This window comes from Malaclemys terrapin, chromosome 8, assembly GCF_027887155.1.
Source record: "Malaclemys terrapin pileata isolate rMalTer1 chromosome 8, rMalTer1.hap1, whole genome shotgun sequence".
Lineage (NCBI taxonomy): Eukaryota > Metazoa > Chordata > Testudines > Emydidae > Malaclemys > Malaclemys terrapin.
The window spans coordinates 71,796,787-72,085,144 of NC_071512.1; the positions used below are offsets into that span (position 1 = coordinate 71,796,787).

Genomic DNA, 288,358 nt, shown 5'->3' on the forward strand with positions numbered 1-288,358 from the left:
TCTGTCAGTCTGGCATCAAATTAGTTAGACTAAATTACTGGAGTATTCCTTTCACTATATTTAAATGCTCTCCTTTGTGTCATCAAACTGGCCTTCAACCAAGAAGTATCATTAAAATGCCAGCCTCCACTGAGAAATGCAACAGTTCAATGCAGTGCATGGAGATATTAAAACAATGACAGGTATTTGTAATATGTGTTTTGAACATTTCTTTAGAAAGTGGCTGCCATTAAAATGTCAACATTCGCCATGTAATAATAGCAACAATACAATATCTTATGAAAGGCTAGATTTTCACAGCTCTTTGAGTCATAGTTCCTTTCCATGGCTGCTCCTCAGTCAGCTCAGTTCCATGTTACCTCTTACTAAGGACTGACTGAAAAGTTACAGTGTAGCCTTAATAACTTACAGAAATTACTGCGTCATTACATCTGACAAGGCATTGCTCTCCTACTGGATCTCGTGGCTGTATCTTTGAATACTGGTGGCAAACACTAAAAGTGGACACACATTACAGTTTACAAGAGAGAACATGTCAACATTACACACACACACAGCCTACAAATTAGGTTTATATCCTGCTCGCATTGACTTCAATATCATGTCCACACGTTGCTTCATACATTTTGTAAAGATTGATACCCCCACCTCCCCAAAAAACAACAACAAAACATCTTCGGTCAATTTTTCTGTGAAGCATGAATTTCTATTTTCACTCTTAAGAAAACTGAAACCTTCTCTATTATTTCTTTGAAGTGGAGGCTACTACAACGTAATGTAAGATTAATAATATAGCATAAGGTCAAAAGAAACAGAAGCTGTTTGGGAACCGCTGTTTGTTCCACCCTTCTTATTTATGAATGTTAAGCTGGAGAATGAGTTGTAAGTTTTTAATCGCCCAGACAATGTAAGTTAATGCCATAGTTGTAAGCCTCTGTTTTTATTGATAAATTCAGCTCATAAGAAAGTTCAGACTGAATTTGAAGAGAGGTCATCTCATTAGCTTGTCTGTATTTTTCATCTGTGCAATTCAATCCTCAAATTGGTAAGTCTTCTGGGGAGAGCTGGTTGTCAATGCAAAGGCAAAGCAAGCTTATATGTATGAGTAAGAACATAATATGAGAGAGGCTTGCCCTTATAGGTCTATGGAAGGAGGTTGGGACTGTAACACTGGCAGGCCAGGTGCCAGCCCTTGCCAAAGCATTAGGCCTCAGGTGAGCTCTGACAAATTCACTTCTGGAAACCTGTCTGTTTCACCTGTGTGTTAGTATGGTTAAGATGAGTATTGAACTTATACCAATGTGTTTATACTTTATGAAATACTTGTAGGTTGCTGCATGTATTAATCTCACTTATAATATCTTTAGCAAATGCTCTAAGGTAATATTTAAGTTTTTGCTTTATGACTGTAAAAAATGTTTGCTCTGAAACTATGAACCCAGTCAGGAGGAATTGTCTTCTAACCATCAAGAAGGCCTATCAAAACTAAATGGTCCATTGTGAGACATCACAATACAAAGATTTTGTTAATCATCCCTTCACACCCATGAAGAGGCTACATGCAAAAGGGCTCACCCTATTAGCATGAATTCCAGAAGTAGGAAATAAAAACAGCTAACAAGAACATTTTCTATCTCTCTTTTGCTGTTTTGACTCTCATGGGGCTAAAGCTACAAAACAGAGCAGAGATCCCCAGGGTCAACCTGGGTTAGCCCTAAAAAACATTCCGAGTTGACAGATTATTACAACTCTGTCACATTATAAAACCATAGACTGTAACTCAGATGTTTATATATGTTTGCTTGCACTAACCTTGTAAAAACCCTCTCGTTTCTTTTTCCTAGTTAATAAATCTCTAGTTAGTTTACTACAGGACTGGCTACAAGCATTGTCTTTGGTGAGAGACCTAAGGTACAAACTGACCTGAGGCAAATGACTGCGGCAACCTGATCTTTTGTGATCATTGGTGTATAGCAACCAACTATCAGTAAATCCAGTTTGCCTGGGTGGTAAGATAGGCTGGAATGCCAAAGAGAACTGTCTGTGACACCATGGTAAGACTGTTATAGTGCTTCAGGAGTTCATACTGGGTTGGGGAAATCTAATTATAGAACATATAGCTAGTTTGGGGTCTCAGCCCTGCTTCTCAACTGTCTGCCCAGAGGTTGGCACTCACGGTCATGAGTCACTCCAGATAGCATGACAGGAACTAATATAAATCTAGAAGTACATAAACACCTGTAGTGTTAGGGATTTGAAAGTTATTGAAAAGTAGCAAGAAAGGGATGAAAAATTGCTTATGTTTTAAAAGTATAAAGTGCCCAGCAAGGGTGGACCGGCTAAACAGGGCCGACGAGATGGGGGGGGAAGCTGGGGAAGCCAAGCCCCGGGACCCCTTCTAGACTGCTGGGCCCTGGTAATTTGTACCAGCTTTCCCCACCCCACCCCCCCACCCCTCACCCGCTGGCCCTGATCATCTACTAATTCAGAATTGTTAGATTATTTTTACAGATAAATTTTGACCTATAGATTTCTTATGAGCTGTTCAAGTTGTGTATTCCTTAGTGTATTTGCACTTACAATTTAATAGTTAAACTGTGTGATTGGTCACCTCGGTCATATGGTAATGTTCCTCTTCCCTTATTAGATTACCTAACCTTAATAGACTCCTTTCCAAAATAAATTTCCTTCAATCAGGAAACCAATTTCATTTCATGTTTACAGAGATCTTGACTATGGACCTAAAATTTGCCTTTTGCAAACATCCATACAAACAGAACTTCTCTTGCATGAGTATTCACAAAACTAATTAAAAGGGAGAGGGTGAAAGTTAAATTTTATTTAGAAGTTGCTGAAATGATTTTGAACTTTTGTATCACTATCTGCCAGCTCTAGATAAGACATGAAACCCAAATTCCTGATAATCTGCAATCACAAACAAGGGTGTGAAAGTGGAGTCCTGGCAAATATTTCACTGTGGAGTCCTGGCCAATATTCAGCATAGGTGAAATATTATTTTCTCAGATGGAATGCTAGGTGTTGTCTTTAGTATCATGCTGTCCCTGCATCTGCAGGTCTTTTGTGGATGTCAGTAAGAGGGTAGGGCAGTCAGCCACAAAACTTTGCCAAAGAAATCCCTGAAATGAGCCCTTTATATGCCCTATATGACTAGAGCATTCCTCAGAAACAAAGCATTAACACCCTCATCTGAGTGTTACTGCCAGGGCTACTTAATCATTTTGTTTGGATGTGGTCAAAGAAGAGAGTCCAGAACATAATATTGATATCTTGGAATACAGGTACAGTACAGATTGCCTGCAGTCAAGACACCAAATGGAAGAGACCAAAGTCAGGAGATATTGGGGAAGTCCATAAGCTACTATACTATGGCATGTTTAATAAGAGTAATGTAATTGATTTAATTTTAGATAATGAGATGTGGGAATGTGTAGTGGTTATGGATAAGTGACGGGATTCTTTTGGTTAAGTTAGCACTTGAAAATGGCCCCCTAAATGTTATATGTGCAGATGGCATGTGACAAACAAGAAAAAGAGGATTTCTGGAGGAAATCGACATTGTTTTACAGAAAGTGATAAAGAATGAGAGATTCATCCCTGGAGCTGACCTCAAAGGTCATGTATGGAAAGATGGTAAATTCTTCAAATGATACTATGGTAGCCATTATTATGGACATATAAACAAGGAATGGGGAACTATCTTACATTACTCCCAGACATATGATTTGGTAGTTAATTCATTTTTCACTAAGAAGGAAGAACATCTGATTACCTATAAAGGTGGTAGTAAGAGGACACAGAATCCTGATACACCAAGCTGAGCTGAAGAACATAAAAAATTGTAAGGCCTTCCTAGGAGAAAGCATTGCAACTTAGCCTAGAACACTGCTTCTTGACAATGGATACGTATCACATATGAGAAGAAAACAGCCCAAAGCACTACAGAAAACCAAGTGGTGAAAGCTTAATGAAGTTGGCAAGGAGTTTAAAATGGAAATGCTGAAAAAGATCTCTTTAGAGAGATTAAGAGAAAATACAAATCAATGAGGGAATCATATTGCAGGCAAAAATAAAGAATGTGCAGAAAGCTTGCTTGATGAAACAAAAGCAAGAGCCTTTTTTCCCCGATGAGTTCTGGTGGTGGAATGAGAAAGTTCAATAGCCTGTGAAGGAAAAGAAAAAGTGCTTTAAATTTGGGCAAGAGATGCTCCAACAGCAGGATTTTCAGGAGTATAAAAAAGCCGAAGAGATACGAAGAAAGAGGTGGTAGCTGCTAAGGCTAAAGCCATTGAAGGCTTGTGTGTCCATCTTGAAATGAAGGGGGGCAAGAAAGAAATATATAGACTAGAGTAAATAGATCTGTGATAAAAGAACTAAAGACCCTGCTGAGATCAAAGATATTAAAGATTAAAGTGGAAATATGTTAATCAATGAGAACAAGATCAAGGAACAGTGAAGAAATTACTGATGAGTGAAGAGAATCCAAGATAACCATGTGTAGGCTAAAACCAAACCAGGGTCCGGTGACACCAGAAATTGCAGAACGATTGAGCAACATGAAAAATAAGAATGATCTCAACCCCAGTGGTATACCAGCAGAAGTATGGAAGTGTCGGGACCAAGTAGACTGAAAATAGTGACACGACTGTTTAATTTCATGAGGAGTGAGAAGATCCTGATGTCTGGAGAAGGAGCACATTAGTACCAATATTTAAGAGAAAAGGAGATATATATAAGACTGTGGTAACTACTGTAGTATTAAACTTATGAGCCACATGACTATACAGCATCATTCATGCAGTGCAAATGTGAATAAAGTTAATAGTTTATGTACCTCACTCTCAAGCCTCAGTTCCCTGAGTTTTCAAATAAAACTGGATATTCAGTTGTGATACTGTATAAATGGAAGTTGCTGTTAGAACTTGTCAGGAAAAAAATTTATGGCATTTAAAATATATTTTTCCAGATATTTACTCAGAATTTAAAATTTTGAAATTTTAAAATTCAGCATAATTGGACCAACTGTACAGTTGACTTAAAATGGAAGATAAAATGTATCTGATTTTTTCATTTATTTTTCAAATTTCAGAAATAAATCAAAATTTAGAAACATAATTTCTGACCAGCCCTAGTTACTAACATTGTTTGTGCAAGTGTGAGATATCTACCTGTATATATTTTGAGAAAAGACATGCCATTGCCGTACCTACATATTGAAGAAGCCAGGAACTGTTTCCACATTTGTATTTCTTCTGGCTTTCAACATGGCACACTACTCATCTTTATCTTTACTTAGCATTAGATGTCTTGGTCCCAATTCACTTCTCATTTACACCAGTATAAATCAGGAGTCATTTCAAATGCGTTAATGGAATTACTTGGGTGTAAAATTCATGTGACAAAAGAACCAGATCTTCTATGCCAAAATACATCACTTTTTATCCATGTTGTCATTTTAAAGCCAGCTACTAGCTCTAAAGTTTATACACATATGTTTATTACAGATGGCCAGGTATGCCATTAAAAATTCCAGGAAGGTGTGTTGTCTCAACTAACAACTATTTCTATGATGCTTCTTTTTCCAAAGAAGTGTTATTTTTGGAAATAGTGTTCACTTACGTCAAGTTTCTAATCACAAAATGTGCTAATCAATTTCTTTTGGTTATCTGAACCCATATCTATTAAATATCTGGCAGATTTTTAGTCACACTGTCACTGAGAAATGAAACAAACAATACGTGAATCAAACCATTTTGGTGTCATGATACAAAACACTACAGCAAAGTTTCTCCACTTGCTCTGTAGCAGCAGTTAATTCATAATCATTCTGGCCATAGCGGTGCCAGTCAGTCTAAACTAGTCAGTTATGCTGGCTTCTGATGTGCTAGAAAGGAGAAATCATTAGGGAAAAATCTTTTGTCTTAAACATTTTTAAAGGGATATTACAACAAAGAGAGAATTAATTATATTACAAGTAGATGATTATATGACCAGATTCTCAGCTGGTGTAAATAAGCATAGCACCAGTAATGTCTATTTAGCTGTACCAATTTACATCGCCTAAAGATCTGGCCTCTGTCTTTAATTATCTTTATTCAGAAGAGCAAAAAGGAATCATTTGTCTAAAAGCCATTGCAGGAGTTCTTGGAGTTGTTTTTTTAACCAGTGCAACAAATAGAACAGCAACAGTTAATTTTAGGATAAAACTGGGCAGAACTAGTTGCAAAGGAATTAAAAGGATTATTTGGTCATACACTATTTGATAATGGCAATTAGATACACCAGATTCACTCAGAAAAGACTTCCCCGTTAGAAAACAATAAACATTGTATGAAGTCAAGTGAAAGTCCTGTTTAATGTGGCTTATCCTTTTGTTCCTAAAGTTCATCTTTAAAAATCTGCCTCCTGGCTTCAATTGATTTCAGAGATAATATCAGTGTATAGCTTGCATGGCCTTGATCTTTCATCAGTATTTAAAATTTAACAGACTTGAAGTGTCAGGGGGAATGCCAGTATGGATCAATTTAGCTAAATTTTTCAGATTAGCTATTTACTAGTAGCCAGGTGAAGATAAAGTTCCATAGCCTTATCAATTAGCATTTTATTGTCATAACAATACCTTAGTTGTCATCTAAAGCAATATAAGTGTATCTCCTGGTTATATATTAAACTGTATTTATTATGGTTAATACAGACGGACCTTTAAAGCACACACACAAAAAAATCAAAAGAATAAACAATGTGTTATAAAATAAAAAATATGCACTCTTTAAATGAACTCATTTCTCATTATAGCAAAACCTACCGAAAGGCAGCCTGGAGAAAGAATGACAGTCATATTGCACTGGAGAGGGATGCTAGATACATTACTTGGTGCACTTCTGGAAGGTTCTCAGATATGATAATGGGCACAGTATAAGAAATAAAGTAGGCTAGAGTACCGTAGACTAGACTAGACTAGAATACTGACCAGGCTGCTTGTACTACAACTTATGTTCATGATATAGTCTCCCTTTAGTAATCTCTGCCATTAAATGTTATTGGTGGAGATGGCTGATACATTTGAACATGACCATGTGTCCCCATTGATTGTTTTTGGACCTGATCCTGTGAGTTGCTGAACATCCTGAGCTCTCTTTTAAGTCAATGTCAGTTGTGGGTACTCAGCTCCACTCATGACCTGCAAAAGCAGACCCTGATACTTTGTAAAGACATCTCAAGCAAACTCTTATCATGGAACTAGTAGCATTAAATATAATTCACATGCAATCTGACTCACAGTTATAAGTTCTGCTTACATCCAATAATTTATGGACTTCTAGTGGTAACTTTTAATAGAAGCAGTGTAACTGTATCTTATGCTATGGCAAATCTCCTTGTCTTTTGTTATTTTTGAAGTGGGTATTTATATGTGAAATACTTCTATTCTAAGCAGTAAGAAAAATTGTTTATTAATACCACCCTGCAGGTTTCTAGGGTTTAGAACCAGCTCCACTGGTGCTTATTTCAGTTTTGAGTGTTGTTTAACACACGGCATTTTTAGACATTTAATATTGCTTTTAAAAAGTGTGAGATGTATTCTTAATGTAAAAAAATGAAGTTGTTCCCGTTCACCTTTTATAGTATTACTTTATTGAGGTTTTGGTCATCACTTTCAAAATATATCACCCAGACCTAAACTTTATTCATTAACCAATTCACTACATTTTACTATCTCTTACATAGTCTTGAAAAACACATTTCATTCATGTTCATCTCTCTAAACCCCATTTATCCTGTGTACTCATGCAATTTTCACAGTCTAAGAGGATTCATCAAGAGTATATCTACTTTTCCCTGTGATGTATATTTGGTCCTTATTTTAAAGGTTTGTTTCAGATTTCTTTTCTTGTTCTTTATCTTTGATATTGAAAACCAGAAGTTACATTTTACCAGTAATTGCAGGTATACTTCATCTTGAAGGAATATATTGAATTGTACTTGTCCTTATTGGAGGGAAGAAATCAGAAAATATATTTTAGCACAGTGCCATAATTTACTTATTAGAAAGCACTTTGGTTTACAGCACCTTTGATTTTTTTTGGTATGTTTGCATTTGCATTAAGAAGTGCCCATTTCTATAAGACAGCCTGATTTTAATTACATGCTTTCATTTCTACTTAAACACACAATTTATATTTAAATAAAACTGACTTGTATATTTGAAACAACCAGAGCCATATGGTTCTCTAACATAAAGATGATGTTAACAGCTACAAAGACAGGAAGTGAAGGATTTTATTTGATTGATTTGTTTTTTAATGCATACATTAAACACTGGAGAAAAGACCACTATCTTAATTACAAAACAGCTGCCAGTTGTGTAGGTGATCTATAGTTTAAAAAAGTCAATCTTGTGAATGACAGAATCATTAAAAATACTTTTATGTTTTATTTAAAAAAACTACACAGGAATTGTGGAAAGTCACTACTTTCCTCCTTAGGAGGATTACAGAATAAAAAGTAATAAATAACATCTGGAATAAAGAGTGATGTTAGGGTAGTATCCATGGAAAATGTCCAAAGAAACCCCAACACTGTCCAACTCTCCTGGCAAAGGTATTTGGTCCTCATCACTACAAAGGTGGAGAAGTTGAATGTAAAAGGAAGACAAACCAAATCAAGAACAATCCTTACAGCCAGGGGCTTGGAGGAAAACACAAAATTCTCACAAAAGGTGTAATATTCAGGGCAAGTATAAATTTAGTTTATAAAACATTTTCTACATTATGCATCATTTTTTCTAAGGTACTCTCCCATAGCACCCTCAATTAGATTCCCAATCTTCAAATGTGAGCTGTAATAAATATTTTCAAGAGTCTTTTCCTACTGATACTGAAGTGCATTATGTTTTATCAAAATTCCCATCAGTACACACTGGAGGTGTCAAACTCAGTGTGTAGTGCATGGAACTATGTTTGTATACAATTAAATATCTATATCCAGTAAATCAACAGTAGTCTCTAATGTACACAAGTGAATAAGAGTCTATCTTCCTCCAACTGCTAGCAATATGTCTTGCAATCTGGTATAAAAAATAAGTTACTCTAACTTCAGTGCCACACAGAAAATCCCTCATTACTTACACCAGTGGCATTCAATTTGTCACCATATTGCCAGCACTCTGTTGTTAAGGTCTGTTGGAAAGCTGCTGATGTATGTCTTTTCTTCCTTGTAAACATAATTCAACAGAGCATTTAAGAATGTTCTTATGGCTGTCCTTATTCAGCAAAGTATTGAAGCATGTGCTTAAGTCCCATTGAAGTGCCTGGGAATTAAGCATGTGCTTAAAGTTAAGGATTTGCTTAAGCGCTTTACTGAATAGGGATGGACTGCTGAATCAAGGCCTATATGTTGCTTCCCTTGTCCCTCTTGGTTACATGGCAGGAAGATGTTCGAGTTAGTCTGAATTTAGTTTATTTTTTCATGAATATTTTTGCAAATCCAAGAGGAAAAATGGTTCCTCAAATAAATTTGTGACTATTTTCATCAAATTATACACTTCAACCAATTGCTTATGACTGTCTGGTTGAGAGAAAAGTCCATTCTAAATTTTATCTTTCTCCCTTACAGGGAATGTTAACATAAGTGGGAAGAGGACTGAATCTCTTCTCTGTTATTCCAGATAATATTCATCATCATGATGCAGCCACCTTATGATGCCAGATCCTTGTAAAGTCCACTCAGCTCCCATTGCCTCCAACAAATGATTAGTTCCTGAGACCAATTAAAATATCTGGGGAGTTCTGAAAATCTGAAGGTTTGCCTTTTTTAGGGACAGAACAGTTGGTCCTTTTTATCTTAACTTGTTCTATTCAATATTTTATTAGTTTCAAAGATAGACATTCCAACAGCATGTTGAAATTGTCAGACAAATGTACAACTTTGTTAGAGCATCTTTTTTTTAAAAAAGTGTTACTGTATATGATTTACTTTGAAGTTCTTAAACTTTGCCAATTTTGCACATGATGGATATGAAAAAGAGAGAAGAAGTTAGGATATACTACAAAGGAAAGTAAAAGAATTAGTTGGGGATGTACTCTAGAAAGGGATCCTAAATGCTCTCATACTTGTCTTTGTAGTTTTGTAATCTGTGTGCTTTTTTCCATAAGAGGCTATTTCTATTGAAGACATTGTCCATTCTCTTTCTGCTGGGGAATCTCAGATTTCCAGTGCTATAGTATTATTGCTTTGGTTATTATTAAACCTGTATTAATCTATATGACTGTCCCTTTTGATATTCTCTTATCTCTTTTCTATGCCTAATATACCTTTTCCACGGGAAACTTTTAGATTAGTTTCCTTTCACTTACACTTTGTAGAAGAAAATTCAACACAGACTCAATATTGGGCCAGATCCTGTTTCCATTCTAACCATTGGGATTTTAGTGGGAGACCCCTTATGTATGTTCCATGAGGTTGTATGACTTTTTTTATATGCTTTTGACATATGCCTTATATGGAAATTATAGAGTTTATAGCCTAGTAAAAATAAATTGCTGACTGAAGTGTTTTTCTATAATGTAAGGCCTTACATTTCAGATTAATCTAACAAAATATTCTTCATTCTAATTTTAACATTAAAAGAAATCAATGCTGCTTCACTCAAATATGAAAATCTGTCTGTCTGGTTTTATCCCAAGAGAATTTCATATTTGGAAAAATATCATGAAACATTACCCAAAAAATAGCATTCTTGAACAGGATGCAATTCTCTCAGTGACATGCAACTGTCTTCCCTATACCAATGATTTGTAAGATTTCTCATATGCTGCCTATGGTGTGTGGGGGGAGGGTCTGTTTTGTAATCCTTTCGATTCACCTTTCAGTGGCACTGAGCAAAGCTCCTGACTGGTCAGGCACCAGGGTTATGGACTGGTGGGAGATAGAGGTTAGTGAAGCCAGACTGCCTCTCACCCCATCTATTGCCAGCACCCAGCAATACCTTTTCCTTACTTACCCAAGAGGAGAAGTTGCCCAGTATGCCCAGATACACTTCCGAGTATCCATCACTGTGTCTTTCCTCAGGCATAAAATGAAAACAAAGTCTAACAGTTCTGCATACCTACTGCTTTATCATACAGCCTTTATAGCTATTTTGTTGTTATGCACATCTCCTCCCACAGAGTCTGTGTAACATGTGGTGTGGTTTGAGAGAGAGGTTGGGGAATGGAAAATGAAACAAAGTGTTCTTCAATGTGTGGTGCCAGATCTTGTGAAAACTCAGGTTCTGACTCAGTTAAAGTTTGTTAGACTTTTTGACGGTGTGGTCTTGCTTCATTCATATGGATACTCGTGATGCTGCATTATTATTATTTATATATTGGAATACCATAGCAGCTAGAGGCCCTAATCAGGACTGTGTGCTAGTGCTGAAAAAGCACATGGTAAAATACATTCAACAACCCCAGAGAGCTTAAAATATAGACAAGACAGACAAAATGTAACAACTACAAAACCATGCAATATATTTGCAATAGGCAAGAACAAAAGAGCTTGTTTACATTTCACCACAATGCCACCATCCATGCTTATTAATTTCCCCAAATCAAGTCCCACTTCCCTCCCCTCTGATCACGTCTCTGCCAACCAAAAGTGCCCTCCACTCACCCGATCCACACATGCTTACCTTCCCTCTCCCCACAGCAAACAAAACCACAAAGGGCCCAAAATTATATAAGAGCCTCCTCTGTACTGCTTCTCCTTCTCTTCAATGGCTCAGTGCTTGTCCCTAGGAAAGGGGTCAGCCTACTTCTCTCTCTCCTGTTACAGGAGTAGAGAAGGCAGATCTTTACTGGTCTCTAAGTGGAGGGGACAGGCAGTCTGCAGAGCCAATCCGTACCCATTTTAGTGTGCCAGCTGCTTGTGCCTTCTCTCTCCATCCCCTCCCTCCAACCCCTGAAGTAGAGAGGGGGGAAACTCCAACTAAGCTCATCTGCCCTTGTTGTCACTTTGACTTATGTGAGGGCATTGAGCAAGGCTTCCCCTTCAGCTGTGCCTTCCAGATACTACAAGGTACTCTCACAGCTTCCAAGCAGACAGCCAAGATTTCCTGCCCCTCTCCTTCTCACTGCTCCCTGACTGCCACTGTGGCACAGTGGAGAAGGAAGTGGGGAGCATTAGGTGGACAGCTTTGTTGCTTCTTGATCAACAGTACATTCCACTGCCAGGTGGCAAGGGAGACAGGGTTCCAAAGGAATGTGCAGAATTGCTGGGCCTCATCAGAGTAGACATATGTTAAAGTATTTCATTATGGTTAGCTTGGAACTCATAAAATTTTGCTCTCATTCAAAATAGCTACCATTTCTTGTTACACTTAATGACACTGAAGCCACAGGCTGCCACTATTAAAGCTGGCTGCCATTTCCTTACCACTTTTACATGTGAAATGAGGCTGCCTCTAGTAAAGTTGGTCACCGTCTTCCATTGTTTCCGCTGGGACTGAAGCCAAGCTGTCCTTAGGGAAGATGTGCTCTAATGGTTTTAAATTAGACAGACAACTGTGAGATAAAAGGGAGCAGAAGAGAGGCTAGTGTATGTGGGATCCAGTGGAGAGACTGAGCAGTGTACACAGGATTGTGGGATGTAGGAAGAATTCTGAAAAGGCATGGGTGGAGACTGAAGAGGGTGCAGAGGGAAAGAAGATGGCAGAAAGCGAGAATGTGAAGTATGAAATATTGTTATGAATGGGCAGCAAAAATATGGGGGAGACAGGTAAAAATGGGAAACAAGTGCGGGAAAGGAGATTTGATGGAACAAGAAGGGCGAGCATTATTGTCAGCTCAAAATGCTTAAAAATCATGATTCAATTCCCCTTCCTGCTCCATCATGAGATTTTAAAATTGTGGGTTGTCTTCTGACTTTGAGCCTTTAGGATACATTCTTAAGCCTTTCTTAAGCTTTTCTGTGTAACCATGATTGCTAGAACCTTTTTTTTTTTTTTTTAAATTAAATCTGAGATTCTCCTGTAAACACTTGTCTTCAGGTGCTGGGGTTTTAAACAAAAGCTAGACTCATGATTCAATTGAGAGAGTTGTCAACAATAGGAAAGAGACAAGAGAAGATGGAGGAGATGGATAAAATGGAACTTCCCCATGCCAAGTGTTAGGATAAGGTAAGTAGAGTCCCCCATTGAGCACCCTGTAAAAAGGCTCTTTTTTATGACTACTTAGGCTTGAAATTTCAACTTGTATTGATCACATGCTAATTGCAGGCCAGCATCATCTTTCTACAGGCTCAAAAAACAGAAGGCAAATAACTACCTGCCCTTACCCCCACCACCATTGTATTTATTATCATTATTATTATTATCCCTCATTATTACATCAAGGGGATGATTTGTTTGTTTCAATTTGTTTTAAACAAATAGCTTCAAAACATAAGAGATCTTTAAGCATAAAAAGGGGAAGCTACTGTCTAAAATGTATCCCCATGAGTCAATATTAAAACCTGATCACAAACTGACTATAGATTTGGGTAGTCAGGCATTTTGTTATACACTTCACAGAATTCCAGCATTTGTAGATTCTCAAATGCACTTGTTCTCCTTTGACTTTTTTTAAAATTCTCATAGTGCTCAAGAGCGCTGTCTTCTAGAGGTCAATGATTGTGATGTCTTGCACTGCTGGCATATTCTTGAGCTGCTCATTCATACCCCTAGGGATTGCTCCAAATGCTCAAGTAATCACTCAGATTGTCTTTGATCATTCCACTTCACAGAGCTCTTCATACTTTGCTATCTTCTTTTCTTGTTTCTTTTTTTATGATTCTATCTGCTGGTATGGCAATATCAATTAAACATGGTCTTGTTTGTCTTCATTTCTACAACAGTTATGTCCAACCTGTTTTCCTGGACCATTCAGTCTGTGACAATTTTCAGATCCCACAAAATCTTAGCCTCTTCATTCTATAGACTGTTCTCAGTTTTAGTGGTCATGATACTGCATGGTATATTTAAATCCTGGGTTGTATGGACAGTTGAATAATATGGATTGTCTGCCTCCACAGAGCACAATTAATTGGGTTTAAAATTAGTCTCACGATTTGGGGGAAGTGAGGAGAGGGAGACTGAACCACTGGAGGAAGAAAACCAATGGAGAAAGAGGAGAGAAAGGGCCAGGTGGTAGGCAAAGAGGGAGACCATAGTAAAGAGACAAAGAAATAGGAGACTGGGATTAAAAGAGGGGAAAGGAGGAAAGAAAACTGCAGGTACTTTGTAACTAGGGGGAGAATGGTCTAGTGGTTAGTGCACAAGATTGGGAGACAGTCCTCCTGGGTTCAGTGCTCAGCTTTGCCTGATTCACTGTGTGACTTTGAGAAAGTCATGTCATCCCCCTGTGCCTGAATGTACTCATCTGTACAATAGGACATGATATTGACCTGTGACCTATCTGACAGGTAAGTGAAAGCACCCTGAGATCCTCAGATGGAAGTATTAGAATTTATTTATTATGATTAGATAGAAGGGAACAGGGTGACCCAGAAGAAGCTTGCTCACTTCATGCCTTCACATCCACAACAATGTCCCTCAAGTTGCTATTTAGAACTTGTCAGCTATGCCGCTAACTGCTGATCTCTGCCCTTCCTAAAGTCCCCATTGCTTGGCCCTCCAGGTGGCCCCTAGGGAAACAGTCTGACAGCTCACAAGGCCTGCACCTGACCCTCCTGGGTCTCAGCTCCTTAGCGCCCTGGCTGCTTCTCTCCCTCCAACTGGGAGCAGCTCCTGGCTGATCTGTAAGAGCAGGGGGCAGGCAACACACATGGCTAGTCCCTTCTCCTCCTAATGTCCTGGCTGTTCACCTTCTCCGCTGCTTTTGTACCGCCCTCATCATCAGTCTATGAGTCTGTCTCTGGCTATTTCAAGCTGTCTATGGTAAGATTCTTGTTTCTAGCTGCCTCTAGACCAGAGGTTCTCAAGCTGGGGGTTGGGACCCCTCAGGGGGTCGTGAGGTTATTACATGGGGGGTCCTGAGCTGTCAGCCTCCACCCCAAGCCCTGCTTCACCTCCAGCATTTATAATGGTGTTAAATATATAAAAAAGTGTTTTTAATGTATAAAGGGGGTCACACTCAGAGGCTTGCTGTCTGAAAGGGGATCACCAGTTCAAAAGTCTGAGAACCCCTGATCTAGACAAAGGGACAGAAATGGATGGCTGCATATTGCTCTCTGACCATAGTAAAATGCTTCTGTCACCAGCACACGGGATGGGAGAAAATGCAAACTTTATCTCAGGGCTTTGGGGAGCTAGCCCGCCCCCTGCCGGTGATTTCGGAGTGCGTGGGCTCTGCCAGCGCCAGTGCCCTGTAGCTCTTTCCTGTGTGGCTATTGGAGTCCGCTCCGCAGCTCAGGCTGCCAGCAAATCCCGAAGTGAAGCTAGCGAGAGCGAGTGAGTCGGTCCTTGTTTGGTTAACAAATTCCCTGCAAAACAGCCCCCGAGCCCCCCAGAGCTGTGCTGATGTCACATCCGCTGCCCAGGTCTCAGCCCCTCTGCCAGCAGCCAGGGCTCCGCTCTTTTGGGGGGAGGGGGAGTCAAAACTTTTGCGGTGGGTTGGTTGCGGGCGGAGGGAAGGTGGGCGAGAGGAGGGGGACCGGAGACGCTTCAGCACCACGGCCAGCGCCTTCCTCGCTTGCCTTCTCTGGGCTGGCGCTCCCCTCCCTCTCCGCTCTAAGGATGCCTGCGGAATGATTGTCCCTCGGGCGGCTGCTGCTGCTGCTGCTTCCATTCGGCTCTGGCGGGCTGGCAGAAAGTGCAACTGACTAGCCTGGGCTCTGCAGTGAGAGCGGAGTGAATGAATGAAGAGTGAAAAAAGAGGCGCACACCTTGGATCAGAATGCAGGCGCCCTCCAACATCCTCAACCTGCTGCTGCTGGCTTTGCTCGCTGGGCTCGATCCTTCCAAGGTAGGAGACGGTGTATTGTGGTTTGCATGAGACCATCTGAAAGCTGTCCTTCTATACCCAAGTCTCCTCCCCGCCCCCCTTCCTCCCGCTCCTGGCAGATGACAAGTTCACCTATCTCAGTAATGCCACCGCAAGGTAAATTAATAAATACAAATAAATGTTTTATGGAGCAGGCAATGCGGATCTCTCGTAGTTTGGCTTTCGGAGTGGAAAGGCTTTTGTGTGTCTTTTTGTTGTCCGATCAGACTGGGTAGTAATGGGAAGGATGTTTTGTTGTCAACATTCATTGAGATGTATGGTTCCATTGTTTAAGAAACATCTCTCTCTCTCTCTCTCTCTCTCTCCTTTTCTCTGTGTGTGTGCTGGAAATTGGTCAATAATTCTAACAACGCAGACGTGCTGCAGTTTGTGTCCAAAACATTTGGGATGCTCCTACCATTGAAACCTCGAATAGAAAAGATTAACTGTTTCTGATCGCTGATACAGTATTCGGATTCCCGTCCCACCGCCCCCGAGTTTATTTTATCAGACAAAAATAAAAGAAGCTGGTGATAGAAGCTTTACAACGCTAAGACTAGGATGGAAACAACTGTTATCTGTTGAACTCTGGAAGCTGTCCAGTTCTGGCTGAAATTAACACTAGACTACCCAGCACAAGTCAAGGAAATATTTATAGTGATCAGTGAATATATATAAACTATTATGAAACATTTAGCACTAGTATCAGCACTGGTATCAGTGTTGTAAGAAATGAAAGTAAATGTATTTAGACTGAAAAGCTGAAGTGTCACAGGGAAGAAAAGGCTGGTTTTTTCCCCCCTTGAGTATAATAGCCATGCTTTAGACTGCAGCAGAGTTTCCTTATTTTCAAGTGCATTCAGGTATCAAAAATATCAGCTCTGAAATTGAATTATGAGTACTTAAAAGTAAGCAATATTATATATTATACAACCTGTCTTGTGTAGGGAATTTAAAAATCCTTTAATAATTTATTGAAAATCAGCCTTGTCTAATACCATTTAACAGCACTGATGACTGAAAACTACTAGGCCTATATATGTGTATTTTGTGCAGTATAAACTTAAAACTTGTCTCATCTGTCTCAGTATTTATGTTACGCAATCTTTGGATTCCTTGTAGGCTATATACAAAGGTAATGAGACAAAGAACTTCTGTAGAGTATATCAGTCCATTACCACAAGTAATACACATTGTGTTGTCACCACTTATACAGTATGTATGTGAGTGTCATTTTAATGATGCCTTTTGAGTACTAAACTGTGTGAAACAGTTTCAGCACTAGTAAACAGCTTTTCTCCTCTAGGTAGATATCAAAATTGCTCACATAAAAAACAATATATCTGTTTTCTACAAATACGGTAAACAATGTCCATCTTCAAAAATACACTGAGATAAAACTTTAAAATCATTTAAATGGAAATCTAATGTACATCTGTAGAAATAAGTTTTGGGGATTTTTAAAAATAGCAAATCTAAGTGAAATTTACCTTACAAAACCCATAAGTAATTGTTAACATGGTGTGATATAAGCTTAATAATATTAGCTGAAAAATAAGCTATATCGACAATTCTATTAAAGTGTTTAGTAGCTATTATTGTAACCTATAAAGAGAGATTCACCAACCAAATGCATGAGAGTTGTACATATATGTGAGCAGCAGCATGTGCTTGTTTTATATTAGTGAAATTCCATACATACATTTTATATTAATGAAATTCCATACTTACATTTTGTTTTATCTGTTTTTCTGTACATGTGAGAGGCAATATTCTAGCCACAGTCACACCTAGTCAGCTCTATTAATGTCAAAGGGAGCAACTGCCTGAGAGCAACTGTGGGCAGAATTTATATCAATTTGTCTATCTACACAATAGTAAAACCCCTACTATAGCAACTGAAGTGAAACTCACATACTTCTTTCTGTCCCCCATCAGGCGTCACTGATGTCCCCCATATATATGATGACATAAACTCTCCCTCAAATATGTCTATACTCATTTAGAACTGAAAAGCCGTAATGATCCACTTTAAAGATATGGCATAAATTAACTTTTCAAATTTCGCTTCTAGCCTTTTTGGTACTGCATTATACTATGCACAGGGCATAAAAATGGCCTTTTATTCTACAGTCTGTATGACATTTTAGGGGATATTAAAATGTTCATTGCAGTCTATTTTAATTTTGTAAAGGGGTCATGGACTGAAAAGCAAAAAAAGTCCTTAGGATAATATAAAAATAAAAGGCCCTAGTGAAACTTTGCTATTTACCAAAACTGAGCTGGGGTTTCATAGACCTAAACAACAATGGCATACACGTCTCTCAGTTAATTTTTTTGCCAGGTTAAACATATAAAGTATATTGAATATAGCAAATTATACTTCTAATTATTCACCTTTTAAGGCTTTAAATAATAGCTTTCAAATTTCTGTGATAAATTATGTATATGCAAAACTCCTCTAGTTGTCTTTACTAAAGTCTTTATTTTTATTGCCTTTTAATGTCTTTATTTTAGTTATTGACTGTCTTCAGTAAATAAGTACAAACAATGACTGAAAGGACTTAGGAAATAGCAATAGTACAAATGTATTTATTTATTTAAGAAGAAATGAAGCAATAATATTCTGCTTTTCAGATTGGATAGCATATTTGCCATTTGAAATTAGTTGGAGGGACTAAGGGGATGTTAATATGAATTTTTTCAAAAATAATTGTTTGCGATAACTTCTCTCAACTTTTATGCTTATCCATTTTGGTGAGGGATAATTCTATATGATATATATACTTATGAATATTTACACACCTGCTGCACATACACGTTACCCTAATAAATCATATTAAAATTTTGGAATGGATGACACAATATATTTTTAATAATGTGCTAGATATTTATTTACTGTGTAGACAGTAATAAATATATCCAATGCTATATTAAAAACAAATAAATAAATAGTAATAATAATACCTAGAGTTTACATAGCACTTTTTGTCACTAGATCTCAGAGCACTTTACAAAGGCGGTCAGTATCATTTTTCCCATTTTACAGATTTCACAGAACTCAAAAGGTTCCCCAGCAGAGAGGCCACTATTGACTCTAAGAGGATCATATGATATTTGCACTCTTATTGTGACAAGCTTTCTGTGTTAGAACTTATTAGGTTATCTCCCAATTGTAAAGTGTTTAAGTGACGCCATCTCATGGTAAGATATGTACCTAGAAAAAGTGTGTAGTTTTGTCTTTAATTTCTGAAATGCTAAAGTGTTTATATCAACTGAGTTCATTTATTTTCCACATTGACACATTTTCAGTGTTTTTGTTAATATTGACTGTGCAGGGGAACTCTTCTTTAACTAAATGGAAAGCAGTTCACCACCAGTTGATTTTACAAGTTTTTAATGCTGCTGACAGACTATCAATTTTAGTTCAAGAAAATAATTAAAATGTTTTGTCTCTTAATTAGACTATAATTATAATATCTATTTATATGGAAAATACAAAAAAATCATTGTTCATCATAATGTACTTCAGTAAAGTTTTATTTCCATCAGAGTAGGTGGATATTCAGCAAGAAGTCCAGTTATAATCAAAAGGTTTCAATTAGAAATACAAAGCTTTCCTTGGTATTTCACTCAGATCCAATATCTTGAGAGAAGGAACTATTCAATATTTGGAAATTCCTAAGAATTGCTGCTAGATGGCATCTCTGTGCTGCTTTTCTAAAAGCATGGTGTATTGTAATGATCTTGATAGTATATAAAGTGGCCTCCTGTTACAAGGACCATTTTAGACAGGCCATCATTTAATCGTTATAGTATAACAGAAGTAAGTATTTCAAAGCTGTTCAGTACTCACCTCTGAAGAAAATAAGCAGAGAAGGTTTAAAGGACTGTCTTCATTCTAGCCAGAAATATTTAGTTTTAATTTTGAAATCCTGGAACTTAAATAGGCCTTAAAAATGTGTGTGCATCATTCAAACACATATTTTACATGTACATTATTTCTCTAAGTCCCGTAATTACTTTATGTTCCACATGTGATTGGTTTTGATTTCTTGAAATTTGCCAAAAAAAAAGGTTCAGAAGAAGATGGACTAATGAAGTTAGAACAGGACCAAAAGTATAGTATAGACAGGAAAAAAGTGGTAAATTATACATATGGCTTTTATTAACATGATTTTGGAAAAGCTCAAGAAATAAAAACAGATCTAAAATTCATCATTGGTTACTGCAGAATGCATACTATATCTCTGTATTTTCACCTTAGAATTGTTTGTACTCGTAAATTTTCAAAATCCATAAACTTGTTCAGAAACTGTAATAGTCTTCATACTGTTTGCACAACTAGCAATTAAAAACTTTTTTCCCAGAGAGTTAAAGGAAAAAAAGGAATTATATCAAGTTTACTTCACTGGTGTTACAAGTTAATTCATTCCCTTTATGAGCTTTCATAACAGTAATATCATACATTTGCCAAAATATATTATTTTATTGAAAATAATGATGCATAGTTCTATGATCCATTGCAATGTACATGTAAAATCTCATTAGCCACTATGGAATTCATTTAGCCTCTTTCTTCTAGTATCAGTGGTTAGATAATATGAAAATCTGGCATTAACCATCCAGCCTACATATGACATTGGGAGACATGAAAGTTCTAAAACATTCATTTCTGAGTCTTGTCAACTACCACCTGGTGTCTGATCCCCTATTTCTGAGCAAGATAATTTAGAATCCAGGAAAGAACTGTCTTCACTACATGTAACTTTGTCCCCATCCTTGATCCTCCTATACTGGGGTTCAGAGTAGGATATAGCATAGAGATGGTGTTAGCCACTAGCGGCTGTTCTATTCCCATCTATGAACAGGATCCAAACAGGGCTAGCTCTAGGTTTTTTCCTGCCCCAAGAAAAAAAATGTTGGCTGCTCCCCCCCCCCCCCCCCCCCGTCCCAGCCCTGGGTTCCTCGGCAGCATGTATGCAGCAGCGTGTCTGGCACTGCGCGAAGCCAGACACGCTGGTCTGAGTGGCACGGTAAGGGGGCTGGGAGGTTGGAGAAGGGGTAGGAGGTTCTGGGAGGGCAGTCAAGGGACAGGGAGCGGGGGGGTTGGATGGGGCATGGGAGTCCCAGGGGTTTGTCAGGGGACAGGTAGGGAGTGGGATCCTAGGGGGGAACTTGGGGGGGGGTGTCTCAGGAGGGGACAGTTGGGGACAAGGAGAAGGAAAGCTTAGATAGGGGGTAGGGTCTCAGGAGGGCGCAATCAGGGGACAAAGACCAGTGGGGCTTAGGTAGGGGGTGGGGTCCTGGGGGGCAGTTGGGGCAGGGGTCCCGGGAGGGGGTGATCAGGGGACAGGGAGCAGGGGGGTTGGATGTAGGGTGACCAGATAGCAAGTGTGAAAAATCGGGACAGGTGGTGTGTGTGGGCGGGGGGGGGGGGGGTAATAGAAACCTATATAAGAAAAAGACCCAAAAATCGGGACTGTCCCTATAAAATCGGGACATCTGGTCACCCTAGTTGGATGGGTTGGGGTTTCTGGGGGGGGGGGGGGCAGTCGGAGGGAGTGGATGGTGGCAGGGTGGGGCTACCCTCCCTCCCCGTGGAATGTCCTATTTTTTGAATGTTAAAATATGGTATCCCTACCCTTCCCAATGCAGCTCTCCATTCAAAACAGGCTGTAGAATGAGGTCTCAGCTTCCTCTCTCCCTCTCCCTCTTTCCTGTTGGTAGTGGCCAAGGGATGCTGGGAAATGTAGTTCTTTCCCTGCTCCAGGACTGGCTCTATAGGCAGGGAGCTAACCAAGGAACTACAGCTCCCAGGGCCCCCTGTTGGTTCTCAGCTCCCATGCTGGATCCCTGCCGTCTCTGCAAATGGGCTGCCCCAAGCAGGTGCTTGCTTTGCTGGTGCCTAGAGCTGCCCCTGGATCCAAACACCACTGGTTCTCTCAGCAATATACAATACAGTTAGTCATCAGACAGTGATTTTTTTGCCTTAGAGACCTGGAAAGAGTGAATGAAAATGAATAAAGATGCTTCATATATTTCCTCTCAATACAATCCCAAAGGGCACCCCTTCCACATTGCGTGTGAAGTCACACAAGGATCTCTCTTCTTTTCAATTTTATTCTAATACTATTGGGAGAGATTGTGAGAAAACAAGTGACACACAGAGTTGCCAATTCTTGTGATATTATCAAAAATGTCATAATTTTAGGTGTATGTATAGGAGGAGGGGTTAAGTTGCTGCTATCAGGAGAAAAACAAAAAGAAATGTATTTTAAAGCCCTAACTAAAAATGGCCACTGTTTCCCATTATTCTCAACAAGACTGGAGCCACAGATTGTTTGTAGCCAAGATGCAGGTGGAAGTTGGATGGTTATTGACTCCCAATATTTTCAGTATAAAGACAGTTTTACACTCTCTAGGTGAATGCACACTTAGCTGCAACTACCATTATCAATACATTGAAACCTCCCAGGTTGACAGTTATAATGAACTATATTAAGAAATGAACTTGGAGGCACTGAAGAACCTACAGCTGATTCAGAACACAGCAGCCTCACCATAACGTAGTGAGACACAAGTACATCAATACAGAGCTCTGGGTTCTAATAGGATCCCCTCAAAAATATTATTATTAATGAATGAATGCACAAGTGACACAATAAAGAAAAAGTTCTAATAAAAAATATAAGGAAGGAAGATAAAACAGATGCATAAGTCAAAACAAAAACAAATGTCAAAAGTGTCAAAAAGGCTTAGGAAGGCATCACACATTTTAGCCATTCAGTAGCCTCGGGATCAGCAGTGTGGGGACTGGAAAGTCCTCCTGCTAGTCCAACATGAGATGAGCAGCCATTCACTAGATGTGCAGCATTCTCCTCTCCACCACAACTACATAGAGGGCAGTTCCTGAGTTCCCAGTTGTAGTCATTTGTACACCTCACCACCCTGAATTTGAAAGGGTTGGGCTTGCATCAGAGATAACATGGCTGTTCATAGCCAGGCACATCAGGCTGAGTAACAAGGAGAACATTTCTTACAGATGGAGCAGCTCATTCCCATTCTGCTTGCAACGATGTGGCAGCATCTGCTGCACAGGTGGTCAAGAACATAGTCCAGACTGGTCTTCTGCTGATGAGTAGGTGGCAAGGCACTTCCCATATATCTTTGAAAAATGGCAGTAGTGGCATCCCCTGGATTTTGTCAAGGAGGTTCTTTGCTGCAATATAACACCTGATGTTAGGATGCAGGTTATTAGCATAATCTGACAGCCACTTGGTGTTTGTTGGTCTCACAGTCCGTGTTAAAACAATAAGGAGTCCTTATGGCACCTTAGAGACAAATTTATTTGGGCATAAGCTTTCGAGGGCTAAAACCCACTTCATCAGATGCATGGACTGAAAAATACAGTAAGCAGTATAAATATTACAGCACACGAAAAGATGGAGTTCCCTTACCAAGTGGGAGGTCAGTGCTAATGAGGCCAATTCAATTAAGGTGGAAGTGGCCTATTCTCAACAGTTGACAAGAAGGGGTGAATATCAAGAGAGGAAAAGTACTTTTGTTGTGCTAACGAGGCCAATGCAATCAAGGTGGACGTCACCCATTTCCAACAGTTGTACATCAACTAGCTTTGTCTGGGAAGAGTTTAACCACACAGAAGTAGTAGAGAGCTAGCACCAAGATGCACAGTGTTGTGCATTAGGTTCCCAAGTTAATCCTGCAAGCTTGATTAGGAGGCCGTTTCTGGTCTTATTCTTCTGAGCTACCTAGGTAAGTGTGTGAGCTAAAGTAACTCCTAGATAGAGTTTTGAGTCATGTGCCATCTCTTCTCCATCCAAGAAAATGTTCAGCTCTTGTAGCTGAGATGGAAGCATGACAACATAGTCTTTGACTCACAGGACTTAATTCTCCATTTTTTGTAATAGCAACTAATGGTGGCTCCAGTTGTCCTCAATCTTTTTGAAGACTCTGTCTCTTGAAACTAGGCAGATGTTATCTGTCTATGTGAATTACCTTGAAATGGTCAGAGGCAGATCATTCATAAATATGTTCAACAATGTTGGAGCAAGAACCTAACCTTGCATATCATATGGATGTGGATGGTCATGCCCATTGGTTGGAGCAGTAGTCTGGCCTCTGGTCAGAGCAGGAGTCAGGCATAGTGGTTAGAGCAGGAATCATTAGCCAGGATTCAGAGTCCAGGGTCACAGTTGGAGTCAGATGCCATGTGTCAGAGCCAAGGCTCACACCTAGAGGAGCTGGAGCCTATGGTCAGAATAGGAGTCAGAGACCAGATGCCAGAGCCAAGGGTCAGAGCCAAAATTAGAGGTCAGGAATCAGAGCTGAGAGTCAGAACCATGTTATCTGGAGTGAAGCAAGCCAGGGGCAGGGCTGGGATCCAAGGCTGCAGCAGGGCTGGAACAAGGAGCAGGTCCAGTCATGGGCAAACACTTTGAGCAGCTAATGAACTGCTGCTACCATTGGTCTTAAGAGCTGATCTGATGACTTTTCCAACCAGACACTGTAGCCACTCAGATGGCCTCCTGCAGGTCAGTTGTGCTCATTAGGGTTGCCCAGAGACTGGCTGTGCTGCAGGTCCTTTTTCCAGACTGGCTCTGCTGCCAGACTCTGATTCCTGACCTTGAGATCCCATTGATACCAGATCAAATTCAAAGTCCTAGCCTTCATCTATGTAACCCCCAGTAGAACATAAGAACATAAGAATGGCCATACTGAGTCAGACCAAAAGTCCATCCAGCCCTGTCTGCTGACAGTGGCCAATGCCAGGTACCGCAGAGGGAGTGAACCTAACAGTTAATGATCAAGTGATCGCTCTCCTGCCATCCACCTCTACCCTCTGACAAACAGAGACTAGGGACACCATTCCTTACCCATCCTGGCTAATGGACTTAACCTCCATAAATTTATCCAGTTCTCTTTTAAACCCTGTTATAGTCCTAGCCTTCTGTGCACTATGTGAAGAACTTCCTTTTATTTGTTTTAAACCTGGTGCCCATTAATTTCATTTGGTGGCCCAAATTCGTATATTATAGGGACAAGCAATTAACTTTTCCTTATTCACTTTCTCCACACCATTCATGATTTTATATACCTCTATCAGATCCCCCCTTAGTCTCCTCTTTTTCAAGCTGAAAAGTCCTAGCCTCTTTAATCTGTCCTCATATGGGACCCGTTCCAAACCCCTACTCATTTTAGTTGCCCTTCTCTGAACCTTTTCTAATGCCAGTATATCTTTTTTGAGATGAGGAGACCACATCTGTACGTGGTATTCAGGATGTGGGCGTACCATGGATTTATATAAGGGCAATAAGATATTCTCTGTCTTATTCTCTATCCCTTTTTTAATGATTCCTAACATCCTGTTTGCTTTTTTGACTGCCACTGCACACTGCGTGGATGTCTTCAGAGAACGATCCACAATGACTCCAAGATCTCTTTCCTGATTAGTTGTAGCTAAATTAGCCCCCATCATATTGTATGTATAGTTGGGGTTATTTTTTCCAATGTGCATTATTTTACATTTATCCACATTAAATTTCATTTGCCATTTTATTGCCCAATCACTTAGTTTTGTGAGATCTTTTTGAAGTTCTTCACAGTCTGCTTTGGTCTTAACTATCTTGAACAGTTTAGTATCGTCTGCAAACTTTGCCACCTCACTGTTTACCCCTTTCTCCAGATCATTTATGAATAGGTTGAATAGGATTGGTCCTAGGACCGATCCTTGGGGAACACCACTAGTTACCCCTCTCCATTCTGAAAATTTACCATTTTTTCCTACCCTTTGTTTCCTGTCTTTTAATCAGTTCTCAATCCATGAAAGGATCTTCCCTCTTATCCCATAACATCTTAATTTATGTAAGAGCCTTTGGTGAGGGATCTTGTCAAAGGCTTTCTGGAAATCTAAGTACACAATGACAGGTTTCAGAGTAGCAGCTGTGTTAGTCTGTATCCGCAAAAAGAACAGGAGTACTTGTGGCACACACTATGTCCACTGGATCCCCCTTGTCCACATGGTTGTTGACCCCTTCAAAGAACTCTAATAGATTAGTAAGACATGATTTCCCTTTACAGAAACCATGTTGACTTTTGCTCGACAAGTTATGTTCTTCTATGTGTCTGACAATTTTATTCTTTACCATTGTTTCAACTAATTTGCCCGGTACTGACGTTAGACTAACCAGTCTGTAATTCCTGGGATCACCTCTAGAGCACTTTTTAAATATTGGCGTTACATTAGCTATCTTCCAGTCCTTGGGTACAGAAGCTGATTTAAAGAACAGGTTACAAACCATAGTTAATAGTTCCACAATTTCACATTTGAGTTCTTTCAGAACTCTTGGGTGAATGCCATCTGGTCCCGGTGATTTGTTACTGTTAAGTTTATCAATTAATTCCAAAACCTCCTCTAATGACACTTCAATCTGTGACAATTCCTCAGATTTCTCACCTACAAAGGACTGAGTAGGCTTGGCCTCTCAAAGACTTTCAGAAAGATGACAATCTACTATGATAGCTTTAATCTCAGAGGCATTGGATATCTTAACAAGTGAGGATGAACCTCAAAGGAGTAGATTCATGGCTTTTTGGTGGCTGGACCTTGAGTGTGGCAGTCCCTACCATAAGGAATTGAAAGACAACATTCAGGAGCAAACATAAAACCCTCTCTTGCTCATAGCCTTCCCAAAATAATAACTGACTATAGTTATTGTAATTTATGGACCTGGTGACATAGGTTTTGGAACTAGGCATGCTGCTTGAAGTGGTTTCCATCATATATAGAGTTTACAGTTTGGTTCAATTGCTCTCAGCACCCCCACTATACAAATTCTTCCAGCATCTCTCAGTTTCAACATAAAAAAACCCTCAGTACTCTCTCTAGAAGGGAGAAGAATACCAAAGGAGAGAACTGAAAATCTTATAGGCCTTGCTTAATTTTTGTAAGGCATTCACATATCATAACAATGACCATGGAATATGCACCTAGAGACAGAGAGAATCTTTTAATTGCATATGTCAGTCAAATGGGTTTCTAAAATCAAGATCAGGGAGAAGGATGTATGTAAAAGTTCAACATGCTATCTAATTAGAGTGGCGTTCTGAGTTCCACAGCTAATGAAAAACTGAGATTATGTACAGTAAGAATGCATACTATAATGTAAAGAATAATATTGTTTTAAATGTGGTTGAGGTAGAAACATATATATTAAGCCTACAAAATATTTTAACAGATTACAAGAACTTGGAAACTAGGACCAAAGAACTTTGAGGTCACCTACAGTGTAAAAGTGATATCTGTCCTATGTCTCACAAACAGTCTTGGCTGATATTCGTGCACCTCAGTGCACCTGCAAAGCAGAGCAGATGCTCCTCATTTTACCATGTAATATTCATGCTTTTCTTCATAGAAGAATAGCTTTCAGAATTGAAAAATTTCCAAATATGGTCATAGCCACAATCCAAGTACATCTATCACTATTATTACTCAATCTGGCTCATTCAAAGACTCAGTTTTTTTCCATAGGTAAATAAGCTGGTTATTAGTTGAAAGGGACTTCCCAGTAGCTCCTGTAGTGCACATCACTGATCTTCAGGGGCTTAGACTTGGCCATGTGGACTTTGATTAATATCTCTAAACAAAAAACAAACAAACATCGTGAATTTAGTACTCATGATATCCATGCTGGATGTGGGAATGAAGTTCTTTTACTATTGTTGCCTATAGAAGGCATGCCCCCATCAGCCACACACAGTCTAATTCTTACTGATACCCTCTCCAAAACCTAAGATGCATTAAGGTCCTTTGTTAAAGGAGAAAGAGCTTTCTCTTCCTTCTTGTCTCCTTCCAGTGTAAAACCCATCCACTCACCCAGATGCTTGAATGGAGGGACAGGTGGTATAGCATTTTTTCTTCTGTATCAGAAAGTTGATATTGTGGTTGGTTAATTTATATTTATCTATGTTTTCAGGACAATTCTTGTAGGAGAATTTTGTACAACAATAAGCAATTAAACTGGGGCAAGGCAGTGTTTGTCATCCAATTTCATAACCGAGAGATCAGGGATTTTGCTATCCCAGGGTAGTGAAACCTTCTGGTAGAGACTGCTGGGGTTGGCCTGAAGTAGTTCTAGGCCAGAATGTTTTCTGGGCTTATGGTCTAGTCCTGTGCAATCATTTTGCAAGTATGTTTACTTTTGTTTGTTTTCCTCCATTGGTTCTTTTTGTTTTGTTTATGTTCAGTAACAGTTGCAGCATATGGGCTTTTATTTCCAATCAGATTGTGAGCAGACTTGACAATACTGCAGACTGAAGTCTTATATTTATTCACTGCACAGGTACAGCATAGGAGATGACATTACAAGCTGCTCCACACTGCCTTACTCATCTTGGGGATCACTTGCAGAAGTGAAAAAATAGTTCCGATTCCCTGTCCAATCTGTGTGCATCTTTGGCCTGGCTGCACAGCCAGTCAGCAAAGGTGCCAAATTCGTGTCAATGGAGGTGACAGTTTTTTGTGATATGGAAGCTTTTTCACTGGGAACTGGACTGAGACACCCAAACTCATTTTATATAAGTCATTAACAGCCACAAGATGTTAACTTCCAATCACTATCAGAACTAGGCTGGATTTGAACTGCCAGCCTAGGAGTAAAAGATTTTATATCTCATTGCCCAGTTGCCTCTGTGTCTTTGTGCTTTTTAGTTAGAGGACAGGTATTCTAGAACACAGCAATTCCATAAAAATAAAGTTATTTACAAAAATGTCTATTGACATTTTATAAAAGATTTTATTGAGAGTGAGTCTACAGGGTGAAAAAAATCTTTAATATTTTGGCCCTTTCTGAGACTTTCTCTCTCAGAGAGTATCCGTGCGATCATTCACAACAGCTTTAGATAGCCCAAAATGTAGTACTTTTTGTTTCTTCGTTCCCCTTGGAAATGTTTATAATCAAGAAGAAAGTCATCAAACTGATTCCCTGACATTTATTCAAATGAATCCCTGTAAATCTGATTATAGCTTTAATCTCCAATTTAGTATTACTTCACTTAAAAACATATTTCAATTGGGGCAACCCGGATTTAGGTACATTCTACAAACAAAGGGCCACACTTGTCCCTTTGATTTTAGGGAGTGATGCTATTATTTACACCTTTCTGCAGCTGTGGGATAAGCTGTACTGGGGCAGTTGGGTGAAGGAGGATCTGCTGCAAAGGCATGTTGCAGAACTCCTTTATAAATTGCCAGTGGCAATTTTGGGACTGTGTTTGTTCTTATGTAGCTGATATGCTCTGGGACAGCTTTCTTATTAATCAATATATTTTGCCATATGTATGCATGGTTATTGGTTTTTATTTATTTATTTATTTATTTATTTAATTAATTAATTAATTAGAAGCACCCAGATTAAGGTCCTGAATCAGGATGGCATTTATACATACTTTAATCTATCCCTGCCTAAAATGGTATGTAAGCACATCATTCATTTTTAAGCACGGACTTCAGTGGGACTTGAGCACGTGTTTAAGTGCTGTAGTGAATAAGAATGCTTTCCAGAATTAGGGCCTAAGGGTCTGATGATTCAGCAATATTTTATCACATAAATAGTTGTTAATTATTTATGTGAGCAGTCCCATTGTACTTATTATAGGGTTTAGTTGTTTTCAATTGTGGTTTGTATTTATTTATTTATTTATGTATTGCCTTTGGGAGTAGTGTTTTTTTTAAAATATTCCTTTATAGAAATAAGAAAATTAACTTATTTAGTGTCCAAATAAATATTTATTCCTACATCATTTAAATAGGGGTTATTTCTGTTTCAGTTTCCAAATACTCTTCTGCAGGATATTCCTTATTTTTCTTCCCTTTGTTATAGTCACACCTGTGCTGTGGTGTGCAGGTGAACTAACATTCTTTGCACACAATTTATTTCTGTATTTTTTCAAAATATTGGATTTTCTGTTAAAATCAATGGAGAACAGAGCAGCTGTTACAATGCTTTTAACAATGTAATATATCGTACATAGAACACTCAGCGACTGAGATTTACTATGCAGAAGCAGTTCAAAAGCATTTTATTTTTAACAATAATCCACACAGATCTTCATTAGATTTTAATACACCTCTACCCCGATATAATGCAACCCTATATAACACGAATTTGGATATAACGCGGTAAAGCAGTGCTCCGGGAGGGCGGGTGTGGGGGGAAGGGCTGCGCACTCCGGTGGATCAAAGCAAGTTCAATATATCGCGGTTTCACCTAGAATGCGGTAAGATTTTTTGGCTCCCGAGGACAGCATTATATCGAGGTAGAGGTGTAATCATAATACAACATTTTCAAAGTAAAACTGCTCTCTTTTTAACAAGACGTGAACAGTTAGTGATTTGCTTTGGATTGCTGATCACTCTGGACCCAACAGAACTGATCCTGTTCCTACTACATTCCATAGGAGTTTTACTGCCGTCTTTGGTAGGAGCAGAAGCAAGCCCATTATTTGTAGTTTATAGCTCATTGGCTCTCCATTATTTTCCAATTAGCCAGTGCTAGCTGAACATGAGGCTGTTCACTGGGAACCACAGTCCAGAACGTTTTGTGAAAGGATTGTGATGTATTCCTTATAAGGATTCTATTTCTGTACCACAGAAACCTTATAAGTCATTTTCTTTCTTAGCTATTTAAAACAGGCTTTTTCTAAAAGTTATTTTTAAACGGAGAGGTAGAGAGAGAAAAACTTGATAACTCCAAGTCCACATATGCCAATTATTATGCTTATAAGTTATATTCATGGTGAGAAATCACTCAAAATTAGTGCTGGCTGGGAAATTATTTTTGTTTCCATAAAGAAAATTTTAAAAGTATTTTGGCTTTCATTCAGATTTCCAGTTGAAATTTCTGTTTTGATGAAAAATGGCTTTTCTGTCAAAAAAAAAAAAAAAAAAATCTGAGGAAACATTTCAGTCATTTCTACTCAAAGACTCACTTAACATGGGGTCTCTTATTTGCAGATTTTCAACTTTTTAAATAATTCTAAAGATACTAGCGGAAAGAAATACTTAAAATGCAAGGCATATATGCAGGTTCATTTGAGGATAACTAAGTCAGATCTTAAAACCCTTATGTATACATTGATGAATTATCTGAACTTGCGTGGGAGAGTCCAAATTTCAAAACTACCTTTGTTTTATTGTTCCTACACATGCATCAGATTCAGTTGTCCAGTTTGGGTCCCTCTTTAATATTTAGCACATTTTAAAGAGAGGTGAAATAAGCTTGCATATAGAACTGATATAATGATTCACATGAGTGGAACACATAGACTATGGCTGCTCTTGTAAGTTTATTAGTACTTTCTGTGAGGTATTGTGTGCCCTCATCTCCCATCAGCTTTCCAGGAATTTGGGGCTTGGGCCCATAATGAGATCACAAAACAATCATACATGCTATCAGTGTAAGTATTTCAGTGCATTTTCACAAAGTGTCCAAAGAGACTTGTATATGACAGCCTAACAAATGTTAGAGCATTCCAAATCATTAAGAAATGAACAGATTAAGCATCATAATCTACTGACAAGAAAGAGACCGATTCTGGTACCTTGTTATAAAGGCTGTTGAATTCAGAGAAGTGCATACAAGAGCCCCCAGAAATGCTACAGTTGTACCAAAGGAGAAGAACCAAAGGCAGTAAATAACATTAGGCTTATTGCATCAGTAGGTCATGTGTATAAACTATAAATAAATAAATAAATATAAAGAATCGGTGGACAGAAAATTTATTTTCTAACTGCCTTGCTAATTTCTGAACTTTTCACTGAGAATTTGTCCTCTTACATTATTTGTTACAGTATGCCCTGCATTAATTGTATTAATGTTCACAATACATCAGCAACATTTTTTATTTTTGTGATTTATGTGGAGAGGATTTCTGCCTAATAGATTTAATCTAGCATTAGAATGCTTATGTCATCTCAAGTTTAGCCAAACAATTACTTAAATGTGTATTTCAAACTGTTAGCACTACATTCAAGATTGTTGTTGTTGTTGTTGTTTTAAAATTGCATTTCCTACTGTCATTCAGTAGAGTATTTTCATTTTCTTTTGTGTTGTGCCCTGATACACTCGTTGATGTTTTTCCAATCATAAGCCATTCCTCCATTATATTTATATATAGATATAAAATCAAAAACTCTGGTCAAGGTACTTGTTACAATGTAATATTCATTCAGTGTGAGTAGAATTTCTGGTCCATTGGTTGTTATTTTGGTAACAAATAGTTTTCATCCATTATTTCATATACTTCTAATTGTATTTGAGATACAAAAACTGAAATGAATTGAGCAGTGTGACTATCTGACAAAGACTTTCAGAATGAAATCTGAAGGTGTATGGTCAATACATCCATGGGTGACAATGTGGGAAAATGACTGATCTTCCACTAACTTGCCTTACTTTTGTGATTATTTATAAATAGATGAAAGAAGGAGATGACTCAGAGGAAGGATGGTTTTGTAGTTAAGTCACTGGACTGAGACTGGGATTGATTCCTGGCTCTGCCACAGACTTCCTATATGACCTTGGAAAAGTCACTTATATGTTTGTACCTCAGCTCCCCATCTGCAAAATAAGGATAATATTCCCTCCCTATTTGTCTATATTGTCTATTTGGACTGTAAACTCTTCAGGACTTGAGGACTGGATCTTGGCTGCATCTTCTCTAGGCGCATCCCTAATACTAATAATTTTATTATTTCTAATGTAATTAAAGGCAACTTTCAGCCAACTGTCTTTACCATACATTTAAAACAATGACTCATCAAAAAATTCACCAGTTCACACAAGGATAGCTTCTAGCTGTTGCTTAATCCAGCAGCTTCCAATTCTTGATCTATCATCTCCCATTTCCACAACCACCATTAAAGCCATGTAGCTATCCAAAGCTACTACTGCCCTAGGGCTAAAGTTATCCTCATTGTGAATGGTAACGTGAGGGGGAGGGAGAAGGAAGAGAGCAACTACTAGTGTGGTCTTTCTCCCTTAATTTAAAACAATTTCTATCAGGACAGGTTGATTTGAGGTGCTTTTTCTTCCTGATTCCATAAATTGTGAAATGGATCAAAATCAGAACCTTGAATACACTCCCTTCTACATCTAGGAGAGTGGAGGGACAGAGTAGAGCCAAACTAGAGCCAAACCTATGGTTTTAGTTCTGTATTGGATACCAAACTGGAAAGTGTCTATTGTTTTTTCTTTTTGTTTTAAGTGATTTTACAGAAAAGAAATATAAAACAACTCAGTGAACACACATTTTAGGAGCTGATACTCACAAACCGTTCAAGATGCATGCACAGCAAGCCAAACTGTGTAAAGAAGGAAATTATATCAATGTTCCAATCATCTAATTCCAACAATAAAAATACCCTGTGACCATTCACACAACACAAATGCCTAGAGGCAAATAATTGTAGTCAACAGTTTACACACTACCTACGGTCTAGAAGTTGTTCACCCAATAATGACCTATAATTAATACATTTGCAGAAATCAGGAAAGGTGTGTATATTATTCATGAATCAGAATGAAGACCGAAATTCACTGAACTTTTGATTTGTTTAATGCTGTTTTACTAGCTCTACTCTATAGTTGATACACACAGAGGTAACGTAATATTCCACAAAAGGTAGCAATTACATATAGATAAGGCCATTTTTATTAAGCAGAAAAAATAGATTTTTGTTATAATTTTTCCTTCATACTTATATTGTCTATTCATTACATCTCTTTCCAAAGAAGGCAGGCACCTGCAAAGACAGATAAGTTTATGAACTTCATTAACTGATACAACATCTGGAAAAAGAGATAAAATGACATTTTTGATAACATGTGGCTTTTATGATATCTGGGTTATTGAGTTTTCTAACCATTTAAAAGATAATGTGAATAATAATGAGTTGTCTGAAATATCCACTCACGGTATATGACTGCATCTTAGACCTAGAGCATCTGACTGAGGAACAGAAACAGAAGAAAAGTCCATCCCTGTAGCAGAAATTGATGCATTCAAATTATGCAAATTATTGATGAGTCCATGTGAAAACTATTTTTGCTATGGTTTGGGTATGCTCTCATCTGTTCTGAAAGTTTCTTTCAAATATGTATTTACATATTATAAAACCAAATGTCCAATTCAGTTCTACCAAATGAAATATTGGGCAATTTACAAAATGATGGTTTAAGTACTTTAAGTCCTTTTCTTGATTTTCTACATGTCTGCACCATGCAATGTTGTCATAAATACTAGCAGACAACTGAGACGGTGAAGTTGTAATCTTATTTTTTCATTATCTTTTTCTTGAAGAACAGTGATTGATTTTTCCACATTGGAAGCTCTTCTTCTAAAGACATTAAGAGATGAATGTATATTTCCTAAAATAATTTCCATCTCCTCAAGAGCCATAATCATAGACTCTAATTCTAGAAATTTGAGAATTGGTCAGTTGATTAGTATCAGAGTTGAGAATATCATGTGTGTTAGATACTAAAACATTTCCTGAGGTGACAGGAATCTTTTTCATAGTAACATATAAAGTGCCATACCAGACTAGAAAAAGGTCCATCTAGTCCAGTAACCTGTTATAGCAGTGGACATTATCCAGATATATTGATCATTTTTTTAAAACTTACTAAGTCTAAATGATATCTAGTGGTAGTGAGTTTCACAAGTTATATGTTGGGTAAGAAGTATTTACTGTAATCAATTTTAAATATTGGCCTGAGAATCTGCTATAACGGGGGTGGGCAAACTTTTTGGGCCGAGGGCCACATCTGGGTGGGGAAATTGTATGCGGGGCCGGGGCAGGGGTTGGGGTGCATGAGGGAGTGTGAGGTGTGAGAGGGGGTGCAGTGTGCAGGAAGGGGCTCAGGGCAAGGGATTGGGGCAGAGGAGGGGTGCGGGGTGTATGAGAGGGCTCAGGGAAGGGGGTTGGGGTGCAGGAGAGGTGCGGAGTGCAGGAGGGGGCTCAGGGTAGGGGGTTGGGGTGCAGGAGGGGTGTGAGGTGCAGGCAGGGGGCTTAGGGCAGGGAGTTGGGGGGCGGGGTGCAGGAGGGGTTCGGGCTCCATCCCGGCGCCGCTTACCTAAAGTGGCTCTGGGGTGGTAGCAGCGCACACCGTGGCCAGGGCAGGCTCCCTGCCTACCTGCCCTGTCCCTGGCCCCACGCCACTCCCAGAAGCGCTATGGCCCCTGGGGGTGGGAGGCAGAGGGGTCTGTGTGCACAGCCCTTGCCGCACCTCCAGGTACCTCCCCTGAAGCTCCCATTGGCCATGGTTTCCCATTCCCAGCCAATGGAAGCTGCAGGGGGTGGTGCCTGGAGGCAAGGGCAACACACAGAGCCCTCTGCCTTCTCCCCTCCCCCATCCGGCGGACGGAGGGACATGGAGCTGGCTGCTTCTGAGAGCAGTGCGGGGCCCATGGCACCCCAGGGGGCAATCCTGTGGGACGGATCCAAAGCCCTGATGGGCCGGATCTGGCCTGCGGGCTGTAGTTTGCCCATGCCTGTGCTATAATGTCCCCATGTTCTTGTGTTATATGGAAAGGTCATTAGAAGTACCAATTTACCTTTTCTTAATCATTTGTTATTTTTTATACTTCTCTCATTGCCTCCCTTATCTGCCTTCTCTCCATACTAAATGGTTCCAATCTTTTCAATCTCTCTGCATACAAAAGTTTTCCCAGGCCTCTAATCATTTTATTGGCTATCTCTCAATAACTAGTTCTGCTCAATCCTTTGTGAGACTGAACATAACGATACAAGTGAGGGAGTACTGTTAATTTGTCAGGTTTTATGTTTCTGGTTCTGAGGAGAAAGCAAACCCTTGGAATAATAAGCAGCAATGCCATTCAGGGAGCATGTGTATGTCAGCAGCCACAATGGCAGCTGGGGGTTGGTAATAGAACTACAGGGCCTGGTTCTGATCTGACTTCAGTTTTACACTGGTGTGGAACCCCATTGATTTCAATGGAGGTACTCCTGATTTACACTGGTGTACATGAGAGCAGAATTTGGCCTGGTGTTCTAATATTAATCAATATCAATCTATGGATTAGATTGTCCCTCTGAAGCAGAGCTCTCTTTGGGGATGGTGCAAAGCCACACTGTATGGGTAAAGCACCAGGGGCACTCTGACCAGAGCAACATGGTGTATCAGAAGAGCACAAACAGCTTTTAAGGGGAGCATAGTGAGCCCTATATATGGTTGACCAGATCTACTAGGCAGCAGGTAGGAGTAGGGAAGAACCCTGGATCTGTTTACTCCCTGCCCTCATTTGTGTATCAGACTCTGCCATAGGAAGCAGTTCCGAGGGCATTCACATGCCATTCACATACTCCTGCTTTACATCTACCCCCAACAGTGTATACCAGCATAAGAGCTGGCCAGGATATAGCCCTATGTAAATGTGTCAACACATAGTGTAAACCACTGGGTGATGACTATATCAACAATTTAATCTATCAGTCAAGACTGGCCTCAGATACCAACAAAGAAACTGGTCTCTGAGGCTCTGCTCTTTGGAGGCCCCACATTCCATGCCAGCTTTTTAACCTCCAGGCTGACCCTATCTACATGTGGCAGAAGAGGAAGGAGGTGGCTGATCTCCACCTATCATCTGGGGCCCCACAAATCTTGCCAGCCAGGCTTTTCATTTACTTTGCAATTAATATATTCATATCGCCCTGACATTAACACTACTTGACATACTTTAACTAGCTGAGCAAGCAGTGATTTACATACCTGTGTCAGTGACATATGCTGTTAAGCTGAGGGTTGGCAAATGCATCCAGTGTGTGTGTGTGTGTGTGTGTGTAAAAGCTAGGAACTATTTGTCTGGGTACTCTGCAAGAAGGACAGGAGACACTTGTTATGGATTTTAATCAGGACACAACTTTATTATTAGATGTCTGGAACTACCGGGCAGATAAAGTGTACAGTGCAGGCAAATCCATGCTTATTCAAATAAATTCTCCGGGGCTTCCACCAGCTCCCCTTGGTTTCCATCCAGGTCCCCCAGCCGACCCATAGCTTGGACCTTACCATCCACCACCCTCATAAGAGGGTTAAGGAGGGCTATAAGAATGGGGGAAGTGAGGGTTGGCTCCATGCCATACCAATCAGAGGAGTCCCCAACCCCCTCCCCCGTTCTGTTCCTTTATCCAGTACCTCCTTTTAAGTCCTTTACCAGGCCATTTATCTGGTCACTGGCTGCCCTCCCTATGGAGTACCTGCACTGAACATCCGTCACAAAGAGGTGGTAGCAATTTGCTTGGCTGCCTCCCCTGCAATCGCAAGGGGTTCCCAGACATCTCCAAATGGCCTCTTGCCTAGCAGCCCTACTGTCCCACGTGTGATCATTAAGGGGCACCAGCAGCTGCATTGTCCTTGACCCAGTACTGCAACAACCACCCTCCATGGAGGGCTGTATAGGTTACCCATTCTCTGGATCCTTGAATTGACAAGACTTCTTAAAAGAAAACAAAATAAACAACTTGTAAGCTGGAGCCAAAAATCTCTATTCCACCGACCACATCATATTCCGAGGTTCCAGAGAGCCAGCGGCATCTGCTCGGGTTCACTGCTAGTCCCTGGTGCAAGCTCACAAAAACTGTGAAACTTGAAATGAGACAAGGCGTCTGCTATGCCATTATCCATGCCTGGCACATGCTTGGAAGAAAAACAGATGTTGAAGGGTAAACATTGTAGAACAAACGCCCTTACTAACTTCATAACCCTGTGCAATCTGGAAGTTTAGCGATTGATAACCTGTACCACTGCCATGTTGTCGCACCAGAAGCACACCCTTTTATTAGCCAGCTCCGATCCCCAAATCGCCACCACAACTAAAATGGGGAAAAATTCCAAGAAGGTCATGTCATGCACAGCCCCATGTTGTATAATTAGCAGGGCCAAAGTAAATTGTACACTTTTACTCCACCACATTTCAACATACGACCATCACAGTGGCACATTTAGGCCCTGTGGTTTTATACTGCCTGTCTCCATATTCTGCGATAGCAACTGCTAATTCATGATCCCCCTGAGCGTGAACCAGTTGTGACTTTCAGTGGGTTAAATAGCTGCTTTGCATTCTAATCCTTTCTAATAGGAGGGTTATAAAGACAATCCTTACAGACCTTTTGCTGTTCCAGTACTGCTAGATGCTGCTAAAATAAATACAGCTTTATCAGCTGATGGTTACAGAAATACCTCTCTACCCTGCTTTCCTCCAATGCTTCCTGCTGTGTTCTGTGATCTATATAGTACTATCCCAGGAACTCAAACTTCTATGCCTTAGTCTTCATCTTGTGTTGATCTCTTTGCCCTCAAGAGTTATTTTCTCATTAGACCATGTATTTATTCTATTACATGTTCAGTCAGTGAATTTGAAGATCTTTATTTCAGCAATAGTTGAAAATCACTGAATCTGAAGTACTGGAGAAATTCCAATTACTGGGCTTACATTTTCCTCAGTGGCCGTTAAACTATTGCTATCCTCTTCCTCTGCAGTGGCTATTGCCACAACTCTCGAAGCTATTTAGAGCTGTTCACAATTTAAACACCCTTTAAACATTCATCAGCCTCACAGCTGGAACACTAATTCAAGTCACTCTTACCAACTACATTTCTATTTAAGACATTTCTGTTTGCACTGTTCTGTTTGTCACAACATAAAGAAGAAATATATAGAGCATAAAGATGGAGCTTACCTCATTCTGCTTTTTTCATCTTTCTCCCACCCAGTTACGTATATTTCCTCGTGCGTTTCTCTCCTCTCTGTGTTTAATATGAATAATTTCTCTCTCACACAGATATGCTCTTTGTTTTATGGACTATTTTATTATTTATCTTAACACTGAATGGAAAGAGAGTGTGTGTAATCTTCTAGATAGACACTGCAATGAAGAACAAAGTCCTCTTTTGCAGAATAGGCACAGTAATTGGCAGTGAATTTTTCCACAATTCCCCATTAAGGGCTGGTCAATATTTTCCATTTGAAATCTTTCTTCAAAGAAAAAGGGCCCTCTTTTGAAAATGAAAATGTTCATGGAAACACTTGTTTTTTTTTTTCAAAACTTCTGATTCTTTCATGAAAAAAGCAAAAACCGACCAATTGAAAATTGGTCAGTTTTTCGTTGTTTTGGTTTATTGCTCTCTCTCTTCTGTTTGTCCTCTCCACCTTTTCTTTCTTACCTTAATTTCATTTTCTACTCTGCAACTGTAAAAGGAAGGAGGGAGTAAACAAGAGGGAAAATGGGGTCGGAGAAATAGTGGTGGAGGACAAAAAAGATGAAAATGGGATTTAAGATTTTTAATTAAAACTTTGGAAAAATTGAAATGTTGATTATTTTTTAATGATTTTTTTAAAAGGTCCAGAGAACAGGCTTACCATTTGTCAACCATGAGCTCAAGTGTGGAGGAATTAAATCTAGGGATGAAAAAGCAATTAATTTTCCCCAAAATTCAGTTAATTTTTACTCTCTGTTGAGACTGGTAGCTAAAGTGTCAATTGTAATGGTGTTTTTTGGTGATGCAGGCACCTGTTTACTGACCATCACTTAGGATGCTTAGTAAACAGACTATCAGCTCATTTTAGCAAAGCCATTGATCAACCATTGGATAGTAATGACTTTTACTAAGTGTCTGATCCTGCTACCATACAATTCAATGACAAAACTACCATTGACTTCTGTAGTGCAGGGAAGAGCCCAAAATGTTAACATGATGATTTAAAGAAATAAGTTCTGTATCTGATTACAAATCTGCTGAGCCACGCATTTCTCCAGTCTAACTTCTCAGTAATCATTCCTGAAGCATAGTTAAACAAACTTCTTATTTTAATGTTTAATGTTTTTCTGTGCAAATATGAAGCATGTTTCAATTGAATGTATCCATCATCTTTCAGAAATCTAACTTCCACTTCAGCTCATCTCATCTCACAGGCTTTATGCCTGTTTTTTTAGGGAGTGAGGGATTGCTAGTGTTTTTTATCCTGCTCTGTAAATCAAATCCTTCTGTCTTGGCATTATAACAGTTGTTTTACCCAACAGTGCATTATGGGAATTTTCTTGTACAGAAATTCAGTCCCTGTCACTGTCTCCTCTGTATTGGGTATAGTGTAAAACACTTTGAGATAATAAATCATATCACTAATAAAGATAACATTATTGCCGTCTGCTGTTATATGGCAGCATCTAACAATAAAACCTAGCATTAGCATGAGAGCTTTGTGATATCTGTGCTCTCTCAAGCCAGGGGAGAAAGTATTTGAAGAAAATTCTGAATGTGTTTATTTAAGGAACCAGTGCTCTCAGAATGTTCCATTTGTTATGAACATGGCTTTTTAAAATATTAAGCACTACATCCTCTATGGTGCTGTTACTCACTTCAGAGACTGAGAAGTGAGAAGCTGTTTTGAGAGTGAAACATGTGGTCATGATTAAAAAGTAAACATTTGCTGACAGCTAACATGTCACTGAATTGAAGACACCACCTATAATAAGGGCTACCAGCTCTTAGCAGCAAGCACTGGCAAACCACATAGACTCAGGAGGCACCATCCTCCTTCCCTGAGCTCTCCACTTTTCAGATCGCTATCTATTGGGATTGTGCAGCCTGTTCCCCCTGAGAGCCCAGTGTGGATGGGATTCAGGACTATGGCTCTACCTATTCATCAAACGCTATATGTCGGGGGGGGGGGAGAGTGAGGACAAGAGGAGCAGTCTCTGGAGCATAGGGACTATGATTATCTCTCACAGATGGGGTGCAAAAGGAGGGAGGAATGCTCTTGTGGCCTCCCATCCCTGAGCATTTGCACAAGAGCAATGTATAATCTGGTCCTTAGAATAGCCTCTGCACTTGGATAAATTTTGCATATTATTTTTAAGATAAAAGTCATTGACACCTGGATCGGTATGGCTGCTTCTGTCATCTGAGACCAATGGCTCAAGTCAAGAGGACAAACACACAATCTGCTCTGATCTTGTTTTAGCCAGTGTCACTTACAAGCTTTTGGAAATATTTGAGTCCTTCGGGCTTATATTTGTAGGTGGGATCATACTTGTCCTAGCTTGAAAGAGCAAGCGGGGGACACATTGGGTCTCTGTTTGGTGGAGATTATTAAGACCTCCCTTTGTGAGGGTAGGCTAACAGAGGTTCTCAAGGAAGCTCTAGTATGGCTCCTTCGCCAGAAACTGTCATTTGACAATCTTGCCAATTATTGGTCAGTTTCAAAGCTTGCATTTTGGGGAAGAGTGATAGAAAGGTGGTGATGATGATGCACATATTTTTGCAGCACTTGCAGTCCTCAAGTCTGTCAGGTTTTAGACTTTGGCTGGTGGCCTTGGCTTATGATCTCTAGCCATGGACAAGGAAAAATTATCCATCTCGATACCTTTAGTCTGCCACATGCCTTTATACCATTGACTATGTTTCAGTACCTAGCAGGAGTAGGATGGATTCACCTTGAAGTGGCTATGATCCTTTTAGGAATTATATTATTTATGTATTTAGATGTAGGCAAGTAAAAGAGCTCCTCTCCCTTTGTTCTAGACACCTCTGACATTACTCAAAATTCACATATAAAAAGTTCCTTTCACTCTGACTCACCCCAACTTCACCCCAACCAGTGAATGAAACAAATTAATTATTTAAACCATAGAGATGTGATTCTTCCTGGAGTCACTGGTTGCTTTTCGGTGAAGTAATTTTGACATGCTCTAGCCCACATGGCAACCTAGGTCTTTTCTGCTTAGTTTCTCCCTGGGGTTAGGATCTTGATCACAGCCCCTGTGGTCTCCTTAGTGTGCATAGGTGTGATCTGAGTCCCTCCTACACCCTTGTTTTGTTCGAGACAAAATCTGGTCCTTGATTAAACAGTTGTTTGTTTTTCTGAAGTTGGCTGTCCTAGAAAGTAAAGATGGATAAGAATTATTAAGTCATCTAATTCATCTTCCTGCCAAGGAACATAATACGTTAGTGTTTCCTCATAAGATCCCGCATGGTTTATAAATGTGGCTTTGTTGAACAGTTTCCTGATTAACACTAAATGACCAGTTTTTCTGTTAAATAGAAGCATGTTACACTTTTTTTCTCCTCTAGGATCCTTTCTGAACCAAGCATACTCAGGAAGATATTGGCTAACGATTCCTTTAGCATTCTTTGGTATATGCTATTTAGATCTGGTGATTTGTATGTTTTAATAGAAGCTAACATTTTAAGAACCAAAGATGTTATCCTTTCACTGCCTAATTACCCAGACTCTTTCCCCAGAGGGTATTGGCTTTTTTCAAAATTTATTCTTTTTATCTTTAAAGACAGAAGTGAAAAAATGTTGCTGTTTTCTTATTTGCAGTCTTTAATTCTAACTAAAATTCCGGGAAGGAAGAGTTTCTACTATATTATTGTTTACCAAGTATTTACCATTTTAAAATAAGTAGACTATTATATGTTGAGAACAATGAAAATGATAAGAGGTTTAGAAAACATGACCTTTAAGGAAAGATTGATTTGGGGCAAGAGAAGAGAAGGTTGAGGTGGAACATGATAAAGTCTTCAAATACGTAAAAGGTTATTCTGAAGAGGATGGGGCTCAATTGTTGTCCATGTCCACTGAGGTTAGGACAAGAAATAATCAGCTTAGCCTGTAGCAAGAAAGATTTAGGTTAGATATTAGGAAAAACTTTCTAACCATAGGGGTAGTTAGGCACTGGACCAGGTTACCTAGGGAGTTTATAGAATCCTTGTTACTGGAAGTTTTTAAGAATAGGTTAACCAAACGTATGTCTGGGATGGCATAGGTATACTTAATCCTGACTTGGGGGGGGAGGGGAATTGGATTATATACTTCTATGGATCTATATTGTTAGATTTTTATGTGTATGTGTTCTTTTTCTTTCCTAATACTTTGTCATTCTACAATGAATCTGCCCCATTCAGAGTTTTGCTACTAAAGACCACTAGGCGTTTCTTTCTTGCTTTTTTTTCCCATTTAGATGTTAATTTTCTATTCATACCAATGTACCCATGGCTTTCCTACCTAGGGAAATGCTTTCTGTCTATCCTTTACCTGGTTCCTTACTGCTTTCCTTAACTAGGTTAGCTAGTGTTTGCCATTATCACTTACCTTAAGAGGGTGATATCCTTACTCAGGAGTCTTTTCAATCTTGTCTTCCCCATCCTGGACCCCTTACAGCCTCATGCCTTTGAGCTACCAACTGTTGCACATCAGGCCAAATTCACTAATAGCATAAGCTAGAGCAACTCCTTTGAGGTCAATGAGAGTTGCTTCTGCCAGTGGTAAATTTCTGCTGTGATGTCCAAAATATTTTAAATCTGCTATTAACGTCCCAAGACCTTATGTATTCTGTTTTAGGCCCCACAGCTCTCTGATTTTCCTAGGAGTAAATCCAAAACAGACTGATCTGATAAGCTGCTCCTCAGACTGGAAAGACTTTGGCAATCTCTTCAAGGGCACATATCCATATTCTGGAGTTGTTACTCCAGTCAGGGTCAGTACTAAAATAACCCATGACAGGCACAACAGAAAAATAAGAGAAACATTGCCCCAAAATACCCATTTCTTTATACATAGGTTGCTGTGGGGAGGTTGTCTTTTTACAATCTATGTCTACTACTATAATATACAGAATGTTAACCATAGTTGGAGGACTTAATCATCAGCATATCTATCACTGCCAATTTAAACATGAGAATAAGAGATCCCTAGACTGGATTATTTTCAAGTCAAAAAAGTTCATGACTTCAGCTCAGACAAAGTTTATATTTTCAGATCAGGCAATATTACTTTAGAATAGATGTCCTCTCTGGCCCCTTGATCTTTGAATATAATGTCCTGTTAAAAATCAATGTGTAAAATTCTACTAGAGAAGTCTTTAGAATGGTGCAAGGGCTTTGAAATTCTGTTTTCATTAGAATCAGTTTACATGGGTCTACTGGCTCTGACATTCAAAACTTTTGAGTTTGGATTAATTAAGTCATTCACGTATCGCAGTGTGAACCTATGGACAAATCTCACAGTTCTGCATTGCTTCTCAATTCATTTAGGTTTGCAAGTGCAAACATATATTAGACTACTATGAGCAATAAACACAGACAAACACTCACACACACACACAGAGAGTTGGACTCACTTATGAATTGTTTGGATGGGACCCCTTAACACACCACAGCTCAGGGAATTCTTGCCTCAAGAACAGCTTCATATCTGCATGTCATCTGATTCCGCGTTATAAAATTAACTTGAGTTAAGACAGGAGCCTGGATGAGGGCTAGCTGGCTGCAGTTTAACCCAAGGTAATATTCAAATCAGTGAGAGCTCCAGGATGTATTGCATTTGTAGTTACATGCTTAAATATGGATCAAGGTATCTAACTTTAGGCACCTACATTTGAAGATGTTGGCTGCAGGTTCTGGGGGAAGGAGTAGGCTGAAGCAGAAGATGAGGAGGACAGTATCTGTTGCATAGCTGTTTAATACTTGTTTTTGTTGAAGATTACTATATAAAGCAAGTCAGAAAGTCATTTTTATCAGGAACCCTCCTCCTTAATTTGCATAATTGTCAATTTTATGTGCAGTTATTTGGAGACATTAGAGGTAGGTGACTATATAAATATAATATGTAATTACATGTATGGATGGCGTTCCATTGGAACATGTTTGGCAAAGACTTTCCACTGACTCGGCACATCTGCAGGTGCCCTTGCCCTGGCTAGTCGTAGGGCTGCAACACTGGCACTAAACCAGGAGCTGAAAGTGGTTGGCACTGTTCTCTGTTGTACCTTTCCCTCAGGAAACCTGTTTTCTACTTAGGGAAGTGTCTCGGGATAACAATGTTTGGGAGATAAGTGCCTCCAAGTACATTTTGCTACTAAATTCCACATGCAACATTAGCATTTGTTTCGATGTTTGGCATGTGGTACAATTTCTGTTATTTTAAAAGTTAAATGTTTCATAATTATATCTTTGCTTTAGAGGGAGATGTAAAACAGACTGCAAATGAATACATCCTGATTTAGTTGGGGCTTGGGGTGGGAGGAGGGAGGACAGCTATTAGGAGCTATCAGAATGAGGTGATATATCATGACAGCACACTTAAAAATGTATTAACTGTAATAAGCAGCAATAGACTGAATAGGCCAGATAAGGAAAAACATTAGGAAGACCAAATGCTAAACAATTGCAGAAAGGAAAAAATTACTGGGCACACAAGAGAAACAGGAGTATTGGGAAAGGCATTATAAAAAATTGTGGACTAGGTATGGCACTTAAGAAATATATTGAGCTATTATTAATAAAGCATGCTAGAAATGCTACTTAGACTGTCAAGGTGGATTAGGGTTGAATTTCATTTCACTGAACTACAAGCTACCCCTTGTCTGGAGAAACCTCTGTCTCAGTCTCCCAAGTATCAGAGGGGTAGCCGTGTTAGTCTGAATTTGTAAAAAGCAACAGAGGGTCCTGTGGCACCTTTAAGACTAACAGAAGTATTGGGAGCATAAGCTTTCGTGGGTAAGAACCTCACTTACCCATGAAAGCTTATGCTCCCAATACTTCTGTTAGTCTTAAAGGTGCCACAGGACTCTCAGTCTCCCAACAAAATGAAAAAGGGAAAGTCTCTCAAGAAAAAGTTAATGGTCACAGCAATTACAACAGTTTCTTTCTCACTGGTTCTGCAGCATCAATCAAATGCCAGTTAGGGTATGTTACCACCTCTGCTGCTAAAATACAATAAGAATCACCAGAACACCATCCATCAAAAATGATCTCCTAAAGGACAAGCACATCAGTACTGACTGCCTGTGGGAGAAAAGTGATGATGGAAAAGACCTACTAGATGATTCAGTGCATTTGCCTTTCAAAGACACTATTCTTAGTAGACATGAGCAAATATTGAAAAAAAAGTCTTCCACAAATATTCATTTGTATGTTTAAACAAACTCACTTTATTTGCATGTCCTTTTTCTGTTTTCATTGCTGAAGCAAGCAAGATTGCTGGCAGGCATGTTTTCTGAAATAGTGAATTGTGAGTGAGTATTCATGGAAAGTGATTTGTAATTTGTAATTGTATTGGCACAGTACCTGATTCTTTTAAAGTTTTGCTCATTTACGTAGGAAATAAAAATATTTCATGTGACTTATTCATCAGATCAAAATAGCTCAGATTGTAACTTTCCAATGTGTGTAACAAAATGCCCAGGAATGAGTTACAGACCAGGAATTATTTGATGTATGTTCCTCTGAATAGTTTGGAAAAACTGTGAGAAAAATTGGACCACTGACCAATAGAATAGTAGACCAATTTTGTTAAATAGATTACATAGCACAAATTATTCGCCCGATGACCCAAGTGATGGAGCATTAACTATGTCCCTGTGTCAGGCTATTCCACAACCAAACACATTTCACTAGTAGAGATTTTTTTTTTTATATATATTGAATCTAATCCAACTCTCACTGAAGTACATGAAATAGTCTCCGAAGGGCTGGGCCTGTGCAGCCTCGCCCAAATTGTCCTTATCTTCATTTTACAACTTCTTGTTATTATAACCCCTAATGTCATCCTAAGTCATTCCTGTCCCTCTCTCATGTCTGTACTCTTCAAAAATTGTAAATGATCATATCACCCTGGCTCACTTTTTGAAATAAGACAAGGAGCCCAGCATTCACTGTATAGTCAGGAGATGGAAAGCGAAATAACATAATCAGTCAATGAGGCTTTGCAGAAAATTATCACACTATATTTCACTGGCAGTGAATATAAGGAAGAGGAAGACAGGCTGAGAAGATCAATTTTTTTCAGAATGGATGTCTGAGGTGTATGTCAGGAAGCAAACAAAACAAGGAATAAGCTACTGTATGCTTCAAGCATCACACTACAAAATGTGAATCACAGCTATTTCCAAGCTGTATCACTCTTCTTAATCAGCCATTCATTTCAAATGGTTTGCAATGAAGAAGAAAACAAAGTATCCTCTTTAAGAAACAAACCTGCATATGAAAGGAGACATTTTAAAGCCTATTCCTAATATTATATTTTTCATGCATAATATTTATTTTTGCACAATAAAACAAATACAAACGTTACCAAAAATAGACCAGAACAAAAAATGGCTGGGGTGGGGGGGGGGGAAGGGAGAGTGTTTTATCTGTTTTTTATAAACATGTATGAATTAAAAAACTTCGCCTTGTCTATTATCTGTGTTACACTAGTATTGGTAGTCATTGGTATAATACTGAGAGGAGCGGTGGAGGGGGCCACATCTGAAGACAATAGAATTTCTGGCTCCTAGATCACTTCTGCTTTCTTTCCATTGTACCTATTAGAAATTGTCCATTAATATTTTATCAAAATTTTAAATTAATTAATTTCATTCATACTTACACTGCTGTTTTGTTTGTTTTCCATGGATATTTGTGTAATAGTGTTTTATTAGCACAAATCATAGAATCATAGAAAAGTAGGGCTGGAAGGGATCTCAAGAGGTCATATAGTCCAGCCCCTTGTATTGAAGTAGGACCACGTACCTAGACCATCCCTGACAGGTATTTGTCTAACGTTTTCTTAATAACCTCCAATGATGTGGATTCTAAAAACTCCCTTTGAAGCCTATTCTAGTGCTTTACTCTCCTTATAGTTAGAAAGTTTTACCTATCTATCCAAAATCTCCCTTTCTGAAGATTATCACATTTCCCTAGCTTGCCTGTGAGAATGTCATGTAGCATTGTGTCAAAAGCTGGACTAAAATCAAGAAATAATACTTCTCCAGTTACCACTGCCCCCATCTACTAGGCCAGTAACTCTGCCAAATAAAGAAATTAGGTTTGGCATGATTTGCTCTTGACAAATCCATGTTGGCTATTACTTATCACCCAATTATCCTCTAGGTGCTTACAAATTGATTATTTAATAATTTGTCCCAGTATCTTTCAGGTTAGGCTGACTGGTCTATAATTCCCTGGGTCATCTTTGTTTCCCTTTTTAAAGATGGGCATTATGTTTGTCCTTCTATAGCTCTCTAGGACCTCCAATCCTCCATGAGTTCTTGAAGATAATCACTACAGTTCCGAGATTGCTTCGGCTAATTCCTTAAGTATCCTAGGATTAATTCCATCAGGCTGTGCTGACTTGAATACATCTAACTTATCTAAATATCCTTTAACCTGTTCTTTCCCTATTCTGACTTGTGTTTCTTCTCCCTTGTGAATATTAATTATGTTACGTATCTGGTCAGAATTAAACTTTTTAGTGAAGACTAATGCAAAATAAGCATTAAACACCTCAGCTGTCTTAATGTCACCCATTGTTAACTTTTCTTCCCTGCTAAATTGAGTGCCTACATTTTCCTTCATGTTTGTCTGCTCCTAGCCTATTTATAGACTCTCTTCTTATTGATTACGTCTCTTGCTAGGTGTGACTCATTTTGTACCTTAGCCTTTCTGAGTTTGCCCCTACATGTTTGTGCTATTCTTTTGTACTCATCCTTAGCAATTTGTCCACGTTTCCACAAATTCCTTTTTCATTTTCAGGTGATTAACAAGTTCCTGATGGAGCAATATTTGCCTCTTACTGTTCTGCCAATCTTTTCTTTGCATCAGGATAGTTGGCTGTTGCAACTTTAATATTGTCTCTTTAAGAAACTGCCAGCTATCCCAAACTCCCTTTTCCCTTAGATTTCCTTTCCATGGGACCATACTTACCAGTTCTCTAAGTTTGTTCTAGTCCATTGTCCTAATTCTGCAGCACTCACTGCTTCCTTTCCTTGGAATCATGCGTTCTGTCATTTCATGATCACTGTCACCCAAATTGCCTTCAGCCTTCAGAATCACAGCCAACTCATTCCTATTAGTCAGAATCAAGTCTAAAATTGCTGTCACCTGGCTATTTCTTCTGGAACAAAAAGTTGTCCCCAGTCCATTCCAAGAACTTATTGGACACTTTCTGTTTGTCCATATTACTTTTCCAATACATGTCTAGGTAGTTAAAGTCCCCCATTACTACCCACTCACAGTTTTGGATATTTCTGTTGTTTGTTCTAGAAATGCCTCATTCACCTCTTCCTGATTTGGTGGTCGATAGCAGTCTCCTACCATGTTACCCCTGTTTTCCACCCCGTTTTATCTTCACCCATAGGTTTTCAACTGGTCTGCTTCTTACCTTTCTCTGGACCTCAGAACAAGTATATACAACACCTCCTCCCCTTTTTCCCTGCCTGTCCTTCCTGAACAAGCTATACCCTTCCATACCAATGTTTCAGTCATGAGATTTATCCTACCAAGTCTCAGTGATGCCAATTAAATCATAATTTAGCATATGGACTAATATTTCCCATTCTTCCTATTTTTTCCTCATACTCCTTGTATTTGTGTATAGACATCTAAGATGCTGAGCAGATTCCCCCACTCATTTCACTCATGTTGCTCCTATGACTTAATGCTTATGGAAAGTTAGTTTCAAAGTCAGAAGCTCACATATTTGCAGAAATATAATTTTAAATTCACAAGGATGAGTATTTATACTGGAAGTGCTCATTCATTCATAGAACAGAATGAACACATGTGACTTATCTGACCAATCAAAATGAATCTATGCAGCATGAATATTGATAACTTGCATCAAACTGTTCATGACTCTGTGGGGGTTTCACCTTCCTCTGCAGCCTGTCACATGGATCACTTGCAGGTTTAAACTAGTATAAATGGTGGATTCTCTGTAACTTGAAGTCTTTAAATCATGATTTGAGGACTTCAGTAACTCAGCCAGATGTTAGGGGTCAATTATAGGAGTGGTGGGCGAGGTTCTGTGGCCTGCAATGTGCAGGAGGTCAAACTAGATGATCATGATGGTTCCTTCTGACCTGAAAGTCTATAACAAAGCCATAGAGATTTAAAAAAAAATGCAAATAAAGAGTCAGATACCAAAATTTACATATGACAAATGAATTCGAAGAAATCAATCTAGTCACAGATACTCTGTGATTGGAAAATTAGATTACATATATCAGATAAATTATGCTTTGAAAAAATTTCACCCAGCTCCAGACATCATAAGAACACAAGAACATCACCTTTCTTGCAAGTGACATGATTAGCATAACAGTTCAGGAGCCTGTTTCTATGAACATCAACTGAACCTAGCTTCATAGGCTATAAATACAAATATTACTAAGCTGCTCAAGACAGTGTCCAGACATTCTCAACTTTCTAGGAACCACTTAGCAAATTGTAGGCCCTACCACAAATAAATAAAAAATAATGAGCTAACAGAGTGTATAGATTTGCTTTGCAGTATGGTGTAAAATAAATTTTTCATCGTGTTTATGGAAATAGCTGAGCTGTTCCTGCCAGTCATTTTTTCTCTAGAGAAAACCATACAATAGACAGAAGAGGACACTGATAGCTTCACTGTAGCAGAGAGAGTATACAAGATACATAATGTGATCATTTTTATTGACCCACAAAGAATTTATATAACAGTTTTGAGGCCAAAAGTTCTCATCTTGTTCACATGGAAAAAGGACTTTTGGGGGCTTAGTTAGTTTGAGGTTCAATTAAAAGGCATTACATTACCTAACTTTTCATTTCTACTCAAAGATCAATATGGTTCCAAATAATTTCTACACTGCAGCAGAAATAAACAGAGGCAGAGTCTTGTGAATGATTCATGACTAAAGATCATCAGGGATGGACCTGTCCTAAAAGTCCCATCCACAGAAGAGATGCAGGAGTCTGAGCTGTTTTACAGTCTTTATTATTATTGCCACAAAGCTACAAAGTCAGCTTTTCAGAAAAAGAAAAATATAATTGTATTGCATTCCACAGAAATTCCCAGGAGAAACAAATGATTTTTTAAAAATATAAAACCATTTTTACTTCCCTAAAAAATGAGAACTTCTTGTAAGTTTTTTAATTATTTTTTAGATTATTCTTCACCCCTTTGAAAAGTTCATGAACGCACAGGGAACTTTGACACTGAGCATTATAAACTCAAGATGACAGGAGCAGTGAAGTGTTATTTTTTCTTATAACAACACAGAAAGTCTTTGTCTCTTAAAGGGAGTAGCCAGCCAAAGCAGATCAGGGCATCTACTCTATTTCTTGGCTGATTCCATGACTCTGGGAAGCCTGGGGGTCTGACTGAGGAGCAGGAGGGTAGAATTAAGTCAAGGCTGCCAGAAACTGTAACTTTCCTGATTAGATATTTATTTTGTGATTCCTTTTTGACATTCAGGATGTGTATGCATGCAAATGGCACAGTATTCCCATATGTTCCTACTTCATGTTAGAAATAGATGGGCCAGATCCTCATCTAGTGTAATTTACAGAAGCTGAGGATCTGGCTGTGACACTTTGGCATTCAACCCAGACCACCGCCTGCCCTGCAACACTAATCGCCTCAGGTGCTATGCTGCTGTGGCTTACATCCCTACCATGAACAGCCAACCAATCGGCTAAGATTCCCAGAACTGTGAGTTACTGTGTTACCACTCTCAGCCTCAGCAAATGAGAGTTTTGTGGCTGGTAAGATGTGTGACAACTCTCTGACACACCAGCTTGTCTGCCTTGCTAGCAAACTCTTCGGGACTCTGCCAGTAACAAGCAGTGCACCCCAATTCCTGAGTTCCCCAGAAACATCTCTCAAGTGCCCAATCCTCTCCTTGAACACTCACGGAAGTTAAGTTTGCTGTTCCTTTAAAGAGACAGTAACAGCAGTTTATTAATTTAAAACTGGAGTTAACAATCACTCCAATTTCAATCACAGCTCTGAATTGGTTTATAGTAAAAGTAAAACAAGTTTATTTATCAAAAGGACAAAGGATTAAGTGATACCCACTATAAGGAATAAAGATAGAAAGTGTTACAAGTAAACAAAAGCAAAAATGCACTTCTACAATTAAAATTTCGTTTCAGGAAGTTACACCTAAACTCAGTTCCCAAGGACTCTAACCCCAATGGTTGAGGGATCCAAAGCTCTGGACCCTTTAATCCCCCAAATTCTGGATGCCTATGAGATTCTCTCCCCTTTCTTTTCATAGTCCAGTAAACCTTTGCAATGTATTATTTGAAAAGTAATCCCAGACCAAGCTTCTCTCTCTTGCTCAGGTGTGTAAATGCCAGGCTGTCTTCCCAAAGTTCATTGACCCTGTTCCAAGAGGAAGAAAGGCTCCCTGCTGTTTTTCCCTTTCTGTTGACTTCCCAGTCCCCCTGCTGATTGAGATGTAAATAGGGTTTCCACTGTTCTGATTCCACACTGGTTAGTTTACACTGGAGACAGGTAGATAGTTACCTTCCCTCCTGCTTGGGAGAAAATCCACAGGCTTTAAAGCATAATAGCAGTGAGTATCTGTAATTCCCCATAGAGTGTTAATATACACATTTCACAATAGAGGGTCCTGTGGCACCTTCAAGACTAACAGAAGTATTGGGAGCATAAGCTTTCATGGGTAAGAACCTCACTTCTTCAGATGCAAGGCTTGCATCTGAAGAAGTGAGGTTCTTACCCACGAAAAGCTTATGCTCCCAATACTTCTGTTAGTCTTGAAGGTGCCACAGGACCCTCTGTTGCTTTTTACAGATTCAGACTAACACGGCTACCCCTCTGATACTTGACATTTCACAATGCTATTAATCACCAGTGTGTCACTAGCTTTCATAAAAGACCTTACTAGATACACTTTTATAATACAATAATATTGTATATAATCAGCTGATTCAATTGCTTGTTATCTGAGGTTCAGACCATTCCCTAATTTCATGGCTGTGTTTACCTTTTATGTACATGTACCTTCATTGACTCTGCCTGAGTTGCTGAGTTGCTGACACGCAGTAGTGAACCACCAATGGCCCTCTGTGTCACATTAGCCCAGCTGTTTTTGAAATATGCTGCATATGATCAACAACCTATGCTGTTCACTGTAAACTCACGACCTCTGAACTCCATGGACTAGTTGTTTTCTGTCCCCAATTTCTACTGAGTGAACAGAAAGGAGGGGAAGTCATGCGGCTATCTCACTCTGGGGCTGGTTCTGCAGCATCTGGCTGTGGCTCCCAAAGAGCCATCCACCAGCCTGTGATGACTGGTGCATATGGCCATCCCACTCCCTGCCCTGGCATGCCATGCACACTGGGTGCTATGGTTAGGGTGATATAATATTTGGCCATGAGTTCTTAGCCTGCTAGGGTTCCACCAAACACTGGAGGAATCCCAATCTGAGAATATCCACCAAGTTGTTGGCCCCTTTCTGTCACCAGAGCAGCACAAAGGGACCAGGCAGGGTCAGAGAATCTGATCCCATTTACATACTGAAGAGACCTCTGAGTTCTCTACATGCAGTGAAACCCAGGACTGCCATTTCTTTTCTACTTGAGAGGTTTTTAACTAAGGATGTCATGTTGCTATTTATTCTCAATTCATCATTAGCTAAATAAAACTGCCACATAAATATTGCCTTGATATTTGAATAAATCAAGACACTCTGACACACACTTGTCTATTATTATGGGTTGCTCTGAGCTGACCAGGCATGTATAAAGATTTTTTTCCCTAGACTATAAACAGCACTGTTACAGTTTGGCAAGGATAAATTGCCCCTAGTGTTTTCATTCTTTTTATCTGGTGACCACTGAGCTACAGATATAGCGAGAGACTAAAACTGTGCTGTCAGTTACATTGGTGTAAATACAGAGCAACTCCACTGGCATCCGTCAAGATACTCCAGGTTTTCACCAGAGTAACTGAGGACAGAATTTGGCCCTTTGTATACAGAAGAGAAACACGAACTCACAGAACTTCAGTGGTTGCCAATAAATATTAAGAGATGTCACCAATGATCATCCTAAAGACAAGCCAAGAGCTATAATTAGAACATAGTGAAGTAATGGAGCTGTGCTGATTAACCCCAATAGAGGATCTAGCTCAACATTTTGCTATTAGCTATCTGTAGATTCTTACTAATGATGGTTCAGTATCTACTACTAACATCAATAACTAAGAATCTGCAAAATATAAATATGTTAATGTTGAACTTTCACACGTCTTCTGAGCTATAGTCTTCAATGTATACTCTAGACATTCAATGTATATTCTAGACATTCTACATGTGGAATACTCCATCACCTGAAAACTAGGGGGATATGTCTTATTCTTTTTTTTTTTTCATTCACAGTTCATTCATTCACATTCTCTCATCATGAATGTTTACAACCAGATACATTTGTTGCTGCATAGACCCTGAGAACCCAAGTCTGCAGTTCTCATTCACTCCAAAACCCTCATGGACAGTTTTGTCTGAATAAGAACATCAGGATTTGGCCCTTTGAGGTAGCAGTTTACTGAACAAAAATTATGATGTGTGTGTGTATATACATACATACAACTATACACATACATATATATGTGGTGTGTGTGAATATTATTTATATACATAGCTCTTTAATTATACATTTCCAATAAATCAAATAGCTAATATAACTTCCCTATGTAATATATATAAGTTTATCAGATATTTGATTTACTGGAAACTTATAGTTAAGGAGCCAAATTCACTACTAGTGTACATAGGCACAAATCCATTGAAGTTGCATCCACTTCTTCCAGTAGTGGATCTGGCCAATGTTTTAGTGACCATTGTGACCATCTAGTCTGACCTTCTATATAACACTGGACATGCAACATGATATAGCGGTTGTTTAAAGCATTTGAGATCCTTGGATGACAGGCACTATATAAATTTGAATCATTATTATTAAAGAGAAATTATGGATTAATTTAAGAGTGTAAGTATCTGACGTGATTTAGCAGACTAAAGGAAAGCAGTGCCAACACACTGTCAAAGCTGCTAAGGATTTAGACCTAAAGGCCCAACCATTTAAGCAAGGAAATCAGGATTGGAGTAATATCTTGCTAATGAATATGGAGATGTCCTATGCAGCCCAGAAAGTGGTTGTCTGGGGATAGGACATGGTCAGAGCATACAGGAGATAGTGTATTCAGTATACCTCCTGTGTACCCTCCAGTAGTGGGGATTCTATGGAACGTTTTCTGTAAAATAAATTTGGCCTCTCCTAGAAGAATCTCAAGCGGGCGGTGGGGGAGGGTGGAGTTCCTCCAACTGCCTTCCTTCCTTCTAGGGTAAAGCCACCTTCTGGCACAGATGTCCCAATGGATGAATTGGGAGGTGATTCAAAACACTGACTTTAACAAAAATGGTGTGGCAAAATTCTATCAACTCTTCGAAGGTTTCAGGTCCAATCCATCACCAATTGATATCAAATATCGTCTCCTTGAGTGTAAATGGATCATGCCCTTTGAGGTTATATAAATAGTCTATGCCTACATTGTTTCCCTAGGATATACCCCTCAATAACAGGTATTGCATTGCTGTGCTGTCTCACAGGTGGCACAAAGAGGAAATTGTGTTCCCCATTGCTCCCAGGGGTATTAATTTACTGCTAGTCTATGTGTTGCTATCCCTGGCAAGCTGGTTCATTAGCACTGACAGATGTGTTGGGGGAATAGAACCTAGGATCCACCCATTCCCTACCCCTCCCCCCCATAACATTTGGGTATTCCTTGAAGGGGAGAAAAGGGGTGATTCTTATGCTTCCTTAATCCCCTGGGAAGGCACAAAAGTCATTTCACAGTCTAACCCTTAGTTCTGAATATGTCTATAATTTAGAAGCAGAAATTCCGCTTAGATGTTGAGACAGAGGTGGTCAGGCTTTTCCACAATATATACACTGATAAGTGTGTGTGTTGGGAGGAGAGGGGAGGCTGGTTGTTCATTTTTCATAGGGATATTATACAAAAATAGAGTTTATAAGTAAAAACAATCGTTTCTTGTTCCTACTGACATTTCCTTGGCATTTATTTTACTTCAGTTCAGTAAAATATGCCCCAACAGTTTCGAAGTTTGATTTCGTATGAATGAACTCTGCATGAAGCATTTTAGATTTGATTTTTTGAACCCGCTGTACAAATTGTTTTAAATTCATATGAGTTACCTGAATCTCAGAGCTCCATTAACTTTCATTATGCTGTCTTTGCAGTTTACTGTGTGGCAAGATGCCAAATTTCTGAAACTTCTTGGGAGAGAATAAAGAATTAGAATAAAACAAAAAATTAGTCCTTCATAGAAAATGAAACATGTTTATGATTCTGCATTTTAAAGGGACAGACTGCAGCTTAATTAGCATATTTGGATGATGCAATCGTTTGTAGTGAGGGCATAGGAAGACATAGCTTAACAAAAGGGTTAAGGTTCAAAGATACCTATGCATTAAGTTTGCAGGTGTGTGTGTGTGTTTGCACGCGCGCGCACGTGTAGGCCAGTATCCCGAAATCTTTCTGAACTATCCATACAGAAATAGCAGAAAAGACCAGGATATGACACCATGAGCATTATAAATAATTTTTAGACCAGAAATTTTACTAATGTTTTCTTGGTTAGGTTTTTTTTTTTTTTGGTTACAAAGGGAGTAAGTTCTGTATTGTTAAGGACACGATGTGAGGACAGATACAATATGATAATAGGAAAGAGCAGGCCATAACTTCATTAGCCCTTGTATGAACAGGATGTTCTCAACCCAATGACTAATAGAACTTCTTCCAAAAGCAAAAGGCCTTACGATGATCCCTAGCCATTTTTCGACAGGCTCAAAGACCACATGGCAAGAAGGATGCCACTCATTGTGCTTTTTACCATGCCCATTCTGGAGGTTTCTAACTGGGTTGTCAGTAGGGTGACCAGATGTCCCGATTTTATAGGGACAGTCCTGATTTTGGGTTTTTTACCTTATATAGGGTCCTATTACTCCCCATCACCTGTCCCGATTTTTCACACTTGTTGTCTGGTCACCCTAGTTGTCAGTTTAAATGTTCTGCCTTGTAAACACTACTTGATCCTGCCATCTTCACCTTGTTCCACAGTTTCAAAAGCTAGAGCCCATTCCCTTAACACACACCTATATATTCGGGTTCTCAACTAGATATCCATACTAATCCCAGCAAGGTCTGCTAGCCCCCACTAGCAGATTACTCAAATAGGGCCCATTCTGAAGCCCACTAGGGTCAATTGGAGTCTTTCCACTGACTTCAGTAGCCTTTGATCTGACTTTTGATCCTATTCTTCACAAATATTCTCTAGATTTGCAGACTAATTTATATAGAACTAGGGTTCATTTAATCACTATTGTAAAGGCCTTCAAGAGTGAAGGAAAGAAACGTAGTAGTCATCATAAGAAATAATTAAGAAAATACAATTTTAGGCTCAGAATAGAAAAAGACAATCCAAGTGGTGTAAAGCTCACTTTTGCACTCCCCTAATCTTCATGCAGCTTTTGGGTATGACTGGTCTCTCTGTACTGAACTGCAGATTTTCTAGATTCAAAGTTTTACCAGTTTAACAAATTGTGTGATTTTAAAGAGATTTAGTTACACTGGTACAAAAGCAATGTGGTGTTCCTAACCCTAGTGTAAGGTAAAACTTTTGCATGTAAACAAGATCTCAGATTATCATGGGGGCTATCCTTATGTAAACTGCAAGCAGCCACAGTGGACTGAAACCAGAACCAAAGATCTGTGTGGTAGCAGCGGTATCCCAGCCATGTCCACTTTCCTCTGGCCACACCCACTTTCCCTGCTGTGTCAATAGAGGAGATGGCATAAAAGCCCCTACACCAGGCTCTACACCAGAAGAAAATTGTTGAGGTGGGTAATCCTCTCTCAGCCAGTTAAGTTTGCCATTTAAATATAGCCATAAAGCTATGTGGGTGCAAAAATGCTGCACCACTCTGGAGGTTCTAGCCCTACATTTTTGTACCTGAACGACATTTCTTTCTGTGTTTTTTTCTAACATATTTGTATTCAATATTAGTTCATATGATGGTAACAGATTCAGGCACAAATATAATAACTGAGCTCACAGAGATAAAGAGGGATACAGGAGTCAGAGGATAATCCAAAGATAAAATTTTATCAAAGGAACTCCAGTGTGTGAGAAATTAAGAAGCACAGTTCATGTATATACAGTTTATATACAGGGTTCAGAGTAGCAGCCATGTTAGTCTGTATCTGCAAAAAGAACAGGAGTATTTGTGGCACTTTAGAGACTAACAAATTTATTTGAGCATAAGCTTTCGTGGGCTACAGCCCACTTCATTGGATGCATAGAATGGAACATACAGTAAGGAGATATGTATACACATACAGAGAACATGAAAAGGTGGGAGTTGCTCTACCAACTCTAAGGCTGGGTCTACACTACCCGCCTGAATCAGCGGAGGTGGGAGTAAGTGCCGTCGACGGGAAGCCGCAGAGGTCGATTTTGCCGCCGTCCTCACAGCGGGGTAAGTTGGCTGCGATACATCGAATTCAGCTACGCTATTCATGTAGCTGAATTTGCGTATCTTAAATCGACTCCCCCCTGTAGTGTAGATGTAGCCTAAGAGGCTAATTAATTAAGATGAGCAATTATCAGCAGGGGAGAAAAAACTTTTGTAGTGATAATAAAGGTGACCCATTTCAGACACTTTGACAAGAAGATGTGAGGATACTTAACATGGGGAAATAGATTCAATGTGTGTAATGGCTCAGCCATTCCCAATCTCTATTCAAGCCTAAATTAATGGTATCTAGTTTACATATTAATTCAAGTTCACCAGTTTCTCGTTGGAGTCTGTTTTTGAAGCTTTTGGGTTGCAAGATTGCCACCTTTAAGTCTGTTACTGAGTGACCAGAGGGGTTGAAGTGTTATCCTACTGGTTTTTGAATGTTACCCTTAATAGAAGGCCGCCGTGGATCTAATGAACCAATGTCTGGTCCTTGAATAGTAACTTTCTAACTTTCATGGTTCTGCATCTGCCAGCTTCATCAGAGGAATTCAATTTCTGTCACTCCTGTGACTTTTAAGCTCAGCCTGGACAAAACTTGTTTACAGTATCTTTGGGTTTTTTATACCTCATGCTAGAAGAAGCTGAGAGACTTTAAAGCAGATGAAAGACCATTTCCTTCCCAATTCCTGCCCTGCTCAGCACAATTCCTGCAATTTCCACCTTCACTATATCAATGGCCAGAAGAGTGAAAAGGAGAGCCTTCCAGGAAGCAGGGTAGAGACCGTTCACTAGAGCTGGTAAGAAAATAGGTTTATTTTTCACCAGAAAATTTTGATTTCCTGAAAAACCAAAAAGTGAAAAATGTTAGGTGACAAACAATGGAAATCTGGGGGTGTGGAGGGAAGAAATCAGCTTTCTGGTTTTCATTTTCCAACAAAAAATTGAAAGTTTTCTAAGAAAGCAGATACTTTCTATAAAGATATTTGTTTTGTCAACAACAAAAAACAATTTCCAGTCAAAAAAACTTTGATGGAAAAATTTTAACCAGCCCTACTACTGAGTCTTGGGATCTGGAGAAACTGCAGCGTCAAGCCCATAGTACCTCCATATTTCAGTAAAACAGTTTTCATTAACAAAGGGATAAAATAGATATCATTTGAGAAAAAGTAAATGGATTTGAAAATCCATTTCAAATGCCTAAATTCTAAGGAGCACATTTTATAATAACCCATTAACCCTGCACTGTGCTTGAAATACAGTTGAAATGAATTATGTGAAAGCCCCTTCTGGTTATCACTGATGTCACGGGACCCTTTCTTTTAGATGAAAATGAACAAAAACTGCCTCAAGCTAATAGAGATTTCAGCCCATGCAGCTCTTGCCTAACTCTGGCTCCAGAGTCTCAGAAATCACCTTCCTGAATTTATCATCTAAGAATTACAAAGTTCTCATACACTTGTCACCATGGCAAGAGTCCCTTCATGCAGTAGGCATCTGTGATTTGTGCAGATTTATAATACTGTGCCATGGAAATGGAATAAAGGCAGTAAAGTCACCTCTCTGAGAACAACAGTAAATCTTATTAGGTCTCAAGTTCAATAACGATATGTTGACCACCTATAACTGACATATCTTATGTTCACTTTAAACTGTAAGTCACTTTTGCTTCATTAGTTTCTTTGTTAGTGCAGCCTCAGTTGCTACAAAAAAAAAAAAAAAACTTGTGATGTGCTTTAGAAAAAAGAGCACATTAAGTAGCGGTGAATTATTCTCAGCTTCCCACAATAGCTTTTAGCTCTCATGTATTGGTGCTGATGGAATGCTATTTATTTTAAAATGTTTGATCATGGCCTCTTCTTACTGAGAGATCCTCCATCCTTCTCTCTCTATCTGAAGGACCTGGGGGAGGGAGGAAAGAGAAATTGCTGCTCCATATAGATGTCTGACCCTTTCCATGTCAAAAGAGGCAAATTTGCATACTGAGGGTACCCTCCAAGAACCAATTTCAAAGAGACAATCAGGCACAGTCATTTGAGTTTATAGTTCATGAAGTTTGCACATACGATATTCCAAATGCTGATACACTAGTTAATGGAAATAATGTATCATACTTCTAAGTATTCAAATTCTGTTGTTTAATTGATTGCCCTCCATAAAAGTTTAAAGTTATAAATATATAGAAATGGAAAATATTGTTAGGCGCGGAAACCTCAGGTGGTTACACACCTTACACACTGTTTTACGAGGTATTTTTGTTAGCATGGTAGCACTGTTCAGTGTTTGCAGAATTGCTGAATAATTATGAAATTTTGTGATGTAGATTATTTTCAGGGAAGCTGTTGCAGACAGCAAGAGAGTTTGCTCTCTGTCTTAATTTCTCTAGTTAGAATAAGTTCTTGAGCTAGAACTGCTCCCAGGGCAATGGCATTGATGATGAGCAGGGCTGATTTTTTTTAAGTAAGAATTTACATAAGAAATTTGTCATTCCAGGCTGAACAGATGCATTGCCTTGCAGACAGGTGTGGTGTAGCAGGTGAGCCCTAAGTTGATTTTTTCCTCACCCAGTGTATCAACAAGTCCAAACAGTCCAGTAGGTGCTAAAGAATGCCTCCCTGGGGAGGGTCTCATTTATTAACAGAAAAACCAGCACAGAACATAAACAAAACTTTCACCCCAATATCTCAGCTGGTTGACTGGGTCATTTTTGGTCCATTTGCCCCCACTTGAGTCCAGTACTTACCACTCCCCAGGGCTCTTCCCCAGGGGTTTCCTCTGTTCCAGTCTCTGGAGTCTGAAGTAAGATTATTTTCTGGAGTCAGGGCTCCAGGGTCATCCATCCACTGCGACTCTTCTCCAGGGACAGCAAGTGAGACTTGCTGGGACAGGCTTCTAGCCAGTATCTGGGAGACCCCTGGCTAAGTCCAGGACTTATCAGATGTCTGCTGACTGTAGCCTTCCATCTAGGAGACTGCCCTCTCTAGGCACCTTTTGCAGATTCCCTAATCTGGTGGGTTCCCCTCTAGGCTCCTTGCTCAGTCCTCTGGGTCAGGCCTCTCCAGGCAGCTCCTCTCCACAGGAACATCCTGTCTCCCCTCTTCTTCTTCTTGGATTTTATAGTGTAGCAGATTCACTTTCTGGGTCTAAGACCATCATGCATTGTAACTTTGTATCTTGTTCATGACTTAGGGCTTGTCTACATTACCCACTGGATCGACAGGCAGTGATCGAACCAGCAGGGGTCGATTGATCACATCTAGTCTAGATGGGATCAATCGACCGCCGAGCGCTCTCCCATCAACTCCGGTACTCCACCAGGGTGAGAGGCACAGGCGGAGTCGATGGGAGAGTGTCAGCTGTCGACTTACCGCAGTGAAGACACCGCAATAAGTAGATCTAAGTACGTCGACTTCAGCTACATTATTCATGTAGCTGAAGTTCCGTAACTTAGATCAATCCCCCTCCCCCTTGTGTAAACCAGGCCTTAGAGTCTCACACCCTTTCGGTATTCTTAAAGCTTTGCAGAAGATGTTTTTTATTGGGCCCCATTTTCCTTGTATTCTTGAGAGATGCTGCAAGGAAAATTTAGTTACTTTAAGGCCTCTGAGTTTTCTATATAAACCCCTCTTTTCATAGGTACAGTCTTCACAATCCCAAAGGGCATGACCTATCATTTCCTGGACCTTACTTGTTCTACATAATCCATCTTAATTAGAAATTCCCCTCTAACTGAGAATGGGTAACCTTTATTAGGTTCAGGTGCTCATTTACTAATCAGCCACCAAGGGCAGTCAGTTACTCCCCTGGCAGGGCCTTCATAAGGCAGACAGTCAGACGAACCCTAACTCCCCATACTAGGCAGTTGCCCCATGACAGTGCCGTTTGTGATTACCTCTGTTCAAGTACTGACACACACAGTGTAGATAAAGCAAGTCACACTATGAAAATTACCACACTTTGTCTCATGGATGTCTCCTCTAATGGGAAACCAACCTGCAAGGCTACAAAATTTGCTCCTCTTTGGCAGAGGTTCAACAGTGTTATCTAAGAAATGCACAAAAGTACACAAGGCTCCAGAGAGTTCTCAGCTGATTGGGAACGTGCATATGAACATAAAGAGATCTTTGTTTTGTTTTTTCTGGATCCTGACATTTTATTTTGTATTAGCTACTTACTCAAATAACAGCCAACAGATCTTCAGATTAAAATATAACTTTTTGCTCTGTCACACTGTCTGGAAAGGCTCATGATCAGGAGTGCCAACCTCAGGGTGGACTGTCAAAAGGCCGGGCAGACATCCCAATCTGATTGTATGTTCTATACTTAAACTTCACCAACCTTCCCAACAAGTGGGAACTCCTGAAGCTCTATAACAATCTTACCAGGGAGTCACAGACAGTCCCCTTGGGCATGCCAGTATATCTTTCACCCAGGCAAGATGGACTACGTGATAGATGGTTGCTTTACACCAAAAAACAAAAACAAAAACCACACACACCAATATTCAGGTTCGTCCCAGTCCCAGGTCAATTGTATTAAAATCTCAAACCAAGGACAACGCCTATAGCCAATCCTGTAATAAACTTACCAAAGATTTATTAACTAAGAGAATTAATGAACGTTATTTACAAGATTAAAGCAGGTAAGAATACACACACAAACAGAGTACAATCTTAAGTGCAAAAGGTAATATAAGCTTCTATGATAAGCAAGCTTTTATATCCTTTGGGGATCATCCAAGACAAGCAACTGGGGAATTTCTTGCTTATATCTAGGCATCTTTACCCCTCAGAGTTCAAACAACATGAAGAGGCCCATTTGGACCTTGTCAAGGATTTTTATACCCCTCATCCCAGAATTCAAGCTGATCAGGTGAACACTTCTTCATGTAATCTCTCTGTGGGTGGGTGAAGCAAAGGACAAAGTTTTTATTCCACAATGGCCAATTTGGATTCAACAGTCCTTCCTGATAACAGGAAATAACACCTCTTGGGGTAAACTAATATTTCACACTTGGTAATGCTTCTCCCCTGACTGTGGGGAATGTACAGTCTTCTAACATTTTTATAGTTACAGAGCAAACATTTAAATATTATCTTACAACATGGAATACAGATGTTATAAGTAGGATTAATACATGCAACATCCTACAAGTGTTCAATAAAGTCTAAACACATTGTTATAACTCTAATATCTATTTTGATAATGCTAACAAACAGGTAAGCCAGACTGGTTTCCAGCTATGCATTTGTTAGTGTTCAGTGAGCCCTTGGGACCTTGGCATGAGCTGGCACCTGGTCTGCTAGTGTCGCATGTGCACCTTTAGGTCCTGACCCAGTATGGAGTACTATGCATGCACAGTGACCTCCCCACAAGACACACCCAGAAGGATGAGGGCCAGAGTGTGTCTCCTTTTTTTAAATGCAGGACATATCTGAGCAGAAAAGAAACACAATAAATAAGTTTTCAGTTGAACATTAAGTGTATTTCCACACCAATAGCCTGATTTTCAGAGGTATTGAATATCTGCAGCTCCCACTGCCTTCAGTGGGACAAATGCTTAGCACCTCTTACAATTCCGCTACCGAATCCAATTTCAATTTGTAAGAGAAATGATCTCAAACATTTGGGTAAAGGCTAGATTCAGACTTTGCTGGGGTAGCTTCCACTTAGACTAGAGATGAATTTGTATCTTAGACTTTCTTCAAGTTCTTCTCATGCCACCTGTGTGAATTCAATCACAAGACAAACAAGTCACCTTTCCCAGTCCCTTCTCTCATCTGCCGCTGAGAATTTCAAGTTGGTATTTTCTGCCCTTTTCCTCAGCAGCAACCTATTCATTATCTTACTGAAAATATGATTTTGTACATTTTCTTTGAGACCGGTTATGACCTTTTGATTACAGCAAGTGTCTGGGCGTCAGGATTCCCATGTTGTCTTCCTGACTCTTCCACTGACTTGCTGTGTGAATTTGGGTAAGTCAGTTATTAATCTCATCTGCAAAGTGGATATAATTAAAGTCGTCCATCTTACAGGGTTGTTGTAGGACTTAATGTAATATGTTAAAAAGATCTTTCAAATTCTCAAATCAAAGGATCTGAACTGATACAATATATTCGTATAGTAAATAACCCAAAGTTAAGGTAAAAACAATAAGGCTTTCTCAACTCCTTCATCAGTACAATTCAGTGCAACATCTTTTAATTCTTCTCATTTGCAGGCATTGCTTGGAGGAGATCTGGGGGGAGGGGCGGAATTATAGTCATCTTACCTTCAAAGAAATGTTTGTTCTTATTTCTTGCCTCTGATAAAACCTTTTCTCATTTTCTAATATTTAAGAAAGAGACAATGAATGTTCAACCTGAATTATTCCTTTTTTTTCCTGATCATCTCACTGGGATATGCATAGTGTTTTTTCCCCACATAAAGCAGATCCTTTTTTATATTTAAGCTAAGTAATTAGAAAGATTCTCTTTCCATAAATAGGCCAATACTTGAGGATACTTTCCAGCAGAAACATTCAATAGCACTCTGATATAATCTGAATGTATCTAGTTTTCCAAGAGCTCAGCAACCATTCCCATGAGGACTATATTTTGTTTCCAGACATTTTACTTTTCAATGTAGTTTCTGATATATGAAGGTGTAAAGTTCTGTATTACCGTTCTGGTTAGTTGAGGGTTCCGTTCTCTACCACCAATATTCTCCTCCTTACTGTTCAGTCTTTTGAAGATGCTTCTGTTGAGTGGAGCACACCCTGTCTAATTCAGATGTGCCCCTATTTGACTGATCTTCCTTTTTCTGGCAGATAATTTAACACTGGCATTGCAGGACACAGAATTTGTGGTTCCATTTTTTTATCTCCCTATAGCCACTTTTTCAATCCCCTTTAGTGAATCTGCACAAAGATTTTGTCTGACAAACTCCTGATTTTTGTGCTTGTTAAATTTATAGGCTTAGTTATAGGTGGAGCATAAAGTCAGCCTTCCATTCTTCCACTCTGCCACTCACACCTATATTCACATTTCTAAGCTTTCTGTAGCATGTTTCTATTGTTATTGTTTGTTGTTGCCATTATAGTTTTGACACAGTGCTTTAGTCCTTACTTGATTTACAGCGTATGGCACAAGAAATCAAGTCCCTTTAATAGTTGAAAGAAGTTCTGGCTCTGAGTAGGTCATATTTGCCATTCTAGTGCACTATTGGGCATCTTTGCCTCTCTTAAAAAATCCTCCATGAAACCCATGAAAGATAGAAACATTTGTCTTAAGTTCCTGCACTTATGGATTCATAATGGCAATTACCATTAGAATACCTGCGGGGTTGGCATCCTTAAGGAATTAGTATTTGATGAATCTTCAGTGGCCCTGCAAATGACTTCTTATAGCTCTGCTGAAGAACTGGTACAACAGAAAAGACAAATTGATATTCAAGGTGAAGAGATGGGGAGTTGTTTGGGGTGTCATATAAAGGCAAAATACTGTGACAATTTTGAGTCAAGAATGGAGGAGAAGCAGATTATCTTCCATACTTTCTTTAAATTCTTTCTTTATGCTAAATGCAAAAAAGTAGGAAAAAAACTCTTGTAAGTGCATAACAAAATTAATGTACCACCTTAAACACTAAAATCATTTTCACCAAGGCATTTTCTAGGGGGTATTTTTGCATCCATCTCATCTTCAAGTAAAAACATCTTCTGTCTATTCAATATACTAAAAATCCATCAACAGATTTATTAAAAACAGAGTTAGCTACAGTGGCAGAATTAGTAATATGCACTCTTAGATGTTTTTAACCAAATTACCATAGGATTCTTTAGAGCCTATTGATCTTCTGTCTGTCTTTCCAGAAAATATGAAGCACTTTTATTCCGTACCTTCTCTTCTAAGCCAAGCTATTTCTCGCTTACCATAAAAAGGGTAGATGGAAAGCAAATTCTGCTCCGGATTTGTAGATTTCCATTCCCATAATTACAGTAGGTCAGATCGTGCCCTACCATGGAATAACATGGAAGGGTGTGGAAACATAGTGATTTTATCCTCTCAGAATCCCTATGGCATCATTCCCTTGGAACTCCTTGTACATAGGGCATGCAAGGATTGCCCCCACCCCTACTCCCAGATCAGCTGATTTCAAGATCTGCAGATGCCTGAGCTATTTGCCTGGGGGTCTAGTGCCCTTTCATTGAATCCAAGATCATCCAGCCCTTTCTGGAGTCTTGCTACTTCCAGATCTATGCTACCTCCAGACCCAGCTAGGGGATTCCTTCACCAGGGAATCCCCCAGATACCACTGTGGCTGGAATCTCCCTCAAGTGGAGCTCCACATCACCTGTGTTAAAGCTTCAGACAACTTTAACTTAGGGGAGAAATCCCAATGGGGTTGGGACAATACCCCTACTCCTTGCCCCCACCCCTACTCCCAGATCAGCTGATTTCAAGATCTGCAGATGCCTGAGCTATTTGCCTGGGGGTCTAGTGCCCTTTCATTGAATCCAAGATCATCCAGCCCTTTCTGGAGTCTTGCTACTTCCAGATCTATGCTACCTCCAGACCCAGCTAGGGGATTCCTTCACCAGGGAATCCCCCAGATACCACTGTGGCTGGAATCTCCCTCAAGTGGAGCTCCACATCACCTGTGTTAAAGCTTCAGACAACTTTAACTTAGGGGAGAAATCCCAATGGGGATGGGACAATACCACAGGGAATGGCTGCCTTCTTCTGCACTTCCCCCTCCTACTTCCAAGTCTGTGCTAATACTCCCCATGTGCCACAGAATCTGACTCCCTCCAGGAGTGGGTGAAGGAAAAGTGGAATGATGATGTAGTGGGGAGCGGGAAAGGGGCTGTAGAGTTAATATCTTCATAAGCAATGCTTTTCCTGCACTATTGTCAATCTGTCTTAATTTCCCTTCTCATCAGTCTCGACATTTGGTACAGTAGAGCGCCTAAAATGCTCTATTCCTTCCAAACAAGAAATGGAGTGGTGCATCTAATCCTCTACATTCAATATAGTTTCAGGCCAGGATACAGAACTATTCAGATAAGTTTTATAATGAATGTATTTTATATAGTAACTTAAAAAAAAATGAGGAGTCCTTGAGGCACCTTAGAGACTAACAAATGTATGATGCTGTCCCTTGAATAGATATGTGGACAGAGTTCGCACCAGGGTATGTAGCAGGATTTGGTTCCTGAGTTGGAATATGAATAGGTTGGAATATGAACAAGAGGCTGCTAGACAACTCTCTGACACCACATTCTACAGGCCATTACCCTCTGACCCCACTGAGGATTACCAAAAGAAACTACATCATCTGCTCAAGAAACTCCCTAAAGAAGAACAGGAACAAATCTACACTGACACACCCCTAGAGCCCAGACCAGGGGTATTCTACCTGATACTCAAAATCGATAAACCTAGGAATCCTGGATGTCCCATCATCTCAGGCATTGGCACCCTGACAGCAGGATTTTCTGGCTATGTAGACTCTCTCCTCAGGCCCTACACTCCCAGCACTCTCAGCTATCTTCATGACACCACTGACTTCCTGTGGAAACTACAATCTTTTGGTGATCTTCCAGAAAACACCATCCTGGCCACTATGGATGTAGAAGCCCTCTACACCAACATTCCACACAAAGATGGACTACAAGCCATCAGGAATAGCATCCCCAATACCATCACGGCCAACCTGGTGGCTGAACTTTGTGACTTTGTCCTCACCCACAACAATTTCAGATTTGGGGACAATTTATACCTTCAAGTCAGGGGAACTGCTATGGGTATCCGCATGGCACCTCAGTATGCCAACATTTTTATGGCTGACTTAGAACAACGCTTCCTCAGCTCTCGTCCCCTTATGCCCTTATTCTACTTGCACTACATTGATGACATCTTCATCATCTGGACCCATGGGAAGGAGGCCCTTAAGGAATTCCACCAAGATTTCAACGATTTCCACCCTACCATAAACCTCAGCCTGGACCAGTCCACACAAGAGGTCCACTTCCTAAACACTACAGTGCTAATAAGCGATGGTCACATACAAACCACCCTATACCAGAAACCTACTGACCACTATACTTACCTACATGCCTCCAGCTTTCATCAAGACCACATCACACGATCCATTGTCTACAGCCAAGCTCTAAGATGCAACCATGTTTGCTCCAATCCCTCAGACAGAGACAAACACCTACAGAATCTCTATCAAGTGTTCTTAAAACTGCAATATCCACCAGGTGAAGTGAAGAAACAGATTTACAGAGCCAGAAGGATGCCAAGAAGTCACCTACTACAAGACAGGCCCAACAAAGAAAGTAACAGAACGATACTAGCTGTCACCTACAGCCCCCAACTAAAACCTCTCCAGAGCAACATCAAGGATCTACAACCTATCCTGAAGGATGATCCCTCACTCTCACAGACCTTGGGAGACAGGCCAGTCCTCGCCTACAGACAGCCCCGCACCCTGAAGCAAATGCTCACCAGCAACTACACACCACACAACAAAAACACCAACCCAGGATCCAAACCCTGCTACAAACCCCAGTGCCAACTCTGTCCACATATCTATTCAAGGGACACCATCATAGGACCTAAACACATCAGCCACATCATCTGGGGCTCATTCACCTGCACATCTACCAATGTGATATATGCCATCATGTGCCAGCAATGCCCCTCTGCCCTGTACATTGGCCACACCGGACAGTCTCTACGCAAAAGAATAAATGGACACAAATCTGACATCAGGAATCATAACATTAAAAAACCAGTAGGAGAACACTTCAATCTCTCTGGTCACTCAATAACAGACTAAAAGTGGCAATTCTTCAACAAAAAATCTTCAAAAACAGACTCCAATGTGAAGCTGCAGAACTGGAATTAATTTGCAAACTGGACACCATCAGATTAGGCCTGAATAAAGACTGGGAGTGATTGGGTCATTACAAAACCTAAACTTAATTTCCCCAATACTAATTTCTCCCAACTGTTACTCTCACCTTCTTGTCAATTGTCTGTAATGGGCCACTCTCTTACCACTTCAAAAGGTATTTTTCCTTCCTTGGAATCCTGCTGTTAATTGATTTATCTCATTAGACTGACCTCACACTTGGTAAAGTAACCCCCATCCTTTCATGTATTTATACCTGCTCCTGTATTTTTCACTTCATGCATCTGATGAAGTGGGTTCTAGCCCACAAAAGCTTATGCCCAAATAAATTTGTTAGTTTCTAAGGTGCGACAAGGACTCCTTGTTGGTTTTGCTGATGCAGACTAACACGGCTACCACTATTAAAAAAAAAAAAGACTATGCCAGACAACAAAGTGTTAGTTTATTAAAATCCATAGATACACATTTTCAGCTTTAAACAGCATCCAAAACATTTTGAACAGTTTGAATAAAAAGATACCTTTCCATTACCTGTAAGTAACTGATGATTTTTATACTCTTTTGTGGGCAGACGCAGAACAGCTATTACACATTCTTGAAAGCATTCCATTAATTCTAAGGTATTCATGAGTTTGTATCACAGGCAGACAAAAGCAATATTAAAAGACAGTAATATTATGTTGAATAAATAATGGGTGGCTCCGCATGGTGAGAAAAATGTTTTTCTACAATAATTCATTTAATGAAATACAGTCAACTCACAGGAGGAAATTCTGTCCTATTGTTGATTGAAATGAAATAGTTTTCACTGGGGACCAGTTGTAGGAACTTTCATTCATATTTAAATTCTATCGTGCTTCAATAAAAACTAAAGCTCTATCAAGAAAGTATTTAATTTAATTCACTTGTAGAATACAAAGCATCAGTTTATGCAAGGCCTTTTACTGACATTTGCAATACTTCCTTAATACTGATAAGAAAAGAAACACAGAAGAAACAGTAACATGCAATCTTCTTATTAGTGCCTCAATACTAAAAAGTGGTAGTTGTATTGTGAACTCAAAAGACTTTGGGCTCAAGCCTCAGCAAATGTGATCTGTGATCAGTACAGGACTGGAGAGGTGGGGCTAAAGTGATCATAAATCACCTTCGTGCTGCCTCAACCCTGGTGCTGCTGGGGGCTTGGTCACCACAACATAAATTAGGGCATCCTTGATGCCTTTATGTCACGCAGGGGTTGCCAGAGAGCTCCGGGAACTAGAACAATGCGGGAGGAGTTGTTCTATACCATCTGGAGATTCCTCCATATTCCAGACATATTTTTCTGGATTGTTGTGTCAATGATAGGGCTCACTTTTCAGCTACACGACTGCTCTATTTCTCTTTCATCTACTCCCACCCTACACGGGAACATCATACAGTGTTTCTTACTGAGTTTCATATTACCCTTCCATTGCATGCAATTCCATCTGCATTCATCTCCTCAGTTATTTTTATTTTTATAGCTGTAATTTCCCCATCTTTCATTGAACTTTATGGTAATTCCTGTAAGTCTTATCTGCTGTATTTGTGTTTCTATTATTTGGTTTGTTTGTTTCATTTTTATATGAAATCAATGTAATCTATTGTGGCTTAATCCTTGGGGATTCCAATTACGGTATGAATTTAGTTGGTGATTTTTCTGATGTGCTTCACAATAGCTGAAAACTGATTGGCATTGTGTATTCACATAGCTGTGCCCTCATTTAACTTTGGAAGAATCTTATCAGATCTGTCAGAGGTATAAATGTATCTTGTATTTGATTCCTCATGTCTTATGTGTCTTTGGCATTAGTAATGGGCTTCAGCAAGGTTGTCTGGAATGTGTCACCTGCTCATCAGCACTTGATAAGTGACATTCTCCCATAGGGATGTTTTTATTTTCCAAGATAGTGATCATCTCACTCCCATCCTAGCTGTCAGCCTCTTTACCTCTCATTTCCTCTTAAAGGGTCTGCAATGTCTTTGCAGCCAAACTATTTTCTTTGATGCTTCTAACTGATCAGTCATGTGTCTAAATTTCTACTCATATTACAAAAAGCTGAACTTCCTTACTTATAAACTATAGTCTATTCTCTGCCTGTCTCTCTATATGTGTCCCCTGCATTGCTGGAGATTGCTTTTGTATAACCAAGCAGGGTCACTTTTGGTGCACTGGAGTTGTGTTATTTCAAAACAGTTTTATAAACACTAACAAGATCTCTTATATAATAAAATCTCAAACTCAACAATCTTCTCTGGGCCAGACTGGACTGGACTTTTTGCTCAGGGGAGATGAGTGTGGGAGTGAACCCTCCTCCTCCCCTCCTCAATCCAAAGTTCCCTCCAGTTCAGCTAGCTCCATCTCTGGCAGGTAGAAAACAGATTGCCCCGCAGCAGTTTCTAGCTTCCCACCCCCCTCCCCCCGGTGTGTTTGCTAGCCTGTCAGCCTTTCAGCAGCACCCTGAGCTGTCTCTGCTAGTTCACCCAATCCTCTTGCCTTTTCTAGGGTGTTAGAGGTTTAGAGTCCCCTTTGATCCAGGCTTTAGCCTTGGGATGCGTAATCCATTCTACCCTCCATGGATCCAGATAGGAAGTTTCTTCCCCATTGATGACCCAGTCTTTGTTATCTGTGGAAAAATTAGAAAGAGTCCAGCGGAGGGCAACAAAAATGATGAGGGGTCTGGAACACATGACTTATGAGGAGAGGCTGAGGGAACTGGGATTGTTTAGTCTCCAGAAGAGAAGAATGAGGGGGGATTTGATAGCAGCCTTCAACTACCTGAAGGGGGGTTCCAAAGAGGATGGAGCTCAGCTGTTCTCAGTGGTGGCAGATGACAGAACAAGGAGCAATGGTCTCAAGTTGCAGTGGGGGAGGTCCAGGTTGGATATTAGGAAATACTATTTCACTAGGAGGGTGGTGAAGCACTGGAATGCGTTACCTAGGGAGGTGGTGGAGTCTCCTTCCTTGGAAATTTTTAAGGCCCAGCTTGACAAAGCCCTGGCTGGGATGATTTAGTTGGGAATTGGTCCTGCTTTGAGCAGGGGATTCGACTAGATGACCTCTTGAGGTCCCTTCCAATCCTGATATTCTATGATTCTATGATCTTAATTCCTTTGAAGCTGTTTACCACAGGTGTCTTATCTCTGCCATCATTTTCTTTCCTGTAAGTTCTACCCTTACAGCTTCCTTTGAGTTAACTCTATGCATTCAAGCAGGATAATATTACCTAGATAAACTGATGTGCAGATGATATTTATAACAAAATATAGATATTGCCCCATTTTCCACACAGCCCTTCTGCCCAGGGATGCACAGAGACTGTTTAGTCCTTGTGTCTGTGGAGTTGCACATCACCTCAAAGGGGAAGGAGAGGATATGGGGCTATGGCCCCCTTTGCACATGTGGGATCTCAGGAAAGGCCTGTCCATTGGTGAGTTACAATCCTTCCCCAAAGATTAATTTTGGGCTGTGAGACTCTGCACCATGATTTTACTTGAGGCTGTGGAAATCTGATCTCCTTCTTTGAGAAAGTAACGGACTTATTAGATAAGGGAAATGCAGTGGACCTAATATACCTGGATTTCAGTAAAGCGTTTGATACTGTACCCCATGAGGAATTATTGGTTAAACTGAAAAACATGGGGATCGATATGAAAATCCAGAGGTGGATAAGGAATTGGTTAATGGGGAGAATGCAGCGGGTCGTATTAAAGGGTGAACTGTCGGGTTGGAGGGAGGTTACTAGTGGAGTGCCTCAAGGTTCGGTTTTGGGACCCATTTTATTTAATCTATTTATAACTGACCTCGGAACCGATTGCAGGAGTGGGCTGATAAAGTTTGCGGATGATACAAAGGTGGGAGGCGTTGTAAATTCGGAGGAGGATAGGGATATTCTGCAGGGAGACTTGAATGAGCTTGTGAATTGGAGTATCAGAAATAGGATGAAATTTAATAGTGAAAAGTGTAAGGTGATGCATTTGGGGATGACTAATAACAATTTTAGATACAAGATGGGGACGCATTGGTTAGAAGTAACAGAAGAGGAGAAGGACCTAGGGGTCCTTGTAGACCGCAGGATGACTATGAGTCGGCAATGTGACGTGGCGGTGAAAAAAGCCAATGCTGTCTTGGGATGCATTAGGAGAGGTATATCTAGTAGGGATAAGGAGGTCCTGCTTCTGTTGTACAAGACGCTGGTGAGACTCCATTTGGAGTACTGTGTGCAGTTCTGGTCTCCCATGTTTAAAAAAGATGAACTTAAACTGGAACGGGTGCAGAGAAGGGCCACTAGGATGATCAGAGGAATGGAAAACCTGTCGTATGAAAGGAGACTAGAGGAGCTTGGATTGTTTAGTCTGACAAAGCGAAGGCTGAGGGGGGATATGATTGCTATCTTTAAATATATTAGAGGGATTAATACAAGGGAGGGAGAGGAATTATTCCAGCTTAGTACTAATGTGGATACGAGAACGAATGGATATAAACTGGCCGTGGGGAAGTTCAGGCTTGAAATTAGACGAAGGTTTCTGACCGTCAGAGGGGTGAAATATTGGAACGGCCTTCCAAGGGAAACGGTGGGGGCAACGGACCTGTCTGGTTTTAAGATTAAGTTAGATAAGTTTATGGAGGGAATGGTTTAATGGTAAAACATAGTGGTCAAGGAAAACCAAGCAATGGTAGGTAAATAGTAAAATGGCTAACAGGGGTCAGGCTGGAGACTCTTGCCTATATGCTCGGGGTCTTACTGATCGCCATATATGGGGTCGGGAAGGAATTTTCCTCCAGGGCAGATTGGCTGAGCCTCTGGAGGTTTTTCGCCTTCCTCCGCAGCATGGGGCAGGGATCACTAGCAGGAGGGTCTCTGCCGATTGAAGTCACTAAAAACAGGATTGGGGACTTCAACAGCAGAGTCCAGGGAAGAGGTAGGGACGGTTTTATGGCCTGCAGCATGCAGGGGGTCAGACCAGATGATCATAATGGTCCCTTCTGACCTTAAAGTCTATAACCTAACCTTTTATTTGCAAACAAGTAACTGCACTTGGCCAGACTTTCTAATTGACTATCAAACTTTAAAGAGATGGGGCTGGACAACAATGTGATCTTTACTCCTGTGTTTCTTAGGACAGATACGCCAAGTCACAAAGGTTGGCAGATACCCATATATGGATTTTGGACCAGCCTATAACAAGGATATGGACCAGTCAGCAAAGTTCAATTCTATTCAAAGAACTATTCTGAAGCCAAATCTGAATTTCTTCAGAGTTCAGCTGAAAGCAAAGTCAGGTCAAGGGATTTGATTCATCAACTATTTTAAACACAGAAATTAATTATAACACTCTAAATACATGTTAGGAGAGATATAGCTGAATCTCTATATGTATGAAGATAGTAGATAAGGTGCCAGTCGATGGCACGCAAGAAAACATGCCATTCTTCATGAGTTTTGTAGGTCCAATAAAACTGCTTGTTATGCACTGAAAATAGCTTCCATCATGCAGCTCTTTACCCAGAGCTCTCAGCAATATGCAAACACAAGAAACTGGTAGCATGAAAATCTGTGATTAGATTTCAGGATAAAACAAAACGACCTTCCTGTCTCCCATTTGACTATATCTTTTACAAACTATTTTCTGAGGCCCTGAATCAGTTCACTATTAATTCACATTTTAATTCAAAGTATGGCAATATTCAAGGACTCAGCCCATTGGTTAACAATTAACTAAGCTTGTTTCAGGTCATTACAATTTCTCCAAAAACAATTAAGATGTCTGAGATGATATTTATTCTAAACCTCTTAAATCAAGAATCTGTTTTTGCAGCCTGAAATATCTACTCTGATTACCAGTAAATGTTTGAATATATAAACACTGCCCTGATTTGAAAGCCTTCTGATGATCAAAAACTCATTTGCAACCTTAGGGCTTGTTATATATATATATATATTAACAATCAAAGGGTATCTTTTCAAAATGTCTCCTTTTCTATGAAACCTGCATAGCAATATTTTCAGTAATAGTCTACTGTGAGTAAATACTCATCCCCATTCTATGAGATCAAGTCTGTTCTCAGAATTTGCCATGGGCAATCTGGTTTCACTTTTGTCAGTTTCTGACTTAATCTCAGCTAATTTTTGTTTCCACACTGGCAGATTTTTTTTAATTAGCATGTGTAATTCTTCATCCATTTTCACACCAATATCTATGACATTTTCATTAATGCTCATCACAAGTTCCACACTTCCACAATACTTTATTTTGAGGTTTTGAATTTACTTATGCTGTATAAAATCCATACATAACTGTGTTGCTTTTGTGTCACCTTGGCAACAGAAATTATCCTTTCCTTGGTTCTTTGAAATCATTAATAGGTAAGAAGGATTTTGTTTTGTTTTAAATTATCTGTATATTCTTGTATGTTACATTAAATATCCTCCAAAAATTACATTTTTCATATTAATTTTGAATGTAATCTTAATTCAAATAGTATCTAGAGTCCATAATAGAAATCATACAGACACTGTCCCAGTAAAATGTTCTTCTTTTTCAATTTGTCTCTAATTGTGGCTGTGTTTTGTGCTTTGATGTTCCTACATAGTCTGCAAAGTGGTTCCTAAAATTGTTTAAAATGGTGTTTCTTAATCTCTTTTTAACAGTGTGTATTGTTTGAACATATTGCATTTTTTAGAAAAGTCATATTTATTGTGGTGTGGTTTTTGCTGCCTTGAACAGAGTATTTTTTTTTATATGGAGGTAGAGCTAAGTTATGATCATGCAATAATCATCTAGTTTCATCAATTTGCTGTAATAAGTGATGTGAGTGATTTAGGAAGTAGCATTTTGTCCTCTGTTTTTAGAATAATCCAGCATGAGTGAAAAGGCACTGTGCTTGTATTTTTGTTACATTTTCTCGATTAGAAAAAAACAAGTTCCTGACTGCCTGTGATCACTAGTATACACTACAAGCTATTGTACTTTTCAGAAGAGTAGGGCAGTTCAGCTCATGTTCAGCTAAATTTCCTTTTAGGTAATTACCATGGGTGAAAGTGAGCCGGTACGGGCCAGTACTCCGTAAAGGTAAGAACCTGCACTGGCCCATACCCAGCCCACATTAAAGCACTGCCGCGGCAGCGCTTTAATGTCCCTGCCCCTTTTGCCTCTCCTGTCGGGGGCCCTGCTGTTAGGACCCTGCAGTGCTTTAACATCCCTGCCCCTTTTGCTCCCCTGGCTGCTGACGGGCGGGGGGGGGGCAAAGGGAGCAGCTGCCCTGGGGCCGGCGATTTAAAAGAGCCCGGGGCTTCGGACGCCGCTGACACTACCACAGCAGCGGCGTCTGGAGCTCTGGAACCTTTAAATCAACACGGGAGCCCCGGGCGGCGTGGGCTAAGGGCTGGCTGGGAGATGCTGACCCCCAACCCCACCTCTTCTGCCTGAGGCCCCGCCCCTTCCAGGGGCCAGAGCCACCCCCCCTTTACCGTTAAGTGTCCTCAGTTACTTTCACCCTGGTAATTACTTTCTTTTTACTCCTATTCCTTGTGCAATTTAAATGAACATGATAATCTTCTTTATTTCCTGTCCAAAATGTGCTGTGTAGTTAGTTATGTTTCACTCTACCAGGGGGCCTGGGTGGTTGGTAAGTGAGATCCATAGAACACCACTCACTAGTATCTAGCAGCTAATGCAAGGGCCAATACAATCTGCTTTCCAATGGTTGCTGTTGAATATGGCAAAGTTTGGTCATATATTTAGATGTGCAATAAGTGTCAAATATTTTGATTTTCTACTTCTGATTTAAAGTGAATTTTGAGTATTTGTGAAAATTGGTAGATCTACAAAAATGTAAACAAAAGCCCACTATGGCCACAATCCAGATAATGCAGTCTTTCTGTGTTCCTCACCACTGTTCTTGAGGGACCAACTCCAGGGGCAGAAGGGTGACTCAGTAGAACTACCAATCATGTTTTTCTAGGGAATTTTGGGAAATGATCTTGGGTTTTGTTGTTTTATTTTTTCATTTTAATTGAAGTTTCATATGAATTTTTTTAAAGAAAATCTGAAAACTTCCCCCTGCCCCACAAGTTTTTGAAAACCAATGATGGTTTTACAAAATTATTAAAAATGAAACATTTCCATGAAAATCTTTATCGTTGATGAACCACCATTTTTTGAGAAAACAGCTTTCTGATTAAAGTCTTTTGATCAGCTCCATAATTCAGTCTTATTCAGTCCCAGCTTCTTTCTGGAAGAGTCCAGAAAGTTGAGAGTCCAACAAGTAAGGATGAGTGATCTGCATCACATTATGAAATTGGAAATAGCAAACAGAGGCTGCTTTTGTTATGTCTCTGGTGTAGCTAGAACCAGAAGTAACTTGAAATATCTCCTGTCATATCTGGAGGCTTATCCATGCTAAATCTATCATCCTTTAGAGTTTTGATTATTACTAACAACAGTGATGACTGTTGTGATGACAACTGCCCATCACCAATAGGTACCAGATAAAAGCTACTATTAAACAGCCTTCTGAAGATAACAGCTTTTGGTCAGTACTAGCCTAGAACACATTTGACCCATTGTCCTAGAAGATGAAAGGATCCATATCTCACTACCTGATTTATCCAATCTCCTTTCATTAGCATGACTCCCCGAGACACCAAAATTTGTAAGCATGACTCATTTTTTTCCTCCTTTGTATACATTGATATAAATGAGAATTGAATCAGGATGCGCATGGTCCTTAGACAGATCTTTGCTCGATAAACAAAAAAGATCCAGCCAAGCTAGTGGGAGTTGTGCTAAACTTTTCACAGGAACAGCAAAGAGTTTTGCTTGTAAATAAAATTTGATTATTTAAATATAATGGACCAAATCTATTCGCATACTGACTGTGATTTCAATGGAGCTACACCAGAAATAAAACTTGCCCCAGGGTTTTTAGATTTCATTTACATTCTTCCAGAAAGAAGCTGCACAGATCTCACTATGAACTTTGTTTATGCTTCCTGCAGTAAAAGGTTTACCATCTGCAAAACTTGTGTGTCAGAATACAAGGAAAAGAACTCCTGGAGGGGGAAATTTAGAAAAAAAACAATCAACTGCCCTCACTGAAATTGGAATAAACATCTTCTGAAACCCATAGTATCATATATATAAAGTTCCAACTTGCTTGTTAAAATGTAGTTTTACTCATCTAAGATTACAGTTAATTATACAATCACTGAGCCAAGTTTAATTTTTTTTCAAGGCTTTTCACAACTCCACACACATTTTAAGAATTTGTCACAAACATTTTATCCAATTTAACCTCCTTTCCTGCTTATCTGTGAGCAGACATCAATGTCCTTGGAATTATCCATTTGAAAGTATTTGATTAATTATTTTTGAGATTCTTTTTTTTAATCCATGCACGGATTACCTACATTCCTGTGTGATGACGCACTATTTGCTATTCAAGCTTTGCTGGTAGTAGTGATTGGGCAGATAAAGTCACATGGTATTGTTTTTGTCCCCCGACTGTATAAATTCAAGTAAGGCTTGATTGCATGAATGCTTGTAGCAATAATGGGGCAGGAGAACAGTTAAAGCCAACCTATTTAAAAGATGGGGTGAATGTTTTCACATTTTCTTTGCTCTGTATGTCTAAAACAAAAAGCTTTCTTGTTGCATCTGGTACTGCGGCATCCCATCTGGATGGAGGGCATTGGACTACAATCCCCAAGTATATGGCTGGGACTGGTTCCATCCATAATTACTCTTCCTTTCTCCTGTGAGAATCAAACTGCATATATGTTTACAAAAGGAAACAATGAAGTGCAGTGTAATTTGCAAGTCCATGAATGGCTAACATGAAAGGTAACAGCAAGAAAATAAATATCAGTGAAATATGGTCTCATAGTCTTTTTAGTTTTAAACTCTGAATTATTTTCTTGCGCTTCTTGGTATTTCAAAACCTCTGTCAAATCTTTGCAGGTTTTAAATCATTTTATTCTGAGTATAAATCTAAAACTGACCTCCAGGGCTAATGATGATGGGAGTTATTTCTTTATATTGCTGTTTAATGGCCTTAACAACATCAGCACTTTGACAAGCTGGCTAAGGTGTATTGATTTTTCCAGTTCACATTGATAGTCTTTGCTCTTAAGTCTTAAGCTCTTGGTGCCAGCAGACAGACACACTATAGTTATTGCTAACAATGTGTTCAATGCCAGGAAATCTTAACTCTTGGATGTGAAAGGGTTAATGAAAAATTGTAACTTAGAGTGCAATTCTTTGTATGGTCAGAACAGATTGCTGCAAAAAGGTTAAAAAAACATACTGTGTCTGATTAGCGTTACTCCTATTTTACACTAGTGTAATTCCATTGATTTTTCCATCACACCAATTTAAAAATGGAGCCGTGAATCAGGCCCAATAATTGCAGGAACACCTCATTTACTAGCTGTAGTCTGTACAATTTTGAGTAGCTTTAAAAAATTTATTCTCTTGGATGGGAACCCTTTTTCCCCATTGTCATAAAACAACTAAACCAGCTTCCATTTCACAGCCCTCCTTCTTTTCCTGCTGTGTCCAATAGTTTGAATGCTGATAACTTTGTTTCATGCAGGATTAGTAATCACAAAAGGGACACCTGGCATTTACTTACCCCCCTCATGATGTTGTGCTAGAGCTGACTGACCTCAGGATGTCACATGAATTCAAAAATTAGCAAAACTAGTCAACTTTTGAAAACGTGTATTCATTATATCAAACAGCAGTGGCTAGAAGATGTCACTGATAGGTAAGAATAAAGGTATATATAAAATAAACTACAGTAATTAGGAATTTTGTCAACTCCGGCCACAAAGAAAAATCTTCACAACTCAGTACTGATCATGAGTTATAATTTGTGTCTCCAAAGGACAAATTCAAGAAGATCTTTGCTGAAAAAATTATTTAGGGCTTGACCATGCAGAGTGCTAAGCGCCCTGCTCCTGGTCCAGGAAAATATTTAACTTCATGCCCTGAAGTCATTACTCTAGTATTAACAGAAGTATTGGGAGCATGCTCCCAATACTTCTGTTAGTCTTAAAGGTGCCACAGGACCCTCTGTTGCTTTTTACAGATTCAGACTAACACGGCTACCCCTCTGATACTCTAGTATTAACACTCAAAAACATGCTTCAGTGTTTTGCTGGTTTGGAGCTGGGGTATTATGCACGCTGCAAGATCAATCCATGTTGAGGACTTCTTGAAACAGCCAATATATGATTCTGTGTTTTTCAGCTAGATTTTTTTTCCCTCTTCTCCAATGCTTAGTCCCATATCCAGCAAAATATATTTTTTTAAATCAAAACTTCCTTTGTCTTCACAAAAAGTGCTGCAAGAGAAACAATTGGCAGCCCTGATAGTTCCCTGCATCTTAACAGGAGGCAAGATTTATATTGCATATTCTTCAATCATTCTTTGAGTGGAGTTTCTATTGCTGCCTATGAAAATTCCAGGTGCATAAAAAGTAGCAAATATGAAATAGGGATCTAATATAGAAATTTGTAGTGCAGGCTGGCGAAAATAATTTTCCTATTTATCCAAACCCCTCCAATTGTTTAAAGAATATTTTTCTCCAGCCCCCGAGTGGTTTAAATAATTTAAAAATAAATACAAAAATGTATAAATAATTCAAAATAAATATGTAAATAATTCAAAAATAAACAAATGTGTTTGTAAATGAATATATGTAAATGAATACATTTTGGGAATGGGGACTAAAGTGATTGATGATTACCTGTTCTGTTCATTCTCTCTGAAGCACCTGGCATTGGGCACTGTCAGAAGACACGATACTGGGCTAGATAGACCATTGGTGTAACCCAGTATGTTCTTGTACTATGTACATTTTTTCTAGCTTATGGGAGTTCCGTACACTATTTTATATTCATTTTATCAAGTTTCAGCTACTATATATTTTAAACCATGAAGATTTTTAAAACTTCCTATGTTCTCTAAATCTACAGATGTCAAAAATGGTGAATGTTTCTTTAAAAAATAAATCCTGCCCTGGAGCAGTTTGGAAATGTTGGATGATAAATAAAATATGTGTTTGGCCCCTGTGATTCAGTTCTAAGACAGAAAATGCAGGAAAAATTACAGCTATGAAGCTGATCATTTATTTGTAAAAATGAAAATACCTCAAAAGACAACTGTAATACATTCAGTGTTCAAAATAAAATTTCCAATGAGATAGAGATTTTTAGATGAAGAGAAACCTCTCAGAAATTTTCTCAGTACAGGTCTATTCCGAAATATTAAATTCCTTAAAATCCTCTTTTCCACTGAATCTAAATTTGAAACATTTTATACCTCTGTCCTGTAAGTAACCCCAAGAATGCCAGAAAAATACAGTTGCACCCCATAAAGCAGCCTGTCCCAAACAGCATACATTATTCCTCTGCTATGTTTATGCACTGGCTTCCAGTGGGTTTCCAGGTGAAAATTAAAATGTTTGTTTTACTATAAAGACCAAAATTATTATAACTTGTCTACTTTAGGGATGATCTCTCTCCCTGGTTAGTTGAGGCACTCAGGGTACGTCTATACTTACCTCCGGGTCCGGCGGTAAGCAATCGATCTTCTGGGATCGATCCCGGAAGTGCTCGCCATCGATGCCGGTACTCCTGCTCGGTGAGAGGAGTACGCGGAGTTGACGGGGGGGCCTGCTTGCTGCATGTGGACCCGTGGTAAGTTCGAATTAAGATAGTTCGACTTCAGCTACTTGAATAACGTAGCTGAAGTTGCGTATCTTAGTTCGAAGTGGGGGGGGTTAGTATGGACCAGCCCTCAATCTAGCATCATCTGGTTTATATACAGGGTTGGGTTTGGTGGCATGGTGTTCTCACTGTAAGGATTCAGCTCTGAAATTTATTCCCCAACTTTGTCAGACAGAGTGTAAGGATATAAAAGAAGGTACTAACAGTGATTCCCCCAAGTGACAGTGACCCCCTCATAATTTGTCCCCCACACTTTAAAATCCAACAGTTTCACCAAGTACAAAAATCTCTTGGGTCTTCTGTTAAAACTTGTAAGCTACTGTCTGTAGAAACCATTGATTATATCTATCCTGTGAAAGATACTTTATTACTATGTAAAACTTACAAACAAGTTAATTGACTTTGTTCTTGAAGTAATTGATACAATGTAAACAAACACTATAAGCTGTTAAGTGACTTTCACTTCATTCAGCGGCTCCTAGGACAGACGCCCACCCTCTGTGATTAAAGGGTTGGAAGTCTCAAATGAATTAGCACACACCCCGAAAGTGGTGGAGACAGTAAATTAAAATATGGTTAAGATATGGAATGTATGTTGATGAATTCTTGATGTACATAAATGGTTAGGGAGGTGCCACCCTAGAAAGGGAGTATCCATCGTCCGAAGAATGTGTCAAGTAGAACCACCAGACAACCGCCTGAGGGTAAACTGGGATCCAACCCATCACCTGGAAGGATGAGAAACACAAACTTTGGACAGTGTGGAGCCACCAGGAATGTGCCACTTTGGGCAGGAATATGCCATCTGCTGATTGAGTCAGCAACAGCAGGATGAAACAGTTCCCATAAACTAACATAGGAATTAATTCCTATAAGAATGGACTCTAAAGACTGATGACTTTGAGTCTCTGGTTCTGCTGCCAACCTCCAGGAGCATCAGGTGCACCTGACACAGACTCGGCTCTATCCTCATGACCAAGATATCTGGCCAGTAACTTGGCATGAGCAACTTCTAGGCTGGTAACTATAACACCTATACAGAACTTGAATGAATGATTGTGTAAATGAACCTCTCTCTCTCTCTCTGTATATATATATATGTGTGTGTGTGTGTGTGTGTGTGTGTGTGTGTAGAAGAAATAAGTAGTCAAACAACATTTTTTACTTTTATCTTTTGCTTTATCAGTATATTTACAATAAATGTGGTATCTTTGCCTTATCCCTCTTAATAAGATCCTGCTGGTTTTTATTCTATTGGTATAACAAGACTTCAGGTTTCTTGACTTACAGAGCTGTCTATTTGTAATGCACTGGCCTGTGTGTGATTATGACTCAGACTAATAACATTTAGGGATAGGTCTCAGTGTGTTATTTTCTCATAATTAAAAGAGTTTTCCCTTAGTTCAAGTGGTACTGACTGTGCTATTGGTGAAGTGCCCTAGGTTCAGTCCCTGCTGATAACCATGGTGTCTGTATGTGCATCCATCCAAAGTCCCTTGTAGCATAAGGACTATTTATTTTCTCAAATATTTTTGATGAGATGAACTGATTGTGAGATGAGTGGATTATGAAGGTGAGATTTTATTTATCTGATGCATCGTGATCAATTATTGTACTACTAGAATTTTGTATGACTGTTTTTCTTTTTAAATTAAAAGAAAGTATAACCCAGACAGCTGAACTGGTTAAAAAAAATACATTCTGTTCTCACATTAATTTGTGTAAAAAAATGCTGTAGTTGAATCATTAATCCAAAGTTTCAAAGTGTTCAAGGCATGGTGGCTCCATGGAACTGAACTAGATTTTCTTTCCTTCTTCATACAAACAGCTTTGCACTGAGCTGAAGTAAACAAGTTACTTTCCCCTCTTCTTTCAAACTGCTGTATATTGTTCGATACTGGGAGATCTCACTTCATGTCCTTTATATACAGAATTTAGCTGAAAAGACTTTCAGGAGCTGCTGCACAAACATTTTGGATCTAAAATGACAACTGCTCTCGTAGCTCAAATTTTTGTACATTTCTACACGACTATGTTAGTTAAGTTGCAGAAATGAACTACAGAATTGTAAAGCAGGTAAATTTCTCTCTCATTTTCCAATGGTGTAGTGGTAAATCCCTATTGTAAAACCTGAACTGAAGTTAGCAAGCTCCGTAAGGATCCTACTATAGAAAGGACTTGGTGCTGAAAATATAACAACAACAATTCCTTTAACTTAAATCTAAAAGCACACATTAACATTTACTAGAGTTGGCTGTGAATTCCATTCCTTGCAAACATATTAGGTTGCAGTCATTTAAAGATCCACTGAATCTGTCATGGACACTTTGAAAAACAAATATTCTACTAAAAAACAATTTTACCTCTACCAAGTTCTTTTTTCAGGTGAACGAACTCCCTCCCTCCTCTTTTTTTTTTTTTTTTTTTTTTAAATATACAGGAACATTTTCCTGAAAGCAAAATCTTGTTCCTTACAGATTTATCTAGTGGCATATTCCTCACCTGAGGTCATATTCCTCTCCTTAAAGGATTAGAACTTCACATGAGGAATAAACAGTAGGAGCAGTTAAAAATAGCCTCCATATTAAAACCAGAGAGAAAAAAATATGATTATAGGTCATGCATTGTATGTAGAATGGTCTGTACATTGAATATTTCTCATAACAACCCAGTTGATATCACTCAGCTCTTCAACATTCATAATCTACAGTCTTTCAGTGTAAGTTTATAGAAGCTCTCAAACTTCTATAAAATTCCAACCATTCCGTAAGGGGGAATGACCTTTTTTTCTTCACTTGGTTATAAAAAGTTATTGTAAATGAATGCCTTTAATATGACATGACATGTACCCAGTTTTCTAGATTGTTTTGCATTTGAAAGCTGTGAGCCTTTTGTATGGAAAGAGTCATCCATCAGCTTCATGTCAGAACTGTTTACTGTGACATAAAAGGTTTTCTCTCCTCCACAACAATAGTCTGTGGGATCACAGATTCAGCCACTGGACTGCAAAAGAAGACAAAGCCTAATCACATCATTTCCCAGGGCCTCTACAACTTGTGTAGCAGCCTAGATTTGTAATAATTGAAGAGTCATTTATTATCAGTCAAAGGGCCCAGGTCTCTAGCTCCGAAGATATTGTCTCATTTTTGTCTGAGACACACATAAAAGAATGATAACGCATTATGTGGTGAGTAATCACAAGCATTCGGAAGATTAACTTCTCCCAAGGGCATTAGATATTCAGAATGAAGAGCCTTCCTGATAGCTACTATGTTCTGCTTTCAATAGTATAAGTCTCAGGAGTCATGGCCACTTCTGAACTTTAGGATGGAAATTGTGTGAGAGACTGAATGAGAGGTGCAAAATTACTGCATTTCATTGATAACTTAGGAAGCAATGTGCTTGTCAGCCCTAAACTTTAAATGTTTGCAGCCAGTAATTAATGCAGACAATTGTGCATATGAGTATTTGAAATTTGGCATCACTTACATATCTCATATTCACTATAGTAGTTGGATCTAATCTCTTTCAACTCAGGGATATTCAAGATAGTTCATCTACTGTGTATAAATAAAAGGGAATATCATTTGTTATAATATAGAAATACATAACATAAAGCACTTGTAGCTGATCCCATTATATAATATCCCTTATGAAAAAGTAAATTCTTAATGTAATATTTTTAATAAGTGTTGCCATGTAAACCAATTAGTTCGTATTAAAACTAGGGCTGTCAAGCGATTAAAAGAATGAATCACGATTAATCGTATGACAAAAATATTAATTGTGATTAATCTCACTGTTAAACAGTAATAGAATACCATTTATTTAAATATTTTGGCTGTTTTCTACATTTTCAAATATATTGATTTTAATTACAACACAGAATACAAAGTGTACAGTGCTCACTTTATAGTATTTTTATTAAAAATATTTGCACTGTAAAAAACAAAAGAAAAGTATATTTCAATTCACCTAATACAAGTACTGTAGTGCAATTTCTTTATAATGAAAGTTGAACTTACAAATGTAGAATTATGTACAAAAAATAACTGCATTCAAAAATAAAACAATGTAAAACTTTAGAACCTACACGTCCACTCAGACCTACTTCAGCCAATCACTCAGACAAACAAATCTGGTTACAATTTGCAGGAGATAATGCTGCCCATGTCTTGTTTACAATGTCACCTGAAAGTGAGAACAGGCATTCACATGGCACTGTTGTAGCTGGCATTGCAAGATATTCACATGCCAGATGCGCTAAAGATTAATATGTCCCTTCATGCTTCAACCACCATTCCAGAAGACATGCGTCCATGCTGATGATGGGTTCTACTCGATACCGATCCAAAGCAGAGTGGACTGACGCATGTTCATTTTCATCATCTGAGTCAAATGCCACCAGCAGAAGGTTGATTTTCTTTTATGGTGGTTCATGTTCTGTAGTTTCTGCATCGGAGTGTTGCTCTTTTAAGACATCTGAAAAAATGTTCCACACCCCATCCCGATCAGATTTTGGAAAGCACTTCATATTCTTAAACCTTGGGTCGAGTGCTGTATCTATCCTTAGAAATCTTACATTGGTACCTTCTTTGCATTTTGTCAAATCTGCTGTGAAAGTGTTCTTAAAACGAACATGTGCTGGGTCATCATCCGAGACTGCTATAACATGAAATATATGGCAGAATGTGGGTAAAATAGAACAGAAGACATACAGTTCTCCCCCAAGGAGTTCATTCACAAATTTAATTAACACATTCCTTTGGATCGTTATCAAGCAAAACTCATCATCAGTATGGAAGCATGTCCTCTGGCTGAAGCATGAAGGGACATATGAACCTTTAGCACATCTGGCATGTGAATATCTTGCAACACAGGCTACAACAGTGCCATGCAAACGCCTGTTCTCACTTTCAGGTGACGTAAATAAGAAGCAGTCAGTAGTATCTCCTGTAAATGTAAACAAACGTGTTGTCTTAGCAACTGGCTGAACAAGAAGTAGGACTGAGTGGACTGGTAGGCTCTAAAGTTTTACATTGTTTTGTTTTTGAGTGCAGTTATGTAACCAAAAATAATCTACATTTGTAAGTTACACTTTCACGATAGAGAGATTGCACTACAGCACTTGTATGAGGTGAAGTCTATGAACAACGCATTGAATTTTCTTTTTCTCAGCACTCTTGCTCTTGTCACATTCATAGAATATGTTAGGAGCAGAGAGAAAGCAATTCTTAAAGAGGAGCCCATCAGTGGATATGTGTCAATATTTATAGCTCCATTTTTTCTCATTTCTCCTTCCCTCTGTGTTGTCTCCCCTTCCTAATACACTATTTACAAATGTCAAGATTCCTAGTCATAGCCAAACTGGTTCTTTCAATCTAACACTTCACCTGTTTGCAGAAATCATGGTAGTTCATATAAAACAATTTTGGCCCTTTGTTTGACTCTTGTGAATATTGCTGGGCCCTCCACAATCAAACCATTTATTCATTTACTTTATTTGAACAATATGATGCAATGACGCATCAGGCGAAAGTAGTTGGTCTTGACAGAATGTGCCACAGATTGGCTCATGTATAGATTTTGTTCACTCTTGTGGATTGTTGAAGTTCACTTGTAAGAAACTAATTTCATAAATCACATACATATCCATCATCAGCTGGGGTCTGTGACTAGAATTTTGGTCCTTCAAGCTCCATTATCAAATTCTTCTTCCATTTGATCTTAAAAGAAAGCTCTTTCACAGGCTAATAATATTAAATCATTTAGCTTCTCTGCAGGCCACAAGAGGTCAATACCAATTATCCATTTGTACCCATAAAGCCAGTACAGCATATCATGACTAGTAGATGCTTTTGCTTTACAGACCATACTAAGACCAATAACAGGGTGTACAGCAGACTCAACAAAAACAACCAGCAATTAAATGACTTAAAATATACTATTTTAAAATGGCATTTTATTTCTGATCAGAAAAAGAGAAATAGGAAATAAAAAAGAATTCGGCAGTCTGGCTACTGTAAGTGATAACTGGAATGAGTCTAGCAAGATACTTGGGTGAGATTATTTATTTTTCTGCTATTAAGAAACATTTCGTTTTTATTCTCAAATAAACTTGCCTGGTCCTGTTTGGTGTTGCTCTTATTAAACCAGAATCCTAAAAAAATAAATAGGAGCCTTAAAAAAATCAGAGGTGTGTTTTGTATGCACTTAATAAATAAACATTATTTTACATTTTTAGTGTTTTTCGTCACAGTATATGGTCCATAGGGATTGCCTTACCCACCACTGAACTGCAGCCATCTCAGAGGTGAAACAAACAGCACTATGCAACAGTTTAGGATAGACTCCAGTATCCAATTGAAATGGCAGGGATCATTTTGCTAGGTAGAATATAATTAACTATATTGTAATTTGGGTCACAGCACTAGGATTAATACCCTCTACTGCAACAAATAATGCCTTTGGGATCTCCTAAATAGCCACATATATTTGTATCTTGTACTCTTTCATCATTGTTTACAAGTAAAACAATTGTATCAGAATGGTACTGCAGAAACATAGCATGCATTTAAAAATAAATTGTCACCTACAAGTAGACGCCTCCTCAAAATGTGATTTTGCAGATTTTGCAGAAAGCACATATTGTATTTTCTGAAAAGCCCCAACATTTGCCAATTTCTGCCCTTATACCTGTTGAGAGATAACTCACAGTCCCAGAGGGGAAATGCTGTTAATGCTATTAGGACTGGAGATTCATAACAGTAGATGCGCTCCAGCCTTTAATGCTGGAATTGCTGTCATACTAGTTCAAGCTATACAACAACTTTTGCTAGTCTCTAACACTAGTAGACCTGGGGATATCAGGCAAAGGGAACTGAGTGCTGATCAAAGCTACTAGACCATCTCTCTTACCTCACCAGCCCACATAGAGACAAGCAGAGAGGATGATACCTAGGAAGAGACAACAGAAAGTGCAGGTTGAAAAGACAGAGGGTTGCAAAGAAAAATCACTAGGCATGGTGGGTGGAGAGAGTCATTAGGATAATCACCCCTTTTCCACATAATATTAGTTAGGATGGGGGCAATCCCTATAAATGTTAAGGGCTAGAATGATTATCACATTTAGAGCAAAGAGTGCTCCAGGAGGAACAAAATCCCTGTCCCCAGCTACCTAGCAAACAAGAAAACCTTGCAAGTTGTACTATTCTTTGGGACAGGTCCATGACCCTATCACATTCCAGTCTCATGTCCTTTGGGGCAATTTGCAACAATGGGAGCCGTACCTGCATTTTCCTGAGGGCAGAGGCTACAATTGTCCTTGAAGCCCACTCTAGAGGGCTCCCTGCACTCTCTCCCAGTCTGTTCACGAGGGCCAGGAACAATCTTGCACAAATGCTTTTGGCCACACATTAATTGGATTCTCACATATAATTCAGTACACACAATTTTCTAATAGATGTGAGCTATTTGTAAATGTTGATCATCTACAGGAGTAAAGACATTGGGTTGAAAAAGGATGATTCTACTAAACTAATTCTCCAGTGAAATTAGTCAGTCATTTTGTGCATTTGATTTATCAGACCTGCTGGCATCAGAAATAAAATGAGAGGTTTAATTGAGAATCTGCTGTAACCTTTAATAAAAATAGGAAACTGCAGGGATTAATTGAAAGCAAAGGCTTGGTTTCACTTCAACCAGTCACTTCTCTGGCTCCTTTTTTTTTTTTTTTTTTTTTTTTTTTAAGTTATGTTTCCATGAGGTGCAAGCTGTTCTAAAGTACTCTGTCCTGCTTTCTTCATGTTCCTGCCAGCTCATTTAATAAACTAATCCTATTATAGATGCAGCACTCAATAGCAGCTCTGTACGTGCAGGAATCATCACTGGCCAGGCAGGAGAGGATAGACAAAAAAAAGATGCAGATATTCTCAATGGGGACTGACTTGCCCAGTGTGGATGGCCTGCACAAGTCCCTATGATCCATTTAAGCCCGTACAGTGAAGATGAAGCAGTGCACAAGGCCTTGTGCAAGCTCTCTCCATTGGGAAGAATTTCACCCTACCTGCACTGTTAAGAACAGACTAGGAGTCTAATAAAAAAAATTGAAAATGGTCCCTGCATAATACCACTGCAGTTGTGCTCAGTGGAGGTGCTTGAGCTAACAGCCCCCTGGTTGAAATGGGAGGGGGCTGGTAATGGAGTATTCTCCAAGCCAGCTCGTTGATTCTGGAATTCACTTCTCCCCATTTCCTGGCCCAACACTGTCTGGCTTTTATTAATTTCATGTCACACCGCAACGCGTAGGCTAGGTCTACACTACCCGCCTGAATCGGCGGGTAGAAATCGATCTCTCGGGGATCAAATTATCATGTCAATCGATCCCCGAATTGATGCTCTTACTCCAACAGCAGAGATGGGAGTAAGCGCCATCGACGGGGAGCCGCGGAGGTCGATTTTGCCGCCGTCCTCACAGCAGGGTAAGTTGGCTCCAATAGGTCGAAAAAAAGCTATTCGCGTAGCTGAATTTGCGTATCTTAAATCGACCCCCTCCCCCCCTAAAGCAGGGTGGACAGGGTGTTGTTTAGCGGATCTTAGCGGATGCGCTCAGCTGTGGGAAGTTAGTGGTTTCTTTGGTGTTCTATATTTTTCAGATTTGGGGTTGAACTGACTGGGCAAAGGTCTACTTGCTTAGAAGTATATCCTTAGTTGTGAACATTATAATTGTGAAAATTCTTTGAATAGGTGCTCATTAAACCTGTTTGGAGAAATAAATAATGGAAAGCTAAGAAATGCTGATTTAATATACTAACTTGTAAATTATTTGAAACCCATTCCTTCTATTACTTCTGGAATATATTCTATTAGGGAAAAACACTAGAGATGGTGCAAATCTTGCCATTATGCTACAGATTTGGTTTCAGAACCCGCCCCTATCAAAGTTCAAGGGTGCTAGCATTTGAGGTTTGGACCCTTGTCTAAAAGAAATTAAGCAAATAAAGCCACTTTTGTCACATGATTATGATCAATTTCATTTCCAATCATTTATACAAATGGTTTATAAGCCAGTTGATAAATGTTTTTTTCAAACCAAACAAACTTATTTTGCTATTCTAATAAAATCAATTTTGCAGCACTTAGCTAAATTTTGGCCATAAAGCTTTCATTTTGGTCAGATTAGTCTTATTTTGAATGCTGGGAAAAGTATGGGACTTGTCTCCCAGTCCTTTTATATACATTCTGTATGCTAGTAGCTTGGTTACAAGACATCACTTCAAGTCTCTGGTTACTGTTGTTTTGTCCTGGTTCCTCTTGGTGACTATTACTGTTCCTCTTTTTCCAGTCAGGAGGGAAATATGTATTTTAGTGTATTTATATACGTACTTTACTATATCTTTATGACTCTCAATATATTTTCTTTGTTGATACTCTTAATATTGGATTTAATTATTTTATAGTATGGTTTATTGTGGCTATATACATTCATGATGGTCTATTTATTGGACCTGATTCTTATTTACATTACACCACCTGGCAGTGGCCTTAAAATAAATTACAAAGATTTAAAAAAAATCAATCACATCAATTTTTATTTGATTTCAGTATATCACAGCATCTAACACATTAACAATGATGATTTGGGTTATATAGCCTTGAAAACTCTTAGATCAATATTCTGACATCAGACTTTCAGTTTGGGACATTCCTAGAAGATACAAAAGAGGGATAATGTGAAAGAACAGGTGACATCATCTGAGTGACAATCACCCTCTCCTCTTTCAAAGCCCTCTCCAAGACTTAATTCTGCCATGATGCCAGCTAATAAATGGCAGGTTGAGATGCAGTTAGGTATAGACAATACATAGTTATTCTTATGGTATTCCTTTCCCTATCCTATTGTATCTTACTTAGATTTGTAAGCTCTGTCTTCTGTGTGTGGACAGTATCTAGCACATTGTAGACACTACCAGAATACAAATAATAAACAGGAATAAAAGAGGAAGCCTCATGCATTAACAAAGCTTCCAGCCAAGCTCTGATTGATTAGGACAAAATTGTCCTCTCATGTCATACAGGAAATCTTGATTCCTATATTTTACTTCCCGTGGTGCTCAGAAACTCAATTTAATGTCTGTTTTCTGTGTACCTCACTTTTGCATTTCTTAAGAAAGCTGCCTCTTCTCAGACCGGGTGGTCATTTGTTCTTAGAGTTGCTGCACCCTGTCACAGATGAAACACACTGTGCCCTCTCAGCAGAGCCAAACATTAACTTCAGTGGGCTTTGAATCGGGATCACTTTGTTCTTTCTTGTTGTTTTCCTTAACCTAAAAATAAGCTATTTTTGATGGAAAATGCGTGTTTTGCTCTTTATATGTGAAATCATGACAGAAACAATGACTGGTGATGTGCAATATACAAAACAGAGAGAACTGTTCGATATTCAGATACCAGATTGAGCCTGTAGTCTGGACTGCTGGGAAATATTTTTAATTTTAAAATTGATCAAATTTAACATGGATGTCATTGAGGGAAAACATGGAGCACCAAGATTTCATTTTATAGCCATACTTCATAATAGAATTAGATTTAACCAGAAGCTGAAAGAGGACTTTGGAGGGGTTTTTTTGGGGGGAAGGGGCACTTGAAAAGTAAAAAGAGAAAATAAAATTGGAATGTTAGCTTCTTAAATTTCATTTGAAAGTATACAAAGTTGTGCTAATAAATCTCAGTTGCTTTGAAAAAAACACATGCTTGGTGTGGCACAGAAAAGGGCAGTAATAGGAGCCAATATTACCACATGGAATAGCAACAAGTTTTACTCTGTAACTTGCTTCATGTAATAGCCTTGCGTATCTCCATGCAGGATTGGGTGTTTATTTTTACATTAAGATAGAGCCAAGAAAGCTCTAACAGTTAACAGAACACTTCAACATGAGTAATAGTTAGTGCACATTAAGTATGATATTTTACATGTGCTTTAACTCATGAAGTTTCCTGTTAATTCTCTCGTGGGAGGTGGGGTTTCTCCCTACCAGCAGGAGAAGCTGAGGGGACCCTGACAGCTGACTTGAGAATCCAGAGGATCCTCTGTGTAGAAGGTTCTTCTTCATTTAATGGAACTCTTTCCTTCCATACAAGGGGACTGATTCTCCAGACTGTTACTCCAGTTTTATACTCCAACGACTTCAGAAGAGTTATATCAACATAAATCTGATGTACTGTATTGAGGAACTAGAGCCAAGATATTTATATAATCAGAATTTTTAATATGAATGAAATCATAACTGTTATTTACATTCTTTTAAGTTTAATTAAATGTACTGTAATTCAATTTCTAGTCAATTTGCTTTCATTTTCCATGTCCTATACTTAATGTAAACCAAATTTTAAAAAGTAAATTACATTTTTAATCCCATACATAGTTAATAAACCATATATGGCTTTATGAAGCAAGTCATTTCCTAAAGACACTCCTGACTTAGAGCTAAGAAAAGTGACATTATACATTTTTCCAAATAATAAGAGATGTATTAATTCTGTGCTTAAATATGGATATTTGTGCAATAATATATTTCAGATAAATATATTTCAGTTCATTTGGTCGCATTTTCAGTAGACAGATGGAACTATGTGAGTTCTGTAAAAACTGATAGATGTTGATAATAGACAAAATATTATTTAAGGTTCTCCTTTGGAATGTTAACTGAAATAACAAATAGCCTTGTTTACTAGACTAGGAAACTTCAAGTGGGATATGATTCTGTATGAGGCAAAACACCCACTGATTGCAACAAGAGTTTTGCCTAAACAGGATGGGGTTAATCTTTCAGAATATTAGTATTTCTAACATAAAACTTAATAGTATCACTAAAACCAAAAGTCTGAAATCTTTAGACTAATCAGTGAAAAAAAAATTCTTTCTGCAATGTCAAGTCCATTTGAGCCTATGTTCTTGGTGGCAAAATATACAAAGCTATAAATGTCTTTTTAGGTTGGTCAAATGCTGCAGCAAAGCTGAAGCATCTGGTAAGCATAGAAACTGTTTATTGTGAGTTTACGCCAGTTAATAAGAGGGGCAAAAAGAAGAAAATATAATTTCTTTGCCTCATGAGGATTTTCAAAATACTGGGTTGCTCCTCTCACAGAATTTTCAATTACATTATTTCAGGATACTGTGGTTGCAAGCAAATAATTGTTGGGGGCAAGGTTTAAAATACACGTTTTGTGGGATTTTTAGAACAGGAAATTCTGTTTATTTGAGAGGAATAAAGATCCCTACTTTTTATATCTTTGGGTATTGACTGTCTTTTCAGATGGTATTAGATGAGGGTCTAGTCAGCCTCTCATTTAAAATCACCCCTTTCTTATATTTAGGTCTTGCCTTCTCTTATTGAGTGATATGGACCTGGTAGAGGGACAGAAAACTTAGGATGCAGCACAATGGTCCAAATTTTCAATGAAACTTCGACCTGGCCTCCATTTGCATGCATGGAGACATTTGTCTATTAGCAAAATAAATGATAAACACATTTTGAAACACAAAGCTTGATTATGCTCAACTTGCACTACTCTTTCACTGCTTTTCTGTGAATTCAAGGTGCTCTGCTTGCGTAAATTCTACCCATTGAACCTACAAGTGTTAGATAGCAAAAGGAGTTCATACACAGCTGCATGCACATAAACAGTGGCCACGTTTTTGGAAGTTTGGCTCAACCAGTTTCAGTAGCCCCAGCAGGGGTGAAAATAGCCAGACATAAGTTTAAGAATAAGTAGAGATCTAGTGGTCCAAAAAGAGGAAACTTATTATTGTTCATTAAAAATATACTAAGGAGAAACTTCTCTCTGTAGGCACAGGTAACAGCATATGTTCCAGGAATCTGGGAAACCTGGGGAGAACATTAAAGCCAAAGGTCCAGACGGAAATCCAGACACTAAAAACCCAAAGACAAGTATTAAGAGGTGTATGTGTTACAGTAAGGACAAGGGACAGCGGTAGAACGTAAAGTCTTTACCCAGAGCTGTGTTCTTTCAGGCTGCTTTTTTTTAAAGAGAAGAAAAAAAATCTTACTTGCTTTTAGGTGTCGCGTTAAAAAGATCCAATCACTGAGGTAACAAAAGCAACACCTGTTAGTAGGGAAAGAGCTATGTAAACTTTACAGGACTGTGACCTGAGAAAAGTCTACCCGCTACTTTTCAGATACCAGCACTTTCGAAGTTCAACTCAAAAAAGGATCCTTTCCCCACTATAAATAAGGATTGCCATGGTCAATTTTATTCACCAGCTCCTGCCAACAAATCATGCATGGATCTACCATCACCATAAAAGGGCACTTAAATACAGAAAGTTAGAAAAATAACATGGCCTTATTCCTCGATGTATAAAAGTGAAATTTCATTCAAGGACACTCATGAAATGTAAATTGACCTTGGAATGACCTTGTGGAAGGTGTTGATTTGAATGGTTATATTGGCCAGTGACTCGTCTGTAAATCTGGAGGCCCTTCACTGACATCTGAAATTGAGCTGTGTTAGATTTGATTGGAAACATAGATCACATGGTCTTGTTTCTGCTCTCGAACTGGATGAGAATAACTATTTGAATCAGATTTCTCCTGCAAATGCAAGTGCAAATGCTCATATTTATTATTTCAAACATTTGTGTCCCGCTAATATTTGCTTAAAATTCTCATTTCCGTGATCATTCCCGTTCTGTAAATTAGAGAGGTGCTAAAAAAGGCAAAGTGATTTAAATGATTTATTCCTTCAAGTATTTATGAAAATATTTTGTCTAGTTCTAAGGAAAACACAAACAAATCACATTTCCTGTGTACAGCTCCATTGATGGAGCCAAATTCTGTTTTCAGATGCACACATTTTCCTCATTGAAGTGCTCTGTGGCAGCGTGATTTTGAATTACATACTTCACAAATGAATGCATAAAAATGAAGGACATTAGATACATACAGTATGGTGTAAGTAAAAAATATTTCATAAGAACTTTTTATTAGAATGGAAGGAAAAAGTTGTAATTTGTTCATTTAATTATTTAAATAAAATATGCCTGAAATTTATGTAACCCAGATAATTTTCTAGCACAGTTACAATGAAGAGAAAATTGAATATAATGTTTGCAGAATGAAATATGTTCTTTATTTAAATGCCTGAATAAGTAGTTTTCCTAGTTATACTAGAAATATAAAACCAATGATATATCCGTTTCCCCATTACTGATACACTGAAATTCTTGAAATTCCAGAAACATTTTTCCTGGGGGTGATATTTCAAGAAGGACTTTCAACCCAAGACTTTGAAATGCAATTGCCTAAATTACATAAAGACGCAATTTAGTCACCCACTAAGATTTTACAAAGACAGTGAGAAAAGCAGTTTGAAATGGGATTTCGTTCAAAGGCAATTCAGTAAAGACAATGTCTGAAATTTTCAGCTATTGTAAATCAAAGAATATGATTTTTTCAAATGTATCTAATCCAACCAGTAAACTTAATATGGATTGAAAATCAGATGTTTGTCATGGTTTGAAATAATGGAGAGAAAGCAGACTTTCAGAATTACAGACACATACAGCATTACATAAAGGCTGCACAAATTCTTTGGATCACACCCCACAAGGGATGACTGGGATATACTTACCCCCACAGTACTGTTTCCAAGCCACTGTCAGAGACTAAAGCCCAGATCAGATAATGGGCTCTGCATGGGCAGATTTTGGCACCAAGTCAAGCATCATAGAAGTCAATAGAGCTCTGTGTGGGTGCACCCACATGGAGCTCAGAATCATTATATGCTCATCCGGAATACTGGATGGCACCCTGAGTTGTACCTAGCTTTAAAAATAGGTCTTGGGGCTAATTACAGATCAGTGAGTTTTGCTTCAGTACCAGCTAAATTAATTGAAAAAATAATTAAATATAAAGTTATAAAACACCTAGATGAGTATGCTGTGATAAAGATAAACCAGCATGGCCGCTGTAAAGGATAATCATGCCTCTCCTTTAATTACTATTCTTTGAAAATGTTAATATATAATGGATAAAGGACAACCAGTATTGTAATTCATTTGTGCTTTTTGAAAAGCCTTTGATGAGTCCATCACAAGAGACAATTAAGGAACTAAGAAGTCAGAAGGGGGCATGTAATGTTCTGCTGTGGATCAGAAACTGATTATGAGGAGAAAACAAAGGAATAAGTAACTGATTTTCAGCATGGAAGAAGCTTAGCAGTGGTTTCCCCCAAAGGAATTGTACTAGGACTGGTGGTATTTAATGCATGTATTTAACTTCTGGAAGAGGTGGTGAACAGTGAAGTGACAAAATTGGGGGATGACAGAAAATTGTTTGAGTTAGTCAGGTCTAAAAAGGATGCTGAGGAACTTCAGAAGAACCTAATAAAACTAGAAAATTAGGCCATCCAGTTCAAATGAAAGATAATGCATATTGGAAGCAACAATCAGAATTACTCGTGCATATTGATCGATTGTAAACTAAGTGTAACTATTCAGCAAAAAGATTTATGGCTGGCATCATTCTGGATTTAAAACATCAGTAATCAGGAGTGGTCAAGAACAGACAGGATGCAAGGCTGCATTAAGAAAGGAATAGAAAATAATAACAATTCCATTGAGTGGTATTAATCAATGGTATACCCTCATCTTGAATAGCATGTGGAACATTAGTCACCACACCTCAATCAAGATCCGCACAAATAAAAAAGTTCCAGAAAAGGGCAACAAAAGTGATGGGATGATTGGCAAGAGGAAAGATTTTAAAAGATTAGGACTATATGTTTTAGAAAGGAGAGAAATATGATGTATCACATTAATAATATGTAGAGAGTAGAGATACTAAATCAGGTGCTTATATTTACTCCTTCTCATAACACAGAAACAGAGGGAAACCCATTAAAATGAAAAGTTAACATTTAAAAATTGATAAATGTAAATGCTTCTTTCCAGAACTCATAACTGATCTGTAGAACTCACTACCACATTACAGTACATTACTGAGTTAAAGCGCTTACGGGGATGCCAAAAATGATTAGATTCCTTTTCAGGGGGGAAAGGGGAAAAAACATGCATGTTTAGTAGACAGGAAATGAGGTTTTTCTTTAAAAAAAAAAAGCTCAGTTTTCTTTCCAGTCTAGTCTAGAAATAATGGTAGTACTACTGCAGATGTTCTCTAAGTTTTAATGACATTCAGTTTTCATTGGATAGCAATAACACAAAGAACATTACTGTGCGTGTGTGTGTGTGTGTCTCTCTCTATTTCCACACACACCATAGGGGCCTAATTCTGGCCTGACTTACGCTCTGCATATCTTGGATAATTATCTAATTTGAATGTGTATCTCATGGTATGTCTGACATTCAGTGTTGGATGGTTTGAGCAATGTGGAATGCCCTGATTTATTTCCTGATGGGACAGATATTTTGGAAGCAGATTTTTTCCCGGAAATCTTAAGGGTTTATTGGAGGTTTTCTTGTTGAATAATATGTTGCTCCTGTTATTGTAAAATTATACATTTTTCCCTCTAAAAAGCCTGGCTTGGATTTAAGTTTACGACTGAAACAGACTCTGATCTATAACTGTATTGGAAGTTGATTTGATTACATTTCCCTTTTACCCTTCCTGCTGATGTTACACAACTGCTTTGATGGATTCAAAACATGACACCTTGGCACTGTTGTGCAATTTGGCCTAATCCTGAAGACCATGCTCAGCCCAGTTACCTGGGATATGTGATAGGAAGACAAAAAGCAGAAGACAATTCTTCTCCCAAACATGCAGTGTCACTCCCAGAAGCTCCAGCACCCCAACGCTTGAAGCAGCAATGCCATTTATACACTCCTAGTAACAATGGATCTCTGCCCAGGCCCCACTTCCACCTGCCCTCTAGAGCATTGAGTTCTGCACTATATGCTAGGTGTGCGTGGTTATGTGATGACCATGGCTGATACACGGGGCATAATTCAGCAACCTCCAGAGCAAAAAGTACAAGTTCCTACAGCTTGAGCTAAAGAAACCTGTAACACACACTCTCCAGTAATTTACATGCACATTTCATTTGGCTCTGAATCAGAACTTCTAGTTGCACTCTAAACATTTTTGTAAGCTGATGATACAGCCTTTTCACACTATTGTCTTGGCATCTGGAGCAGCCAAATTATCTCAAGAAATCTGCTGTCAGGTTTCTCTCTCTTTAGTACATCATAATGTGAGCTATGTGTGGGCCTCAGTAAAGGAAATGACTTTATATTGAAAGTGTATTTCTTAACTTAGTAAAGGACCAATTCACATTCTTCTGTTCTTTTTATGGATGTAATGTATTTTTTATTGTAAGGCTCCCCAAGATGTCCTTGGCATAATGTCCCAAATGGCTTAGGATTTTATTGTTTTATCCAACAGTATAACATGGCTCTTTTGTTTTAAGTCTGAATATCTGCATGATCATAAGTAGGCCTTTTGCATTGCAATGTGAGGTTCTGTTTGTGGGAAATTTCCACCTGCACCTCTGAGCAAAGTAGCAGACGCATTGACAGGTAAAAAATGGTGGATGAGGGTCAGTGCTCTTGCAGTTATTAAAACTCACTTTGTATACTGCAGCAATAGCTTTCAGATATTTATTTTGATTCAGCTACAAGCAAGATATATAAATGTTCTATATTTTTACACTTTGATATTTTTTCTCATTTTACTGCTGCCAGTTTTCTGCCTTCTCTCAAAGTGGAATTTTGATTAAGAATAAATCCTATGTCAGATGAGTAAGGAGTGAGTCGGTCCTTTCCAAATAACTTACTGTGACTTTTTAGAATAGTTCAGCTCAAGCAAATTTTCACAACTGAAATACATTTTCCTAATTCGGTTTCACACCACTCAGATATCCCCAGGAGATTCTCTTCAGAAATTGGATTAATTTGCCTAATGTAATTTAGTGTGTGCCACCTCTCAGTCTTTGGAAACCTGCCAAACAAGGAGCTTATATATTTTCAAAGGGGAATATTAAAACTAGGAAGGGGAAGGAGATGGCCATAGTAATAATAATAAGCACTGAAATATAGTTCTTCTCACCTTCAACAGACTTTACAAACATTAACTGATGGGTTCTCATGGCATCCATGATACAATATTAGCCCATTTTACAGACAGGAAAAGAGAGGTTACATGACAAAAAGAGAGTCAGTGGCAGAGCTGGGATCAGAGTTTACTGGCTCCCAATCCTAGCAAAAATATTTGCACTCCCAGAGATGCAAGGAGCATGCATTTGGGTTCTGAATTCAAAGTCAGTCTTCTCAGTCAGAGCAACTGGGGCTGGAAACATTGGTGCTTGCATGCTCAGCCCTGAGGAAAGGAGTGTCTTGGACCTATGTCTAGAGAGCTCCTGTGGTGGAGGGTGGGATGAATACTTACAGAAGATGGAGGACACTCTCAGCCCAAATCTGTTGAAAGGAAGATCACTGTAATAGGGGATCTATGAAAGAGGAAGGAAGAGTAAAGAGAATGGTGTCTTTGTGATCTTACAAGCCCTCTGGATAAATAAGTGTGCAGACGTCAGGCACCTACATTCATATGCCAAGTACAGGTAATTTTAAATACTTTATGAGCTCTATATGTCTTGGAGAAATATAGTAGTAGAAGAAGTGGTTCTGTGTAGTTTATTTGTTTGAGGTTGGGTTGGAAATGGAGGAAAAGTCCACATCAAGAAACGGCTCCAGGTAGAAAATTGTAGCGTTTACTGCTCTTTCCAGTTGTGGAGGGAGAAATTGTAGTTGGCTGATCATCTCTTTTTGTGTGAAGATAGGAGTATGCATCTCGTCCCACATTAGTGTGCAGTAGCATCAGCATGAGCAAAAGAAACAGCAGCTCTTTGGACATCAGCAGTGCAATATAAGGAATGGCAATAGGGCTAATATGTTAAGGCAGCACAACCATCCAGTTTGTGGGAAGCCAATCAAAGCTTGTATTACAGATGGTGAAAACTTCCTCTTCTTAGCAGAATGTGGCATAAACAGTATAATAAACCTTGAGTCCACTTGTTGACCATTCCTTTAGATATGGTAGTCGTATAAAAAGGACCACAAGTTCTTGAAAGATCCATTCCTTTACACATTCTTCTATAAATATAACTATAATAGACATATCAGTGTCAGGCCTTTGGCCTTGGTTATGACTCTCTGGCCTGGTCCCCACTAATCCCCCACTTCGGACTAAGGTACGCAAATTCAGCTACGTTAATAACGTAGCTGAATTCGAAGTACCTTAGTCCGAACTTACCGCGGGTCCAGACGTGGCAGGGAGGTTCCCCCGTCGATACCGCGTACTCCTCTCACCGAGCTGGAGTACCGGCGTCGACGGCGAGCACTTCCAGGCTCAATCCAGGATCGATTTATCGTGTCTAAACCAGACGCGATAAATCAATCCCAGAACATCGATTGCCTGCCGCCGGACCCTCCGGTAAGTGTAGACGTACCCTTTGGAACCAATCCACTGAAACCAATGGGACTTAAAGCTGCCTTAATTAGGGAGCTGAGGATCCCCACTCTCCCTACTGCAGGCTGGCATAAAGGTGGCATAGTCATAGGCACTGGAACTAAAGGTGCTGGGGGTGCTACCGAACCCATTGGCTTGAAGTGGTTTCCATAATATACAGCGTTTAACAGTTTGGTTCAATGGCTCTGAGCACCCCCACTGTAAACATTTTTCCATCACCCCTGGGTATAGAGGGCCTTTACAGCACACCCTTGCCCCCAGCTTTGATGCCAAAGGAGGCCTTCCAGAGGTATGTTAGAACCAGAGGGGTAATCCTGAGCCCTAGGGAAGCTTAAGTTAGAACAGCCTTGTGGTTACTCTGTGTGTATCCGGTGGCTGGCTCAATCTCCAGCTGCCCTCAAGATGCGGGAAGAAGTAGAGGTAACCTAGAGCCACCTTTGCCTCCTCCTTTACTTGACACATTTGAGCATCCAACCCATTAACATTAGTTTTAGTCTAAGGCAAAGCATTTGTGGAACAGAAACCATGTAGAACAAATCAATATACAATACAACTGACCCATTGGGGCTGATTCTGCACTCATAAATTCTGGGGCAAATTAGGTGAAGCTATTAGAGTTACACTAGTGTGGAACCAGTGTAACTAAGATCAAAATCAGGCTCATTTCATTTGAATAGTCAGAATAGGTATCTAAAAAATCATGAGAGCCAACAAAATTTTGTTAAGGGCAGACTAGTTCACATGGCAAAAGTCAAACACAACAGAGCAGAGAGGGTTATTTGTTAGGTAGCGCAAAAGACAGTTGTCCTTGGTTGTGCCCCCATCTCTGCCACTGATTTACTGTGTGACCCTGGACAAATCACTTACCTTCTTTATATCAGTTTCCCCCATTTGTAAAATAGTTACCTACCTCAGAGAGCATTGTGAATTATAATTAATGTTTGTACAGCAGTTTAAGATCCTTAGATAACAGACAGGTGAAATCCTGCCTCATTGAAGTTTATGGGAGTTTTGCCATTGACTTAAATGAGGCCAGGATTTTACCCACTCTATCTAATGTGTGTAAAATACTATGATCTTCCACCTAAAACCCATACATAAAGCCATAAGTGGTGTCATGTTTTTTGTAGTTATAATACTTGAAAAAGGGGGGCACCAAAAACTCTCCATACTTAGACCTTTTATTATCATGCCTAATAAACAATACAGGGTAAAATTGTCAACATTCAATATTTTATCATTTGTGTTGAAGTGTCTCATAAATAAGTAAACCTACAATCTGCCTCACATTTTAAACTATCTGTTAATTGTTGTTGATTTGCTAGACATGCATCTTTCAAAAGGATTTTTGCTTTAGGTGTTTCTTGCTTTACTAAAACCTCACAGATCTCTAAATGCACTCTTCAGAGAGTAACATGTTTTTCAATATTTTGAAATTTAACATTTTAGCTTAGTGTGCAATTCCATGAAAGTCGTTAATATTTAGATGCATGTATTTCTTGTATTTGCTGCTGAGCCTTTGTGCCACAAGGTCCCTCATAAGATTATATAGTAGCTCTCAATGTGTTTTTCCTATATATCTTGATTTTAAAAAGACAATGATTGATTTTCTGTACTTCTTGGTTAAGTAACAGGTTGATTGAAATCATTTTAAGAGCATTTGGGAGAGACAAGTCTAGCATGAATTTGGAACACAAGCTCTGAGAATTTCAAAAGCTTTTCTGGAGGTTTAGAAAGCTTAATTCCAGTGAATGCATTCATGAGCTCCCACTCTTCTATATAAATATGTATCTTTTCAATTGCTTTGAGGATTTTTTCATATCACCTGCCAAAATTGTTTAAGAAAAATATATTTCTGAGGAAGTAAATTTTGAAACAAACTCCAGCATTCACCTTAGGAACAAATACAATATTCCGTCTCCTATAAACTTTTCACCAAGTACTCTTTCAAGTAAATACTGTTAAGAAAACTTCCTCTACCTACCATCTTTAGAGATATCTTCAAAATGCACATACTATACACATAACAATTACCCATATTGCACAATTTGTGGTACAAGCTTTTGTTCTATTTCTATTTTATGACTTCCCTACAAATCAGTACAAGCTGCCACTGAATTTAGAAATCATTGTATCACATTAGACAACAGAAGACCCTGAAGCAGATTTAAGGAATCGGTAACTCCCTTACCCCTACTTGAACCATACATCATTTATTTTCTGTTCCTCTTCCCAAAAGTAGCATAGCTATCTGTTCTTCAGTCACTCTACTTCTGTACTGCTTGTGAACATGTAATAACAAGCTTTACAAACTGTGGAGTTATTGATATTGATAATTTAAGTCACTACTTCAAAATCAGTAAATAGCAATTTTAGGAAACAATTTCTGAGAACGACAGCCTTTGTGTTTTCCTGGCCTTTCTAATAATCCTTCCCACCATTAACCGAGATGAATGTAGATACAAAGTACTATATGGCTTAGTGGTCAGTATAAGACAGTCTGTTGAAGTATCTGTTGGTAAGAGTAGAAGAACAGAAGCTGGGGGAGGCTGTGTGTGTTTTTAATGGATGATTAAATCTAGGGAGGTTGATCTCCTTTCATGCTGTGGATGTTGAGTGCTGCAGTCACGCCTCTCACTGCCAGCCGGCACTAGGATGATAATCAGTCACTATGAAAACTCATTAGCTCCACAGCAATGAGTCCTCCACTGCTCAAGCTTGGTGCTGTTCTTAGTACCATGGCAATGATCTCTAACTGGATGTCCCAAACTCTTCCATCTCTGGTAGGACTAAATACCACCAGACTATCCACTTCAGATACTCTAGTAAGTAGCTCTGATGTGTTGTAAGCCATCTTCATGCTGAACTGATATTTTAAGGGACCACAAGGCTACGGGTTAAGTTGCCTCTTTGTAAATCTCTTTTAAAGCTATTAATCTTTATGCTGTAACTTACTGCATGCTTCTGTCTGGACACGTCAAACTGCACAGCATTTGTGTGGATGCTACAGACTTACTATACAAGGGAAACTTTTTGAAAAATAGCCTCATTAAGTATTTAAGAACAAATGGCTTCATTTTTTGAGTATGAAATGTTTAAAATATGCTAATGTTTCTTTAGCATAGATTTGTTTCCATATTTATTGTTCCAGAAAATGTATACTGTTGTATTAGAATAACTGAAAAGAAACCTACAGTCTATCTTACTCTAGCATTGCCACAGAGTTTCTTTTCTTAATTTGCAGAGCAGTCAAGCAAAGGAATGTCTTTTAACAAGAAACGAAAATAGGTACTTTTCAGTTTGGCCACAGGACTTTTATGCAGGCTGATTAGGAAATAATGGAGATGATGAATTATTAGTTAGATTAGTTAAAATCTTCCAGTACTTGTATCTGATGTTCAGATGTCAGTAAATTTTAACACAACATACCGCAGTCTCTGTTTATGTAGAACTAAAGAAAAAAAGTGTTATTAACTCTTTCTCTGAACTTCTATGTGTAATCTAAAAATTAGATTCATATTTCAATCGGACAGGTGAACTCAAGGACCTTTACAGTAGCATTTGTAGAAGAGCAAATGGAGTTGGAACAAAATGTATTCTACCAAATATTTGAGAAAGCCTATCTGTGTAATTTCAGTGTAAATGAAATCAGAGGAGAACAGCTTACTATTCTCAGGACTGAATTTCAGTTGTAGCTAAAAGTGATTAATTAACTGATTGATATTTAATTATCTGATTGTATGTGGATAGGAAAAAAATATTGCATACAAAGTTTTTAATATTGTTACTTTTTAATTCATTGTATTGTTATCCTAAAGAAATGAGTTTTTATTTTAGTACAACACCATGTTAAGGGGGAATGGGGAAATCCTGAATTTTTCTTAAAATATAACTAATTTTCACACTGAACTATATGGGGCATGTCTCTAAATCCTACTGACACCCACAAGTCAGATGGGTCCCTTAATCCAAATACACATTTGTGCTTGACTAGCTGGGACGGACACACACACACACATATATATATATAATTATATATATAATTTGCAGATAGATCCTGAACTAGTGTAAATTGACATATTCCTTGACTTCAAGTAAAGATCTGCTCATTTAAACCCACTGAGGCTCTGGATCATAGCATGTAGGCTTTGTTATTACGCTGCTTGCTCTCATTAAGATGGAGCAACCATACTTGTTTCATGCCTTAGTGAACTGTGAGGTAATAGAAGTGTCAGTGAAGCTGGCACACGGATAAAAGCCTTATATCCAAAGCAGAACAGCCTTGTAACATTCGTATGGTGGGAAATGATCATATTCTGTAGAGTATCATAGTCAAGAGAATTTCTTCTGCTTTATCCATCTTGTTATAGAGTCTTCTTATTTCTATGGCATGCAATTTCTAAAATGCAGCATTCTGAGATAAGGCCCTATATGCTGTGAATTGAGTACTAATCCTTGACACCTGGGCATATATTGCCAACATATCCTCAGAAATCCACCAACATACATTCATGAGCAATCTGCAGTTCAAATTGAATCTTGCTATGTATAAAACTTTCTAAATATGTTTCCCCAGGCCACACAAAATTTGAAAAATTGTACATTTTGTACCAGAGAGAAAGGAAAAAAACTCCTCATCTCCTTTATATTTAACTACTTCTTTTCACATAAGCTGAAAAAGGGGGAAAGATAGGACCAAATTTTCTGCCAGAATAACTGTTGAAGTCAGTGGAGTTATACCAGAAGAAAATTTGGCTGATAGTGTTTATACACAACTAGTCATAGGAATTATATGTATTGTTATGAAATGCATTTGCCCAGACAGTGATGACAATGAACACAACTATAATATTCTTATTGAAATATCTGGTAGTGTAAGAAAAAGAAACCTTTTGGAGCTGAGTACTGGAATTCTATAGCACAGCTGCCTTTATTCTAAGATAACATGAAATATTAGCTTTTGCAGGGGCTCCTTTCTCTTTCTATAAGATTGTTAAGAACTAACATGAATATTTTTGTTTCTCCTCTTTTGGAACTTGGTTATTTCTTTTCTTGTCCACTTACTAAGACCTGTCAGCAGTAAGCCTACATTTGGGGTTTGGATTCAGCAGCTTTCATAAGATTTTGATGCCTTCTAGCTCCTTCCCTGGGAAGCAGAGAAACTTCTGCTTGAGGGTGGGATTAAATGGGAAAGACCAAAAAAATAATAAAATAAAAGTGCAGGTGTGTGTAAAAATCACACTCACAGTCACACACATAGATAGATAGATAATCTCCATCCATACCCTCTCAGGACAGCAACTTCTTTCCTACTGAATGAAAACAGAATACAGTAAAGCAATGGAACCTAAATTTAGAGTAATATATCATCATTCATTTAAGCATAGATAATCAATCACAATGCACTTCTAGTATGTGCCTGAGGGTTTCTCATTGTGATAAGTTGTGACGATGCGGGGTTCGGGCGGGACCCAACTGAGAGCGCCAGTTCAGGACAAATTGCTAAAAATAGGGCAGTCACAGCCCAAGGCTGGGGTTTTTCCACCTCTAAGGCAAACCAAACCAGCCAGACTACGAGGACTTCGGTCTCACCCCACTGGCTAACCACAAGTCTCACAAGCAATTCCCTTAGACACTCCAGTTTCCCAGTATCACCACCAGTGCCACTAGTTATGGGGACGAATGGTTATGAAAACCAATACCTCAGGAAAAGAAAAAAGGTTCTCCTGATCCCATAGGACCAAGCCCCAGATTCAGGTCAATATACAAATCAGATCTTACCCACAAATCACGCTGTTGCCAATCCTTTAGAATCTAAAATCTAAAGGTTTATTCATAAAAGGAAAAAGATATAGATGAGAGTTAGAATTGGTTAAATGGAATCAATTACATACAGTAATGACAAGTTCTTGGTTCAGGCTTGTAGCAGTGATAGAATGAACTGCAGGTTCAAATCAAATCTCTGGAACATCCCCAGCTGGGATGGGTCATCAGTCCTTTGTTCAGAGCTTCAGTTGTAGCAAAGTCCCTCCAGAGGTAAGAAGCAGGATTGAAGACAAAATGGAGATGAGGCATCAGCCTTATATAGTCTTTTCCAGGTATAAGAACACCTCTTTGTTCTTACTGTAGAAAATTACAGCAAAATGGAGTCTGGAGTCACATGGGCCAGTTCCTGCATACTTTGCTGAGTCTCAAGGCATATTTGCCTTCTCTCAATGGGTCCATTGTATAGCTGATGGTCCTTAATGGGCCATCAAGCAGGCTAGGCAGAGCTAACACCAGCTTGTCTGGGATGTCACCCAGAAGCATAGCATAAATTTGCAATACAGACAGTATAGAGCCAATAGTCATAACTTCAACTACAAAACTAATACACACATATAGACAGCATAATCATAACCAGTAAACCATAACCTTGTCTTAGACACCCCATTTGACCCCTTTATACAAGATTTGGGTGCCACTACAGGACCTTGGTTGCAACAATGATCTATATGGTCCCAGATTATATCAATAATGTCACATAAGTATACATCACAAGCGTAGAACAGCTCATTTAAAAAAAATAGAATGGCAAATGATTTTATGATTGTACAAGTGTCTCTTCATCTAACACCACATTGTAAGAAAATTTGTGCTTGGGTAAACATGTTTTTTGTCAGGAAATGAGACTGAAATGTGTGGTTTCAACACAACATATAAAGGACTGTTTGGACAATACCACCTGGATTACATCCTTTTTACTATAGACTGGGCCTGATTCTGGTGTCTCATCCATTTTACAATGGTGAAACTTTATTAACATGAATGGAGTAACTCCTGAGTTATACCAGTATCAGCTCACAATAAAGCCCAAAGATTGCAGTGTATCTGTACATTAGGAGTAAGTATTCCTGTGCCTCAGAAGGGATAGGAGCTAACATTGGATTCTGCAGATATTCCTAAACTTTGACATAAACTTATGGTTTCAGTACTGTTATATGACATCAGTATCTGGGTATGAAGACTATGGAAAATCATAGAAGCCACCAACCTAAAATTAGCTAACATTGTAAGGGTTAACTGCTTTGACAAGCCTGAATTGTTCAAGCTTACAATATTACTTGCTATTCAAAACCAATTTAAATTGTCCCTGCAGCTGTAATTTTGTTTAGATTTTATTGTTCACCATCTCTGTTAAACTAGATTCCTTGTGCCCTAAAAAAATAAAGGTTAGAAGAACATCATAAAACTGACATGATTTAGCAATGAACCTTAGATAAGTCTTTCTAGCAAACCCTAAAGCAAGTTCAACTGTCCTCCATTTACAATCTCTTTAAATTACAGGCTTTTATTTTCCTAGCAAAACAGGGGAATATTACAGTTTTGATCTTTCAATTAACTCTACAGAAGGAGAGGTCACTGCTTTCTTCAGTGACCCCAGCAGAAATCCCTTGGAAGAAAAGAGGTGGTTCTCTTTTCTTGCATTAAGATGAAATGCAGAGAAGAATCACCAAGGGAATACTCTTTCACCTTTTATTCTAAACTCATTCTAGAGAGATATTGTATCTGCCCTATAGTGATGAACTATGCAATAGCTGACTTTACTTAGTCCAGTAAGCATCAATATTAATGCTTGCCAGTTTTAATAATTACTGTTTGCATTGATGTTAACTACGTTTTTATAATATAACTGGTGACTCACATACACTGTGCCAAAATGAAATTATTCTGGTGGCAGCCATTAGCATCTGAGCTTTGAAATCAAGTAGCCAATACTGTATTTGTTAGATATAAAAAGAAGAAAGCATAATTTTATCTTGACTAGTGATCTCTAAATCCAATACTCAAGAACATTACTTCTATTAACAGATTTAATTATATCATCTGAAATTCCTCCATCGTCAAGTTTTTTTATTTCCTTCCTTCATCTTGATTTCTGTAATTTCTATACATCTTATTAAATGCATGTCAACCAACTCTTTCAATCTATCATATAATATTTAGGGAAATAGGCAGATAGAGCTTTGGGATGTTGATCACCACTGCAAAAAAAAAAAAAAAAAAACATAAAAGACTAGAAGAATTTTTCAGTGTTACCATGACTGCTGAAAGCAGAATGTGCTAGGAATTTCCAGCATACATTACAGTGTTAATGACTAACTTTGTTCCCTCTCATCTAAACTAAACAGATTCTTTGCTGTACTTCCCCAAGGCTTCTCTATTGCTGTTGGTGTTTATAGCTATGTAACTGCAAGGCTGTCTTTGGTGTACTACACCTTTAAAAGTAAAGTGGGCCCCCTCTAACTTGTTTTTAGGCCTGAGAGTTGGTCAGCATGAATACTGTTACTGTGCTTTCTCATGGGGACTTTATATTTGTTCCTTTCTATCTTGTTGTTTCCCTTAATCTAAAGTAAAAGTCATCCAGTAAGAAAGGACAAAATTTTTGTTTGTTTGTGGAAACTATAACACCTATCCACAAGGAATGAAATCAATGCACTTTTGTTGAATCATAAGTACAAAACTGTTCTCATCCAGACTGAATATGATGACTGCAATTAAGCAGGGCTGTGAAACATTTCTAAATAACTATTAACAAGGAGTCAGGTATAATGGAAAACTTTGGAAAAATGCAAAATTACCAATCATCCATTAAGGGGATAATAAAAGATAACTAAAAGGAACATCATTGTGAACACATATGGTATGTAACTGAGCAAGCATATTTTCTTAGGTTTCATTCCTTTGTGTGTGTATCTATATAGAGATAGATATTTTGTTTTAAAGAATTTGAAAAACCCAAAAGTCATTCATGAATATCAGCTATTTCACTCTCTTTGCCTTTGCTTATTGTTTTATTACTATAGACTCAAATTAGCCCCAAAGAAGGATGGCAAGTGTATAGTTCAGCCCAAGACCCAGATGGCCGATGCATTTGTACTGTAGTTGCACCAGAACAAAATTTATGTTCCAGAGATGCCAAAAGTAGGCAACTTAGACAACTGCTAGAGAAGGTAAGTCTCCCAAATGTATTCCTTCTTTTTGTCTACTAAGACTTCCTTAGTAATCTGCTCCTTTCCCTCTTTAAAATAATAAATAATACAGCATTCAATGACTATCTATCAATGTTATTTCTCTATTTCCCCTTCCCAGTTTTCCACCACTAATCACACTTCATCTGGTTTCTTTACAACACAGCTCTGCTGATCCGTCATTGATCTAGCAGCTTAATGCTGCATTTTCTCTCTTGTTTCTTCCTCCCAGATTTATTCCTTTAAGAGAACTGAGTCCCATAGTTTATATGTCGGTATCAAAACAGACTGGCCATCATAAAAGTAGCTACAAATTCCAGTTCAAGCTAGCTAGAAGCACCAGAATTCAATTTGGTGCCCACATCACCATCATAGGAGGATTTTGAAGCTCATTCCCTTGAATCACACCAACAGCTTGTTCAGTGGTTTTTCTGCCAAACAACTAAAGAGTCTTACACCTCAGATTTATTCACAGCTGCATGTAAATTTAATTTGTAAAAGCTGATTTCTATTGCATAAGAAAATGAGGAAAAACTGCAGCTATGACATCCCTGAGCCATTGTAACCAAGTTCTGTTTACTGTAGAACAAATGGTGATGCATAGCCTCTGAGACCACAAAGAGCATTAAAGGCAGATAGCAACACCAAATATTGAGCTAAAAACATATTTTCCAGCACAAATTGTTCAGTACTTTACTATCTCATAGACGTTTTTGCAGTATTAGCTCGCTTTAGTGCCAATATGGAGCCAGATCCTGCAGGCCTGACTCAGGCAAAACTCCCATGGACTTCAGTGGGAGCTTGGCTTGTGTATGTAACTCAGGGCCCATGCCATATCATGTGACCAAATTCTGTAAAATTATAGCATGATCTTGTGTTCAGGATGGGCTTAGAAGTTGACATGAAAGTTATAGACAGAACCTTATGCCATCATTTCTTAATCCACTTCAGCCCCCCATGCTGCTTAATAGTCACCAATAAGCCATTGTCTGGCCATGTCAGAAGAAGGATAGAAGGCAATGGACGTGGTTTAATTAGATCATAATTGTATTCATTTAAAATATCTTGGATTAGCCAGCAATAAATAGTGCAGTGCATGTCATCCTCATTTCCTTAATCATTTCTACATAAACCCCAACCTGCTGTCTCACTGCTGGGACTCAGCCACCCTCCACTCCGTTGAGATGAATTGGGACTATAAAAGGAGAGGGGTCAGTTCCTCTCTGTACCAGCTGTAGAGGTCCCAACCCCCCATCCTCAGCTTTCTTAAAGGGGGACTAGAAAAAAGAGGAGGGTCAGCATGCCACTGTACAGGATAGAGGACCTTCAAACCCTGCTTTCCTTAGCTCCCTTAAGAGATGCTTTTCTTCAAATCATTTTCTAATGGCCCTTAAAGAAGAATGGCCGAGGTGGAGTGGTTTTTTTTCACTTTCCATACAGCAGGTCTGGGACCAGTGGGGCAGAGCAGGTGGGGTTAGTATGTAAAACTCATGGCAGACGTCCAGGGCAAGTACTTGGTAGGGAGGAGATGTGGTTACAGGGCAGGTACTTGGTAGGGAGGAGATATGGTTAATGGATAAATTAGAAAATCTAATTTATCCATTAACCATATCTCCTCCCTACCAAGTACCTGCCCTGGACGTCTGCCATGAGTTTTACATACTAACCCCACCTGCTCTGCCCCACTGGTCCCAGACCTGCTGTATGGAAAGTGAAAAAAAACCACTCCAAATCGGCCATTCTGGCAGTGAGGGAAAAATTCCTTCCCAGCCTCCAAGGAAGAGGGTGCCTAGTGTAATACCCACAACAGGTCATGAGGAAACCCCATCCTTTTGCACTTTTCATGGGTGGCTGGATGGGTGCTGCCATTCCAACCCAGGAAAAGATGGCTTCTCCAGGGCTGCATGGGGTATAAATACCCTCCCACTCTTCTGATCAGTAGGAAGGGCAGTGACCTGCCCCAACCTTGCCCCAACTACTTGCTGCCCTTCCTGTTCATCATTGTACATTTCCCCCTCTTTCCTACTACCCACATTGTAGGGGAGCCCTTAAAGAAGAAATACCCCTTTTCTTCCAGACAGACAGACAAGACCCTCCCTTGCCACATTCCACCAGCCAGGGATCAGTGGAGAGCAGCAATGCTCCAACCACCTTTGTTTTCCCCAGCTAAGCACATGGTGTGACCCCTATGCCAGCTCTGATGGCTTATGTTACTCTGGGATTCTTCTAAATCTGAGGAAATCCCATTGAGCTAGATTAAGGTGGCTTTTCACTTACTTTGTGGTGCAGGAGCTGTAGCTGAGGCCTGGCCTGGGCCTCATTTCTTGGAAGATAGAATTTGAGAGGTAACCAGATCATTAGGCTAAAAAGCAGAATGTCTGGACCATCTAAGATAAGAGGGAGAACCATTTACTAGGAACAAGATTACAATGAACGAGATGTAGAGATGAATGTAGAGATGAGGTAAATAGGAGGTTGAGCGTGGACAATGCATGGACAGTGTCTGCTGCACAGGAATTGGTTCCTGCAAAGGAACCAAGCCAATCCAAAAAGCTCTGATGCTCTGTATAGTAAATGCAATGAGATGTGTAGTGTATATAAAGGAAGAGAGTTTCTGTGTAACTTTGGAGCTGTGATGTACCCTGCATCCGCACACACCCCTCCCCACGTTTGAGCTTGAACAGCTCAGCTTTAGAGATGCTGTATGACAAACAAAGATACCTGAGTGACAAAGTCTGGAGTCTAACTGAATTCTTGGGAAGCCAAGTGGAAGGAGGTCTCAGAGGGAATCCCAACAGGAGCTACACAAGCAGCTGGAACAAAAGATTAGGATCAAACCCAAGAAAAGTTTAGAGAACGTAGATCAAACCAGACTAACGCTATGTCTACACTCTGGACCTTACAGCAGCACAGCAGTACCGCTTCAGCGGTGCTGCTGTAAGGTCTCACATGTAGCCATTCTTTGCCAGCATGAGAGAGCTCTCCTGTAGGCATAATTAAACTACCCACAACAAGTGGTGTTAGCTATGTTGGCAGAAGAGCCTCTCCTGCCAACATAGCACTGTTCACTCCAGCATTTTTGTCAGTGAAACGTCAGTCAGGGATGTGTTTTTTTCACATCCTTGACTGACAAAAGTGGTAGTGTACTCTTAACATTTCTATATGGACTCACCTGTGTCTCAGGTCCCCAAACTGAAGTATGTTAATAATTAGACTCTTAAGTGTCATTTACACCAGTATAAATCACAAGTAACTCCACCGCTGGAGTCCATACGAGGCACCAATCTAAAACCAGTGTAAATGAGATCAAAATCTAGCTGGTTGTCATTAAGCAGTGTTCATATTAACAACATATAGCTGCAAGCACACTCCACAGCTGGGTTGTCTCATGCCTCAAAGTTTCACAGCATTCACTGGCTATAGTTTCAGAACAGACATAAAAAATTAAAGCTCCCTCTCAAAAGAAAGGCCAAGGCCTGGAGTCTCTCTTTCTTAGAGGAGGTCCTTTCAGGTCAAGGTTAAGGCACAGAGATGAAGCAATGTAGACAGCATGTGCTGGCACGACCCATGCTATACTTATGATGTTGATAAACAGAGGACTTCATTCTCCAGAGCTTTTACTCTGGCATGTTTCCCAACCATTAAAATACTCATAAATAAGGTTTTTATTCTTTTTTTTTTTTTTTAAGTCCACAGCACGAACCCTCTCACAACTAGCCCTTTGATAATTTGGGGTCTTCTATGTGGAGGCTTAAGCTCTACAACTTATTTTCTTTCACTGAGATGATGGCAAATGTGGGTAGACAGCATCATTTTACTACATCAATAAAGCCACACATTGCTGTTTATTACACTTTCTGAGGGAAAGTGGCATCTGGCAAAGTGAAACATTTCAAGTTTTATCATAGCTCTGAAAGGATTTATTTTGTTGGCTTCAGTAATTAGAAGGAGCATAAAAGATGACAAAAATGTGGATTTATTCCATTAACAGTACTTTCTAGCAAAAATGTGTATGGCTGATTATTGCTAGTTAATCTACACTGCTATCAACACTATTTTAAAGGTATTTTTAACTAGGTGGTAGGTTAAGTAAAATCAAACTATATCAGATCCACAATATGTTACAGGATCCTAATAACCAGATGCAGTATGATACAGTCGTCATCACAACGGGGTGCCAATTGAAACTATGGATAACAGCTCAAAGATTATATATATTAGTGAATGGAAGGAATATCACCCTTTTCTCCCACCTCCATTAAACTGGATGCACAAAAGGGGTTTTGCCTGAGCAAGTTCTGAGTAAGATCTTTAAGATTGGGCCTAATGTTTTCTAGTGGTACTTCCCTCCTTCCCCCTCCCCCATTTAGTGTGCATGTGTTAAAGTGAATTTTGGCATAAAATTATTGCACATGCAAAACTTTGTGAAAAAGTTGAACAAAATGTTCTGCTTCAGCTTCATGTCTGTATCACCCACATATTTTGTCTGATTATTATAAAGTGAACACTTATGAAAGATACATAAAGTACATACAAATTAAAGTTGTCTTTGTCTTAAAGATGGAAATGGGCTATCTTTTGTTCTACATACGCTTAATCAGTTATTTGAAACTCATTTCTTTTCATCTTTCAGTGATTTTTTTTCTATTAATGATTTACAGTTGAATAGATTTATTTTATTTCTACTTATAAAACTATAAACAATCAAATATCTTACAGTCTGGCCACCTGTTATATTACTGAATTGTATAATAAAATCTCAAATGTAATGCATTGCTTTCCACCCTACTAAACACATACTAGCAATTAAAATAATGATTTCCACAGCAAACAACAAAAACTTCTCCCAACTCTCAACCCATCCCCTCCTTGGATAGCTGGAGGAAAAGTTGTGCCTTGCAGCATATCCTGAAGGATAACACATCTGGGATCTGGAAGTGATTTCCAAAGCTCATGATCATGAAGGATAGATACCCTGCCAACAGCCTCTCTTTTATACTAAGAAGGCTCAGCACGGTGATCTTTGCTGATCCCATCTTCAGCAATATGGCATTGAAAGAGGCAAGTAGGATAGTCCAAGTCATTTAGGGCTTAACAGCCTTTAACCTGATAGGTGAGCACTCTGGCCATGATCCAACAAAGCATTTGAGCATATGCCCAACTCTAAGCACGATTCCAATGGGACTTCTCACATACTTAAAACTGAGCCCATACTTAAGTGCTTTGCTGGATTGAAATCTATTGTAGAGGCATCTAGGAATGCCTCTACAATAGATAGAGAATCCATGGACCAGGACCCCATTGTACTAGGTGTAGTACAAACAATAGAACAAAAAAGACAGTTCCGGCTCCAAAGAAGTTACAGTCTAAAGAATGTACTAGTAGTAATAATGTTGGTGTCAATTTAATAAATCTTATTATCTGTATCAGAGTTAGGAAATATTTCTGAAGCATGCATAAATAACTTTGAGTAAAGATATTTATAGTTAAAGTAGTGCTAGTGCACAGTGTATAAAGAAAACAGTTCAAAGCTTTTTTAACACACACTAGCATTTTACAGGCTCAATCCTGCTTCCGTTGAAGTCAGCTGGTATTTTGCCATTAACTTCAATGGGAGCAGGATCAAGCCCTAAAATAGGGTATTTTGCTGACTCACCAAAAACAATGGTGTAGCCCTCCTTAAAATTTAAAAATCTAGTTTGAGTAAATGTCACTCTCAAGCCCAAGACCATGTTTTTCCAAAGCACTGACATTTAAACTACTGCATCACTAGAGTGTAAAATATTGGGTTCTGCAAAACTTGTATTCATATTTATCAAAAGCCCAAGTTGTACATATCTCTTAAAGGAGACCCACTGGCCCTGACCCTGGTCTCTCTTGCACTGATTTCACACTCATGTAACTCCACTGACTTCAGTAGAATTATTCCTGATTTTCATTTACGTAAAGGATCAGAATCATGCCCATTCTCTTTAATAGAGTAGTACAATGTTCAGGGCTAAATGATTGCTTCTAAGATCCACATGCTGTATACACAGCACTTGAAAAAAAATCAGCAAGTGCTGCATAATATAGTACAAACTCTATCTGGGTGGCAGCATGCATTTCATTTATCAAGTATAAGTTCAGATCCTTGATGAAGCTTAAACAGATTTAAATTCAAGATCAAAACTTTACCCCATTCTTCCTGCACACCCCCAAATCCTCAATAAATTGGTTTAAGTAGTGAAGTGGCATGGAGTTATAAGTTAACTCAAATCAATATCCGATTTTCCTGATTTATTGAATACTGTACTAATATTCTTTTGGGAATGTTGACTCCCAAACCTCCTTTATGATTCCTTGCCCTGGAACAGTTCTTCCCCTTGCTGAATTGTCAAAATACTTAGTGCACAGTTTTCTTTTTAGGTATTATATGATGGGTAAAGACATTGGGCCAAATTCCTCTAATTTATAGTGGAACAATCCCATTGATTTCAGTGGGATTACACGTGTGACCAAGGCCAAAATGTGGCCCACTTTCTGTATTGTTCTACAGTTACGAATTCAAAGCTCCACTGAGGTAAAAAATGGCTAACAGTTCAAGCATTGACAGAGGCATGACATTTTATCACTTGACATTTAACTACACATACAAGAAAGAAAAACAGAGTGCAGCCAGTGTTCTTCTTTAACAGGTTCAGAATATGTCCCAATCTATTGAAGTTTTAAACCTACGGACTCAGAGGGATTTCCAGTATGTTTTAAAAATGGAAACACAAATGAAAGGGCTGAAGGCTAAGTTTCGGCAAATTGAAGATGATCGGAAGACATTAATGACAAAGCATTTTCAAGTAGGTTTTATTTTAATAATTTTGAAAGCTTGCTGCAAGCTAAGCACTAAAAAGCAATGCATGAACTGCTAAGATCTCGGCTTGAAAAGCTTATACAAAAGCAACGTTGAAAAGGAACCATAATATAACCTCTTTTATTATGATAATCACTTTTCCTATTCAGTTTAACTGCAATAAGGAGTGACCATTAATTATTAAGACGTTAGAGAAATGTCAGTATAAACAGAATCCTATTTTACTGTATCAATGTGCAGTTCATACTGAGAGATTTATATGCAGTCAAGCACTAGTGATAAATGAGGAAGCCAGGGAATTAATAGCAAATGACCAGAGGGTTTTGCACTTTTACAGTTGTCTGACATTTTGTAGAACTGAAGAGAAAAAAGTTTATAATGAGGGAAGTTATTGTAATTGGTACTTAATAGCAATAAGATCTAAAAGTTTCTGATTAGAGGTTGGGGGAGTTAGTTATTTTGGTTTTGGGGTGTATCCCCCTCCCCTCTAATCCACATGTGCTGTAAGAAAAAATGTCCATGTTAAATTTCCTAGTGATTTTTCACTGAACAAAAACTTTAGCCCTCCTATCTGCCATGAAGTCTAGTGCTAGAGGTTAGAAACTGCTATTGTCTATTCTTAGGAAGCCATCTGGACTATACTAAGGAGACAATGTTACAGACATATATCATAGTATTGCAAGTACTGGGCCCTAATGACGGAGAGTTTTGAGTGGGCAAGGAATGCAAGATAGGGTCCATTAAATATATTCCAAAGACTAAAAAATTATTAACATTATGTCCTTTGAGGTGCTCATGATAACTGAAACATAAAAGCTTAGGCTTACATTTTCAAAAGGAGTGGCACCTAACTGAGTGGGTTCTGATTTTTCAGAGGTACTGATCACTGAACAGTAATTGGTTTCAGTAATTAATTATACTAATAAGAGCTCATGTGGAGAGTATGGTTATTTATTATTCTCAGTTTAGCTGAAAGTCTGAGTATAATTCCGCTCAGCCAGTTTCAACTTCACGAAAGTTTTCACCTTTACCCCTTGTAATGTTATTATAAATATATAATGGCACATTGTGTTGTGCCATTATATATTTTGTATTCTTGCTACATTTTTTTCCAGAGGAACAAAATACCAGAATTTGAATGTCCAACTTGGCTGTCAAAGGCAGCAACCTGTTGTACTACTCCAACCTTTTAAATATTCAATATTTGTATTGACTGGACATTCAGCTTCAGTTTGACAGTTTTCCAGGAGGCTAAAACAGATTGCCAGCTAATTAAAGTAAAGAGTAATTGAAATGTCAAAATAATACCTTCTTTCAGAATTTTGATCAACTAAAATTTTGGTACAGTATGTCATTCATGAGTCACAAAAATTTGTCAGTTTGCCTGTCCTTGATACCCCCACATTGCTCCTATTAATACTAGTGGGAGTTATGTGGCGATTCAAAGGGGAAATAAACTCAAAAATGGTGCAATTTCCTTCTTTTATTGCAATGTGAATTCATTCTTGTAACAATAGATTTAAGAGGTGTAGGTAGTACCAATAAAATCAAAAGAATCGTTATAGTTACAGTGATCGCAAAATCGTCACTTCCTTTAGTGACGTGAGAAGATGCTCTAACTAAGAAGTTAATTTTAAAATGAAAAACCCACCATAGTACAGTCTTGTAATTCTACCCATTGAAATTTCTAAGGGCTTTATTCTGTTCTCACTGAGATCAGTGACAGTGCTCCTATTTACTTCAATGGGGGCAAAACTGGGCTCACGCATTAAAATCTTTAGGGCAGAGAAAGCTTTTAATATGTGTTTTAAATTGCTGTAAGTTTATGGTGCTGTATGCATTGTTTTTAATAATAATAAAATCATAAACTCTCCACTCACCTCTCTCCATCCCACTTTAATTCAAAAATGTCTGGACTTATACAGTAAATGGAAGTTCCCTCATGAGTAAAAGTTATAAATCAGAACAAGAGAAGGAACTCCTGCTACTCTAAATGGATTTATAGTAATAACATTTTGATATGTAATTTTAAAATGCAGTTTTCTAGCTATGTAAAATAGCTATGTATAAAATACACTGCCAACACCTAAGGAGTTTCTCTGGAGTTAATAATTCCCAGGTGAAAAAAAATTCATCAAGGTAGTGTTAAAATGGGGGGGGTGCATATTAATTTATAAGCAAATATTATTCAAATACTATAATTATTACAAAACATGCTTAAAAGGCAGGAAATTCAGAGGTAAATTTCCTTAAACAAATTTAACTCTGGCCTTGCGTCTGTGATCCATCTCCATCTCATGATCAGAGACAGGATCACCATTACAGCAACTTTAAAACTTTTCACATTGTTTGTTGCATCTTTTAATATGAATGAAAATGTAATAAATTGCATACACACACCCCTCAGGATATTTCAGTGCTTGTGATAAATCTGGCACCTCTGACCCCCAATGTCTCTGTTGCCTTTGATAGTGTCACCGATCCACTTTCTCTTGCTTGGCCTTCCATTGCACTCTTCCCTGATTTCCTTTCTACCATTAACAGAAGATGATGCTGAAGTAATCAGCCTTCTCTTCTATCTTGTGATGTTCCCTAGGGTTCCAACCTTGGTCTCCTCATTTTGCCCCTTTATGCTTTCCCCTGGGTGATCTCATCTGCTCCCAAGACCTCTGTTATCTCTGTGCTGGCAACTGTCAAACCTATATCTCCATCACTTTTTCTCCCTTCTGTCCAAGCTTGTATCTCGTTCTCTCTCTCTCTCATGGAAGTCCTGCTGTTTCCTTAAATTATCAATGGAATTATAACACATCTACATGAACATCATCTGAAAAGGATAAACCCACATGCCTTCCATAAAAGAAAAATCTTTAATCTGTTAGGATTCTTTCAGGGTAGCTACATGTTAGTGGCTGAACAAGAGCCAGTTGCCATAATGTATTAAGACTTATTTTAACAAACTCCCTGGCAAAAGATATTAAGTGTATTATAGTTATGGTATGAGAGATAAATAGCCATTATGGATTAGAAACGGCTAAGAGACAAACATTCAATAAATGGGGATAAATGTTCAATTTTCAACATGACAAACATTTAAGTATGGGAGGTCTGGGAAAGAGAAAGAATGATGCGGTTGCAAAATTTGCAGATGACATACAATTATTTAAGTTAGTTAAAGCTAGAGAAGAATTTGAGGAAGTTCAGAGGTATCTAACAAAACTAATTGATTGGGCAGTGAAAAATCACTAAAGACAAATGCACATTGGCCAATATAATTTGAATCTCTCATATCATTGTTGGAGTCTAAATTTAACTCTAACCACTTAGGAGAAAAAAGACCTAAACATTACTGTGGACAGCTCAATGAAAATGTCTGCTCAGAGTGCAGTGGCAGTCAAAAAAAGTAAATTAAATATTAATATTTATAAAAATTAAATAGAAAATCAGTGAAAATATGTCACTATTTCAGAACCATATCCTCACCTCGAACTGTGTTGTCAGTCCTGGTCACCTTTTCTCAAGAAAAATATAGTCAACAGGAGTTTTGTATCATGTGCAGGGAAAGACGCGTCTCAGATTTGTTTCCAATCTTTTAAAAATGAATTTTGTATTTTCAGTAGAAATTGAATATTCTCTTTTACATTTTATCCAACTCATACTGTTGAATTCACTAGACTTTCACAATACACTAGTAATGGATCTGAAACTAATATCAATAAGAATTTTAAAGTCATTTTATTAATCAGTTCAAAATATCGCATTAAAGAGTGTTAGGGGACTGAACTCCTTTAAGCTGCTCTAATGTCCAGGTGACTGCTTTTTGCAGGAGTTGAAGGAAAAGATGGATGAGCTGTTGCCATTGATCCCAGTTCTGGAACAGTACAAAACTGATGCCAAGTTAATCACCCAGTTCAAGGAGGAAATTAGGAATCTGTCAGCAGTTCTCACTGGGATTCAGGAAGAAATTGGTGCCTATGACTATGAGGAGCTACACCAGAGGGTGCTCAGTTTAGAAACCAGACTTCGAGACTGTATGAAAAAACTCAGTAAGTTAACCATTTCATGCTGGATTTTGTCCCTAGGTTATATATTTTAGAGCTTTGATGTAGAAACATAAGATCCTCTATTTTTCAGCTCTTTGACACACTGGGACAGATTCTGATCACTATTACACTAATGTGTATCAAGAGTGACTTCACTGAAGTCAACTGTTTCTCTAGATTTCCACCAGTATAATTTAAATTAGAATCTGACCCATTATTAATAGAAAGTTAAGATGCAGAATTATAAGGGATGGCAACTTGGAAATCCTAAGGACGGGGGTCTTAGGACTGAATTGCTCATGAACTTGTTAATGGGATACAAAGATTGTTTCCTCTCTCACACTAGTTGTAATATAACTCAGGCCAGGATTGCATCCAGGTGCATTTTAGTGGCCAATGTGATATATATTGGTGGTCTCTGTCCAGTGTCCAGTGGAGAGATATCCACATGACAAAAACCATCATCAAAATTTAAATCTTGGTTTGAAGTTTACAAATAGCCAGTTCAGAAAATGACCTCTCAGACTGTATTACTTTGGGCCTCTAGTAATAATAGGTTAGGTGTGATCCACTGAAATTAGAACTGTTCCTACCTACTTTAGCAGAAATAATGTATTGGTGAAAGCACAGCTTTGGGTTTGTTTCCAGCAATGCCATAACCTTCCTGTGTGACTCTCAGTTTTGGATGCCCAGTCATTGGCTTCAGTAGATGCTTAGAGAAATTAGAGACTAGTTGTCTAATATTGGGCACCCAAAATTAGAGGCCTTTTTGGAAAATGTCATCCCGAACAGGGGATAATTAATACTTCTCTACCTCAGAGGCACGTTCTGAGGACTTAAAGGCCCTAGCCTGCTCCAATTAAAGTAACTGACAAGACACTTTGAGATACTTGGCTGGAAGGTACTGTTTAGGAGCCAAGAATTATTATTTATTGAAAGTCTTTGCCTTCCACTTCTCTCAGTCTGACCCTTTTTATGAGAACTAAAAAATCACTATGAACAAAAATTAAACACTAAAAAAATAGAACTCAGGCTTATGATAGGTTTCTCAATGATCAAATCTTGGGTGTGTACTTTCATAGGTAGTGGGTGCATCTGAAATATGAAATATGAAAGAGGTGCTGCCTATTACAGAAGATGTACATTTTGAAGTAATGGACAAAGACCAAAAAAAAAGTAATCTAGACTGGGTTAACCTCCTAAATCATTTATTTTCAGCTCTTTTTACATGGGATTAGCATATCTGTGATGGGCAAAAATACATGAAAGATTTCCTCAGACAGAAATCTCTTATGAGTCAATTCTCCACTACAATACATACACATAATAGCATGTTATTACATTGACAGAACATATATATGTGCAGTCAAAGGGAAATAAATGTTTTACTATGCAGCAGCAAACAAGAAATTTTTCTCGATAGTTACTATTCTGAAGCAATATTAAGGAGAAAAAAATGGCATTACATATTTTTCAGTCATCTTGTTTTTATTTTGTGGTGAATATCTGTAATATAAATCAATGAATTGACTGCACAATGGGAGGTATTCTGAATCTCAGAATCATCCTTGTTATAGTTACCGTATATGCTCAATCATAAGCTGGTTTGTTTATAAACAGACACCACCACCCCCACCCCCTAAGATGGATAAGTAAAAATGGAAAATTTTTATGACCCGTTCATAAGCCGACCCTATAATTCAGGGGTCAGCAAACTTTGGCTCCCGGCCTGAGATGGTGTGTTTACCTCGAGCATCTGCAGGCCTGGAGGTAAACCTAAGTAAACAAAGTGTCCCGGCGCGCCAGCTGCTTACCCTGACGGGCCAGGACAGCAACTGGTGGGGAAATTTTTGCGGGGGGAGAAGCTGGGAGTCAGGGGAGTAACCTCTGTGACACCCCCCACATGACCCAACCTCTAGCCCGGGACCCCCACACTCTCCCCATCCCATCCCTTCCCACCTTATCTGGGGAGGGCCAGGGGAGGATGTCTCTGGCCTGGCTGGAGCTGCTCCAGCAGGCTGGGCAGCGCGGCTGCAGCATGCTCTGTGGGGGTGGGGCCGAGCGGCGTGGCTGCAGCCTGCCAGCCCCAGAGCTGCAGCTGCTTCGGAGGCTGGGGGGAGAGCAGCGTGGCCAGAAGCAGAGAGACTCTGGCCCCGCCTCTTCACTTCTGACTGTGCTGGCTGTGCTGTCTCTCCTTGCTCCCTCTGTTGTGGGGAGGTGCTGTGTCCCACCTCTCCCTCTCTATACCCATTCATAAGCCAACCCCCTTCTCTGGTGCTTCCCTTTTTTACTAAAAAAATTCGGCTTATGAACAAGTATATATGGTATGTAGTCTTTCCTACAGGTTCTTTCCACACCTTTTACTTCCCTTTTAATTATTTTCCTAGGTCAAATCCTTCTCTTAACTCTCTTCCCAGGAGTTCTTCCCTAACATACAATTCTTCCTTTCTTTCTTGGCCAATAAAAAAAGTCTCTGGGGCCTATTTTTTTTTTATATTGGTAATTTAAGGGGGAGAAGTTCTATAAAATAAAAGTAGCAAATACACCATCGCCACATTGAAATAAACATCATACCCTGCTCCTAGTATATGTATGCAAGTTGGATGAAACTTCACTACAGGATCAGAAACCCCCCTCATATCCATGCACACGTATTCTCTCTCTCTGTGTCTGTCTCTCAGAAATTCATCTCCAGATTGATTCTGAATCCAAACACTGCAACTCAGTTATCTCCCTATATAGATACAATTATATGATTTCCCCAAGGCTCCTTTTCTCTCTCTGCTCACTGCCAGGATCTCATCTCTTTCTCTGTTTTTAGAGTTCTTTCTCATTTCCCTCCCCACCTCCCTAGACTTGTCTCTGTACCCCTCTGCTTTCTATAGCCATGTAGCAATCACATATTCTCCTAGTCCACAGGCAACTACATGTTGAGCCTCAAGAGTAGGAGGATGCCAGACAATAACACTAGTAAGACTTTACCATTCTAAATTTTTCATATTAGGGCCTATGGTTTGCCTACATGCTTAAGGAGTTTAAAGCGGGTTTCTGGCTAACTACTGAAAGGACTTCAGCCTTCTTAAATCCTAATGCAGAATTGTCTTTGCTCTTATTCTCAGAGATCCAGGTGCTCAGTAATGGCTGAGAAAAGCATAGCACAGGTCAGGTGGCTTTTGTGCTCCCCTAATCCTGGACTGACTGTGTTCCTGGCAAGTCCCCACCTGCAAGTTAGAGCAGCCTGAAATCAGCTTAAAGTTAATCTTGCTGTATATAGCCCCAAGAGGCCAATACAGTATCTGGGGATCAGGGGGCATAAGGAAACTCCAGCTACCACCCCAGTTGTGCCTATTGCACTGAAGGGCTATGCCTGCTCTACACCACTGGAGGATCCCTCTGCACTGGGGTGACCCAACTGTGGCTGTCCATGCCATGTTTAGGACCAGAATCCTATGGCAGTGTAGGACAGAACAGCAACACTGCACCCAGGATCTGGGCTTGAATCATTACAGAGTTATTGTTGAGTCTTGCAATATAGCTATCTAACCAGCATGTGTAATGTCTTGTTTTCCCTCTTCTTTTCCCTAGCAGGTGTTTTCCAGTAATATAACTGTTATATTATGAATTATTTATACAGTTTTAGCCACTTAAAAGTAATCTTCCATCTGCATTGGCAACCCTTGCAACATTCATTAACATACAGTGAGCAGTCATTTTACTTTCACTGAAATTTAATGATTTCCAAAGCCATTGTGGTGAGTGAAACTTGTTCCTTCTCCTTATAATAGGAAAATGTCACTTTGCAGCAGTTGATAAATGTGGCCTATATTTTCAGAAGTGTGCATGCAGTTTAGCATATGCATGACTTGTGCGTGTAAATTTGGTTGTCTGCATATAAAAGGGTGTGTGTGCTTGCATGCACTGGTGTGTGCAAATCCTCAGCTGGCACTCATGCAAGTCAGATACACACAAGAAAATGTAGGCCTTATTGTACTGCATATAATGTGCTGTACATATGGACAATTTTTACTCTAGTAATACACTGCTTTCCTATGATTTATCATCTTCATTTAATCAGCTACTGTGCATTAATGCTATTTAGTAGTGACAGATTTTTAGAAATAATATGGTCAGTCTAGTAAATCAATATTCTCTCAGACAACAGTTACCTATGAAACATGAAAGAAGCTATTAGACTAGATATATGCTAGATTCATTTTTAGCTTTCTTATACAGCAAGGTCAAGGCAAAATTTGATATTGATATTTTTGCTTGGGGCCTGGAAAGTGTAATAGCATATTCAACAAAGAAATGCCATCATATTGATCGCAAAAGAGATGGTAGCATTAGCAAGGGATTCTTGTATTGATAATAGTGATTCTTTGTATGGCACCATTCCTGTAGATTCTAAGGAGCTTTACAAACACTAAGCTGTACAGCGTTCTGTGAGGGAGGTAAGAATTATTATCCCCATTTTATAGATGAGGAAACCATAACACAAAGAAGGTAAGTGACTACACCAAAGATTACACAAGGAGTCAGTGACAGAGCTCAAAATAGAACCCAGGAGTTTCAACTCCCAGTAGCAGGCGTTAGCCACTAGACCACCATATTTCCTGGTTTGCGGCTAAGTAGGATAATAGATACATAAACTCTAAGTAAAGGGTGAGCTCAGTCTCTAGCTCTTCATTTTACAATGTATTCCCATAACAAATTTTATCCTAAGGAAGGATGCAAAAGAAGTAAAGCATCTGAAAACTGCTCGTGTACACACTGAGGAGTGGACTCACTTCCCTCTTCCCTGTTTCTTACCCATAATAATTCAGGTCAGTGTTTAGTATCTAACTAAATGAAACAATCTGCATATAAAAGCCAGATTGACTGTATTTGAGACAGAAAAAGGAGAAAACCTCATAACTAGGTACTAGCACAGCTCAATAAGTAAATATTTATTAATTAACCAGGAAAACTTCCATTCTGTCCTTGTACTAAATTTATTCGGCTCATTTTCTTTCAGCGATGCATCTAAAAATTAACCTTACATTAAAAAAAAACTACTTATATGATCATTATAGTGGGGTTGTTTTGGTTTGTGGTATATGGTAAAACTTGTAATCTTCAGAGTAAACTCTAGTCATCACAGAGACTGTGGGGCTATATTAGCATTGATTACCCATTCTTATGTGTACCTCAAAATAGCCATATGCTCACTGGGTCTTCCCAGCCTCTCCCACAAGTTCTAGTGACTTATAGAGCTGGCAATGTCTCACCACGCCACAGAGAGTTCCGGAATGCATTCTGCTTTCCAGGATTCCCTAGCATGCAGGGATAGTGCATCTGCTTCTACACGCCTTCATGGGTAGTATATGCTCCTCATCCTGTACCCTGATCAGCTTCTTAAACCAGTGTAAATCATGAGCAGCTGTATTGAAGTCCATGGAGTAACACTAGTGCAAGAAGGGAATCAGGCCACAAACACTCATGAGATGGTGCACTGTACTTCTTATACAATCACATTTAGTGGACAAACATTAAAAGGTTTGGCTGTTCAGTTAGGATAACCATTGGGATTTTCAAATGCGCTCAGCATGGGCCTTGCTGCTTCCACTAAAATCAATTAAAGTTTTTCCAGTGGAAGCAGATTTAGACCAATACTCAGTGTTTTAGAAAAATCTCATCCTGAAAATCTGCGGTTATCTAAACCTATCTGGATATCTTTGTTCTGGAAAAAAGACCGCAAATCTATCAAACAGGCTCTCACAAGAATGTTCCAAAATTTTCTCTTCTTTGCTAGGCTGAAAGTACACAAGATCTTCCTTCCTCACTATCATCTGGTATTTCTGCTTCTGAGGTGTACTATAGTCAAAAGGTTATATGCCATGACAAGAGATATTTCTACATTGTCACACTTTTCTTCTGACAAAAAAAAAGGAGCTTTTGGCCCTGAAAAATAATCTGTGGGCTGTTTACATTTCTTAGCCACCACTACTGTTGTAGAAAATTCATGTGGCAGATTGTTTCTTTGCTTCACTGATCTTTCCCAGCTATATTTCTGAATTCACAACTATATCACAAATAGACACAGGCACTAAATAAATCTCTAATGCAAACAATCCTGTATTATGGTATTACTATTAGTCACTTAAAAGATAGTAACAAGGTGTTTCCAGCTAACACCAAGATTCAGTAAAACAATTAACATGAATGTCTAATATAATTGTACTTGCTAATGTCCGCCATTCATTTCAGAGTTGATGAAAGGACATAGCAGGGGATAATTCCATCATCTCCTCTTTTGCCACTCTGCTGCCAGCATGTCTGCCTTCCAGGTCTGTTTTTAGAGAATTCACTTTCTATCTTGTTTCCAAAGGAAACAAGAAACCGACTATCCGGAAAGCATCTAATGAGTTGAACCAAGAGCTTTTCTTTTTTAATTTATTTTCACTTCAAGGGAAGGAGAGCCATGACATTTTCCCCATTTTATGTTGTTTTTTTACCAGCTCTTTATTTCCTTTTTTAATCTGGTCACCTTCTAATTTAAAACGTGCATCCGATGAAGTGGGCATTCACTCACGAAAGCTTATGCTCCAATACATCTGTTAGTCTTAAAGGTGCCACAGGACTCTCTGTTGCTTTTTACAGATCCAGACTAACACGGCTACCCCTCTGATACTTAACTTAAAACAGGATCTGAAACCCCTGTTTTGGCTTCATGGGGTCCAATTAGATTTCTAATCAGAGAAGACCAGTGGGATCCACACACTGATCTACGCCATCTTGAGATGGGGAATTTAAGTCATCTCTGCAGCACCTTTCCCATGTTTTAGCACAGAGTGCTTGGCACTTTACAATGTACACAAATACAGATTGCCTCAAGGTCCAATCCTGCAAAATCTTTACAGCTCCCTTGTTACATGTATGCAAATGTGTTTGCAGGATCAGATTCCACAAAACAGACATGGAGAAAATGATGATATCTAGGTACAATATTTCCCAGAGAAGAGGGGCAGCTTACTTTTTCATTGTTTTACATTCTGTTAATCAGATTCTCTTTTCTTCTGATGTGCCATTGGTCGAAAAGGCATTGCACATGATTTAGTGTTTGTGTGATTCATGGAAGTGAAATGAGGAGGTGGGACCTATATTTCCTCAATTAGTTTCCTCCTCTGGTCTCACAATTTGTCTCTGCCCAATCAGTCAGCCAGAGCCTCACTCTGTTCCCATGGTCAGTACTTAGCAGGCCAGCTGATTTGTGGCACTCTCAGAGTAATTTCCAACCATGAAGGTTATACGCAGTGGCCCTAAGTAGTTCTAAATAGTTGAGATGTGCTTTGGGGCCTCTGTTGTCATTCTGAACAATTCCTTCTGAATTCAAATTACTCAGTGGTGTACATTGGATACTGATGTGCTTGAACAAAATTCTGACAGCCCTTTGCCTGCATCAGCCTTATGCAAAAATGGGAGTTTTATTTTCTCTTTTCCCCTGCCCACTATCACTCTGTACCACCACCTCCCACACACAAAGTAATCTTGTTGATAAAAGTGATCAGACTTTTCAAATGAAAACTGAGGGATGCATGCATATATGCAACTGTGGGGGAATCTGTTGAGATTTGAAAGGAGGGCAGGACTGAAGGCACATATCACCGCACTCCATGAGTGAAAGTCTCAGCTGGGAAGAGGTTGTGCTGAGAGAGCTTGTTCTAAGGGATGTAGGAGGATTGGGGACATTAGTCATTGGAGGTGGGCGTTGATTGCTCCTCCTGTCTCCCTCCAAATCACAGAGGGGAATAGTCCAGTCTACACTGTGCACTAGTATGAGAGCAGTTACGTTAGGAAGCCAACAGACCCACAATGCACCACTGGGGGCCATACCAGAAACTACGGAACTAGATCAAAAGTTAACTTTAAAGTGGAGATGGGCTGTGGTGGGTATAAGATGTGATAGCCTTAGTTAGTTCTAAATAGCACAAAATGATTCATCAAGCTCCCCATGCACAGAGAGATAAGCTTTGGGGCTTCTGTTACCAATAAAAAGGAAAGGGAAAGCCGGGAACAGCAACAGAGAGAGAGGAGAAAGTGGAGGCAACATGTTCTTTTTTGAGGGGCTGTCCCCATTTGATTTTATGAAACCAGAGTTTTGTCTCTTTTTAAATTCATCCCTCTTCTTCTTCTTTGATTAGCCCACCATGGGTTTTGAAAGATAATTGTCCAACCGTTATTTTGTAAATTCTAGAGCTAAATTTCAGGGATAATTTTTTATACTTCTGTATCTTCCTGAATTGAATTTTCCATTTTCTTCTAAAAATATCCTTTGTTTTAGGACTCTAAATTTTTCTAAAATGGAAAGTGTGTATTTTAATTCTAATTTTAACACAATACTTGAATGATACTAATTATGTATCCAGCAAATTCTTACATTATTCAGTTTGTATTTTTCCATTAGTTAAAAAAAGAGCAAGTAAATATAAATTAGCTGTGGTGATTAATTTCATTCTAATTTCTTTCAGTGCACTGTATGTTTTCCGCTAATTTGAGTCTCAAAACATAATTGTTTTAGTACTTTCCAAATGGTTTCTGACTTCTCCACATATATATTCTTCACAAATTGAGTTCATAGACTCATAGACTTTAAGGTCAGAAGGGACCATTATGATCATCTAGTCTGACCCCCTGCATGCTACAGGCCGCAAGACCCTTCCCTGGACTCTGCTGTTGAAGTCCCCAATCCTGTGTTTTAGTGACTTCAATCGGCTGAGACCCTCCTGCTAGTGATCCCTGCCCCATGCTGCGGAGGAAGGCGAAAAACCTCCAGAGGCTCAGCCAATCTACCCTGGAGGAAAATTCCTTCCCGACCCCAAATATGGCGATCAGTAATACCCCGAGCATATAGGCAAGAGTCTCTAGCCTGACCCTTGTTGGCCATTATGCTATTCACGTACCATTGCTTGGTTTTCCTTGGCTACTATGTTTTACCATTAAACCATTCCCTCCATAAACTTATCCAACTTAATCTTAAAACCAGACAGGTCCATCGCCCCCACCGTTTCCCTCGGAAGGCCGTTCCAATATTTCACCCCTCTGATGGTCAGAAACCTTCATCTAATTTCAAGCCTGAACTTCCCCCCGGCCAGTTTATATCCATTCGTTCTCGTGTCCACATTAGTACTAAGCTGGAATAATTCCTCTCCCTCCCTTGTATTAACCCCTCTGATATATTTGAAGATAGCAATCATATCCCCCCTCAGCCTTCGCTTTGTCAGACTAAACAACCCAAGCTCCTCTAATCTCTTTTCATACGACAGGTTTTCCATTCCTCTGATCATCTTAGTCGCCCTTCTCTGCACCCGTTCCAGTTTGAGTTCATCTTTTTTAAACATGGGAGACCAGAACTGCACACAGTACTCCAAATGAGGTCTCACCAGCGCCTTATACAATGGAAGCAGGACCTCCCTATCCCTACTAGATATACCTCGCCTAATACATCCCAAGACCGCATTGGCTTTTTTCACCGCCACGTCACATTGCCGACTCATAGTCATCCTGCGGTCCACAAGGACCCCTAGGTCCTTCTCCTCTTCCGTTACTTCTAACCAATGCGTCCCCATCTTGTAACTAAAATTGTTATTAGTCATCCCCAAGTGCATCACCTTACACTTTTCACTATTAAATTTCATCCTATTTCTGATACTCCAATTCACAAGCTCATTCAAGTCTCCCTGCAGAATATCCCTATCCTCCTCCGAGTTTGCAACTCCTCCCACCTTCGTATCATCCGCAAACTTTATCAGCCCACTCTTGCAATCGGTCCCGAGGTCAGTTATAAATAGATTAAATAAAATGGGTCCCAAAACCGAACCTTGAGGCACTCCACTAGTAACCTCCCTCCAACCCGACAATTCACCCTTTAATACGACCCGCTGCATTCTCCCCATTAACCAATTCCTTATCCACCTCTGGATTTTCATATCGATCCCCATGTTTTTCATTTTAACCAATAATTCCTCGTGGGGTACTGTATCAAACGCTTTACTGAAATCCAGGTATATTAGGTCCACCGCATTTCCCTTATCTAATAAGTCCGTTATTTTCTCAAAGAAGGAGATCAGATTCGTTTGGCACAATCTGCCCTTCGTAAAACCATGCTGTAATTTATCGCATTTGCCATTAACCTCAAGGTCCTCAACTAGTTTCTCTTTCAGAATCTTCTCCAGCACCTTGCACACTACTGATGTTAAACTAACAGGCCTATAGTTACCCGGGTCACTTTTTTTCCCTTTCTTGAAAATAGGAACCACATTGGCTATTCTCCAGTCTAATGGGACCACCCCTGAGTTTACAGATTCATTAAATATAATTGCTAATGGGCCTGCTATTTCCCGCGCCAATTCCTTCAATATTCTCGGATGAAGATCGTCCGGTCCACCCGACTTAGTCCCATTAAGGCGTTCTAGTTTTGTTTCTACCTCGGATGCGGTAATCCCCCATCCTGTATGCCCCTCTGTAACGGTGCTAGTATCCCTAATACCTTCATTGGCCTCATTAAACACCAATGCAAAATATTCATTGAGATATTGCACCATGCCTAGATTATCTTTAATCTCCTCTCCGGCTATAGTCTTCAGCGGTCCCACTTCTTCTTTCTTTGCTTTCTTCCTATTTATATGGCTGTAAAACCTCTTACTATTGCTTTTAATTCCCCTCACTAAGTCCAACTCTACACGGCCTTTGGCCTTTCTCACTCTGTCTCTACATTCTCTGACTTCACTAAGGTAAGTTTCCTTACTGATCTCTCCCCTCTTCCACTCTTTGTACGCTTTCTGTTTTTTCCTAATCGCCCCTTTCAGTCGGTCGCTCATCCAGCTCGGTCTAAATCTCTTGCTTAGTAATCTTTTTCCCTTTTTGGGGATACAGGCCTCTGACAGCTCATGCATCTTTAATTTAAAGTAATCCCAGGCTTCTTCTGCCTTTAGATCCCTTAATACGTTTGCCCAATCCACTTCCCTTACCAGTCCCCTTCATTTGTTAAAATTGGCCTTTTTAAAATTATAAACCCTAGTCTTTGACTTAATTCCGGTACTCCTTCCATTTAGTTTAAACCGAATTAGCTCATGATCACTGGAGCCCAAGTTGTCTCCCACTACCACTTCCTCAACAAGGTCCTCACTGCTTACCAGAATCAAATCTAAAATGGCCTCCCCCCTCGTCGGCTCAGCTACCACTTGATAAAGGAATTGATCAGCAAGCACATCTAGGAACATCTGAGCCCTATTATTGCTACTAGCGTTTGTTCCCCAATCTATATCCGGGAAGTTAAAGTCCCCCATAATTACAGTTTCTATTAGTATTTACTTCCCTTAATACATTAAATAGTTCCTTATCCATATCCTGGGTCGATCCCGGTGGTCTATAGCACACCCCAAGCACTATCCCCGGAGAGGCTCTAGTAGTCCTTTTACCCAGCTTGAGTATCGCCCAGACGGACTCCGTGTTATCTATTCCATCCACTATTATTTCTTTACAGCTTATTTCACTATTGACATACAATGCCACCCCCCCCCTTTACCTTTATCCCGATCTTTCCTGAACAGCGCATACCCCTCCATACCTGCGTTCCAGTCGTGACTGCCATTCCACCACGTTTCAGTTATTCCTACGATATCCGGTTTCAATTCTCGGACCAAGAGCTCCAATTCCTCCATTTTATTACCTAGGCTTCTCGCATTGGTGTACAAACACCCTAATGTATGTCGTTTAGCCTGTCTCCCATTAGTAGCACTGTGTGTTGCGGGCCTCTTTGTGTCCATCCCCCCTGTCCTTCCTATGTCCAATCTCATCTCCCCGGCTATGTCTACTCTTATTACACTCAGCTTTTCAATACTGGAAACTGGCGTGGAGATTAACTGTGCATCTCCCAACCATCTCCCCAAACTTCCTAGTTTAAAGCTCTTTTGATAAGATGAGCCAGCCTCCCTCCCAGAAGTCTATTTCCTTCCCTACTCAGGTGAAGCCCATCCCGCGAGAACAGGTGTCTGTCCCCGAAAGCCTCCCAGTGGCCATACATCCCAAAGCCCTCCTTATAGCACCACTCCCTTAGCCAACTATTTATGCTCACAATCCTATCAGCCCTTTGCTGCCCTTCCCTTGGAACAGGCAGAATCCCACTAAAGATAACCTGAGCCTCTATCTCCTTGAGAGTCCTCCCCAGCCTGGCATAATCTCCCTTGATTCTCTCTAACGAGAACCTAGCCGTGTCATTTGTGCCTACATGAAGGATTATCAAGGGGTTCTTACCTGCTCCTTTTAGGATCCTTTTCAACCGCAGGTCCACATCGCGTATCTTTGCGCCCGGTAGACAGCACACCCTTCTGTTCTCCGGGTCCGCCCTGGTCACAGGCCTGTCCAATCTCCTCAGTAAAGAGTCTCTAATTACATAAACCTGCCGTCGCCTGGCAACAGTGCGATCTAGTAATCTAGTCTCTGATCCCCCTAGTCCTGACCTGTGTCTGTTCCTATCTTCCCTTATGCTCCCCCTTATGCCTTCCTCTATCCTCTGGTGGCCCATAATTGGTGCTGTCTCCATCAACTCCTCCCCCCTCTCTCTCGGACTAGCCGCTCTTCTCTTCTTCCTCACCCTCCCGGCTTCAGTCACCACCTGCTGCCCCTCTACCTCGTTATCCAAACACTCAAACCTATTCCTGAGTTCTATTCCCCCCTCACTGGCCCTCCTTTTCCTTGGCCTGCTTCTCACAGTCACATGCTTCCACTTCCCTTGTTCTCCCCCTTCCATTCCCCTCTCGCTGTCATCTACTACTGTCTCCTTCTGCGCCCTAGAGCATTCCCCTTCAGCCCCGCCTTGCCTATCCTCCATCAGCTGCTCAAACCCCCGCCTAAACTCCACCAGGGTCTCTACCTGCATCTCCAGCCCCTTAATCTTTTCCTCCAGTAACACTATAAGGCGACACTTCATACACACATACCTTTGTTCCGGGTCTCCTGCCAGGACTATATACATACCACAGCTTCCACATGCAGCCATCTGCATTCTGTCTGCTGCTGATGCTTGGCTCATGGCTGCTGCAGTCTCTGCCCACAGCACCTGGGGAAACAGAGCACACACCACGCCCCACCCTCTGCCTCCCCCTTTACCTCCCCCTGCAAACTCCCTCTCAAACTCCCCTGTTAGCCGCCCTGTTCGCTGCCTCCAGTGCCGCTGCTCGCAGCTGTGCCACTGCCTGGCTGGGCGGCCGCTTTTATGAGTTTGCTGACATGCCATTTTAAATGAGGGTAAAACTTGGCCTGACTGGGATATATTAGTCAACTCCCCACAATGGAGATTTGCAAAGCATACCAGAATGGTAGCATTCAGGCTATGTGTGACACTGGTAGCAGTTTTGTAAAAAAAATCCCTGAAGAGATAGTTAATTAAATACTATAAGCAACTGGAGGGGAGGGGAGAGAACAGAATTTTAAAAAGTGGTGTCTCCTACATGTTTAATCCCAGTATGTCTTCACAAGATCCTGCAACTTGAGTTTGAGATACACAGATGCTTGCTTGTGTGGATCAACATTAACAGCTAACTAATAAATTAGCTCTCTTTTAAGAAGAGGGCCTTAACAGTAAAAACACAACCTGTGCTGTCCATGAAATCCTCAGTAAGTACTTAGATTATGTTAATTTTTGTTATACCCATTTCACTAGCCTGGGATTGAATTCCTTTTGGTGATAACTCAGATACTACCTGAGCAATAGCCACATTATAACTGGCTGAAATTAGGAACATACAATACAGTGCATTCTTTGTCTGTTACATAAATTACAAAATGAAATCATGATGTGACCTGCTCCTTTGAATGATATACCTTAGATTTTAAAGTGATATATTCTATTTGTCTCTTACCTTTTCTGGTTAGATTGGGTCATGTGCAATAGCAGTTATATCAGAATGAATTATATATATCTAAAATACTTTTTTTAAAAAAATCATGAAATGTTTCAATATTTACATTCAGCTGGAATATCATTTTTTCCCAAACTTGCAGGGTCACTTATTCATCTACACCATTCTATGATAGTAAGTCTTTTGGCCATATAAATTTAGAATAAATTCCCTGTGAGCTTTGTTGGTAATAGGCATGTTATTAATGTCCCCTAAAATATAGATTTTTGGATTATTAGGAAGGTCAGCACTCAAGATCAAATTGACTCTCATTATTTCCTCCCAGACAGTCTAACAAGGGACAGCATGGTGGATTAGATGTCCATTGATGTGGTGACAGTTCCAGAATAATTCTCATATTTACTTTCTTCATTTATGGTGTTTTTTGCTGATTACTTTGCTCGTAAACCTATGGTGGTTTTACACATTCGAGTCTATCTCTGTAACTGTTATCTATGGTATATTGGAGTTAATTATATTATAACTTGGATTATTATTCCAGATGCTGCTATGGAGTTGAGTGGATTGTGTGGGGAGAAATGAGAAAATAATGAACTGTGAATTGTCGCATAAACTAACAGCAGGGATGAATCAGGGATGTTGGGGCATATGGATGGGATTTTAGATCTGCCATTTTCAGTTCTCTAAAAATGAAATCCGCTCCACTTGCCTGAATCTTGAGTTGCACAAGGTATTGGGGAGACTGATAACAATGGGATTAACTCACATTAGTAGGCATTAATGCCAGTAACGTTTGCAGGATAGAGCTGTTAGTGCTTAGACAATCCACGACAGCAGGAGCTCAAACATAGCTTCTTTTGTAATCCTCACTGAGATGTAAATTGAATATAATTTTGAAGAAAGTCAATTCAAAATCTTTAAATTTATTCATATTTGGATTATGCAATACTGGAATCTGCATCAGAATTTTTTTATTTCCCTTTTCTCCTCTGACGTGTCAAGTTGTTAAGGAAGGGATAGATTTCTCAAATCCATTTGGAGGCAACACTAGCTTCTGGCTTTTCTGAGTCTGGTGGGGGAGATATTTTAATATATTTTATCTTATTTTGTTTGAACCGAAAAGATAATAAAGATTCTGAAACATTTTTATAACTTTTCTAAAAAATCCCTGTCTCCCTTTTCAATGGAAAAAATGTAAACTACCGATGTTCATACACTGAGGATGAAGAGCTATTGTCAACCGGCCTCCGTACATCCTGAAATCATTCTGTGGTTTATAGCAATTAGTCTTGTTCTCTAGACAACTCTTTGACATCAGTCAAAATATGGTCAGGTTATGTTTAAATTGTTTGCGGCTTTCATAAGAGTGCATTTGTTTTTCTAATTTCAGCATGTGGCAAATTGATGAAAATTACAGGCCCCATTACAGTCAAGACCTCTGGAACCCGATTTGGAGCCTGGATGACAGATCCTTTAGCATCAGAAAAGAATAACCGAGTATGTTGCGGCATTGAATATCTTTCTGTTCTTCTGATATTTTATTTGCATTTTTAATTTTTACAAGGGGATAATTTCCCTACATGAGATTTTACCACGTAACATTTATTTCTTGTATTCCCTGCATTTTCATATTCTATATTTTGAAGTACTTTAGGGAAAAAAAGGGTAAACCATCCTCCTTAATAAAATTATTCAACCATATTGCATATTTTCATTAGTTTTAAACTGCTTGTTTTGGGGAGGATGCATACTAGTCTGTATTCTGTAAACAAATACACATTATTTTCTTTCTTTTCATTATAGTTTCTTCAGTGGACATCTTCTAAGGACCCAATCCTGTAAACAGTTATTCATGAGTAACTTTACTCATGTGGGTAATCTCACTGATGTCAATGAGCTTCCTACATGCGTAAACTAACACATGCTTGCAGAGTTAGGCCCTCAATGGGGTTTATCCAGGTCTTTACCTAATAAGGCCAATACTAAAAAATCAATGCACTTGGGTATGCTTGATTTCAGTCAGAGCTAGTTGAAATAAGGTAAGTATGTGTCACAAAAATTATCAACAAAATTTCATTTTGGGGGGAGTTTTCCAAATTTTCAGCAAAAAGAAAATTTTTGTTTGTTTTTATTTTTTTTTTTTTTTATTTCTTTTACTTTCTCTTCCCTCCCCCCTTATCACGAGCAAAAGGGGGGAAAGGTGGGGAGTGAAATAAAGTAATAAATGTAGACGATAAAATGGGAGAGAAAGGTGATGGGGAACCAAAAAGTGGAAAAATCAGTAAGATACAAAAAAAAAAACAGAAAACACATTTTCATGGAAAATTCTCATTCCTGAAAATATGCCATTTTTCAACAAGTAAAGTTTCAACTGAAAAATTCCAACCAGTTCTAATTCTGGGTGTGACTCAAAGGTTCGAGTCACACTCAACTTTCCTTCCATCTTTGGGATTTTCACAAATCTGGGCACATCATTAACAATACTAATGACCCCTTGAGCCAGAGGGCCAAGCTATGAGAACACTCTCAAAGCAAACTTCTCTGACCCTGGCAGACATTGTTGTGAAAGCAGCCTCAGAGAGGCTAAGTAGGTTCTGATCCAAAATGCTAGTGTTACTAATGTCTTTGCAACAGAATAAATATAGGTTTCAGAATAAATATACAGACACATCCTTCACTTCTGTAGGTTTTATGAGCAAGTCTAGTAACTTATAATGCCACAGGATTTCTGGAACATATTTTAAAATGTACTCAGAATACAGCATGATCAGCCAAGGATTCTATTTCAGTAGTTCACAGCCTATTCTTTATTTTTCTTTCAGGTCTGGTACATGGACAGTTATACTAACAATAAAATTGTCCGTGAATACAAATCAATCACAGACTTTGTCAGTGGGGCTGAATCAAGAACATACAATCTTCCATTCAAATGGGCAGGAACCAATCATGTTGTCTACAATGGCTCCCTCTATTTCAACAAGTATCAGAGTAACATAATCATCAAATACAGCTTTGACACAGGACGGGTGCTTGCACAGCGTAGCCTGGAATATGCTGGCTTTCACAATGTGTACCCCTACACTTGGGGCGGCTTCTCAGATATTGACCTGATGGCAGATGAAATTGGGCTGTGGGCCGTATATGCTACTAATCAGAATGCAGGCAACATTGTTATCAGCCAGCTAAACCAGGATACGTTAGAAGTGATGAAGAGCTGGAGTACAGGCTATCCAAAGAGAAGTGCTGGGGAATCCTTCATGATCTGTGGAACTTTGTATGTTACCAACTCACATTTAACAGGAGCCAAGGTCTACTATTCTTATTCCACGAAAACCTCCACTTATGAGTATACAGACATTCCATTCCATAATCAGTACTTTCATATATCCATGCTTGACTACAATGCAAGAGATAGAGCTCTCTATGCCTGGAATAATGGACATCAGGTCCTGTTCAATGTCACCCTTTTCCACATTATTAAGACTGAAGATGACACATAAACTTGTCTCTCCCCCTCCTCCCCCCCCCCCCCCCGCACACTTCAAAAGTGTCATTTGTGATAAACTCTAAAACATCCTTCTGGATTTCTTTTTATTTAAGTTCTTTTTCATTAAAAAATGAAAGCATTTTCTACTGTGCAATGTGTTCCAAATATGGCTGAGCCTGTCAAAAATGACCTGTTGGAAATACAAGCATCCTAACTCTTGAAAAAACAAGGCCTGCCATGACCTTGTCATGAAAAGCACTAAAGAGAGTTTAAGTGGCTAAAGACAGTTTTAAAAAGATTATGATCTGCCTTATATTAGAGTCAGAGACTAATGGTGGCTTAAATGCATGAATGTCTTTTTTTACCTTATGTCTTTTTTTAATCTGTCTATTGCTCAAAATCAGGAAATATTTTGGTAGCAATCTGAAGCATAATGCACATAATTCTTATTTATTCCAAGAGAAAGATTTTAGGGATTTGATTTACTTTGAAAAAATGTATATGATTCATTTTGCCATCACACAATTTCTGATGCGGTGCTGTACAGTATGTTTTAAACTCACTTGCAGTTTATCGACAATATGTATTTCTACCATTGTAACCACCATTGTGCAATTGTATCTCTTCACTTCCGTGAAAGTAAACTAAGTACTATTTTTTATAAAATATATTGAAGTTTAATCACAGTTCTAAACATGGGTCAATTTAAAATTTTATCAAACACATGACAACAGGTTCCCGACTTTTGGCTGGTAGATGCACACACACACACACACACACACACACACACACACACACTTGGGGCATGCAAGCAAATCAGCACTATCAGCCTATATCCTCTTGTGCCAGTCTCTGTTGCCACCATCAATTGTCTTCCCCATTTTCTCTCTCCTGCCATTTTCTACCTTTTCTTCCTCCCAATCATTTTCTTTTTGATGTATTTTTTCACTCTCTAATTTTGGGTGTTATTTTCCTCTCATGTTTTGTAGATCTCCCTATCTGTAGCAGAAAGCTACATGCTGCTTTCTGTGACCTGTCTATGGGTTCCTCCTTTGGGGACAGGCTTTCAAGGCTTATGTGAATACTGCAGGATCAGAGGAGAGATACTTAGGACTGTATGTGGGCTGCTGCCTCAGCCTGCACTCCTATATGTGTGAGCTGCTCCTCTGGCTGGCTGTAATAGAGGCCACTGTAGAAGCAAGGATGGAAGGGAGGTGGCTTTCCTGGATCTGCCAACTTCATTACCTACAATAACAGGAGCACATTACCACTGAAGGAAGGCTTGTCTGGGCATATAGCAGTTCAAAAAAAGCAGCAGCAAAGTGGTCCAGCATGACATCTCGTATCCAGCATGATAGTTTCCCTGAGAATGCCAACTACAACATTAAGCATGAACTCTCCTGTTACTGAGAGGTACATACATTATTAGATGCTCTCCTGGTCTATTACTTTAAATGGGAAATATATTGCATGGCTAAAAAAACTGCAACAGATACTTTGCAAAAAATTTAGATATTGACTGAAATAGTATTGCTGCCTCTGGTCAAAAACTGATTCTCTTGAAAGCAAGTTTTTCATGAAATCTGTGATTTTTACTAATATTACCAGTTTCAAAATTGTGAAGGTGGGATGGGGGTTGTTTGTGGAGGATTTATTTACTTATTTTTGCAACTGACATGGTATAAAAGAAAAAAATGCTATATAACATGAAGAATGATACAGAATTATTTTACGTTACCATGATGCATATCACAGATTATGAAAGCCACAAGTCTGCAGTACAAAACTCAAAGGCTCTGTTCCCCCAAAATGTGTTTAGAATAAACACCTTTTTTCAAATCCTTTTAACCAGAAAATGGAAAATGGGGAGGGGGAGGGACTCACAAATCTTTTTTATGAACAATTTGTTCTTTTGTCAAAAAATTACAAAATTTGCTTTTTTACCAGATCTATTTTGAAGCTATTTCACTTGTTAATTCTACCTCCAACAAACCAATTGAGATCAGTTTTTTCCAAATGTGTTAACTTCTTAAAGTATATTTGGTCTCGAAGCGTGTCTGTTGTGCAATATGTAAGCACGCAAAGAATGAAATAATAGTGTGCCTTTTTTCTAACTAATTGGAAAAAAAAATAAAATGCTCATGGGGTGTAAAGAGTTGAGAAAAAAAACATGTTTGCCAATAGATGAAAGAGGAAGATTGCTGCCCAGCCACCATTTTTTCTCCCTCCTCCTGCTGGAAAAGCAATGGGAACTCTTCAATACCAGTTACTCTGAGTGTTGGGGTCACTGGATCCATGTAAATACAGACTGCATAGCCCCTGCCCTAACCCACCTCCATCACAATCTTCCACACCAGCCTGTGTGAGGCTGTCATGGAGATCATCTCCGGTACACATAAAGGGTGGGCTGTACAGATTGTCAAAAATGTATTTCATTTCTATGAAAATGTTTTTGGCTGAGTTTTTCAGGTTTTTTCCAAAAAACTAAAGCCAAAATATTTTTGGTTTCTGTTAAACGGAAAATTTAAACATTCTTGGTTCTCAGCTGTTGAAAACTGGAAAAACAAAAAACAAAACAGCTTTTGTTTCCCCACAAAACCTACCCAAATGTAAACACAAATGGAAATTTGCTCATAAAAATTGCTCTTCAGTCAAAAAAACCCTTTTGGTCAAAAAGTTTTCAAGCAGCTCTATTGTTCAGACTCCCCAGTCCAGCTAGTCCATGCACACTCAACCTGCACAGCAGCTAGGGCTTAAGTCATGTAGAGGGCCCTCTGAATCATGGGGGAATTTTACCCCAATTCTTGTGAAAAATTCTTGTTCTGCAGATTCTCTAATGGAAATTCTGTAAGTTCCATTAGGATTCTTTAACTGCTGTCCATTTGCTACACCTGGTCTTTATTGGTTTCTACTGGTCTCTGTTCATTTCCACTTAATGACTAGGAGTCCCAAGTACCAGAGAAATGGGCTACTGTTTCAAAACCTAATTGCCAAATGGAACCTGTAGGAACCACTAGAATCTCCACTGTGGTTGTTCATGAGGACATGTGGTTGTTCATTGCAAATATTTGATATTCCAAATTAAAAACTTAAACTTTATTCATGTTGACTGAACACACAGATTACCTGGTATCTTTTTGCTTCATGACTGCGTGACACAACTCTTAGAATCCAGATTTGGTACAAATTCTCACATTTACAAATGCAAAGTTCTCTTTCTGCAAATATTCACCAATGTTCACATGCAGTTGCTGTTCCCACAAACATTCCCTCAATCAACCTCATTTGCTAGAATGTCTGGGGAACACAAACACAAAAAAAGACATGAACACAATCAAAGCAAGTTGTAAAGCAATGTTTGTGAATCTTTTTTTCCAAACATTCACCTAGTCGTACTGATGTGAATGTGGATGGATATTTGTATTAAACTGTTACAGGTAAACCCAGCCTTTCTTTAGGAATTATAGCACCATGTTAGTGTCTGAGGTAAACTGCAAATTGCTCTAGGAGCAATACCTCTCACAAATGTCATATTTAAAAAACAAAAGTTAGTATAGTGAGAAGTGAAGCTTCTGTTCATCGAATTACCACAAAACACAATTAATTCTTGTGCCAATGACATGTGAGGAGCAGCTCTTTTGAGAACAATGGTTACTGCATGGTAAATCAAGGTAACATTGCCATATTTCTACATGAGAACAAAGTAACTTCATATGGTGTCAGAAACACAAATTTTCTTTGTAGTGTTGTTGTAGCCATGTTGTTCCCAGAATATTAGAGAGACAAAGTGGGTGAGGTAATAATATCTTTTATTGGACCCACTTCTGTTGGTGAACAAGACAGGCTTTCCAGCAACACAGAGCTCTTCTTCAAGTCAAGAAGGTGAAGAGGGGCTCTGTGTAAACATGAAAGCTTGTCTCTTTCACCAGCAGAAGTTGGTCCAATAAAAGATATTGCTTCCCCGACCTTGTCTCAGAAATACAAATAGATAACAGCAACAGCTATTAGTAACTATGAGCCAGATTTTGGTACCCTAACTCATTTTAAGTAGTACTTTGTTTCATGAGGGGCCCACTATAGTCAATGGGACCATTTGGGGAATAAGGCACTATTCACTGAGAGTAAAGGTGTCAGAGTCTGGTTCTAACTGGGAAATAACCATGCAAGAAAGATGCCGCTTCCTTCTGGTTGTACCATCAGTGCTCATTTTTATGTGAATCACTATTGATTGCCTGAATTTCTTTCTCATATTACTGTATCAAAAGGAATATTTTTTAAAAACTAAAGAACAGGGTCATTTAATACATCAGAATTGGAATTTAAATTGTTCTCCAAATTCAGCAGCACAAATGGAAAGTGTCCGTAATATGGCAGAAACCCTTAGCAGAAGTCCTAAATATTATCAAATAGAGTTTTATTCTCATAGTAAAGATCTAGATTTACTGACATATAGAGGTATTGGTACTGTAGAAAAAATCTCTACTGTTAAATGTGAACAAAATAATGTTAGAACATACTTTAATATCTTTGGGACTGATCATGGCCATTGATCCATGAGGGAAGAACATGCACTGATCACAACATTCCTGCACAGAAAGAGGTTTAATAATTCCTCTCAAAAGCCATGATTCTAGAGAGGAGCAAGGGACTAGGAACGCAAACCTGGTACTGCGATATCTCCAAACAGATAGCCCAGCCCCTCCACATAGACTGTGGGGTATGTGCAGGATGTGGGCGGTGGGATCCACAGCCTTTACACGGAATGGGCAAACCTTGCCCCCTGACAGAAAGATCAGGGACAAACCTCCACAGCAAAAACCTCCTGGAGATTAATCTTTCTGTTAACCTCCTCTGGCAAATTATTCCATTGGTAGGAGCATCACGTCCATTGTCATTCAAAAAAACTGTTCATCCAATCCTATCTATCACAGTATATTAAGCAGACGATGGGCAGAGAGACTATATGGGAGTCTATTTGGCACTGTAAGTACTATAAGCAGACGATGATAATCAATTAACAAAAACGTTGAGTGAGTCAGGATGAAACGATACTTCAATCACTGACTACTTATATCAGAGAATATTCATTTCCAGACAAGCTCAGAGGCACTAAATGTCACTCAGCTCAGTAGGCTGCATCCACAGCAAAATCAAGTTCATGGCATGATGTCTATTTCAAATAGACAACCACAGCTTGAATAAATCTGTTAGCTAATAATTTGTCATGATAATTGACTGCTCAGAAGGGGCTAGTACTAGTGCTCAGCAAACAGTTAATAAGAAATTATGTATCCATTGAACTTTATCTTTACACTATTCAAAAATTGTCTGTGAACAGACTGTGATTTGTACTAATTTGTTGATGAACATTTTAGGCAAAAAAAAATTACCTATGAGTTGCTGCTGAATTCTTTGCTGCAAGTATTGCTACGAGTCCATGGTATCTGCAATGTGATATTGAGAGTTTGGTAATCTAAATCACAGTATGCTTACCAGTGCTACCTTTGAAGCACCAGTTGTGGAACATAGAGTCTAATTCAAGGTCTCTGTGCCGATGTTCAAAACTTTCACTGGTTTGACTCTAATTACCTAAGAAATCCTCTCTCCCTTTATGTCCATGCCCTCCCATGACAACTACCTTCCACCAAACAATGAAACTCTAGATCAACAGAAGAGGAATAGTGTGTGCAGAAGACAGAACTTCCATGGATGCCCATAAGAAGTGACACTCCAAGAGGTGTGATAAATACCATTATAGTACAAATATTGATGTACATGACTTTTGTCAATACGAAGAACAGAGGGTCATGCATGTTATTTGTTTCCAAGCTGACAGTCTGGGAATTCCCACAGTCTTTCAGTGGATTCTCAAGTAGTAGGTTCACTAAGACTCTCATGCTGAGTTGGAGCTTTAACCCAGCTCCCTCTTTTCTTGCAAAAATATCTATCATTATTGGCATATCTGATGTCAAACGAGCTGAAAAAGCAAGGGCACATTCTCCTTGGTTATACATGCTCAGCTCCCATTGAAGTCAATGGGGGTTGCATGCTTGTGGATAAGGGCAGAGATTTAATTGTTAAGCCTTTCTCTAGTACCACTATGTGCAAGAAGCCTCTTTTTTAAAATAATAATTATGTTTATTGAGGGAATTGAAGGAGCTTAGCGTTTCCCCATGAGGTGCTCAGCATTTTATAGGAACAATGCTTTGTTTCTCTCTCTTAAGCAGAGAGAGAGAGCTAGTAAAGTTCATATTTTTCTTAAAATCAGAAATATCTGCTGGGCTAATAAGCAGCTTGCCAGCTGAGCATCAGCCACAGATGCTGTGGAGCATTGTCTATATTTATTGCTAAAGACGAGTCAATTAAAATAATTACATTGCAGGAACATTTAAGCAGCCCAAGTGAAACCAAACATGTTCAGGTTAAAAAGCATAGAGTTTGGAGTGCTGCACAGTATGAATGTAGAATATGATTAGATCAAATGAATTCTGCCCGCTGCCCCTGGTTTAGCTCTGTAGAAATTCAGGCTTCCCTGCATATCGTGCAACCGATATGCCACAGTCTCACAGAAAAGTAAAGGATACAAGTAAGAATGATGATTAAAAGGTCAAACCTGTATCTAAAATCACAATCCATTTTACTGGACTTTTCACATAAAATGGTGAATTCATATTGACATGGTACATTTTTCTTTTCTACAGTATGTACAGTCAGAGTCATGGGAGCTATAATACTCATTTCACTTTCAGCCTGAAGGGCACAGGAGTGTTCCTGTTGCTGTATACTGCAGGTTCTGTCTGGACCCGGAAAGGACATGCCTGACCTTTGGTCTTCTGCAGAGAGCACTGCCATCTGGCTGGCTGTATCTTCTTAAAAAAATGATCAAACATAATAGCCTCACAGTGGTTACCTTTCTTCTACATTAATGAAATATTTCTTATTAAAAAACAGTTCTCACTGTACAGTACTCACTTTATATTATTTTTATTACAAATATTTTCACTGTTAAAATGATAAACCAAAGAAATAGTATTTTTCAATTCACGTCATACAAGTACTGCAGTGCAATCTCTTTATCGTGAAAGCGCAACTTACAAATGTAGATTTTTTTTGTTACAAAACTGCACTCAAAAAACAAAACAATGTAAACCTTTAGAGCCTACAAGTCCACTCAGTCCTACTTCTTGTTCAGCCAATTGCTTAAACAAACAAGTTTGTTTACATTTACGGGAGATAATGCTGCCTGCTTCTTGTTTACAATGTCACCTGAAAATGAGAACAGATGTTCACCTGGCACTTTTGTAGCCTTCATTGCAAGATATTTAGGTGTCAGATATGCTAAACTTTTGTATGCCCCTTCATACTTCAGCCACCATTCCAAAGGACGTGCTTCAATGCTGATGACACTTGCTAAAAAAATATGTTAATTAAATTTGTGACTGAACTCCTTGGGAGAGAATTGTATGTCCCCTGCTCTGTGTTTTAGCCACATTCTGCCATATATTTCATGTTATAGCAGTCTTGGGTTATGACCCAACATGTTGTTCATTTTAAGACTGCTTTCACTGCAGATTTGACAAAACACAAAGAAGGTACCAATGTGAGATTTCTAAAGACAGCTACAGCACTCGACCTAAGGTTTAGGAATCTGAAGTGCCATCCAACATCTGATCGGGACGGTGTGTGGAGCATGCTTGCAGAAGTCTTAAAAGAGCAACACTCTGATGCAGAAACTACAGAAACTGAACCACCAAAAAAGAAAATCAGCCTTCTGCTGGTGGCATCCGACTCAAATGATGAAAATGAACATGCATTGGTCTGCACTGCTTCGGATCGTTATCGAGCAGAACTCATCATCAGCATGGATGCATGTCCTCTGGAATGGTGGTTGAAGCATGAAGGGACATATGAATCTTTAGCATATCTGGCACATAAATATCTTGCAACACCAGCTACAACAGTGCCATGCAAATGCATGTTCTCACTTTCAGGTGACATTGTAAACAAGAAGGAGGCAGCATTATCTCCTGCAAATGTAAACAAACTTGTTTGTCTGAGTGATTGACTGAACAAGAAATAGGACTGAGTGGACTATTTTTGAATGCAGTTATTTTTGGTACATAATTCTACATTTGTAAGTTCAACTTTCATGATAAAGAGATGGCACTTGTATTAAGCGAATTGAAAAATATTATTTCTTTTTTTTTTTTTACAGTGCAAATATTTATAATAAAAAATGAATATAAAGTGAGCACTGTACACCTTGTATTCTGTGTTGTAATTGAAATCAATATATTTTAAAATGTGGAAAACATCCAAAAATATTTATATTTATATATTTATATATTTATATATTTATATATTAAATATTCATATAAATAGTAATCTATTGTTTAATCATGCAATTAATTGAGATTAATTTTTTTAATCGCATGATAGCCCTAATTCATTCCTTTAGGATTTTAATAAAGGGGACTCTGCCCCAGAAGAGGCAGAACTCCATCATCTGACAGGATTATTATATATTATTAATTGTAATTATTAATTATATTATATAAAGCTAATTATTATATTCTGTAGCTATGCCATGAATGACTGTCTCCCCTCACACCTATACACAAGATTTTCTTAGTTCCAAACACTATGCTACATTGTCTACATATTGTGTATAAACTCTTACTAACTTTCTCATGAACCATGTGGGCAGTTTGTCTATTTGCACATATTCTGTCATATCACCTACGTGCTCCTTCCAAAACTTTTGGGAAACCCTTCCCTAATGGTGTTGGATCTTCAAAGGGAGAACTTAAGTAACTAAAGCAGAATATGGCACTTGAACTATAACAGGAGATTTTACTTTGTCCAGCCATGCTCCCTTGATTGGATCTCTGGGCCTGATCGCTGCAAGGCATAGCCTAGGTACCTTAGAAAATGGATGTGACTATATAGAGATGGTGCACTTCCCTTTACTAACAGTATCATTCTACATGGTGCTAGAGTTCTATTGTGACCAGAGGTTCTGAGGTCTTGTCCACATGTGGCAATTAAAGAACCCAAGGTACTTTTTGCAAGAATTAGAAATGTTAGCCCTCAAGGCCTGGTCAAGCTCCAACTCACTTTGGAATTTCACTTCACTCCCTGAATAATGTGCAGTGCTGCTATGCTCCATCAAATAGCTGCTGCGTTCAACTCCAGAGGTGGCTTCCTTTTGATGACAGGTGAAGTGATCCCAGTATATACCCTAAGTCCTTTCACTTGCAAAACTTCCATTGTTTGCACTGAACATATTTGTTTATAAAGTGCTTTGAAATCCTTCGGGATGAAAGGCTCTACTGTTTGACAATACACCTCTACCTCGATATAACGCTGTCCTCGGGAGCCAAAAAATTTTACCGCGTTATAGGTGAAACCGCGTTATATTGAACTTGCTTTGATCCACCGGAGTGTGCAGCCCTGCTCTCCCCTCCCCCCCGAGCACTGCTTTACCGCGTTATATCCGAATTCATGTTATATCGGGTCGTGTTATATCGAGGTAGTGGTGTACAAGACACTGTCTCAGTCCTGGGCAAGCAGCAGCACAGAGGAAACTTTCTCCTGGGGTGGAAGTAACTTACTTTGGACCTTTGGACCCCGGCCCCGCCTCAACTCTGCCCCTTCCCCAAATCCCCAGCCCTGCCTCCTCCCCCAGGCTCTCAAGCCTAGGAGGGAGGGAGGAAGGGAGGGGGAGACTCCGAGTGGCCACGGCGCGGGCGCCGCTTCTCCCCCTCCCTCCCAGGTTTGAGAGCCTGGGAGGGAGGGGGAGATCCCGAGCGGCCGCGGCGCGCGAAACAGCTGATTCGCGCACTGCTGCTCCCCCTCCCTCCCAGGTTTGAGAGCCTGGGAGGGAGAGCGAGTAGCGGCGCGCGAATCAGCTGTTTCGCACGCCGTGGCGCGCAAGCGGCAGCAGCAGTGGAGGTGAGCTAGGGTGGCCGGGGCACATTTTTAGGGGTGGCAGGGGAGGCATTCTGGCGCCGGCCATGCCGCCCCTAAAAATGTGCCGCCCCAAGCACCAGCTTGTTTTGCTGGTGCCTAGAGCCGGCCCTGAGCAGAATCCAGGCTCCAGAGGGAATATGAGGCACTCCCCCTTGACCTCACACGCATGGAATTGCAAAAAGGGGAGAACTAATGCAGCTGCACAGGGGTTGGGGGATTTTATGCCCCTCTTCGCAGCATAGGGCTGGGTCAGAGTGCAACCCTATGGAATATTGTTACTCAGGTAACCAGGGAGAGCCTACCAGCCACAGTCCTACAATAGGTTGTTCACACTCCTAGGTATCCACAAGAGTTGGACTGAAGGAGATAGCGTCTCAACTGAAAACTTCTGCTGAAGGAGCTTCCGAGGTAAAAGTCATGTTTGATAAAATCCTAATGGCCTGATTTTCATTTACTCTGAAGCCACTTTACCCTGCCAGAATGGTGCAAAGAGCCCTTTGTATAAGTAAGGATCAGACCTTACATATTTATTTTTATGGAGGGTCAAGTGTTACCCTACAAGATGAGAGTTTGGAAATAGTTTGGGGGTGGAAAATTACTTTTTGATGAAGCAGTCTAATAAATGAATTGAGAGCAAACTTCACTCTATTGTATTAGCAGCAGGTTTGGTACTCCATCCAACTTACTAAACTCTGAATAAATTATTCTTTTTGTTTTACCAGCATCACATCTCCCACACCCAAACCTCTCCAGATTCCTTTTAGTTTCAGTGTTTTGGGTTTAGTTTTTTTTTTTTTTTTTTTTAATTAAACTTCTTGATCACCAGTTACACCTGCTATGGCCTGGCTCATCTGTGGGATGAATTTTAATGCAAGCTTATTTACATGGAATTTGAAACTGCAAAGAGATTTATAGTACAGTGAGTATCATCTGGAAAAAGCTTTAATTTATCTTCCCATTTATGTAAAGTTTAGTACTAGTGTGCCTGTAAAAACTGCTGGGAAGCAGCACTGATTGTATTTCATGGGTTGCTACAGGAATGATTTAAACCAGATCTGAGAGGTTCTCTTTCCTTTTATTTATTTGTTTTTTAAGGAAATATTAAGGTCCTTCTCAGCAGTGGTGAGAAATTAGATTAGAATCATCTTTCACAATAGCACATTAGGTGTTCCTTTCCCCCTTCTGGATCCTACCCTCTAGGTGGTCGATAACATTTTTGTATTCAGGAATTCAGGCATCATGGTAATTGTGTATGCATCCTGTCAAAGGTGTTTATGCCTCTCTAGTTAAGTCTCAGTTCTGTGTTACACAATGCAAACAAGCCATTTATTCAGATTTCCTTCATCTGGGCAAATTGGGATATTGTCACCTTGGAGGACATTCTTGATTAATGATTACTTGGAGCAATCACTGTAGCACTCCAAGACACAAGTGCCTTTTCAGAGGAAAGCACATGGGATAAAAGCTTTAACACTTCACCTGTTATTGAGAAAAGAACAAACTATTTGACACTTGTATAGCACCTGCCATTTGAGGGTCTCACAATAATTTACAAAGGCTAATTAATCAAGTCTGACAACACATCTACCCAAAAGGGAATTACGATCATCCCCATTTTACAGATGGAGAAACTGAGGCAGGGAACAGTTCAGCCAAAGTCACACAGGGAATCTGTGTCTCACGCAGCACAGAAAACAGATATCCAAACTCCTAGGCCTCTGCATTACCCATAAAACCTCTGAAAGGAGGAGACAATGTCCTATGCAGTCCCCATACTTATTCTATGTTTCTCTTTCCTTCTTCTTAGAGACATAGGCTGCCACATACATCAGCTTTTCGCAGTGAGAAGTTATTTTTTTATTTGACAAATGCATTAAGGGAGTGGTCAGTAAATTTATCAGGGTACGTGTCTCATGGGGTAACTGCTTCTAAATGGTCTTGAAGGTTCAGAGGTGCTTGATGACAGTTACTCTATTCCTGCCGGGGGGAGTCCTAGGTGACTTAAACTACTTTTGTGCAGCCCATACTCTGTGGCTAGGCAAGAGCCTATCCAGTAAGAGACAGCGGCCTCCGTCTGACTGTAATTTATATGCTTCCTCAGGTCCTGGGAAGCAGAGACTACATTGAAGTGCGCTTGAGCTGAGCCCCTGAAATGTCCCCAATCCATCCCCTAAATCAGGGATGGGAGCAAGTCCACCACAGAGCCCTTACACAAGCTCTGTACTGCAGAGGGTATTTGTAGGGAGGCACCTTTTTCCCACTTTAAGGCCCATTTAAACTGCTCTGTCAAGGGGCCTTAGTGTAACTGAGAATCAAGCTCAAGACCTATGTTCCAGTTTAAGCCCTCAAACCAGGACTTGGCTTCCTTAAGTTATATAAAATTTCTTATTACCCAGGATTCAGAAAGCACACACAGTTATATCTTTAGATACAAATAAACCAGTCATACCTTTTACTCTGATCCACATAACATAACAGTAACACCACCATTAAAGTAATAACAAAAATAGGTGAGTAAGCACAGATAGCAGATCCTTATTTACAAGGGACATCTAGTCCACTCCTAGATTATGTCTTCAACCAGCTCCAAGAATGGCTGACTTCCCACTGGCAAATAGTTTCAACCTATACAATATATAGGTCCAATTACAAGGCAAACTGCACCTTGGATGCCATTTTAGTCTCTTTTGCGCTCTTCCCATAGGTGGCAGACCTGACTGTCTGTACCTCACTTTGGGTGGAATCAAGTAGTCCAATCACCCTTAGACTGGATCGCTGGGTTGCAGCATCCCTGTTTCCCACCCATATTGACACCATAGGTCTGTTTGGCACCTGTTAGCCCTTTCACTGTGGAGATGTGCTTCTTCAAACAGAGCATTATTTATTCACCAAAGATACCTAAAAAATCAGAGCAAAGGGGTAAAACAAAGGTCTACACACATTTCCCTTTACTTTACCCTTAATCTTTCCATGCAAGTTTATGTACATTTCAGCCAGGCCAGTTACCTCTATCTCTAGGTTGTAAGAAGGTGATTGTCCCTTCATCTCTCTCTGTGTCTCCTTGCCAGCACGTCAGCTCTTGCTGGCACTCCCAGGGTAGCCTCCCCTCCTTCCCAAGGCCAGGATATTTAAGGTTTAGGATCCACTTTGATTCTAGGCTTAGCCTTGAGAAAAGTAAGCCATTCCAGCCTGGATAGAGCCAGAATAGGAGGTATTCCCCCCAATAAAGAGCTTCCCTATTGTTTCTTCAAGAACTCTTGTCCGAGTCATTGTTCTTTCGGCTTGGTTCCTTTAACAATTCCTTTCACTTAATTCTGTGCATTCAGGAAGAATAATATCACACTGTGACCTAAGGGATCTTGGATATTTATTAAAAAAATACTTCTCATAACTCCCTCATTCTCCACAACATATAAAAAGGTACTTTATTTTGTGCTCAGAAAATAGCGATATCCACCTTCTATAAATCTGGGTAAGAGTAGAAAAGGAAAATACATTACTGTATATTCCTTTTAGGTTGTAATGCATTATATTTTAGGGATAAGGCTCTTGTCTTTAAATATTGTAAACTACAAGATATCAAGTCCAATTATAGCACGACCGGGAACATTTTGTCCAAAGCCACCTGGTGATTACATGGACCAATTCCCATTATCATACAGCAGAAATCTCAGCACTGACACTCACACAAAAGCTACTATGGCCACTACATTAAAGGAGGCCAAAAATGAGACAATTTTTAAATGGTCACACTGTGTTTTGAGACCTGACGTTGAACTTGGAAGGTGCATAGGCCTCATTCTGGTCCCCTGCCTAGAAATGAATTTTACCCTTAAATAGTAAATTGTATTCTTATTTCAATATTAATCAGATATTATTTTAGCAGTATAAAAATAACTATACATAGAACGGAATATCTAAAGCATTCACTATATCCATCCAATCAGAAAGACAAATAATACTGTAAAACTGTAATATATCCAAATTAATAAAATGAGCTCCGTTTGCTGTGTATTTTCTATTATATCCAGGTTCTGTAATAAGTCTGTTGCTCTTGGTGAAAATATTGTCTAACTTATTGAATACCCCGAACTGGGTTTTATTAAAACATAAGTAAATAGTGACAAATCATTTTAGTGGTAATTACTGAATTTCAGTATTTATGATGTGTCTATATCATTGTGAAATTGGATTTTATTTTTGTATGAATATTTACAAATTGTAATTAAAATGAGTCACAAAAAATTAGAAAATTAATCATAGCCAGGGAGTGCATTTATTCAAAGAAGTTTTAAAAATACATATCACCCCAAAGATACATTACTATGTAACATGAACCCTTTATTACAGACACAGGCACAGTTTGTCCAGCACTTTGAATAAACTGTGTAGGAAAGGTACAATATTAGATTTTAGGCACAGATGTTTTCCTTCTCTGCACAGTGCAAAGGGACTAAAGCACAAAATTCACATGCATAGTCAGCCTGTGACAGAGACTGACCTCACTGGTGCTGCAGCCTGGCAGTTAGTTCACGGGGTCCCAGCTGAGGCAGTCCACCTTTCAGTAGGTGGACTCAGCCCTCCAGATAGCTCACCAATTTAATTCACTCCTTTCCAGGGTAACAGAGTCCAACAAAATATATACAGTCCACAGTGATAGCTCAGTGGTTTAAGCATTGGCCTGCTGAACCCAGGGTTGTGAGCTCAATCCTTGAGTGGGCCACCCAGGAATCTGGGGCAAAATCAGTGCTTGGTCCTGCTAGTGAAGGCAGGGGGCTGGACTTGATGACCTTTCAAGGTCCCTTCCAGTTTTAGGAGATTAGAATATCTCCATTAATTTATCCCCACAAAAGAAAGAGGTCATCAGCCAACTTCCAGGTTACTGTGGGTGGCACACCCTCAACTCAGGGCTTACAATGTCTATCTCCTCCTCCTCCTCCTCTCCTTAGGGAGAAGAAAATCAGATCAGGGCTGCTCCAGGTGCCAGCCAGGGCTTGGGGCTGCACCAGTGGGCTGTCCAGCTACAGCAGGGGTGGGAGAGGGGGGCAGAAGAGGCAGGACCTCTGGCGGAAGGAGCAGAGTGGGGAGGGGCCTCAAGGGGGAAGGGGTAGGAGGTTAGCCTCCCCAAATGGGGAGTGCACACACCGCCAATGTCTCTTCTCTGGCCCCTTTTCTAAGGGCCTGGTATAGCTGTTGCTTGTAGGCCCCTCTGTTGCACTAAGGGCTCCTGCTGTATCCTTATTCAAGCACTCCTAAAATACATCTCTCTTCCTTTACTGTCTTCTCCCTTTCTGAGTTGTCCGGCTCTCTCTTAAGCTCTTCTTGCAAGTGTGGTGAGCCATAATCAGCTGGTCCCAGACCTGCTCCTTAACCTCTTTGTCCTAGTGTGGGATTTATGCCCCGATTCAGCAAGGTAGTTATGCACACACCTTGGAGAGGAATAGGGAAGTCATTGGTACTCACTTATGCCTTGAAAGGAGCAACAGTGCTCCTCCATAATGCATATTCCCCTTGTTAACCAGAACAACTGACATCTAAAAGATTAGTGTACATTTCCACTGCCTAAAGCAGCAGTATTTCACACCACAAATGCCATCACATGGATCACTGTGCTTGTGGTACAGGAGCAGCCATTGCCATGCAGTCATTATTCCACAGAAGCTGCCATTGCTGGATTAGCAGAGGTGCTGCTAATGCTGTAGGTGGGGATGTCTGAGGGATAGTACAGAGTCAAATGACTAAACATTGTATAATCTAAGAGCTATGGGATAGTCACTGTCCTTTCCTGTGGATCTCCAGCCTACCCAAGAAACTATGACTGCCATCCCCCTCGCTCTCTCACACAGTCACTGGCCTTCCTGTGTAAAGTGGATAACAGGTATTGCAAGTGTTCTGAGAAACTTCAACTGAATCCTATTCCATAAGAATATGCAGTTCCAGCAAAATGGAAATGCTTTGCAAAATCGGGTTGATTTTGCCAGAATTCGGTTTCAGAAGAAAACCAGATGGAAAAAAAAAGTTGACAATGTTCAAACATCTGATTTCAACATTTTCGAAACTAAACATTCCAATTTTTCATTTTAAAATGACTTTTCAGTTTGAACGAATGATTTTTTATTCATTTTTTAAAATGTCAAAATCAAAACAAAACATGTTGATCAACCCAAAACGAGCGAACAAACAAAATTCAGAGTTTAATTTGCAGAGGATTTTGAAATGTTCTGTTTTCACTCTAGTTTGGAATGAAGTCAAATTTCAAAATCTCTAAATCCTTTGGGAAATAGAACTTCCACCGTCCATACAGTTCTAATGGTTACCCTGTAAACCCCACAATTATGAAAATCAGTGCTCATCTTTTATATAGTTTCTCATGGGAAATGGTGCACAAGACTCTCACTCATCATCATTGTCTCCTTATCCCTTTGATATGATGGAATTCCTTTTCCTAGTAATAGTGAATGGTAACGTTAACAAAAACATGCTACACTGAAAGACCCTGAGGACTGAAGTTTTTTCTTTATTCACCAAACATGGAAGAGTGTTTACATATGTGCTGTCCATACAGAGAGCAGATACATAGGTTGTTATTATTATTGTTGTTATTGCTATTTCATACTTATTATAAGATCTTACAATGGTTGCAATACTGACAACCACTATGTGTTTGCAAAATCAGTATTCAAAGTCATGGATCTTTTGTGAAATGTTGTTACTAGGTCTGGATAAACCAGACTGGTAAATAAAGGAAGCATTGAATCTGCATCCATTCCTAAATCAAATTTGAACCCAGCCTCAGATGAGATTCTGAAATATTTGGATAATTTTTTTTCAACAGAGCCCAGAGGTGCCAGAGACCTAATGAGAAAACCTATTCTCTCAACTTTTCCAGACTAGTTTTGTAGTGAAGTGAAGCCAGTTTCTGAAACTTCTGAAACTGTTATCTCTATTACTAGAACTCCTAAGACATGTATGAAACTGACCTGCGTCACTACCATATGTGAGCCTCTACCACTACATCTGTCATGACAATTCTTTTACTTAGATTGGTTTGGCAGCAGGAGCCATGAGAAGTGAGAAATCCCCAGCATACTGTAACTAGGAACAGTTTATGAATCAGTCAGCAGTCCTAACATAGTGAGTTCAGCTAAGGATGATTGAACTGACTATGGTCTGCATAGTGATAACCCTGGCTCATTAACAACTTACCTCACATTAACTGAAGTATCAGCAACATAGAAGGGGTGGCACCACATGCAGTCATCACATTTGCTGCAGACATGGATCACTGGGAGAATGTTTTCATAAACAAAGAGCTGCAGGCTATGTCATTGTCCTCATCCTCCTGCTCTCCAATTCAGTTAAGAAACAACATGTTTTCTCTTCTCAGTGCTTTTCATTTTCCTCTAACTCCTCTGGTTTAGGGTTTTTTGTTTTTCTTCCCCCCCCCCCTCCTTCATACCATGCCAGTAGTGCTGCATACTAATGAGACAAGATCAGGTGACTCCCCAACCAGTCATTTGTTTAATAATTTGTTTATGAAACATCTGAATTGCCTTTTTCTGGATGCTAGATAGTTGAGAGGGGAAGGTGTTGTTCAATTAGCTAATGGTGCCCAGCTATGTCTAGTATTTCAGCCTTGATAGATCTGTAAAGTCATATTTATTAAAACTCAATTAAGCAATGATGTTCAGTAAGAAGACTAGGATCCTCTGCTTAGTACATTGATGTAGCTCAGATCTGTAACAAAACAAGACGGAGGTAAAGTATCCTAGATAAAGGCTCTGAGATTTTTTCACCTCCCCAAAAGGCTGAGAGAGCCACACAACAGCAGCTAATGTCTGCTGCTTTCTTTACATCTCCATTTGTGTTGGATTTGGTTCTTCTTCCTCTTTGTAAGGAACTGAGAGAAAAGCAGACTGCAAACATATTTACTTAGGCCAGGTCTATACTACCGCTGCCAGTCGATCTAAGCTACGCAATTTGAGTTACGTTAGTAGCGTAACTCAAGTCGACGTAGCTTCGATCTACTTATCACAAGATTCACACTATGCTCTCCCACCGACATTGCTTCCACCTCTGGTTGAGGTGGACCCACTAAATCTATGCCATTGCATCGATTGCAGCAGTGCTGATTTAGCTCCATAGTGAAGACAAGTCCTCAGATGGTAAAGTTAACTCTTTGGAGTAAAGGCCATTTTTTGTTATGAATTTGTACAGCACCTAGCACAATGGGGTCCTGGTCCCTGACTAAGCCTCCTACTATAATGCAAATAAAAATTAATAATAAAGTTAAAATTTCAAAGGAAAAATAATGAAACCCCTTGGAGGAAAGCAAAAGTAAAATGAAACACTATTTTTATATTCATAACCATTTCCCCCCCATTACTCAAGAAACATTAGCGTGGACAGGTTATATTCAGACAAAACTCTGCTTTGTATATCCTGCATGAATCCTGCCCTGTGAAGCTATTAGTCTAGGACAATGGTTCTCAAACTTGGGCCACTGCTTGTTCAGGGAAAGCCCCTGGCGGACCGGGCCAGTTTGTTTACCTGTCGCGTCCACAGGTTCGGCCAATCGCGGCTCCCACTGGCCGCAGTTCGCTGCTCCAGGCCAAGGGGGGCTGCAGGAAATGGCACGGGCCAAGGGACGTGCTGGCCGCCCTTCCTGCAGCCCCCATTGGCCTGGAGTGGCGAACCGCCGAACCTACGGACCGACAGGTAAACAAACTGGCCCGGCCCGCCAGGGGCTTTCCTTGAACAAGCGGTGGCCCAAGCTTGAGAACCACTGGTCTAGGAGATAATCAGGAAGACTGACCACTTACCTCAATAGTATTTAATGGATCTAATCAGGTGAGTAAGGAAACAGGACTTACTCAGATGTTCATTTATTTATCTGTAAGCTTCTCTCTGGCACCAGTCACCATAGGATCTAATCATAAACACACAAAAAGAAGCTGGTGACTAGAAGATTGAGCCCTTGGTGAGCAGTGCAGAATTCTGGGGGGGGGGGGGGGGAGTGTTCATTTTTTAGTAAGAACAGCACTTCCAAAGGATGGTGTGGTTATATCAGTAGACTTTCCAGAGCCTATATTTAATACCTGCAATTCCTGTATTGAAATCCCAAACCTGTACATTAACATCATACTAAGGCTAAAATTTGAAGCTGCAGAAGCCAGGAAATTCTCAGTAAAAGTTCATCCAGAAATCCTAATTCTCCACCTTTACTCATTTGAATTATGATAGAATCCTGTCCGATGTTGCACTGGACAGTAAGCTATACGGCAAAGTAAATCACACTCAAACTAAGACCAGGCAAGGACGGTTTCTACCTGACAGGAGTAATCAGCATTTGCCAAAGTCTCATGTCACTACACACCTAGAGCAGGTGGTGGAGCAGGTTTTGTGAATGGGGTGAGAGTTTCAACGTTTGCCACCTGGTCTCCTAGCCTATTAGGTGGAATGGAGGGGAGTGAGTCAGTGTGGAGATTTTGATTAATGAGCTGACAACTACATCAGGTCCACAAAAAATTAATCAGGATTTTGTACAATTTTATTATAATTTGTATTCTTTTGGGATAACTTGCTCATCTGCTGCTAAATTGGGATTTCTTTGGCCAGCCAAATAACCCTTTTAAATTTCCATATATTTACATACATTGACATACAAATTGGATACACTGTCATGTTTGAATATGGTCTTGTCCAGATTTAACTATCAGTAGAGTTATTGTTCATGGTCAACAGTGAGTTGAAGGGATCCAGCACCTCATATAGTGATGCTCAGTTTTAGTTAGGGCTCTCTTCCTAAAGCCACTTTTAGTTACTTAAAGCAAGGGATACTCTAAACAGGAGTATCTTGCGTATTTGTTTGATGCTTTAGAATGGTTTCTTCCATGCAGATTTTTAAAAAGACTAATCTAGATACTTCAGAATTTTATCTAGAACAATAAAAGACTTAAGCATTAAAAACTGTGTCCCCTAGATTCCTGCTACTACACCTAATATCTGCACATATAGGTGAACTGGATAGTTAGCTCATGAAGTAGGTCACTATTTGGGGAACCTTTTATTAAGAGTCAGTCATGACTCTGTATGATTCAAAAGCAGATGTTACTGATTATCAGCAAAGTGTTATTTTATAGACTGTCTTTTGATGATGAATGCAAGACTTCAAAAGTTAATTACTTTTTAACCATTTGTCCTTTATACATAAATCATTAGTAAATAGGCTTTGGGAGTATGTTAGCCAATCAACTTATCTGGAATAATTATAGGTTGACTTCTGGCTTGTCAGTGACTCTTATGGCATGTCATCAAAGAGGATTATATTAGTACAAATTTGGGACCTTTAAGTTCATGCCGCAGCATCCGTATGGAGGGAGGGGTTTCATCTTAGCATTTTGATGCACGCTGTTTTTCATACCCCCTTAGTTCAAACTGCAGGGTAGTGTGGACATATTCTTAGTTTCAAGCACAGCATGGATCAGGATTACAATCCCAATCATTTGGGAAACAGTTAGCAAGCAAAATTAAAGGATAATTAGGTGGGAAAATGTCAAGGTCACAGATTTGAACGTAAAGCTCAGTTAGTTACACATAAAGACTAAGTGTCCTCTCCGGGTGTATATAAAGCAGCAGCAACACACATAAAGACTTACAGGTCTCCATCTAGGCCTTAACCAATGCTAGCATCTCTGCCAGAACAAAAAGGGTGGGGCAAGGCAATAAGAGTCAAGAGTAAATAAGTAGGAAGAAGCATGGATGTAATGGACCTTGAAGGTGAGGACAAAAAACTTGAATTTGACCTAGTTTAAAACAGAGCAGTAGTGTAGGGATTCAGAGAGGGAAACAGACACATGAGCATTTGTTTTATCAAAGCTGAGTTGAATAAGTGATGTTCTCTCTTTGTTCAGAGGTGTGGAGATTCATGGAATTGAAATTAGAGGGGGTGTTTTAATGTACGGGGGGGTTGGAAAACGACTAAATTGGAAACACTGCAATGTAACTAGTTGACCACTGGTGGGGAAGGAGGAGTTCAGGGGGGAGGGGAGAGTGGGGAGGGAGAGTAGGGAAATCCGGTCATATTGAGGTGTTCTGGGAGTGAGTTCCACAATTGTAGGCCAGCTGTCAGAAAAGTTCTGGCCCCTACTGTCATAAGTCTCCAATGTGTGGTACATAGTGGTCAGATCAGTCTTATAGTATGAGGTGGTCCCATGTGGCCAGCTGTAGATGGGAAAAGGTGCTTTCAGCAGCCTTAGGCTCTTTGGGTATGTAGCAATAACAAAGAGTCCAGAAGGACCGCAGGGATAGAACTGTTTGACAAATTAAAGCCAGACCATCTTGACAGATGATGTTCCATGCTGGCTAACATGTGCCTTGCTCCTGCATAATTATGAGCCATGATTCAGCCCTTTATTTATTTCAAAAGATCTTCACTGTGTGAGGATTTACATAGATGGCCCATGAATAACACTTTATTTAAAGCAACCTTTTTCTTTGGGTGGTGTTTGCCTTATAGTTATAATGTGCTGAGGCAGAGGGGCCCATCATTTTTATGCTTCTGTTGTGACAACTGAAGAAGGGCAGACATTGTCATCATACTCTTTGACCCTCATCCTGCAAAGACATTGCTGTTTGTTGTTTCCATTTGAGAACACCTCCCCTGGACATCCCATCTTGTACTTTTCCTAGACTTTCACTTTTGCATATGAAAATGTCCTGTTAAAAATATCTTCAATAGAATGGAGTGACCCCAGCTGCTCCTCCCTAAATATCAAGCTTCACCCTGATAACAGGTGTTGATTCTTTAGATAATACTTTCACCTTATCTGATTCACTTATCAAGACCAAGCCTTTTAACCCCAGTACCAAGATTGAAGCAAATTCCCTTCAGATTGTTTACAATTACTTTGGTGTAATTTACCAAATGATAGTAAATTTCCAAGAAATGTATTGTAAAATCTATGCAAGAGGTCACTCTTATTAGGCAACTTCCTGGCTTAATAAACCATCCCAAAGAATCTCCAGACTTCCATTAAGTAATTGATTTGTGTTGGTTATTTGACTCAATTGCCACAGATGGGTTTCACTGCATTTAAATTCTACAACATTCCTCCATGTTTCCAATTTTACAAAATTCCATATATTCCAGCCACTTGTAATAATTACTGAGTGAGATTTTTAATCTACCATTCTCCCAAGCACTCTCAGAGTGATTAGGAAGCTGGTCTTAGCCTAGGAATGCATTATATACCAAAAGGAGTGGCCAGACTAATAACAACCATGTTGTTCACTTTTAGTGTGAAAAGACAAAGGACTAAGTTAACTAGTATGTTTTGGTGATGCAACTCTTAGGTAACCAATCAATTTACAGCCAGGTTTACAGCTGCTTTATGTCACCAGTGTGAAACAGCCAGAGCGTACCCATGACTTTGGTAAGGGGAAGACATTCTCTGCAATATTACCAACATTAAGAGAACAATTTACAGAAGGAACAGGCTGTATGAGGCTGATGACTTACAAATGCCTGATGGTTGACAGTTACTTCATGACCTAAGTAGTGGTTAATTATACTCTGGTTTGCTTGGTCCATCAACGGTAAATTCAAAGAATGTATTAAGCAAAGTCAATAAACAAGAGAAAAGAGAGAGACTTTAAATTCTTAAGAAGACTAAGCATACACTCTGTCTTTGCGAGTTGGCATTCTACTTCCTATAAAGGCTGACACTACAATTAAATTGAGAAAGATTTATTTTATCTACTTGGGAGTTGGACCTCTATTTTCTACACTTTTTAAATTTTAAGTGCTAGTTAAAAATATCTTTGGGCAAAAATTCCCATTGGAATTCTTGTATTAAGTTCAAGCTTTTTACTGAGAATGTCACTAAATCCCACTTAATCCTATTTTCACTCAGTCATCAGTAGCTCTGTGCATACATAGATAGAAATAATGCTATAAAGGATTATGCTTGCGAAAGAACCATAAACTATGCTTCTTGGCTCATTCCTTAACAAAATAACTTGCTGATTCTAAAAAGTTAGTTTTAAGCTGCCCAAGTCAAGAGGATATTGAAGAAGCTAGCTTCAATCTTTTTATAAAACTTAATGTAAATACCCTGTAGAAGAACTTCAGCAAGATCAAACCATGTGAAATACTCACAGTAATGAGTGCTTGTTTTAGCATAGTAATACATTACTTCAGTAGTACAAAGGTAAGGAATATGAGATGAAGGATTATAAGCAATACTCTTCAAATACTCTAAGCAGTGATAAGAAATAAAGGCATCAATAAATGTTTACAAAGAAGTACAAAAAGGATGCTATTTATATTTGTGTTAGCAAATTTGATACAGGTTTCATAGATATCGATGGACATTTTTCATCCAGAAATTATCCTTTTGAAAGCACAAGAAAGCAGATATTAGGAAGCCTGATTAGTGCAAAATGTTCCAATAGTTTAAGAACAAATCCTCTGTTCAGATTTTTAAAATCCTAGTAAAATTGAAAGAAAGTCAATGGACTAGAATGTTGTCTTTAGATTATGATCTCCTTTGATTGAATATCAAAGCGAAGATATTCAAAGCAGGAAGAATCTGATTTTGCAACAATATTCCAATACAAAGACTGATATAACAAATGAATGATGTGGATTTAATTATTCCGGATCATGGATGTTGATGCATGAAAGTAATTTACTCATTGCACCTTTATGAATTAATTGCCACAATCTGATTAACAGACACTGTGTGCCCCAGCCAATCAGATACTTTTTCAACCTTATAAGTGGAGGGGCAGAACTTCAGTTGATGTAAAATGCACTGGTCCTTTTAAGTCAATGGGGCTACACTGATTTACATCAGGTGAGGATCTAGCCCAGATTTTTTTTCTTCAAAGTATATTGGACATTTAAGAATAAACTGATTCCTGACTACCAGAAGTTGGGTTTTTTAACTTTTATCGGTCAAATAAAGTCATTCATCCAACAATCTAATTGGTTGGCAGACATTATATGTGGCATAATCATAAATATCCCTAGTGCCACATTGAAGGAACTGTAAGCTGTCTAATGACAATGAGGAAGATCTCCCCTCTCCTATGACACAAGCCAAAGGTTGGGCTCAGTGAGAGGAAATCTCCATGAGAATTGTTCCATCTATGGAAAGCTTCAAGATCTGCCCTTCCAACATGGAGGATCTCCTGGAATCTACAACATGATGCAAGCATCCATTCTTAGTGCAGAGGCCCAGGACCTATCTCTAACCACCAGTTGGTCCTCTCCTGTCCTTGGTAATGTGGGGTCCGCTATTAGGGACCCCAGTGGGAGAAGCTGCTCTTGATAATACTGCCTTAGATTGTATTTTTTTTTCTATGTAACCTCCACAGGGACAGAGGGGGGAACAACATATATTGTATCTGGCACACCACCTCCTTCCCCAGCCCACTGCCTTCCTCAGTGCAGACCCTTCTCCAGCAGTGCACCCTCCATAAAGTACAGCAAAGAGGGAAAGAGCACCATGAAGACTTCTCGTCCCGCCTTTTTTACACTAGAAAGGGGAGATGCAATCCAATATTGAGAAGCCAGTCAATTTATGCAAACTACAGGGTGTCAGGTTCTTTCCAGAAGATGAAGAGATCTAAAGTGGGATTTTTCAAAGGCAACAGAGTTAGGAGCACAAATCTCATTAGCCTAAAATGGGACTAGTTCTCCTAAATCTCTCAGCCATTTTGCAAATCCCTCCTCCTACCCATCTACTCTATATTTTATAAATGACTCTATGGAACAGTATGTTGTTTTAGAATATATTTAAACTGCTGTTATGGTCAGAAAAGTGACTTCAAAATGGCACTTTCTTACTCAAGTTTCTTGTCTGCTTATTTTTACTCTTGTTAGACCAGTAGAGCCTACACAGCTGTGGGAAAGCAAACAGGAGTCTATTCTGGCTCAAATATCATCACCAGAATTATTAGTGACATTACCATTTCAGCATCTTCATTAGAATAAGTAGTTCTTCAATGGTGGGCCCCTATCTGCTAGTCTCACTGAATTAATCGAAGATGGCAACAGTTACAGAATGAGTCCCCAGTGGAGACTTTGTACTTTTTCTTTCTTTGTTGTTTCCTTTAACTAAACTAAAAGTAATCCAGACTGTGAAATATGTTTGTTCTTTTGCAATGGGAGATTATAACTCTGATGATTATGCCAAGTGGGAAAGAACCTAGGCTGATGTCCAAATATGAGGGTGAATTTTTATGGCTGGAGGTTAGAAAAATCATCTTTTACTTTTAAACTGGGAAATGTAGCCAAGTGCCTTTCTTGCCCACAGAGACACAGGTGCTGAATCACTGTTGATGCAACCATAACATCTCTGGTGTAACACTTCAGCCTCTTCAGAAATTCCTTGAGACATTTCTGGCATGTTACATTTCTCTTAGACCTTTGTCATTGCACATTTCGTTGGTCTCTATTGTCTCCTTGAAATAGCTGGTTTTCAAAAGCTTCCTCCAACATATTACAGCAACTCCAGAAGCTCCATCTTATTGCATGGTTACTTTTAGGCTTGGATAGGTTTCCTAAATTGTTTCACACTGTTGCTACCGAGAAGTAATTTCACTGTATGTCTGATTTCTGGTTTTAAAGCAATATCAATAGGATGGAAAGTGTTCTTCACTTTTCATGGAATTTGTGTTTAGGAATACAAAAGTTCCCTTCCATTGGTCTTTTCACATCACATACAGTACCAGTAACAAATCAAATTATTCAACCAATATAAATGCATCAGGCCTGAATTTACACCTACATTATTAGTTTAGCCTTGAAAATGTAATTCAATAATATGTCCTGTGCAGCCTGAGCTAAAACCCTGAAGGACATACAGCTCTAGTCTATAAAATACTAAATCAGAAATTAATCTGAAATGTACCAGAATATGTGAATTCAAAAATAAATTCCTCCTGCTTGTCCTTGCAGTAGCCAGACTTTACCCTATACCTGTTTTTAATCTCAGAATCCATAGCTGGTCTTCAAATGCATAAAACTGGTACACAACTTTTAACTTTTGGAATGAGACAGGGCCCTTATGTTCCACCAGAGACAGATTTACAGTGAAACACAGGGTGCCCTGGCACAGGGCCCCCCAATGACAGGGGGCCCCAGGGCTGGGCAGCTGCGGGGGCAGAAGCTTGGTCCTGCCGGCTCCTGGCTGCAGGGAGGGATAGGAACACGGCACGCTTGGGAGAAGGAGGAGGTGGGGAACAGGCGGGGGGAGGGATGAGCTTGGAGCCCCAGGAGCTGACAGGACCAAGCTTCTGCCCCCATAGCTGCCCAACCCTGGGGCCCCCTGTTGTTGGGGAGGCCCGTGCCAGGGCACCCTGTGTTTCACTGTAAATCCATCTCTGGGCCAAGAGTAGTTTTAACTTAGAAACCTGAATGGGACAGATCCTGACCCTGGGTAAGTCCTCTTTGCACCATTCCAGCAGCTCAAAGAGGATCTTTAGCTGCTTTAATCAGGCATCTAAGGATTATATCAGAGTAGAGAATCCTTAGCTGAATAAAGCCAGTATAGCTCTCCCTTCTTCATTGTGGGTTGTCTCTGGAGTAGAACCAAAATATGAGGCACTCCATCTTTCCTGGGCTGGTAGAATGGTCTCTATGGAACTGTTCTAGTTCGTGTGAGTTAGAGCACTGTTTCTCAATCTTTTTGATACCAGGGATCAGCTTTCTGCCTTCCTAAGCTATGGCAGGGAGATCGCAGGGACTGACGCCAGTTCAGGAACCAGTCATTGAGAAACACTAAGTTAGAGCAACCATGTGCCTCCTCTTAACTTGTGCCAGGAATCAATTCAGTCCGCAGCTACCCCCACGATTGATGAGGAATATATATTTCTTAGAGCCATGTCAACCAGACACTTAGCTGCACCAGCGCCAAGAGTTTTAAAAAATGGTTCCTGTGTTCATATAAATCATAAGATTAAAGCTTCAAGTGGCTTGGTCTTGGACCATCTTCAGGCCTAGTGCAACCTGGTCCTTAATGGATCCCCACCACTGGAGGACTTTGGTGGAGTTCTGCACTGTCATGCTCCCTCCTCCAGCATGCCACCCTATACCTGGCAAGATGGAGGGAACAGAGGCTGGATTGTGCAGATGAGCCAGAAGCACTTCCTCTTTGATAGGGGAATTTTCTGCTGGGCACCTGCAGCTGGATTACAGCCCTTTGCAACACCTGAGAGGTGTTTAGATGTCAGCTCTAAGGGCCTATGGATAGAATCACAAACTCCAACTATGGAGCAGGGGTGAGAACCCCATTAGTAAAAAGTCTGAGAGCTCTTTAAGAGCTGTCAGGCCAAAGTTTAGAGTTTATTCGGGTCTGTAATGGAATCTGGCTGAGATCTGCACTATAGAAGAAGCAGAACTAGGATTTGCTCCTAAATTACTAACTATGGATAAATTCCACCCTTGGGGCCAGATTTCTAAAGAGTTACCATGCATTTTCCCTGGACCCCTCCCTGCTACCAAGGCTGTAGCTCCTTCACAGTACAGCGTACTGGGATTGCAGACCCATGGCATGGACTTTCTACAAATGCACTGATTGTATAACCATTTAGCACTCAGTAGAGATTTGGCTTTCAGGCCAAATAGCAAATGTGAGTACTCTTCAGGACATTACTACATTAAAACATGTGAAAATCTTTTGCAAGAATTTATGCATGAGGAGACGATATTTCCTGTAACTTTATATGGTGGGGCAGATTTTTAGAGACTAGATGCCTGGGTTTATGTACAAAAGAATATAGGCAATTATATATTTAATCTCCAGTATCAGCCACTACAATTGCATATATGAATGTTATAGCCCACCTTTACATAGAGGGTGGCCCCTTGTGCCTGGACACAGTGTAGCGGTCCTCAACACAAGCACCTCCTGATCACCACTTCCTTATCCCACACTGTCCTGTTTATCTGGGTCTTCCATGGCCTGGCCCTCTGGCCAGGTCACTTAAAGATTCAGTCCACTTCTGGGGTGACAAAGGTCCAACTGTAAGTCCAAATAAATATTTACCCTAATAATTCTTCTGCTCCCATTAGTCTACATTGAAGTTTTCTGCTCTTTGCCTCTGCAGTTTGTTCTATGGTGATTCTTCCCAGCAGGTTTCCCCCTAGTGTCTCCCTTCCTCAGGAACTCCAACTGTTTCCCTCAGGGATCTCTTTGCTCCTTACAAGCTCTACTGCAGAGCCCTCCCCCAAGCCTGGCCTGCTTCCTGAAGTCTCTTCTAGCCTAACTACCTTAGGCCCTTTCCAGAGAGCAAACACTCCTCCCTTTTGGGTCTCATTTCCCTAAAGAGGGGGCACAGCTCTGTTTAAGTAGTCCTTTCGCTGATTCCCTTGCAGCTGAGGTCAGTCATTATAATTAAGTCTCTATCACACTCATCTGGGGAATAATTGTTTAGACACAGGCAAGTCTGAGCCTGGCTTGCCTTCAAGAGACTGCCAGCCTGTGACAGTGAACTAGTTATGGGTCTATTGGTAGGCACAAAAACCTGATTTTCATGCAGTCATCGTAAGTGAAACTGTAAATTAGGCACAAAATTGAGTGCCTATTTTTTTGCATGGGCCTTCACTTCTGGCTCTTTGAAAATCTGGCCTCATATATTTTGAGGTCATGACATCATGTACTGTTAAAAATATTTTATTAAAAATAGTGAAGACATAAAACCAATTAATTTTACTGGAATAATAAAATTCAAGTTGGCAATCCACAGAAGCAGTTAAAAATCATTATACATTTCTGCATGTATCCCTGCTCAACAGTTTAAAACAATTGTTACATTCAAAATTGTATGTGGAATTAGCAATAGACATTTGAGGTTTTGAGATAAGAGGGGTTATTACATTTGAATTGGTTTCTTGTTGTATTGTTAAGCAGATGGGCAAAGGGAAACAATCCATTTAACCAGAACCCTGAATGCAAAGAATGCTAGCCTTTAGAATGACAAGAAGTCAATGTGGTGGTGAAGGCTTGGCTTCTGGCTGGGGGAAGAGGGTTTTATGGCAATGTAAGGACAATTTACAGGAGAAAAAAGTTGCAAAGAGAGTGTGTTTTGATTGATGCGGGGCTTCATGTATGTAAACTTTGCTAATGGCCTTGCAGGTTTATCCATTTTTCAGCAAGCTAATAAAATCATATTGAAAATAAAAATATACTAAGAAGATTGTCTTGAGTCAATGCCCACACATTTTCTAAGGAAATGCCCCTTTCCATAAACTCAACCCTTTCTTGACTGCTTAAGAGCCAGGGCAATATGTCTAATAGCTGCATATTCTAATCTAAAACATAAGGCTCTAAGGCTCAAATGTTTAAAGGTCTGGTCAGCATTGCAACACCTGACTGACTCAAAAGCCTATGTCACCTTTTGAGACTTAGGTACCTAAGTCAGTAAGCCATTGCAATGCCAAATGAAGCAATATCTAAATATCAATAAAATCTGGGCCTGTAATTATAAGGCTATACTACATGGGACAGATAGACAGACAGACAGACTAGACTGTGCACTGCAATGCCAGTTAAATAAATGAAAGAAGAAAGTCCATTAAAGATAAGTAATACCAAAAATGCTAATTTTGAAGACTACTCATGATTTCAGTTAATTGTAAAAGCATCATCTGTGATTACTTTAAGTATTCTATTACCACAGCTAGTTTGTTTTGTTTGGTACCTGGTTATTTGAGAAGATATAATAAAACTATAATTGACAATGAAAAATATTTTGACTGTACTACAGCAAACCTAGATTTCTTCTAAGCAGTATTCATGGTTTAGTGAATAAATGGTTACAATTTTCCCATAAAAATGTGACATTTTTCTATTGTATATTTTTATAAAGCATTTATGACAATACAAACTGGGACAGCAGAACTGCACATTTATTGTAAGATGAGTCACATTGCATGAAGAAAAAAATAATTTACTAAGAATATCCAAAATAAAACCACTTACTGTATATCTCAATTTTTTTCTTCTTTGAACTTAAAAAAAAGCTAGTAGCTGCATGCAGTTAAAATATTAAGCTTTCTTTAGAAGATTTCATGCAAATTATTTTGAAAAGTCAGAGACCATTAACTGTCATATTTCATCTGGGAAAAGAATAAAAGATATATTCACAATATCTATATAAGAGAGAAATGCTGCACTTTTTCCCCCCAACATCATGTTTAATAATATTGAAACATAAAAGTTTTCCAGTTTTGCAGTATCAGGCCATAAAATGGAAAGCTTCAGGATTATAAAAAGGAAGAAAATATTTGCAATATTTTGATTCATTGGAATCTAAACCTCAGTTATAGTGCTGCATGTCAAAGGAAAACAGAGTAAATTCAGTTTTAGGCGCTGTTTTATCTAATAAAATCAATTTCTAATTAAATAGATTTTCCTGTGGTCTAGACTGCCACTGCTTGTTTGTTTTCTTGCAATGGAAATGTGTCTGTTATTTTTGTGAGGGAAGAGTAGTCCATTATTGGTCTCTATTAATTATTATCTAAGTTATGAGAAATTGAAAGAAGTGAATACAAATTAAATATCTGAGCATCTGAGCCTCTAACTCCATGACTGCAAAATGAGAGGCAAGACCTCAACCCTTTTGATAATTTACCTTTATATGTCATCAGACTGTATTTCAAGTTCACATAGTGAGTGACTCGTCCAGATCTAAGTTGCTTGTTACGTAGATCTATTTGTTCAGACATAGATTGTAAATTAATTTCCAGGTTTTCCAAACAGTAAATAATGAATTTGATCATTACCATAAGCTCAATACTCATATGGTTCATACTTGAAAGATAATAGAAAAGCAGTCAATGTGAAATTAATAATTTAAAGCTTCAGTACTTTTCCCCCCATTTAGAAGAAAAGGAGTTGACTGAAGTATTACCAGGGATATATAATTCCGGATGCTATTTGATGAGTCTTTTGCAAGCACCATGTCACGTTAGAATGCTAGTTCCAGTGAATTCCCACAATTCAGAGACATACACCCTGTAGAAGGGCTCAAAGGTAGGAAACCTAGTCAGGTTCCCTGGGCAAGGCATCCCAGCCACAGTAAGGCACTGCAGGGATCTCTGCTCTCCCTTGTGTGCTGTGGACCAGTGCTCTTTGGCAGCTCTCTCTGCCCCACAACACAGAGGAGTTCTTCAGGAAGGTAAGGGGTTGCTCATGAGAGTGGCCAGTGGGTCCATAACCATACAAATTCACTAGCCAAAACCCAAGAGGAAAGGAAGTGCAGGGCTTTGCCTTGGGAAGAGGATTACATTCCTCATGTGAAAGGTCTGCACACTTTGTCTTTGCATGGGAATCAGGATTGTCTGTTCAATAGCCTTTATGTCCTTGCGCACAAGAGGCACTTTTTTGATAGAGAAAAATCAGTATTTTTATAACTTAGTAAAACAATTGTCAGACAAATACAGCAAAAATGTTGGGCTAGATCCTTAGTATATATTGGCACAGTTCCATTGAAAGGGTATCAGGCCCATAATATATAGGTATATGAACAACAGTGCATTGATGTTTCTCGTAGGTTAAAAGAACTGTTGATGCACTTGTCCTTAGGAACATTCTCATTTTTCTTAGTCATTATTGCAATCTAAGACTACATAAAGTAACCCAATATTTATTCAACAGACACTATTGCACTATAGAGAACATTTTAGGAGGAAAAACAATGGTCATGTACTGAAATACATTCCTGATCTGTCAAATGATGTTGAAGAGCAATATGAGATTATAAAGCATTGGGGGCTGGATTCCGCCCTGAGTCATCATATTTTTACTGCCATAAATCGAACTATGGGGGGGGGGCAAGAAAATCTGCTCAAATGGGGTTGCAAACAAAAAAAATAATGTAATCTTCAACAGCACTGAGGCACCTAACTCCCATCAATTTCAATGAGTTTTGTTTTTTTAAATAATCCCACTAAAAGTGCCTGCAGCCTTCATCCACTGAGATACCTGCAGGGCACCAAAACAGGCCTAATGTGGCAGTGCTGGCTGAGGAGGAATTTTGCCCATGGCAAGCAGAGGATTAGCCTGTTTGAGCACATTAGCCGGGAAGAAGTTTCCATCAAAGAGGCACTTGTGGAGCAATCCCAACAATTTAAAGCTGCCCCCCGGCTGCAGCCAAGAGGAAAGGCAGAAGCCTTAGGGCAAATCCTGTGCTGTCATGCACAATGAATTTCTCGTGGACAATGTATAATGGCTCTCACATACTGATGGGGGAATAATTTGGATCTCCCTCTGCCATCATGAACTAATCCATCTTCTCAATTGCCATGTTCAGATATAACTTCTCCTAAAGTAATCCCATCCAATGGAACATATGGGGATGTTGTGGGAGGAACATCCAGTTTGCAACAGGTTCTCAGCTGGTGGAAATCAACATAGCTCTACAGATGTCACTTGAGCGGTGTCAATTTACATAAATACACAAAAAGACTTTGAAACTTCTTAACAATGTTACACACTTGCCTCCAAAGTGCAAATTCTGGTCAAAGTTACACCCCATTGAATGCATTGGGACTCCATGAGTGTAAATGAGAGCAGAAACTGGCCTAACATCCCTTTCATAATTAGTATATTATGATTCTTTCAATTTAATGCTGAAACATTCACCTTTCCATAGCAATCCTTTCTATCCCACCCCTCACCTCCCTCAGTGGCTCATACTTTACATTATTTATCTAGCTCACCTATTGTACAACAGTTCATTCTAGACAGAATAACTGTCAAGCTTTCAAATTCTCTTAATTTAGCCATGTCAAATTAACTCAAATGTCTTAAAGAATATCGAACAAACAATACTTCAACAATGTGAATATGATGGTGTCTCCAATCCTGGGATGAGTGCCAAGGTATTCTTACAAAGACAACATTGAAATTTGGAAACTCAAAATTGCCTGACAATTTCATTAATTTAAATCTTTATGTTCTGTAGAAAAAAATGTAAAAAACGGTTTTTTAAAAGGTTCAGAAGTGTCAGTAAGCATTGCTATTGACAGAAATCTCAAGTTAGTAACTCTAATATATATACGTAGATGCTAACAATAATTATTTTAGCAACATTTTGTGTTTCCTGCTTGCCTGGTATGATAATACAAAATATCCATCTCATTCTTAGTCAATGTTTATTCATTCCCTCTGTTTGCATAGATGAATGAAATGTTATATCCCCATAAAATAAGAATTGTTCCAAACCTCAGGATAAATGTCTTGCCTTAAGAAAAGAGTGAAACAGAATATCTAATAGGGTGTTACAAAGATTTCTTTTCTCTCAGGTGTCCTGTAGGTAAAACTATTCTGCTTCTAAAACCTGCTTATTTTCCATATCCAAAGGCATCGTCTATTTCATTGTTCATTACAGGAATTCACTTGAAAATGAATGAAATGAATGAAAATCTGATTCTGAGCTTGTGGCTTGTAATAGCGGTGTTGCTGGTTAGATCACAATTATACAAAGCATAGTCTCTATCAATATGCAGGAATGTGGGTAATTTTGTGCTGTGCTTTAGTGCTGCTCAATATTCTGAGTCTGAAAAGGCATAGCAGGGCGGGGGTAGGGAAATGAGTTAGGAAAGAACCATAGAAGTAAATCCCAAGGCAAATCAAAAGATAGAAACATAATCAATGTTGCAATATGTGCTATTCCTAGGTTTAGCAAAATAAATAAAACATTTCTTCTAGACCAGACAGAACTCCCAAATTTGTCACATGTTCCTCTGAAGGATATTACTGATCATGTACAGACTTCCATTAAAATCCCTTCTGCTGCAGCTAACACAATAGAAGAATTTGATACAGAATGGTTCACAGGTAACATTTTGTTATGTCTAATATATTCAAGTATCTACTGAAGTCATCCTCTTGTTGACACAGTTGACAGTCGTGCAGGCAAATTTTAAACGGACTACAGTAATAATACCTGCAACTCAAGTAATATTATAGGAGACATCTCAGTAATGTGTGAAGTGAACTAGATGTGCAGCTCCCATTTTTGTTAGTGTTAGTGCACGGTGTTGAAAATTAACCCTGGTGTTTCATTTTTCATTTGTATCAAATTCAGTTACAAAAAGGTCATTTCTAAGGCAGATTCCTCATCAGTTACTTTGCTACTAGTTATAGAAAACGCTTCATGACTCCATAAGGCATATGTCTAATCCTGTACATCTAGGCCACAAAAAAAAGTGTTTTAATAATAAAGGACACATAATTACTCATCCCCCCCACCACGGTGCACAGGAAGGTCTAGAATATTAAATGGTCTAGGTATACTTTATCCTGCTTCTGCACTGGTGGATGGATTAGATGACCTCTTGAGGTCACTTCCAGCCCTGCATTTCAATGATTCAATGAATGTATTCCAAAAAAAGGAATGTTGCTAAATACCTCCAAGGTAGGGTGACCAGACAGCAAGTGTGAAAAATCAGGATGGGGGGGGGGTAATAAGAGCTTATATAAGAAAAAGACCCAAAAATCGGGACTGTCCCTATAAAATCGGGACATCTGGTCACCCTACTCCAAGGTATTCTTTGACAGGATAACAAGCCTTGTGGATAGGGAGGAGGTGGTAGGTGTGGTATATCTTGACTTGAATAAGCCTTTTGATACTGTCTCACATGACCTTCTCATAAACAAACTAGGGAAATTCAACCTAGATCAGGAGTTCTCAGACTTGATTCATGGCTTGTTCAGAGTAAGCCCTTGGTGGGCTACAAGATGCTTTGTTTACCTGAGCGTCTGCAGGTATGGCCGCTCGCAGCTCCCAGTGGCAGAGGTTCCCTGTTCCTGGCCAATGGGAGCTGCGGGAAGCGGTGGCCCGGCCTGTGCCATTTCCCACAGCTCCCATTGGCTGACAATGATGAACCATGGCCACTGGGAGCTGCGAGAGGCCGTACCTGCAGATGCTCAGGTAAACAAAGCGTCTCGTGGCCCGCCAGGAGCTTACCCCGAACAAGCCGCGAACCAAGTTTGGGAACCCCTGACCTAGATGGAGCTACTATAAGGTGGGTGCATAACTGGTTGGAAAACCATTCCCAGAGAGTAGTTGTAAGTGGTTCACAGTCAAGCTGGAGGGGCCTATCGAGTGGGCTCCCACAGGGATCAGTTCTGGGTCTGGTTCTGTTCAATATCTTCATCTGTGATTTAGATAATGGCATAGAAAATATACTTATAAAGTTTGCAAACATTACCAAGCTATGGGGAGTTGCATATGCTTTGGAGGATAGGATTAAAATTCAAAATGATCTGGACAAACCAGAGAAATTGTCTGAAGTAAATAGGAAGAAATTCAATAAGGACAAATGCAAAGTATTCCACTTAGGAAGAATCAATCAGCTGCACACATACAAAATGAGAAATGACGGCCTAAGGAAGGAGTACTGCAGAAAGGTATCTGGGGGTCCTAGTGGATCACAAGCTAAATATGAGTCAACAGTATAACACTGTTGCAAAGAAAGCAAACATCAGCCGGGATGTATTAGCAGGCGTGTTGTTAGAAAGACACAAGAAGTAATTCTTCCACTCTACTCCATACCTGTTAGGCATCAGCTGGAGTATTGTGTCCAGTTCTGGGTGCCACGTTTCAGGAAAGATGTGGACAAATTGGAGAAAGTCCAGAGAAGAGCAACAAAAATGACTAAAGGTCTAGAAATCATGACTTATGAGGAAAGATTGAAAAAATTCGGTTTGTTTAATCTGGAGAAGAGAACACTGAGAGGGGACATGATAACGGTTTTCAAGTACATAAAAGGTTGTTACAAGGAGGAAGGAAAAAAATTGTTCTCCTTAATCTCTGAGGACAAGAGACAATGGGCTTAAATTGCAGCAAGGGCAGTTTAAATTGGACATTAGGAAAAACTTCCTGTCTTCTCCAAATCCACTTCTAATTCCAGTTTACCAGTGAACCAGACCCCCTATTGCACGATTAGGCACCTGCCACCAGGAGCCTCTACCAATTTGCTTGGCTGCCTTTTCGCCACCCATGCTGGATTCCTAGATTGTTAACCATTCCTTCCCTAACAGAGGCCAGAATCAGCTCCATTCCCCAGTCATAGAGGTGTACCACCACCTCTTCCTTGAGTAATACAAATATTGAATATAAAGTTTCATAGTGGGCAATCATCGACCTTTCCTACTTGAATAATTTACCCACCAGCTGACTTACCAGACTCCTGGCCTTGTCCCTCCATAAAGACACAGCCAGCCCCCATCCAGGGGAATTGTTAGTACATAAGGCTGCACTTAAAGTGGGCTTTTCCCCTATTTTGAAGGCCTCTATGTCTAAGAGATATGCCCTAGTGTTAAAAAGTAGAATACACCTCTACCCCGATATAACATGATCCGATATAACACGAATTCAGATATAATGCAGTAAAGCAGTGCTCCGGGGAGGCGGGGCTGCACACTCCAGCGGATCAAAGCAAGTTCGATATAACGTGGTTTCACCTATAACGCGGTAAGATTTTTTGGCTCCCGAGGACAGCGTTATATCAGGGTAGAGGTGTACTTCTGGAATCAGTAGTATCTCTCAAAACCAAATAACATTTTATTCTACACAGTGTGACTTACTAAATTATTATCATTATTCCTATTATTTATATTACTGTAAATCCCAGAGACCCCAATCAAGATCAGGGCCCCATTGTGCTAGGTATGGGACTCCTCAGTTGGCAAAGAGCCATCATAGTAGCTCCTGTGCCATTCTGTTTGCCCCCCATGAGCATAGCAAAGAAAAGTGGGCATAGCATGCATTTCCCTACACACCAGAGATCTTCAGTTGTATGCACAGCCTTTTGTGGCATTGGGCACTGGGTGTAATTTAGAGCAGTCTGGGAACTGAACTGGTAGGGTATAGCAAAGATGCCACCTCTGCCCAAAGCCTTCCTGACCTGCATTGGATAAACAAAGGCACTACCCAAAGATCTGATCCTCTGTTGCTATTTCAAATACCTTAGATCTGGTCAATGGGAAACTTCTGCCTAACAAACATTCCACTTGCACTATTTTAAGGGACCAAGAGGTCTAGGCTAACAGATTAGCCAATGGTATATTGCAACCAAAGCTTTTTTTTTTTTTTGGCTCTGTCATCTCTAATTCTCTCAATGCTATTTTATTTCAGTGTTGACTCCAAATTACCTGAGGAGAGCAATCTTTGTTGAGTAGTATACTGTATTCAGATACCAAACAATTTTAGATTTCAGAGATGATTAGTAGATTGATAATCAGCCAGAAATAGGCATTCCAAGCTGGCATGCTTTCAATGCTGAACAAATTATCCTCCATAGATATTAAAATCTCCATAAAGTATCTCTGATGGATGCCATGACAACATACTCAGGTACTTATGGAGCCTAATGGGTATCAAAATTAAGTAGTGTAATTTTATAAATTGGTTAATATTGAATTCACTGAATTGTGCAAATTAAAAAGAGCGATCCAAAATAACTGTCCATTATTGTGGAGGCACAAGCACAAAATCACATGGGTCTGACATGCTTAAAATATACAGTGTGTGTATGTGTATGTGTGTGTATGTGTATTTATATATATATCTGCCAGTATTTTTATATTTAGACATTTCAGTTTATTTACCATTATACCAGCCTCCTGCCTCCTTTAGATTTTGTGGACATTTCAAGGGAGTAAAAACAGAAAAAATACCATGAGTGAAAACCTGGCCCCATAGAAGTCAGTCTCAAAACTCCTATTGACTTCTATGGGGTCAGGATTTCATCTCATATGAGGATGTATTGCTGACATCTTATTTGCATGTTCTTTCCTGGATGGGCATCTTTGAAAAAAAAGAGCCAGCATGTGAAGTATACAGTCTCTACAGTGGAAATTAATATTAATAAGGTGGGGCAGAGTTGTTTGTTTTTTACCCAATGGTACATGCAGGGGGGTTTTGTGGTGCTTGGGAAAAAATGGGATTAATTTGTCCTTAAAATTAGAACCACAGCTGTGTTTTGAAATACGTAAAAGGCCATTCTGTGTTTCTGAATAGATTTAATGTTTTCAGACTCCTGTTTGTTGGTATTCTAAAAAAATACATATCAGGACATTCAGGAAACGTAAAATATTAAATTGACAGTTTATGGTTTTGAAAGCCAATAACCATGTTTTTTTTTTCTTTTGGGTTCACCTTGCATACAATCCATTTGTATTCAGTTTTCTTTAGTGGCTAAAAAAAGCAATATCCTGGAAAGAACATTGCTGAGAACCATAATTGAATGAAACAGCTATGAATCCCTGTCCTGTGCTGGTCTAGGAAATACATAGCATTAAAGAAAAATTGTCTCCATTTTGTAGCAATATCAACAGCAGTACTTTATAGACAAATGCAAAAATATAGGGTGAGCAAACCCCAATACTTTGCAGCACCACTTTGTGACACCACTATAACAATGGCTCTGTTAGCTTTTAACAATTTCCAATTAAAATTAAATTGTTAAAAGCTAACAGAGCCAAAGCTATAGGTTTTGTAGGTTTACTACCTTGGCTATTTCAATTCAAATCAGGCTAAAAGTTGGAATGTTAGTCTTCAGTTAAAAACTGATGGTGTTTTCAGTTGCAAAAATAATGTTTTCAGTTGTTTGTAAATTTAGAAATCAGAAACTCATACAATTTGGGAGGAGACTCAGATGCATAGTACCAATCCCAAAACTGACAAGAATTGAATTAATTTTGTTTAAAGTTCTGGGAACAATCAGTCAATACATTGACAAATTCCTTAGGAAAAAAATGGAAAACCATCCAAAAAAGTATATTTACACATGAAAATCAGCATATTATATGAAATAGCTAAACAATAGAACAAACACTTTTAAAACAAGTTAGCATCACCTGTGACTTCATAAAGAACCTTGATAAGTGGAGTGCTGTCTCCCTTTTTTAATAATCTCACATTTACAGTTTCAAACTGCAGTAAGATGACTTGATTTTCTTTAATTACTTTTTTGTTTTGTTTTGTTTTGTTTTGTTTCATGTCTTGGCAGTCCACAAGATGGAAGTGCCAGTTAGCTCAAGATGGGCCACTTTGGTTCTGACTCACTTTTCCATCTCCTTCATGTGGCAATGGTATTGTGATAGTTACAAGGGACTGTGTTCTGGAGGGTGAGTAGCCGGGAGATAGTTGAGATTACTGGCTCTATCTTCCCTTGTTAGTATATGTTATACATCAACACAGGCAACGTTGTAACAGCTGTCACGCATCTACAACCAATTATCTTCTTTATTTTTCAGGTTAACAGGGTTACCTGACTTTTCCTTCTTCACACTCTCAGGCTATGTCTACACTGGAGCACATACTCAGTTACTTGCCCATGTACAAGCTCACGCATGTTCCCTATACATGCACTGAGAAACTACATATGCTGCACTGGCCACAGGCATAATGCTGTGTATATGCATATACCCAGGCCCACACTGCCACTGTTGTTAAGCAACATTAGTACTACCATTTCAGGGTGGTATCCCAGATTTCTGTGCATCACAGGGAGACACTCTAGGAACCACTTTGCAGTGTGTTGTTGGTCCAGTGCCCTGCCTTCATGTATTTGCTGATGGCAGTTCCTACACACATCTCCCTTCTGCCAAATTGGGTGGGGGACCTGGAACAATTTTGGGGTGATCTGGTTCTGCTCACACTCCATATTGAGGGACAAATGTTCATGCAGTGGAGCAGGCAATCAGCAAAATGCTGGATGGAATTTGGTAAGAACTTTCTGACACATCAAAGATGGCTGACCTTGAACGTCAATGACAGTTCATTCAGATCCCATGCTACAGATGCGATGGACTGTTGCTTCTGATGCAGGACAACTAGTATAGTGTGGTGGGATCACATAGTTTTGGAAACTTGGGATGACCAGCAGTGGCTTCAGACTTCCGAATCAGAAAATAGACCTTCATGGACCTGTGTGAGGAACTTGCACCAAACCTTCAGTGGCAGAACACTTGATTCAGGGGAGCCATACCGGTGTAAAAGTGGGTGGTTATTGTCCTGTGGAAGCTGATAAACTACACAGCTACAGGTCTGTTGCAAACCACTGCTGGGTTGGAAAGTCTACCGTAACTGGTGCAGGGGCCATCAATGGCACTTACATCAAAACACTTTGTCTACCAGAAGGGGTGAGTGAGTACGTGAACCGAAAAGGTTATTATTCACTCATTCTGCAAGGCTTAGTGGACCACAGAGGCAGATTCATGAACATCAACATGGGAAACATTGGAAAGGTTCATGACACCAGCATGCTGAGGAGATCAGGATTGTATTTGAAGGGGAAAGAAGGTACTTTATTCCCCAGAAAGGATGTGGTTCTCTATAGTGTGTCTGTGCTAAATGTTATTTTGGGGGACCCCACATACCTGCTCCTAACTTGCTCATGAAACCATATCCTGACATCAATGATGCTGGAAAAAAGGAATTCAATTACAAATGCAGTAGCTGCACAATGGTTGTGGAGTGGCTGTTTGGTAGGCTGAAATCTCATTGGTGTGGCTTACGCACCTGTCTGGATGTCAGTGCGGCCAACACAGCTTACATAATCTCATCTGCTGTGGACGCCATAACATTGTGAAGGTAAAGCCCAAACCTGAACGTTTACACTGCCACTTTACAGCCCCACAGTCCAAGCCCTGCGAGCCTGAGTCAGCTGACATGGGCCAGCCACAAGTGTTTAATTGCAGTGGTGACATTCTCTGTGTTGTGAGTTCTGCTGTGTTTAGAACTAGCAGTGCTTTCTCATAATAATAACTGAACTTTCTCCATCTCTCTGGGACTTTGCATATTTCTGAACCTGGTGGGGGAAGGAGGGTTGTGGTGTGGGACAGACAGTGGGTTTGTGGTCTGATGCTACCAGACAGTTACACTATTCTGATTCATCGGTGTGAATCGTGGGACCCAATCCCAAACCTGAAAACATCTTATGTTCATCATACTTAGGAAGGAGGGTCCACACACAAGTCAAGGAAATGATAGCACTTATTAAAAGTACTATATAGAACATGAAATTGAAGTATTTATTAAAAAGAAATGTAAACCAATAAAACATAACAGCACTGCATCTGTGAACAATGGAGAAAAGTTAATGTCTCTGGAACTGTCTCCTTGCTCTTCCCCTGACAAGGGAGGAACAACACACGCATCTTGACAAACTTGGATATCACCTGTGTGATGTTTGGGGTGCAAGCACCAAGAGGGGTTCAGAGAATCCTACAGGCTCATCATTCCCCTCCTGGATCCCCAGGGAGTCCCCCTGCAAGGGGTTTCAGGTGCCAATGGAAGGTGTGGTCCTGGGAGTATTGCAGGCTCCTTCCTGTCATTTGTGGAGAGGTTGAGCCCTCTGTCTCAGCAGCACCCAGGCAGCAGCCCTAAGAGGAGGTGGAGGTGGTGGTTCACAGAGAGATTCAGTGGCCTTGGCAGCAGGTGGTCCCTGAACTTGTTCAGTCACCAGTTCTATCAGACATTCCATAGAGAGTACCCCCATTCCCAATGGTGTGCCTCCTGATCCATGAATGATCCATCAGTCTCTTCCTGCTGAAGAGCCCAATCCTCCCATGCCCTGAGGAACTGAAACTGCTCATGTGTCCTCCTGTCCAAGCCAATGAGCAGGTCCTCTAGGGTGCTTCTCCCTCCACCTCTGCTGTCTCTGAGATGCTGCTTCTGTCCTCTCCGCGGAATGGTTTTCCTCGTGGGAGCTGAAGACAAGTTCAAAAACAAGAGTAGCACTATTTTTTCCCTTGGAAAAAATCAAGAAATCCTCCCATATAACGTAACTTTGAGTTGAAGGCCACAATTTTGATACTTTTCAGAATTCCAGAAATACAATTGTTACACTATCCTTGGTTCTCTGACATATTTTCTAGCCCATGAAGAAGGAACAAAGGCTACTAGAGGAAAGAAAGAATTACCAATATGTTAAAAAAATTAAAATTCTCATAGTCTTAACTTTAAGATCTTTGGAACCAAACATATGTTTGATTCCCTATAGTTATGTATTAAATGTATTGTCATACGCACTCTAAATTCTATCTATCCCTGTAAAGTGGTAGCTGCACTTCATTGCTGTATGATTGCAACCTCAAATTATTTCTGTGTTATTGCATCCTGTTTCAGAACACTAATAAATTTGAGGCTAAAGGATTTCTTTTTCATTGCTTTCACACATATAGTATTAAAAGAACTGACAGCTTTAGTTTGGATTGAATTCAAGTATCAAAGCCAGAGGCTACCATAAAGTACAATAGTCATATCATTTTGAGAAATTACTTTGACAGATATAGCAATTTCAGACAATATCCTTGAAAAACTTTATTGTATTAAGTTTATATATTTTTGTGGGCTGGAATTATATGTAATCTCTCTCTGGGGAGATGTGACTGATGTATGAACTGAGAATTCAAGAGACTATATTGAAAATGCGCCAGACAAGTATGGACTTTGGGGACAATACGTCTTAAAGTGGATATCCAGAGGATTCCATAAGGAGAGGTTAATGCAAATTGCCCTACTCCAGTTATGCAAAAACCCAGACTTTTGAAGCTACCCCCTGAATAGAGGGGTTATTGTCTGCTGATCACCTGTTATCAAAGGCCAAGATCAAAGGCCCGAGCTAAATAAAGGAATGACTGATTAGTCCAGACTTCATTCTGGTTCTGAATCTAAACTGAACAAGGAAAAGCCAGTTATAGGTTTTGAAGGACTGACACCTACCAGAGCCATAGGCTGGAGTTAGGGTGATCTCTGGTCAGCTTTTTAGCATGTGTGTAGGTTCTTTTATTGATTTAATTAGTTTTCTGTGTAATGCTTTTACCTTGAGAATAAATACTCTTGCTTAGAATAAACTGTGTAGTACATTATGACTAAGGCTGCAAGTCTGTCATGGAGGTCACAGAAGTCACAGATTCCGTGAGTTTCTGGGACCTCCGGGACTTCTGCAGCTGGCAGGTGCGACTAACCCCAGGGCCGCTGGAGCAGCCAGCCATCTAGACTGACTGCATTTTGCCTAGTGGGCGTTCCCCAGGTGTAAACACATTTGTAATAGATGCATAGACAACATTCTTAATTTCAGATACCAAAATGACCACATGCATACAAATAGGATAATCATATTCAGTACATCATAACCTTTTCAATATCTCACATGACCTATCTTGCATAAAATATCTCATCGCTATGCCATAATCCTATCATAATAATATCTCTATGAAGATATGGGGCATAGTGTCACAATAATGTAGGTGGTTGAACCCTAGGTAAAACAATAGAACTCAAGCTCATGATGAAAATTTTTATCCTAGTGCAGTTATTGAGCAATTAAGTTTTAGACTATACCATGAGAGCCCAAAGTTCTGGCACTGTCCATAGGGCTTATAAATATCAAAATAACACATAAACCAGAACATATCACAAATAAATTGAGCTACCTGTCAGAAGCATCTTGCACATCCTGACAATTTTTAACAAGGCAGAACAAGGAACAAATAATTCCAACTGAAAAAAAAAAAGAAGTTACAGGTAAACAGCTACTGTGAGAACTTCATAGATGAATTTTAGAAAGATTCCAAGGTCTTGCTATTCTATTTGTTCCCTCTGAAAAATATTTTGTCATTTATTCTTCTGCTGAAACTGTGTTCAGCATGTTTATCTTCAAGAACCCAGTGTTCTTCATAGCAGAAGAAAGATACAATTTTTAAAGAAATTATGCTTTTGATTTGCTTTTATGTGATCTTCCAAGCCTCGTGGCAGAGCAGAAAGTTCTGTAAAACTTGAGTAGAGATCAAACAGTAAGTGCCAGTAGATATTGGCTGGATCTATATGGGGATCCCTTGTTGTTGTCAGCTGTGCCACTCTTTCACACTCCCTAGCATACATGCTCAAATTGGCAGATAAGCAGTGATAGTGTGGAATACTATCTTTTTTCCACACCTTTTCTTTTTTTTTTTTTTTTCAATCCAGAAGCAGAGGAAGTAGGAGATAAACACCATTGCCCCCACAATCAAAGAAAAGTTTATTAGTTAATTTTGATTGAGCATTGTTTTTGGCTCCTGAAGAAGTTCACCTTCCCTCCCAAATGCTGTTAGGTGTTTTGAAGGCAGCTAGCATACAAAAGGAAAAAGTAGGTAATAACAATAATACATGTTGGATTACATCTTAAAGCATTATATACCCATTAACTAACCCTCCCAACTTCCCTGTGAGATAGGTAAATAAAAATCATTATCCCTTTTTACAGATGGTGAAATTGAAGGCCAAGGAAATTGGCTTTCCTGGAGCCATGTGATGAGGCTGTGGCGAAGCACAGTTTAGAATATAGAATTAGGAGTTTCTAGCTCCTAGTTCAATGCTCAGTCAATTACACCAGGCCAATCCTGGGTTTGGAATATTATTTATTGTTGTTTTACTGTTGTGGACAATGTCAATTCAACTACAGCAGAAGCCAGGGCCGGCTCCAGGGTTTTGGCCGCCCCAAGCAGCCAAAAAAAAAAAAAAAAAGCCGCGATCGTGATCTGCGGCGGCAATTCGGCAGAAGGTCCTTCGCTCTGAGCGGGAGTGAGGGACCATCCGCCGAACTGCCACCGAATAGCTGGACCTGCCGCCCCTCTCCGGAGTGGCCGCCCCAAGCACCTGCTTGCCAAGTTGGTGCCTGGAGCCAGCCCTGGCAGAAGCCAAAGTCTTTTGCAAATGCAAAGGGCTTCCTGCCAGGTCTGAAAGGAACTGCTTCTATAGGTGCTAGTGTTAGGCGGTCCCAATGCCCATTCAGTCCTTGGTCTCTGGTGAGACTTTGCCTAAAGGTGCTAATAGGCATCATAAGTTTTGAATCAAGGACAGGGCCTGTTTTAGTCCATCAACAGTTGGGAATCCAAAGGGCTGATCCTGCAAAGTGCCATGCATATCCTGTGAGGTGCTGAATGCTCTCAACTCCAACTGACTTCAGTAAAAGTTGAGGGTGCTCTGCCTGTCTCAAGAGGCACTTGACACCATACAAGAGGCAGCCCTAAGTGATGTGTTGGCCTCTAACCCTATGCATGTTACCAGAAAACTTCTTTACCTATAAAAATTTGGGGTCATTTCTTATTTAGTCTAGTGCTGCTCATGAGAAAGTGCTAACGTTCAAATATTGTGAAATAACTGTAAATAAAATGACCATGCAGCACTTTGCCATAAAAAAAAATAGATGGGTGTGTATTTGAAGGAATTAAGTTGCCATGTTTTATAGTTCCTTCCTGCTGAGAGCCGTCAACTTTCAGTCAAGTTAGAGATAGTTGAGAGAGTTCAGCATCAGCCTCTTCATTTCCTAACTGTCGGTGACATGTTAAATTTATCAGTCCAGATTGTGATTCCTTTATTAATACTGAATACACCCTTACTCTGAAAGTAATCCCATTTAATTCAGTAGGAGCATTCATGGTGTAAAGTAGTATTCAACATGAATAAGAGGACTGTAACCTGGGCTCTTAATAACTAAAGGCCTGGGGGAAATCCTGACATCAATTAAGTCAATGGCAAAACTCCCATTGATTTTAGTAGGGCCACGATTACGCCCCATATTGCAATTTCACACCTAGTAGTAATTTTCTTCTTGCGTATTCCTATTGCTCGAGGAGTGAGGTACAATTCTATGTAAATCAGTGTATCACAATCCACCCCTAATCATTGGTCTTCAAGGAAAATACAAAGGTCAACAAAACATATTCATTCTATTTTTAGAGAAATGTGCACAAAGAATTGTGATATGCACTATGACTTCACTACCCTTGGGAGTAAGAAGTATACAGCTCTTAATATTTAATTGTGCTAAGCACAAACAGTCTGATGCTAACAAAAATGGAAGAGTTCAGTTGCAGAAATCCTTCAGGATGTCTGCAGCTGTAATATTTTAAAGGGAATTAAATTTGAATTGCAAATCGGATCATATCTCCTGGCCTCTGACTTTTTCTATTCTCATCCCCTTTTGTTGGACCAGCTCTCTGGGGATGATCCTGAAAGCCTTACTCATGCAAGTAGTCCTTTCTCATGCCTGCAGTCCCATTTTAAATTAATAGGACCCCCCATGTGATTAAGTCTTGTGGGATTGAGTTCTCTCTCTCATTTCAGAAAACCTTTACTCACTTCAAAAGGGATCTGGCAAATCTCAGCTGCATTTATCCTCATTTTCATGATGATACAACAGCATCCAGTTGTCATTCTTCATATTTTACACACAGCTCAAATAAACACACAGACAGACACAACTGGAGTTGTGCTTTCCAATAAAGATAATATGTCTGAGTGAAAAGGACATTTTATTCCACGTGACTAGAAAGTGCCTTAGTTTACAAACAGTCCTGTTATTGTGACAAAGAAACAGTGCCAGGTTTTCAAGCATTACTAGCGATCTCATGAGTTTCCATGTCTTAGTGCCCAACCTCAGACTCCTAAAAGAGCTGTATTTTCAGAATAGGCCCTTTCTAAGTCCTTTTGAATGGTCTCAAGTTGGGCACCCAAAAATCCAGGCACCCAAAATTATTAATCACTCTTAAAAATCTTGAACATGTGATATTGACATAAACAGAAAAATTAGAAAAGGGTTAGTTATTTAAATGGCCGAGTTAAACCAATCATATTTGGGGAGTATTTGGTCCCCTTTCTTACGCTAAAAATGCACACACAGAGGGCTTTGATTGGAAAGCAGCAACAAGTGAGCCCTAGTTGTCTCTTGTTTAACCTGACCCTTTGAATGTGTTCATTTCCTCTCCTCCCCATGCACCCTTAATAATCCATTAACACTGCTGCATTTTTGACTTAAGGTTTGAGGGTGAAACAAAAGATTTCATGTTTTAGCACTGGAAGTTCATAACATATTCATTTTTTAAACTGGCATTAAAGCAGGATGGGGATTTTATGGTTTCTGAGTCAGATTAATCAAAGAAAGCCCATAGAAATGCACACTACTGTGCCCTTATGATGAGGTGTACTAACTGCACACTGGGCCTGAAGAGATTAATGAGAGCCTGTGGGTTCAATCAGCTTCACTCTGCTACACCAGCAGTAGGTGTCAGGCTTGAAGGGAGGAGGTAAAAGGGGTGAACCTGACTCAGGCCCTGATTGGGGAGGCGAGCAGATCTCTGGTTCTTGCTCAGTAAGAGAAACCTGGCTAGAGACAGGGAGTTGAGTGACACTGCTGACAGACAGAGCCTCCCTAAAGGAAAGTATGTCTGCAATGGGGAGCCTGAGAGACAGTAGGGAAGGAGCAGCAAACAGTGGATCTGCTCAGGGCGCTGTGCTCTAGTGTAAGGGCTGCCAGGGAGCAGGAAGACTCCTGCCCTGTGGGGAAAATGGTTTTCCAGCAAAACCAGAAAGTGCTAAGAAGCTCTGCAGTGAGGCGGTGGAAGAGATTTTATGATAGTGCAGTGGGAGCCCGGGAAAAGGCTGCAGCAAAAGCCAAAGACAGGACAACGTAGGAAGTGGTTGAGGAAGGCAGCAACCCCTGCCTGTTCAAGGGCCTCTGGACTGGAACCCAGTGGAGAGGGTCTGGGTTCCCCTACCAGCCCACTGAAGAAAGTGAAGTGGAAGCCTGCCTCCCAACAAGGGGTAAGGATTACCAAACCCAACCCTCCCCTCCCTCTCTGATACAAGTGTAAAAACTAGTAAGTCTGGACTTGGACTGAGGGTCCAATGTAAAGTTGAAGAATAATTTGTTGCCCGGCTGTTGGTTTACCCCAGAGTGGCCTATATGTGACTTGGCCAGAGGGCTGAGTCTCAAGAAGAAGCAGTAGACCACCACAAGGCCAGACTGTCAGCAAGGAGCATCATAGGAGCATAGCCTGCTCTGACACACCCAGCCACCAGGAGTTAAGCCAGCTGGTGATTCACATACTTACAGCCCTTAGAAGTTTTTCCCTAAGTGAAAGCAGGCAGTAGGATTGCTGCCCCACCAGCAGAAGTTGCTGTGGAGACATGCTGAAGAGGCTCATCCCTAGGTTTAAATTACAGCCACATCAGTGCTACTATAAATTTTGATGGCTTGTAACAACTAGGGGCCACTTTGTTGGCCAGGGACAACCCTGGGGGCAGAGAGGATTGGGGGAGGGGCATGTGGAGAGCTTATTACACTGGCTTTTCCCCAGCTGGTGATTTCCCAATGTGGGAACAACTTTTGAGTTTCTTGTTCGTAATGCAGTGAACAAATGTTATTTAACAGTGAACAACTTGCACATAGGAATCTCTTTATTAATGATGATGTGATGAAAATTTGTGTGGCAAGTGTCACTTAGTTTCTGGTTACATTTATAAAGCAGCTTTTATCTGAAAGACTGTGATCATCCTGCATGGGAATCATTTCACTTACTCTTAGATGCAAGCGTTCTTTATGTAAACCCTGCCTCTGCACATGGCTAATGTGATATGGTCCAGTGAAATATCAGGCATCTCCATCCCAGACTCCTTAAAGAGAGGCTTCAACAGGATCAGATGGAATGTTTCAAAAGTGCCACTTGCTGATCTATGGGAAAAGCACCTTCTAAAAAAAAAAAATCTCTAGGATAATTACCTCAAACTCTGTAGTACAAATAAGCTATAATGGTTTGGACAACTTCTGCAGCATTCTTCATAAGAAAAGGGTGGGAAGAGCAACCATACTTCTTGACAATCCTGTATTGGTTTGTGGAGACTGTAGTTCTACTACTTCCTGGCTCCTCAAAACCAGAATATGTCTTCTGGGGACAACTGGCTGCCCACTCCCCCAAAAGGGGAGGGGAAAGTAAGTAACCACTCCCCCCCCCCCCCCCGATTCTGTGATGGCAACAAATGTAATGGGGAGAACACAGGGCCTGCAGGGGTGAAATCCAAGATTTAGGGCTCTAGAACAGAAAGCTGTGAAAGAAAATAGGGATCTTCACACCCCTACATACCTTCTGGCAGGGAGCACTTGTAATACAGTAGATCTGACTGGGATGGGCCTCTGAAATGAATGAATTTGTGAAACTCAAAATATTGTGGACAGGATCCTGATCCCTTTATTCATGTTGGTCAATATCTTACTCTTTTGACTTCAATAAGGCTATTCATGGCATTGGATACTATACAGTGTGAGTAAAGGTATCAGAATCTAGCCCTAGAAAAATATTTTGAGATGCTCACAAAACCTTGAACCACATTGAGCTCAATTATGTCTAAATGTAAGTGGGGATCTTTACAAAATGCATCCTTTGAAATGGCAAGAACCCTGGTTTGTGTAAAAGGCACATGGATGGTATTTGCCCTGTCTGAGCTGTGTAATCCCAAATGAAAATACAAGATCCCCAGAACATAGTAGGACTCAGTCTGCCCCTACATGAGTCCTAGAACTAATGAGACAAGGTGGGTGAGCTAATATCTCTTATTGTCTCTCTCTCCAACAGAAGTTGGTCCAATCTTTCAAGTTTGCACTGAGCTTTTCTTCAGTTCTGGGAAATATACTCTGTCACAGGCCTAGTCTACACTACAGTTTACGTCAACCTAACTCTGTAAGCATCTACACTAAAATTTAGCTTCCACTGATGTAACTTGCCCACTAGACTGACTTAACTGCCCTCCGTGAGAAGTGTAGTGCTTAGATCGATGTAGTTAGGTCAACAGTGAATACTTAAATCAGTGAAGCACTCCTGGTGAGGACTCACACCACCAACACCGGGAGCACACCACCAACACAAGGAGCATAATGTGGGACGTGCATAAGCAATTTTAATTACTGCAATGGCTGTATGTTGACATGGTTGACTTAATTTTGTAGTGTAGACTTTCCCACAGCTAAATACAAGGTGGAACAGATCATTTAGCATAAGTAGTTAGCACATATTTCAAGGGACCATTCAAAGTGAAGTAGCCTCTTAACACCTCTCTAGTCATAGAGAGGAAAGGAGAGAAGGGGGGAAAGCTAGGGGGAAGGGGATGAGTAGGTTATAGTTTGTTGTAATAAGCTGTAAATCCAGTGTTTTTATTCAGTTCATGACTTATTGTCTGTAGCAAAGTTATGAATTTAAGCCCAGGGTTATCTTTTGAAGGTGTGGTGAAGGTTTCCTTTGAAGATGAGGACTCAGAGGTCAGATGTAGAGTGATTGCCTTGTGAAAAGTGTTCACCCGCAGGTGATATGGTGTTTTTTGTCTTATTTTCTGTGTGAGTTCATTTGAGAGCATTGCGATTGTCTTGTTTCACCCATATAGTTGTTGTTGGGGCATTTAGTAAATTGGATAAGGTACACCACATATTGTAATAGGGATGTGGAGGACTCATGGGCCTTTAATATGTGTGTTGTAGAGTGTATTAGTCATGGTAGCAGTGGAGATATATCTACAGGTTTCAAATCTGTTCTGGCAGGGTCTGGTGCCATTTTGGGTTGGTATGTCCTGGTCTGTGGGGAGCTTGCTTCTGAGGATAAGCTTGGTGAGGCTGGGGGGTTGTTGGAAGGCCAGAACTAATGTATTTCAGCAGATTAACAGAAATCTGTAGATTAATTTCCTGATCATTCAAGTAGGGCTAGATTCTGGTACATTTACTTAGTTTGGGTAGTACCTTATGCAAATAATCCCATTTAAATCAATGGGACTCTTAAGAACAGACTTAAAAATTTTATTAAGATAATGTTAAAAAAAATAGTGAACAGAGTTTCAGCATAGAAGTTTCTGGTTATCAGGGAATAACATACAGATTATCGAGGGTGCAAAGTCTGGTTTAAGATAAAGTGGCGTGAGGAATACATAATCTGCAATATCCCCGATTGGGGGTAAAAGGTTGATGGGTCAAAGTACAGACATTGAGATATGAGGGTATGAAGTTCATAAAGTGGCTATGTTCGGGTGTGGATAATAATGAGTGGATATGATGATGAGGATGGATTGACCCTCATTTGGTGATATTTAATGTTCAGGGAGTTTATGGTTCCAATTCATATGATCCAACGGAGAAGGTCATTTGGTCCCTTTCTCATAGTGGGAGAACGATGTCACTCTGGCTTACGCCTCCTGGTACTGTTGGTGGCCAGTGATGTGCTCGATGTAGATGTCCCTGGACCATCGGATGGCGTCTGAGACCATGAGGTGCCGCATGAGACGTGCGTAGTGTCGACCGATCCCGCAGGTCCGCAGCACACGCTCGTTGCAGGGGTCCCAGGCGCCCAGGGCTCTGACAATCAGGGCATCCATCTGCATCTCAGAGCCCTTCGCTCTCAGGGTGTCAGCTTTTCCAGCTTACGAGCTCGGGCTTCATGAAATGCCGGGGTCCTGTTCTCAAAGGAGACCGTGACGTCGACGAGAATGATCTTTTTCTGGGCCTCGTCAGTGACAACCACGTCAGGTCGTAGCTGGCTGTCGGTACCGGCGATGGTGCAGTTCACGGAGATCTCCCCTAGGCGTGGCGCGATGGTTTTCACCAGGCGGTTCTGGATGGCGCTGTGGCGCAGCTGCCAGGCTCTGGAGCGGGGTTTGATAAGATACCACTCAACGCGTGTATGTTGTTTTTGTACACCGTTCACCACAACCAGCCTTATACCTGTTAATCTGTTTCCAAAAGCAGTGCATGACATAAATAGTTGTTTTCAGTCAAACATTGTTACCATTAAAATAAATGTGACTTATGATACCATCAGGTCTTGTGAAGGTCATAGCTTGTCAAAAATTCAGACTTTGGTGATAAAAAACTATGTTGCAGCTGCTTCTCCTGGATATAACTTATAAAATGTTTTGTGTGTACTTCCTGCTGGCAAATTAAATCCTTGAGATGTGTCAACAGATGAGAATTACTGCCATCATTTTGACAGTTTGCTAACTTATTAGCACTGAAAGTTCCATACCCTTTGGTTATTTTGAAACCACATAGTGATGAAACATGTTCTTTTGCTCATACTTACCAAAGAAAGGGGTAACCTTTGCACTAAGATACAGGTAAAACAATGATTGCCATTGTTTTCCTATGGAACAAATGGCAAGTTCCAGCCACAATGGACTGCTACCACATGGTGTGAAACAACATGTTGTGCCAGCTGGAAAAGTCATTGTCATTACTTTTTTTCCCTGGTTTCTCCTGGGGTTATGTCTTATTCTACATGCTGTTTGACTTCTTTTTCTCATTCTCTTGTTCTGCTGATCATCTCTTTTCCTATTTTTAGATTTCTTATGCAATAACAATGAAGAACTAATGCAGTAGCCTTGGGGAAGATAATGCCTTGTGGCAATCAGAGAAAACAAGATGCTTAACCACTATGTAACTCATTCATTCTCATGTACATTGTTCTATTACTCTGCCATGTGTAGCTTCCCACACTACAAAATAGTGGAGAAAGATCATCCCCATAATTATTTTTAATGGTTTATATTTATGATTCCTCTTTGCAATTATAAATTAGAAATGTTTTTGTGAAGGTCACCTTGTTAACACAATAACATAGAACAGCACCAGCAGCCACCCTTTATTAATTTTGAGTAGAGCTGTAGTTAATGCAATCCGCTCTGTTCTTTAATAGGGATGGCACTAATCTGTTTCAAGTGTCTAGACACAAGAAAAGTAAACCAATTCAGTCCACGAAGGATCAGTTTTCGAAAGAGCACAGCACCCATTATTTGGGCTAGATGTTTCCAAAAAATTGATCTTTTGAAACACCTGGCCATAAGTATCAGAACTGAAGCTTCTGGGTACTGTTTATTTAAGTGTCTAAATGGAAGCTGAGCTATTTGGAAAATCTGGCCCCAATTGTAGGTACCAAGCTCTTGAAAATCTGAGCTGTTTTCTCCCAACAAGAGTATTGTTGAAAATCATCTCCTTGCTTTAGATGCCTAAATGGGATCCAAGCACTTGAAAATCTGCCACTGATCTTTTGGGAAATCTGTCCCCAAGTAAATAAGAATTATTTTGTGAAAAGCATCACATTTTGTTTTAATAACTTTTCCTTAAATTCTGTTTGTTTATTTGTTTGTTTGTTTTGAGCTGCCACCTTCTAAAAAGCTTAAGTCAAGTAACTGACACCTATCCAGGACTTTGCAGGAAATTAATGGCTTTTGGGAAGAAATATGTGACTTTTTCATACCAGGTCACATTAAGGTCACTTGTTGTTTAATGTCACCAGATTTCCTTGAGTTTCAAAGACCATGAAACTGCATTTGGGCTGGTAGCCCAGCTCAGTATACAAATGCTCAGCAGAATTTCTACTTTTGGATAGCTCTACCAGCACTGTACAGATATGTTATATCAGAGGTGATGTTATATTGAACGAATCATGTGTCAGCCTTACCATCAATGGAATCTCTAGGGGGTTAATGTGGGCACATATTATTATGCAAAATATTAAATTAATGCAGTGCTGAGACTGAAATTTCAATTGCACAGCAGTCAAGATATTGCCTGACAGGAGACAGGTTCCTATAGCAACTTCAATTACACCACCCTATCTATATTCCTTATTGTTTTTTCTTACATAACACAGCACATATAGAGTAATATCCTGGTATGGTGTTACAGATAAATCAGAGATGCAAACATAGTTTAGCTATTTGCTACTATGCTTCTGAACGTATTTCTCTAAAACTAGGAGCTATTGTCTTAAAATCCATGGAGCCTAATGCTGATATCACGTACACCATTAGCTCCAATGATATCACTGGAGTTTAAATTTGTGAAAGTGGTGTAACTGAAATCAAAACTGGATCTCATGTGACTTCTGTAAGCATCAGAAACTGGTTTGAGGGTGAATAAAAGCTTTTTCTCTCTGATCATCTATAGCCTATTGAAACAAGCTAGCATGCAAAGGGTGTTTTTCTGGGGTTATTTAATCCATGGAAAGCAAACAAGGCAAGCATACAGACATTCTTCTTTGCATTCAGGAGTTCATTAGAGAGAAAATGAACTATCACTGGAGCTGAATAAAAAATGGGGATGTGGGGGAATTGTGAATATTATCTCAAGGAAACTGTACCTGTTTTTCATTTAAAAAACTCACTGACAATATTTTGGAACACAGGAAATCTGAACCATACAAATTAGACAAAATATCAATCCTCACTTTAAGTTTTTCCATTACAAGGACAGCCCATATTTTACCATGCCACAATTCCAGAGGAGGAGGGATTATGCATTGCCAATAACATTCAATACTACATCATACATTATGTATTCAGAATCATGTTAATATTCAAAGAACCTAGCTAAAGAAACTGATAGTTTGTCATAAGATGATTCTCTTTAATAGTTTCCTCCCAAAACAGTCTAACTCCTGGACCAACCACCCGATGTGCAAGTAAGTTCCCTTTCCCTGCAACCCCTTCCTCCGGAGTGCCTCCTTTATAGAAAAAATATGGTGGCTCTTAACTGAAGTCAGGTACCATCCTTACAGTAACTTATAAACTTCCTGTGAGCTACACAAATTGAAGATGCATCTCCCCTTTCTCATATCCATATAGAGATTCATTCAGCTAGATCATTTTTTGTTCTAATCCCTCTCCCTTCTTTTCATCTGGGTTGTTGTCTTAACATCTTTCTCATGCGCATGATTTTTACTTAACACATCCTGAAATGGATTTAGTGACCATCAGAGAGGATGATCATAGGTGCTTTGGAGAAAAAGAAACTGAACTTGGACCTCACAAGAAGCTAAATCAGGAGCAGAGAGGAAGTTCTCAGCATCAGAACTGAATTAATACATTAAAAAAATTGCAGATATTCACACATAAGAACAGATTCATTTTGCTCGTGTTCACACCGTTCTGGTGTTCTGAGAATATTCTAGAGAATGACTGTAGTAGCAGGAATGTTCATCAGGCATTATTTGCAGCACACAAATTTTGAGTCCTGAGTATTTACACCAGATAATTGATTCTACAAGTTTTGCTCATTCAGTCAGGCAGCACAAATGAACCAATTCAGAACAAAGTTTGAATTTCACATATGGAATACTGACAATCAATTGTTTGTGGACTATCTACAGACCAAGAACTATTCTGTGACCAAGAATTATATCGTGAATAACTTCAAATAATAATACATTAGAGAAAATCATAATGGCTCACTGACAATCTGCAAATATAAAAGGTGGCAAAACATGTCAATTAATATTTAATATGCAATACTGTCTCATCTTTAATGAATAGTTGTAATTCCCTCCTCCAAAATGTGCTGTGGGAGGTGTGGGTACAGAACACTTATGAAGTACTGGTAGCTCTAGGTTATAGAAAAAAATGCCACATTGAACATAAAGAGCACTGAGTTGAACATCTTCAAAAAGGTTTACTGTAGGTGCAGTATTAAAAATCATCCATAGATATAGCTGGTCACATTTTCAGGTTTTTGAAATGTCAAGGAAACTTGTGTGTGTAGATACAGTGGGTGAGGTAATATCTTTTACTAGACCAACTTCTACTAGTGACAGAGACACACTTTCAAGCTACACAGAGTGCTTGGGAGGGGAGGGAGAAACAAACTGCTTGTTTTTTGACAAATTTATAGTGATCAAAATGTACTGAAAATTCAAAAAATTGCCTGCATCTTTCAACCTGTTCTATGTACTAATAGTCAAAATGTTGATTCTGTCTCCCTACACATGCCCAAGAGCTACAGAATCCTTGCACTGGGGGGCAATGGACAGCCTGTTACAGGTCACGTCGGACAGGGGTTCCCAAACTGTGGTCTGTGGTCTGGTCTAAAGGTAGGCCATGATACAGTCCTGGGTGGTCTGCCAGCATAACCAGGGGTGCTGGAACTAGGGGTCCTGGGAGTGTGGCAGCACCCCCGTCTTGAAGTGGTTTCCATCATATACATGGTTTACAGTGTTGTTCAATGGCTTTCAGCACCCCCACTATAAAAATTGTTCTAGCGCAACTGCATTCTCTAATCAAGCCAGGGCAAAGATTGAGGGGACATGTAGGAGCATTGACAGAGCCAGTGCAGGGAAAGTAGACTGGGCCACATTCAAGGGCTGGAGTCAGTAGAGGGCTGAAAATTGAAGATGAGATCAGGTTGAGCCTTACTAATGTGTGTCCCCAGCTCGAAAAACTGTGCGAGGAGAAGCAGCACATCCATCCCATTCAGAAGACTCCTGGTCTGCGAGTTATTTTATATTTTTATTTACAATATTTGATTCTTTTCTAATTAGTAGAGAGTAGGGTTGGGTCTTTACTTACATAGAAGAGAAATTTAGATTTTACACTAAAACTTGAAAGCCCTGTATCATGCTTAAAGTTGGACAACTATTTTGTTTTAAAATCAGCAAATAATACATTTTTAACAACTTTGTTAACATTGTGTTGCAATTTTATACAAAACTGTGTTTTCCCTGTCTGAACAGCACATTCTGCTCTCAACATTTTTTTTAAGAATAGTTTACTAAAACCCTTTGGTTTCAAAGATCTTGAAACATTTCTTTGAGTGCATATTGCTAGGGATTTCTATCATTACAATTCTTTAAACTGAAAAGGATACGTACATTGTTTATTTACAGAGACATCTATATATAATTAAAATTAATAATTTTCCTCAAGAAGTGTTAACAGTCGGACCAGTGCCTTTTGCAGCTACACAGATTGGCCTCAAGGAAAAAAGTTTAGGAACCCCTGACACAGGACACCACATTCTCCATAGCAGCAGAGAAGGAGTTTGGGGTGGAAGGAGCGGGAGTAAGGGCAGGCAGGATCCCAGGCTCTCGTTAGAGGGGTTTGAAGGGACTCCAGCCACTACTGGAGTCCATGGACTGCCCACGTAAGTGTTCTGCGCTTTGCCTGCGGGATGATTCCTTTTCCCCAACCCAAAAGGATATCTAGATTACATGTTTCTGGGGCAGGAGCCATGTTTCTCCATCTCTTCAGTGAAGCCCCTAGCATGGTACTGGTCAGTATAAAATAAAAGTTAATAATACCATGGAGGAAAAAACACAGATTTTGATCTGTAATATCAGTCTAAACATGCAAAGTATCGGTTAAAGATTAACTGCAAAATCTTCTTGCTTATAGGATAGTCCTCATTGCAATGCCAGGGAAACCATAGATTTTCTAACAGCTATGTTCTAGGGCCACTGCACAGACATAACAAAGAGATGGTCCCTACCCTGGAGAGCTTATTTTCAAACCAAGGTGGAGGTTCACTAAGAAAAAAAACCCCAAACAAATCCTGGGCTCTAATAAACCTTTCACACAATTGTTAACTGACTTTGTACGTTTAACCATCAAATATAGACTGTGTCTGAGTTTTTTAAAAACAATCACTCTCGGGCTACCCCTAAATCACATGAACCTCAGCTGTCTTGTTTCCAAGGTGTGCGCCCATCACAAAAAAAGTCCTCCCTCCTTTCCTCAGTTCCTCTTTTTGTGCATATGCCAAGTACTAGCGTTAAGGCAACCCTAGGGGAATAGCATTTCAACTCCAGAAAGTTAACATAAGGATGATCATGTACCGTGCCCTTATTATGACAGCTTGTTGAAAAATAGAAAAGACAAGGGATGGGGAACATTAGTTTTAGTTCCAAAAACTAAACTACTGAGATGCAGAATGCTGGTAACCTAAAAAATGCAACAAAACATTTCAGCCTGCTAAATAAAAAACTATAGTAAATGTATAGTTTCTTCATCTGCAACAATAATCAAAAAATTAATCTTAATGAATAAGGTCCCTAAGGGACCTTCTGATTGCTATCCTCCCCAGCTATGGAGCTCTGTTCTCTCACTCTCTCTCTCTCTCTCACACATGGACCCTCTCCATCCACAACACCCATCTCTCTCCCCTTGAACTATGGGTTGGGATAGAGACTAGTGCAGGAGCTGTTTCCACTAGCTTTATGCCAATGGAGAGTTTCTGCACAAGGGGATTCCATTGATAAGCTACATCGCTAGTCTGTTCATTCTGCGCTGCTGTGACTGGAGAATCTGGCCCAATATATTTAACAAACTCTGCGATATTTTTCAACTAAATTATTTATCCTGAATTATTTGCTCATCTCATAGAGCTGGTGAACAATTTGGAAATATTAGAAAGAAAATCCTGATTTTTTTACAAACATTTTCAAATAAAAGATTAATAAACAATTGTTTTAATCATATGCTTAACTCTACTCCTAAATTGTCCATTTCTTCCTTGTTCTGTTCATTCCTTCTGAAGCACCTGGCATTGGTCACTGTCGGAAGATAGGATACTAGGCTAGATGGATCTTTGGTCTGACCCAGCATGGTCATTCTTACATTTGTATGCATTGGGTACATAGAAGCTAGTGTCCGTGGAGAGCCTGAGATGCCACCACTAATGCATGAGGAGGACTCACCAGATTCCTCACAAGTGGTAAGTCATGGCAGGCAGATCATGGACATGTAGATGAGCAACTGATTAATTGGCACACCTAAAGAAGTCTGTGCCCTTTCAGACTCCCTCAGAGAACCAGCTATCCTAGTCATGGCCTCTGCTCTGACTCCCTGCACAATCACCTTCACCAGGTCTGGGGGTAATACCTATTCTCCCACCCCAATGGGAACAGAACCACCCAGCACCTGATATGGTAAGGGAGTTCATACTGCATTAGAATGGGTGGAATGGTTGCACACAGAAGCTTGGACTTCTCACCTGGGGGATGGTTCCATCAAATGTCTTTGCAGGTGGCCCCAGATTGTACTTAACCACTCTGGCTTCCTGATAAATGACACTTTGTTTTACCATTGAACCATATGGGTCAAACCTGCAGCTTGCAAGGAACTTTTGCAATTGTATTTGTAATAATACAATAAAACTGCTTTTAATTGCTAAATATGACTCAGAGAACATTTTCCCTCTCCCCTACAATACCAGCTTTCTTCTGCAAATCTGTAATACTGATGCTGAGTTCATGATGGTATTGATCAATCTGACTGTCAAATTACACAACATTTTTAATATATATCTAGCTTTCATCTCTGGAGGCAAAAGTAACTTTTTGTCCTCCCAAATATAGAAGTGATTGCACTGAAAATCCAAATGGAGCAATGTAATGGCTCATTCACAGCCACGTACTGTGACAGACCCAGACCAGTGGGGTACAGGAGTCTGGTAAAGGGCAAATATACTGGTCACTGGATGAGTAGTTTTATGTTCCCTGAGTCACCAGAGCAGGGGCTGCACTAGAGTAATCAGGAACCTGCTAGAACCAGTTAAGGCAGGCTAATTAGGACACTTGGAGCCAATTAAGAAGAAGTTGCTAGAATCAATTAAGGCAGGCTAATCAGGGCACCTGGGTTTTAAAAAGGAGCTCAGTTCAGTTTGTGGTGTGAGTGTGAGGAGCTGGGAGCAAGAGGTGCAAAGAGCTGAGGGTGTGCTGCTGGAGGACTGTGGAGCACAAGCGTTATCAGACACCAGGAGGAAGGTCCTGTGGTGAGAATAAGGAAGGTGTTTGGAGGAGGCCATGGGGAAGTAGCCCAGGGAGTTGTAGCTGTCATACAGCTGTTATAGGAGGCACTATAGACAGCTGCAGTCCACAGGGCCCTGGGCTGGAACCCAGAGTAGAGGGTGGGCCCGGGTTCCCCCCAAACCTCCCAATTGACCTGGACTTCCAGAGGGGAAGGTCTCTGGGCTGTTCCCCAACCCACAAGGTGAATCTCTGAGGCAAGAAAATCCGCCAATAAGCGCAGGACCCACCAAGATAGAGGAGGAACTTTGTCACAGTACATACAGTCATTGTCATAAGCCAGCTGCTAACAGCTAGTACCGGGAATGGAATTCACAACCTTTGGCTCAAAAAAAAAAAAATTTAGTTGTACACCTGCTGAGCTAAATTAATAGCTCAGCTAATTCAGCAACTGTTGGTCTATGCAGTGGCAACTGGTAGTAAACACACCCACAGCCTAGTATGTCATATGCCTAGAACAGTGCTTTCCAAACAGTTGGGAAGTCACTTATTTAGGGAAAGCCCCTGGTGGGCCCGGCCGGTTTGTTTACCTGCCGCGTCCGCAGCTCAGGCCGATCGTGGCTCCCACTGGCTGCAGTTTGCTGCTCCAGGCCAATGGGAGCTGCTGGAAGTGGCGCAGGCCAAGAGACGTACTGGCTGCCACTTCCAGCAGCTCCCATTGGCCTGGAGCAGCGAACCGCGGCCAGTGGGAGCTGTGATTGGCCGGACCTGCGGACGTGGCAGATAAACAAACCGGCCCAGCCTGCCAAGGGCTTTCCCTAAACAAGTGGTGTCCCAAGTTTGGGAAACACTGTCCTAGAAGATTAAGTAATTTGCTTTCTTATTAGCCCGGTATATATGTTAATATAAGGCAGTGGTTCCCAAACTTGTTCTGCTGCTTGTGCAGTGCTGAAAAGAGCTTAAGTGCTCCTGTCTCCAGCACCCAGACACTCAATTCCCAATGGGATCCAAACCCCAAATAAATCCCTTTTACTCTGTATAAAGCTTATACAGGGTAAACTCATAAATTGTCCGCCCTCTATAACACTGATAGAGAGATATGCACAGCTGTTTGCTCCCCCAGGAATTAATTGCTTGTTCTGGGTTAATTAATAAGCAAAAAGTGATTTTATTAAATATAAAAAGTAGGATTTAAGTGGTTCCAAGTAATAACAGACAGAACAAAGTAAATTACCAAGTAAAATAAAACAAAAACATGCAAGTCTAAGCTTAATACAGTAAGAAACTGATTACAAATTAAACCTCACCCTCAGAGATGTTCCAATAAGCTTCTTTCACAGACTAGACTCCTTTCTAGTCTGGACCCAATCATTTCCCCTGGTACAGTCATTCTTCCAGCTCAGGTGGTAATTAGGGGATTTCTCATGACTGCAGCCCCCTTTGTTCTGTTCCACCCACTTATATATCTTTTGCACAAAGTGGGAATCCTTTGTCCCTCTCTGGGTTCCCACCCTTCCTTCTAAATGAAAAAGCACCAGGTTAAAGATGGATTCCAGTTCAGGTGATGTGATCACATGTCACTGTAAGACTTCATTACCCACTTGCCAGCACACAGGTATACAGGAAGACTTACAAGTAAACAGAACCATTTACAACCATTTGTCCTGGTTAATGGGACCCATCAAGATTCCAAGCCATCATTAATTGGACCCATCAACATTCCAAGCCACTCTTTGCATAATTACAATAGGACCTCAGAGTTATATTTCATATTTTTAGTTTCAGATACAAGAATGATACGTTTATACAAATTAGATGACCACACTCAGTAGATTATAAGCTTTGTAATGATACCTACAAGAGACCTTTTGCATGAAGCGTATTCCAGTTACATTATATTCACACTCATTAACATATTTTCATAAAATTATATGGAGTGCAACGTCACATAAGGCCAGGCTTTCTCATACACTTTCAAACACAAAAAGAAGCTTGCTAAAATGAGAGACAGTTTTTTGCCTCCAAAAATATTTAGTTTGAAAGTATCCGATTTTTTATGAATCAGGCAAACCTGATTTCTTTAGAGCCAGGCAATTTTAAAAAAAATTTGAATTCATTCAAAAATATCATGAAATTCTCTACATGATTTGATAGATTTGCAAGTTACCCACCCCATCAATGGTGATAGTCTTAAGGAGACCTTATAGTATGAATAAACTACTTTAATAAAACATGGTAGAATCCAGTAAGCAGAACACTTTCATTACCCTGATCTCCCTGCAGTCTGACCGACTTTCCAAGATGGAGGATGACCTTATAGCTTCTTGCTCCTGCTGCCACTAGACATCACAAAACACATTTGGAGATCCATTTTCCCCAAGCAATGATCACAAGTACACACACTCAGAGCATAGGGTGACCAGACGTCCCGATTTTATCGGGACCGTCCCGATATTTCCTTGTTTGTCCCGCGTCCCGACCGACATGCGGTCGGGACAACCGGACAAACAAGGAAATGCCCCGGAGCCTAGAGCCCGGAAGTGCTCGCACCCCCCCCCCGCCCCGACTCCGCCCCCTCCTCCCCCGATTGGCTCCCTCCCCGAATCCCCGCCTCTTCCCAGGGCTCAACATTCCCCCTCCCTCCGCAAGCGCTGGAGGGAGTTCCCGGGAGACTCAGGGGAAGCGCGGGGCCGGGGTGAGTAACAGTCCGGCCTGGTCCCGAGCAGGCAGGACTCAGTTGGGTGGTAGGGCGAGGAGGGGGGCGGCCCGCGGGGCCAGGCGGCGGCTGTTGTTCTCCCCCTCGGGCAGCGGGACACGGGAGCAGCCGCTGCTGCAGTTCCCACTGCCGCGGGGGAGGAAGCGGCCATGGCGCTCCGCGGCTGCGGCGCCCCCGAACCCCCCGAGCCGGGGCCTGCTGCAGGGACCCAGCAGTGCGCATGCTGTGCCCAGCCCCTGGCCAGTCGCGTCTGGGCTGCTGCCCAGCTGGTGCAATCCCACGGCGGCCCCGGGGCGGAGGCATCGGCAGCCCAGCCCCGTTCGTTCCCCTGCGGGACCCGAGCGGGATGGGGGGGCTGGGGCCTGCTGCCCCCACTCCGGGGCCGCCGCGGGATAGCACCGGCTGGGCAGCAGCCCAGACGCGACTGGCCAGGGGCTGGGCTGGGCCCAGCGTGCGCGCTGCTGGGTCCCCGCAGCAGGCCCCGGCTCGGGGGGCTCGGGGGCGCCAGAGCCGCAGCCGCGGAGCGCCATGGCTGCTTCCTCCCCCCGCGGCAGTGGGAACTGCAGCAGCGGCTGCTCCCGAGTCCCGCTGCCCGGGGGGGAGAACAGCCACCGCCTGGCCCCGCGGGCCGCCCCCCTCCTCGCCCTACCACCCAACTGAGTCCTGCCTGCAAGGGACCAGGCCGGACTCTCACTACCCCGGCCCCGCGCTTCCCCTGAGTCTCCGCGGGGCCTCCCTCCAGCGCTTGCGGAGGAAGGGTTTTTGTTTTGTTTTTTTTTTGGCCCCGCCCCCCGCCACGCCCCCCCCACGTCACACACCCCCCGCGTCCCGATATTTGTCTTTGGTGATCTGGTCACCCTATCAGAGCAGCCCCAATGTTAAATCCTCCTTTCTCCATTTCATTTCTATGTACCCTGCACACATTCAGCAGAGGAGCTGAAATTCCCGAGTCATGGCTTCCTTAAATTAAAAAATAATTAAACACTGAAAAGGACCACAAAATAAGCATATACAGTAAAATAGCATGCAGTATTCCTTCCTTTCCTAAAAAATATTCTCTTTATTTAATACCTTAGGAGGAAGGAAAGGTCCTGGCTGTTCTGTCAGCTTGCATCGCACTTCCAGATTCTGCCTGAGATTTTCAAACCCACATCAAGGATTCGAATATCCCCTTTCCATTAATTCTAATTACCCACCCTCTGCCCTTATATGCCTTTTCAGCAGGAATGTGATTTAAAACGTCCAAAGTGTAAGCCCTTGCAGTAAGGGGTTTATTATGGAAGTGCCGGCAGAACCATAACTCTGATAGCATTGTGATGCATGCATATTATCTATGATCAGACATCACCAATGGAACAAGAAATGTTATTTGAGCTAGTGCTCAATGTCCTTTTTTTTTTTCTTTTTGCAGAATGAATAAAGGAAGGAATGTGTTGAGTAGAATGTGTTCTGGCAGAGTTTTGTATGTTGCTTAACTGACTGAGCCAGTTGTAAATAAGCTACTGTACATGCCAGAAATGATACCTTTTGCACATTGCCCTTGTTTTGACTTTTTTTAATTATCTTTCTTTTCAGAAGACAATTTGCAGAATTCACTGCAACAAAACCACATTTGAAATGCAGCACAGGGGACCATTATGCCACCTAAAAATGGGTAGGGTGTGCCTTTAAAATTCACTTTGTGCAAAAAAAACAAGGTTTTGCACTAAACTTCTTAAGAGCTATCTTTTGAAGAAGATAGTATTAAAAAAAAATTAGGCAAATTATGCATACATTTGTTTCTTCTGCCCTTGGAGATTATAAACAACCCGAGGCAGCTCATTTTTGCAGAGTGTTTGCTGTCAAGAAGCAATGAAGTGCAAACAGAAGCCAATTGAACTTAGCAATTTGTTTACGCAGGAAGACAACAGCTGGAGAAAAAGAGTATTTTAATAATTAGCCAGTCACATTAGCTAAGGGACATATTGGTATATGATCTAGCATTATAATAAGGAGGCTGCTGCTTTGGGATTATAAATAGTTAGTAATTAACCTCCTTCAAGATCAAGAAATTTGCCTCAGTGGATCTGGGAATTGCTGGGGAGCTATACATAATCCAGAATATCATTCTTTGCTTCTTTTCCCAAAGCCTCAGGCAGTTCTCTTCTTCCTGCGGAGATATTACAGTTCTCAATACTGATATCCGGAAACCTTTCTGACACATTCACTGATCCTTTCTTTCTTGAAAACAAAAGCTTCATAAACCAGAAATAAACTTTATATTGATTACATATCAGGTATCTGGAGAAATTATAACTCAGGTAATCATGCATGCATGTATCTGGTTTGTGCTTCTGAATTATCTAAGGGGGAATTCTTAATTGTGGGTAAATCTTTGAGTCAGTTATAGGCAATTCCTGCCAAATGTAAACAGTGGTGAATTTTTAATGGGTGTGGTACAGCCTAACTATCTGCTCCCTGCTGGTACATACAGGGAGCAAGAAAAAGCACATTCTTCATTAAAATTTCTATACACAAAGCACCTAATTCAATGGATTAGATCAGGGGTCTCAAACTCAAATGACCACAAGGGCCACATGAGGACTAGTACATTGGCCCAAGGGCCCCATTTACTGACACCTCCCACCCACTGCCCTTGGCCCCGCCCCCACTACACCCCTTCCATGAGGCCCCGCCCCGCCCTGCCTCTTTCCACCCCTTCCCTGCCCCCATTCCAACCCCTTCCCTGAAATCCCCACCCCAACTCCGCCCCCTCCCTGCCCCCAGGAGGTGCAGGAGGGGTGTGGGGTGTGGCGGGGGCTCAGGGCAGGGAGTTCGGGTGTGGGGTGCAGGAGGGGTGAGGGTTGCGGCATGGGTCAGGGTGCAGGGTGCGGCAGAGGCTCAGGGCAGGGGATTGGAGTGCAGGAGGGGTGCGGGTTGCAGCAGGGGTTCAGGGCAGGGGGTCGGGGTGCAGGGTGCAGCAGGGAGCTCAGGGCAGGGGGTCAGGGTGCAGCAGGGGGCTCAGGGCAGGGGGTCAGGGTGCAGGAGGGGTGCAGCAGGGGGCTCAGGGCAGTGGGTTGGGGTGCAGGGTGCAGCAGGGGGCTCAGAGCATGAGGTTGGGGTGCCGAAGGGGTGTGGGATGCAGCAGGGGGCTCAGGGAAGGGAGTTGGGGTGCAGGAGGAATGTGGGGTGCGGCAGGGGGCTCAGGGCCGGGGGTTCGGCTGCAGGAGGGGCTCCGGAGGCAGGCTCCAGCCCGATGCGCACTGGGGGCAGGGCAGGCTCCCTGCCTGCCCTGCCCTTGCGCCGCTCCGGGAAGCCAATGGAACCTGGGGGAGGAGGGGCGCAGGGGTGTGTGTGGCTGTTGCTTCAGGCACCGCCCCCAGCAGCTCCCATTGGCCAGGAACGGGAAACCGCGACCAATGGGAGCTGCTGGGGGCGGTGCCTGAAGCAACAGCCACACACACCCCTGCGCCCCTCCTCTCCCAGGTTCCGTCGGCTTCCCAGAGCGGCGCGGGGGCAGGGGAAGCAGGTAGGCAGGGAGCCTGCCCTGCCCCCCAGTGCACATCGGGCCAGCGCCGCTCTAGGTAAATGCTGGGGGAAAGCGGGGGGGCTGCGAAGAGCTCGCAGGCCGCAGAAAATAACCCCATGAGCCGCATGTTTGAGACCCCTGGATTAGATCCTTGATGTCACTGGGTTTTTCATCAAACCTTACCTTACCCAAAATTTATGTGCAGAATACAAGACTAGAATCTTTTTCTTTTCTGACAACTAGAATGTCTATTTAGTGTCAAAGTGCTATTGTGCTTGGATCTGTAGAATAGTGGTTTAATACACATCCTTTTAGCTGAGTGAATTTGCTTGATATGAAAAATTAGAATTCCATATGGGTCAAGATTTTGGAAGGTATAACATAAGGCAAGGAGCTATAATATGAAAAACAGTACTAAAGCAAGTTTTTTCTTTATCCTACAGTACATATGCAATGTATTGGTTTAGTTTGTCTGAGTGATGTTGATCTCTAATGGCTGGCAATAGAAAAGGACTTATTGCTGCTTGAAGCTTTCTTTTAGTTCAAGAGCTACATGCCTGTGTTTCTGGAGATGAAGGAGCAGAGTTCTAGGCTCAGTTCCTCATTTGTTCATGTGAGAGAGAGATTTACCTAATGGTATCTGGTTCCAACACAACTCACTAAAATGATGCCAAAGTCACTACTACAGTAGTTTGGGTCTTGCTTAGTTCAGTAGTGACATAATAGTACTGGATTATATATGTCGGCTAGCTATTCAACTTTCCTGGAATCCTGAGTGTTTCCCAGTCTGAAAAGTGTGGCAGGTGCACTCAATAGCACAAAGGCGGCAATAGGATAATTTCAATGCCTGGGATTTTTCCCAACAAAAATCCTCACCTTTTTTTTTACTTATAGAACACTTGTCCATTTTTGTTTTCTTCCAATTTATGTTTAAAATATTATTTCAGTTAAAATACTTTCTGCTGCTGATACTGCATCTTTAAAATGGAAGTTTTACAACACTTCTGTGTTTTATTCCAAGGTAATTGAAACCTCAAAACCAGTAGCCAGAAGCTCTGATACAAAAGCAAGAGAAATGTAATTTATCTCAGAGCAGCATTCATTTCTCTCTTGCCAACATTGCAGCTGTTGATTTTGGCAAAAAAGGTCTGTTTATAGAAGAGAAGCCAAAAAAGTACAATTTTGTCAGTTGAGGGCAATTTTGTATAATCCACAATGTCAGGACAATACCATTACACTATTTCCCTTCTTGATTGTGCTATGCAATGTTTGAATCAAGCAAACAAAAAGTGATGAACAGCAAAACAAAAGTCTTAAAATGACTAATAATTTCCCTGCAAGCATACCCTCTTGGATTGTGACTTTTCTCAAGTATCATGAGCTACAAAAGGTTGTTTGTACTGGATTAATACTTACTTGGGAGACTACCCCGGAAAACTTGGGCTGCTTCAGGAAGTAATGTTGGTGATCATAGAATCATAGAATATCAGGGTTGGAAGGGACTTCAGGAGGTCATCTAGTCCAACCCCCTGCTCAAATCCCCAACTAAATCATCCCAGCCAGGGCTTTGTCAAGCCTGACCTTAAAAACCTCTAAGGAAGGAGATTCCGCCATCTCCCTAGGTAACCCATTCCAGTGCTTCACCATCCTCCTAGTGAAAAAGTTTTTCCTAATATCCAACCTAAACCTCCCCCACTGCAACTTGAGACCATTACTTCTTGTTCAGTCATCTGGTACCACTGAGAACAGTCTAGATCCATCCTTTTTGGAACCCCCTTTCAGGTAGTTGAAAGCAGCTATCAAATCCCCCCTCATTCTTCTCTTCTGCAGACTAAACAATCCCAGTTCCCTCAGCCTCTCTTCATAAGTCATGTGCTCCAGCCCCCTAATCATTTTTGTTGCCCTCCGCTGGACTCTTTCTAGTTTTTCCACATCCTTCTTGTAGTGTGGGGCCCAAAACTGGACACAGTACTCCAGATGAGGCCTCACCAATGTCGAATAGAGGGGAATGATCATGTCCCTCGATCTGCTGACAATGCCCCTACTTATACAGCCCAAAATGCCGTTAGCCTTCTTGGCATATGCACACTGTCGACTCATATCCAGCTTCTCATCCACTGTAACCCCTAGGTCGTTTTTCTGCAGAACTGCTGCCTAAACATTTTGGTCCCTAGTCTGTAGCAGTGCATGGGATTCTTCTGTCCTAATGCAGGACTCTTGTCCTTGTTGAACCTCATGAGATTTCTTTTGGACCAATCCTCTAATCTGTCTAGGTCCCTCTGTATCCTATTCCTACACTCCAGCATATCTACCACTCCTCCCAGTTTAATGTCATCTGCAAACTTGCTGAGGGTGCAGTCCACGCCATCCTCCAGATCAGTAATGAAGATATTAAATAAAAGCGGCCCCAGGACCGACCTTTGGGGCACTCCGCTTGATACCGGCTGCCAACTAGACATGGAACCATTGATCACTACCCGTTGAGCCCGACGATCTAGCCAGATTTCTATCCACCTTATAGTCCATTCATCCAGCCCATACTTCTTTAACTTGCTGGCAAGAATATTGTGGGAGACTGTATCAAAAGCTTTGCTAAAGTCAAGGAATAACATGTCCACTGCTTTCCCCTCATTCACAGACCCAGTTCTCTCCCCATAGAAGGCAATTAGCTTAAGCAGGCATGACTTGCCCTTGGTGAATCCATGCTGACTGTTCCTGACCACTTTCCTCTCCTCTAAATGCTTCAGAATTGATTCCTTGAGGATCTGCTCCATGATTTTTCCAGGGACTGAGGTGAGGCTGCCTGGCCTGTAGTTCCCCAGATCCTCCTTCTTCCCTTTTTTAGAGATGGGCACTACATTAGCCTTTTTCCAGTCATCCGGGACCTCCCCCGATCGCCATGATTTTTCAAAGATAATGGCCAATGGCTCTGTAATCACATCCGCCAACTCGTTTAGCACCCTCGGATGCAGCGCATCCAGCCCCATGGACTTGTGCTCATCCAGCTTTTCTAAGTAGTCCTGAACCACTTCTTTCTCCACAGAGGGCTGGTCACCTCCTCCCCATCCTGTGCTGCCCAGTGCAGCAGTCTGGGAGCTGACCTTGTTCATGAAGACAGAGGCAAAAAAGCATTGAGTACATTAGCTTTTTCCACATCCTCTGTCACTAGGTTGCCTCCCTCATTCAGTAAGGGGCCCACACTTTCCTTGATTTTCTTCTTGTTGCTAACATACCTGAAGAAATCCTTCTTGTTACTCTTAACATCTCTTGCTAGCTGCAACTCCAAGTGTGATTTGGCCTTCCTGATTTCACTCCTGCATGCCTGAGCAATATTTTTATACTCCTCCCAGGTCATTTGTCTGATCTTCCACTTCTTGTAAGCTTCTTTTTTGTGTTTAAGATCAGCAACGATTTCACTGTTAAGCCAAGCTGGTTGCCTGCCATATTTACAATTCTTTCTACACATTGGGATGGTTTGTTCCTGCAACATCAATAAGGTTTCTTTAAAATACAGCCAGCTCTCCTGGACTCCTTTCCCCCTCATGTTATTCTCCCAGGGGATCCTGCCCATCAGTTCCCTGAGGGAGTCAAAGTCTGCTTTTCTGAAGTCCAGGGTCCATATTCTGCTGCTCTCCTTTCTTCCTTGTGTCAGGATCCTGAACTCTATCATCTCATGGTCACTGCCTCCCAGGTTCCCATCCACTTTTGCTTCCCGTACTAATTCTTCCTTGTTTGTGAACCGCAGGTCAAGAAGAGCTCTGCCCCTAGTTGGTTCTTCCAGCATTTGTACCAGGAAATTGTCCCCTACACTTTCCAAAAACTTCCTGGATTGTCTGTGCACTGCTATATTGCTCTCCTAGCAGATATCAGGGTGATTGAAGTCTCCCATGAGAACCAGGGCCTGTGATCTAGTAACTTCTGTTAGTTGCCAGAAGAAAGCCTCATCCACCTCATCTCCCTGGTCTGGTGGTCTATAGCAGACTTCCACCACAACATCACCCTTGTTGCTCACACTTCTACAATTAATCCAGAGACTCTCAGGTTTTTCTGCAGTTTCATACCAGAGCTCTGAGCAGTCATACTGCTCTCTTACATACAATGCAACTCCGCCACCTTTTCTGCCCTGCCTGTCCTTCCTGAACAGTTTATATCCATCCATGACAGTACTCCAGTCATGTGAGTTATCCCACCAAGTCTCTGTTATTCCAATCACATCATAATTCCTTGACTGTGCCAAGACTTCCAGTTCTCCATGCTTGTTTCCCAGGCTTCTTGCATTTGTGTATAAGCACTTAAGATAACTCGCTGATCGTCCTGCTTTCTCAGTATGAGGCAGGAGTCCTCCCCTCTTGTGTTCTCTTGCTCGTCCTTCCTCTCGGTATCCCACTTCCCCACTTACCTCAGGGCTTTGGTCTCCTTCCCCTGGTGAACCTAGTTTAAAGCCCTCCTCACTAGATTAGCCAGCCTGCTTGTGAAAATGCTCTTCCCTCTCTTCGTTAGTTGGAGCCTAGCGCTCCTCCTTCTTGGAACACCATCCCATGATCAAAGAATCCAAAGCCTTCTCTCCAACACCACCTGCGTAGCTATTCATTGACTTCCATGATTCAATGGTCTCTATCCGGGCCTTTTCCTTCCACAGGGAGGATGGATGAGAACATCACTTGCACCTGAAACTCCTTTATCCTTCTTCCCAGAGCCACGTAGTCTGCAGTGATCCACTCAAGGTCATTCTTGGCAGTATCATTGGTGCCCACGTGGAGAAGCTGGAAGGGGTAGCGATCTGAGGGCTTGATGAGTCTTGGAAGTCTCTCTGTCACATCATGAATCCTAGCTCCTGGCAAGCAGCACACTTCTTAGTTTTCCCGGTTGGGACGGCAGATAGATGACTCAGTCTCCCTGAGGAGGGAGTCCCCGACTACCACCACCCGCCTCCCTCTCTTGAGAGCGGTGGTCATGGAACCCCCATCCCTAGAACAATGCATCTCATGCCTTCCAATCGGTGGAGTCTCCTTTTGCTCCCTTCCCTCAGATGTATCATCTAGTCCACTCTCCACATTAGTACCTGTTGAGAGAACATGAAAACGGTTGCTCACCTGTATCTGCATTGCCGGTACATGGACACTCCTCTTTCTTCTTCTGGAGGTAACATGCTGCCAAATTTCTTCACCGTCCTTCTGTCCCCGCTGTGCAGCCTGCTCTGATTCTTCAGGATGTTGTGCCCATAGAAGCATATCTTGATGTCTGTCCAGGAAATCTTCACTTTCTCTTATGCAATGCAGGGTTGATACATGTTTCTCCAGACCTTGAACCTCCTGTGAAAGAAAGACAAACATGGTACATCCTGTGCAGGTCACAACAGCTGATCGCTCACCATCCATATTAACTTCCTTCTAAGAGCTTCCTCAGCTGTTGCAGTAACTACTCAGAGAAGCCAGCAAGATGAAAGCCTCAGTGAGCTCTCCCCAGGCGAACCCCCAATCAAACTCCCTCTGTTAGCCTGTCCACTGTTTGTAGCTGACTCCCTTTTTATAACAGTCAGGCCCACTCAAGGCCCACCTGGAACTAAGCACTCCCAATTCACATTTTTCAATCATCAAGCACATGGTCAAACTGACAAACTCAGATACAACAGACACTCAGATACTCATCAACACAGCCCCCCTAATGCAGCACTTAGCGTACCTCCTCTCAGACAGACAGTCAAACTCCCTCTGTTAGCCTCTCCGCTGTTTGCCACTCAGCTGGTTTGCTGAGTGATGCAGTAGATGGTACTGTTTCCTCTGTCAATACTGGATCAGTGTGCTGGGGATGCTGCAGTGTTGGCAGCAACACTTGATACGCATCTGATCACTTGTCCTAAAAGATCCCATGGAAATTTTTCATTAAAATAGAAGAGTTAGAATTTGCGTGGCACACAGGTGCTGTTTGGGTATTACTGGCATCTGTTTTTTCTTCACCCCAAATTTAATTTAAATTTAAAAAACTAACACACACACACTCCCCCAACGCTTCCCACTGCTCATATCCAGTGTACCTATAGGTAATTGCTAAGTCACTTTGTGTTGTCCCTTGTAGAGGTTTTATGAGACATTTGTGATTTGTTTAAACCACGTACAGTAAAAGTTTAAGTTACCTCTGCCTTATTCTTCATGAAGCACTGAGGCTAAATGTTTATCTATTACATACACTTTCTTTTACCCAGTGTGGTTTAAAATCTTCATTGGTGAGACTTGCAAAAGGCAGGCTGGGAGATCAACTGTCTCTTGTTGATACCAAACCAACACCATTTAACCATAAACCTTGAGGGTTATTGTTGGGAGGGGTGTGTTGGGTTGGGTTGGGTTTTTTTGTTTTGTTTTGTTTTGTCTGCGGGCCAGATTATTGTTCACAGCTAGTAAGTTTTGCAGGTACAATTAATCAGGCTGGTGGTACAGCTCGGGGAACACTTCTAAACAATTTCTGCAAATATTCACTCCAAGTCTGGAATTTGCATCCACTTTTTTGTGTTCATTTTCAGCAAATATCTTATTTTAACATGAGTTGACTTGGCAGAGGATTCTGACAATGAATTGTTAGCAAATATTAGAAAATATCTGTGGGAAATGAATTTTGAATTTGTAAATGAGAGAATCTGCACTGAAACTCTAGTGCTAAGAGGCAACCAACCAATCTGAGAACAGAAGCAACACCAGGTATACTGTGGGTTCAATCAAAACTAGCTAGACCAGCTCAAATTTTGTAAATTGGATGCTCTCTGGGAACTCCCTGTGAAATTCTAAATTTTAAACTGCTTGTGGACAATTCACAAACTGAAGGCAGCTAAACTTGTAAAATAGATTATTCCCTACAAATTATTCAGAGTCCTAGTTAGTATCCGATGTTTCATTACCTATGCAAATCCTATAAATCCTTCACTAATCATGTGAATTTCAGCAGAATTACAACTGCCTGATATCCTTTGAGAACTTTCCATCAGAACTGAAATTTCAAATTATTTTTACAGGAAATTTCAAAAGTTGGAAAAAACTCCACTAAATGACACTTGTCAAGACACCTAAACTTTCCATATGGTCTCCAGGATTTCTTGTCCTGTGAAATCAACTGTTCAAATTATGGTCAGTTTGACAAGAGGCCATTTTGAAGCAATGGTTCAGTCTTTGTGTGTGAAAAGAGCTAGTGTTCATTACGAGAGATTTCTTCGGTGAGAGGTGGGGGCCATGCATTAACAGTCAAACTTCTAAGAAGAGATGTTGCACTCTAACAGCTTCATTCTGCAGACAATTGTGTGAGGGTTCAAGTTAGTAGAGTTAAGATGAGTGAAGATAGGTTACTGACATGCATTTGCAGAATCAGCATCTAAAGCAAAGAGGAAAAACAACCTCTTTGTAGTTGAACACTTTTTCTTTATTTAGCATGTCTTAGGATAGTGCCGGAGGTCCTACCTTCGTGGGGCCTTATTGTGCTAGGGGCTATACAAACACCACGTAGTAGATGGCCTCTGCCCCAAAGAGCTTACAGTCTAAATAGACAAGACAGACACAGAGGTGGGGGAAGGGCTAGAACACACAAGCAGAGTGAATCATGTGATGGAGTTCACATGATGTTTGCCACCACCATTTTTTATTTATTTTACTATGGGTTTAGTTAGGAGGGAATAAGCTAAATGGGAAGGGGAGAAGGTACGAGAGGCAGATGTGGAATGAATCCGAGGTGAGGAGACTGAGGGAGGGGTAGGAAAGTGGGAGCCGGGGCCAGCTCTGGCTTTTTGGCTGCCCCAAGCAAAAAAAAAAACGGGGTGGCCAGAATGGCAAAGCAAAAAAAAAAACAACCTGCGGAGCAGCGGGAGCGTGGGTGCAGGGGGACCGGCTGTGGGGGAGGAGGGGAAGGGAGCGGGCGGGAGAGAGAGAGAAGGGGGCGGCCAGAGCTACAGCAGGGGTGCTGCCACGCGGCCTCTCCCGCTGCGCTGCCTCCTGCCGCCTGCCGTGAGGGCTCCGCTCCGGTCGGCGGGGAGGGAAGGAAGAGGACTGCCCTGCAGGGCGCTCTGGTTCTCCGCACCGCCGCCCCCTACAGGGCAGCCGGAGCGGAACAAGAACAAACAAAAAAACGGCCGTGCCGCCCTAGGATTGGACAGAATGCCGCCTCCAACAATCTGCAGCCCCAAGCACCAGCTTGCTCAGCTGGTGCCTGGAGCCGGCCCTGGTGGAAGCAGGAGACTTGCAGTCAACAGCCCATCAGCAGAGGCAGCAAAAGACCTTTCAGAATTGTAGAAAGTACTCTCAATGTCCAGAGGTCCCTGCTTTGGCTGCTTTTGCCCCTACCAGCTGAAGTCTCTGGCTGGCTCCTCTCTGCAGTTGTCTCCCAGGCCTACACAGTGGGGAGGGGGAGGCACCACTTGGTCACAGTGCCCTCAGGAGAGTGTGGTATCCCCTGTACAGTTCTGGGTCCACAGTGGAAAGGGGTGGCCCTGGCTGGGTCCCTGTTTTATCTCCTCCCCCCAATGCAGTAGTACCTTCTTTGGCTGCTTCTGCACCTACTAGATACCTCTTTATGTCTGAATATCAATTCTAATATGTAGAGTTGAATAGGATGCATGAAAACGGATGGATTATTGATAGATGGATGGTTGAGGATGAATTTTTTTGTTAAATGTGTGCTAAACTGACTTTTCTAAAGAGCAGTATTTTGCCAACTAGAGCTAATTAAATTATTCATTGTGAATAATAATCTTTGTGAATTTAGTCCTTTTTATCCTCATCATATTTTGTCTGCAAAATGACTACAATTTTCTGCTAACTTGCTCACTATCAGCATGTACTTGCCAAATATTTTGTCAACAAATTTTGACTCTTGGGATGTGTGTGAAATACTTCAGTACTGGGTTCATTTGTTTCTGGTATGATTCATCCCTTAAGTTACATAACATTTCATTGGCACTCTGGTTGGATGACAGACATTTTAAGCAAGGAACATCAAATTATGAACACGGAGTAGCAAATAATGCACTTCCAGTAAAAAAAAAAAAAAAAACGGAAAAAACCATTCATGAATGTAGCATGGAAGAAGCATCCTAATGTGTAGCATGGAAGAAGCATCCTAATGTGTTTGCATTTCATCATTGTCCTGCTTTAGGCACAGTTTGGATCCATATTCCCCTGTTTGCCTGCATCCTCACTTCCACTGACTCGTGGGTGGACTTGGGGCCAAATTTGAAAGGTATTTAGGTGCCTAAAGATGTAGATGGGCACCTAATGGGATTTTCAAAAAAGCCTATGTGCCCAACTCCCTTTGATTAGGCATCCAGTGGGGATTTTCAAAAGTATTTATCTGCCCCTTTAGGAACCTAAATACCTTTGGAAAATCTGGCCTTTGGTGCCTACTCTTCACTCTAGTGCTCTTTTTCTTTCTTTAAAATTATTTATTGCTGTATTAAGAGGGGAGTGTACATTAGAACTGTAAACTAAACTCTATAAAGCCTTATTCTTGTCTTAATATTTGACCCAGTGCAAAACAAAATATCTCCTTTTGGAGCAAGAAATATTGCCAAACTAGGTAAATAGTTATGTGTCAGACATAGGGATTGAACCTGCTACTAACTGACTACTAATATGGGTAAACAGTTTTTCATCCTCAACTGATTTGCTACTAAGACTGCCATTGTCTTCAATGCAGCCAGGATTTAAACCTGAATCTGCAGAGAAGGAAGATATATTTTCTCCTATATTGTAAAAATCACTCAAGTGCAAACAAAAAGCTAACCTACAAGTTCTTTAGCCACATAGTACATCTTTGAATATTCTGCAAACTACATACTTGGCTGGAAAATCAATTTGAATCAATGTTTGATTAAAATAAATTTCACTAAAACTACTGTACATGTTCTCTAATAAGATAATAGTATTCTTTTTCATCCAGATATCTGATATTCATATTTTGCCAATGATGTGAGGAGTGGAATAAGAGGTATATTTTAAACACTTGTTTGATAGCAAGCAAGATGCATCTAATTAAAAAACCAAACAAGGTACATGTAAAATTTGAAAGCAACACATATAGGCCAAAATTTTCAAATATGGGTGCCTAAAGCTTAGTGACCGAAGTAGTGGGGTGGGGGCGGTTCTGAAATGCTGAGTACTTGCAGATCCCACCAATGTCACAGTTGTGAGCCTTCAGCACCTCTAAAAATCTGTTTACTTTTCTGTTGGTGCTTAAATAGGAATTTACTTTCTAGTTTTAGGTCCCAGATTTGAAAGTAGGTCTACTACTTTCTTTGGAAACTGCCATCCCCCAAAGCCAAGCACAATGCCCAATTAACAGCACCAGGCTAAAACAATAGGCTTTGCACCACACCATGAAGGTCAATAGTAGAGCTGGTTGGGAAATGGAATTTCTATTACAACCTTTCAAAACTTGTATTTATTCCAAATTGGAACAAAAAGTTGACATTTCACTATTTCCCTCAACAAAAATTTAGAAGAATGTCAATTTGAAACCATTGAATTGTTTCATTTCTGTAAGGTCTGATATTCAGTTTGAATAATGCTGATTCAATATATTAATATAATGTGTAACAATATAATATATCAACTACAAATAATATATTAAATTAGAAAAATGAATCAATGATAAAGTTGAAAGAAAACATTTCTAGCTTATCAAAATTGTTTCAATACCATTAAAATGAAACAAAGTCTAAACAATTTTACTTTATCATCTAAAATGTTACCAGATTCACCTTGTTCTCATTAAACATCTTGATTTCAACAGAAAACATTTTTCAGCCAGCTCTAGTCAACAGAGTCTGGATCTGTTGAACCAGCAAGGAAAGCAAAATTCTAAGTGAAGATTCTACTCTGAGAATACCTTGAACCAACCTTTAGGCACTAAATTAGGGAATTTTAATTTCCGTACCCTACCGGCCCTCAACTAATGAGACTGCATATGGGAAAAGATAAATAAGGAAAAAAGTCTTTGCTGAATGCCATAGATGCAGGAGTATCTATGATCAAATATGGTAACTGATGCTTAGGTTGCTGCAGCAACGGGCACTTTAAAAATATTTGAGAGCACAGATGAGACATATACTAGTACAAGGATAAGAGACTAGCAAGGTGTTTCATGAAATACAAATGTTGCTAGAAGCATGATTGAGTTTAGCTTTTCATTTATGCAGGTGTTCTTAATACAATTTATATTAACCCCAAAATCTCATAGAAGTCCCATAGCATCACCAAAATTAATACAAGAAGATATTACAACAAGGTCCATAGAGGATCACAATAGTTGAAGATAAATATTTATCAGGAACTAGGCAAGCACCACCACACCTAGCAATGATTTTTATTGATTATAAATGCCTAAGAAATACAGCTACAATAGATTGATAACATAACTTGATATGGTTGTGATGCTATAAAAGACATCCATGGAATTCAATGACGCTAGTCAAAAATTGTGTTTTTCAATCTGAGGTAAGAAATTTGCATAATACAAAGATAAATTCTATCTAAACAAGAGTCATGCATAGTTCAAGGAAAGAAATGAAATTGAACTGTCGGAAAAAGTAGCAGAGTGAAATATGGAAATTATAAACTCCAGGGTGGGGCTAAAAAAAAGTACAAAGAGATAAGAAAATTCACTGACAATTGTAGGAAGAGGCACTGAAAATGACAAAGTCATCAACATACCCAGTTGGAGGAAATATGGAGCCTCTTTCTCCTTTCATTTATACTGGTACAAATTCAGAGCAGCTTAATTGCTCTTCCCCTGGTGTAAATCAGGAGTAACTCCATTAATAAGATTACATCAGTCTGACTTGGGTGTAAATTAGAGGCGAATTAGGTCTGTATACATTTAATTAGTGGGTGTTATGATTTACATGATGTACTCATGCTACTGTGTCTTTGCCTGGGCGTACTGTTATCATAGGACTCTGTAAGAATGAAGGAAGAAAATAAAGAAAAATATTGAAAATGAGTGAAGAAATCATGATGGGGATTAAACAAACATACAGAGCACGTATCATTTGGGAATGACTGAAAATCCATTATTTATATGGGTTTAAATACCTTACAAATGTCGCTTCCTCTGTACTATCATGTGGTTGTCATCCAGGTTTTATTTTAACTTAACTGTAAGATAATTATATTCTACATTGGGCTGGCATTCATTGCACTCTTTTATTTGCTATGGATACCTTCACAGGTTATAGTCCTGCTGTTTTCTTTGGGGATTCCTTGTTAACTGCCTCATATCCATTATACAAAGTCGATGATCATTTATTTTTACCTCTCATCAACATTGCCTGACTTAATATATTTCTAATTTTAGTTTTCTGGCGTATCTTGTAGAAAAGAAACCACATTTTCATTGCCCACCATCTCCCTACTTGATGAGAATGGATGCAACTTAACATGTTATCTTACTGGGATTCAACACAATTTTTTATATTAATGATAACACATCTCTGGATATTGTTGGGGGAGAGAGCAATGTCTTCCACAGCTCATCTTGTTCTCAGACAATTTGATTGCCAACAATACCCATTGCAGTTTCCCCCTTTTATAAAATGAATAGTTATTTATAAATGTTTCCTATTAAATCAGTTCTAGAGCCAATCAAATATTATTCAATCATCTATATTATTGCTAATGATTAAAAACATTAGCCCCAATCTTGCAATTGTATTGGAGAAAAATATATCTGCTCCCCAGTGGGATAGATGTACCTCATTCTCCCTAAATAACTTGGGTGTCCAATAAAATATGTGCAGATGAGTAATTACCAATCCCCTTTGATCACATGAATTTAGCCACCTCACTATTCATGTTCACCCTAGCCTGATCAACCTGCAAAGGTGTCAAGTCTTCCCCCCCGACACACACCCTGACCCTTCATTGCAACATTTCAGACCAAATAATAATCACACACACACACCCCAGTGAATAAAGTCCTGGATCCGCCCACTGGAATACTGTGGGAGACCATATCAAAAGCTTTGCTAAAGTCAAGGAATAACACGTCCATTGCTTTCCCCTCATCCACAGAGCCAGTTATCTCATCATAGAAGGCATGATGAAGATCAGTTCAGGAATCTTTCATATGAAGGAAGACTTGAGGACAAGAATTGAGTGACAAAAGGTGGCATGGCCAGTTGTGTCTTGAGTTACGATAGGGGCTTTATTTTATGCCTTTGAGATATGTATAATAATAAATTATCCCATGACAAGGGTATTCTCAGCCCAAGGAAGTGTTGGAATATATGGAGGGACCCAGAGAGACAGTGAAAACTTTCTGCAGGGCATCTTCCTGCCATGATGGGGTACTCAGAGAGGGCTTGGCTTGTTAAATATCTCTAATTACTACACTTGCAGATGGTTATGTGTCTCAATGGGTACAAATGTAGGTGTGATTAGTTGAATTGGCAATTTTGTGCCCACAGTATTGGTGGCTGGATTGATATATGGCTAAAATTCAAGTCCTATTAATTTTTTATCCTATCTAGTGTAAATATGGAGGGCATTATTATGCCTACAAATAACTAATCCTTTTAGAACAGTACTAAGCTCTTTGCTTAAGTATTATCTTGTGGCAATGAGTTCTATAAGGCCTTGGCTAATTGTATGTTTAAAATATTTCCATCTATCTAGTTCTCATTTGTTACTTTCTACCTACACCAAGGATACACCAAATGAAATAAAAGCCACCTAAATGACATTCTCTAGACCATGTATCTCCCTATTATCATCTCTTATATCTACATTGCTAAACTGAAGTCCTAAGTGGACCATCAATGTTTCTGTAACATCCATTTTCAGATGGGATGACCAAAAGTGAATACAATATTCAAGATGAGGGAATAACACTGATTGATGTAATGGCATTATATTTAATTATTATTTTTATCCCTTTACAATAAAGCATAACATCTTGTCTGGTCTTTTCATTACTAGTGTACAATGATCAGATGTTTTCATTGTCCTCCACAATGATACCAAGGCCTTTTCCCAAGTGGATACAGATTATTAATCAATAATTCACTAGGCACCTACCTAGTTCCAAACACAAACAGTAGTCAAATATGTCAGCATGAACATAAAGGGTAAGATTTTTAAAAGCATTCAAAAATGGTCTGTCTGTTCTCGCTGATATCAATAGTAAAACTCCCTTTGACTTCCATGGGAGCTGTTAGATTTTCAAAAACTTAGACAGCCTAACCCTAAAATAATTTCGCCAAAGATTTCTTTAACCAAGCCTGGAACAAACCTTACTGTACCATCCACTCCCTAACCCCAACCCTGAAAAAGCAATGTCTTGCAGACTTTTGAACCCATCAGTCTATAAAAGTAATTTTCAATTGTTCCATTTGATGTTGTGCTTTTATACACTGATTTTGTGATTGTTGCCCAATCATCTAGTTAGATTAGCTTTTTGTGAAGTTCTTCAAATTTCTTCTAGTCTTGATTAATCTAAATATCCTTCAGATGTTTTCACCTTCCTGTTCACTCCTGCATTAAGATTAATATTGAATGAACCAAATTGTACCATAGAATCTCTATGGATAGTAATTCCATGCTCGAATAATAAGAATATAGCAGTAGGGACATATTGCCGACCACCTGACCAGGATGGAGATTGTGACTGTGAAATGCTCAGGGAGATTAGAGAGGTTATTAAAATAAAAAAAATCAATAACAATGGGGGATTTCAACTATCCCCATATTGACTGGGTACACGTCAGCTCAGGACGGGATGCAGAGATAATGTTTCTTGACACCTTAAATGACTACTTCTTGGAGCACCGAGTCCTGGAACCCACAAGAGGAGAGGAAATTCTTGATTTAGTCCTAAGTGGAGCACAAGATCTGGTCCAAGAGGTGAATATAGCTGGACCCCTTGGTAATAGTGACCATAATGTAATTAAATTTCACATCCCTCTGGCAGGGAAAACACCACAATGGCCCAACACTACAGCATTTAATTTCAGAAAAGGAAACTACACAAAAATGAGAAACAGAAATTAAAAGGTACAGCACCAAAAGTAAAATCCCTGCAAGCTGCATGGAAACTTTTTAAAGACACCATAATAGAGGCTCATCTTAAATATATAGCCCAAATTAAAAAACATAGATGAGAACCAAAAAAAAGAGCCACCATTGCTAAACAACAAAGGCAAAAAGGCATCCTTTAAAAAGTGGAAGTTAAATCCTAGTGAGGAAAATAGAAAGGCAAATAGAAACTCTGGCAAATGAAGTGTAAAAATATAATTAGGAAGGCCAAAAAGAATTTGAAGAACAGCTAGCCAAAGACTCAAAAAGTAATAGCAAAAAAATTTTTAAGTACATCATAAGCAGGAAGCTTGCTAAACAACCAGTGGGGCCACTGGATGATTGGGATGCTAAAGAAGCACTCAAGGACGATAAAGCCATTGAGGAGAAACTAAATGAATTCTTTGCATCAGTCTTCATGGTTGAGGATGTGAGGGAGATTCCCAAACCTGAGCCATTCTTTTTAGGTGACAAATCTGAGGAACTGTCCCAGATTGAGGTGTCATTAGAGGAGGTTTTGGAACAAATTGATAAACTAAACAGTAATAAGTCACCAATACCAGATGGTATTCACCCAAGGGTTCTGAAGGAACTCAAATGTGAAATTGCAAAACTTCTAACTGTAGTCTACTACCTATCATTTTAATCAGCTTCTGTACCAAATGACTGGAGGATAACTAATATGACGCCAATTTTTAAAAGGGCTCCAGAGGTGATCCCGGCAATTACAGGCCAGTAAACTTCACTTAAGTACCAGGAAAACTGGTTGAAACTATAATAAAGAACAAAATTGTCAGACACATAGATGAACATAACTTATTGGGGAAGAGTCAACATGGTTTTTTGTAAAGGAAAATCATGCATCAGCAATCTACTAGAATTCTTTGAGGGGGTCAACAAGCATGTGGACAGGGGGGATCTAGTGAATATAGTGTACTTAGATTTTCCCAAAGCCTTTGACAAAGTCCCTCACCAAAGGCTCTTAAGGAAAGTAAGCTGTCATGGGATAACAGAGAAGGTCCTCTTATGGATTGGTAACTGGTTAAAAGATAGGAAACAAAGGGTAGGAAAAAATGGTTAGTTTTCAAAATGGAGAGAGGTAAATAGTGGTGTCTCCCAGGGGTCTGTACTGGGACCAGTCCTATTCAACATATTCATAAATGATCTGGAAAAGGGGATAAACAGTGTGGTGGCAAAATTTGCAGATGATACAAAACTACTCAAGATAGTAAAGTCCCAAGCAGACTGCAAAGAGCTACAAAAGAATCTGTCAAAACTGGGTGACTGGGCAACAAAATGACAGATAAGATTCAATGTTGATAAATGCAAAGTAATGCACATTGGAAAACATAATCCCAACTATACATATAAAATGATGGGGTATAAATTAGCTGTTACCACTCAAGAAAGAGATCTTGGAGTCATTGTGAATAGTTCTCTGAAAACATCCAGTGAATGTGCAGCAGCAGTCAAAAAAGCAAACAGAATGTTGGGAATCATTAAGAAAGGGATAGATAGTAAGACAGAAAATATTATATTGCCTCTATATAAATCCATAGTACACCCACATCTTGAATACTGCATACAGATGTGGTCGCCCCATCTCAAAAAAGATATATTGGAATTGGAAAAGGTCCAGAAAAGAGCAATAAAAATGATTAGGGGTATGGAACAGCTTCCATATGAGGAAAGATTAATAAGACTGGGACTTTTCAGCTTGGAAAAGAGATGACTAAGGGGGGATATGATAGAGGTCTATAAAATCATGACTGATATGGAGAAAGTAAATAAGGAAATGTTATTTACTCCTTCTCAAAACACACAAACTAGGGGTCACCAAATGAAATTAATAGGCAGCAGGTTTAAAACAAACCAAAGGAAGTATTTCTTCACACAACACATAGTCAACTTGTGGAACTCTTTGCCAGAGGATGTTGTGAAGGCCAAGACTATAACAGGGTTCAAAAAAGAACTAGATAAATTCATGGAAGATAGGTCCATCAATGGCTATTAGCGGGATAGGCAGGGATGGTATCCATGGCCTCTGTTTACCAGAAGCTGGGAATGGATCACTTGATGATTACCCGTTCTGTTCATTCTCTCTTGGCACCTGGCATTGGCCACTGTCGAAAGACAGGATACTGGGCTAAATGGACCTTCGGTCTCACCCAGTATGGACATTCTTATGTTATGTTCTTATATGTGTAATAAATGACTGTGTTAATATAGATCATTAGTGCACTCTATTCACTATGGGGAAAATGAGCATTTTTTAACCAGAGTCTAATCCATAATAGAAGCGCTTACCCTGATTACCCAATTTCACTAACAGCCACTTGTGATGGACTTTATCAAATGCTATTTTTAAATCCAAATAAATATCTACAAATACTCCTTTATCATCCATTTTGTTGACTGTCTTATAGGCTGGAAAGAGTTTTCCTTTGCAGAAGGCATGCTGGTTTTTTCCTCTGTCTATCTAGGTGTTTTATAACTCTATCTTTTCAATTAATTTACCTTATACTCAAAGTTCATTAGTAGATAGGATCACTCCTGGTGCCTGAGAATTATTTTAGATATATGTGCAACCCAGTCTGCCCTCCAGTCTTATGGCATAACTTTACAAGCTTGGTATTAAATTGATGATTTGTAATCTATGAAAAACGAGCCCTTTGTCATCAGTCTTAATATAAATTGTGCACGTTTTCTCAATATCTGCAAAATGTACATGGGTCATCAATGTGGAGGACAGTTTGATTATGAAAGAGCAAGCTTCTGTACTGACCCAAAAAGCCTGGTATCAAATATAGCTGAAGAAAACTTCAAGAAAAAAATCTATTAACATTTAAGCAACAGAGGGTCCCGTGGCACCTTTAAGACTAACAGAAGTGTTGGGAGCATAAGCTTTTGTGGGTAAGAACCTCACTTCTTCAGATGCAAGTAATGGAAATTTCCAGAGGCAGGTATAAATCAGTATAGAGATAACGAGGTTAGTTCAATCAGGGAGGGTGAGGTGCTCTGCTAGTAGTTGAGATGTGAACACTAAGGGAGGAGAAACTGCTTCTGTAGTTGGATAGCCATTCACAGTCTTTGTTTAATCCTGATCTGATGGTGTCAAATTTGCAAATGAACTGGAGCTAAGCAGTGTCTCTTTGGAGTCTGGTCCTGAAGTTTTTTTCTGTAAGATGGCTACCTTTACATCTGCTATTGTGTGGCCAGGGAGGTTGAAGTGTTCTCCTACAGGTTTTTGTATATTGCCATTCCTGATATCTGACTTGTGTCCATTTATCCTCTTGCATAGTGACTGTCCAGTTTGGCCAATGTACATAGCAGAGGGGCATTGCTGGCACAAGATGGCATATATAACATTGGTGGACGTGCAGGTGAATGAGCCGGTGATGTTGTAGCTGATCTGGTTAGGTCCTGTGATGGTGTTGCTGGTGTAGATATGTGGGCAGAGTTGGCATCGAGGTTTGTTGCATGGGTTGGTTCCTGAGTTAGAGTGGTTATGGTGCAGTGCATGGTTGCTGGTGAGAATATGCTTAAGGTTGGCGGGTTGTCTGTGTGCGAGGACTGGCCTGCCTCCCAAGGTCTGTGAAAGTGAGGGATCATTGTCCAGGATGGGTTGTAGATCACTGATGATGCGTTGGAGAGGTTTAAGCTGAGGACTGTAGGTGATGGCCAGTGGAGTTCTGTTGGTTTCTTTTTTGGGCCTGTCTTGTAGCAGGAGGTTTCTGGGTACATGTCTGGCTCTGTTGATTTGTTTCTTTATTTCCTTGTGTGGATATCGTAGTTTTGAGAATGCTTGGTGAAGATCTTGTAGGTGTTGGTCTCAGTCTGAGGGGTTGGAGCAGATGCGGTTGTACCTCAGCGCTTGGCTGTAGACGATGGATCGTGTGGTGTGTCCGGGGTGGAAGCTAGAGGCATGAAGGTAGGTGTAGCGGTCGGTGGGTTTTCGGTATAGGGTGGTGTTAATGTGGCCATCGCTTATTTGTACTGTGGTGTCTAGGAAGTGGACCTCCCGTGTAGATTGGTCCAGGCTGAGGTTGATGGTGGGGTGGAAGCTGTTGAAATCATGGTGGAATTCTTCCAGGGTCTCCTTCCCATGGGTCCAGATGATGAAGAACATAAAACAGGCAGATAGCTACTTGTAGCTAGTATTCTGTGAATCTGCAGCTATGGAATTTGCCACAGAATCAATCTACTCCCAGGGAATTGTGCTTTTGAATCTAAGTTTTCATTTAAAATATATCTGTATAAAGTCTCTTGCAAATGTGAGTAAAGGGTTGAGTCTGGACAGTGACTAGCATTCTGTATTGCATGTGAAATTTCAATGCGAGAGATTTGGTTCTGAACTCACCTATTCTACTGTAAATTGGAAATAATTAAACTGAAGTCAATGGAGTTTACACTAGTTTAAAAGCAGCGTAAGTGAGTGTCCAATTAGGCCCAATACCAGTAACACTTGATGAGGAGATATTTTTGTATCAGACCCAAGAGCCAGCCTTATTATATTGTGAATGTCTTCAAAGTCTAATAAATTCATTTTCAGCCTTCAAAATAGCAAAATCAACTCTTTCAGCCAAAGAGATTTACTATATGGTGATAAATAATTCTATTACCTATTTGTAAGTTGCAATTCTTTAAATTAATTTACTGTTTAGTTTAGCTCCTACATGGCATTATTGTGTATGTATTATTGGTGCAATTCAGGCTCTAATGAGCCTGAACTGCTTGGTAGGGGAAGAAGTTGCACTGTCCAAGTGCATGTACCTGGATAGAGGTACCACCCACAGAGTCCTGTGGGAAGCATGGGGCGTAGTATCCCTTCCTACACCTGTACAAGTTGTACAAGTTGCAGGGGGTGAGGTGAAGGGTGGTAGATGGCAACAGAGAGTCCTGTGGCACCTTTAAGACTAACAGATGTATTGGAGCATAAGCTTTCGTGGGTGAATGCCCACTTCATCAGACGCATGTCATGTGGTAAATGGTGTGGGACAGCGCACTTCCTTTAAAGGAGCAAGAGGGTGTTGACTGATGTGAACTTCAAACACAAAATATTCTCCCTGGACTTCTCTGAAAATGTAATTATAGTTTTCATGTACCTGGCATGTCTGTTAGGCATGCAGCTGCTGACACCTCAAAACCTCTCCTTTCCTGTTGCACCAGACACTTTAGTTTCTCCCACAAAAATTTCTATTTATTATTGCAGTTGTGAGTCAATTGATGACTCTTTTCTGTGCTTCCTATATATTCTGTGGCTCATATCCTGGCCCTCATTTTTCTGTACTAATCTCATGTAGCTGGCCCTGGCTGAGGGGATTTCTATCAGAGATGTTCCCCCCCAGGCTAGAGAGCAGCAGTGAAAATGCTTCACCCACTCACTACAGCAGCCTCCATTGTCCTACTTTCCACAGAAGCACTGGGCAGTGGACCTGAGCAGTAGAGGATCCATCATTCCTTCCTGCCCCTGCCCCACCTTCCTAACCCCACAGAAATATATAGCAGGACCTTTTTGTGGTGCTATCTAGTTTCCTACATTGATACCTGTCACTATAATATCTGAGTATCTAAATTCTCCTTTAGGACATCCTGTTACCTAAATTTTACACCTACTCTAATGTGTAACTACATCAGTCCTGCTCCCTTTGGAGCAACTCATGGCCATGAAGGAAGGAACAGGATTTGGAGGCTTGAAAAATTCACCCAGAATGTCCACTTACAATGGACGGTTGTAAACTACTGCAGCCGTCACCCTATATGGCCCACGATTGAGTTAGAGAAGCAAGGTGCTGCTGTTTCTCTGATTTAGGCTCTCTGCTCCAAAAAGGTGTAATTTTAAGAAATGATGGGATTTTATTTCCTGATTCTGAGCGGCTTTAGATCAAATTATGGGCACTTGCTTCCGATTTCTAGAAGTCTTCTGTCTGTTACAGGCATCGTTGCTGTCTTTACAGTCCTATCACAAAGCTCAGCTTGGTGAGCTTAATACCAAGGAACAAAAAAAATCTAGTTGCTCTAAATCAGCTACTAGGCAAGGAATGGCAATTATTGTTTCTTGGCCAATGTGAAGGCTTTCTTGGGGACATTTTCCCTACACCAAAATCATGAAATCTATTTGCACTGAAATCATTTCTGCCGTCCTTAGGATTTATACAAGAATTACTAAATAATTTCTGCTACATCAGAAAACTGCTATATTGCATTGAGTTAATTGTTTTTTATAAAATTCTGGTGTGAATGTGCTCGACTTCCCTGTCAGTCCTTCATATCAGAGCGCTGTTAAGTGGTTCATTGACAAGGAGCTCAATTCATTCCAAAAAAAGGAAGAAAGTCATGTTTCACTTAAAGCAAAAGACTCAATATTTCTAAGTCACTAGTCAAATTTTCTCAACATGCTGAGGTTCTTTGACGTTTTATAAATGGAATTGTCCACGAAAGTTAGAATCGGGACAAACAAAGCAAAGAAAAATAACACTGAATAAAAAATTGTGTTCTTACAATTTATTTTATGAGTGTTGCTTCTCCAGGTTGTTTTCTTTTAATGTGCCAGTTTTGCAGTCTTCACTCAGGCACAATCCCCCACTGCTATCAATGAGAGCCTTTGGAGCACAATACCTCTGAATTATCAGGCGGAAAGTTTGGATTCCTCAATATGGGATTCGTTGCTCACTGTTAAACACCACATATGAAAATACTACCTACCTATACAACCTGGTCACTTTACCATAATATTGCATATTCCAACTTCTGCAAGCACCTAATCCAAGTCCAATTACAAAAACAGTAACTTGCTGGGCCTTGAACTCAAAATCTGTATGGGGACATAGGAGAAGGAATTTGCCTCCTCAACCCAGAAACAGGGAGTAGAACAAGTCTTTCATAACCCCTAGTTAACTGCTGTCTGTGATCCACTGTCCAGTCCCTTCCTGTGCATTTTGACCAGTAGTTACAAGTGGTTACAGATCTACTAATCATGTTCTCAGCCCTCTCCAAAGTTAATCTAAAACTCAGAAATGGGTATGAATGGTATTACTTTGCATTTGCTGAAACTGAATTTCTTCTGCCATCATGCTGCCCATTCACCTAGCCCTGTTCAGTCCCTCTGACATTCCAAAGTCTTCCACAGACTTAAATAATTTTGTCAGGTGCAAACTTGGCCACTTCAACATTCATCTGCTTTTCCAGATCAACAATAAATGTACTAAACACCGGTAGTACGACGGAAGCAAGGATCACCCCACTGTTAAACTTTTAGCCATCTTAAAAATAGACTGTTTATCCCTACTTTTTATTTTCTATCACTTAGTCAATTTCTATTCCATAACAGTACTTTGTCTCTCACACCATGACTACTTAATTTCCTTTTGTAGCCTGAAAGATCTGTCTCTGGGTAACATTCAGCTCAAACTAGAAGCAAGACCTCAAAAGGCAGAAATCATCTGAGGGGATGGAAAGTTGGAGGTCAACTGTGGAGAACCTCAGGTATGAATTGGATCAAAATACACATTCAGTCAAGAAAAGAAGGTCCATTCAACTATTTTCAAACTCCATCCATCCTGTATTGGCATTCAACGCTTTCTTCCCCAATACACCATTAAAAAATTCTGTTCACTGATTTCAGCCCATAAATGTTGATGTTTTGTGTCTAGCCACATTTTCTAAAATGAGATGCTTAAGGAATGATGTCATTGCACCCATTATAGCAATAAAAGGAAGCTGCTAATTGTCTTATGTAAAATCACAGTTGTTTCAAAATATTATCTGGTGTCCTATGATTTTCTCTAATGCTGCTTGAAACAGAAAATTTCTTAGCCAGAGCTTGACATAGACATGTCCAGAGCTGTTCGGATTTAGTTACCACCTTCAATTCCAATTCTCAGTGGCCTCTGATCAACAAAGGAAGAAGCACAGCAATCTCAAAAAGTAATTTATATGAAAGAAGAGAGATGAAAACCACTAAAGCTAAGCAACCAAGTACAGTATTAAAGGACCTTGTATATAATGATGTAAAACGATGATCCCAGAGTGACTCAAACAAAATGCTTGGTTATTTGTTAGCTGTTTATGGGTTTTTTATTTATGTACCTTTTGTAACTCCTGTCTGGTTTATTTCTCTTGTAGAAATACTCATTTGTTGATAGTGGCAGCTTTTAATCAATCCTCAAAGTGTGTCAGACAGAAATACAAGATAGAGGGCACTATCCCTCTGAAAATTGGCTTGTATTTTTGATTTCTGTGCCACAGGGCTGTATTTTTTTCTTCTACCATGTTGTTTCCTGACCTTTGCTTTTATACCCTTCCCTCTCTAGTTTGTGGTCCCAGTTTTCCATCATCTATCTAAGCATTCTCTATTTCATAAGTGATTCCTGAAGATATTCAGTTGTTTTGGGCAAAATCCTCCTTGCTTTATTCATATAGATAGTGCAATTGATGTCAATGTGACACTTGCATGAGTTAGAGAAGTAGGATTTGGACCTCAGTCCTTACTTTAAAAAAAGTGGGGAAGGATTAACCCCCATTAATGAGAAGTTCTTTGTCTCCTATTATGGGTTGGATTGCAACTTTACAGAACCTGACCTGAGTAAGGTTTGATGCATAGCTGCATCATCCTAGGAGCTGAGCTGAAGATAGGTGTACCCTGCAAAAAAAAGGAAATAAGTGTTCTTAACTCAGGTTAGCTAACACATGCCAGCTAACTTGAGTTCAGGTAGCAATTAAGATGAGGAAAAACTGCTTTTAACTTGGGCTAGCAGCTCCATTAAAGCCTAAAAGGCAGCCTGGGGCTGAATTCAAACTGGCAAGCTAACCCAAGTTAAAAACTGAATTGTCATGTCTTCAAAGAACACATTCTTTTTTTTTGTCAGCATAGACATACTCTGAATCATAATCCTCCCACTACTTCCTCCTTGTTCTACAGAGGAAAGGAAATTACTTCATTACTTTTCCTGGTGTGGCTTATTTCCCCTGGTGCATGCTGGCTGGCAAGTGGTGTGAGGGAGCCACCCTTAATCCTTCTTCACCATCTCCTGTGCTACTTGTTTACAGAAAGCAATATAAGTAGGTTTACTCTGCTCTTCCTTCCTGCAGCTGGAGTCACAAAGGGCAGATTATACACCACCTCTTGCTCAAGGCTGTGCAAACTCTGCCACCCTAGCAGTAGCCCTGACAAGCAATGTGACTTAGAAGGGTGAAGCCAGGAGGTAATTTTGCCTCTGAGGCGAAATTACCTCCTGACTTCACGCGTCTACTGGGGAGAAGAGCAATTTTCCTACCTCTGAATGTCCAGTCAAGTACTCTGGGTGGCAAGTAAGTGGGGCAGAGCTAAGGCTCCTCCCAGTCACCACCCCTTTCTTCCCCTTCCCTGCCAGGTTGCTCGCAGGCAGACTTTGGGCAAATAGTCCCTGCCATGCTGGCCTTGTCAGGCCTCAGAGTTCAGGAGGTACAAAAATGGTGCAATAATAGAGTACCTGATAATCAGGGTCAGTGTGTTTAACCGGGTGATGTTGACGTATTGCAGCTTTTTACATATAAAGTGGTGGTCAGGGAATGCCACCAATAGTTTTATTTTGATCAGCACTGCCATGCTAACGTTAAGCATGAAAATACCCACCTAATAATATAAAATCTCTGGAGCTATGGTGAGTGACACTGCTGTGAAAGCATAACTTCCAGTTGTGATGTTGCATCCCATCATGCTTTATAGAAATATGCTTATGAATGTAAATATGACATAATTGGAATATGTTGTCTGCTACATATGCCATGTGACATGTCTTTGCAAAGGTTATGTTCTACTGAATGCATTCATCCTATTCGTATGCATGTACCATTTTTATACTTGACTTTATGTGCGCTGGCTCTATGCTTGTATTTAAAGTGTTTGCTGTAGGAAGTACATAAGACAGATTTGGTCAACATACTGTGAAGGGGTTCTTCAAGTAATTGGGAGTACTTAACTAACAATGAATATTGAAAAATGCCAATCCATATCTGAGCTTTCCTGGGAACATTCAAACTAACATGTAGACAATGGTGTCAGCCTGTAAAGAACTGAGTCATGCATGGACATGTGACTTGCCCATGTGACTCCAAAACTCCATCTTGTAGCTGTGATTCTGCATAGGAAAACACAAGGGGTTTCCATCCACAAGAGAGACTATGTAAAGCCCTGGGAAATCCCTCCATTTTGTCTTCAGCTGCCTCAGAAGATAGCCTCTCTACCCCAAAGAGATGCCTGAAAGAAACTCGAACAAAGGACAGTAACCACAGGGGGTGTGAGTGATTGCTGGACCCAGACTAGGAGGAAGTCTAATCTGTAAAAGAAGCTTATTGGAACATCTCTGACGGTGAGATTTACCTGCATTTAGTTTCTTACTGCATTAGGCTTAGACTTGCGTGTTTTTGTTTTATTTTGCTTGCTCATTTACTTTGTTCTGTGTATCATTACTTGGAACCACTTGAATCCTACTTTTTATATTTAATAAAATCACTTTTTACTTATTAATTGGGCAAATTATTATTATTTATATTATATATTATAGAGCATTCTTAATACCTGGAGGAGCAAACAGCAGCGCATCTCTCTCTATCAGTGTTATAGAGAGTGAACAATTTATGAGTTTATCCTGTATAAGCTTTATACAGAGTAAAAGGGATTTATTTGGGGTTTGGATCCCATTGGGAACTGGGTATCTGGGTGTTGGAGAATGATGGGTATTTCCCCTCCCCCCAACCAGAGATGACATGTCAGGAGAGAAACAAAGTCATGAGCCCCCCTGCCCTCCTGATTTCTGCCTTTCATTTAGTACCAGAGTTTTCCAACTCTGCAGCACAGCCCCCTCAGGGGACATGCCCCACGTTTTGAAAACCACTGCCTCCTGTAAGGAACTGGCAGCTCAGAAGCTGGTGGGAGCCACTCAGGCCCTGCCTCTCCATGCTGTGGGAGCCAGGGTGCTGGCTGGCAGCCTGGCAGCGCTCCCTGCCCTGCTCCCCAAGTTGGACTGCCTCTGCAGGGCCAGGCACTCCCCAGGCAGGGTGAGTGGCACAGCTCCAAGCTGCACCCCGATGCACTCTTGCCTCTCCCCCAAAGGAGTCTGGCACTGGCCAGCAATGCCCCCTGAAGCCAGCACCTGCCTGTGGAGCCTGGACACCATGAGATGCTCCCCAAGGTACTTGCTCCCTGCTGAGCTGGCTCCTCTGCCCCTGCCCTCCCCAAATAGAGAAGTCAACCTACACCTATGCAGAAACCCCAAATTAATTAGTTTAAATCAAGCTCAATTCACTGAAGTATATAATGTGGAATAGCAGCCTCATTTTCTTTTCGTGATGTTGTAAGTGCAATCTGAATTAACTGTAAGATAATGGCTATCCATATTTGAGAAGAGAGGAACAGTTGGCATTCACATGTGGTTCAAACTGAATTTTAGTGTTTACCCATGAGACTCCTCTGCTCCTAGTTTTGAAGCTCTATGATCAACATATACAGTCCTTCCAACTAAAAATAATTTTGTATCATTTTAATTTTTTATCATGGACTCAACATCATCATTTAGGCTAAATCATCATGGTAAGAAGATAAGACATGGCACAGCAATGAAAAGTTAATGCAACATACTTTAAAAGTTGTACTCAATTCAAAAAGTGCCTTTCACAGTCAGCTCAGAACATGGAACCAGAAAGAGTCCCTTGTAAAGGTGTGAAGGTGGGTGTGTACTTTTTGTACTGGTTAGCAATGATGATTCAGCACTGACTACAATGCCAATGTAAATTAATTTAATTCCCAGGAAATATATTCTGCATTATCATGAGGTACCACAGTCATGATGGATTACTCCTAAATGAAATAATTAGAACGCACAGAATTTGGTTTGGAGATGTTTCAGTACTGAGGATCATACAAGAGTCAAAATGGAGTAACACCCTTTTTTTAAGAAGCTTTATGCCATTAAAATACAATACAAAATATTATATACAGTATACTCCATTATGACTCTTGTATGAGCCTCAGTAATTATATATATTATATATATATCATATACACAATTTTAGAAATAATCCCAATGTAGGAATCATTTCTCCGAAGTCAAACAAACTGCAATGATTTGGGGGCCTTTCACTATTGTGATGCTATTCTATAGGTTACAAACATATTTTGAAAAATCAGAATGAGGTACTAGGCAGCACAGTGTGTCAATACATTAACATTTCAGCCATAGAGACTTATGTTCAAATCCTCTCTTAGGTCATTGATTAAAGCCCCACTTTGTGCATCAATATTAGTAATGTAATAAATTGAATTAGTTACTTTGGAGCAAATTTCATTTAGACAAGGCCTAAGGAACATTGGAGAGAGTTTAATTGAGTAGCATGATATGCTTAAAGTAAAAATTATTTTCATTTGTATTCATGAGGGAAACTAGAAAAAAGATACAAAAAATAGAAATAAAGTCAGGGGAGGAGGGAAAGATTAGTGACAAGAGTTCAAAGAATTATAAAATAAAATGCTACCAGTTAAAATATCTGAAGATAGGCAAAGCCCCACCATCACAAAAACAACATCATCAAATCCTGAAAATGGAGGCTGAATAGTTTTGTCCATTTGTATTTTTCATCTCTCTTTGGACAGAAGCAAACCTAACTTCAATCTTTACAAAGTGGACAATAGTAGAGCCAATTAATTACACAGTGGGCAGTACTAGGCAAGATATTAAAGAAATTAATAGGGGATGAAATCACAAAACATCTGGGGAAATATGAGGTGATAAAAACTAGTCAGCATGGTTTCACAAGACAGTAAATCTAGTCTGTGGAATCTGGTGGAATTTTTAAAAAGATAACAGGGAGAATAGAAAGAGATAAAGGAGGAGATATAATCAGCTTAACTTTCAAAAAGGCATTTGACATTATCATACAGTAAAATAATACAAACAGGGTTAAAGCTTAAACTCCTTACTCATTTTAAATCCTGTCTTTTTTTTTTTTTTTTAACTGAGAGTTTAACTTTATAAGGACGTCAGGTTTGGGCACATACAGCCAGGAAATATACACAATTCACTCTCCTTAAAACGGTTAAGAACCAGTCAATTAAAGAAGGGCAGAGTGTTCTGAGCCAGCGAATATGATGATGATGCATGAAGTACATAAGACTTTTTATGGAGGCCAACCTATTCTTACTCTCTAGCTCTAAATTACAGAAGAAGTAGTGCTGAGCATTGAGGCAGCTGGATCTTTCCACTGTACTGATGCCTATTGCAGAGGGTGGACATGCTTAAATATTCCTGAAGCAAGCGGAGGATCTGCAATAGCAAGAAGGAAGGATGAAAGGAACCTGCTTCATTTCAAAAGAGTTTTAAAGATCAGCGCTTGCATTTTTTACATTAAATGCTACCATGGTGAACATAAGTGATTTCCTTCATGTGTTTTTGTTATCTAATAAAACTTTTATATTCTGAGGAAAGGCTCTACAGACTTGATGAATTTATCATTTCATTTTCAGGATCTAAGACCTTCCTTCACCATTAGTAATATTTCCAACATATTAGTGCTTCCCTGTTACATTTGCTCTTTTCTTATTACGTTAGGGCCCTTGTCATCCAAAAAGACTTACCATAAATTGACAGATTTTACACTATTCATATTATGTGGTGGATTAGGTTATTTTATATACCAAGTCAAGTTAGATTCTACAAATGATTTATAGGAATACATTTTTGATTTACAGTAAGACAATGTGGATGCCTGTAGACTAGACAGATGATGATTATGTCTAAATCCAGACATGAGCACAGGAGAGAAGTACTTGGATTATTTACCTTGGACAATATACAATTCTGTGAAGACTTGGTGTGGGGGGAGGTTCATTATCATTTTAATAGATCACTGCCACAAGGCATCAAAAAGCAATCAGAGACAGTATTTGAGGCCTGCAAAGCCCATGTTTGCTTGTCCCTGAATGGGGAGATAACAAAAGACTTGACAGCAGAGAATGGAGGGGAGTGGGGACAGTGGAGGGGACAGGCAATCAAGAATGAAAGGGAGTGAGGTTTTTTCCAAAAACGGGAAAGGAGGGAAAGAAGGGGAGGAGGAGATGAAGGAGAGGGAAGAGAGAAAATGGTATAGCGAGAGAATGAGTTGGTAATAAAAGAGTGAAAATGAAAAACAGAGCAGTGGGAAAAAACAAAACAGAAGTACAACTCATTTAGGTTTCTTTATTGTATTTCTCTGGCTAGCACCTAAAAATGCTGTATGTTTAGGGGAAGCAGACATAGAAAGTAACCTAAGAGTCACCAGAATGCACTAAAGGCTTTTAGTGGACTCCATGGGCCAGATCCTCAGCTGCTGTAAACCCATGTAGCTTCATTGGCGTCACAGTGCTAGAGTGACCAGACATCCCAATTTTATAGGGACAGTGCCAATATTTGGGGCTTTGTCTTATATGGGTGCCTATTACCCCCCACCCCATCTGGATTTTTCATACTTGCTATTTGGTCACCCTTAGTGCTGCTGATGGATCAGCTGAAGAACTGACCTCAAGCTCATAGTTTGTCTGATGAACTGTGCATTTTCACATGTAAACAAGTATTTTATTACACAAAAGTGATATTGGGCCAGGTCCCCAATTAGTGTAAATCAACAGAGCACCATCAACTTTACAGGGGCTATTTACATCAGCTGACTATCTTTTCCTTTATTTTTTAAATATAGAATACCCAGTTTATAAAGAAGTTGTAAAATAGGCTTACAGTGTAGATCATGCTGAAAAAAAATATTTAAGAAAAATATTGTAGGGTACAGTTTTTTATCGATAATACACATTTAGTGTGTCTCAATCACACCAATTTGTAGGAGTAACTGGGCTACTTCTCTAAGTATAAACTCTTCTCCTTTTCTCTTGTTAGTATAGGAAGACTAGGTGGGATAACGCCCAATTGTTTGGGAAATAACTTTGTGGATAGACTTGTTTCAACCTCCCTTCTCCAGGTGGAAAGACCTGGGCTCAGCCAAGTATCCAATAGTAGTCCCCTCCTGTGGTAGGGGAGCCAGGGCCCACCCACTCCACCAGGCTCCAACCTGGGGCCAGATACTATTGACCTTTCAAAGGTGCCCTCTAAGTTACCCTCCCTGGGTCACCCTGCCCCTGCTTTTCTCTCCCAGCTTCCAGTCCAAGATAAGGTGAAAAGAAAAAGAAAAGGCAACCAAACTAGGCTCAGCATATAGTCTTATTCCTTCAGGGAGGCCTCTCCCGTGACCTCATCAGGGGCCTTCAGGGTAGGTCTGTCCTCCTCCTCCCTTCTGAGCTAGGTTACTCCCTTTTCTCCAGGTGGCAGATGCTCTACAGGGCTGGTAGGTTGGCACTACCTGAACCCAGTAATGTCCTTCAACTGTTTCCAGTCTAGTGTGGGGCTTGTACACCCCATCACAGTAATTGATACTAGAGGAGCTGTTCCTGGAGCAGCTTCATACCATGCAGCACCATTTGTGGGCTCAGAAAACCAGCATCAATTTGGTGAGAAAGGATTGTTCTGAAGAGCCAGGCTGACCAGCAGTGGTGAGAGAACTTCACTATGGCAAAGGCAACCTTTTTTGTGATCTGTGCTGAACTAACCCTGGAGCTGCAACAGCAGTGCACCAAAATGCAATTCCCTATTCCCATAGGGAAGCAGATAGCTATTGCACCTCTGAATGCTATCAGTCCATAGCCAACCAATTTGGTGTGTAGAGATTGACTGTTAGTGCCATTGTCATGCAGGTGTGTGGAGCCCTGGAAAAGGTACTGCTGCATCGGGTTAAAGGTTTTTAATGTTCAGGAGGTTACTGATGGCTTTCCAGGCATGGGTTCCCAAAATGTATTGGGGCAATTGATTGGATCCATGAGCCTATTATTTGCCCACACACATGCCCAGGCTCAGAATTCATGAACAGAAAGGGGTATTTCTCTGTGGTACTTCAAGGACTTGTTGAGCAAGTTTACAGACATAAAGGCGGGGTGGCCTGGAAGGGTCCACAATGCTAGGATCTTTCGGAACTCAGCTCTACTCACCTTAATGGAGAAAGGAGAGTTTGGCCCCAGAATCAATGGACATTAATGGTGTGGAGATTGCTCCACTTATTGTGGGAGACCCAACTTTTCCTCTGGCTCCCGAGTTAATGAAACCATTCACAGGCCTCGTGGCCGGAAGGAAAGACCTTTTTAACCATTGACTCAGTAGGTGCAGAATGATAATGGAATGTGTATTTAACTGTTCAAAAGGAAAATGGTGCTGCTTGTGGAATAGGCTGGAAAAAACGTACCAAAGATTATAACTGTGTGTTTTATGTTGTACAATATTTGTGCAAGGAAGGGAGAAAACCTTAACGATAGGTGGGAGCCAGAGGTGCAGAGACTTACTCAGTGGTTTGAGGGTTCAAGGCATCTAATAGCAAGTGGAAACAGTCAGGGCAATGCTGTCAGGGATGGCTATTGTTCCTACTTTGAGACTGAGGCCTGAGAATGTGCAGCTGTACATCCAGCCATCAATCCACTGGAGGGGGGGGCGGGGTAGGGAGAATGGATTGTGAGCAGTGCAGTCCTGTTTCTGAGTGGTGGAACATTGTGGCAATGCTTATTTTACCTTGGGTCTGTGCCTACGTACTTTTGTAAAACATAATGGATAATTTACAATTGAAAGGGTTTCTGTGTAAAATGCCTTGGTGCTTTACATAAATTTTAAATTGCTATTAAACAATGTATTATATAGCAACCAAAAATAAACCTGTAATTAAAACAACACTGAAACAATTCAATGTGGCGCAGTGCAGCGAATGGCATGACACATCCAAAGGAGGAGTGAGTCACAGGCACATAAATGCCTTGCCTCTGCCTCTGCCTCTGCCTCTTTTTGTCCTTGTGTCTTCTGGTATTGAATTGTGAGGTTTGTAGTATTAGGTGTTATATGGCTCAAAAGAACTGAGCTCCCAGGAGCAGATGTTCTTGGTGCTCTGAGCTTGGATCTGGGAAGCAAATGGGCACTGCTGCAAGGGTAAAGCAGGAATAGTTGCTGGTGTTCACAGTTCCCTATTTTGTCCAGGGGGCTGCAGAACTTGGCTGGGTCCTGGCTTACAGCACTGTATTGTCTGCTGGCCTGGCAGCAGCATGTGCTGTAGCACAGCATTCTAGCCCTATACTGTCTCCAGGAGTTGCCCCTGCACCTCCATGTCTTTTGCCATGGCAACACTATCCTTTGCCACTGTTATGGTGTCTTTAGCCACTCCAGTGGTCTTTCAGGAAAGCTCCATTTCTTTTTCCCCCTCTCTGTCCTCAAGTACAACCAGGGCCGGCACAACCCATTAGGCGACCTAGGTGGTCGCCTAGGGCGCTACAATTTGGGGGGCGGCGACTGCAGCGGTATTTCAGCGGCGGGACCTTCCACCGCCTCTGTGGGGGGGCGGCATTTCGGGACAGGACCTTCCGCCGCTGAGGGCGGCAGAAAAGCTGGTGGCGCTCCTGAGTACAACTTTACCTCTCCATTGTTATTGGGAGTGATTGGGGGAGTCCTCAGTGAGATGTGCAAACATTTCATCCCAAATTCCCTTCCCCATACCCCAGTCAGTCATTGATAAAAGCCTTGTCCTTGAGTGTCTGGCTGCCACAAGTGCTGTGGGGTTAGGTTTTTGTGGCCTCTCTCATATTCTCAAGAGGCTATAGCACTTTTATATGGTCCATGAGATTCTTCCCAGTCTAGGGGGAACCTCCAACTTAAGCGGTGTACATGAGGAGTCTGTACTGGGATTTTTGTCTGGGCAGTATATGCTGTTTTGGTTTGCCATTGTGTCTTGAGGGGTTAGGATTTATGTTCCCAATTTGGGGTTGCAGTTGTGCTTATACTGTTTCAGAGTGGTTAATGGGAGACATCTGGGAGCAAGCTGGCTAGTAATCCCTTGTACATCCCCTTTTAGCTGTCCTGACTCTCAATGACCTTACACCAAGGCAGGTGACTAGGAGTCAGACAATGATCTTATTCAAAAAGGCAAAGGGCAGAGCAGCAAGATGTTCCCTCCAGAAGTTTTGCAGGAGTGGAAGGGAGTTGTGAGCTATAACCTAGGGAATGCCTATGCTGCTATCCCCCATCGTGTCTGAATTCGGGCTGTCAATTAATCGCAGTTAACTCACGCAATTAACTCAAAAAAATTAATCGGGATTAATCGCATTGTTAAACAATAGAATACCAAGTGAAATGTATTAAATATTTTTGGGTGTTTTTCTACATTTTCAAATATATTGATTTCTATTACAACACAGAATATAAAGTGTACAATGCTCACTTTATTATTTTATTATAAATATTTGCACTGTAAAAATGATAAACAAAAGAAATAGTATTTTTCAACTCCCCTCATACAAGCACTGCAGTGCAATCTCTTTATTGTGAAAGTGCAACTTTCAAATGTAGATTTTTTTTGTTACATAACTGCACTCAAAAACAAAACAATGTAAAACTTTAGAGCCTACAAGTCCACTCAGTTCTATTTTTTGTTCAGCCAAATGCTAAGATAAACAGGTTTGTTTACATTTACAGGAGATACTGCTGCCTGGTTATTTACAATGTCACCCGAAAGTGAGAACAAGTGTTCACATGGCACCTTTTAGCCGGCGTTGCAAGGTATTTATGTGCCAGATATGCTAAACATTTGTATGCCCCTTCATGTTTCGGCCACCATTCCAGAAGACATGCTTCCATGCTGATGATGCTCATTAAAAAATAATGTGTTAATTAAATTTGTGACTGAATTCTTTGGGGGGAAGCGGTATGCCTTTGGCTCTGTTTTAACTGCATTCTGCTACATATTTCATAGCAATCTCGGATGATGTCCCAGCACGTTTGTTTTAAGAACACTTTCAGAGCAGATTTGACCAAACACAAAGAAGATACCAATGTGAGATTTCTAAAAATAGCTACAGAACTCGACCCAAGGTTTAAGAATCAGAAGTGCCTTCCAAAATCTGAGAGGGATGAGGTGCGGAGCATGCTTTCAGAAGTCTTAAAAGAGCAACACTCAGATGTGGAAATTACATAACCTGAACCACCAAAAAAGAAAATCAACCTTCTGCTGATGATCATTCTGCTGACTCAGATGATGAAAATGAATATGCATTCATCCTGGGGTTTCATGTACATTCTCCTGATCTGTTTGTCCTTTATCCTGCATTGGTCAATATCCCAATATGGACCCTCAGCCATCTGCTGAGCAATGTCAATAAAAAGATCTTTATTCCGGTGGCTGACCACAAGAGGCTTGCTGCAGTGATGCTTCTCCAACGGTTGGTGACGAGATCCAGGGTCTCAGCATGGCTCCAAGTGACTGCGTGAGGGATGTTGGAAGGCTTCTGGGGTAATATTATAGCAAGGTTGATGTATTCAAATCCAGGAACAAATGGGTAAATTCTGGCCCTGAACCATATTTTAAATAGGAGAGGGACATTCAGTCAACTTGACACTGAAGCAATGGATCACATACAGGTAAACAGATGGGTCAGTAATGGTCACCCGCAAAGCAGTGTGTGATAGCAGTTGGAGGACTGCTAGAGTAGCAGCTGTGTTGCATGCACATAAACAATAAACCAAACTAACTCAATTCAAATCAAACTTAGTTCATTTTGAAAGAGAACTCCAAAGTTTGTGATAAGTGTGGAGCTAGTGCTCTGATGATTTGTGTTGCATTGCATATGCAAAAGTCTTCAAACTGGCTTAATTTGACTAAATATGGTTTAAACCCCATGTAGACAGGTCCTAGTTTCTCTTTCTCATTGTGTATCTTAGTTCCTGATTATTTTTCTCATCTGTATTAAATTACATATATGCTCTACTAGCAAACATATATAAATTTCCTACATCTATCTGTGCAATGCAATGGAGAATCAGACCTAGAGTTTCTGATCCTGCTCATACTGAATGTCAATATCAAAAAAACTCATTGGCCCAAATCCTCTGCTGACATAACTCCATGGATGATGATAAAGTTATGCCATCAGAAGAGAATTTGGCCCAGTGTCATCAATGGGAATTAGATTCATAGCATGTGGGGGGGAGGGGAGATAGTTTATGAAGGAATCCTGTTTCCACTGATTTCAATCGGAGTTCAGGTTTAAGCAAGGGTCTGCAAGGAAGTTATTTACCAAATTTCAATTGTCTTAGTAATAGTGATAGGGTTACCATTCGTCCGGATTCTGCCAGACATGTCCAGCTTTTTTGAGTTAAAAATAGCGTCCTGGGGGAATTTGTAAATGTCCGGATTTCCACCCCCAGGCAGAGCGCGCGCGGCTGACAGGGCAGCCGGCCGGATCCTGCCACTCGCACGGGGCTCCGGCAGCCAGAGCCCCTCCTCCACTTCCCCCTCCTCTCCCCTGCAACTTGAGATCACTCCCCTCCTCTCTCTCCCTCCCTCCCCCTCCCTGCATTCACAGATCGCCGGCCGGCCGTTTGCCTCGGGTCTCCGGCAGTCTGCAGCTCCACCCCCTGCTCCCCTCCCCCGCTGCCGAGCATGCTGCTGTGCAGCACTCTGTTCTGAGCGGCACGGTAAGGGGGCCAGAGGGCCAGAGAAGCTGCAGGGAGGTTCTGGAGGGGGCAGTCAAGAGACAGGGAGCAGGGGGGAGGGTTGGATGGGTCAGGAGTTGGGGGGGGCTGTTTGGGGGTTGGGGGTGTAAGGTTTTGGGCAGTCAGAGTACAGGTGGGGGGGTCTCAGGAGGGGGCAGTTAGGGGACAAGGAACAGGGAGGCTTAGGTAGGGGGTGGGGTTCTGGAGGGCAGTTAGGAGCAGGGGTCCCAGGAGGGGGCAGTCAGGGGACAGGGAGCAGAGGGGTTTAGCTGGGTCAGGAGTTCTTGGGGGGAGGCTGTCAGGGGGTGGGGAGTGGTTGGATGGGGCGTGGGAGTCCCTGGTGTCTGTCTGGGGGTGGGGGTGTGGATAAGGGTTGGGGACAGATAGGGGGTAGGGTCCTAGGGGTCCAGTTAGGATGGGGGGAAGGTCTCAGGAGGGGGCAGTCAGGGGACAAGGAGCAGGGAGGCTTAGGTAGCGGGTGGAGTCCTGGGGGGCAGTTAGGGGCAGGGGTCCCAGGAGGGGGCAGTCAGGGGACAAGGAGTGGGGGGGAGGGTTGGGGGTTCTGAGGAGGCGGGAAGTGGGAGGGAGAGGAAGGGGTAGGGGCGGGGCTAGGGCAGGACGGGGCGGGGCTAGGGCTGGGCTCCTCCCGTCCTCTTTTTTGATTGTTGAAATATGGTAACCCTAAATAGTGAAAACAGTATCTTCAACAATTTCTCAATTAAACTCAATTTTATCAAATGAAGCTTGTGAAGATATTCAACTTACTGGAAAGGAGAGCTTCCATCTCGTAAATAACCTTGCAAACAGCAGCAAGGAAACCTCTGCTTCCTCCATTAAAGTTGCAGATTTCTGGGAACTGATACAGTAGAGGTGCAAAAAGCCCCACTAGCTACAACTGCTAAAACAAAACCAGTACCCTGGGGAATGGTGTCTGGCCATATTACAGAGAGGAAGTAATCAAGAGCTATTAGGGGAGGAAGTTAGAATTCTGGATTCAAATGAGAAACCTTTTCCCTGCTGTTTTGTATCCCCATCTTCACCATACCACAAGAAAACAGAGGAAAAAAAGAAATTATTACAAGCAACCCTGAAGTGAAATGGGGAGATATTGAGAAGAGAGGCACAACAGAAACCAAATCAGCAGACTTGCAAATTATCCCTGCACTAGCAGCAGTGCTTCAGGCTGTTGGTAAGATCTGTTGTCTCGCTTCTTCCTGAAGCAGCATGTGTGTGTGGTTGACTCCCTCTTTTCTATTTCTAGTACAGGGTGTTCCCGCCACTAACATCACCTCCTCAGATCATTAGGCAGACTCTCGGAAAGAGATGCTGATTGCTTCTTGTTCCTGGAATTCCTCTTTCTCACAGAAAGAGTTTCCTACACCTTAACTGGGGTGTCTTTTCAGATTCCCAAGCCTTCTTTCCCACATGGGATTTTAACACTTTAGCCTCTAGGGACCAAATCATCCAGACAGTATTCAGCCCTAAATTTAAATAAGCTTTGTTTTAGACCTTTGCCTGAGTAAGGGTCCAGGATTTGTCCGCAATTAATTTTTGTGTGATTGGGTTAAATATTAAAAGGAAAAAGGAGATGGAGGCTGATGCTGCATGTTTGATAATATTTGCTTCCTGACATTCCTAAGTAGTCAAAATCCTCTTTTAAGTATAGAATCCTGAGACTGAGAGTACCTTAGCGTTAGCCCAGAAACTTCTCATTCCCACTCTCCTCAAGTCCTGATCAATTACACAACTTGTATTCTTATTCATTCTCACCTTACCAGGAATTTATCTACCATCCACCCCATTGGCAATTTGTCACTTGCTAGTGCTGGAAAAAGCATGTAACAGTGTCACTGCTCCCTCTCTTCTGTGATTTCTCTGTCTTTATCATCATCATCATCATCACTCCCATAACCGCATTGGTCATTGGGGCACCATCACTGATGAGCAATCAGCCAATTGTCTCCACCCCTGATGACTGTGTGACAGTGCTTGAGTTTCCGAGAAGTCCATTCCTGTCCACTCTTTTATGTTGTCAATCCATCTCTTCTATCTACCTCTTCTTCTCTTCCCCTCTACTGTCTTCTTCTCTTCCCCTCTACTGTCCCTTGGAGGATGATCTTGGATAGGCCAAATAATCTTGTTACATGGCCATACCACTTCAGCTTGCACTTCTTCACGGTCATCAGGAGGTCTTCATATGATCCAGCGCATTGGGTGATGATGTTGCAGACCTCTTTATGAGTGACATGGTCGAAGTAGGAGATGCCCAGGATTTTACGGAAGTATCTCATCTCTACTACCTGTATTTTCCATTCAAGTTCTGCCATAAGGGTCCATGTCTCGCATGCATACAGAAAAATGGAGATGATCAATGCGTGCAGTAGTTTCGGTTTCGATTCCAGGGAGATATTTTATTCCTCCATATTCGCTTTAGCTTTGCCGCTGCTGCTGTTGTTTGCACAGTTCTTGCCCGAATTTCTGCCTTGGATCCTTCATCAGTGATGATTGCCCCCAAAGACTTGAACTGTTTCACTGTCTCCAGCTCTTGTCCATTGACAGTGATATGTGAGCTGATTCCATCACATTTGTTTGTCATCAGCTTGGTTTTCTCTGCATTGATTTCCATGCCATATTTTACGGAGGTTTCATCCAATCGTTTCACAAGGTTGGCAAGTTCATCTTCGCTGCCTGCCATGCCATCAATGTCCGAAGATTTGAGATAGTTCACCCCCCCAATGCTGACTGTGCATATGTGATCTTCTAGGACATCAGTCATTATGCGCTCCAAGTAGATGTTGAACAGCGTGGGCAAAAGAAGGCAGCTTTGCCCGACTGCAACGGTGGTACGAAACTACTCTCCTATTGTGCCATTGACGAGAACTGCACTGCTGGCCATGACATACACTTGTTTAATGGTAAGAATAAGCTTACAACCAACATTGTACTTCTTCATGGTTGCCCAGAGAGCTTCGTGCCATACTCTGTCAAACAACTGATTGAAGTCAAAGACATGGTAGATGTCCTGCTGGTATTGTAAGTACTTCTCACAACAGAAAGTTAAAAATCTGTTCTGTGGTACTTCTTCCAGCACAAAAGCCAGCCTGTTCTTCAGCGATGATATTGTCTGCTTGTGGCTTCAACCTGTTCAATACAACTTTCAACATCACTTTGCTGGGATGGCTAATTAAGTTTATGGTCTGGTAATTTTGACACAATTGCAGGTTGCCTTTCTTTGGCAGAGATGATTAGTGACTGTGTCCACATGGAGGGCCACTCACCGGTCTGCCAGATCTTGTTGCAGATCTTGGTGAGTACATCTATTACTATTTCTCCTCCGAATTTCATCAGTTCGGCTGGGATATTGTCAATACCTATAGCCTTTCTGTTCTTGAGTGATTTCACACCTGTCTCCACTTCTTCACGCAGTACAGTATTGGAAAGTCACCTCTTCTGTTGAATCTGGGCTGTCTAGGACACTAGGATCTCCATTTGTCTTGTGGTTGTATAGATCAGAGCAGTAGTTTGTCCACCTATTGATGATGTCCCTTTCTTCTGTAAGACTGTTCCCTTCTTTGTCTTGAATTGCATTAGCTTTGGTCCATCTTTCCTTCATCAGATCTTTTACAACCTGGGAGGCTCATTTGCTATTTTTATTATTGATACACTCTTCAATTTTAGAGCATTGTTTTTCAAATCATATCTCCTTGGCCACTTTCATTCCTTTCTTGATCTTTCTGCTAATCGCTCTGTATTTATCAGCTCCCTCAGTGCTGTTCTTGTCTCTCTTAAGTTCTCTTCTAATTTCACACATTTGTAGTATTTCATTTGTAACCCATGGTTTTGTCTTCTTACGATGTTTCCCAAGGATGTCCATTGCTGCCTCATTCATTACAGCATTGAAATTGTCGGTCATTGTTTCTACATCTTCCTCTAGAGCAAGTAGTGGGACAAATTTTCTGCCTATCATTGCTTGGAATGACTCTGCAATGTTTCGGTCTCTGAGTCTTTCTAAGACAAACTTGGTGCTGGTGAACTTTGACCTGATGATTTGCCTTAGCCACAGCCAAAAATTTAGCATCACAAGGTCGTGATCACTTCCAATATCAGCACCGGGGAAGCTCCTTGTTTTAGCTCTATTAATCCCAGAACGAAATCAGTTTTGCACCATGATGTAGTCAATCTGGCTCTGATTTAGACCATTGGGTGAGTGCCATGTTGATCGTCTGGATGCTTTATGTGCTCCTAATGTATTGGCAAGAACCAGATTGTTATAGCTGGCAATCTCCAAAAGTCTCAATCCTCTCTCATTGGTTACCGTATTACAGAAAGGGCCACAATAATCTCGCCAATCTGCCTGTACATCAGTACCCACTCTAGCATTCCAGTATCCCTGTACAATCAGGATATCTTTCTTGTGTACCTTATCAATGATGTCTTGGAGCTGATTGTAAAAATCTTTAATTTGCTCATCATCATAGTCTGTTGTAGGGCCGGAGACTTGTACCACTGTGATATTAAATGGTATTGGCTTTAGATGGATGGAAATAAGCCTGCTGAACATTGGACGGCATCGTAATACTGAATTCTTGATATCTTTATGCACAAGAAATCCTATGCCATTGACATGTTTGTACATGGCCGCCTTCTGTTAGTACCTCTCCAAAATTCTTCCATCTGACCTCAGAGATTCCTAGGAGGTGCCAGGTTTATTGTTCCATTTTGTATATGCGTTCTTTCAGCCTCCCTACTTGTCTCAATGTCCTCACATTCCATGTGGCTATGGTGATGTTATCTCTTCCACAGATCCTCTTTGTTGTGGTTACACCAGTAGTATACTTGTCGCGTCTGCCCTGGTGGGAGACAGATGGTGCAGTCATTATTAACCTGGGCTGCGATCAGTCTGGTATAGACATGGTTAATTTGCTCATTATATGGTGTGTCTTGGGCAAATTTCTAACCTGGCGGAGCCCATCCCTCTCCAGGCAGCCCCCTTTTAGTCACCTCTTACAACATGCAGGAGGAGCAGTGGGCCTATTCTGTCCATGGATCCACAGGGTCCCCGGATCCCACTCTCCTAAAGTCTTGATGGTCTTCAGAAGACAATGATGTATTACACAACTTTTATTCTTATTCATTCTCACCTAACCAGGAATTTCACTACCATCCACCCCACTGGCAATTTGTTACTTGCTAGTGTTGGAAAAAACATGTAACAATGTCACTGCTCCATTTCTTCTGTGATTTCTCTTTCTTACTAGCAGGGCCAGCTCCAGGCACCAGCATTCCAAGCAGGTGCTTGGGGCAGCAATCTGCAAGGGGCGGCTGTTCATGTGTTTTTGGGCCCCCTCCCCCAAGCAGCGCGCCGAATTGCCGCCCCGCATAGCAGGAGCAGTCCGTGTGCCTTTAGGCGGCATGCACATTTCCACGGCGGCGGCAATTCGGTGGCAGCTTCTATGTTCAGCTGCCTGCATTGGTGGCAATTCATCCGCTTCTGTCTTCCGGCTGAAGACGGAAGCTGCCGCCGAATTGCCGCCAACGTGGAAACGCACATGCCGCCCTAAGGGCACATGGACTGCCCCTGCCGTCCGCAGCGGCAATTCGGCGTGCTGCTTGGAGTGGCAAAAACAGAAGAGCTGGCCCTGTTTACTAGTGTCTACATTGTAGCATAACCATCCTATCAGGTTTCAATTTTGCCCAGTAGATCATTACCTCCATCATTCAGTATGTCTGTTTATTATTCTTTGTTTCTTATTCCATGTGCATTTATATATACTTATATAGCATTTGGATACTTTACTACATAAAGGACAACTTGCCAACACCACCACTATTGCTGCTCACAATTGCTATTTTTCAGGCTGGCCAGCCAGTTGCTACTGGTACATTATGCTACTCTTCATTAAGTGTCCCACTAATAGAGTGTACAGGAACGACATAAGCCAGAGCAATAACAGTAGCACTCAGGTTGATGATCTTGCAAAGCCTGTGAGAATGGAACTGGCTATGTTGTTTCCTGCTTTTCATTACACTTAATTTTTTTTTAACTCATCTTGATTAGTTACGGTGGTAAAGAAATGAGACTTTTACCAAGATATAGAATAAAAACATGGGAAAATTGAAGTGAAAGAGTTAGAAGGGTCCCTTTTACATTCTATAAAAGGGGCAAGCTAGAAAACCCTGCGTTATTTCCTTCATGCACTTCACGTCTAATAGCTTTCCCCAAAAATATACTCTTTATTTTGTGTGTGTGTTTACTTTATATCAGTGCACCTGTATGAATAGGTAGTGAAATTAAATTTGTTGCTGATATGCAAGACAATGCAGAACTTTTGTAGAAAACCAACAAAGTCTCTTTCTTATAGTAAGGTGTTGAATGAAGAATGCGACTTTCCTGTCAGTAAAGAAGCAATGAAAAGAGTGAAAAATTAGACTGTCTAGTTTTCATATACTACAAAGCAAACACACAAAAAAGCCTAACAGGTTTTCTTTTTTGTCTACTGTGGTTTAACTTAAGGATGAGTGACTTTGAGATCAGCGCCAAATGTGTCTAGCTTCTACAGAACTATCAAATCAAATTTACATTATAAAGCATCCTTTGTGCAAGCATTCCAGGGCATTGAACAAAGTCACTTTGCATTTATTTTTAATCAAATATTAATAAGCCAAGCCAAACAAAATACATCTTTAGTTTATATTTTTTTAAAGAACAGTTATTCTGCACCTGTAATGCAAATGGGAATTGAATTCCACAATCAAAGATCATAGTAGACAAAAGCATACAGTCCCAACATGCAGACCAAGCAAGTGGCAGAGCAGAAAAGGCAACCCAGTGAATAAAGAACTAGGCTATTGCTCAGATGAAATGGAGCCACGCTATGAACACGTTTAAACAGAATGAGAAATGAGGTGATTGGCAGTGTAATTGTTAAATAGCCTTTTATCTTTGAAGATGTAGGCCAAGATTTTTCAAATATGGGTGCCTAAATGAAGGAGCTAAATTTAAGGCACTCTGTTTCGAAAATCTTCACTCTCAGTTCAAAGCCATGAAGTTCATTTGTGAAAGTGTATGATAGATTTATCCTAGATATCACTAAACTATTTGATGCATCCACAATCATCATTCAGGAGAAGCCCGGGGCTGGAATCCAAGGATACTGCAAATCAGAACTAGGATGCACTAATTATTGATTCAAATTAATACTCGTCTATTGTGGGCTCTAGGCCATATATAAGGACACTATACATGGCTGTATTTAGTTCTCGTAACTGCTCATTTTCATGGATCCATTCAGTTCACTCACAACACTTACAAGAAAAAAAAAAGTATGAGGAGTAAATACCAAGATTTTAACTCTTCTTTGTTGGAATATGGAATTGGAAGATATATACAACATGGTTTAAAGCTAAAGATATATTAAGAACTCTATAAGCTGAATTCTATCCTGACTAATAATGGGGAGGAAGTTATCTGGAAGAATTAAACAATAATTGAGGGAGGTCTTCACTAATAAATACAGTTTTGTTTGGTTTTAAAAAGAAGAACCTGTGATGCCTCTAACCTTATTTTTCTGTGTGCAGAATGAATCCTGGCTGGAGCTTAAGTTAAAAGCCTCTGACCACAATCCAAACAAGTATTTAAACAGCTAATTAGCATTAAGCATAGAAGTAGTCCCAATGACTTCAACGGGACTGCTCATGTGCTTAAAACAAAGCAGATGTTTAAGAGTCTGATCTTGCATCATTTAAGTCAATGGGAGTTTTGCTCTTTATTTCAGTGAGAGCAGGAGCAGTTGCTAAGAGCCAGATTTCCAAAGGTATTTAGGCACCCAAAGGTGAAAATCCTGCTAGATGTCTGTCTGCACAGTGTCCAGCCACTTAACTCCCATTGAAATTTCAGTGATCAGCTAGGCACTATTTTCTTTAGGCACCTAAATACCTGGCCCTAAGGTGTTTTACTATATTGATGTCTGAGGGAAATCTTTCCTGCTCCATTTCCTTCTCCTCTTACCATTCCTGTCCTTCATTCCAATCTTGCAAATACTTGACAATGTAAGTAAAGTTACTCAATGAGTAGTTCTGATATCCTTACTCACACTGAGTAGCATCTTACTGCACAAGTGACCTCATTGACTTTAAACTATTCTAATGTGAGGTTCTACTCAACATGAACAGAAGTGTGACAATCTGGTGCCTTATGAGTAACTTTTTTCACATGCATGTTTGTGTTGGGTCCATCGATGGTTAAAAGAGCTTTGTTTTACACAAATTCAAACAATGCTGTGATTTTGGGACCATTTTTTTCCACATTTGTGTCATGCAATTTCCTGCTTAAGATATTGAGAAGTATGTTGGTTAACTATTTAAGACTAACCAATGTATTTAATAGAGTTCAAAATTTGTAACTTCTCGTATCCATATATTTCATGAGATCTTGTATTCTGAAGCAATTGACAAATATTTCCATGTTTCCATACAAATGTTCACCTTTTGTTTACATGAACAATCTCATAATTTGATAAAAATATAAATGTCAGCCTTACTAATAGCAATATAATAATACCCAAAAGTATGTATCTCAAAGTAAAACTTTTACACTCTACTAAAAATCTCTGAATAGTAGCATTTTCAGTATTAACCCCTCCCGCACCAAAAAAATAGACTCTCTTCTCATTTGCTTTGTGTTAACGTAAGGATGGGAGTTTAATAACAATTCAGTGTTGTATAAATGAATCCCCAGTTTGACTGAACAGAACTTTTAATGAAATCTTACTTCTCTACATGTTGCATGGAATAAAATTTTTCACAAGTTGGTTCTTTTAATCTTGCAATGAAATAAAGTTTAAGTTCATCCAATGGGCCCCAAAGGAGCTTTATAGGGAACAGGTAGTATCTGTATGACTTTTTTTTCTCCATTAGGAATGTGCATGGTCTTTCTGGAATTACTAAAGAGAGTGAACAATGTATGAAATTCAAGTTCCCTCTCCTGTGACAAAACTCAATGAGAATAAAGCCGGAGACTGCTGTACAACCACTGGGGACAGAGAAATCAACATGCCAGGGACCACCACAGAATCTAATGAACTGAAGTCTTCACATTCAGCTGGTGGTCATGGGTCAATCACAGGAATGGGTGGGTGAGGTTCTGTGGCCATCAATGTGCAGGAGGTCAGACTAGATGATCATGTTGGTCCCTTCTGGCCTTAAAGTCTATGTGTCTGAGACCCAGTGCACTCTGAGTACACAGATGGGTATTGGACATCTCTGCAGGGTAGCAGAGGAAAGGAAGCCTCCTGCACAGGTTGCAGAGTGGCTGTTCATTAGTTATGCAAAACTAACCCTTTATAGTCCTAACACGGTCCCTCTCTAGCAGAAGGGTACTGGAAGATTCATTCAGTGGTATATCTTCTGTCCCCACCCAGGCACCTGTGCCCTCTATTCCATCCAGGCTCCTGGAACTTCATGTTTTCCACTGTCAAGTGCACTGTCATAGCTGTGGCAATGGGGACAGAATGTGGTGCATAATAAACACTCAGACATACAACGGGAATGGATAATTAAATAGGGGCACAGACAAGATTCTACCTCTAATTGCAAAAGCCTCCAGAAACTGAAAATAAAAACAAAACAAAATAGCTTCTCGTAAGATGAAAATGTAAGTGGTAAGAGCTCCAGGTTCACATTGGGACTGACCTTATTCTGGCTTGTCATCCTAGATGGAAGAGTTTCAAGATGCATCTGGTCAAGAGCATACGAAACATGCAAAATTCTCTCATAATTATGCTATTTTTGTCCTAACAGAGAGACCCTCTCAAACCTTGCCCTCTCCAGAAGTGTATTAGTCCAGTGAGCTCTGTTCTCATCACTATTCTAATTGCACCACGACTTTCCCAGAAAGAAAGCAGCACTCTCATTGCTTGGAACTCTCAATCATGCATATGCACAGTGCATTGTTCATCAGACCTCCCTCAATACGATTCTCCCCAAGCACTCTTTTTCCTTGGTTCATCATCCCTTTAGATTACTCCTTTGGCTCTCTTTACAAAGCCCTCACTGCTGGCCTGATCCAATGTTCACTGAGGTCACTTGGAGCCTTTCTATTGATTTCAATGGAGACTGATCAGGTCCTCTCATTCTTCTCTCTCCTCACAAGAGAAATTCATTATAGGTGGATCCTCAAAAAGGAGAGTAAAACCCTAGTTTGAAATTCTTCCCTCTATTTGTTTAATGACATTTGAACTTCATCAAATAGGTCCATTTCATCTCTATTGATTGTCATTTTAATTTGCCAAATGTCAAATTAACACACCAGTTCCTACCATATTCAGAAGGCCTGAGCCAAATGTCACTGGAATCAATGGGAACTTCCAATGAACTCCAGTGGGCTTCGAATCAGGCCCAGAGGCATTATTTCTGACCCAATGCCAATCCTGGTAAAATGGTGATAAATATCTATGGGCAAAACAAAAACAATTTGTATTATTTTACCTTCCTTCTTCCAATCTGAATGATTCCCTGTTTCTTTACTTGACATTGCCTTCTTGTATAAGATTTCTTCCTTTGTCTGAGTAACTGGGTGGGCGGCAGGACTGGATTTGTAAACACACTACTATTTTTCATATGTGACACCTCAGTGTGATCTGGAGCCTGAGTGTACCTGAAGTTAACCCTGTGCAGCATGGAAGTCAGCACACATAGCTTAGCATGATCAGATTTATTTACATTTTTCTTTCAGAATAGTCCAGCATAAAATAAATATGACATACTGTGAGATTCCTCACAGACCAATTACTGCATTTCAGGGTAAGTGGTAACGGAAAAACAGAGAAACTTTATAATGTGGCAGCTTGTTAAGAACATGCTGAACTGAAGGACACTCATTTGCAAAAACAACGAGGAGTCCGGTGGCACCTTAAAGACTAACAGATTTATTTGGGCATAAGCTTTTGTGGGTAAAAAACCCCACTGCTTCAGATGCATGCCTGTATCTGTAATTTTCACTCCATGCATCTGAAGCAGTGGGGTTTTTTACCCATGAAAGCTTATGCCCAAATAAATCTGTTAGTCTTTAAAATGCCACTGGACTCCTCATTGTTTTTGTGGATACAGACTAACACGGCTACCCCTCTGATACTCATTTGCAGTGTTTTCTAGCCCTTAACTTTCAGCTAGACCTAAACTGCAGTACAAATAAGAGCAGCTTTCCCTTCAAGAATCTGAGGTAACATTTGTCTCTCTCATTTCCTTTCACTTCACTGTGTTTAATTAAGTAACAATTTAAGGCTTGTTGGAGTCATTGGAAACTCCACAAGTAGATCTCACCAAGGCTATAACATTTCCTTGTAGATAAAAATTACACTGATGACAGTTCGCACCAGGGGAATTCATTACAGCAATGAAACAAAGCTACTGAAAAACAAAAAAGAACATGAATTTACAAAGGAAATCATTTGGGATGAATGTCGTGAATCAAAAAATCAAAATATTCCACAATGTATAACAAACCTGGAGAGACCAAAAGAAAGAAAATAACATCTGTTCTGCATGATGTTGCTACTGGAGTCAATGGAGAGGGATTTAAGGTCCCGAGTGTGCTAAATAGTGATTTGAATCAACCTATACACACATGCATCATTACTACTGTCCTAGGTTTTTTTGTGTACTGAATGTGCAATGCAGTTAAAACCTTTATTTCCAGCTAGTACTTGAAGAATTAAGATTGTCATTTAGTTAAGATTCATTTCAAGTTACAAAACCACTGCCTGAAAGAACAATTTATCAGCACATTCTCTCAGCCATTTGGCTAATTGTTCTTGGCATGAGTCAAATATCTTCTAGCACCCACGTCATTCAGGGAAGTTAATATGGAAGGAAAAGCTCTCATCTATAAAATTGTCATATTGAAGCAAAAAAAATTTATAATGTTATTCTTTGACATATACTATGGTTAGGAATCTAGATTATAACTCATGGATGGTTATCAATAACCTGTTGTTGCTCAGAGATTCTCACATTCTGGATATCTACCTGTTAATTTTGTTGTTCTCATGATTAAGAAAACTGTGGGCGGTATTGTGATCTTAGATGCATAGCTGTAAATTTAATTTACACCAGTGTGACTCAGATCATAATCTGACCCCCATGTTACTCTTTTATGAAGCAAGAGAAACCTTGAGTTCATCTGGTGCTTTGAAAGATTATATATGACCTCCACTTTGTGGACACACTCTAACTGGATATAGGACTGCCTCTGTCCATCCCAATTTATGGCATATCTTCCTGAACTGTGCAAAACATTCTCTTGTTTTTAGCATCTAGGAGGGTCCTTGACAACTGAGATTTTCTGAGTGCTTATTTTTGATCGTTATAGCCACTCAAAGTAATCAAAATTTTTCTGGAGTTAGAAACAGAGATAGATTTTCTTAAAATATATATTCTATATATAAAAATGTATGCATCTACATAGAGGGTCAAATCAAGCATGTTAGTCTAACTGTCCTAAACCATTCAATAGCTGAGAGAAGTGCATTGTGAATGTCCTTGAGGAAACCAAGCAGCCCTTGCTGGTGATTACAGCCTGTACATGTGTGAACTGCATCTTCAAACTGGTCACAGCAACAAAGGGCAGAGTCACAGAGGCCTCACTTATAATCATTAGCTGCACATCTGATCACACCAGCTGAAGCAATTGGGCTTACTTAAAGATGACTTGGATGGTCAGAACCAGGGGGATGGACAGTTGGATCTGTCACTAGAAAGGCATTGGCTATGTTTGAAGTTTATTCTTGCGACCTATTATGCCACCCGGAGTGGAATTGTCCAAACAGGGTGCCTTCAGCTAAAATAGTAGCTTGGTGGATTAAACATTTCTTTAAATAGAGTGGTTGTGGCATGTCATGCACCTTAAGGAGAAAATTCTGCAAGGCCTGATATCAGAAGGGCCGATGTTGGACAGAACAGGTATCCAGGCAGGCTGGTCATGCTCGTGGTACCTGGTGTTATATGCATGGTTTAATTCAGATGAATTTCTACTAGTCCTGTGCCAAAAGAGCTGAGTCACACCAGGAAGCACTACTCTGCTGCAGAATAGCACAAGGCAAGCCTGGAATTTCTTAGTATCTGTGCATTGGCTCTCCAGGTAGAACCAGCTAGTTTGTTGATCAGGTTGTTTCTTGTTAATATTTTTCAGTGAGGTCTTGGTAAAGTGTTCCTTGAAAGTCAAGGTATGGTCCAATGCAACAGCCTTTGGGTCATGGTCCAGCCTGTGTCCATTCAGGAATGTTAAACTGTTTGTTGGCCTCTGTGTAGAATAGATGGAGGCAACTGGAAACTCTCTTTTTGGTACTAGGTTTAAGTCTCCACCTTTTAAACAGTGGGCAATCTCTTTCATTGTCAGCATTCAGGACATCTTCTAGATGACTAAAATTCAGGTCCTTTACCACCAGACAGATGTCATCTGCAGAGATAAAATGCCTGGGAGTGGTGTTGGGAAGGTCATTTGTGACGAGGTTGAGAAGTGTTGGTGCCATAACTGAGCCTTGAGGTAGATGGTTGTTTTGAGATCTCCAGGAGCTATGGTTCGATTTGGAGGGGAAGGGGGGCGGTTGTCTGTCAAAGTGAAACTTGGAAATGGTGACCTCAGCAGCAGTTCCACACCCATGACAACCCATTTTGGTAGTACCAATGACAGTTTGCATAGTAGGCCTGTATAGCCAGATTGTGTCACATGTAGCCATAAGATCTAGGAATAGTGTGTCAGCCTTCTGCCTGGTCTGGAAGCCAGTCTAAGTGTAGGTGATGAGAGTTAGCACTTGATCACGGGTACTACAATGTATCTGAAACCTGTTTGATCCATACTTAGTGGGGGCAACAGTGGGGGCAGTTCTTTGAAGGACACAAGTCATTTATACATGCAGCTTACCAAAGAGATGGGGTGGGAACTTGTTGCAAGTCAGTGGTCTCTCTCAGGATTTGGCAAGGCTATTACTTTTGTTATGTGCCAGATCTTAGGTATTTTATTCTCGTGGATCACTCTAGATTGAAAGATAGCTAGCCATTGTCTGCTAGTTTTTCTTTAGGAATGATGGGGAGATGTTATCAAACCCACAGGCTTTACCTCTTTTCAATGTTTTCATCACCCTTTCTATTTCATCTGTGGTGAAAGGTACGTTCTGTTTATATTGCCAACATTTCTTCACCTCTCCTTCAAACTTGTCCTTACTCAGCGTTGTGACATTTATCAGATGGATAGCAATGCTGTTTGGAGAGACTGGGCAATGGTGTCCTGGAGAAGGAAGGGGGGATTGAGCAGCTCCAAGTTTTCTGGCTTTGCAATCCAATGTTACCATATTTAGTTCCATGGTAACCTGCTCCCATCTTGCTCTTATACACATGTTCAGGTCATTGAAAAGATGTGTTGTGATACCTAGATCTCCACTTTCTTCAGATTGCTTGAGGATTCTTCACATTCTTCATCTAGGCAGGGAATGCACATCTTACAACTACCTCTTGAAATTGACTTGGTGACAGCTTCATAGATGGGTTTTGTGACTTGCATGTAAGCTTCTTCAATAGAGATGTGTGGGATACAGGTGTTATAGTGTAAAGCTAGGCTAGTTTACTTTTGGATAATTCCAGCAAGAGTTTTTATTGGTGCTCACAATCAGTGCAACAGGTATGGGCAATGTTGACTATTTGCGAAGTTTTTTCAATACACTGCTTATAGTCTGAAATGGATGATTGCCTGTGATTGTGGTGCAGGTAAGGTTAGGGAAGTAGTCTTGCTTCCATCTTGCAGAATGAAAAGTACTCTGTTGTTCTGGGTCATGGATGAGGTGGAGGTCCTGGAGCCAGGCCAAGTACAAAAAGGTCAGTTCCTTTTCTCTAGAAAGAAAATGTCTAGCAGCTAGGAGGGAAACTGAGGTTGCTGGGAATGTAGAACTTAAAAAAAATCATTTAACTATGCATCAAAGAACTTTTCATTGCCTCCTTCTTCCATACACTCAGGCATCCTAAGTAGATGACCATTAGTGCCTGTCATATTTTCAAGCTGATCTATCTTATTTTTCAAGTTGATCTATCTTTGTTCCTATCCACCAGATAAGTAAGAATTGTTTCTTGGATAGATACTGTATTTTCAAGATCAAAAACATACGTTTCAACTCCCAGCAATTTGGATGAGACTATTTCTCCCCTACCTTCAATAGTATTCAAAGAATATTTTAAGCCAGCAAGTCTTTTATTTCCTAAATCATACTTTTAGGGAGTCTAGATTTTAAAGGTCTCATCCTCTACCATATTACACCAGTTTTATGCCACTGTAATTCCATTGAATTCAGTGGAATTACATGAGCATCAGACCAGTGTAATGGAATGGAAAATCCAGCCCTAGCTCCCACAGACCTGCTCCCTACCTTGGAGCTACAGTGCTAGACGTGGTGCTACTAGCTTTTGAATCTGATTCCCTTAGTTTGAAAGCAGCTTCTTTGGAAAAACAGAGCTTATTTTTAGGCATTTCAAAAACCAATTAGCATTACTAAAACTCTTGCAAGTGATATTGCTGCCAGTGCTAGCAGAAAGCCAATTTCGAAAGAGTAAACAAAATAAACACAGCAGGTGGGCTGGCGGAGCTCAGCAAAATGTGGCTGCTCTCCTGAATGAGCATAAATTCTGTACACCTTTTTTTTTCCTTTGTGGTAGCAGTAAAAATCCATGTGCTGACTCTCCTACTATGGTTAGTCGGTGTTTATTATCTGAATGTGAGAAGGGATTTAATAGATATTAGAGTTTTCTCAGCATTGTTAGCTTGAACCTGCAACTCTTGCTCATATGAGCAACTCTTATTCATATGATTGCCACTATTGAAATCAATGGGACTGCTCAGATGAGCAAGAATTGTGGGATTGGGCCCTAAAATAATGGAAACATTTTTCACAGGACAATCTATTTCAAGTCAGATTGGCAATGGCTGGGCAGCTGGTGTGCTGTGACTGCTGCTTATTACATCTATGGTAATTGTCTCCCTGTTACTTTGTGCTCTCCCCATCTGTTTGTTGTATGCATTTATCAGTCATTTGATACTTATTGTAAGTTTTTTGAAGCAAGAACCTTATTTTTTTGTCATGTGTGCACACAGTGCCCAGTACAATGGGGTTTTAACCGCTGATTAGGACCTCCAGTTGCTACTGCAGTATAAATCATAATATTTAATAATAATAATAATAATAGAGATCAAATCTCTTTCATATAGCCAGCAACCAACACTCTTTCAAATGATAACACAGCCCAGTGGAAGTAGCACCCAATGCACTTAAGAATCTCTAAAGTTAGTGAGCTCTTTTCTATGGCTGAGCTGTATTCTATGTTGGGATAGGTCTAAACTGCAAAATTCAGCACTTGGGCTGGATTTCATTAACCCCCAAAGTTCAGACCTTGTTCACATCCAGGGCTTTAGTTTGGCCCATGATAGAGATCTGGGCCAGCTGCAAAATTTGAGACATTTTGGGTTCACATTCTCACCCACATTATCCCCAAGATCTAGGGGTGTTCAGATGCAGAGGTTTTATTCATGGCCTTTTCAATTTCTCAATTACATTTCACAGTATATAGCCAAGGAACAGCAGTAATTGCAAAGCATGGTTTATCTCACTGTACTGCAAAGGTTTATTTTCTCCTCTCATTTCATAGATCATTCACAACTAGCAACAGTGGCTCTGCAGAATCAATAGCTCCCCTCCTTAGCACAAAGTTATGGAAGAAATACATACTCTTTATTTTGGTTTTGAAAAGCAGTCAGATTGGGCATGTATTTCATTTTCTTTGCACTACAGCTTCACCAGCTGGATTAATAGCATCATGGCATATTTCCTACCAAAAACAGAGAAGAATTCTAATTGCATTGTCATTGTTTGAGTGTTCTACACTGTTTCGAGATAATACTCACTGGATTAATTTCACTGGCTTTTAACAACCTACCTCACATTCTAGCTTTAACGTACACTTAAATTCCAACTAAATGTGAGTTAGAGGAGCAGACTATCAGCACTGCTGGTGCTGTTCTGGCTAATGTCCCTTGGGGTATTGTCCTCTTAGAATGACTTCTGAGAATGAGAGTGCTGAGAAAATCATCCCATAAAATTAAACATCACCAAAGGTCATACTGCCTGCCTGCCCATTCCACTTTCTCTGCCACTAAAATAACTGTTAAAAGATTAAAAACACCTGCTGCAAGCATTGCCAGGCATTCAGAATTTGCAGTGCAATGTGTGTAGGGTGACCAGACATGTGTGTAGTGTGTAGTGTGAAAAATAGGGCTGGGGGTGGAGAGTAATGGGCACCTATATAAGGCAAAGCCCCAAATATCAGGGGCTGTCCCTATAAAATTGGAATATCTGGGCACCCTAAGTGTGGGCAATAATCTCACAAATACATCAGCCTGGTAGAGAGCTTGAGGAATGGGAGAACAGAAACTAGAAGTTGAAATTTTCTTGGGATCCTCTGAGGGTATTTAAGAAAATGTCTGAGAAGCACATAAATCCTTTGAGTTTGCACAGAGGGTGACTGTCAACCAGCCATGGAAATATTCCTTCTAATATTGAGGAAGTGCTGTGTAGACATAATGCCTACTTAACGTCACCTTCCAGGTTCCTGGTAAAGCAGAGACAACCTGTGCCTGCCAATAGTGGTGGGGCACAGTGAGGGCAGTGGCTTCAGCAGATGTCACTGAACATGCTCAGTACAAGGCAAGCAGCAAATTAGTGGGGGCTCATGACCCCGCATGCCCCCCCATGCATCACCTCTGGCAGAGACATTAAATTAGGCCCAATGCATGGGTAGGAGGTGGTCTCATAGATTTTAAGGTCAGAAGGGACCATCAAGATCATCCAGTCTGCAGACTTCCATGGCACAGAATCTGACTGAGCCACATAGCTCTGTCCATGGGGTTGCTTCAACCAGGCTTTGGCTCTCAGGATTTTCAGTATCCATAGCACATGTTTTGCGTTTAGCTTCTGATTGCTTTTCTGTGATTTCGGATATTAAAACCAACATATTGAAAATACACTAGGAGAGATAGAGACACCATGTTTCTGCCACCTTCAAATGGTCTTGTTCCTATTACCAATGAATTTTAAGCTAGGGTTTATAGGTCTGGTCCTAGAGTTATTAGTCTAGACTCCCTTTGACTCCCCAAAGGAAACTTTGCCTGAATAATGACTACGCAATCAGACCCATGGTGATTATTTTTCTCTAGCTCATCCTCTTTCTCCTCCCCCCTTGCTCAATGGGAAAACATATTTCCTGTTTACACTACTCTCATTTTAAATCCCCCCCTCTCTTTTTCCTTCACCCATTTTTCAAGAAGTTCTTCATGTATCAACTGAACTACCTGACCCATACATTTTTTGGGTACCATTCAGGTGAGACTATCTGATCACACCATGAGTGTTTTGCTGTCTAAAGAAGAGCCCAGACATCTGGATATTTCAGTGCAGAATGGTCCTGAATTGCAAAAGTGAGCCCAAGTTACTCCCACTGAGGCAATGAGACCTTGAATGGAAGTGCTTGCAAAAATCTAGCCCTTAGCATTCTCCATATACAAGTTCATATTTCATCCAGCTAAGAAAGGCAAAACATATTTTAAAGATTATCCTTTACATCTTTGAAATATATATATGAATCTTGGCAGCTAGCAGTAATGTATGAGCTTTTTTCTTAAATGTGAGAGCACAAGTTATTTCACTCACACATCACTGATAAAAAGTTATGGGGCCTTTCATGCTTTTAAGAGCAACTTATGCTATCTATGAAGAGTCTTCAGACTTTGTAGACTTGCAAAAGCAAAAAAAGAACAGGGTTCTGCTATCAGGATCAGTGGAAGTTACAGCAGCTCACTTTCAGCACACAGAACATTAGCCAGTTTCTGTTTTACATTCTGTTCAGCAACGGTTGGCTAATAACAGAAATGTTGTCTTTCCAGTCACCCTTCTGCCAGAGAATGCTAGTTTAAATAGAGAGTTTCACATGAGAGATGTTTGGAGGAAATATTAGTCATACAGCTCCACTGCAAATTTAGTCTGTATGTGTTTCCACAAAAATGATAAAGTCCTCTTGCAGCTTTGAATTCTATTCCAGAGTAACATTAAACGATTTACGAAGGCACTGCATAATTCAAAAGAAAAAAGTGAGTGTGCTATAGAAGGAAAATTGTATAATGTTGTGGTTTAATGTATTAGAAGTCAGCATTATCTGGAACTTTCTAATCATAATTTCCGCGGTTAAAGCACCAGGGACTCCATCACTATAGACACTATATTCTGAGTCAATTACATTATGCATTAAAAAGTGGTGGTTTACAGCATCTATTAGACTTGTTATTACCCTTGTGCCATACTCAATTGACCAAAGGGAAAAAAAAAAAAAAAAAAAAAGCTTTCTCCTAGGGGAGGGAAAACAAAAAAGCAAATTCAGTGAAATGCATTAATAGGTGCTCCCTGAGAGAAGACTGTAGGTTTCAGTTCATTTCTTCCCAAGATGAGTATTCCTACAAAATTCATCAAAGTAAACATCATGCCTCATTACCCCCTTTCTATTGTTCATACCACACACAGATAGGTATAACACTGATTAATGGAAATAAATTACAACCTACTATGACTGAGAATAAGCAACTCCATAAGCTTAGCTGGACTAACTGCATGAAAAGAATCTCTAATAAAAAAAGTTTGGCAGGAAAATAGTCCAAGCCCTGTCCACACCAGGTTGAAAAGTGTGGGCTAGAATACCTGGGCTTGAAAAGCCTGTTCAATGCCTTCCATCTATAAGAAAATAGATTTGACAAGATGTATGGCTCAGATCTGGCTGAGAAGGTACAGTATATAGCCATTTCTCCCCATTGTGGGCAGCAAGCCATAAGCATTGCAGCTGTGGCAGTTTGGCTAATCATCCTAACTCCATCCATCCGGTGCCATGTGTTGGAAAATAACCACAAATCCCCTGCTCCCAACAACAATGCAGGATTTTATTGATTAGATGTTTCATGCACCCAGGATGCTCTAGTACAACCACCACTGAAAAAGTAGACTATACATAAAGACTCTAAAACAGGTCCCATTACAAGGACAAGCAAGGCAACAATGCATTTCATGCAATTGTTGTTCATAGAGTGGTCTCTATTTTGCATTCCTACAGACATTTTGGTTAAATACATGGGAAGGAACAATCCAAACACCACATGCCCCTGTCACGCGGTGCTCTACTCACAACTGGAGTGCCTCCTTGTGGCCGCGGCTGGGGATTAGCTCTCCCAGCTTGATGCTCCCTCCTGCAGGTGCATGTTCCATCTTTCTCTTGGGATTCAACTGCTCCCTCTTCATGGCTTGGTCCTCCATCCAGGTGATTTTAGTTTTCCCCTTCCAGAGGGGTGCATGTATCAAAGTCTCCTAGGACCCATTGGCCCACGCAGACTTCCCTTTCATTGCCCCTGAACAGTGCCACTTCCCCAGTGGCTGGTAGGGGAACCCAGGCGACCCTCCACACTGGGTTCCAGCCCAGGGACCCTACAGCAAACAGTCAAGGGTTGCACAGTCCTGATCCTTACTGCTATATTCCTGGGCTGCTTCCTACCTACTTCTCTCATGCTAAGAATGACTGTAGTCTCTCTTTCTGTAGCCCCCTTCTACTCTCAGTTACTGGACTGTATACACGCCACTCCTGTTCCTGTCCAGCTGAGCTTCATCTTTAATTAGTTCTCATTGCTCCCTGGCCCCTCCTCCAGGTGCAGACTGGGTGGTTAATTGGCCCACCTCGCCACCTTTAACCCCATCAGCCCTTGTGTGGGTTGGCCATCCCACCCCTTAAACATATAATAAAAGAAAATGGAAGTCAAGCAAAGTGACTATCTGTTGCTGTTTTTTTATGAACAAGAGGGCTGATTTTAACATGAATTAAAATCTGTACACTACATAAAGTAAAGGAGCAGTTCATGATACTTCCACTGTTTTCATCAAGTACTCATAGATCTTCCAAATACATCTTAAGTAAACAAACCATGAAGCGAGTGGATGTGTCTTCTCATACAGCAGAAAACAGCCTGATTTTTGCAGTACTTTCCTAGACATAGAGCACCTAATTCTTCATTGTCAATCTCCCCCTGTTGTACTTAACCCTAAAGGCAATAACTGGATGTTAAAAAGAAGAAATCTCAATGATCATCTGCAGTTATCAACCGCTGCCATTTGAAGTCCACATCACTTAGCATTCAAAGAGCAACTGGACTCCAACTTAGAATAGCCTGCAGAGTCTTGAAATATTTTCAGAGTAAATCAGAGGCCAGGCTGAATTTTAGTTCATGGCATCTCTCAGTGAAAAGGTGGCATAAAGTATATTAGGATACTTTATAAATGTATTATTTATTTCACTAAGGCATAAAGTGGTAGTCATGGTTACCATCAAGTTACCACAAAAGAATTGCAGCATTTTGCTCTTTACGCTCATTAAGACAACATACAATAACATTGCTGGAAATCCGTGATAACCACGCAGCACCATTCTGCCATTTCATGAAAGCTCGGTGAATAACTTCCGTTATTCACGTTATGCCTACATTTGTGAGGCAGTGTTTAATCCCTAGAAGTCCTGTAATATGTGAAAATGTTATTCAGAAGAAAAGATAATCTGGAATGAGCTCTCATTTCAAATACAGCCAAAGTTCCAAAATGCACAGACTGATTCTCAAGTGTAGGTTTTACCAGGCTTCTGCATGCACCACTGCACTTCTCACTGAGTGTTTTTTTCCTTTCTGTTACACTGGCACAGACCACATTTTCACAGTATTGCTCACCTACCAGGTTCTGACCATCTGTTCCTCTGCTGCAGTATGTCCCTTTTGGAAGTGTATTATACACTCTCTAAGATTTCTTTCACCAGTTTGTTTCAGAACAAAAATTGTGTTTGATAAATGCCCCCTGCCTCACAGTGTTTGAACCCCATTTACAAACGGCAATTACTTCTAAAGGCAGAAGTTTTATAACACATTGGGTTAATGTGAATACTCATCCATCAAACTCTTCTCCCTGGTTTTAACGCCTAATCTTGCTCCAGTTGAAATCTATGACAACATCCCCACTGCCATTGCTGGATGCAAATACAGGCCTTTAGAGCATGTCTTCCCTGCAGAGTTAGCCCTTGTGATCAGCACCTGAGTTTGGGCAGCCAGGTTACCCTAGCCCAGGTGTGAGCAGTCATGCTAGAAAGCCATACCCTAGTTACTATGTCCTCACTGTTTCTGCACTCATCCATATGTTTGGGGGCATTTCCCATAGTCCTTTCTGCTGAGATGCTCTATGATTGAGTGATTTAGCCTTTTTCTTCACTACAATGTGGACAGGTGCTAGCCCAAGTTAAAGCAGAGCTGAGTCTCTAACCTACACCCACAGTAAACAAACCCCAGCTTAACGCACCTCCAAACCCAGATAAAAGGCTTTTGTGTGTAGACGGTAGGTGAGTTTGGGCTAATACCCAGGAAAGAGCCCAGGATAACTCTGCCAAGAAGACATGTATAGGTACAATCCAATAATGAGCTCCACAGAGGTGGAGTCAGTGCCTACCAGAATTAATAGGGCTTAACTCAGGCATTAGAGGTCATTGCACTATCAGAACCTTATTGAGCAATTCCTAAATATTGACATACACACATATCCCATTCCCTGCCTGTCCCCCCTCTCAAATCCTTGCCTCCCCAAAACACACACATACACACATACACATTCCATGGACTAGATCCTCAACTGGTATAAATTGGCATTGCTCCACTGAAATTAATGGAGATATACTGATTTACATAAGCTTCGTTGTAGTGGGATTCACCCCAGACCAGTAAGGGGTTGTGTCACCTCCTGTCCTGGAACTCTGGATGCCTTAAATGCTATGCTGCTGTGGCTGACACAAACATGCAAGTCACATCCTAGTTTCCACCACCCAGTTTCTTTTTGCAGGGTAACTCCAACACACCCCAGTCCCAAATTTGCTGAAAACTTTCTCCTGGTAGTGGCCAGCCCTCTCCTGGAACACTCACAGAAGTTATTAAGTTTATTGCTCCCTTATATAGACAATAAATAGCAGCTCATTAATTTACCTGGGGTTCGCCAAACACTCTTATGAAAACCACAGTACAGTGTTGGTTATCACTGAAAGAAAAGCAAGTTTATTAATCAAAAAGGCATAGATGTAAGTGATACCAAGTATAGGGGGGAAAAGACAGAAAGTGTTAGGAGCAAACAATAATAAAAATATGCTTCTAAAACTAAAACTTAATTTCAGCAAGTTACAACCTTTGCGTAAGCAGGTTTCTCACCTATATTCAGTTCACAGAGACTTCAACCCCTTTGACTGAAGGATCCATCATTGGTGATTTCAAGAGCTGTGGCCCTGTTAGCCCCTCAAGTGATAGATGCCAAAATGGTTTTCTATCCTTGCTTCTATCTTCTAAAGTTCCCTGATCTTGCTCCAGGAGGCAGGGAGCCTTCCTGGGGGGGGACAGCTTTCTGTGTCCACCAGGGAGCTGGCACCATGTTAATTTTTGCAGACCCCTTCCTGCCCCCAACCCATCATGATAGCCTCTTCACTGTCTCATCATTCACTAGGTTGATTGCTTTGTTTACTTTTTATGTAAATGTACCTTCATTGTCTCTGCCTGATGACCTAGGGCAGACTGGGCTTAAGCACTGCTTGCCAAACAAATGTTAAGAACATAATTCTAGCACATATTTATAACTCCTTGTACACACCCCCGACATACACCACACAATGATTTTTGGAACCTTACGTGACAAATTTTACATACAGATTATGACAACAGTGTGTGAGGTGTAGTGAGTATGTCAGGCCTGATAAAAGTTGCTGACATAGAGTAGAGAACAACCAATGGGCCTCTGTGTCCCAATAGTGTAACTCCTCTATGAAGTGGGATGGGAAAGCACATCATGCAGATGTTTATTTTGAAAAGTAGGTATGCATCTTTCCACCTATATTTTTTTATTTAAATTATGTACACCGCTACCCCAATATAATGTGACCCGATATAACATGAATTTGGATATAACGCGGTAAGATTTTTTGGCTCCCAAGGACAGCGTTATATCGAGGTAGAGGTGTATTTATCTATTTACTTTGCTTTGGCAAGGGCACCTAGCCCAAAATGTTCAAACTTCTGAAGTTAGGAAACTCAATACATATTTAGACATTTAAATAAATAGCCCTATTTTTAGCGGTCCTGGGCAACCATAACCCCCACTGCAATTTCTTTGAAGCCAAAGGGAACTACAAGTGTTCAGCATGTTTGAAAACCAGGCCATTTATAAGGGTGCTAAATATGGATTCCAGTGTCTCACATCCAGCACCTGCATTTGAAAATTGTTCCGTTTCCTCTGATTGTTTGAGATACACAAGCATTTCTGAGAACAATCAGGCCTGAAGAGTTTTACTTCTGTTGTATACTGACGCAAGCTGGAGATAAAAAAGCGAAGTGAGAGAGGAAACGAAGTCCTGATCAGATAGCCATGTGGAAACCCAGACCTTACCAAAATATTACTATGCCTCTATTGGTCGTGGTGTGACTCTGAAATCTCAGACTAATGGTGCATGATGGAACTGTCTCTTTGCAGCCTGATGGAGAGAGGTAGAGTAATCCTTGAGATAGCAATTAGCACAGCCATCTTCATTAGACACTTAATTGTGCTTTGAATAATATTTTGGAAGCACTTTAGGTACTTTGGGATAGTTTTGTTTATTTCTTTAGAAAAATGTTGCCATCAACTCTGCCAACGCACTGCAATTCCGAACTGAAAAAACCCTGCAATTTCAGCATCAGGCCTACTCTAAGCGGAGACTGATAATTGTGCTGTGGGAAGAGGCTAAAATTGACTGTGATGAAAGTGGGACTTAAACCCAAACATTCAGAGGTGATACTGCAGTGTATTAAGTAGTTATGTTATGTAGCCCAAACTATGCATATTGTTATTGAAACCTAAGTAATTAATAAATAGCTTTGCTGCACACATATATATTTTGAAGGAGCCATGTTTGGGAATAACTTTGTAACCCTGGATCAGTCCTCTCCCTTCCAGTTACTGCTGCAGGCAGAGGCTTTATTCATTCTGAATATTCTAGAACTAGCCAAAGGCAAAAGAAACAGCTGATTTTGTTTCTCTATATTTAATAAGTTTTTTGTAATATAAAAACATAATGATGCTAGGGGAGACAAAGACTCGGTGGGCCTCATTCTGATCTTGCATGCACCAATTTTACACCCATGTAATTCTATGGACTTTGAACGAATTACTTCTGAACTACCCCTGTGTTAGCAGAAGCAGAGTCAGTATTTATAGCAGTGTCCTCTAATAGATGTGCCACCTCATTTTTAAGTGGTTGCGTATACTGGCAACCTTGTTGAGATCATCAATAAATGTCAATACCAGACACCCACTAAACACTCTTCTGTATAAGCACCTTGTCAGTGGAAGAAAAGTCTGCAACAAAACTAGAGAGAAAATGTGGCATCTTTGTCAAAAGGAAAGCTAATGGTGAAAAACAAACTGCATTTCATTTCATGCCTTCAGACACCCCGATGCAGTAACCTTTTAGGACTAAAAAAAGAATATTACTATTTATGGGCCAGAATGTGGCATTTAGCCACTGACACAAGTAAAGGGCAGTACAGGGCAGCACCACAGCATGACAAGCTGAGCAGGATGCACAGTCCCTCCCTGAGTGGCTCAGTGCACAGGGTAACTGGCAGCTCTAGTTTGTCCTGCAGCACCAGTGATTTTCAAACACTACTGAGTGAATTGGTCCCTTCTGGCTTTAAAACTTATTCATCTGTTAAGTCAAATGATGGCATGGCAACCTATTGTAGAAAACCAAAACCAACACACTCTCACAGACACTAATGATGATAAAATGCTCCAGAACTCTGATGGACAAAACCATCCTATTGAACTAAAATATACAAACATGTAATACTTGAACTAACTCGCCTACAGAAGTTCTGTCTTACGTCTTCTCAGAACTACATAAGCAGAAAAACCCCAAAATAAAAAGGGTTTTTTAAAAATAGCGAAGTGCAGAAATATAACAGAGGCCAAAAGCACAAAATTAGCTATGATACTACAGAGCAAAGCCAAAAAAAAGGCCCTGAAGTGAAGAAGAAATTGAGTGCAATAGCCAACACTTTATAATAGGGCATCACTGTTCCTATGATGTTATGTTTCTGAGTTTGGTTTTTTTTTACACTTTCTTGGATACTTTTACCTGGAAACAATATTCTGGACAGTTCTAGACATTGGCAGTTTGACAATGACCATACCGCACATTAAGTTGGTGGGGCGGGGGTCCATTGTTGGGCTTGTTGGAGGAAGGTGTGTACCTCTTTAAGGGGTTAGAGAGGCAGGGAATGACTTTTACTGCAGCCACAGGGCAGGGCACAGTGAGGATTCTGACCCATCCCCTCAGGTAACCAGAAGAGAGGAGGTACTATATAGGTCCATACCAGGTAGGAAAAGCCCTCTTTTACCTGGACTAGGCAGAGCAGCATGCACCCTCCCAGCCATGGAAGTGGTGAAATAGCCTCCCCAACCCTCATTCAAGGGGGAGATGGTGAGGTCCCAGCAGCAGCTTGGCTGTGGTCCAGGATGGGTAAGGGGGAGGGCTGATATGGAAGCCCCCTTGTTATATATGAAAATGATCATGGAACTACCTGGACTGTACACTTTTATCTGCTCCCAGACAGTTAAGAATAAAGTTGTGGCCTAATTAAACCACATCCAGTGCCTCCCATCCTCCTTCCGACATAGCCAGACAAGGTGAGGTGTATGAAGTGAGATAGGATCACTGGAGTGGGGAACATAAAAAAGTGCTTTTGCTAACATTCATATTTGCTTTCCACTGGCAAGCTGTAAATTAAACTTGGGTAATTTATATTTTATTGCACACTGGGGTTCTGATATGGCATCCATTTATTTGTTATATACAGCTACAGCTGTGCCATGGTGTTTTACAAGCAAAGAAGAAGGCAAGAGGCCTGATTCTCCATGGACTGGCACTTTGTGTAGTCATATATACCTGTGCGAAGTGGGTGAACAGCACTACCTGCTCTGTGGGAATAGCCTTGGGGCACTCACTTTTGCAGTTATTTTGTTCACCTTTATTTATATGACTGTATGAGGCACATGACTGTGGGGAAGCACTTCTGAGCTCCCTGACCTGAGGCGCTTACAATCTAAACCAGGGGTGGCCAACCAGAGCCTGAGAAGGAACCAGACTTTATTAATGTACATTGCCAAAGAGCCACAGTAATACATCAGCAGCCTCCCATCAGCTCTCTCCCACCCCCCGCTCCCAGCACCTCCCACCCACTGGCAGCCCTGCCAGTCAGCTCCTCTCCCTCCCTCCCCGCCCCTCCTGATCAGCTGTTTCGTGGTATACAGGAGGCTCTGGGGGGGAGGAGCAAGGGCCCTGCAGAGGAGAGGGAGGGGGCGGGAAGGGGTGGAGTGCCTGTGGCAGAGCCAGGGGTTGAGCAGTGAGCACTTCCCAGCACATTGGAAAGGTGGCACCTGTAGCTCCAGCCCTGGAGTCTGTGCCTATACAAGGAGCCGCATATTAACTTCTGAAGAGCCACATGTGGCTCCGGAGCCACAGATTAGCCACCCCTGATCTAAACACTGGATTGTGCAACTTTTAAGGTGAGCATGTTCTCATACATGACCAAGGGGGACACAGTGTAGCTGTGAATTAGAAGTCATAAACAACGAGGGGAGATGATACTGTTAGGGAGATGACAGAAAAGTCCAGGGGAAGGGGAAAATCCAGCATTTTTTAAGACTTCTGGGGCGGTGTTTCACTTTCATTGTGGAATTTGATTTGTTAGGGAGAGACCAGGTAGTGTCAATGTGGAGATTAGTAATGGAAATGCAATGAAAGAGCTGAATGTATGGAGAGTGGATTTTTAGAAGTATTTTCAGAGCAAAATGTCCATATAACCCAGGGATCGGCAATCTTTGGCACGCGGCTCATCAGGGAAATCCACTGGCTGGCTGGGATGGTTTGTTTATCTGCAGCATCCGCAGGTTCGGCCGATCGCAGCTCCCACTGGCCGCGGTTCGCTGATCCAGTCCAATGGGGGCTGCGGGAAGCAGCACGGGCCGAAGGATGTGGGGCCTGATCCAAAGCCCATTGAAATCAATTGGAATTTTCCCTCTGACTTTACTGGTCTTTTGGATCAGGGCCAGTATGAACATGAAGGGGCTTAAATGTTCTCATCTCTTTTCTTCTGTTAATAGCATCTGTAAGAAATTATAGGCGATATGAGTCTAATTCCAAAGGTTATTTTGACAGCAAAAGATAAACATAAACAACTAAAGAGTAATATAGTTTGTGATGCTGCTGTTCAGTATATCTGAAATGCTAGTCATCTCACATTGCTTGGTCTGCACAGTTTGACTTACAGAGGCTGATATGACTGTTCTTCTAGAGGATGAGAAATCCCTAGTCTTGTCAAAATCAGTGAAACTGCATTAGACACCATTAATTTCAACATGCTGTGATATTTCTAAGTCCAGCAGAGCAGGGCAACCTTGACTTTATGACTCAAGGTTTTAAAAATGAACTAATCTCTCTTGGTAATTTCTATTAGACTTGCTTCCCAAATCAGATACCTGGATATTTTAATAATACACATACTGGCACTCTGCCTCTCCAGTCCAACAACAAAGAGCATAATAATAGAAATGATATCACCCATTTGTTCTGCTCTGAGGGGATTGTATTGATTTTAGTGCATTTAGGAGTTAACATTCTCTCATGTAGAAAAAAAGAGCCCGGGCACACTTTCTGGTATGAAAATGATGCTTCACAAAGAGAAAGCAAACACCACTTTGGAAGGAAGAAGAACATCTCGTCAAACAGAGATTGCCACATCAAACTAAAAGTCAGATTATACCATGTGATTGTACTGAGCATGCTAATGTATGGAGCCAAGATTTGGCCAATGACAGTGGCTAACAAAGAGGTTGGAGCTGACCATCACAGATGGCTGAGGAAGACATTACACTTTTCATGGAAAGACAAAATAACAAATGTGAGAATAAAGGGATCTGACAAAACAGGACATGTTAGAAAATATTATCAGTATAATTCCACCTGCCTTCTGTGAACGAGGAGACCCTTCCCGCTGACTTCATTTCTGACATTTTATAACCAAATCTGTGAACTGCTCAGCACTTCCGCTTCTGACACAGAATTAGACTGAAAGTCTAATTGTTACTGAAGTGACAAGCATGTCTTGGCTCATGGAGAAACTGAGAAGGGCTTCAGGTGAAGGAAGGAAGAAAAAGGAGAGAGAACTTTAGAATCATTCTCATTATTCTTTCTCTTCCTATTTTTCCTTGCATTTCTACTATGAATTATTTTCCACATAGGAAAGAAGTGTTGCATAAAATCCTTTCCCACCTCCCGCACCAAGTGCTTTCAATTATTTTTTCATATGTAATTTAAAATTGAGAACCTATAGCAGCAATAAGCCATATCAGAGTGCTCATGCCTACGCCACTGATGCACTGATTGGCCTTTGGCCTTGTGCCTCACAACGTATTTAAGGCATGCACCAGTTGCCTAGGAATACAAGCCCTATTGTGGCTTATCACTTAATTGGCAATTATAATTCTATAATTAACTATAGAAAAAAGCCTCATGCAAAAATGTGAGATATAAAATTGCTCCTAAAACCAGTCAACACAGACAGCTCATCTGCAAATAAATAAGCAAATCCCAGCGGAGAGTTAATGTTATCAATTACAGCACCCACTCAGGTCTCTCAGATCAAGTGGTCCATATCAGTTCAAAAGTGACAGAGCAACCATCAAACTGATACTGGACCAAACAGGTCATTGGCAGTATCCTCAGAAACGAGAGAAGACTGAAAAACCCGAGTTACCTTGTCACTGTAAACACCCTCATATAATCTTTTAGTTGACAATCACTTACAGGAGCAGTGGTCCAATAAATGAGCTCTTGACAATGTCACTTGCAACAACACATCAATGGGCCAAAAGCCAACACTGATTGGCAACTGTCCTGCTGAACTTGACTGAATCCTTCACACCAAACTGCAATACTAATTATATGAAAACACACAGCTGCAACCCACTTATTCTTTTTAACAGGGTGGCAGACAGGCCAAGACTGTGAACGACAGAAAATATATTCTAATAGGATTCACCTAATCTTTTGGTTTTGGATATTTATAACTTTTTCCCATTTTCTTGCACATGAAATGAACAATGAATCCTTTTAAATCCACAAATCTTCTTAGCCTATTTATTAATTACTATTCTAGCTAGATGATAACATACTGTATCTGACCAGGTGCTACAAATTCCTTGCCACACAGCCTAACTGAGCCCAGGCAGAATCTATTAGTCCCTTTCCAAAAGCAGTTAATCTCAGGCTGCCTAAAAAATGAGATTATTTTCTTTTTTCAGTTTACACACACTCATCTACGTTACCTCTGTATCTCACACACTACATGGTTAAAAACGTGTCGGACATTCCAGTAGCCAAGGAAGACTGAATAATAATGAAAGATGTTGCAATCCTGGGTTCCTATCTACTCAAAGACAAATAGATAGTCCTATCTCAGCCTCTCAACCCCAAAACCTCTCTGATTCAGGATCAGATCCAAAGACCAATGGAGTCAATGAGGACAGATTTTTAAAAGCATTTAGGCATCTAAACATTCAGATTTTCAAAATCCCACTTTTGAGAATTCCATTAGGCACTGATCCACATCTTTAGGCATCTAAATCCCTTTAAAATCTACCCCGAGAGTATTTTTGTTCACATTAATGGGATTGGATCAGGCTCTTAGGAAAAAAACCAAAATAATATACACAGTGAAGCCCACTTAGTATCAGTTTGTTTAATGGAAAATCCTGCTGACTGGGAAAAAAAAGTCCCTTACACCAAACCATTTGGGAATAATCCAGTACAATTTCCCCACTTACAGATCATTGGCAGTGTACAAGATCCAACAGCTGGAAGTTGAAACAAATGCAGACTAGAAATAAGGCACAATTTTTTAACAGTGAGGGTAATTAATTATTGGAACAACTTAACAAAGGTTGTGGTGGATTCTCCATCACTGGAAAATGTTTAATCAAGACAGGATGTTTTTTCTAAAAGATATACTCTGGTTCAAACAGGAATTAATTCAGGGAAGTCCTATGGCCTGTGTTATACAGGACTTCAGACTAAATGATCACAATGGTCCCTTCTGGCCTTAGAATCTATGAATCAATAACCACTGGTTTCCTTCTACAAATGGCATTTAATGCCAATTATTATATGTGATAACAACTAGTGTTTGTTTTTTTTTAAATTCAGTTTATGACCATATATAATGCTTTGTTTTCAGTTTTGTTGCATGGTTTGTGTGTACAGCTGTGAAACGGCTACAAGGACAACTGGAACAAAGATTTTTCTTGTTAGCATTATAAGCTATGGAAAAAACACTTCTGCTTTGATTTCAAAACCACCTTGAAGGGGGTCAGGACATTTTCTTGTCAGTACCTTGACAGCATGTGCCTTCTAGGTACTGATTTATGCATTTTTACAATATGGGATTTTCTGTTCTTTCTAATGACTTGTGCATGTTGAAAATGCATATTTTAAAATACTCAATCTGTGTTGCTACAATACACATTTTTTATTATTATTCCAATGCCTTTACATACCTAACTGACCTAACTAAAAGGGCAAGTCCCTCATTTCTGCCCAACTTCAATGGAGTTGGAAGTTGTAAGTCAAATTGAAAATGGGGCTTTTGGTTTCTTTCTCCCTTCAAAGCAACAGGAGGCAGAAGAACACACAAGCCAGTATTTTTCCAGGCAAACTGCTAAATTTCACATTTGGAACACCACCCTTATTTAGCTTATGTTTTATAGCAAGCAGTTTGAATCTATCTCACAGATTGAAAATAGGCCCTATGTGATTTCACAGCATATATGAAACTTTTCTTTTTTTTTAAATATTCATTTGTCCACTCTCTAGATAAAATACATTATTTTAAGACATCTTATTTTAGTATATTCATGGTTAGTTGCAGGTATTTTTATTTCTCAAATTTGAGATTTTGGACCATATTGAAACTGTTTCATAATGTCAATGGCTATTTGAAAAAGTATTATCCATGTTAACATTAGACTAAATGACACACTGGTACACCCTATTTAGTTACTCGTTTTACTTTATTAACTATAAACAGAATTTTTTGGTCTTTAAGAAATTAGACTAGCATATCTCCTACAGTGAGGTGTGGATTATTGTTTGCTTTTCCATCCTGGTTATTTTCTCTTGGTTTCTACTTTTTCTAGTCGTATTCATCACCTTGCCAAAATACAGAGCTTTTACTCATGCCAATCCATCAATCAGCTCATAGGGTCTTCTAAAAGCAGTGGAGTCAGCAACTATCTCAGAAATCCCACATCTCACCTGAAAATCTATCCAGCTTCCAAGAGGCCACAGAAATGGCAAACAAGGGGGCTGAACCGTCTCCCAAAGAAATCAAGGGCAAAATTCCTTCTGACTGCCGTGGGAGCAGAGACAGGCACCAATCCAATTCTCACATACCCTTTAAACATTGAAGAATTTAGATACTGGTTTTAATCTGAAGCATAGGACATAAGTCATGAGATGTTGAATTTTATATCTTCATCTTAAAATTCAGTGATAAAGCTTGTCATCTCTCATCCTCACATCAAAAGACCTGGATCTCTTAACAAATTTCAAATCCCCCAAGAATATCACAGCAGGTTTGAATTTCACATAAATCATTGTCCCTTATGTATGTAATGTGGGCCAAATTCTGCTCTCAGTTGCACTAGGTAAACATGGAGTAACTCCATTCACTTAATTGGTGTGTTTCCAGATTCACACTGGTGTAACTGAGAGGGAATTTGGCCCTGAGTGATTAAATTTTCTCTTTGTCCTTTATATGGTATGCTAGTTTACTGAGAGACTATCAACACACTGAGAATCCTAGTGCCATATATCATCTGCTATCATTCAATTTCCCCTTTATATGCAGAATTTCAACTGTATTTTAAGTCTCAAACTCATTTTCTTCATTTTGACAGAGGCAAAGTGGATGAGGTAATATCTTTTATTGGACCAATTTCTGTTGGTGAAAGAAACAAGGTTTCAAGATACAAAGAGTTCTTCTTCAGGTCTGGAAAAGATACTCAGAGTGTCACAGTTCAATTCAAGGTGGGACAGATTGTTTAAAATAAAGGTAAACATTTTGCAGGAGACCATTTAAGATGAAGCAGATAATTAACACCTCTGGAGTCATTGGACCAAGAAGATGTAGTGGGTTATAGATTGTTGTAATGAGTCATAAAACCAGTATCTTTGTTGATGTTTTTTTAAGTCTAGCAGAGTTATGAATGTATAATCCCAGGCTAATCTTTTGCAGGTATTATGCAGGTTTCCTTTGAGGACAAGGAATGAGAGGTCAAATATGAAGTGATTGCTTTGTGAAAAGTGTTTCCCCACAAGCGATAGGATGTTTTTGTCTTTTATGATTTTCCTGTGTGAGTTCATGGGAGAGTGTAGTGATTGTCTTGTTTCAACCACATAGTTGTTGTTGGGGCATTTAATGCACTGACTGAGGTACACCACATGTTGTGATAGGCATGTATAGGACCCATGGATCTTGAAAAATTTGTTGTGGGGGATATTGATCATCATAGCAGAGACTATATGTCTGTAGGTTTTGCATCTGTTGTTCTGGCAGGGTCTGGTGCCACTTTGAGTTGGTGTGTCCTGGTCTGTGGGGAGTTTGCTTCTAATGATGAGCGTGGCAAGGTTGGGGGGTTGTTTTGATATATGAAGGTACAGAGTGCATCTTTCAATCTATCACCCAGGAGTATGCCAACAGGAGATGTTGTTGAGATGACTGCTTTTCTGACAACAGAAGTAGCAGCATCTGGAGCATCTGATGAACAAACTAAGCTAAGAAACTAGTTTTCCCATACTGTAATATGAAACCAGATTCTATCAATTTACTGTGCCAATAGGCACATTTTCTATATTTCTAAATACTCTCTAAGATAATGATATATTTCTCAATAGTAAGTAAAACAATAGATCCATGAGAGGATTTAGGCACTTACCCTATAAATAAGTGGCATTTTTCTCTATCTACACTCGGTATACCGAATAAAATACAGTCAGCCAAATCCCATCAAGATGGCAACATGCAGCTGCAAACCTCTAAATAGTTTGCTTGTTTTCATTAATGAATAACATAAAGTCAATGCTTTCTTCTTGTACCACAGAGGGTAGAGAACCATTATAATCTGAACCAAGACTCCTGCAAGAAAGGTATTTCCAGAATAGTGAAAGTTATATATTGCATGAAAGATGAAAATAGACCAGACCAAATTCAGAGATGATTTGTAAGTTAAAGTAAATTAGACCAGCTTGGATTCCCTTACATTAGTTAGACTTCTTTATATTGTTAGGCTCCTTTCAAACTTCTTATACCCATTTACCAATGCTGAGAGCAAGATTGTCTGAGTGGGTATAATCTAAATACTGAGGAGCCAGAAGAAGATGTATACAAACTAAAGTAAGGTGGGGCAGATCATCAATTTGTGTGAGTTGACCTAGCTGCATTGACTTCAGTAGAACCATGCCAATTTACATCAGATAAGGATCAGGCCCACTTTAATGACCTACTTTAATTACACTTTGTTACAAACCTCCTTTTAGTTACTTTTCTTGATGCACTTTCTCTTCTAACTCCCATCATGTGTATTAAACTAATGTAGACTCCCTATAAGTAGCTAGACTAAGTGGATCATATTCAGAGATGACACTGAGAAGAGTAACGTAAATTACATATTGGTAGGTGGGTGAGAGTTTAAATAAACCTGAGGGAGTCTAGGTTGATATAATTTACAAACTGAGTGGGATGGAAGAAACTGTAAGTCATTCTAATTTAGATTCCCTCCAGACTTAGACTGGCTTAAACCCACTACTGAATTTTACAGTAATTTTACATATAGCAAAACCAGGATCCCTGTAAGTGCAAAATGTTCTAATAGCTGTGAAGTGTAATATTTAAGAGATGTTCAAGTCAGCAAATTAATACCCTTGTCTTTTTCAGATCTTTTCCCCTGTTCAGATCCTGACAAGACAGCAGGACAATTCCTTCTCTGGTATCACGAAACAAATTTCCATTTCTTGACTTCTAGCACTTTGTGCTAAAGAAAAAGCAAATAGTAGGTCTTTGTGTGTTTGTGGTGAGTGTTTGTTTTGTTCTGTTCTTTATGTTTTAAATCAGGAAGATTCTGTTTTACCATTTCTATCTGATAACTGAATTCAGCAGCTGAGTGCTCTGGACTTAATCCCCTTTGCCCAAAACAATATGTATCATTCTATTTTTTGAAAATTACTACCCTCAGTATCAGGAGACAAACAAAGGATTCCACAACTTTGGTGTAAAAAAGTATTGTATCAGTCTTTGCCAAATCTATAGCATATATTTGTTCAGTTTTACACGAGTTAACTTCAGAGAAATATTAATTGGGAATGTCTGCTCCTCCTGAATTCATTGTTATCCCTAGAGAGCAATCACATTTATGAAACAAGGATGACCTTGTGATTAAGTCACTGGACTAGGGCTTAGGAATTTGGGGTTCAGTTCCTGGCTCTGCCACAGACTTCCTGTGTGACCTTGGGCAAGCCACTTCTTCTTTCTGTGACTAGGTTCCCCATCTGTCAAATGGGGAAGATAATAATAATTCTTTCTCCTCTCTGCCCCCACCTTTTGCCTATCTTGTTTATTTAGATTGTAAACTCTTATGACTGTCTCTCATTATGCATTTCTGCCGTGCTTTGCACAATGGGGCACCTATCTTATTTGCAACCCCTAGGTCCAACTGTAATGCAGCTTATTGTGAAAATTATTATTGGGTGTGATGCCATCACAGAACAAAGATTTGTATAAGTGTTACAGTTGATGCACCTTTATTATGTGGTGTATGTTTTAGATATATTTAATTTAAACCATGTGTTCTGAAATGGTTTTGCAATCAATTTTCACTGCTGTAAAACTTTCAGATTCCCAAAGAAGTTAGGGTTGGTTGCTGCCTCCAGGAACACACGGATCCTGCTCCTGGCCATAAAGAAGTTCACCATGCTTTGGATAAGGAAACAAATGTAAACTACAATATTGGATGAAGGACTCAATCAATTGCCTTACCATAAAAAAGGGCATGTGTGAAAAAATAACAAAGTTGTAAAAAAGTCATCACCCTACTTCTAACGTATCTTGGAACTAACAAGTTGTCACAACTTATATAACCCAGCAGGCTATAAACAAAGGAATAACAGTCCACACAGGGAAACAGCACAGTGACTAAAAGTTTATTAGGCTTGACAGTGTTAGATGTCCATGAAAAATTTACATGATGACATCCCTAATGTAACCAATAGGTTAAATGTACAGCATGCAATCTGTTTGATCTGCATTCCAAATCCAAATACAAAACAGGATTTGTTGTTGCTTTAATAATTGTGCTGTCCATTCACTCTGATTCACTTTCATTGTTTCTCAGTGAAGGGTGTGCTCTAAGCAAGTAAGCAATGTACCAGCTGTGTCCATTTCTACCCACATAAACACTACAATAAAATCATATTACAAAAAAAAGTGCAAGGGAAATAACAACATAGGATTAGCCATACCGGATCAGATCATCAGTCCATACAGTTTGTTATTCTGTCTCCAGAACTGGCAATATCTGATGCTTCAGAAAAATATACTTGATCAATTCTGCACAGCTGTACATAGAGAGAAAAAGATCCTTCCTGACCTCTGGGGTAATCGGTTTATGCCCCAAAGCTTAAGATTTATTTACCCTTATTTTAGTATGAAGAACATCGATAGCATATGCAAAGTTGTCCTATACCTACTCCTTCCTTGTGGCTAGTTGGCTACTATAGTTCTTGGTTATGTGAAAAAGAAACATTAATACAATATTAAGCAGATAAACGTAATCTCACTTTAATGTAATGGGTGAGGCTGTTTGGTTACATACACCTGATTTTGTATAAGTCATTTATTCCCTTTCCCTGTTTTTTGGACTTTACATTTCTTACTACAAAACCCTTTTTGTAATAAGATGTTGTATTCTAATATCCTCCAACAGATGCAGGACTTTTCTGGTGATTCAGGGTAATGCCAGGAGCTAGGTTTCCACCTACGTTGTTTACGCCACATACTCAACACAAATGGCACTTAAAGTCACCAACGCAGAGGTTCTTCAAAGGGCAAATTTACCAAGTGTGACAGCCCTGCTCAAACAAAGACGAATGCACTGGCTGGGCCATCTGAATAGGTTGGAAGATGGCCGCATAACCAAGGACATGCTATACAGGGAGATATCAAAGGGAACAAGAACAACAGGACGTCCCAGGCTTTGCTCTAAAATCACATGGAAGCGAGATAGGCAGGAATTTGGAATTGATCCTGACCAATGAGAAATCTTGGCAAGTGATCGTAACAAGTGGTGCCATTGTCTCCATCCAGGAGCGCCGCCAGCTTTTCTGCCGCCCCGAAATGCCACCCCCCACAGAGGTGGCGGAAGGTCCCGCCGCCGAAATACTGCCACGGTCACCGCCCCCCAAATTGTAGCGCCCTAGGCAACCACCTAGGTCACCTAATGGGCTGCGCCGGCCTTGTCTCCATCAGGGTATCAAAATCCATGACAGAAGCTGGCTCCTACAGCTTCAAGAGAGAAGAGCCCATAGGAAGCAAGCAGCTCCCAACCAAGATACATATAGTTGCAATAACTGCCAAAGATCATGTAAACCTTGGATTTGACTGTTTAGTCACATGAGACTTCGCGAACCATCTACATCATAGGCTGCAATTCCCACCATCTCTCACAGAGGAAAGGTTGCCAACAAAAACCTGATATCTGACAAGGTAGGTCTTATTAAGCACCAAACTACGTGGTTGCTTTAGCAGGAGGGATGGATTTTACACAATTTTTTGTTAATGAATTGGCTCGCAGACTGTTCAGTATAATTACTCAAAAAGCAGTTCACTTCTACTTTCATAGCAAAGACATACTGTACTGAGGTGACAGTGAATGCATTCAGATTTGGATTTTACTGCTGATGTAGTCTAATTAGACAAAGGAGTCAACCTTTGCATCAGTGCACTAGGGACTAGCTGGTATATAACTTTGCTCTTTCTTCCATCATATTATTCACATCTATAGAAAACGAGCTCTGCTCCCACTCTACCCTGTAACCTTTTCTTTTATTTGTTTTCAACACCTGGGTAGTTCACAAAATGAAGTGTAATGACTAGCACCTTCACACCAACCTGCAAGAGGCACAGAAACAAATCAAATGCAGTGCTGCTTACCATTTGACAGCAGTAATGAATTAAATTGCATACCCCACTTCAATTCATTTCGTCCTCCGTGAAAGAGAGTTATATGTAAAATGAGCAATTTAAAAACACATTCTGCATTTTTATTAATCTAACACAGTGAATTGTTTTCTATATTGTAACGCTAATAATCCTTGTTCTCACACCGCTGCATCATGGCATAAAGCTGTGGTGCCTGTCCAATGAAAAGATGCAAAGAGGCAATATAGGGATCAAGAAAATGTCACCTTCTAAGACTAACTTAGAAGCCACCAGCCTGTGAAAAATGTGTTTCATTTGTTTAGATGCCTTCATGTACCTGCCACATCTGTGCCATTTAGTTCCTAAATGAATCCAGTATCCTTTTAGTTTCAGTGATAGAAATTATCTTTACTATGCAGCATTCAAATTTCTCACTGTTACTTACTGCCATCTACTGGAATTTTAGAAACTTTCAGGCAAAAAATGTGTGGGTTGTTTGGTTATTTCAGCACGTGTTCTTCCTAGTCTGATCCTCTGCCACTGCAGTTTACTACTGTTAAAAGGTTTAACCGTTCTTTTTCATTTCTAGTTTTCTTTGCGGTGAGAGTTAAATTCTGCCCTCAGTTACCCTGTGACAGTGCCCATTGAAGCCACGCAGGGGTAACTGAGGGCAGAATTTGCCCAATTATTGTTTTGTCATATAGTTGTGACTATAATTAATGTTTTAACAAACCCCTGTACATTCAGTCCCTTTAAAGGAAAGGTTATCCTTTAATATAAAGGCAATAAATAGGCTAATTTAATATAGGTTCCTTGTTCTTCAGAAAGGGAGAAACTCTAACTTTACTTTTACTGTTATCTTATATTTTTTACATATGAAAACTGAGGAGAAATTGTGTTTTGTAATGGGGTTCATGTATGTACTGAATAGGGTATGTAGTTCACCCAGCACTCCCTTCCATGAATGCTTGTCCCAGGCTTTGATTTACGGAGACCGGATGTGATGATACTAAACAGTCCAGGCAATGGTTAGTTAGTCTTAGAGCTAGACAGCCAGGGAAATTACAAGATCTGTTTGTATCCAGCAGTTTGGTGTTAGTTGTTAAGACAGCAAACTGTGAGTCATGAGATCTGGGTCCTACTTCTGACAGTACCAGAAACGTCTCATGTGACACTAGGCAAATCTGTGCCTCTATTCCCCCATCTGTAAAATGGCATAAATTATACTTCCTCCTACTTTACAAAGGTTTTGTGTGGCTAAATTTGCTAATGTTTGTACAGCATCTTCAGATCCTTGAAGGAAAGATGCTATAAAATTCAAAAGTGATGGTGGTGGTGTTATTTTATTATTCTTGCTGATTTCAGACTAATTCTCTCATTTGGCAAGATAGTTTCTAGTCCTGTCCTCCAAAGTGCTTGTCTGCTATTTTTTTTAAGTCCATTATCCTAACTTTGCTACTCTCCCTCCTTCCTTTCTTTAGAATCATGAAATGTATCATTTTATGATCATTTTCACCCAAATTGCCTTCCACCTTCCAATTTGAAACCAATTCCTCCCAGTTGATCAGAATCAAGTCTACAATGGCTGTACCCCTGGTTACTTCCTTCACTTGCTGAAATAAAAAGTTGTTATCAATACATTCCAAGAAGTTATTGAACATTTTGGGTTTCACTTTTACAACAGATGTCTGAGTAGTTAAAGTCCCCCATTACTATCAGGTCTTGTATATTGAATATTTCTATTATTTGTTCTTGAAATACATCATCCACCTCTTCTTCCTGATTTGGTGTCTATAACAGATCCCTATCATGATATTACCCCTATTTTTTCTCCTTTTATCTTTACTCAATGACTTGCAACTGGTCTGCCGCTCACATCCTTCTGGATCTCAGAACAAGTGTATATATATTTGATGTATAATGCAATACCTCCACATTTTTCCTGATATATCCCTCTATACCAGTAAACAGGTCATGAGATTTATCCGACCAAGACTCTGTGATGCCAATTAAATAATAATTTAGCTTATGTACTAATACTTCCAATTCTTCCAATTCTTGTTATTTATTTCCCATACTCCTTGCATGTGTGTATAGACATCTAAGATGTTGAGCAGATTCCCCCATTGATTTCCCTCTTGTTGCTCCAATGACTCTTGTAATTTTCCATGTTTCCGCCAACCGCCCCCCACCCACACACCCCAACATCTAGCCCTCTCTTAAGGTTGCCTTTTTTGTGCTCACGTGTGGGCTTTTTTCATCTGTCCCCTTTGAATCTAGTTTAAAGCCCTTCTCCCTAAGTTGATAAATCAGTGTACAAAGACACTCTTTCCCTTCTTGGTCAAACTGAATATTTATTTTTAAAAACACCACAACATAGCATTTGCTACCTGTGCTGGTTGGGAACCTATGCAAACAGAATTATTGGAGGCCATGCCTTTCTCTTCTCCATCTCTCTCATTTCCCTTTTCTTGCCTCATCTTACTGCACAGCTGTCAAAGCTTCTCTGATGCACAGCGCTTCATGGTGTGATCTTCTAATCGCCCTGGTGTCTGGCTGCGCGTAATCAGCAGCCAGGCGATTTGCCTCAGCCTCCCACCCCGCCATAAAGGTCTCCCCCTTACTTTCACAGAGATTGTGGAGCACACAGCAAGCAGAAATAACAATGGGGAGATTTCTTTGGCTGAGGTCAGAGCGAGTCAATAATGAACGCCAGCGACCTTTTAAACGGCCAAATGCACATTCTACCACCATTCTGCACTTGCTTAGCCTGTAGTTAAACAGCTCCTGACTCCTGTCCAGGCTGCCTGTGTACGGCTTCATAAGCCATGGCATTAAGGGGTAGGCTGGGTCCCCAAGAATAACTATGGGCATTTCAACATCCCCAACGGTTATTTTCTGGTCCGGAAAGTAAGTCCCTTGCTGCAGCCCTTTAAACAGAGTAGTGTTCCTGAAGACGCGAGCGTCATGAACCCTTCCCGCCCAGCCCGCGTTGATGTTGGTGAAACGTCCCTTGTGATCCACAAGTGCTTGCAGCACCATTGAAAAGTACCCCTTGCGGTTTATGTACTCGGTGGCTTGGTGCTCCGGTGCCAAGATAGGGATATGGGTTCCGTCTATTGCCCCACCACAGTTAGGGAATCCCATTGCAGCAAAACCATCCACTATAGCCTGCACATTTCCCAGAGTCACAAACTTTCGTAGCAGCACCTGAGTGATTGCTTTGGCTACTTGCATCACAGCAGCCCCCACAGTAGATTTGCCCACTCCAAATTGATTCCCGACTGACCGGTAGCTGTCTGGCGTTGCAAGCTTCCACAGGGCTATCGCCACGCGCTTCTCAACTGTGAGGGCTGCTCTCATCTTGGTATTCTGGCGTTTTCAGGGCAGGGGACAGCAAGTCACAAAGTTCCATGAAAGTGCCCTTACGCATGCGAAAGTTCCGCAGCCACTGGGAATCGTCCCAGACCTGCAACACTATGCGGTCCCACCAGTCTGTGCTTGTTTCCCTTGCCCAGAATTGGCGTTCCATGGATAGAATCTGCCCCATTAACAACATGATCTCCAAAGCACCGGGGCCTGTGGTTTCACTGAATTCTGTATCCGTGTCTGTGTCCATGTCCTCATCATGCTGCCGCCGCCGCTGCCTCCTCGCCTCGTTTCTCTGGTCCTGGCTGAGCATAAACTCCACGAGAACGCGCGAGGTGTTTACAATATTCATGACTGCTGTCTTGAGCTCAGCGGGCTCCATGCTTGCCATGGTATGGAGTCTGCAGTGTTCACCCACCCAGGAAAAAAGGCGCGAAAATGGTTGTCTGCCGTCCGTTGCTTTCATGCAGGGAGGGAGGGAGGGAGGAGGTGAGGCTGTACCCAGAACCACCTGCGACGATGTTTTTTGTCCCATCAGGCACTGGGATCTTAACCCACAATCCCAATGGGCGCGGGAGACTGCGGGAACTATGGGATAGCTATGGAATTGCTACCCACAGTGCAACGGTGCAGAAATCGACGCTAGCCCCAGTACTTGGACGCACACCACCGAAGTAATGTGCTTAGTGTGGCCGCATCCATTTCGACTTTATACAACCTGTTTTTCAAATCCGAATTATCTAAATTCAGATTAATCCCGTAGTGTAGACATACCCTTGCTCAAGGTGACACACAGCAGGACAGTAGCACAACTGGGATTAGAATACATTCCTTCCAACTCCCTCTCTAGTGCCTTATACATTAGAGCACACTGCCTCCCAAAATGGTAATATTTATATTGAATAATATTTGTATTGCAGAAGTGCCCAGCAGCCCTGATCAGGATCAGGGCCCCACTGTGATAAGTGCTGTACGAACACAGAGAAAGACACGGTACCTGTCTCAAAGAGATCCGTTTATTTCATCACACTTTCCATTCATCAGCCTTAGACAATCTTACAACCTTTAAGGTGGCAGATAAATGAAAAAGTTTTTTACTCTTAAAAGTCTACAGAAAATACAGAATATGTTGTGTACTTTCTTCTGGCCTCAAATGGTGGAAGGCTCCAGTGTTTCATGGATTTTCCAGACTTTGATCTTGTGACATAAAATATCTTGCAGAAGCTTAATCACAGACGAGAATGATTGGAGATGGAATGCTGGTCTCACTTGTAGATTGTCCCTCATAATTACTAGCACCCACAAAAAATACTGAGTCCTAATAAAAGAACAGTGATGACAAAAATAGCCATTGAAATGATAGATGATGCTTCTTTGTAAAAATAAATAACTAAATAAAATAAAGTCTAATGTTATTATTTATTATTATGACAGTGCCTAGGGACTAACTGAGAATGGGATCCCATTGCATGAGGCACTATACAAATACAGACATTCCCTGCCACAAAGAGTTTTCAATCTAAATAAAGAGTTTACAAAGTTAATGGTATTCTATCCATTGATTTCAATGAACTCTGGATTAGGCTCTAGGGCATCTGTGCTGAGACAGCCACTGTATGGCCCTAAATCTCTCTCTCCGTGTACATTTGACTACCATGTGCCATGCTTCTATCCTGAAAGGCAAAAACAGAACTAAGTAAACATTTGGGGGCCAGTTTTTTAAAGGTATTTTAGGTGCCTAAAGATGCAGATAGGTGCCAAACTGGATTTTTGTAAGCGCCTAGGCACCAAAATCCCATTGAAATCAGTGAGAGGTCCTATTTGCATCTTTAAAATACTTTTAAAATCTGTCCCTTTGTTTACAATTTCGGTACTTCCTGTTTCAAGGTACAGGGAACTTCCCACATACACAATAAATGACTATTCTGGAGTAGACAAGGATCAGCTAGAGGGCTGTGGTTTTCATAGTAACTGACCAGTACATGACAAACACTGAGAGTCAATACCCATCATTGTACCACAGCACTTACAACTGCAATGCAGAAAATCTTGTGCTATTGATGATTAGGATTTATTCGAAACCTCAGATCCAGTTCTAGAATCTAGCTTTAATTAAGGTGAATGTCCTAGAAAGTTAAACCAAATGCAGCAGTCTAATTTTTCAGAACTATTCGGGATTCAGAGATGTTTGTTCACTTAGTAAAGCCAGGGACTACAAGCACAATGCTAAGGATTTATAGCTTAGGATACTTCTACACTGAACACTTCCTTCGGCGGCATGTAGAGTACATAGCCGCATAGCCCTCCTGGCACGGGTTTAAATAGCAGTGTAGCCAGTGAGGCACGGCTTAGGTACATAGAGTACAGACACACCTGAAGGGCGTGGGTATGTATGAGAATACATACCCTACATGTAGGAGAGTGCATTGGGAAAACATTGGGAAAGGCTCTAGCAGGAGTGAGACATCAGGGAAAGGCTATGGCAGCTACTGGAGCCGTTCCCCAGAGCAGGAAAAGATTCCAGCAGCAGGTAACTGCTGAAGCCTTTCCCTACTGCCTCCCCTCTGCCAGAGCCTTTCACTGACACATGTAGCTTGTGATGAAGTGGGTTTTTCCTCCTTACTATGTGAGTCTTACTGTTTTGCACGAATACTGTGTGTACCTCAGTTTCCCTGTGTATTGCACCAATGCCTAGATGGTGGGAATAAGGGTGTATGATTTTTGCTGAGGCCCTCCAGGGCAGGTGAGGTGGCTCCAGCTGCCTGCACTTAAGTGATGGACAGTGCCCTTCATAACCTGAGAACCAGGAGAAGGGTGCGACCAGTGACACTTTGCCCAGGAAGTGAGACAAAGACCAGGAGGAGGGACAATGGGCATGTTGGAGGTTGGGTCGCTGGAAGCTGGGCAGTCTGCTGTCGGGAACTCAGAGAGGGGGGAGTCTAGGGCGTCCGGCCTGAGGTCCCCCCAAGATGGACTTTGCTGAAAGTCACTGATTTCTATGCTAACAAGCTCTCTTCTATGCTGTGTTCCTGTTGACTAATAAACCTTCTGTGTTACACACTGGCTGAGAGTCATGGCTAACTGTGGAGTTGGGGTGCAGGGCCCCTCTGGGTTCCCCAGGGACCCACTGCAGAAAGTGTATGGTGTGAACAGGGATGCTGAATGCTGAGGTCAGATCCAGGAAGGCCATAACTGAAGAGACTCCTTGCCCTGGACAGCTTGCCCTGAGGAGAATCATGCTACCCAGAGTCCTGTCTGGCTTCATACAGAGCGGTTTCAGAGCATCGGACCTGTGACTCTGTCACATAGCTACACATCGCAGTGTGGACACAGCCTATTTTTTACTGCGGCATATAGCTACATGTACACTACACACTGCTGCCAGTTAGGGTGACCAGATAGCAAGTGTGAAAAATCGGGACGGGTGTGGGGGGTAATAGGTGCCTATATAAGAAAAGCCCCAAAAATCGGGACTGTCCCTATAAAATCGGGACATCTGGTCACTGCCAGTGGTGTGCAGTGTAGATGTAGCCATAGAGGGTTCAAATGAGTTACATAAAATGAGGACAGCAAACCCATTTCTGTTGACTAAATTTTATTTTTACCCATCACTGTTGCTTTCCTATTAAATTAATATTGTTGACTTCAGGAGATGTTTTAGGTTTTTTCCCCAAGTAAATACTAATTCTAATTTATTCCATTTTAAGACAAAATCAGGCATATTGTTGGTCATTTTAACATCTTCAGTATCTATTCCCCCTCTTGATGCATAAGCATACTTCCATTAACACTAATGGAAGTTATACATGCAACTCAAGCAGAGAATATACCCCTAAGTCTTTAAGGGCTAAATGTTCTATGCACTCTTTTGAAGCAGTGGCATTAGGCAGAATTTGTGTAACAGTTTAACGAATATAATGATACAATGAGTGGTTTGTTTTCCATGTTATTCTTGCAGAGCATGTTATATTTATGGATGGATATAGCATTCAATTCACCAAGCCATTGTTTTCACACAGTGCATGACTGTATTATACATTTGTATGGGTAAAAAGTTAATCAATATTGGGAGCAGGTATTTAAATTTATGAAACCTGACAGCTAGTTCCATTTTAGTGAACTATTATTATCTACTTATTTTCTTTATTGTAGATTTCTTTTCTCACCCTGGAAACAACATCTCACTTTATTTTGAATGGAATCCTGTATTTTTTAGATGGGAAGACAGAAGGAAATTGTGTCTTGTTTGTCTGTGGCTAAAAGCCTCTCTCTCTCTCTCTCTCTCTCTCTCTCTCTCAGTTGCTTCATCTCTTCATTTTAAACAATCTGAAGCAAAGCTCTCTCAGGGCTCTAGGTCCTGTTCTCTGTAATACTCCAGGACCAAACACCTTAACAGCCTGCAGCTTTTTCTCCTACAGTGTCCCAAGGCTTCCTTATAGCCTGCTGTCAGTGCTGCTTTCTCTGCAGCATCCCAAGCCAGATTGGAGTTATTGACTGTAGGTATTGATTGGAATACAAATGTCATGATGCTGTTACCGCTGTAAATATATTGCAAGATGCACCCACTTCAGATAAAGGTGACATTAACATTTAATGAAACCTTGAAACTGATCCTAAAATATAATACAGGATTTCTATCTTATTTTATGACCAAGTAACAAAGCCTGGTATACTCTCAAAGTACTGATTCATGAAAAACCCAGTGATCACAGCCTGTCAATAGTCTGCTTCAGTTGTTACCCACACTAAAATTAAATTAATATCATTTCAGATATTAGTATATCCGATTGTGTATGGGAAAGTAAATACATGTTTAAAATGCTGGCACTGCTTTCAGATTGAACATATTAATATATATGTAGCTATAAATGTACATAGGGAGGGAGAGAGAGACAGAGACCTCTCGCACACAGACTAAAAGTATTTGTAAATGAGTGCTTAAAATCGTTTACCAGGTCTTATTTATCTTTTTTACAGCTCTTACAATTGTAAAAAGCAGTCACTCATTCTTTACTGCTCGCAGTCTGAACATTTGTGGTCTTGCCAAGGAGAAGAGATTGTGCAGTGACTGTGAGCATATGTCTAGTAAATGCCATCAAACAACCTACATTAAACATTAAGGTTTTGACTCAAGTGACGAAAGTGCAGAAACTCAGACCTTGTCTTCACTGCTAAAAAAAAAGTGCATTGTTTTTTACCTCAGGGTAACTAACATGCGTGAGTTATGAGGTAAAACCACAGTGAAGAGCAGGCACTTTACTTTTACCATCTGTTTCTTTTACCAGGTAAACAGAACTATACTCCCTCCTGGGTCTCACTCTGGCAAGTTTACCTTATGATAAACTAAAGTGACTGGGGTCTTCACTGTGTTTTTACCAGGGCCGGCTCTGGCTTTTTTGCCACCCCAGGCAAAAAAGCCTCCCGCCGCCCCCCACCAGGGAGTGCGGCAGGGGAGGGCACCGAGCCCGGCCGCGGCCCCACTCTCCCCGACCGGCCGGAGCGCCGGGGGAGGGCGGTGAGCCCGGCCGCGGCCCCGCTCTCCCCAGGTGAGCGCCACCCCCCTCCAGGTGCCGCCCCAAGCACATGCTTGGAGGGCTGGTGCCTGGAGCCGGTCCTGGTTTTTACCTCAGGATAGTTCACATATATTAGTTACCCTGAGATAAAAAAAAATGCACCTTTTTAGCAGTGAAAACAAGACCTCTATTTTAATTCCCAAGACTTCAGCCATCTTTAAATGAAAGTAACTCTTAATAGTCCTGACCTTATAACCCTTGCTTACACTATACTCCCTTCTCAGGCAAGCAGTCTCCCTGGGCCTAATCCTGAAGTCTTTACTAAGGCAAATTCACATTGAAGCTGACAGAAATAAGGGCTGAATAAGGAGTTTAGGATTTGACCAGGATTCATGGTATTTCTCATAAGAGTGAGGATTACTCATATGAGTGAAAACTGTAGCAATTGGATTAACATTTGTTGCAATACTTGGGCAAGATCGTCTGAGTTAAGGACAGGATGGAAGAAACTACTTAAAATTCCTTTGTTTTGTATTGATCAGAAGTCACCAAACTGTGGGGCATGCCGAGGGATGTTCGGAGGGGGTGTGACTGGGGCCCAGGCCTGCCCCCATGGGGGGTGGGGAGGGAGTGCCACCCAGCTCCGCTCCTCACCTTGGCTGCTGGCCCCGGGTCCCGCACCCGGTGCCCCTGCTGCTGGCCCTACACCCAGCTGCCGGGGGGTCCGAGGCTCTGCTCCCACTCCTGGCCCCACCTCCAGCTGTGGCCCCAGCCTCGGCCCCCTTACCGTGTCGGCATCCCCCCCTCCAGAGCCACGGTCCTGCTCCCAGCCCAGCTCTGAAGGGGGACAGGGTGCAGACAGGGGCAAGGGGAGGAGAAAGATAAAAAGTTTGGGGACCACTGGCATAGATTATGATCTACCCTTAATATTTTAAAGTAGTTTGTTGTTGGTCTTAATTAGGCCCCATTTGAGATCAGGGCCTACTATGCTAGACAGTGTAAAAATAATTAGTAA

At 40.3% G+C, this 288,358-nt stretch overlaps 1 protein-coding gene across 3 annotated transcripts; it reads left to right on the plus strand.

The window, feature by feature from the left end:
• Positions 1 to 15,679: 15,679 nt before the first annotated feature.
• OLFM3 (olfactomedin 3) lies at positions 15,680 to 139,620 on the plus strand. Of its 3 annotated transcripts, none has more exons than XM_054036489.1 (6): positions 15,680 to 15,956; positions 110,402 to 110,548; positions 117,244 to 117,399; positions 121,237 to 121,456; positions 136,742 to 136,848; positions 138,174 to 139,620. In XM_054036489.1, exons 1-6 carry the CDS (start codon positions 15,888 to 15,890, stop codon positions 138,849 to 138,851), a joined length of 1,377 nt encoding a protein of 458 aa, XP_053892464.1. In that variant the 5' UTR covers positions 15,680 to 15,887; the 3' UTR covers positions 138,852 to 139,620. The 3 variants fall into 3 exon arrangements, with proteins under 3 accessions (XP_053892464.1, XP_053892463.1, XP_053892465.1); XM_054036488.1 differs by lacking the exon at positions 15,680 to 15,956 and adding an exon at positions 104,252 to 104,380; XM_054036490.1 differs by lacking the exons at positions 15,680 to 15,956; positions 117,244 to 117,399 and adding an exon at positions 104,252 to 104,380.
• The last annotated feature ends 148,738 nt before the right edge of the window (positions 139,621 to 288,358 follow it).

Excerpts from the sequence above, each read along its gene's own strand:
- OLFM3 (XM_054036488.1), top strand. The coding sequence starts at position 104,252 with ATGAGTCCTCCACTGCTCAAGCTTGGTGCTGTTCTTAGTACCATGGCA. Across the intron at positions 104,381-110,401 it reads TATCCACTTCAGATACTCTA|ACTCAAATTAGCCCCAAAGA; the intron begins GTAAGTAGCTCT and ends TTATTACTATAG. Across the intron at positions 110,549-117,243 it reads TTAGACAACTGCTAGAGAAG|GTTCAGAATATGTCCCAATC; the intron begins GTAAGTCTCCCA and ends CTTCTTTAACAG.